General features: G+C 44.2%; 2 protein-coding genes and 2 long non-coding RNA genes across 10 annotated transcripts; 2 read left to right on the forward strand and 2 right to left on the reverse strand.

Moving 5' to 3' along the window:
• The first annotated feature begins 6,320 nt into the window (after positions 1-6,320).
• NMUR2 (neuromedin U receptor 2) lies at positions 6,321-16,108 on the forward strand. The gene is made up of 4 exons (XM_056350537.1): positions 6,321-7,390; positions 12,345-12,429; positions 13,723-13,848; positions 14,849-16,108. Exons 1-4 carry the CDS (start codon positions 6,671-6,673, stop codon positions 15,106-15,108), a joined length of 1,191 nt encoding a protein of 396 aa, XP_056206512.1. The 5' UTR covers positions 6,321-6,670; the 3' UTR covers positions 15,109-16,108.
• Positions 16,109-21,153: 5,045 nt separating this feature from the next.
• Positions 21,154-28,425, reverse strand: LOC130153504 (uncharacterized). 2 transcript variants are annotated; one of them, XR_008823413.1, is made up of 4 exons: positions 28,274-28,425; positions 25,910-26,073; positions 23,894-24,005; positions 21,154-23,703 (listed from the first exon to the last, which is right to left on the reverse strand). It is a non-coding gene; the product is annotated as an uncharacterized LOC130153504 (long non-coding RNA). The 2 variants fall into 2 exon arrangements; XR_008823412.1 differs by having other exon boundaries at positions 25,910-28,425.
• A 13,531-nt stretch (positions 28,426-41,956) lies between these two features.
• On the reverse strand, positions 41,957-235,574 carry LOC130153505 (uncharacterized). 5 transcript variants are annotated; one of them, XR_008823418.1, is made up of 7 exons: positions 228,939-235,574; positions 221,550-221,600; positions 220,987-221,022; positions 216,384-216,635; positions 144,420-144,567; positions 43,991-44,212; positions 41,957-43,796 (listed from the first exon to the last, which is right to left on the reverse strand). It is a non-coding gene; the product is annotated as an uncharacterized LOC130153505 (long non-coding RNA). The 5 variants fall into 5 exon arrangements; XR_008823416.1 differs by having other exon boundaries at positions 216,440-216,635; positions 228,222-235,574; XR_008823415.1 differs by having other exon boundaries at positions 41,957-42,086; positions 228,222-235,574.
• On the forward strand, positions 184,215-225,128 carry GLRA1 (glycine receptor alpha 1). Of its 2 annotated transcripts, none has more exons than XM_056348388.1 (9): positions 184,215-185,152; positions 200,925-201,055; positions 205,078-205,145; positions 213,735-213,958; positions 217,735-217,817; positions 218,459-218,596; positions 219,118-219,332; positions 220,001-220,147; positions 224,719-225,128. In XM_056348388.1, exons 1-9 carry the CDS (start codon positions 185,097-185,099, stop codon positions 225,031-225,033), a joined length of 1,377 nt encoding a protein of 458 aa, XP_056204363.1. In that variant the 5' UTR covers positions 184,215-185,096; the 3' UTR covers positions 225,034-225,128. The 2 variants fall into 2 exon arrangements, with proteins under 2 accessions (XP_056204363.1, XP_056204364.1); XM_056348389.1 differs by having other exon boundaries at positions 224,743-225,128.
• Positions 235,575-238,421: the final 2,847 nt, after the last annotated feature.

Here is a 238,421-nt window from a genome sequence, read left to right on the forward strand (position 1 = left end):
CACAGTAATCCAACTTACAAAGCAATCTGAACAGCAGCAGAGTCAGGAGGGAATGGAAACTCTGGACAAGTGTTTTTGCCAGAGTCACCCTTATGAGGAGTAGAGTGAGACTTTTACTGGAGCCAAGAAAATTTAAACGTGCATAGATAACTTTAACAAGCCTTTTCTGAAATTACAAGAGGAGAAAAAAAATGCTGTCTAATTTCCAGTTCCTTACATTGCATCATCACCATCATCATCATTATGATGATGATGTAAGTAGCTCTGAACAAATTGTTTCGTAGAGTATAAAATAACACATCACTGCATTTTGGAGGGAAATAAAGAGTGTATATTATTTTCCAATAGGAGAAATTTTTTTCAGATACACTTTAATATTCTTACAGCAAGGCTACCTCCACACCAACCCTTAGAGAAAGAAATTTTCAGAAAAGGAATTCTCTTCACATTCCTCTTACTGTTAGCTTTATATATGGTATGTGCTATGTCAATTCCCATTTATCATTTTCACTGATGGATTCAGTTCTCCCATATCAAACTGATAACTTTCTGCCACCTCCAGTAATACCATGCATCACTGCCTTTCTTTGAATATGTAAAGACTTGTCACTGTGATTCCTTCTGTCTCATCAGTACATATGTCTAATGCATATCCAAGCACTACACAGACTCTATGCTAGAGATGGATTTTTCTTCTAGTGGAGAAAAATCCTTGCCCTAATCCCAAGGTGTGGAACAGATGCCAAATGGATGTAAGCTGAAAAAATAATACTGATAAGTCATGTCAGAGAAATTAGTTAAGTCTCTTTTGGGCCAGACAATCAAGTCAGTCAGTCTCTCCTGACAAACCAAGGAGAGGAAGAAACTGCAGCGCAGTATTAGTACTGTAATAAGATGCAGAAACCCATAGAGAGATGCTGAATAATCGGATTCTTCCTGTGTAAATCTGAGTCCTGTAGTACCAGATCCCTCCTGACTCAGACGACCTGACTCATTCTGTACCGTGCTTGTGACTTCAATAACTTTTCTGCCACGACAATCATTTCATCCTCCCCCATGTAAACCCATGTCCCTTTGTCACGATGGACACATTCAGTATGACAAAATTTTCTGTATCAGGGTTCTTTTTCAGCTCTTTTCACTGCTCTTCTGCATGTCAAGCCTGAACCACTTCCCTACCTGCCACCCACTGCCTCTTCAAAGCATCAGCACACACACAACACATGGAATGCTTACTAAAATGGAAGGACATTGTTCCCACTAATTTCTGGAACCAACACTAATGAAGCAATCCTTCGCTGAAAGCCGTATCAGTAGGTACATCCACCCTGTCCTTGCTCTTCACCTGCTGGCTGGTGCTCTGGCCCAGTTTCCAGCTGTCCAACAGATTCTCACAGACAAAGCTTGTACATGACTCCCTCTAAACACTGGTCCTGATGGGAGGAGAAGGAATATGACTGCCCAAATCTGGGGTCTAAATTCATCTCAGCTGCTTAACAAGCTGGCAGTTTATATATATATATATATAAAACTTATAACCCACATTCCCTCTGCAGCTGATAGGAAAAAGTAAGGTTCTCCATTTCATATCTCTTACTTTGTGCTGTGGTTTAGGACAAATCCCTCTCTGGAGGTTCCTCTTTCCATTATTGACTGAAGTAGGAGCCTGAACAATCTGTGTAGGCTTATTTGTTTTTTTCAATGACTGAAGTTAGGCAAAATGGGTTCCGCTCTTCAAGTGGCCTGTGTCTGTACGGACTGTGCAGGTTGCCAGCTGCTCCAGGCAGAGGGGTGCACTCCTGGGTATTTTGTACCAAATTAATGAAATCCACTTCTTATGTGTGTTGATTGATATCCTGGGGACTTCAGCTATCATGCACAGCCATGGAAAAGCTGCCTGCAAAGAGCCTAGATAATTACAAAGTGATTTACAATAAGGCATGGAAAGGCGCTCACTCCTCCAGCAGGGAGGGAGAGAAAATATACAAAACCTATCTCTGCATTTGATGGCATGTTGAATGTTATACTGAATATGCTTTGAAAAACAAGGACTCACATTCCAGCTACTGTAGTCAACCAAACAAGCCTTTCAAAGGAAAAAGGAGAATAAATAAATAAAAAAAAAGGAAAAGAGTCAAATCCACGATCTATAATTATAGCTCAGTAATTTATAAGGTGAGTGGGGCTATAATTTTCTAGAAATTGTGTTAACATCTTCAGTGTATTATGCCTTAAACATTTGTGCTTAGCAGCTCTGTGTCCTCTTCTTTGCATCCTCTTCTTTGCATCCCTATGGAACAGAAATACTTGGTCCTGCCAAGTTCTCAAAGGACTAAAACTGTGAGTTTGAACCTGCAATTCAGAAAGCAGCAGAGCACCATGGGCAGCTCTGGAAGGGTCCATGAAAGGAGCAGGGAAAGCAAGCTCAGGCTGGGTAGCAGCCCCTTCGGAGTTTCTAAAGGCTTTTGCACCTACCTTCAGTAATTACAAATCGGAGAAAGGATGAAACAACAGAACCTGATGGCTGTAAAAGGAAATTAGAAAGGAAAGGCTGGGTTGTAATTGCTGAAGATAAAAAAAGTGGACCTGCTTGCCAAGTATTACAGCAAACCCCATGCCTCTGCAAGCCCTTCCAATGAAGTGCAATGTCTTTCTAAGTGTGCATGTACAGGAAGGATTATGGCACTTTCTTGCAGACCCTGAGCACCATCGCATGCAGGGCTGCTCAGAGATGTCAGCTCAAGTCCTCGTGCCAAGTGGACCTGTCAGCATAGTATTGCATCTCAGCTAATCAGCAGAATTAATTAGCGTGGCACACTATGGCATTAGCACAGCTATATTACTTCCAGTTTCACAACCAGACCGTATGAAGCTGGATGAGAGACCTCCGTGTCTCCCCACATAGATATAAATATCCAAAAAAGCTTGCTTTGCATAGATAAAATTCTACAGTCTGAATGAGCAGCTGTTCAGGGTAGACCATTGCAATGGCCCATAGTTCTTCAAAGTACATCCCTCTGTAAGCCTTACCAGCGGAGCATTTATCCATTTGCTATACTATGGGTTACCTTCACCCTATTCTGGTTTTTTTGATGAATGTATCCAATTTTTCCTAAAACATAAAATTATCCACCGTGTACTGACCTAATATATAGTCACTAATGGGTGCCCTAACAAGGGCTTTGGCTAACATGAAGGCACTTGAATTTACCTCTTCTTAAATGTGCACTTTGCTGCCCTTAATGTGCTGCAGCACATTCCTGTGTTCCATTATGTCAGCTAAGGGGAAGATTCCACAATCTAAATGTGGTACTAGAGAGACCACCAGCATGCGGGCATAGTCAGTGCCTAAGCAGATAATGCCATACTCTGACTAGTAGTGACACTTAACATGCAAAAAAAAATTTGTCTATGTTAATGACACACTATATCACACTATATTAATGGAATGTAATATTACATTAATTATGATCCTACTACATAAAACTTCACAATTCTAAGGCCACCGTGCAGCACACCATCTTCCTTTAAGTATATAACAGCAAACACCAATGAAGTGTGCTTTATAATGAAAAATACCATCCGCTTTTATGTTCATAGAATCATAGAACTGGTTTGGGTTGGAAAGGTCCTTAAAGATCATCCAGTTCCAACCCCCCTGTCACAGGCAGGGACACCTTCCACCAGACCAGTTTGCTCAAAGCCCTATCCAGCCTGGCCTGGAAAGCTGCCAGAGATGGGGCATCCACAGCTGCTCTGGCCAACCTGGTCCAGTGCCTCACTGCCCTCATAGTGAAGTGTCTCAGCTGTAAAAATAAAACATTTCCAGTCATACAGAGCCAGAGCTGGTCTTTGGTTAAATATACTCTCCTATCCTTGTTGACACAGATATGATAAAAAACACCGAATAAAGCTTCAAGAAATGAACTGAAATATATCTTCCACTCTCCTTGTCCTCTCCATCTGCCACTTAATCGTGGTCATAGCAACATGGTTCCAGGGATGACCTGTTAGGCAAATAGACCCGCTTTTCCTCTCTGCTTCTGCTTTTACAGATTGTCAGCCCTCGAGCCCAGCAGGATCAGAAAGGATCAAGAAGGGGGAAGCAGACACAGGTGGGCCTGGCACATCCACACTTTCAAGTGACCTAATGTGTTTCTACAGCCCATTGCTTCCCTCTCATAGAGATCATGATGGGTATGGCTGCCTTGTAGGCTTTTTAGTAAATAACTCAGTCCATTTCGGTTTCCTTTTCTGTAAGATTGAGTTCCAGCTGAACAGACCTCAGGTTTTGTTTTTAGTTTCTTTGTAGAGGTTAATATGAAAGAAGAAAAGTGAAGACCAGTTTGGTAGCTGTTTTAGCAGTGTTTACAGACCACAGTTATGATGCAGTATAGAAAGCAGTGGAACTTACTAGGGGAGGAAAAAGGAGGAAGGGAAAGAAATGAAATATTGAGAGATTATGGGGGGGGGGGGGGGGAGGAAGCCTTTGAAAGTTAAGCAGAAGTACAGAAAGTGTTTAGCCCTGCACAAATTCTCAAATACTTGTCTCCTATTGTGCTCCAAAATCATGAATCTGGGTGTCAGCCTGGCACCCTACTAACAATTCCTCTGTTCCTACCTGCTACACCGACGGCAGGTCAAAAATCAAATTCAACATCATTAAAATGCAAAGAATCTTTTTAAGATGAATCCTTAATGAAGGGAGAAATAGGTCAAAAGAGCACACCTTTTGGTCACCAATCCAATAAAACCTTTCAATCTGCTGAACAAAATACTTCTGTGCAATGCTTAAAGAAATGAGTAGGGTTTTTCTGATGATGATATTTTATGTGCGAGATAATTTCAGCAGACCTGAAAGTCAGCACAAGAGACATGCTTCTGTCTTTTAGTACAGTTGGCGTGGTACTTTCCATGCCTTCAACGTTTAAAACAAATGCACAGTAAGCCTCAGGCTCCACACATGGAATATGCCTCAATGGGACCAAACCTCGGTTCTTCAGCTGCTGCTGCTATTTCTGGGGACGGTCTGTTCTTAGATAAAAAAATACAACAATATTTTTTTCTTGCAAGGTTATTGGACTGCTACTAAGCCACAAGATGTTAAGGTGGGAAGGAGTAAAGAAGGCATGATGTGAGCCAGCCTCAGTTCTTCAAGAGTTAGAAAACAGGTTTTGTGTGGGATGAGTTTACTGTCTAGCAACTTACAGTGGAGTAGTTTGCATCTTCCTTTAAAAACTTGCTTTTGTCAGGATTTTGAAGGAGATGCCAGCCAAAAGGGCTGTTCTTTTGCTTCTGGATCGTTAAAAATATGCAGTCTTATGTTAGCAGCCAGGGATACTCAGCTAGAGGGTCAGAGAAATGAAGGTGCTTCTTCACATAAATAGCAGACCCAAGGAACACCTTGCCAAAGGATGCTAGGGATGTAAAAAGTTTACATGGCTTCAGGGAGGACACCGGGCAGGTACTCAAAAGTGAGAGCTAGTGAGAGATACTGGGCAGACAAATTGCACATCAAGCTGACAAAAATTCCCCAAACTAGCCCTCAGCTTCTGCACCTCTTTCATTCCAAACAACTAAACTTTTTATGAATCTCAGAAAATTACATCCCTGCACTTAAAAGCTTTTTTGTTTTGGAGAAATTCAGCAAGAAATCAAGCATTCATAAGGAGTTAAATGATCTGTTTTGACACAGCCATCATCCTTGCAAGATACACGTTTTGGCTCAGAAAGTGTGTTTGCAGAATGGTTGTCATTCAGGAAGAAATCAGAGTTTATAAAAATTCATGTAAATCTAGTTCTGGAGGCAATAAATATGTCTTTGGAATACTACCGTGTTCAGAAATATTCCCAAAACAAAGCTAGCTAAGAATATGGGATCAGATTCCAGCATAACAGGAGAGTGGGAAAATATTTTTATATCAATAAGAAAAGCAATTAAAATCCTATGTCAGATTTCACGAGAAAAAAGTTACAGTCTTTAAAAAAAAGGCTGAAACGTGATAGTAGCCTAATACCACAAGAATGACTATAAAACCAGGTTGGCTTTCTACCGATCAGACTGTTCCCAAGTACTTGCTGCTGTAGACAACAGCAAGTAAAAATCAGCAGATCTGAAAAATAAAGTCATGCCAGAATTTTATTTTTTCTTTTGCTTGAGGCTCGTAACTGGATGTAGCATCAATATAATATTGTAAAATCCTTTGGGACTGAATTTTGGAGTTGGTGGGGTTTTTTGTCTGGTTTCTCACCCTCTGACAAGTACAAACAACTTGCAGCTAGTCTCACATCCTATATTCCAGATCTCCAGCTCTCTAAATCCCACCTTTCTGATTCTCTAAATGCATTTGCCACAGGAGCTGATACAAGTAGCTGGAACCTCTTTTCTTACTCTATAATCTAATGCACTTAGCGAGCCAATGAATATGTGTGAAAGGAGGGGCTTTCTGGCTAAGGGACTCCTTGCAGGGGAACAGCTGTTACAACAGCAAAACCTTAAGGGGAGCCAGGCAAGCACACTCACGCACATCTCTCGGTGGCTTTGTGCATCTAGGTCTGGCAAGACAACACCCCCTGCCCCTTTCTCTCACTGCAAAAAGTGAGCAAACTAGCTCAGAGAAAGTTAAAGAAGACTGGCTCTCAGTTGTGACACATTTCAGCAGATCCAGTGATGGCCTGGATCAGTAATAGCTCCTGGTTTCATCACCTCGCCCTACAGGAAGAACATTTCAGGAGGTACTTAAACAGCACCGAGGATTACTTGGCCTTCTTGTGTGGGCCCAGGCGGAGCCATCTGTTCTTGCCCATGGCTTTGGTGTACACCCTGATCTTCGTTGTCGGGGTGGTAGGTAACTTCTTAGTTTGCCTGGTAATCCTCAAGCACCGGAACATGAAGACCCCCACCAATTACTATCTCTTCAGCCTCGCCATCTCAGACCTGCTCGTGCTGCTTTTTGGGATGCCACTGGAAGTCTACGAGATGTGGAGCAACTACCCCTTCTTGTTTGGGCCCATCGGCTGCTATCTGAAGACGGCACTCTTTGAGACAGTCTGTTTTGCTTCCATCCTCAGCGTGACCACAGTCAGCGTGGAGAGATACTTTGCTATCCTCCATCCTTTCCGTGCCAAGCTGGAGAGCACTCGCAAGCGTGCCCTGAGGACCATCGTGGTGCTCTGGGTCCTCTCGGTCCTCTTCGCCCTCCCCAACACGGGCACCCATGGCATCATGCTGCAGTATTTCCCCAATGGCACACTGGTCCCTGGCTCTGCTACCTGCACTGTGGTCATGCCCATGTGGATCTACAACTGTATTGTCCAGATTACTTCTTTTCTCTTCTATGTGCTGCCTATGGGGGTAATAAGTGTGCTGTACTATCTGATGGGGCTGAGAGTAAGTCCTACTCTGGCTGCTCAGTGTTTTCTTAGCTCATCCTTGTGTGTTTGTGTCTGTATGTGCCTTTTAAGTGATTGCACCCTTTTCTTGCTCATTTGTTTCCCCCCCAAAAAGCAGAAGCATTTAAAACCTCTGAAAGCAGAGGATCCAACTTCTTGGTGTAATCCCATTCTGAAATTAATTTAGCTATGATGGGGAATAATTTACCCCAATCTTTTTTTAAATCTTGCCATTACTGCTGCTCACGTTTGAATGCAACTTAAACGTCCAAGTCTGGAGATTGAATCCAGCCTCTCAGAGATTTGCACCTTTGCAGTAGGGACTAAAAGGAAATAGACCAAAAGGAAAATGTGGAAAAAAAAAAAAAAAAAAAAAAAAAAGAGAGCAGGCTAGTGATTGAATCTTGGGTATTATTTGTTTTCCCTCTTCTTGTGACTGTGGAATTTCCATTGCATTACTTTATTTTCCTCCTTCCCTGGAGATGATTATAATAATCTGTTGTTAAAACTCACAAAGCTGTCATAAACTGAAATGCTAGCTTATTGCTACAGCTAGCAAATTCAGCAGTGATTTCTTTAAGTAACAATGGCATAGTTTCACCATCGATTAAGGCTACCTTAGAGTTCATATTCATTCTCTCTTCAGAAAGTGAGACTAGTTTTACCAAGGATTCATCATTTAAATGCATGGATAAAATAACCAGTATCACAGTATTACAAAACTATGTAGCACAAGACTGAAATGAACTGCTAATCATAGCATGTTGATGACTTTTTTTCCTTCTGGTACATTACATGTATTTTGAAAATATAAAACCTATCTCATAGCACTGAATATAACCTGAAGTTTAAAAAGCTGTGTCTGATCTTATAGCAAGACAGGGATGCAATATGCTAGTAGAGACAAACAAACTCACTGAATAACATGCAAGAAATTCAACCAACATCTGCCTTTGGTGTATGTATCATTTTGTTGTGCTGGCTGATATTTACTGTTATCTGAAACTATAGAGAAGCAATTTTTCCTTACCCAGGAAAAGCTACAAGGATTAACTGCCATAAATCTGTAACACACAGCAGATCTTTAAAGCAATGAATGGGTTAAATTATCCCCACTGCCCAGCAGCTGTTGTGGGGTCTTTGCACAGTTTCACTGAAAATTTTGCAAAATAAGACTGGAAGGGAGGGAAAACTGCTAAAAACATAGCTGTTATAAAGAGAAAAAGATAAATCCCTGAACTAATAAAAGAAGTCTTGAAGACTGCAATAACTTCCGTTTGTGGCAGCAGATATTCCTAATCCCCATCCCAGAGGAGAAACTAGGTACCAGCCGAGGGCTGCCCCCCAGGACTTCTGTATATTTACCAATATGCTCAAGCTGTCTTTCCTAAGGGCTGCAATGTTCATCATTTATGCCTCTGCTTTTCTGTATGTTCAACTCAGACTTTCAAATTTTAAACAACACCATCCATCCTGAGTATATCTGCATCATGCTCCAAACTGCACTAGGGAAGGTAATTTCATTTTTTCAACAGAAAGGATAGAAGAATCTTGTATATATATATGATTTTTCAAGAGAAGACACTTTTTATCTACTCACAGACAAGAAAATCTATGAAGCTTCAGCAATGCTCCAGTCTCCTGAGTGTCACATATTGTTCATAGATTGTAGTGAAAAAGCTCAGCATTGATCCAAAGGTTGTACAGCAGCTCAAATTCAGCAAACAGGGACGTAGCCTTTCCAAGTCCAGGCTTCATGGAGAAGGCATTTCCTCACCAAAGTTTCTCTCTCAAGCTTTGCCAGTGCTCAGGAGAGCCTCAGGATGCAGTACAGAAGGAAACCTGTGACATATTTAAGCACCTGTAAGAAGGTAGTAAACATGGGTCATATGGTAGCTGAGTTAATTTTCAATTAAATCCCTTGTAAAAAGGAAAAAAATTGTCTTCCACTGGGAAATTTATTGCTAACAGACCCATTAGGCTGATTACCTCATGATCAATTACTTCATGACCTACTTGGTTATAATTTTAAGGCCTGATGTTTTAATACTACACCGGCATGGTCAGTAGGTAATTCCAGCATTAGTGAAAGAAGAGGACCCTGATGATTACACTGTAATTAGGCTTGATTGTGGAAGCTTCCTGCTGCCTCTTTCATGAGCACACACATCACCACAGGTGCCTTCAGGACCAATCCCCCAGTCAGCCAGGCTCTTCTTTAAACTCAGTTCAGCTGTTGGGCTACTGGTTGCAACCTATAACCAAAAAACTGAGGAGGAAGAGGAGAGAGGGAAATGACAGCCCTGGAGAGGGCTGCTTGTCGGAATTAACCCCTGCAGCACTGATAGGGATGGCGTGGCATTGCCTGGGAAGAAGGCTGTGTTGCAGCAGGATTCAGTGCAAGGTCCCTGTCCGTTTCATTCAAACTGATCTCTAAAAGGACACAGGGGTAGGTGGTTATCACTGGTTGTCTAAAAGTCAGATTCTATTTAATGAGGATTTTTGACAGTGAATGGAGTGGAGAGTCCAAAGACTTATTCATCCCACCTCAGATATCTTTGAGGGAATCTAGATGATCAGGTGGGACTAGACTGACCTCAGGCAGGACAATTCTTCTGCTAAGAGCCCAGCCCTCATCTTGGTGTCACTTCCCCGCAGTAACACATTGGACACCTCGATAATTTTGACTCCAGCTGTCTTTGAACCAAGACAACTTACCCTTGCCAATGCACAGCTGCTCCAGATGTAACATCAAATTCTCCTTTATGCCCTAAATGCCCGGTTGTTAAAACCAGGATCATCTGTGGACGGTGACTGCCTTTAGCTGATTTCTGCAAAGCCCGGCACACAACGTGGAGGTGGTTCAGCAAACCTAACACAGATTCCTTCGCAATGGGGAGCTAAGAGCAGCCAGGCGGCAACGTCTTCAGCCTGATCACTGAAACAGGCAGGGCGGCATGCTGTAGCACCGGCCATGTGTGTTTTAAATATCAATTTTTCCATCAGCTGCAGAGAAAGTTGGGTCACTACTTGTGTCAGGCAGGCCAAGCAGCTTACAGAAGACAGCTCTGCTTTTGCTGAGTGGCCTCACTAGTTTGCCTGGGGATAGGTGAGGCCCTAATTTCACCCTGCCCTTTGATTTCTAGCATGAAATGCTGCAGCTAATAAATATGTGGAGGGAGAATCCAATTTTCAGCTTCTTGCTCCAGACACTTTTAATTCTTTTGCAGTGAATTGGTAACATTCATCTCCAGGCAACCCTACATAGCCTCAATACATCCACAGTGATGTAAAATTAACCACTGCCTTGGCTGAAGTGCTCCCTCTGTCAAGCCATTGGCATGAACTCAAGTTACAACCTGTGCCATGGACCCATTCCTTTTTTGCTTTTTTCTTTTTTTTTCCCCCTTCCCCTGTGTCATAACTCGTTGTTTTATTAAATTGCAACTGCTGATTTATTCTTACGAGTTATACTTCCACCCATTATCACTTGAGGCTAAAAAGGAGCCTTATAACATCATCAAAATGACAGGAGGAAGGTGAAAAATAAAGATACATGTGTCCCTGGTTTATTACAGCATCAGAGTACTGTATTCTCCAAGGCTTTGGAATATGCCTAGAACAGATTACTGCTGAGACTGAAAACCACTGAAGGGAAACTCAGGGTTTTAATCAATCTGAGTAGACATTTATTGCTAGATGTGTTTCAAATCAACTGAGTCTCTTCCTTAAGTAACGGTGGCTATGACAAAAAGTTACAAAGGGAATAACGTAATACATGAGAGGCTGAATTGCACTATAATTGAATATAATTTGATTTACACGTGTTTCCCTTTTATGGGTTTTATGAGTAAATAGAAGATTGAAAGAAGGTCTCATTTGATCATCCTTAAAGGGAAGTATTGTTAATCAAAAGTCAGGAAGTAAAGTCACAGTGTAGAAGGCAAAAGAAAATGGCACAACTAGCATTTTTCACAAGATCTTTATAAATACAGATTGATTTCTATCTTTTCCCTCATTCCTGATATTCCTTCCCATGTAATTAAAAGGTTTGTTTCCAATTTCTCTCAGTTGACAAAAGCATCACTCCAAATGTGTTGGCTAATCAGAAGTTCCCACTTCAGGAAGCTGCATCCAATTATGCACTCTCCATAGATGATTCCTTTTATAATCAAAGCAATTGTCCTGATTATCTAGACTTGGTCTTTTCATCACCAAAGCACGGGTAGTCTTGCCATAAGCATATTAGGGAAGCACTTCAGGGAAGACCAGATTATTATTCTTTATGTCCATTTTGTAGAGGTCCAGGAAAATCTACTGGAGAAAATACACCCCCACCTTGTTGTGAGCGAGCAGTATGTGGCTGAATCTGTGCAGAGGTGCACACTGGCTGGCTGCAAGAGAGCATATATGGGGGTTGTTCGTTAGATGGATTGAATATCAATTAGTCCAAACACTCAGGCCACAAAACAAACTCCCTTGAATTCTACAGGAATTTTTCCAGTGATTACAGCTGTGTTTCACTGAGGCTTCTGTGGTTATTTTTTGGATCATTGGTTTGTGCTTAATTGTGGGGAACCCTTTTAGGAAAATAAACAAACAATATTTTGCTAGAAAAGAAAATAATGCCTAGCAAAATACTGTTGAAATTGAACACAAACTGTGAACCAAATATTGACTCATTGAGAAGGGACAAGTGGGGAACTGAAATACAAAACTGCTGTAAATATGCAGTCTCAGATGCATAAAATCTGCAGATTGTTTTGAACCTAAACCTTCAATGTTTCCCTAGACTGAAACTGAAATTTAAATGTAGATTTTTTTCAGTGAATCCTGAGCTGCCTCAAACTTTGCCTTCTCAAAATACAGCTATCAAAATATAAAACAGGCTATGTCTGGTGGGGATATTTTCTGCTGTCTAAGTTCTCCTTTTGTTTCCCTCCTTTTGCCAGTTGAAAGGAGACAAATCTTTGGAAGTGGAGGAAACGGCTGTGAATGTTCAGAGACCATCCAGGAAATCAGTCACCAAGATGTTGTGTAAGTAGTGAGTCCTTCTGTGTTTTATTTACCATGGACAAGAGGGTGACCAGCTCCTGAAGGGTATCAGGCAAATTCACTGGATACAAGAGTTATAAGATGAACAGCTGTGATTATTTCTTTTTTTTTTTTTAAAAAAAAAAAAGGCTTCTTGCTGTTTTATCTGGACTTAGAGGGTATGGGAATGAAAGACCAGGGATAACTACCAAAAAACTCAGAAGGCGAATTTTCCTCCCCAGCACGAGAGGAGGTATAGCACACGTATGTGGCAGATGCTTGCATGGCAACTCTCTAATATCCCTCACTCCAAACCTGGCTGTTGCAGCCCCCCAGGGAGGACCCCCCTTTTTCAGAGTGCAAATAGTCCATCCTGTACATTTTTAAAGGATGTACACCTGTTTTGCATCACACTTCAAGCACGAACAGGAAGGTCCTGCCAAACCACATACATCACCTACTGATGAGTTAGACTTAGACTGCTTACTTAGACCTCCCCAAGAAAAAACAGGACCTAGGCAGACTTGCCTGGAAAGTGGTCACCCCACTTCCTAATTCAAGGCTGTCTTTCAAATAAAGAACACCTCACTACAGAGATGGTGTTTATGCAGGAAACATAAATCACCTTCACTATTCCCTGCAACAACATTATTCTTTTAGGCAGCTTAAGTCACCAGCTGAACTAGGAAATTTTACTTTGGAGCCAGACTGATTTTCTGTGCCCCGTGACTGTGACCGGAGATATTCATAGGACCCAAGTCTGGAATGGATTTGCCAGAACACCTGACTAAAGGCAGCACAGGCCAAGCTGTGCACAGAGGCAAACCCTTTTTCTTTCATCCTGTGCAGTGTACCCAGACAGACTTACCATCAGTGCATGGTTCCTATGGCCTTATCCTGCTATGTGATGTACAAACAGTGTGCAGAGGAAATTAATCCCAAGGCATAATGGAGACAATATGTCCCAGGTACCACAGATGAATCCAGATGTCTCACTGGCAGTTTCTTCTTTAGGCTCTGTACGTGCCACAGCATTACCTGGTTGTCACCTGCTTGGTTTGAATGTCATTATGTGTGTATGCCTTGAGTTATCCAACACAGAAGTCAGTGGAAAGTTTCTTCTTTTAGCTGGTAATGGCAAGACAGAAAGGATGGGTAAAGTTTTGAAACAATGAATAAAATTTGTATATTTAGTTTTTTCGTACAGCTTTCTGAACTATCTCTGCTCTGTGCAGGCTACTGAACCATATCCTTCTATAACTGACTTGTTTTTCTGCTCCTCTTTCTCTGTGTTAGTTGTCCTCGTGATGGTTTTTGCTATCTGCTGGGCTCCATTCCATATAGATCGACTTTTCTTCAGCTTTGTTGTGGAATGGACTGAGCCTCTGGCTAATATATTCAACTTAATTCATGTGGTGTCAGGTAAAGCTTTCTTCTTCCCCTTGCTAGCAAAGGGGCTGACAAGATCACATTTATGAGTGGTTTACTTGAAATATGTAGTCATTTATTTTGTAGGTGACACGAGACATGCATGGAAAAGCTTCTTGTGATTTGGTGCAGTGATAAGAACTGTGCCTGAAATAAAACCTGCACACAAGTTTTTGCAGCTTTCAAGCTCTGGGCATGTTGTCCTGTACAGTTGCCTGAATATTCACAAAGAAGCGGGGGGGGGGGGGGGGGGGGCGGGGGGAGCAGGAAGGATCTCATGCATCATTACCAGCTGCTTTTCCTTCTTGGGAGTGTTCAGAAATGAAGTCTGCTGTCGTTCAGCTGCTTTTAATGACTACACAACAGCAGGCATCATCCTCCAGACGGTTTCTGAGGCAAATGGGAAACCTTACCAAATGGCAAGGCAAAAGACTTACATACTGCTCAGAACCGGGTGATAAAACCAAATGTTTATGGCCCTGCCAACCATAAAATGAAGGCTTTTTCAAAGAGGAATCTTATTTTCAGTCTGCCATGGGAAAACACTGAATGTGGCCATTAGGCAGCTCAGACAAATCCAATCTCACGCAGTTGTCCTGGTGTGTTGTGAGAAATCAGCTCCTCTCGGCTGGAAGTTCTCCTCTGACAGCTTTGATGGGGGCACCAGCTGTGCAAGTCCTGCTGTGGGGATGAGGGCTGTGCTGGAGGCAGGTCAGCACAGCTCAAGCGAGAGCTGGTTCCTGAACAGCTGGAGATAGTGAGCTCCACTCTCTCCAGCTTTGCTTTCCTTGTGTGCTGCAGTGCCTGAGCTAGCCTTGGTGAGACATCCCTCTGCCTGTGCCAGCCAGGCAGCAGGCAGCGCTCTGCTGTCGCTGCTGCCACCCTTGCACCCAAGCCTGGTGGAACAGTGTAGGCAACGAAGAGATATTCCTCTCCTGAGATCATTTCACACCCAAATGAGCTCTTTCTCCTTTTCCCACCCTTGTTCTCTTAGGTGTCTTCTTCTATCTGAGCTCTGCTGCAAACCCCATCATTTACAATCTCTTGTCCCAGCGCTTCAGGATGGCTTTCCTCAGTGTGATTTCTCCTTGCTGCAAGCACTGGGCCCCAAAACATCCCACTAGCAAGATTTCTGCCCAGCAGAGCGTCTTCGTGGTTGAGGACCACAATCTCATGGACTCTGCTGAAGACACAAGTCTCCCTGCCACACACAGGACATCTGTCAGCAGCTCTCAGCTCTGCACTGGGCTGTGACTTTCCATGTTGTGATCCAGGTGAGGCAGAAGTTAATGAAAATTACTTTAAGAAACAAAAAGAGAAGAGACCCTCCTGAAAGGCTGATTCTAGCAAGGAAAGTTTACAGAGGGGTCTTGAATGAATGAACCAGGAGACTGTAATTAGCAGGTGATTGAGAAGCATTGTATTACCCTCAGGCTAATAGGAGGACTGGAAATCTCAGTTTACTGAGTATAAACTATGCCAGCAAAGAGCTGCTTTAAAAAAATTAGGCACATTCACAATGTTACCAGCAAAGGAGGGAGACAAAGCTTGTCTTACTTAAACATCAGATTTCACTTAGTTTCAAATAGGGCAGCTTGCCGTCCAAGCCTTGTCTACCCACTTCCAGCTTTAGGTAAGCCAGTCCCACTTCTCTCTCCTACAACCTTCTCCAGATGCGGCTGTTGCAAACCCCTCTTGCCAAAGTGAGCGAGTAGGCATGAACAAGCACTGCTCTGAGCTGGAATGATAAACATCAGACACCAGCAACAGCTATTTCTAGGTCAGAAGAACCAGGGAGCCAATAATTATAAAATAAATGTAAAGCAAACTTTTGCTTTCTGAGCTAGGTAAAGATTCAGATGGAGGTTGGTGATTAATGCCTTGAATCACTTCGTCAAAAAATCTACCCTTTAGTGGGTTATTTTTAACAAGTCTCAAAGTCACTGCCATAGCTCCTCATACTGTGTCTGCCAATATCTACACAGTGCTGAAATGGCACACGCACGCCACAGATCCTGGGGGCTGAGGGTGTTCCTGGTGGGACTCAAAATGCGGCTGGTGAGGGGTATCTGCCCAGGGAATGTGGAAAGTCTGCAGCCTTTGTGGGCTTATCCTGTGCATCAGAGAATTTTATTTCTGCCCATCTGCCTGAACGGAGTCTGACTGTACATATGGACTGTGGTGGGTCCCTGCTGTGTCCCACGTCCTGCAGTTTGCAAGAACTTATCATTGCTTGAACTTCAGATGCTTACACATTGTCTCGGCCAGTGAAGCCTTGTGATTGTGCTCCAGCAGACTTCACACCTGCCCATACCAGATAGATTGCAGAAGTCAAGAGATCTATGTGGGGTTAGTAACCACCAGGAAACAGCCTGGACAGCTTTGACAACACATGGAATTGGGACAAACCTGCAGGGTCAGAGAAGTTGATACAAAGGCAATAAAAAAGGGAGTTTTGCAGTGATATTGCATGAACTGGATAAAGGTGTTGCCACAAAGCACGTTATAAGGTCTGAGAAACTCTTCTGCGTTCCAGTCATGCAAGCAGATCATGAAGACAATACACTTACATCCAAGCGGATGAGTTCCTGAGCTCCACTGACTGCAGGGTCAGGACCCTGTAGAGTTTTGTAAAAGGGAGGTTGGAGTGAATCTGCTATGTGACAAAGAATCTTACAAACCTCTGTGTCCCATGTTCCAAAGCCTTTTCGTTGTGTTTCAGAGAAACGTCTCCCTTGTGCATCATGACACAGTGCTAAGTTTACCCACCACACTGGGCTGAAGATTGGCACACACAGCCACAAAAAATCATCTCATGTGTGTCACTGAGGGGCTGGGACTTACACAGTCAGAGCACACAGAATTGTCGTAACAAATAAAACATTAATTCCTGATAGATGGTACACTGTATGCATAAAGGCTTATGGTCACTGGGGAGCTGGACAATGTTTCCCACTGCAGGAGGACAGGGTTGTACTCCTGCTACAACGGGCTCTTACCTTGTTTATCCTGAAATCTTCTGTTTTGCCTCTTGCTGTGGGACTCCTGGCTGAGGCGAGACCTGGGGGGCTCAGAGCAGCTATGAGTCACCTTGTGCCACAGCATAAGGGGAATTTTAACCCATGTTTTCTGAGCCACCTGTTTTACCAGCTGCAATCTTGAGAAACAAACCCTGGAGAGAAAAGGCAGTTCCTGCTCCCTGAAGACACAGCTGAAATACTTTGCCACCCCCAAGTGGACACTCGAGTTTTATCAGTGACACTTACGTTTCTAACCAGTTCAGTATTATCATTTTTCCCTCCACCAGGCATTAAAGCGCGTTTTCCCTCTGGACTTGCCGCGCCGGCGGTGCCTTTCTGCCTGCGCGCTGCCCAGGGCCCTGCGCAGGGCACCGAGCTCTGGGCTCCCACTGAGGGGCTGGGGACCACCTGGGCAGAGGCTGGGCAGGATTTCCTCCCTCCCCCTGTGCATCACTTGTGCAACTCCCTAACAGAGCTCAGGGGGTTATCCTCCTTTATCCCAGAGCTGTGCCACTGCAAGTGTGTCCTCTCTGCCATCATAGGCACCCAGGCAAAACAGCGAGGAGACAGTACAGTTTGACATAGTCACACATCCACCGTACGATGGAGACATTCCTCTGTAAGATTTTGTGGCTCTCTGAATGCATCTTATGCATTTAGATCCAGACAGAGTCTTGTGTTGGTGCATGGAGAGACATGCATGAGTGATGCTGCTCTCTTCTCCTTCCCTCATGGGACAAGTGCAAGCTCAGCTGCAAAGCTCAGGGCTGTTAAATGCATCTCTTGACTTGCAGTTGAGCACACAGACCTGCAGTCAGGATTGGAATGTGAAGCTGTAGGGTGAAGATTTTGTGTGATCCTAAACAAAACAGCCAAATTTTTGTTACTAGGGAAGACAAAGGGTTTTCTGAGGAAGGAGAAGGCAGGGTGGAAGGGCAGGGAAGTGTGCATGGATGGGGAAATTTTGGAAGAGAAACAGTTAGAAGCAAATGACCAGGAACTCACCTCCAGTTCTGAAATAACTTTTTTTTTTTTTTTGGTCCTAAAAGCAGTTTTTATCACATTTAATTTGACATCCATCTAAAAAGTGACACTGATAACCAAAAATTACTCAGCTTTTTTGGACAAATGTCAAAAGCAAAGCTGAAAACGTTTAGTCCTGCACCAAGTCAAACTTTCTCTGAAAGTGTTATTGGGAGAGAAATGTCAAAGGTCTTCTACATTATGCTGTGAAAAAAATGTGGGCTGGCTTGAGGTTGAGTGCTCCGAGTTCAGTTCCCTGGTTCCCTGTGACAGCGCAGCTCAGTACCCCTTCGTTCTTGAGGGGGGTGGGGGGTGGGGGTGTCTGTAGAAAGCAGTCAATGCACTTTATACCTAAAGTGTAGTCAATGTCCGCTGGTGGCTTTGAGGCTTTTCTTCCCAAAAGGTCAGTGCTTGTGTTATTTTATCACTCTGTTCTGATATTTACCTGGCTGAATTTTGGAGCTGGATCCAAATACGAAAATACTGGGAAGATGGATAGAGATGTCATGAAAGCTGATGATATTCCTTTATTTATACAGTTAGCAGCTTTCATAGCCAAGTTCTGAAAAACGTTGGCAACTGGCTAGAGAAAAGCTCCTCTTGCAAGAAAACAGAGAACTTATTTTCCCTCAAAGTGGTCTAGTGTGATAGAAATGTATTTATTTGAAGTCAAGCGTGACTTTCTAGACAGAACTGTCTATTGATTTATTTCTCTGCTTCTGTTTCCTTCTGGGAAGTGTGTGAGCAGATAATGTGGAGCACTGGGGCAATGCTCCAGCGTGGTGAGCAAAACATGGACAGTTTGAAATGTGTTGCAAGGAAGCACTTAAAGGAGAGAAGAACTGTTTGCATTACCAATGAGTGGTGCTCAGATCTAAAGCCAGGTTCAGTACTGGAAAAAACACCATGACAGCAAGTGGACAACTCTGTTTCAGTTTATCTGAAGAGGTTTTGGACACTACTGTGTTTTGAAGTGTTAAAACTATGGCTTATCAGTAAAACTAAATGTTCAGCTGCAGAGCTGCTTATATGTATTTGTGTGTAACATGAAAATAAATACACTAGAGTCTCTCTTCCTATGTCTGGTCCACTCTTTAGCAATCGTGCTTCTCATTTCTCCCTCTGATTTCATATGAGTAGCAGAAAATGGGGATCCCCTGGGTGTTCAGTCAGCACCAAGTGCAGGACACTAAGGACTTATTAGAAATCACAGTACTTTGAAAAAGAAAAAAAAAAAAAAAGCAGATTATTTCAGCTGGTATACATGCATGAAAATACAGCATTAATCCCCGTGTGGTTTACTGCATCCAAGTGCTCTGCATGACCGCTTCTTCAGGAGGCAAGAGTAAAAACTGGGCAGCATGGTTGCCATAGCCAGGAGAAGGTCTCAAACCAAAAAGTGTTGCTTCCCAGGCTGTGTAACAGCCAGGCCCGCTCTCCCCCTCTTTTTTTCCACAGTCATTTGCCTCATTTTCTCTGCTGTTCAGTATGATACTTGCTAGGGTTTTCCCCACTGAGGTTTGTTCCACAGACTAGCAAATGGCTGAGCTGTAGCATTTCCATATCAAATGGATATTAAAGTAAGGAAAAATATGGTAACAAAAACAGAACAATAATCTGGACTTTCTCTTTCTACAATAAACCGAGGAGGAATAAGGGGAAAGGACAGGAAATCAAACAATCAGAAACTCTTGCAAGGATTAAAAGTTGGGGTTAGAATTTTGCTCAAGCTGATGCAACGATGACAAATGTCCACCAGAGTAAGCTGGGGATAAAAGATTTTGAAAAGAAACTCTGCAGAGGGTTGCCCAATTTGGGCCTTGCAGATTTCCCTGATGGGAAAATAAACGCTTCTGAGGCTGTTAGGGTAGATCACAAGCAATAAAGGTTCATGCACCAAAAGCCAGTGACCATCTTGTGCATCATTCAGGACTGGTTTCCCTGACTTGATAAAAAGGAATTTGCCATGTGTGAAATAAGCATGGACCATAATGTAAGAACCTCACCTGGTCAAGGGTTGCTGATTTTCTTCCATATTTCTTTCCATTTCACATTTTGGCTAGTCGGTAGCCTGCTCTGGTCATAACCCAGATACAGGGGCAGGGAGCTAAGCTCATGTGCCACCAGAAGTGGAAGACTCTGTTACTGTCTAGACTTTGTGAAACCTTGAAGAGTTGCAGCTGTTGTTTTTAAGGCAAATTACCTTAAATACACTTAACTTTTAAAGAAGGGTTGATTTTAGGAGTCTGGAAGCTGTTGGAATAATTTGCTTCCCACTAGGATAGCTAATTCATGAATGAAATACTGAAGGCTCTATTTTAAAAGCCCAAATAACTTCTTTCATACATCCTCAGTTTCTACTATGCTGTGAAGTGCAGCTAAGCTCCTTCCCAGAGGAACAAACTTTTGTTTGCTTTTTTGGCTAGAAGTGGGTTTTTCAAAAGACCCTTAGACTCAGATGTCTACAACATGAAGATCTCCATCAGAGGTCATATGGATTCCTTTTATAAGGAATGTGAGGAGGAAAGAAAAGCTGTGCTAAAATCAACTCAGCTGACTTATTTCAGTCATCTAGTTTAGGTGTTTTGCAGGTAGTTTTTATACATATTATTAACATATACGTATTTTATACTTATGCAGTTGAAAAGCATAGCTAGACAACTAGGTACAGGTTACCTTGGAATGCTGTATGTTCCTTGTTGCAGAGCAGTTATGTTTGTCAGTCCCTTTCAATTCATTTAATTTCTTTAAAACCCAAGAGACTCCCTTAGAAATGACTCACTAGGAAAATCATGCTCCAAATGAGCAAAACAAATGGCTAACAATTAATTCACCCTAAAACACTGGGAGAACAGCATCTTCAGGGGTTCACTTACCATTTTGCTCATTGATCTGGGGGTGGTGCCTCTGGGACACCTGGCCCATGCTCTCACAAGGTGGGAAATTCAAACAAAGCTTTACCATTTGTAGGGTTTGCAGCATTTGGTTGCAAGCTTGCAGTTTTCCTTCCCTTCTGTAGGAGCTGGTGAGGGCAGGAAAGGTACCTATCCTGCCACAGAATGTGCTGAATAGCTGCCTGAACTCAATGGAAGAGCTCCAAAGAGAAGTTTTTTTCATGCTGCTGTTGACTGCAGTGCAGGTGGGTTGGGCAGGACTGAGCAACTGCAGCAAAAAACTGCAAGAGTCACGGTTTCGGGAAATAGAAGAACTCCCCAGCCTTTACATGAGGAAGGAAATAAAACACTAACACAGGGACTTGGAGGTATATTTATTGTTTATTTAACCATATACAGACTGGAGTTTCCGTTGGTTGGGTTGGTGCTAAGGAAATATTACATGTGGAGGGGGCTTTGAATGTGAATGAACTCTACTAATACCACAAACCTCAGCTCCCCCAAGACCTGCACCACTGTTTCTTCCCAGCTCAAGTTACCTGATCATGCAGAAAAACAGACCACAGAAACAGAAACACATACAAATTTACATTGCAGTAGCAATGGCAGGACCCTCCACTGTGACTTGGACACGTAGAGCACAAAGTAGTGTAACAAGGAACCATTCCTCAGCTGCTCAGCAGTAACCTTCTACCTCCCTGGCCTTAGCTTAAAATAATGCAAATCAGTTTGTGTTCCTGCATACAACCAAGATGAACAGGCAGTTGACAATGGTCCAGTTGCATCTAGTTTGCTTACATATCTCAGCCCCAACACAAGGGGCTGTTGTGTGAAGTTCTCTCTCTGCACATATAACAAGAAACAGTCCCTTAGCTGGGTCTGACGTGGCAGCCTAACAATTCCCAGTAAACCTAGTACATTACTCCAAGAGGCAGCAATGACTGCCATGATTCAGCCTTAGCACACTACACTTTTTTACAGTGTGTCTTGTATTAACAGCAAAGAGCACTCATACAAGTGTTAGCCTCAGTCGGGTTGCTTCAGGTCTCATTCCTTCCCCTATCTCCCCTCCCATGAGGAACAGGTATATTGAAGAATCCTCTCCCCACCATCTATCCTGTCTTTCTGCTGCTAAGCAATTCCACTGAGGATTGAGTCTTTTTCCCTGCAACTTTATTTGCCAGCTGTAAGGCTTTCACACGTATTGGTATTCCAGTCCCGATTTCAATTACCTGGCTAACCTTTTCAATTTTCACAGAGAGTGAGAATCAGAAAACAGCAGGTTCTTTATTACAGCTCACACTGGCAGGGAATGTTTTGCCCCCCTTCCCTCCCCCATGTTTGCAGGAAAGCTCTGTCAAATTCAAACAAACTCATTGATCATAACTTGTCTATTTACTTATGCTGTGCAGACTGTTAAGTATTCTGCTCCCTTCGGCAGACCTCTTTTCCATCCTCCTTTTGGCTTGAACAGGCTGTATTTTATAGCATTTCTAAAAGCCAAGGAGAAACAGTCTTAAGTCTTCACCCTGATGCTTGACTGCAGTGGGAACACTCACCAGGGTCAAATGCTGAAGAAAATAAAAGCCTTGTCCTTCAAGAGGGGCTGTTTGCTCATCTTTGATAAGCAAGACATGGTGGCCTTATTTACACGTCTCAGAGCACTTCCCAGTAGAGGCTCAGGGCACTGGAAGGGTTCCCTGAGACCAGCAGGCAAGTCAGGCAGCAGGCACCCTCTGCTGATCCCAAAGCCACTGCTCTGCCACTAAACTGTACTGGCCACAACTGTCACCTGCATAAGAAATAATTTTTCTCCTCCTTTTTGCCTTCCTCAGTTCTCCAAGTCATACCTCTCTTCTTATCTCCTTCATTATTTTGAGCCTTTATATAGCAATCATCACGCCTGTGCTCTGTCTGCCCCATCACTCAACCATCCAGCTCCTAAAAACCTTTTATTTGATTGGGCAGGGGGGAGGATTTGGGGCAATAGATCTGTTTCTTAGCAACACCTTCCTCTCTTTCTTAATCTTCTTTTGTTATTTCCAGCTCATTATCTTTGCCCATGTTCAACTCCAAATTAACTTAATTACAGACAGATTTCATATCTCTCTAAGCCAGAAGGGGCACTTGTAAAACATCCCTCCAGTCAATAGCAAATGGGGGCCCTGGCCTATGCTAAGCAGGCTTTGGGAAAGGCAGCTCGGCTCTGTCTGTCCTGCTCCCTCCAGACCCCTCTCCCGGCTGCTCACAGCTCCTGCCTTTCCTTTGAGCTGCTTTTAAGTGGGGCATTTTGTCTATCCATTTTGCAGCCTCTCCAAGTTCATCACAACCATTGAGGTCCGCAATGGATGTCTGTAGAAATTGCCAGGTGAGTGCTGAGAAGATGCCAAGGGCACTGCAATCTTTCCACCTCCTCTTGCCGTATTCAGATAGGTGGAAAGTGCCCAGGTTCAAAGTCTATGCCTGGTGGAAACTGCCCTGGGTGCAAACCTGAGCTAAACCTGAGACATAGTGAGTCTCAACACTGGAGGTACTCAGTCCAGGATAACCTCCTGTTAGTTACACATTTGGTAGGCCAAAGATGTCTTTTGGTTAATGTAGCTCTGGTTGCCCCAAAGCCATACACTGATGATAGCTGTCTCTTGAAAATCCCCTCTGAGATAAAAATGCACTAACTGGACTAGATCATCCCTCATACTTCATCCTCTCTTTAGCCTGTGATAACAGGTTTGCTTTGGAAATCAGGAGGATCTATCTCTAGCACCTGATGGGTTTCTCACCTTCTAGTAGGTAAGGTTGCACCTTCTGCTGGAGGTCAGGTAGCTATTACCCAGCCAGGACAGCTCTTCCTAAGTCCGTCAGGTTTTGTCATGGTGTCAGTGATTCCTCACCGGTAGAAGCAGGATGCTGCTCTGAGGAGAACGAGGAGAGATCTGTATTCACACACTGGGGAGAGGTCAGCCACCGACAGAATTCTATTGAGGGCATATGAAGCCACCTATAAAGACATAGGGGAGGGGGAACTAAACTCCCACCAGCAATATAAAAGGCAGGGGTGGGTTTGTGGCAGTTATGAGAGGAATCAGAGACCTGTATCCCTACCTTTAGCAGAAGACACCCGTGGTTTCTGGGAAGGAAGGAAAGCCTGGGTGACTGTTTGTAGAGATGGTTCCTCCTCATTCAGATGTGCACTTCCTTCCAGCTGTTTGCTGCCCTGCAATGTGGAACCACAGATTGAATTGGGATGTGTTTCCCCCCTCACCCTACAAAGGCAGAGTTGCAAGTCATGCGTGTATACTTGGAGGTAACTAACTGGAACCCTGGTAGCAGTGCAGCTGGAGGACGAGCCTTCTTGGGACTCCGGTGGCTGACCCATGAAGTTAGGGGGAATGAGATAAAACTACACAGCTGTGAGGAGATGGCACTGCAGTCAGGTCCCTGTCCTTAGTCCTGGACTTTGTGAGGGATACAGCCTCATTCAGAATGAAACTCATTCTGCCCCAAAAGCTTCAGGCTCTTCCCTTTCCTTGCTGCCCCTTTCTTGCTCACCACTTGGCTCTGTAGGGACAGAGGCCACAGTTAGGATTTCCTCCCTGCTTCGTGAGGACATATTCAGAATGGTCTGTCTCAGTGCAACCACATTGCATTTACCAGCTCAGTAGGAGGCTGCTCCTAAGGTTTGGTTTATAGGCCAGAAGGGCCTGAAGGGGGCAAGGAGCAAATATCTACCCTGAAATCTGAGTATGTGGCCTTTAAAGAGCGTTTGTACTCATCTTCTGCAGATTTACAGGCCAACGACACTAGTCAGTGCCCACTGGAGGTCAGCCTTGTGCCACGCAAACCTGCGTGGGGAGGAGGCAATGGGGTGCCCTGTGACTTCCAGCAGCCTTGGACTACAAGCATGCCTGTGGGGTGCACGCCATGCCCCAAGAGACAACCTGCTCCAGCTCCCTCGGTGTTGATTCATGATTCAGAGATTCTTCTTGTTTTCCTTTCTTTTTTTCCCTGCTCAAAAGTGTCCAGAGGGCTGTCACTGGATAATCTCAGCAAGAGAGATGTGTGTGCTGTTCAGTCAGCACAGCGCAGGCTCACAGAAACCCAGAATGGTCCTTAGGTCAGAGCAGACATGTGCGGTGGCATCACACAGCTGGCAAGTCAGGCTTGGCCTGCTCGTCCAAGCTGACCTGAAAAATACTCTTGTTTCAGGGCAATTCTCAGCCTTTTAGTTTTGTTTTACAGGGGAGTGGCATTATAATTGTATACAGATTGCACCCTCTGGATGAGAGATCAGAATATTGATGCACAACCAACACAAGTCCAGATATACCTAATTCAGAACGATGTTCCCTGCCAAAGCCTATAATTAAGACTTTCTACACTGAATCCCATCCGAAGAGTCACTTCTTCTACCACTTCTGTGAGACCCTTCAAGCAAGGCTCAACAAGTATTTGATGGGAAACAAAAGCCTTCAGCTAAACATTTTGATAAAACAAATTTGTTCCCCCCCAAAAAAGAATCTGTGCTTTTACTACAGGATCCCACAGGTGAAGTGCAAACCAAGCTCTGGCTCTATCAAGTGAAGTCAGCTCTTGGTAACTCTTATGTCTATACAAAGTATGCATCAGTATGGCCTACACAGAAAATGGAGATTGAAGTGCTTAGTTGTGATCTCCCCAGATTACTATTCCACACATCAGTCTGTGGCCTGGATATTCCTTATTTCACCTTCAAGGTGACTTAATTTTTCTTTCTAGTTCAAGGATTGTAGAGCTGTCCTCTGCCCTGCCTCCAGCCGGGCCACAGCTGAAGTGCAGGATATGCATCATCCACAGGCATTCACTGAAGCTCAAGACTGAAATGACAGCCAGCACCCAACAAACCCTCTGTCAGCTCTTTCTACCATCAGTCTTAAGCATATATTTCTTCTGCTTTGCTGTAAAAGGTAAAGAACCATCCCTTTTCTGCTATTTTTCTAGCACAGCAATAGAAAAATTGATCCCCTCCGCTGGCTTCTTTCCTGTGAATGATCAGTTATCCTTTGGTGTTAAACAAACTCCAATTATGCGTTCTAAACAACCAGCGAGCCACAAGGGTCAAGGTACCTTCTGATCTCTTACCTCTTATTCCAATTAGTATTCCTGCCTGCATGGCTTTGTGCATGCTGTGTGTTTCCAGCAAGAGAAAGGCAGCCTCCAGCTCTCCATCCTTCTCCACTCATATTCACCTCCTGCCCCAAGGAACAGCAAAATTCTTTCTGAAGGCAGACAGTTCTTAAGACAGACTGGAAAAGATGGGAGAAAAAAAAAACCCAGACAGGAGCAGTTCACTGTAATAATTCAGTAATACTGGCTCTCCATAATTCAGAAACAAACCCACAGCATGACCATGGCACTGGAATCATTACTTGGAAGATGTGACTGTAACCAGCCCAGGACCCTGGCAGCCCACTGATGACACAGATGGTTGGAAACCAGGCAAGCAGTGGGTAGGAACAGCGACGAGAAGACTGTTGGCTTTGGCAGAGCCCATCAGGCATCCTTGCGGCAGCCCTTGGGTGCTGCCAACTTGCTGCATTCTGGAAACGGTGTTAGGAGAGCAGGATGCACTGTTCTCAGCATGACCCATACTGGCAAATTACATACCAATGAGCTCAGGCCAAGATTCACATCTTCTGCTTTGCATATTAACCAGTTTTGCATGCAGAGGTGAAACAAGGTTAATGAGGACAGGAACACAAACCTCTGTCATTTTGCCCTCGGGATCCACCACTAGAGCTTTGCTACTCCCTCTCACAAGTCATACAACTTCATGCCTTTTTTATTTGTTTTAGGTTTTGTTTTGTTGGGGGGGGGGGTGGGGTGTTGGGTTGTCCAAACTTGTCCCCCACCTCCCATGCCTGCCCCGCCACCCCCCACTTTGCTGCAACACCTGTGCTATCTACTACAGCAGGAAATGTGATGTCTTCACCTGGCTGTTTGGGAGCTCTGCATCTGATGGTCCATTACCACTTTCTTATGGGGTATTTATTTTCTTCTGAACATTTTGTACTATCACAGATGGGGCTGAACCACTTACCTCTATCAATAAATCACAGTAGCTAAAGCCCTGGTTTACTGCCAGGCTGCACCAACTGTGGAACTCAGTAAGTGTGCTGAAGACAAAAGGTTTGAACCTGGGCTATATTTAGCTGTCCATATTTAAAGACGGATTGGAAGAAAAGGGAGAGTTTAGAAAGCATCTAGGCAAAAAAAACCCAGCTGTATGGAAGAAAGACAGCTGTTAGTTTCTGTGAGCAAGACCCAATTTCGTACATGTTGGCTCATTTACTCCATCAACCTGCCCAGCACATTTTAGAGTCAGGATTTGTTCAGCCTTCCAAGGACTCTCTCTACCATACCCCAGCTACCCTTGCTCTCCCGTGCTGCAGGCTGAGTCCTGTTCGTGACCCAGTGACAAACTTCTGCCCTGGACATAACTGAATAAAGAAATCCCTTTGCTGAAACACTTACGGATACTGGGGCATCACTCTTCAGTGTTGCTCTGAGGGAAATCATGCTTGTTTTAGAAATGTTAAAACAAAAGGGGTTATGGATATTGAGGGGGTTTGTTAGTTTGATTCTGGCAGAAGCAGCTTTTTGATCCATTTATCAAGCTGCCTGCAGCTCCCATTTCAAGGCTGATGAAGATATAATAAACAGTGAATCAAAAAAAAAAAAAAAAAAGTCTTTTGAAAGGTGTATCCAGAGCAGCTCAATAAATAAAAGAAGGTAAGGAACAAAGAAGAAAAATCATCAGTGCAAGTTTTGGCTTTCCTCTGCTGTTCATTTTATAGCATAAATTTAAATAAACGAATGAAGCAGGTTGGTGGAATCACTTTCATTCTCAAATTCATTCTCAAAGAAGTCCTGCCTGTGAATTCATTTTTCCACAATGGCTCATGTCTTGCCAGCTACCCTCCAAATTGCCCTCCAAACTGCCACTTTCAAATTTATAAGCATATCCATCAAGCTCTGCAGACGCCCAGAGTTTCTTTGAAAAAGTACCTGCATTCCTGATTGATGAACGCTCTTTATGGAAACCCCAGTGCAACAAACCTCACCACAGCTAAGAGCCTGGATGCCAGCTAGGAATGACAGGTAATTCCAGACATTACGCTGTTCCCTTCCCACTGCCCGTACTGAGAAGAACTTGGAGTCTGCACTAAGCTTTTTTCTTCCCCACAGGAGACATCGCTCCTGCACAGCTCCCCAGAGCTCTCAGTCCTGTGCCAACTATTAGTTGCTTCCCTGGGTACGAGGGCAGCCTTTGCTCACAGTAGGACCGAGTGTCTTTGCCACATTCTCTTTTCCATTTGGATTCATAGATACCAGGCAAGCTGGGAGACTTCTCCAGTCCCTCACTGGGTATTTTGTGCCATTGATCTCTGGGGTACGACAATGAAGTTACTACATTTCTTTCCAGTGTATTTTGGTTATCTAGACCTGATGGGCATTCAGGCTGGATGTGCAGGTGTGAATTTCAACACTTCTTCCAGAAGCTGTCACCACATTTTGTTAAATTGCAGGAACTCTTCTTGGGTCTGATTTTCTTCAGCTGATTTGGGTTGAGACCCATGGGCTTCAGCAGATATCAAGATCCTGTTAGCAATGGAGAAAACAAAGAAGGAGTTACAGACAGAAGAAAACATTGAAAGATGAGAAGTGATGAAAGAATCAGAGAGAAGTAGTGAGAAAAAGACAAGCCTAGAGGAACTGAAAAGGAAAGGGAAAAGAAGAAAAGTGAATAAAGAACTTGCATTAGAATAAGGATGAAAGAAGGAAGAGAAGGGGAAAGAGAAGGAAAGGGAAAGAGAGAAAAAAGGTCCAGAAATATCTGTTGATGCTTCACCAGATGCAAACAGTATCAACAATAATAGAACCTCTGAGCTCTGCAACAATACGTGAAATAATTCAAGCACCACTTTCAGATTAAAAAACAGTGAAGGGAGTTTGATTTCTTTCCCAGTTTTTCTTTTCCTTATATACATATATATAAAATAACCTCATCCACTTATGTTCTGTGGCTCATCACCACAAAAATATAAATGAAAGAATGAAACCACCCTTCAGTGCAGACAGAAAATAAATCAGAGGCCTCTGTGCTTTCTCATTGTTGCAGCTGGGTCCTGTCTTCACATTTATTTATTTTTAAATTTTCCCTCCCCTCCTTGCACTCTAGAGACCATATCCCATAAAACGCTGGGTTATCAAGTTAACTGTGAATAATTCATGAGATAATTATAAAACATTTACACCAGAACATTATTATCTTGCAACTGAAAAAACCCAAATACTTAATGTCCTCCAACACTGATGGCAAACCTCTTGTGACTGCCATGTTCTTTATCGCTACAATTAAATGGAATTAATCTTCAGTACTGCTTTTGTGCCTACTAGCACAGAATCACAGAAAAGACACCCTCAAATAATATGAAAGCACAAAAATACACACATATATGTGTGTGTGTTTATGCACACACACACATATACAAAAAAACCATACATATATATGTGTGTGTGTGTTTATGCACACACACATGTGTGTGCATATATATATATATATATATGGGATTTTTGACACGTACCCACAAAGAAGATTCAATTTCATGCTTTCTCCCCCAGGCAGACTCTGAGGCATAAGGGACATATGTTTTTATGCTCAAGGGATGATTCGGTGCACACTGATTATGACCCACACCCAGCGGCACACACACGCTACAGGCACAGCTACCTACCCAGAGTGAAGAGACAGCTGTGCATGTAGTGAGGAGCTGCTGCGGCTCATGGAGACAGCCTGTCTCTCCCAAGTGCAAGCACAAGCACATGTGAAAACACACGCAGACCTGCAGCCCTCTCCACCATACACTGAGGGATCTCTAGTGGGATACAAGGTTTTCTTTCTTATACCCTGCTGCCGCGAAGGGTACAATTCTCCCTTCATCCAGAAGGGGATGTTTGGTCAGATTCTGTTCCCAAAGTAAGCCTAGAGCTTACTTTTGAGTGAATGTAACAATAAATTTCAGTTTTACACTGGTGCCACCAAGATCAGGATTTGGCCTTAGATATGCACCCAAAATTAAGACTGCCATATGTAGCTATGAAGGCTCCTACAAAAGCATCGCTGATAATGCAGATCTCTAGTACAAGAAGTATGACTGGCCATTAGGACTTCTGCAGCCTGGATAACAGCTCCTTTGTCACCTTCTATCTGGACATGAGGCCAGAGGAGTGTCTGGGAAAATTCCCAAGGCATGCCTTCACCGTGTGCTGGGGACTCCAGTTGTCACAATGCTCCTGAGGGCTTTAATGGACAAACACATAAAAACCTCAGGAAGATTCTTGCTTAGTTTACAAAAACCCTCAGCCTGTTTTTAGAGAGACCCAGGTTTTTCAACAGTGACTTCTCTTCTCCCCCAGCAACCACTAAAACATAACTCCACTATAGACAACTGGTTTTGTCAACATGGGCTGCCACACTCCCAGGAAACAGGAAGCCAGCAAACCTTGGGCTGGCGCAGCTGACATCTAGCTACAACCCCTGGGTAACCCAGGGTAGACAAAGAAACCCTCTCAGGGCAAATAAAGGACAGAAAACCTCTTTCTTGTTCCTCTTTGCCCCTTCCTCCCTATTTAAACGCGATTGGCCCGCACAGATTGGAAGCACGCTGCACATCCTGAACCATGAACGTGTCCCAGGAGATCTGGCACTAAGCTGATGGTAAGCAAAAGTACCCAGAGCCTGAGGCATTACAGTTTGATTAACCAGACGAACCTTTGTAGAAGGATTAGGAGGACTCTATCATTGTGATGTTTGAATCCTAATTGAAAACCAGTCCGCTGTGCTGGTCTGGGATCTGGGAGGAGAGATGTGTGTGTCTGTGAGCAGCAGCTTTGCGCCAACAAGGGGGTTCACAGCTCCAAAGAACCACGTTCACCTCCCATTGCATATCAGCCCAGCAAACGTCATGGAATTGTACAAGACCAATGGAGACAGTGGGAACTGGAGTTTGAATTTTAATCATCTATATAGAGGCCATTTAGAAATCGGTCTGCTGTATGCAAGTGTCAACAAACACTCATGAAATTTCATCCCTGCATCAATTTGCAAAATAGGAAAAATGCTTTGTGAACACAAATGTAGTCCTGTGTATAGAGTATAGAGCTGCCAACAGCTGCTCTCTGGGGTGATTCCTGTAATTTGCTGTGGTTTTCTCAGCCAGATGTCATTTAGCATGAAGACTATCATCAATATCTGAGCTGAGGTTGAACCCCTAAGAGGGTCTGTTATCCTTAACTCTGAAGCACAGAGGACTTCTGTTTCAGGTTATCTTCTCTGAGTACCTAACTCAGCTACACAATGAGGAGATCTATGGGCAAAAGTGTGGTGCACGGTTTGGATTACCAGACCCTCATGCCATACACTGTCCATGGAGGGAAGCAGTCCCAATACCTAACTTTGAGCCCATCAGTGGCTGTCTAAATGCACAAGAGTCCCACTCCTGAGCATTCAATCTCAGTGTTGATGTTACAGTGCAATGCTGGCATAACAAAGCAACAAGACTTGACTACAAATGGTTATTACCACTATCTATCTGATCCTGCAGCTAAAGACCACAAATCATGGGGCTAGATGTTGTTCGTGTCCCCTTCAAATATGTAGCTATAGCATAGCCTCTTCCTCAAAGGAATTACTGTCGCACAGAAAAAGTTAATATCAGCAGGTAAAGACAGATGGGGACCATGAGATGATGAAACAATCTTGACTGGGTTACAGTCTGAAAGTACTAACAGCTTAACTAGTGTTAACCAGCTAATTACAGATGCTAAAGAGGTAACACCCCTTCAGCTGTTTCTTCATAACCACCTGGGCACATCACCCACACATGACTGCAAGACAGAGCTCTAGCTGAATGCTTAAAGACCATGGCAGTACAAGGGGATGTGTTCTAGCTCACGTATTTGCTTATGTTCTTCCTGAATGCCGCTTCCTAACATTTGAAATCATTTGAGTATGAGTTTCCCAGTGAACAGACCTGAAGACTGCAGCATTTAAGCATCTCTGTAAGGACAAAGGGAGGATCAGGTCCAAGCTGTTTCTCCTCAAACCATGGATCAATTGAGCAACGCTGATGATGTCACTATCCCTGGCACCGGGACCTAATTCAAAATTACCTCAAACCTGAAAGATTGATTTTCACCATCAGCATTTAATGTCTGCTGTATCTTTCTTTTCCCAGCAGAGGAAAAAAATAAAAGAGAGAGAGGGCTGGGGTGGGGGGGGGAGAAGAAGATGGTTCTGATTCAACTGCAATTTAGCATTAATTTGCATTTTTAAATTAGTTAAGCTATGGACCGTTGCAAAGCAATGACAGAGACTTTTTGTAATAATTAGTCTGCTGGGAGTGTAGAAATGGCTATACAGGCAGGTTGCACTGAAAGAGGAAGCGATACCCAAATGCTCAAACTGGGAAATCTGCATCGGGAAATTTACTCTCACTCATATGGGGCCAGCTCCAGCTCGCCAGACACAGCTACAGTTCAGACAACTTCATCTGTGCTAGGCACTGACTATAGGCAGCAGAGAGAAAGGGATATTTTTAGATTATGATTAGTCTTATCCTAAAGTAAAAATCTAAATCAGGTCAGATTAGATACCTGAAGTGAGGTGAGATCAATCTCACCACTGTTCTTTTCAGTATAATCTTACATTTGCAGTTTCTTCGTATGCACCAGTCTCTCCCGAGTAGGCTCCACACATCTTACCCCTTCTCCCTTCCTTCTGCAGTTCCTACCATGCTTCTCTTAGTGCCCGTGGTGAGGTTTATTCCCCTCCTAACTCCAGTGGAAAGTCATCATAGCTTCAGGTCTGATGGTGAGCACTCAGGGAAGGAAGAAGTCGGGGGTCAGGGTGGAAATGAACTAAACAGCCCCCGGTTTTGCCACAGGGACCTACTTTTCCTCAGCTCCAACAGGGGGATACAACAGCACTTCACTGTGCGGTGCGTGCTTGCTGCACATTCAGCGATCTGACTCGGCCTCACTGATTTTTGCAATGCATCTCATGTTTGTTGTTTGAGATGGGTGAATATTATCACATCTCTTTCCTTGGGTGGCAGAACACGGCAGCACTAATGTTCACTTTGCTCAGTAATGGGAAGAGACAACTCGTGACTGAGCACTACTTTAGAAACACTGCACACTTGACCATCCTGAAAGCAACTGTCCAATACCCATTAGATGCTAATTTGCATCATCTTGTATTTGTTGTCCTTTGCCTGCCCTGCTCCAAAGGCTGGCATCTGTTTCTCAGTGTGACTACTACTTTCTGCTTAAGTTTTCCCTCTGGGTGAACTGAAGCACAAGGAACATTTAGTGAATTTCCTGAAATCCTTCACCTGGTCTGAAACATCAACCCTCAGAACATTTCTGTTTATCCAGCCTCATCACTGCCTGTCCAAAAATGCTCTTCCAAAGCAGCAACAGACAGTCCCAGCAACCCAGCGTCAGGAATCAGTCAATACAATGTATCTGGCTCTCTCAGTACAGACAAAAAATGAAATTATAAGGAAGGTGGAAGCTTTCTTTGCCCCCTATATTGGCTAGAAGATTTCTGATAATATCATTACAAATGTTATTTGCATCTGTCCATATTCATCAGACATTATCAAACAATCACCGAATACCTAAAAGCCAAACACTTGAAGTTAGACATTACTAATTATGTACCTATTAACCCCAATGGGATCAACAATTCAAAGAACATATGCACTCAACTGTTGTCTGAACCTATGTGACAGAAAATTGCGTGCACTATCCAGCATAATTATAAAGGAACAACAGATTCAGGGCTGTACCATGGAACGGTTTCCTATCTCTCAAACATAGTATGAGATTACAGAAAATCAACATTTTACAGACACTTAATCCATAACAGTGTGTCATGTGGGTACATAAAACCCAGCAATTTTAAAAAAGTTTTACTTCTCGTCTCCTTCCAAAGAGGTCTGTGTGACTTAAAAATTGTTCTACCTGCATCAAACGCATTCACTCTATGACCACAAAACAGAGACCTCATTATTCTGACAACAAAGTGAGTGCAACTGGATTTCCCTGAAGGAACCCAAACCTTTACGGTTATATTACCATGTCACTCTGAGTTTTCATAGGTATTAATCACAAAAGGACATCTTATTTCAGCATGGACCTAAGTGACTTGATCTAAGCTATCTCTTTTGAGGACAGAAGTGCAAGAAGAATGTGAAAGGTAAAATAAATAAACAGGTCTACTTATATTATGGATGCCAAGACCTAAATGTGGTGCACTGTTCCACATTTGTTAAGTCACTTGCACAACTTTTGGGACTGGCATTTCTGGAGTGTGTTTTTCCTTTTCAAGTTTCTGATATGTTGTTGCCAGTTAGGCTCATCACTTCAATGGGTCTTAGCCATGACAGCTACCGCTGCTGTAGAAAGTTCAAGTTTCTTGCTTACTCACCTATCCTTTTGCCACTAGTCACATGTCCAAACTGAGGTACAAGTAAGCACTTCCTAGGATCCTCCATGCATATAGCCTCAGGATATCCTTGCTTTCGTCCTCTGGCAGAGAATAGTTGTGGGATTTGTGATTTACAGCTGTGGTGTAGGCTCTGGAAAGGTTTTTTAGCTTGTAGCATACAGGGGTACATGGAGCAAACCTGGCAGTGCTGTTGAACTCTGGATAGGATTCTTCTCAACTGAGCTTAGGCAGCTGACCTGCAAGGTGTCTTGGTTTCTATTGTAGTCACTGGCGACAGAAACACCTCCCAAAGACCATTTGTCTCATCCTAAAATGGCTGTCCAAGAGAGATGGGACCGTTTCTGAACATGTCGTTCTATTCCTACTAACAACAGAGCAAATCTACACACTTATTTCGACTAGAAACAATTTTTAGGCAGTTACATTTAAACTAGGTGAAATACACTCAAAACATCTTTGCACATTTGCCTGTGTACATAGAAGCAGATCCAATCTAGTTGTTTATTCTTGAGTCTTTTCACAAAAGGACGCGATTTTCAGACAGGATCAAGCTGGTCCAGATTTAGACACAGGAACTATAAAAAAACATCCACAGCCCTATGAACTTACACTCCCAGTAAGTCCTGAGATCACAATGGTGTCTTCCCTGTGAGGCAGCAGGTTGTGTAGGGATAACAGTGAAAAGAGACAGAAAGGGGATGGAAAAGGAGCTTCACTGCATACCTTGCTGTTCCTTGTTACTTGGAGAGGACAGATCTGCATTATAACCTCCCTTTCTGAAAGACTGAAAGCTTTTTTGAAACATCTCTAACCACCCAAAGGCTGCCAAAGCTGTTACACACGATATTTCTTTGTCGAGTGTCTCCTTTTGCTGGCAGCGCAGAGGGCATGAACCTGGGACCTGTCGCTAGACCTAAACCTGCTGAGGCACAGTCATCTATAATCATATTTTCTGGATATTTCCATATGTGTAACCAGCAGTTCAGATACCCCACTCTCCCATGAAGTACTTTTCCATAAAAATAAGATCCTGTAAAACCTATACCTTTAGACAACCCCCATTGGAGATAGCCCACGTCTCTTTGTTTTACAAAAGAAATGCTTGAGTGTTCATTCTCCGGAGCCTCCTGAATTTCCACTGTGTTATCTGTGTTATCTGTGATTGTCTTGGAAACCCAGCTCACCCTGAGGCCACTATTAACATCTTTCAGCATAACAAAAGCTTTTATTGTCCCACTATTTCACATGCATCCCGTCAAGACACCCAGATGAATGAGTTACCAGGGGGTAAGTTTGGGTATAAATTTACAAGCCCTCTACTCCATCATAATTGTCTGTATTCATATTCTCATTCTTCATGCTCATCCAGATGTACTTGGAAGTGATTTGTCCTCAGGAAAAAAAAAAAAAAAAAGGTTTGGCTTCTTTGCATCTGTTCTGTAGAAACAAAGAAAAGGGTGTCCTGGGGCTTCTCGGGGAGAAGCTGACATCCTGGGAGGTCACCCACTCATCTTCCCTCTGTAACTTGTTCTTCTTTCTGTGGCCTCTGTCACGCCTATTCCACATCGTTAAAAAATATTTAGTGAAAATATGAAGCCATCTATTTAGTCTGAAACACAGTTTTCATCCAAGTAGCTGAAATATTTCAGCTGGAAGGAAACTTACTACCAGGGAGAAAATACTGAATGGGGTTTTCTACACTAAAACTCGACACTCTGCATGTTATGAGCAACCATCCATAAAGGACATGCAGTTTACATCACCAGAAAGCTCTTCTCCAAGCCCAGCTATAATATTTCTCCAGAGACACAACCCAAGAACATTTGACTATCTGCATTTTTGCATGTGCCTCAAAGCTTTTGTTAGCATGACTATGATGGCTAGTGGGGATGATTTGCTCACATTCCCAGCTATCTGCCAGGCCAGAAAAATCTCATTGTTTATACATGCTCGCTGATTGTTTTTATTATTTAGTTGATTGATAAAGAATCCCTTAATGGTGTCCAATGACTGTTGTGTTTTCAATGAAGCAGCAAATAATTCAAAAACACTAAATGCTCATTATAACTAGTAAACGGCAATACAATAACAGGCAGGCAAATATTAGAGAACTTCTCACCCAGCTGAGTGAAGCCAAATATAATAAAGATTATCTTCAGAGAAATACACCATGAAGGGCATTCATGTCTGTAAATGAGTTCAATGCACCCTTCTTACCTGTGGTGCTATTTCACCTAAAATGAGAAGAAAGCTAAAAAAGTTCCCCAAGTCCAGCTTGTACACACACTGAATTTTCTTGGTGTTTATCTGTTACATGAGTATACTGACTTTAGTCATCTTCAGCTCACACAAGTAGCATTGCTTATTTTATTCTTTCTGACTACTCCATTCCACCAATGCTGGAATTGCTCTCTAATAGTCTGTGAATGCTATGATGTCTTAATTACTGCAGTGCTTGTTGTATTCCTATGTTAGATAATCGAAATGTGGGGAGAGAAGCAACAAGGAGAGTCAGGCATTCTGAGGAAAAGACTTGCTCAATGTATGCATCTTAACGCAAACAAGTCCAGGATGCCAAGAGCCACATCCAGGAAATGAAAGAGGCTGGGCATGAGAATACCATCTGCCTGGGGTCTTGCATCACCACTGTAGAAATGTGACTGTGATTGCATTTTGTTTCTCTTTTAGCTTCAATCTCCCTGTAGCTAGAGAAGATGACTGTAGCTTGTAGGAGTAGAAAAATATAATGCTATTCAGGACTGTGACATTGTTATTCTAAGTTGCAAAGAAGGAGGAAGAGCAGATTCAAGGATGATACCCTTGGGCTTGATTCCCTTTCTGGCTTATATTGACATAAACAACATGCAGGAGTGGAAAAGTCTGTATTAGCAAGAGAATTTAAATGCACTAATCAATTTGCATTGCTAAAGTCATGCAAGACTTTAGAGGCATAATGATAAAACTGGTTCCCCTGAATTTCCTCTTTAATTCTCATTAACTGTCTTGGTCAAATTCTCTTCCTTATTCAGATTTCACCAATAAAAAATGACGCAGCTAAAGGCTTAGAGTAACTGTGGGTTTGCACCATTGTAGAGGATAACAGGTTTCTCTCTAAAAACCAAAGTGCCTTCTTCAGACTGGTGCTAGAATTGTTGATGTTCAAGGACAGGTTGGACAAACTGCTGCAAGAAGAACCCAGTGTGGTTTACTGAGAATCACATCAGTCTTGAGAAATCCTGAGCTGAATATACTCAGAAAGTAGAAAAGGTTTTGGAGGAAGATTAAACATGCTACCCTGCTCTTGTTCTTCACCAGATACCTGCTTATGGCCCCTGCTGAAGACCCATTACTGATGCTGTCAAGCTACTCTGAAGGATCCAAGATATCCATTCCTCAATAGCTAATAATCTACAGATTCAGCTGCACCATGAACATCATCTACATGTTTCAAGTCTGATGAGAAGACAGAAGACTGAAGATTTTTTTTACTGGAAAGGAACTCTCTGCATTCCTGCTAATGCCCTCAGAAGCAAACAGAGACAAACCCCTATAAAAAACAATTCTCAAAAGTCTTTCCACAAACCGGACATGTTTCACAAGATGGACAGAACAGATCCCAGCACGCCAAGTTCAGACATTTTATGGCAGAATGTGTTCCTACATGAGTAAAACACCAAATTGACCCATAATCTATCAGAGCAACAACAGAGAATAAAATTCCCAATATAATTGGTTTATAAATCACTCCTGCGATACCAGGACCTAGCCATTTATTTTGAGGACTTGAGGGTTTGTGCTGAGGAAATAGGGTGGTTTAGCTATATTTAAACTCTTTGGCTGGCACTTGGAGAGCAAAAAGACAACTGTGCACAGTGATTTATTTCTCCACTTTACTTGGATTGTAAAGGTGTGAAGACAGAGCTTGGAAAAAGAAGTGCTTCCAGCGGCCACCAGGCACTGTGCAAGCGTTATCCCTCCTGCCCCAGCTTTCTGCCATGCTAGATCTGCACTCAGAGCAGCTGGTGACGGACAGTCACCTTCAGCCTCTCCATGATGCCTGTCATAACGTGCTAGCTGTTAACTGATCTTTGAAGACCATTTTGCTAACAGAAGCTTACCAGAGATTCAGTGCCCCACACAGGGAGCCCATACAATGGCATATTCACTCACACATGTATATACTGTTTCTCAGGTCATGTATCATCCCTGTCTCTTACGTTCCGAACTCCTCTACATGATATGAACATCAGCACATGCACTTAGCTGCACAGTGGATGCAGAGCATCATCAGGGCCAGGTGGGATGGTTCCTCCCTAGTGTCCTGGATTCAGGAAGGACAGCCTTTTCTCCCTAGCAAAAGGAGCAGAAATGGTTTCTCAGTGTAGCTACTGCAGAAAGTCCTCAAAATTATCAGCCTTCACAGGACCATGGAGTGGGATAAAGGCCAGACCTGAACTGGGAGTGAGGTCAATAATCATGTGTGAAAGTATTTTACGGCAATTTTGTCTGAGCAGAGAATTAGCAGATAGGGAAAAAAAATATACTCCCATCCTCCATGGAAGAAATAGAGGTCACCTGCCAACCCTTTCCCACAAGCAAGTGGCCAGGACAGAGCATTGCTGGCAATTTCCTTTTCCTGACACTTACTTCCACATTCATTCCTCCAGAAAGCAACAGCAGGGCCATTACTGGATTTCTGCAGCTGTTCACGCCTCACTCTGTGCCAGCACAGTGACTTCAGTGACAGCAGCCAGGAAGCAATACAGTATTATCCTCCCTGTGCCATGGATTTACAAGTACAAACCTTTTCTATGACTAGCTTTTCATCAGCAGAATTGCACAAAGAGAGCAGCTGAAGTTCAGGAATTCCCATGCACATCCAAAGCCGACAGAAAGATCTGGTTACTTTAATCCTAATAAGAGATGCTCCTAACATACAATGAGAAACTGAAGTCTGTTAAAAAGGAAAAGGAGGGAAAGGTAAAATTTTGTACCACACTGTTCTGCTAAGTTATCAAAGGAAATCTGGAAACACTGGCCTCTGATTGCAAATTTGGTCATGGAAAGTGGCTCTAGGGGAAAAAAAAAACCAAAACAACACAACAAAAAAAAAACCAAACCACAAGAATTAAAGCTGTTTTCCTCCTTGTTTTCCAAAAGTACAAAGTAGCCAGGCAAAGAGATTCAAACAACAGCCCCAGTCATTGAGCTCCAGCATGTGAGCAGACAGACAAACGTATTTCACTGCATACGTGCCTTCTCCAGACAGAAGTCCCAGTGAAGGGGAGATTCCTCACATACTGACTGCAAGACCAGCAGGCAAGATCAGAAGGTATTCAGCATGCAGCCACACTGGCATACACACTCCTGCCCCATTCCTTCAGCCTGTACCATTTATCTGTTCCAGAGCAGAAGCTATAGAGTAATGCCTACAGTTGGCACACTGCTGTAGAATGCATCACCAGGCATTTCCCTTGAAAATCACTGATGTGCATCTGGCTTTAAAACTTATTTTATTTTCTTCTAAGTCATCTGTTCTGTTGGTTGACATTTTATGTCAACAGTCATGAAAGTATCTGAATAAACCCCATGGAAATGAACATTCTCTGTTTAGTTATGTGCAACACACAGTTCCTACAGCCTCCTATACCTTCACCCAACAAGATGGGTTGCACTGGATCTTCTTGTTTCATGATATAGGATGTTGTCCCTGAACCTCCCTTTCCAGACCACCAAAGAATTTCAGCTAGCCTCTTGCTCAGTGGAAAGAGACAGAGACAACTCAATGCTGCAAGCATCATACACTGCCATTGCCTTCTCCTCTGGCTGTAGCACATGGAGCTGGTTTTATTTTCAAAATCTTCTATTCAGTTTATCTCTTGGACACTTAGGAGACCACCAGTTGGTCCCTGTAGCATAAAGACTACTTAAATGAGAATGAGATATTGTTCTTCTGTAGCCTGTTAGCTACACATGAGTAAGCAAAGGCACGAAGGGCCTTAAAGGGAAGATATTTGAAGAAGGAACTTAAGCTGAAATTCTCAAGTGTATCCTAGTGCTTTCAGTAAGACACCTCATAAGCATCCATTTTATATGATCTGGAGAAAGGCTTTGGATTTTCAAACACTGGCATAAAATTAGTCTCTCCAGCCTAAGCTTTGATCTGAATTAAGATCATGGAGAACTGGTCAGCAGCAAAAATCTATAAGATCTGATTAATCAGAATTGAGTAATTGTTGATGTCCAGTTTGGACAGTGCTATCTAGCACTGTATGTTTAAAGTCTTGATGGTATATCTTTTCTGATTAGCCCTTCAAAAGAATATTCATGTAAGTTGGAGCTGCAGCGTCTCTGCTAAGTATTCTGATGACATTGTAGGTCATTATAAATACAAAATTTGCCCAAGTGAAACAAGTCCAGCTATTTAGGGTAGGTTAGAGCATCAAGTTAACGTGCCCTCTCTAACATAATTTTACAAACTTTTAGGTCAGGGAGATCCTGTTTAAATGCAAAAGCACTTTGTAACTGCAATTTGCAAAACAATGAGAGAAATATGCACAACATGGTTTGCTGATAAAGCAGAATTTTGTCAGAGTAGGACACTGTTTAGAGGTTTACCCTGGGGGCACCAGCTGTTTTCTGAAGTACTGCTAAATGACAGAAAAAGATACACTTACACACAATACACGCAAGGATAAAACCTGGAAACATTTAACTTGTAAATAATAGCACAGATACGAGAAATCTGTAAGTCCACAGATAGCACACTATGATAGAGAGATATTCACCGTCATATATGCCACTTTGTCAAGAAGGGAAATCTTCAGGAGGAAGGTATGAGACAGCAATTAATTTATCCTGTATCAATAAACAGCAACCAAAGATGCTGACATTCAGTACTTGCCTTTTTATCCTTTATTTCCTATTATTTTTTTCTCCTAATATTGCAAACAGCAACTGGGGTTTTTTTGCAACAATGTGAACTACATTTAATACTTAGATTAAATGAAATCTGGGGGCAGAGAAGTATTAAATGTAGAGATGATACGGTTTTAACAGACTGCTGGCCTTTGTCATAAGTAAGCTATCAAACTTAGACCAAACAAAATCCATCAGGAGAACAGCAGCTTTGCCAGCAGCTGTTACAAAGGGAACAGGGAATAATTTTAAGTCAAGGCCAATAACTTCTGTTGGGATTAGACAAATTCACAGATGGTGGAACCAGCAGTAGCTATGAAAAACAAGAGTCCACATCCAAACACTCAAAATATCTTTAATGAGAAAGGGAGGGTGAGCAGAAAGCAAGCCACTTGGACTTGTTTCTTTGCTTGGCCTCCGAGGTGTATCTGTTGTGGAAAGGAGGTTGCAGAAAAGGAAAGCAAGCCATGACAGCATATTAGCTACAGGCAGTATGTTGGACCCTCTTCTCCCATATCCCTCAAATATGTGGTACTAACGCTGTGAAAGGCATGCCATCCTAGATCCGAGGGCAAGGAGCCAGCAACTCAAAAGACAGAGGAAAAAATATGTACGTACCCAGGGAGGCAGAAAACATGACAAGGAAAAGGGAACAGCAATGACTTGCACCAAATTAAACAGAACCACTTGCCTCAACAGCCGTCTGGTCCGATACCATTTGTGAGTTTTGATCACATCAGCCAGGTCTCCAAGAGAGACAATTTATTTGTACAACATCAACAAATTATTCCAGGCTCCAGTTGTGTAATGCCTGGTAGAAAGCTGTAAGGAAAAGAAAACAGGAATGTATCTGGCCAATTATGCACTGAGGAGCATAGAGAAAGCAAACAAACAAAAAGCCTCTGAACCTGCAAGTGTCAACACAAACCCAAAAGACTGATAAGCTTGTTTTCATAACGTGGGGCTGTAGCGTGGTGAGCACAGGGAATGGGAGTGATTCCTACAGCGCCTGCTTGCAGGAGGTCAGTGCCTAGCATAGTGGTACAGTGCTCACCGCAAGCACGTGTGTGAAGGTAGAGCCACAGGGGTTCTGGCACTTGGATTTGTTTTCTCTTTTTTTTTTATCCACAGTGAAGCTCATGATGGCAGCCCATGGGAAGAGCCAATTACATGTCTGCCGATGGCTGCAGCAAAGCCTGTGAAATGCTGTGTCCCTTCGGCACCTCACCTCAAGGACTCCAGACGCCAGGTCAGAGAGTCTGAGGCTGAGCACACTGAGGAAAACCAGTGTGCACTGTCACAGGAGGAGACCACCACCTTCCGTACCTATCTCAAGGGCTGGAAAAAACCCAACCTGTTTTATTTTCTCTGTTTGTTCACCTGAGCACAGCTCAGCCCACTGCACCATGCAGGAGAAGCATGAGCACATCAGGACTGCTGCAGTGGAGCTGAGCATCAGCTCAAACGGTAACAGGACTGGTTCAAAACGCCAGCTTTGAAGAGACCTGCAATACAAGGTACAGCTCTGGGGGTGAAACGAGAAAGACTTTAGAGAAGCATCTTTTTGCTGCTCCTGATGAAATGAAGTGTTACTGCCCACTGAGACTCTCTCTCTGTTGTGCTCTTCAAATACAATTATTACTCCACCCTCAGCAGACTTTTGTCTTGTCTCTGGCAAGACCAGGGGCTGCTTTGCATGCTGTATCTGATCTTACATTGCCACACAACCCACAGGAATAGATCTTGTCAGACCTCGACAGCCCATATAGGACGGACCAGAACTATAAAAAGCCAGTGCATTCCCCACCTCAGAGCACAGGGGAAGCCTGGAGGCTTTCCTGCAGCAGGAGAGCGTACGCTGCCAACTGTTTTCTACATTGGTTCTTTTCACACTTTCCAGTCACTCACCTCACCCTCTGTAAATACCTGCAGGGTCAAAACACTGTCCTCAGGAGTTGGAGGAGTGACCTGGACAAGTGACACAGCCAATCCAAAGCCCTTTCTTTAGAAGGAGTTGCCCCCAGCACAATCTTTTGCTCATTCAGTCTTCTTTCTCCTTCCAGCAAAATCTGCCAGAACTGACTACTTCCAATTCATTTTTTTCCTTCCTCCTCTTCTTCATTTTATTTTGTGTGTTGTCCCAGCCTCCCCTTTCAGAGGTGACTCCCTGGGGAAATTCATATCCCTTGTACTTTTTACTCTGTGCGCATAATAGAACATTATCTGCATAATTTATCTTTCACTACATGTTGTCTTCCTTCTGGCTAAGTGTTTTTCTAAAATAAATATATATCCTCTTCGTGTACACTGAGAAAAAGAACCAACGCGCCTGTCCTATGTGAGAACTCCGTAACACCCAAAACCTGAACCACCAAGAATACGTTCGCCCGGTGCTTTAGCTCAAGCACAGCTGTGGAGCTGATCTTCCTCTTGCCTCCTCTCTCTGTATTTTTCAGCGTTCCATTCTTTCTGTAGATCTAATGAAACCCCCACGAGGCTGAATCCAGATAAAATTTGGAACTGAAATGCAACCTACAAAACAAGGGAATTCAATGAGATAAGACAAAAAGCCCTTTGCCTTTAATGCCTTTTATCACACCTCTGAATGGCAGGGCGTGAAATAACGGCAGACCTATGGGACTGGGAAGGGTAGGAGCACTGGTCATGGGCTAAGTAGCATGACCATAACATCCAGACCACATGTGGCAGAGATGTTGTTCCCGTACCTGCTTTCCAGAAGCACAGCTGTCAGCTAGTACTCGTTACAGCTCACAGCATGCCGGGGAGCTGACCAAGCATTTGACTATGTCTTGAAGTTAAATGTGCTGGGGCTGTTGTGGTCCAGTCAACACAATCTTCACTCAGCTTCTCTTATGTTCCTTTGAGCATGAGGACAGCATAGTGCTTTTCTGATGTTGCTGGGATTTCCAGGTATTCATAGCTGTGAGCTAGAAAATTTGAGAGAAAAATACAACAAAATAGTTTCTTTTCTATTGCAGCCTGAAGTTTCATAGCAAATCTGAATCACAGCATAGCAGGGTGAAAACATGTCCTGAATACTGGGGGAGCTAAAAATCCTCCCTCTTCATTTTACCATGTGACTACATCTATGCAATTGAAAGGGAATTTCATGTTTCCATGTTTCTTCCCATTTGCCTTCATATTGATTTTGAAAGTGCCCCAGTTTTTCTCCTTAGCACAACACTACTATGGTCCCTGGTTTGTACCATCCTTCCAATTTATCATCAGGTTCAGAGCCCAAGGTTAGAAGGTACTGTGAGGACTGAGTTGTCCATTTGCAATAAAAGGCAAATCCACGAAAAAGGTTTGGAGTTTCCTCTCAGTCCCCTCACACTTCTACTTCCTACAGATATCTTTGGATGAGCCGAATTGTCCTTGGAGATTCTAGATCTCTCCAAGGGCCACTGATGGGCTCAGTTCCTATGTACACACATGTCTGGTACCACTTCAGAAAACTGAGGGTCTCCTGCCTGACTTCTGAAAGTGCTGGGTCTCCAGAAAGCTCAATGTGGATGTCTCAGATACTCCTGGGAATCCATAGTAGCATTAGAAGCGTAGGCACCTGAATCTCTCCCTAGATGAATCTCTCCCTAGATTCAGACCTCTCTTTGTGATAGCTATGGTTGCATTGAGTGAATCTCAGGCCATGAGGCTTTTTTTAGAGGGCCACACCAGCAGGTTTGTGCCGAACCAAGAGACTCTGACTAGATGCAGGGCTGGAAGCCCTCCAGATGCTCTGCTGTCCCATCCATAGTGTCCCCATTTATGTATTTTACAGAGTCCCCTTTCTGATTTCCTTAGATGAATTTAATTTTCTTAGGAGAAGAAGGGCAATGTGAAGTTAGCTTCACTAACTCTGTATTAATCTCCTGGTGCACTGTCACAAGACTAATGGCCTAGTTTAAAAAGCATCACTGTCAGGGGGTCCTTTTTTAATAGGATTCCCACAGTGCAATAAGAGGCAACCCTTGTATCTAAAAAATGACGATATGGGAGGAGAGACTTCAATCTCAACAGATTAAATTTGGATTTTATTGAAGACCTTTAGAGCTAGGAACCTGTCATCTGTTGGAGTCAGCTGCAAAGCCCCAAAAATAGGAAATAAAAAGTCTGTCTCCTCTCTTCTTTGATAGCAATGCAAAGCTTTTCTGTGAATTTTTATGTTTCAGCAGAAAAGGTCAATCCAGACTCAAAAGCTATGGAAAACTGACCTGTTTTCATTACAGGTTCTTTGATAATCTCTGAGCCTTTGAGGCTCCTACCCAGGGAAGTGAACACAGAGAGGCAAACATGAAGCAGAGCTTGCACATGGCCACAGTGTGGGGGAGAAGCAAGTATAGTTTAACCCAAAACACACCAAAACTTTTCAAAGCTTCCCATCTCCCCTCAGCATCAGCTGTTCCTTTACAAACCTTCCTCTGAAGTCAAAGGCCACAGTCAGGGAAAGACTTCTCAGAGGAAAGAAGTTTCATCTCTGTCCTTGTTTTACCATATCCACTGTTCTCCCTTAATAACAAAGTTCCTACCTCATGTGCTCATCAGAGCTAAGACAACAGTGTAAAACATGATCCTCTGCCATCAGGGCTACTGTGAGGACTTAAACGTTGCTTGTTCTTTCTCACCATTTCTGTGGCTGTCTCATTATCACATTTATGCCAGCTTCAGAGGGGGTTCCAGCACAGGTGGCCTTCAGGCAGGTGAAGTCACACTGACCTCTCTTCTTTCATTTTCTCTGCGTTTGGGTGATAGTCTGTTGCCAGCAACAGGAGGAAGCTGTCCCTATGCTGTATCAGCACAGAAATAATTCTCCTAGCCTGGCTTTCCTTCAAAGAACTTGAAAGAATCTCCAAAAGAAAGTTGCAACAGGAAAAGATGAGAGAAGTGGTCAGCGGCCTCCCATTTGCTCAACTGGAAGCACACGTCCAGTATCAGCCATCTCGTTGCCTCTTAGGGGACACAAATATCACAATCCGCTTCCACACACTCTAATTTCAAAGTCAGGATCTGGGAGACTAGGTAATCATAGTGTAACGCTGATTCCTTGGGAACAGCTATCAGCACCCACTCAAATGTCAACACTCAAAGTAAAGACTGATGTAAGTATGGTCTCTTTATCAGTACTAGCTGTCCTAGAGATTTAATGATTTGAAGAAAGAACCCGAGTTGTAATAAAACTTAATAGCATCATCTGAAAGGCATTAGGTAAGTCTTGCCACAGGAAGAAAATAATTTCCCACCAATTTCTGTCTTAGTTTAAATCATCTTCATACGAGTATATGGTGATGATGGGAATATATCATGAGCTATAATTGAAGATAACCGATTTCTCTCCCTCAGCCTGTATCAGTAAAAGCTCAAGTTTCATGAAGTTTGGGGCACTGGACCTCAGAATAAGAAATGGAACAACTGCAGAAATTCCAAAGAAGAGAAATGTGAACTGTCAAAAATCAAAGACTATGATCCGTAAGGGAGCAACAAGGGATCTGTTGGTTCAGACTGAGAAGGAAAGAAAGTGGAGAGAGCATAAGAGCCATCAATTTTATAAAGGCTATTGGAAAGAGAAAGGAAATAATCTGTTTGCCGTGGCCAGGATGGCTAGCACAAGAAATAATGGGCTTGAGTGGCAGCAAGAGATGAGTCAGACATCAGGAAAAGCTTCCCAGCAGTGGGGGGAGTAGGGGGCCAGAATGGATCGCCTGGGGTGTGGTACAGTCTCACTGATGGAGTTTTTTAAAGAACAAACATTCCTCAGAAATTATATATACAGATAGCTGATCCTTGCTGAAGGAGGGGGGGAATGGATAAAGAAGCCTCTCTTAAAACCCTTTCCTCCCCCCTGTTTCTTCTCTCATCCTATAAATCTAGTAAAGAGACCCCAGCGCACACAAAATCCCAAGGATGTGGCCAAAGGCATCTATAACAAAGCCTCCTGCGGTGAAATTGCGGAGTCCATATAAACTCCTGCACAAGCCAGAGGGCTGCCTAGACCAACCTGCAGCATGTTGTACCCAGATGGCAGGTGAACCCCTGCCATGTTGTTTTACACTGCATTTAAACAACGGCCCAGCTTCCAGTAACCCAGTTAGTTTCACTGATACCTCCAGAACTACCTGCGTGGTGAAGATTAGGTGTGTCCTGGCTAAACCAGAATCTAACTACAGCGCCCTGTCCCAGACCACTGAAATACGCTCCTCTGCCAACACAAAACTTGACAGTACAGAAGTTTCTATATCCTGGAGTAGCTTCATAACCCAACGCACAAGGGAACAGTCCTGCCATTATCAGATAAGGGCCCTAAATGAGAAAGTCAACGTTCTCAAGGTCCAGTGCCTGTGCCCCTTTGATTACTGCAGTATAAATATATTATTGTTTGTCAGACCGATCTTCCTCAGTCTGTTTCTTCATATCAGTGGTAGAGATAGGAGCTCTCTGGGGTCCTCTGAATGTAATTACTTTCGGCATGGGGGAAGAGATTTCCTTTCATTCAAGGGTGCTGTCGTCTGCAGCCTTAATTTAGCCACTTTTATCTATATTATGAGGAACGTGGATTCTACTATGAGTTGTGCCAAGCACATCTTGAGAGTGAACTTCTTGCAACTTATGCTTCCCCCTACAAAGGGGAAATGAGGTTTGCTTTGCCTGCTTGCCAGAAGGCAGGAGGTCCCTATGGAGTACACCCCGAGGTTTCTTGCACCAGTCACTGTGTGTCACCCTTGCTTTGCCCACTTACACTGCATGAGCATTTTTCTACTTTGCAATGGTGCTTAGGACCCCAAAACCAATTGGTGGTCGTATCAGTGTTCCAGAAACATCTGATTATATTCCTTTGCAAGGGAAATGTTTTCCCCATGCCTGCTAGGGGAATTCTCCTGTGTCTTGAAGTGCAAAGTGCCATTGTTTTTCTACAAGTGTTTCCTTGGAACTTGTCCTGTAAGAAGCCAGGACCTGCCACACACCCTGAAGTACTCATGAGACCTCTGCTGTGGAAACAGGACAGCTGGTTTCACCGTTCAGTACATGAAAGGGAATATTGCACAAGGAAGTACCAGGAAGCCAGTGGCTCTAAATATTTACAGAGTTGTGTGCTTACCCCCCCAGATAGATTCCACAGGACTGTATTTAAGGTCATAGACTTGCCACACTAATATTGGAATGAATTCTCCTTTTTACTTCATTGAAAGCCTCAGGCAAGAGAGATCAAGTTTAACCTTAGCATCATTCTGTTTCAAACAGTGTATAGTAATGCTGAATGAGCTGGAAGGAGAGGTATATATTTTATTTATTTATTTGTGTGGTATTATCAAATTTGAGGTCCAAAGACTGAAATCCTACTCTTCGCAGTACTGTGTGCACATTGGTTAATATAGATTTTCCTCTGGGAGAAAAAACACGTTGAGATATGCTATGTGGTGAAAGTAAATATTACCACGTGCAAAGCAGCAAGGAGGGGAATGAGAGAAAGAAAAGAAGAGAGAAATGAAATTATATATCCAAGGACACTCAGGAAACCCATGTCACAGCAGGGAACTGGATTCACATTTGTTCTGTTCCAGCTAAACCTTTTCTACAAGCAGCCTCCCTCAATCTGTGGTCAAAACCCCAAAGAGGGAAAAGAGAAACAAGAAGAAGAAATACTGCAGGAACTTTAACCCCACTATTGAGTACTTTTCATGGTGTGCAGGTAGTTATGCTTAGTCTTCAATAATGTATGACAGAAAGTAATGCAATTTAAATCAGGAGAGGCAGACAGCAGGGTAGGGGAGGTAGAGGTGAGTGCTGAAGCGCACAAGCTGAAGGAGATAATATTGTAAGAAAAAAAGCTGTGAGCAATAATAACAGCTTTTCTTAACAGAACTTAACTAGGTTAGAGTGACCTCTGAGAGGTGCCAGAATTTTAACAGCCAAATTCTAATGCGAAGGATTATGGATATTTCTGTATAAATTGCCCTTGTTTTACATAGACCATTTTGCTGAGCACAATGTTAATTTTGCAGCTCCGTTGGAGCAGCAGCTTATAAGAAGATAAACAGAAAATGATGCCTTTAGCGGCTGACGGATACCTTGGCTAAGAGGGATGATGAAACTATTTACATGAAGATATTAAAGGCTCGAAGGGTGCACCAGTTCTTTTAGCAGCACTGCTCTGAATGGGGTGGGGGAAGGTGGCAATAGATGGGAAAGGACGTATTGTCTTTTCTCTGATTTGTAGCTAAGAGAAGACTTTTCTTTTTCAGCTGCATGTTCTTCTCCGAATTTCCTTTCTTGTGTAATTCTGCAGCACTGACTATTGACTGAATTCTTCGCATTTGAGGTGAAATCTGGGGTGTGATCTATGATGCTGACAGAGCAAGGAAGGGGAAACTGAAGAGAGCTAAGGCTTAACATGTTCTGGGAACATAAGCCCAATTGCACTGTGGTGGCTGAAACAGGGTGAACTCATAACTCCCCACGTTTCCAACCCCTGAATCTGTGGGCTTCTTTACCCTTGTGTTTCATCCAGCCTCAGCAAAGATGATGAGGGTAGAGAAAAGGGTAAAAGGAAAGGGACATCAGGATCATGAGGTTCAAGCCTGATCCCAAGCCTGTGTCAGGACATGCACTGTCACGGGACCTAGGCCAGTCCTGAGCTGAGCGATGTACCCACTTAAGGCACAGCAGGCAGGATAGGAAGAGAAAATTGGAGTCAGAAAGCAGCGACTTCCCAAAGCACTACCCTCAAAAACTCTGCAGCCGTATCTCAACAAACTTAGGATTCAGGCTGCATCAGCCAAGGCACAGGGATAAGTGAGCAAGCAGGGCAGCTGCTTAGGACCAACCACTGGGATGTGAAGGCGGAGGAAGGAAGAGGTAATCCTTCGTGCCTGGCACAGCGCATGTCCTCCTGCCTCCCCAGCCCAAGTAGGTATAACTCCAAGGTGACCCAGCCACTAACTTTCTCCTTGACTGGTCAACTCCACTTGCCCTAAGTCCAGGTTTTAATGACCTAAAAACGTGTATATCTAAGAATTAATCATAAAACATTTTTTTATTTTCAGCCATCTATTTTCCTCTCTTTATACTTGCCTACCATTAGCTCTTCTTAAATGTGAGACAAGTGACTGGCATTCATTCCAATCAAAAGTTTTGGGTTTTTTCCAAAGGGATAGTACTGTGGTGGCCACACTTGAATAGCACCAACAGATCTACCTGCCTACAAGGATAGAGCTGAATTCAGTGGATAGCAGCAAGGTAATATTAGCTCAGGTACAACCCCTCAGAACTCCACCTGGCCACGGTCATAAATTGCTGCCTCCATCACAACTTTGCCAATACCATTTCCATGCTGGCTGCACAGCAGCTTTATTGTAGTATAACGCGCATTTCACAGGAGTGCAGCAGGAATGACAGAATGGGGTTAGGACGCTAGAAAAGCCACATTATTTTTTCATCCTAGGAGTTGCAAAAGGAGGTAGAAAAGAGAAGGGCAAAGACACGAAAGGCTCAGCTCTAGGCTGCTGCTGCAACAGAGTGAAGAGAAGGAAAGACAGAAAAGGGCTGTGCTCACTCATCCACTCTAAATGTAGGAAAGTTTTTCGGAGACATTTCCCACTAGTCTTTCACTTATTATGCATCAAGGGCAGAGCTGTCTCCATTTTATTGCGCTCTGTCATTCAGAGCTGGGCTAATCATTGCTGCTGCGAATGGAGACAGCCAGCTGGGAATCTGCCTTTTCAAGTGTCCCTCATGTTTCTTATACACATGCCACTGCCCTGACTCAAGCTGTGTCTGGTGACTTTAGCAAAACTGTCTTTGCATACAAAGATCTAAAGGATACAGTGAAAAAAAGACAGGTATAGATGACAAAGGAATGAAAGAACAATTCTGCAATGTCCTGAGCTTGAGTTAAGGTATCTAGAAGTAACCTTGGCTTTGATATCCTCAGCACAACTTCAGTAACAGTGTGTAAGGAGCTCTGGGTAGAGATTGCCAGGCCAAGGAGACCACCCAGTGCCACACAGCCCTACGAGGACACAGCGGGTTGGGTTGGGTTGGAAGCAGCAAAGCCACCTTCACTTCCCCCAAGCCCAGTTCAGCAAGGTCTGCTCTCACCACTACAGCTGTTGAGACAGATCTGGGGGTAAATTTTAAATGTGGAATTTTTCAGACTGCTAGGAAGGAAGATGGGTTAGATGTCAAGTCCTGGAAAATGTTGAGCAGCCATCTGATATATTTTATCTACCCAAGCGGCAATGTCAGAGAAGAGTCTGAGGCCATCATCCTCCCATCCTTGACTTTTCCAGGCAAGGAATAAAGCCTGTTGTAAAAAATAATGCGTATTTACATTTCCAAAGAAATAAAGATAAAAATACAGACGAACTTCTTCAAGGGGAAGAGCACACCTTAGGGTTTAATTCATAGAAAGACTTTATAATTGCACAGAGGTTGATATTTGTGCTAGTCACTTGAGGGAGACAAAGAGCCACACTGAGTTTGCCTGGATTTTGTATGGTCAGCCTTCAAGGCAGAGAACCATAAAACCCTTATGGTCAGTGCAAGGTCTGGAGATATCTGTTAGCTTCTGGGTGCAAAAGAATGAATAATGAGATGGGAAAATCTACAGGGAAATAGGGAATTAATCAGAACTTGAAAGATCTCACAAGGCATTTCAGGAAGACTACCAAATGTGAGATAGCTGGTCAGCACAGCTTCAGACAATGTAGACAACAGCAAGGTTTGGGATAATTTATCTGAAAGGATCTAAACTCACTGTAATATCTCACGAGGGAAAGAAGGCCTGAGAACACAAAGGTCATTTCAATCAGCTCAGCATGATCAAACACTCTGATGCATCTGCTCAAAACATCTGTGGTGTTTAAACGCTGCTCCAGAGTCAAAATATTGAGAAACAGAAAATACCAATGTGCTGTGCAGTAAAGAAACCACAAGTAATTTCCTTGGTGAGTGCTGTGATCAGATCTGTGTCATAAACCCAAGAGGAAATGGTAAAAAATTAACATAATTTCAAAAAAAAGATTGTAAGAATAATAAAGATTTTTCTCCATGGAGAAAAGCTAGAAATATTATGGCTATTGAATAGAAATCAGAAAGATGAATGAGATGGTACAGCACAGGCGTGGTGACGAACATGAAATATCATATTTGGCACTTCAGCTTTTTCACTGACATTTGAGAAAGCAGTTTGGGACAATCTGCACAATTAAAACAGAAATTACTCAGAAGACCTATAAAGAACAGACTTTTAAGTTTTTAAGCAAAAATAACCACTGGAACTCTGCGCTGTGTGATACAACCGAAGCATCCAGCTATCGCTTTCTGTAACCTAAAAAAGATATTTAATATAAGCAGCACACGTGATTCCTAACACAAGAGATGCCAGAACAATTTTATTTTATTGGATGATATTGCCTTTTTTTTTTTTTTTTTTTTTTGCAAGTTTCCTTCCTCTCTTTGTAAAGATGAAGTTTGGTTTGGTAACTCACAGCCACACAAAAGATCTTGGTGGAAGGTTTCATGTGAAAGAGCTGAACCACCTCTCAGCTCCGTTTCCCTCTGGAAATACCACCTCTCACCCTCAGGACTACAGAGGGAGCCTTTCTCTTGCCATTGATTAGCTTCACCATCTAAATTAGTTAGCTAACACCCAGTGCTGTGAATGCTCCCAGAAAGAAGTGAACACATTAGATGAACTTCATTCAGCCATTAAATCGGGAGGTATCTACCTCTTTCTTAGGGGTCACAAATGAGATCAATTTACCACAAACCTCTAGGGATTCTGCAGTACCAAGGTAGAGGTAGGTAAATGTTTCAGCTCTCCAGAAGTTGCTGGTCTGTTTATCACTGCAGTTTCAATGCACTTACGTGAACCAAAAATAGTTTAGCAGTTCAATGGAGCAAGACAGTCACTGTATCCATGCTGGACTGGACATGTGTGTGTTAGCTGTGTCACTGACCATAATGATGTCCTTAGGTATGAGTGCAGTATTCGTATGTTCTTCCAGCTGACATTTTATTGTAATTCTACATTAATAAAAGTACAACTGAAACATCAGTGCAGAATCCAGCTCAGCCTAATCCACTGAAGCTGAAGAAATACTGTGAAAGTCCTTCTGATACTGTGGGTTGGAGCTGGGTCAAACAGACCTGTACATCAAAGGGTTAGCACCCAATTGCACCGTCCTCTGTTACTGCAGGCAGGCAGTCCTTGAAATGATGACAAATTGGCTTGGAAATGCTGTGATGCACCTGGATGATTTTAGAAAAGTAAAAGCCTGGGGGATTCCCCTTTTCAACTGAAATGGGAAATACATTTTTATAAAAAACAGTCACGCTACTTTTCTTTTTTCATCACAGAGGTGTCTTTGGTGACAACGAAAGCGAAACACGCACAGTCCCGGGGACAGGCAGTGTCCCATAGCCAGACAATAATCAAACTGGTCTCCTGAGAGTTTAGCCAGTGGCTTCAGTGCAACGCCATAGCCAGTTTTCATCCTTTCCTTACCTCAGTCAATCCCCTCATTACCTGCGAATAGACTTGAGCTTGGTTACATTATTTTGCAAGCTCTTGGACAATCAAATAAGCAGAGATACACCATAGCCTTAAGAGTTTTCCCTGTGGCTGGTTGGGATTAGCAACTAGAGAGGAAAGAGCAAGTAAATACTAAACCAGATGATAAATTCCATATCTCACTCCTAGACATGCTAAGGAAGCATCCATTTCTTAGCTGCCACAGATCACCTTGTCCCTCAAGCAAACATACCATTTTATTTCCTAACAGAGGCATTAGTTACTTAAGGCAAATACGGGGATCAATACCAGCAAGCCTGGGAGTTCTAATACAACACTGACTGTATAACCAGGTTGTTAGCCTAGTACTCTCTCTAAATCAAGGAACAGCTCCTAGGCTTAAAATTCAAATATCCTCCTGCCCAGGTGAGTCACAACCAGAGAGGCAGCACTGGATATTTCACAGTTACTTCAAACTTTATGAAGAGTGAACAACATCCATTAACGTTTGATTTCATTGGCTCTTCTTTAGCCATATAAGACCAAAACACACTCCAATACAGAGCTGGTTTCCTCTCAGAAGCTGGTCCTCTCCCTCTCTCCACAGTACTGGATTGAGAAAAACTGCCCACAAAGTAGTATGAAGTCCCGGGCTTGCCCCCACCCACATTATTGACTTGTTTCCAACCTCTACTGCAGAAGTGCAAAACCTTCTCCTTTAGGAGAGTTACACTGGAGAAGGAGAGACTTCCCCTCTTCTTCGGAAGAGACTTCTGAACATCTAACAGGATTTATAAAGATCCACGGATACACTTACCAGGAGATGGCTTGAGGAAGGCAATAGAGACTCAGACCCCAATGAAGTCTCAACTTAGAGTTCTTTGTTCTTAGCGACAGACTCTTCACATTCATGTTTTCTGTTTTATTCATGCTGGAGACAACTTTGGAGACCACCACTCACTCATCTTTCCCCATCCCTTAGTGATAATTCACTGGGGGCCTTGACTAATGTTTTTAAAAAAAATTGCAGAATGGGAGCAGCACAAAGTCAGCTGTGACATGTGGTCCTTGGGGAGAGTTAGTCAGGAGCTGCCTGGAGAGGCTCTTTCAAGTTTGCCGAGTCTCTGAGCATAACAAGATACAGAAGAGAAGGACAGCAGTGCAAGGCCACAGGGCTCCCTACAATCTGCTGAGCCTGGGAGAAGGAAGGGCATGTTCCTTCGCTGCCTTATGGACGCCTTTCCTCTAGCGCTGGTAAAGCACTTCTGGAGCCCTACAGGGAGGTAGTGTTTTCCCTCACTGTTTCACCTCCAGCCTCTGCCCCAGAGTGTGAGCACACATGAAATACAATTTGTCAAGAACAAGCTTCTTGGGTTGATCATGCTTCTAAGATCTCACCTTTCTTTTCTTACTTAGATAAAATGCTTCCACACAGATGCCTTCACTTAACTGATGGAGCTGAACCTCTCCTCTGCTCCTGTGGCATCAGGTGAGTAATGAACTGCACTCCCTCGCCAGGCAAAGTAACCACCTCAGGAAACTCTAATCAGACACAGGAAAGCTCAAGAGGATAAAAACAGGTGTGAAAAAATATATGCAATGTGCACAATTTCGGCCACTCCTGAGGCAGGGATTGCTGCACAGACCCCTCCCCACCTGCCTGCAGGTTCCCCATCTCCCATTTGCCAGAGACAAGAAGAGGAACTTGTGTTCAGCTGTTCCCTCTATGCAGAGATTAATTCATTGACAAGGCTCCTAGGAATGTGCCAGCTCGTTAATTACCGTAAGAAATGTGTCAGCAAGAAGTAGGCAAGGTGACTGCTGAAAATGGTCAGAGCAAATCATCTATTAGTGCTTGCTACCCTGGCCATTACATGCCAAAAACCCAACCAGTAACACCTGGCAGACATTTCTTGACTATGAAATGCCACAAACTGCACAGTTTACTAATATAAAGCACTCATGTAAATCAGTGTTAAGGGAGAAGATTAAAAGGAAATTGGCCCCACAAGCTAGTAGGTCCTGTTGTTCCAAAGATGAAATTATTAGGTTACTTCCTACGGGCACAACGGAGTCCTGGGAGTATGATGGGTCTCCTAGCAGCAGGAGGTGGCATGGAAAAATCCCAGCTGCTTTGACATGCCACCTCATCTGTGTTTCTATCTGGCTGGTGGGAGAGAATTCATCTTCAGTAGAAGCTGCTTCTGTTATTAACAGGCAGGGTTGTTGGAAGGATGTCCCATAGCAAACCCACTGGGACATAAGGCAGAGAGAGACCGGGCTCAGCAGGCTGAGATCCTAAATGCAACGTCTGCTTACACCAGCAAGTACTTGACTCACAACCCTGTGCTGTCTACGCAGGCAGAGAGATGGCCACAGCCCATTTCAGATCTCACAGCTGGTAGCTCTGCCTGGTGCCTCCCTCAGAGAGGGAACGTGACCACCGGGAAGCCTCTGATTTGCTATTAAAATTCATCATTCTTCTTGAAATGCCAACACTGGGATAATGCGCCTGGGATTAGACCTAGGAAATCCATCAAGGCCAATACTTAGTCACACTCAAGTGCTTTTATGCCACAGTTGCTATGAGGAGCGGCTTCAAAAACAGCCCCTTAAGAAGATCGGGAGGGCAGGGGGCCTCCCGACTGCTGTGCAATTGAAGGCAGGGCTCTTCCCAGACAGAGCCCATGCATTTTCAGTAAAGGGGCATTTGAATGTCAGGCAGTGGGAAGCAAAGTCTTGTCAATGCATCAAAGGTTTTGCTTCTGTTGGCTCAGGGGGAATTAAAGGAATGGAGAGAAGAGGCTGGAGAAACTTAAGGTTGTTTCAACTCGCACAGAGCTCAGAAGAGCTCTGGGGTATCTGTAAGAACAAAAAGGAAGATCCGTGTTACAACTTCTCTCTTTTCATGCCTGTCACAGGGCTGGTGAATTCATACCTCAAGAGGAAAGTGCTAAGCTATGAGCTATGGAGTATCTTGCCACATTACCGACCATCTACCCATAACTCTTTCCAATCATCACACTGGATCATAGGGGGTGGCCTTGCCTTTGTCCCATAAGCAGCCCACATCCTTCCAGGCTTTTCATTTGATAGATTTTAATTTTATTCTCCCCCCTCACCCAGTCTTGTCCAGTCTTTCTGCAGGCTGTAGGGCTAGGAAATGTTATTTTTATCATCTGATATAAAAGGGATATGACAAGCCTGTGCTGTAAAATGCCGAGTATCAAACCATAAGGAATTCCACAAATAACTGTTCAGATGTCCAGAGCGGGGAGGCAGGATATGGATGGCTCCCAAGCGCACATCTAAGTCCACCAGCACTACAGAGAAAATGTGGCTCTGTCCAAGCTTGCAAGGTTTCCCGAGGTCCTTGCACAGGCTGAGAGCAAGACCTGCCAGAGGGCAGATAGGCAATGCCACCACCTGAAACCTTTGTCAGAGGTCTTGCAGAGAACCACTGGCTCTGGGTGACAGCATTAGTTGTGTCACACACCTGGAGCGATTGCCTTGAAGAGGAGAGATTGCCTTGAAGAGATCAGCATTTGCTGGTGGAAAGCACAAAATGGGTGACCTGGCTTCCCCTAAGGGATGTCTAGTGAGGTGTGGGAAGAAATTAGTAAAGAAAATCTGTGAGAGAATCCCCTGGCAGTGATGAGGCAGGAACGGGCTGATGCTGAGCAGCTGGAGGAGGTTTGGTACAGACCAGGGAGAAAGCGGAGAAGCCCGATGTGCTGGAGGAAAGAGGAGGAGCTGCTCTCCAGAGAAGAGGGGAGACGGTGGGATGGGAGACTGAAGAGACATTGGAGGAGGGGAAAGGTGGAAAGGAACCCAGAAATGGAGGCTAGCAATTCAGTCAAAATGGGTTAGACAGGGACAAAGGCAGCTGGGAAGGACTTAAATAACATGAGATTAAGAAATGCATGGGAGAGCTGATCAGTGTTAAGGGATATGAGAAAGCACAGTCATCTGGTTCCTGCTGATGGCTTTCAGAGGAGCAGAGTCTGAATAGTTTGAGGAGAAGGATAGCCACAAAGCAGAACAGAGGCATATAAAAACACCAGAAAAAAACAGGGGGGGTGTTAGACCTCCTGAATACCCACTGGGATCATCTGACAGCAAGCTTAGAAACAGCACGGTTTGAAAAGCACATGAACTCAGCGATGCTGTGAGACCCAGCTGCACGCAGGGCTGCAGGCACTGGACACATTTGTGGGTGGTATTAAATGGGGTACAAACACTGCACAGGAGTTTCTTACATTTCAGTCTCTGTTTAGCAACATGGTCCTGGGCCAGCTGGACTTAGCTGTGAGCCAGCACAGCAGACAGAGAGCACTAAATAAGAGAGACAGCTCCATCGCTGGGGACATGCCACCACCCTGAGGGGGGGCTCTGAGTGGCCCTGGTACACGACTCACTCCCCCGGGGCAGCCGAGCACTGTGACTCCTTGCATGGGCCAGACATTGCCATGACCCTGGTGGGCTAACCATCACGTGGCCACTACATCGCTTGTCATACACTGAGAAAAAGGTAATTGAGAGGTCCGAGTTGTGCAGTGAGCAGATGACAGAGAAATAGAAAAAGTGTTGGCTCAATTCCTTGATCTCTTCTGGGCTGGGAATCAACTCATATGCCAGTTTGGTCAGGCAAGAGCAACCACGTTGCTGCACCCTGGCTCCTTCCAGCCTACATGTCTGTTTGCTTTTCCCTGCCATTCTTTAGCATTTGCTAACAGGTTCTTGCACTGCAGGTCCTGTGAAATGGGCCGGAGCAGATCCTCACTTTGAGAGACCAGGTCCAGGACCATGGCCTTCACACAGCATGAGTGTGGCTGCCAGATACACCCCTTCATCAGGGATCTAGGCTGCTTCTGGCCACGTCACCACACAGAGGAGAGGGGAAAATGCCTCTGAACGGGGTAGCAGGTAGTCTGACTGTAGGCTTGTTTACGAATGCGTGCATTAGCTCAGAAACCAGTGCAACCACAGAAACCATCACCCAAAGCAGGAGCACAGATGGTGCTGAAGTCCTCCTAAGATGCTGAAGAAACAGACGTTTAACTACAGACTAAGAATAACTTCAGGTCTTTGAAGTGCTACGAACACCATGGGTTATCCCGATCGAGTTACTTTCCCTGCTAACTGTCCAGCCAGGTGTGTAAATAGTTAAATCACTTTATAAAAGAGTTCACAATTTTAGCGCTGCCAAGGAAACCTACGGAAGAAAACAGCCAACACAAGCAGAAGCCAAATCTGCAGACCAATTAATAACTCTCCTTCTTATCATTGCTACCTCCATTTTCTACAGGCCCTGCAGAAACAGGCACTTCTGAAGGGGCCAGGCAGCCCCCCAGCCCAGCGGGCTGCCTCTGCTGCTGCTTCAAACGCAGATCACATCCCGTAGGTCACATCCCGCAGGTCACGTCCCGGGAGCAGCCTCCTTCCTCCCAGGCCCCTGAGCCCACAGTGTCCCACTGCTCACACACAGGCACAGAGGCTTATTTTTCCCCTTATTCCTGACAAACAAAAAGAGAAAAGCTGGGAGAAAAAAGAGAAGAAAAAAGAAGAAAAGATGAACAAGAAGAACTACTCTGAGCAATGGGGGTTAATCTGACTCAAAGCCTAAATCCATGTTAGTAGTTAATCCAGTTAGTAAGGCTTTCATTGGGAGCTTTGAGAAATCCTTTAACCTCTCACTGTAAACCAGGAGCAGCTTAACAGCTCAATGTTCATGAGAAAAGCCTGTCGATAATGCTGCTAAGCAGGTATTTAGCAGGATTTAAGAAACAAGCATGTGACAACTCTTCTTTAATGAAGCAATTGGGCTTCTCTCCAGGAACCAAGTGGTCACTATTTCTTGTAGTCTTGCCTGTGATCTGCTGTTCAAGTTTGCAAAGAAGATGGTCTCTGTCAGCTTGGAAAGTATTCTTTCCTGGGGAAAGTGCAGTAAAAGACAGATATTGCTAGTGGTTTTTATAAATCTTATGGATTCTTTGTGCTAAAAGATCTTCTATGATGCAGATTGCAGTAGTCAAAAAATTAAATTAACTTCCCTGCAATTCTTTTTTCATTTCAGAGGTGTCTATAGTGTTTGAAGAAAAACAAGCTGACACACAACTTTAACGTTTAAGGCTTTTTACTCCAGCCTGAGCCTAGCAGGATCGACAGCAAACCAAGTCTTTTTACCATCTCTCTGCAAAGTCTTTACATATTCATTCCACCTGCAGAGACTGGTTAAACGTGAGTTAGCTCCAGTTCAGAAATAATGCCATCACACGTAGCCTGATGCTGTGTCCTGGTTCCTGGCAAAGGCAGAGTACAAGCATGTCTGGTAACACTGACATACCGCAAAGGAGACTCCATCCCTGCCCTGGACAAAGGGGACCTGGGGGGTCAGAGGCAGGCGATTGTCCAGACTCACCCACACTTGGCTTCTCTGGGTACCCAGTTGGCAGAGGGTTCATGAGGATGCACAGCTGTCCTCTGGATTGTACCTACTTAGCTCTCTGACAGTGGTCACAGAAATACCATCACAGAAGCTTTCAGGCACAATTCCCTTCTTTTATCTGTGTGGGTTGCTACCAATTCTCTCAAAGATATGTGAACCAAGGTGGCAGTACCTACTTTTTAGTGTGGGAAGCTCTTTTCGAGTTGCAAAATCCTCTGGAACCAGACCTGCTGGGCAACAGGGCAGAGATACATTCACTGCTGCCATGACGAGGACCTCAATCAGTCTGGAAGCTCCAATACATACTAGGATTTTCTTCTGTGATATCCCATCCACCCCGTTATTTCTGGAGAATAGGGCGATTCTGAGCTACAAGGAAGCAAAGCAAAGAGAAAAGAGAGGGGATGTGTGTGACAGAGGTGTGCGACACACAGTGAATGAGGCGCAAAACCATGGTTTTTCTCAGGCTTCCCTTCTGTTTTACACCAGAAGATTCAGCCAGGGGTAGCATTTCAGCAAGACCTCTCTGCCTTTTGGATTCCAGACACAGACTCTCCTATTTCCATTCACTTTCACAGATAAAAGGTCATTCTGCCTTTTTTCCCTCTTTATACTAAGGGGGAATGTTGCATTACTTTTGATATTTGCTGTGTTCAGGCAGCGTGGGCTGAGAGGCCCATGCAACATTAATCCGGCTCTACCACCGAGCACCCTGTGATGCTCAAAGGGAGACGGGTCATTGCCATTGTGGCTGCTACCTCTAATGCACACGAGCTATCAACGCAAGCAGGGTCTTTCAGAGGGAAACATTTTGCCGCTTTCAGTGCCTGAATTCATTTCTAAAGCAGATTGAGGAAACCAATGTGTAGGAAAATACAAGAGGAAATAATTCCTCTTTAAGCACCTGATCAGAATGTCAATAGTGTGCAGGTTTTGTGTCACTCAAAAGTTCTTCCATTTCTGGTCCCTTAAGTATCTGACTTTTTCTGCTGATAAGAGCAAAAAATTTCCATGCAAGCACACAGATACTAAACTACCTTTAGAAGGATTGTCTTTATGGGAGTCCTACCTAATGAGACCATGATCCCTTGTGAATAACTCTGGTAGGCACAAGGACCGCACAGATAATAATTAACCTATAACATTGCCATTAAAAAGTCATGACATGATTTAATGCACTGACTAGGATAGTTATTTTTCCTTTCATAAATTATATTTACCTATAGCTCAATTAGGTATTTTCAACCACTGTTCTTTCCTCAGTCCTTACACTGTGTCTTTTCCAAAAAGACAGTCACAAGACCTTTTAAGGAAAAAAAAAAAAAAAAAAAAGAGAAGAAAAGAAAAAAGAAAATATAACCTTTAAAACAGCAAAGGAGTGATAAAAGCAAGTGAGCTCCCACTCAGTTCAAATTCCAGCTTTCCTTGGCCAGGTATACTGATGGAAATGAGACTTCTTATGCATCATGCACAGCCATCTTTTCACTGAAAAATGAACTTCAAGCAGGTGCAAGGTTAGCAGAGACTGGGATACCGAGCAATTGATTATCCTGTTCACTGCAAAATCACCTGCTGTATCTAAGTTTGATGGTACTGTGTATTTACACTCTGGTTTCTTATGAAACCAATACAAAAGACAAAGTGGATAAGGGTAAGACTGTAGTCACAGCTGTATTGCAGCATCTGGATTCAGAAGTTAAGGTTCAAGCTCAGGAATTTAACTTCATAAAAGCAGCTGTATTAATCACAGATCAGCCAAAGAGAAAAAAACCACCCAACTTTCAACTGCAGATAATTTTCACTACGATGCAGCCACCTCCAGTTCCCAAATTTCAGAGGGAACCACCACCCAATTTTCATCTTGTTATGATTCACTCCCTTCCCAGCATCAAGACATTTGTGGCTTTTCCAGCTCAGCTCGTGTGCTGAGCCAACCAGGGCATGCAGAGCAGCAGCTTGTGGTCTACCAACAGCCCTAGCCACCGCTCCCAGACCTCCTCCTGCCAAGGAGGGCAGCAGCATTGGCCAGATGGCGCCTGCATCCCCCCCAGTGCCACTATGGACCACACCGCTAGCAAGGCAGGAATCTGCTGGGGTACACATCGCGGATGGGGTCGGTGCTGCTCGCTGCTTTCCCATGCAGACCTCCGCTTGGCTGCATCCCAGCACAGTTTGAGCTCTTTAGTCAGCATTGCCCTGGGGGTTACCCCTAGCCATCTGCCTGACGCACCATCTGAGCGGACCTTCTGCTAACCCTGCCTCCCGAGGAGGAAGCCGAATACTGCCAGGCTCCCCGCCACTCGCCTCAAAATAAATAAATAACAAAGGAGCGAGAAGAGCCACTGCTCTTTTGTTCTGATGCAGTCTGGCAAAGTCGGCACTGATGTGCTGACTTGGAAAGAGCCAGAAAAATGACAGGGTCCATCTAGCCTCACAAAGCCATCCCTGCTGGGGCTGTGCACCGAGTGCTACAGGCAAGGAGTCAGCATGCTGCAAGGTATTATCCCCATGGCAGCACCAGGCTGCAGAAAGGATAAACCATAGCCACTTGGAAAGCTGCATGGGACTTCAGAGAATCTTTTCTTAGGGTGGGTTGTGGGAAACCCCAGGACTGTTTTCCCTCAGGTAAGGGTGTGCTCCAACTTGGAACATTCTAATTCCTATCAGCCAAGAATGAAAAACAGCTCTGCAAAGTAGGGAGGGCTGGGACACAACATCCAGCTCTTCTCCCTCCCCATTGTTAAGGAGGAGATGCTAACTGTAGCCCTGCTCTAGAGGGAGGAACAGGAGAGCAAGGAAAGAGGGAGGCAAGGGGAGAGCAGATTCAGAAAAGCACTGAGCTTAGGCAAGGCTGAAGAGACCAGACTGTGAGGGCAAACATGGAGCAGAGTCTGAGGCTAATTTCAGTTACTAGTGTGGACGTCGCAAGTATATGGTATGGTGATGGTGCTGGCAACAACTGGCACAATCACCCCCCACTGCCCCAGGCCTCTGTAAACGCAGGCTCACAAACTCCCTAACAGAGTTCTGGGGTCTCCAGTTGCCTTCAGGCATGGGAAGCGCTTGTCTGCAACTGTTTATAAAAACACTGTGTAGACACCACTCAGAAACAGGGTTCAGGAAACAACCCTCAGCTCACACCTCACAAACAGACATCAGCCCCTCACCCTGATCCCTTTTCATTCTCTTCAGCCTAAAGAAAAACAGCTTACAGAATCTCAGACTGTGACTAACTGCTGAAATGACACTCACAGAAAGGGGGAGATCATTTTGCAGATTAGGCTGGGAAGGTCTGCAGGAGATGTGATGCAGCGTGGAAAAGTTCTGCAGCAAAGCTATGCAAAGGAACAGCTTGAGTCAGAGCCCCACTACAATAGCATGGTCATGCTACTTAGATCAAGCTCCTTGGCCATTGTTAGCAATAACTGACCTTCTGTCTTGCCATCATCTGATGGCTGGCAAGCTCATCAGCCACACTGCATGGCAGGGAAATGGCGGTGGAGTTAATGGGACTCTTCTCATTTTGCTGCACAGCCTCCCCGCCTACCACCATGGCCCCAGCAGCCAGTCCTTGCCCCAGCAGCTGAGAACCACAGCTCTGCTGCACTACCAGGGGCAGGAGACAGCGCTGCAGGTGCCTAGCCTCTGCTTAAAGTAATCAGGGCAAATGCAGACTGAATGCATGAAGCACGCGAGGGTGGAGGCAAGGAGGGAGGAACTGGGAGAACATCAGGTAACACAAGGCCACAGGCAGAGATGGATGGCAGAGTTTCCCTGCGTCAGCCTTTTGGTCCCAGCAGGTTAACGTACAGCCGCCCTGACAGATGCAACATCCAGCTTGGAGGGATTCAAATTAAGGTCAAAAGGGATAAAGCAATGGTGAGCAAATGAATGTGTTGTTCCTGGCTCACAGTCATGCCCAGATGCATGTTGCTCATCACGAGGATAAATCAAAATGCATCATTTGTATGTGTGCGTGGGCGCGCATACATGCACACACACACGATTTACTTCTCCAGAAGGGAATACAACTATAGGAACTATTTTTTCACGGCCTCTGTAGCAGCTCTCTGGATTTGAAGCTTGGGAAGAGGGGGAGGAAAATGGGAGGGGAAAAGGAAAGGAAACCCCCTCTCTCTGTTTCACCTCACCAGGAACAGAGGGGAAAGCTGCTCACAGTCCTGAGCAGGGATACGGTAGCACACTAATTGTTTATGCAATTTTGCATTTGCAAAGAGCAGGGCCTTGTAGTGTTTGTGGCTGGAATCGGGCCCAGGAGGGGCAGGTTTTCCCCCATCTCCATCACTCAGCAGATTAATTAGCCATTACTCTCAGCTCTACGATGTAATCACAGCCCAGATCTGCAACAGCAAACTCTGATCCCATCGCAGAGCACAATGCCAGCTGTGCCCAGCTCTTGTCCAACAACCATGAAGGTCCTACATGCCAGGGCTTCCTTCCCTCCTCCTCCTGGGCAGTGTGGCTTGAGGCTGTGACAGATTCTCTTTGCATCCTGCTATGCGCTCTCCACAGAAACTGGTCAAATGTCCATGTCTAGAATCTGAGTCCCAGGAAACAATTTATTTCAACGTTGGTGCCCAGAAGCATTGTCCAGACCTGGAAGGCAGATGTGCTCAGTGCTGTACGAGGGACAGGACTCAGCTGCCTGCATTTGACAAGACTATTTTGGCTCTGTGAGGCCACTGGACATCAACAGGACCCTATTCTTCAGTCTTGCAGCTGAAGCACACAGTCTGTATGCCTTCCACAGCAGGATGTACCTTCTCCCAAGGTAGGTAGACATTTTGCCCTCGACCTAAGATGTGCCTGAAAGCAGAATGTCTGAGCACAGCTCTGTGCATAAGGTAAAAGCTATTTTGGCTGGCCTCTAATTTTGTGTTAGTGCCTGCCAGTGGATCCACAAGCCACTGAGGAGAGGGCCGAATGCTTTTCGCTCATTGTAAATTTGTGATGCTTGGAAATTTGTTTATTCCTAGCTAGAAAATGCTAAGCCCATCAGTTATGTCCTCACTATTCTCATCACACCATCTAATTTATACTGACCTCCCATCCGGAGCATTGCCCTAAATTGTCACAAACAGTCAGCTCTCCATTACGCGGCTCAGTGGAGTGAGGGGTAGAGACATCTGTGTGCAGAGACTCAGTGCTGTGGTGTTGCTCAGCACAGGATCACCAGGCATAATTAGCCTGGACACCACACTGAATCCTGGCTGACTCTCCTGCAGCCCTGGTCTCCAGCTCATAAACCTTCCCAGAGTGCCAAGGCACATGGAGCAGAGACAGCGCTGCAGTCCCTGCTCACCTCTGGCATTACCCACCACTGCCTCCCCCCTGCACTGGTCGGGGGGGCTGCTGCCACACATCTGGTGCTGTGGCTGCCCACTGAGCTGGCAGTGTCACTGGGGCTGCTGCAAAGCCCATGCTCATAACTAGCTGACCCTGTCCCTCACCTCTACACTGCCTGCCTCTGCATCCTCTGCTCCAGGAACCTGGGTGAGGGACAAGCTGGAAGCCAGCAAAAATCCCACAAGATTTAGTAATTCACTGTCTCCCTGCTAAGTATCTGAATTATGGATTCTCCATTAGGGATCTGACCGAGATTGCCTGTGAGCTGAGAAACAGGCATTTCTCAGAAGCTTGGAGACCCATCACCACTTTGGTCTACTTCAAGATTTGGTCCTCAAGCAAAGTTGTCAGCAATTAGCACAGATGTATTTTAGGTCTGTTTATAAATGTCTTGCAGCTGCGCTGATCAGGAGCTGGGCACAAATAGCAAGCAAAAGAAATCTGTTTGGTCTCCTTACTGATGCAACTGGCTCTGGTTAGTCTCAGACTTGTTTTTCCTTCTTCCAAAGGCTGATGGTATCTTCAAATGGGTGAAAGCTGGGATGTAGGTGGGAGGGGAAAGAGGATCATCCTGACCTTTGAACACCCGAATTGCTCAGACATCACTGTTAACCATGTCTGATCAGCAGAAACGGGCCAGAAGCTCTCTCAGAATTCAAGTGCTCATGAATTCATCAGTATTCACACAGGGTATTTAATCAGGACTAAGACTATGTGGAGTTAAGATCTTCAGAGACACTACAGAATAAAGACCATGGTGACGTTTGTCTTCTGTCTTTCTGCTAGTGACCTTCTGCTAAACATCAGATCCCAGAACTGCCTGCCAAGGCCTCAGATATTATCAATAAGTCTTTCCACCATTTCCCCCGTGATATATTTATCTCCAGTGGTAAATCAGCAGTACCTTCTGGCTGGCTGTACTGCTCCTGGTTCCTGAAGCTTGGACGTCCTTCCCCAGGCACAATGCCATGCCTTAGGCACTGTCACCCAGGGTGTGCTTCCCTCCCTGGCGCAACGGCAGATGACATGCTTTGACGCTGTCTTTGCAAAAGGAGAGGCACCCAAGGTGCAAGTCTCAAAAGAAGAGGCAGAGGGTATAGCCTAGGCTGTTGCTACAGCATTAACATGAATAAAGAAGAAAAGCAGGTAACCCTCCTGACACTGCACAGCTTCAGCCTCCCTCACCGGCTTGTTTCACTCTCCTGCTCCAGCATCATTGTTTGCTGGTATCTGGGAGCAGGACCTGACCCACCAGCTCCCCTCAGCTCCCCCTGCCATCCCCATCCCCAGCGCACTGCTGGCTCGGTGGCCGCAGCCGTGTTAGCTGAGCCATGCAAGGCCCCATCAGCATCTCCTGAGCCGGCGCAGATGGACAAGCTGGCTTCAGCAATAAAGATAGTTTGAAACCATTAAAAAGCAGCAAGAGCAAAATGAAGCCCCCTGCAGTGCTACTGCCATTAGGAAAGCAACACCAGCAGCAAACAAACGGAAAAGTGTGCTGAAATTTTTGCCAAGGCAGCCCTAGTTGGGAAATGAGGTATATACGCAGTGCAGCAGGAGCCAGATGCAAAGTAATTCAAGCTGCAACTTTAGAGTAGGTCTTTTAAACAGTGTGGGATGCTTGATCCCACAACTTACATCAGAAGTGCATAACAAAAGGGGCTATTGTAAAAACCGTGCGGAATCAGGACTGACTATTACAGGCAACTCTGCTTAAAGACATGGTTAACTGCTGCACTGAAGTAATAATCCTGCCACTAAATCCAGAATTTAAATGCCTCAAGGGCTTAAGGACTGTCTGGAGATAGAATTCATTTCCAGAGGTTTTATTTAGTTGCAGCAGCAATTTTACCTGAGGGTGACAGTAAATTTGAGAAATACAGGACTAATAATTTAACAGAATTGTCCGTGGTATTTTTTTAAAGGCACAACTACACACACACAAGCTGGATGAAATGAGTTCTGCACATTGCGTGCTTGCAGGTTTCATTTGAATGAAAATGATTAATGGGAACATAAAGAAAAAACACAGCACAGCAACAAAACAAATCAGCTCTGTCTCCTAAAGGTCAGAACAAACCTGCCTCCTGATTTGGAAAATCACCTCCTAGGACAACATCAGGCATTTGCTTCTGCATCCACCTCTTGCTTCTCCCCGCTGATAGCTGCTGATTCCCAACATGCCAAATAAGTGGATGGAGCAGTAACTAAACACGCCTTCAGCCAGAGATGCAGGACATGAGCAGAAACGGTGATTTACACCACTGGCTAATTTCAGAGAATAACTTTTGCCTGTCTGTGTATCACCATTATTTGCAATTTTGAAAAAAAGCAAGAGATTTTTTTATTCAGTACCTCAGTTCAGCTTGGAGGATGCTTTCCCTCAGGAAGAGATGGGGAGTCAGCATAGCATCAAGCGTGGGATGTCTATCACCAGGAAGGTAAAACAATGTAACAGCTCATAGGGAGCTCTTTCCCCTTTGCCTTGGTCCTGGGCATAAGCAGAGCAAACAGCCCTCCTGTCCCCTTCCTGTGCCGTGTGACACCACCTGGGGACAACGGGACAACCTTCTGCAGAAGTTCCTATAGCTGAGCCCAGCCAGACTGCCGTTTCAGGGAGGGAAAGGGGTGGTCTGGGAGTCTGGGACCAAGAAGGGAACTAAACCTCCCAGCTGTGAGGCTCTTAGAGAAAAGCTCTACTGGATTTGAAACCACTAGATCCTCTTTTTCTTTGTGCAGTTCCACCAACAGCACACTTACCATGAGAAACGGAGACAAAAGATACAAAGGCCTAGAATTAGATCAGGTGAAACTGGAGCAAGTAATCTGATGTAGGTAAATAGTTTATTTCTAACCCTGCTTCCAGCTTCTACTGGTGCAGGAGCAGAGGTTTTTCAGGGGTGTGAGAGAAATAGTTTCAGCTAAAGAAAATACACCAAATGACAGCTGGACTTATTTTACTACTTTAAAACCAAGCCACTTCAGAATTTCATTCCCAAATGGTAAATGGGTACATTTGCCAAAATGAATTACTTTGGGGTTTTGGGGTTTTGGTTGGGATTTTTAAGTAAGTGAGGAAAGAAAAACAAACAAACAAAAAAACCAAACACCAAAAAACACACAACCTTTGGGGGTTTTGTTGTTGTTGGTTTTGCTTTTCTTTTCCTTTTTCTTTTTATACAGATCAGGAAGGAGAGCAAGTACTCAGCTGCTTCCCATGCTCAGACGCAGTGCCTTCTTGATCTCTACAGCACAGTGAAGAAAACAAAATACTTCTGTGGGAAATACCTATTCTCTTCAATGACGCATATTTTTTCTCATTTTGCAGAAAACCCAACAGGTTCATTGGTCCCTTTGGCTGTGAGGAAATACCTTGGGATAGCGATTCATTCAGAAATCAGATTTATGCAGCTGGAGGAGAAACACAGCCCATGACACCTCCCAGCAGGCACCGACAACCCCGGCTGAAGTGTGACACAAACGATGACATGTTACACAAACCCCTGGGGAACGTGCCAGTCAGTCTGTGCACACATGAGGGAGCACCTGACGTGTGCTTCGACATGCCACATCCCCGACAAACCCAGATCCCACCAAGTCCCTGGCTGCAGTGGTCACTAACAGTCCTGCCACGGTGGGAAGGCAGCTCCTGCAGCTTTTAACAGCACCTGACACCTCTTAGGTCCCCCCAAAAATATTCTTCAAACATTCCTGTTTGCCTTGTGTCTGTCTTTCCAGCTGGACTGTCTTCCTTCTCTTTTGACCCATCACGAGCGAGAGGGATCCCTCTTTTGACTCCCTTTGAGCTATTATATGGGCTCATCTGCCTCCCAGCACTTATTACCACCCCTGAAACCCGTCTCTCTCTGGTGGCATCACATGCACATCTTCTGGCATTTGTGATGGTTCCCACACTGTCTCAAGCTGAGCTAAACAGTTTCCAAGTGCAAAGCAGCATGACTGAAACTTCTGTTAGACTTTCATAATGAATATGAAGTTGCCAGACAGTAGAAATTCCTAACCTCATCTAGTTCTCCAAATCCAATTATCAATGCTAATCAGCCAAGACCAGTCAAGTCTTCCCATTTTGACTAGAAATATTCTTTTTTTTTAACGACAACAAAACAATTCTTGCAAAAATGTTGGTATATCATATGTGAATTTCAGTATTCTATTAACACAATGTGCCAATAGCTCATGACTCGATGTCAGCTGCAAAAATGACTAGGTTGACTCATCTTTGTTCATGGGAAAAGCTTCAGACACATATCCTAGATCCTGCCATGAATTGTCCAGGCCTGAGAGCAGCCCTGGATCTGAACTCTCTTTGGTCTTTGAAGACACTCTGATCTAGCTCCAAATCTGCTGGTTTGGAGGGCACACCTTGTCCTCTGGGATGTTTCAGCAGCTGAATCAAATCATTTGATGGTTTTGTAATGCACTCAACTGAGACGCCATAGGTTGACTGTGTTAACATAACTGCTGCCTGTGAGTGTTGCAGCTGGCTAACAATAGGACTCGAGATAAAGGGATAATTCTGTAGCTCTGAAGGCATGCTAGATAAAATGCAGTAAAAAACCCTGAAGCTTTCGCAAAACACCAGATTCCAAGATCAAAGCTCTGCATCCACTTACTCATATCAAATCACAAAAGCTAATGGGCAGAGATGCCTCTTCGCCCAAGGTGCTGGTCTTGGCCAGAGTGCATGCAGGTTCTACATTTGTATCTCCTTCATAATAGCTCCAAGTAAGAGATGGGCTTTGACAGCTTGACCACCTCTCACTCTCACAAGTTGGCTGCCTTGTCATTGGCAGAGTCCTCAAGCAGATCCAGCTGCCCAGACGGAGCTGGCTCATACTTCAAAACGTGGCAGGCAGCCAGAGCAGCAAAGAGACGTGCTGGCTTTTCCCTACACAATCCCTTAACAAGGAATCCTGATGTTCCTGGGCACAGCTTTCTTTCCCTGGGTACCTCACACCACCCAGCAGTCACTCTGATAATCTCCGAGACTCCCTTCAGCAAAGAGAGAAACAACCTTTTTTTTTTCTCCTTTCTCTCTTGGGATGAGCACATAAGAAAACATCATTAAACAGAAATTTCCCTGGACTGGAGAGGCAACTCCAGGCCACTTGAATAAGGTGAATTCTGTCCTTGCTATTTTAACATCTGGTCCTGTTAGGGCTTGTGATTTTGCTTAAGCCATCCAAGCCAGACACACGCACCAGCTTCCACAGGGAGTGAGCCTTATTGAGGATGCCTATCCGTTTCTCTGTTACAGATGGATAGAAGGTAACATTTCTATTTATTTTCTAGATATCTTATTTCCTTTGACTCAGATGGTGAGCCCAGGCCACCTTCACATGGCACCTTCTGCCCAGATATATATTGCTTCCCCTTCTCTTAAGATGCCCAGGTTATACAAAAGCTCCCTAATCGCTTCCAGACACAACAAATGGATTAGCACAAGCAGTTTAACCCAGATCTCTTGGGTAACCATCCTCACCTCGAGTGGTGGGGCAGGGAGCACTCTCAGTTCAGTACCATGAGCTGCTAAAGGTTTAACAAGCCACTGCAGCACTGACCACCAACCAGCTGAGAAAGACCCAGACCTGTAGTCCCCCAAATCCCCACCACTTTCCCATCTCCGTAAATTCTTGTCCAGGATGGAGTTTATGAAAAAATAAACAGCAAAGACCATTTCACCATCAAAATGCTTCTTTCATCCTGCCACAGAGAGTCCACAGTATCAAAACACAATTAAGAAGCTGCACATCGACAGACTCTTCTAATTGCTGCAAGGAGCAATTCAATTATGTTTTCAACACCAAAATGAGTCATTATCAGTCTATAGGAGAAAATTTGTTTGTGGGGTCGTGGTTTTTATAGCATGTGCTATCTTCTTCCCAAAAGTTAGCTATTTTACTGCTGACAATATTCTTTTTGGATGGATTCTTCCCTTTAGGAACTAAATTGAGACATTTCTGGTTATAGGAACAATGTTCCACTGTATATGAGAAAAGCCCAAAGGCATTTTCTCCTATCTGGGGTTATGAAAACAGAAATTTAAGGTCCCATCTGCCTTGTGAAATTCAGCTGTTTCATAATCAGATTATAAGTAGTCACACTTCTACTCTGACTTCATTGTAACTCTAGTCTAGATAGGACTATAAACACAGTTAAGCTAGTAGCCCAGTTCAGACCAGTGATAGCTGGTTTTCAAGAAAGGAAGAAATAATTCCTGGGATGAAAGATGGCAAAGATATTTTGTAGAGACTCTGAATGACAAACGTTGGAAGAGTTAAAACATACAGAGTATCCTGAGAATTCAAGCAACTTACTGAATACTTAAAGGAAAGTTGAGTCAGGTTGGGTCTACTACTTGGGTGACTGAGGGTGGTTAAGAGCTGCAAGAACACTTGAACGTTTCTTACAGACAGATATCTTCTTTTTTATTGTTCCTACAGCAATTTGAAAGCAAGATGATTGCAGTGCGGTGAGATTCAGCAGCACTGAATAAGTTCTGTTTTGAGAGCTCTGGGTTAAACAGCACTGATTTAGATGTTCATGCCTGCACAGTAGTTCAGCAAAGATAACAGGTTGCAGTAGCCACTTGGTAATTGACCTGTGGTGATTTAAAACCTTAATTTGCTTTCATGCTTCCTGATTTAAAGTAGTGTGTGCACTTGGGCATAACTGCCTTAAGAGGTCTGAACAATATTTTAGCATGGATTCCTCAGGAAACAAGGCTTAACAGAGCATACAGACTCTCCCTCCTAACAATTCCTAAATGCACTGGCCATTTTCAGCCAAACTTGTTGCAGGTTCAGAGTCTCAATGCTTATAACATTCTCACAGGTTTTGTGAAAAGCCAGAACCAAGCTCTTCTCTTGCTTATTTTGAGAGCAGGCTGTTGCTTGAGCACGGTGGGCCACTGTGACTTGGTCACAACATGTCCTGTGTCTTCTGTGGTGGGCACATCACATGGGACATGGAGCAAGAAGAGGACAGCTGGGCTACTGTGGGGCTGGGTTCTAGATACAAAAGAGAAAACATAGGAATTCTGGGCTTCCCAGATCAACAGACAGGGAACTACTGGAGAGGGTCCAGTGCGGGGGCCACAGGGATGATGAGGGGACTGGAGCACCTCCTTTATGAGGAAAGGCTGAGAGAGCTGGGGCAGTTCAGGCTGGAGAAAAGACTGAGAGGAGACATTATCAATGTATACAAATACCTTAAGGGTGAGTGTCAAGTGGATGGGGCCAGGCTCTTTCCAGTAGTGCCCAGTGACAGGACAAGGGACAATGGGCACAAACTGCAACACAAGAAGTTGCTTCTGAATATGAGGAAGAACTTCATTACCCTAAGGGTGACAGAGCACTGAAACAGGCTGCCCAGAAAGGCTGTGGAGTCTCCTTCTGTGGGGACGTTCCAAACCTGCCTGGACACAACTCTGTGCAGCCTGCTCGAGGTGACCCTGCTTGAGGAGGGGGTGGGCCTGGATGATCTCCAGTGGTCCCTTCCAACCCTGACCAGTCTGTGATAGAAATCTAGGGTATAGTGGACCCACTGCTTGTTGAATGTCCTGCTGTGGTACAGCCATGACTTCATGACATTCCCCCTACGTACAGCCATTGACACAGGAATGAAATGCCATTCTCTAGCAGAGAGACCAGCAAGCAGAGGGGTGAAGCAGATCTGCCTCGCGCTGGGCCAAGCAGTGCGAGAGGCACCGCAGGCTGCAGAGCCCTGAGTGGCACCTACAGGCGGGTGACAAGGCTCCCTGGGTGATTTGTAGGCTCAGAACAGCAAAGCTGTCACGAAGCACCAGTGAATCTTCCTCAGTCTGCACCTTTGCTGAGCTGATTTATTGAATGTGTCAATAACAGAAGTGGTTTGGGGACAGGCTGTAAGGTTCAAAACTTGAATTTCCTCTGTGTTAGCACTGCCCTCTGACTTCAGCACTCTAAGTTTCATCTTCAAGTGAGTTCAGGTTTTGGCTGGCTTGTAGGGGCAAAGGGCTGCTGGAAATGAGCCCTACTGCTTTGTCTGCACAGGGTAAATTAGAGGATGCTCTTTTTCACAGACTGTGCACTTGGCGGCTGGGTTAAGTTAACAGGAGTTAAAAGGCAACTTGGTCAAGTAAGCAGGGAAGAGCAGCAGTCAGAATGTCCAGCTTCCTGCTGCCCATTAAATAATCATACACACCTTTGGGCCACAGCTTCCTTACTTATAAAAAAGGGTCAGTCCCAGCGTGTCCTGGTCACAGGACAGTGGGCATTTCAGTAAAGGGGTGCTGCATTTTCGTTATTGCTATTCCAAAATTAAAATACAAGTGCTGACCAAAAGCTCACTGAACTAAAAAAGAAAACTCTATGGACTTCAGCAAAATATAATGTACCCCTCCTCACCCTGGCTGACAAGGTCCTGTCACGACATGGAGAGGGATTACACCAAACACCGAGAATGTCCCAGAACAGTTACATTTTCAAACCAGGCTGGGTTATCTGCAACCATGAGACACCGTGAAGCCCCTCTCTGTCCCACCAGGGCCACACTGCATGGCAGCGCGATCCCATCAAGACCAGCAGGACTCATCTTCTGGGCACAGAGCCCAGGGCCAAGAAGGGAAGTGCTAATACTTGAAAAGATGTCTGAAGCTTGCAGAAATAGCTATTTTCCCAGGAATAAAACATGACTTTGAATAAATGTTTTATTCCATTGCACATAATGAATGGCAGTGAATGTGATTTGGGGACCTGTCAGAGCGGGGAGCACAGACATAGAACATGCACTGCAGACGGTATTAATGAGGTTGTTTAACTGAAACACAGGGAATTGAGATCACTGTTAATTTTAATCCCCTTTCCTCTGGGATTTTTTTTTCCTTTTTATGATCACCTTCCTATGTGGCTGATAAAACAGGGCCATCAAAATGTTTATGAGAAACTCTTGCAGGAACCAATCCATATGCAACTGCGTGGAAGGTAAAGAGGTATCCACTGCTCAGCGTTTCCAGCAGATTTAGCATCAAGCTCAGGTTGCAGCCAGGCAAAAAATGCTGCTTGCATCCAGAAAGTGTAACGGGAAGGAGTCACTAGGAAATAAATAAAGGATGGCTCCCTAACCCAGCAACTGCTGGAAATGGTCTGATCTGTGGCAACACCACTCTGCAGAGGAGCTTTGAATGGCTTAGTAGTGGCCATAAGGGATGTGCAAAACTATCACTCTTATGTGGATCAGAGCAGCTCTGGCCCCTATGCTTACTAGACAACATACTGCACAGCTGGTACCAGCATGGGGGGATAAGCCCATGTCTGCCATATTACCTCCTTTCTGGCTGCTAGAACCACTTTTAGGAGAGGACTCGCTCCAGTTTTATTAATTGCTTTAATAGGCAGAGAATATTCTTGTTGGTACCTTGCTTTCCTCCTTCAGGAGGAACACTCTCCACCTTGCCAGCTAAATCTCTATAAGGCTTGGAGAGTCCAATGCAAGGAAAGCTGTGCATGGTTTCACCTGGTTTATTAAATCTACAAAGAGGCTTGTCCTGGCAAAGGAGCATTGTGGTGCTATTAAAAGAGCAGAATGGCAACACGGCATCATCTCCAGCTAATTGTTTCATCAACTTGGAGAGCAACAACCGCCTGCTAAATAAGGCACTTCTTTTCTGCTTTGCAATTGTGCTCTTCTGTCTGCCAAGAAAAGCTCTGACACTGAAGGCTTCGCAGGGCCTCTAGAAATGTTGCCTTTGGTTTTAGTCCAGAAAGACAAAAAGCGAAACCGAAAGCTGCAATTTGGAAGAAGAGGCAAAAACTCTAAGGAGGTTTGGCCTCCTCCCACCCACCTAACCAGTAAGCACTGGCTAGAAGAAAAAAACCTAATGAAACTGCTGTGTCAGCATCAGAAAATGTTAATGCTCCAGTAAAGAAAAGACACTTGAGAGTTTCCTCAAATAAGTTTATGCTTTCAGTTGCTTGTGGAAAAAACAATCAAGTTTGCATATGTTTACCAAAATGTTGAAAGTGCTTGAGTCTTTCATATTACAAACCAGGAAACTGAAGCTATTGAGCCAGTCCTATAATAAGATTTGAGAAGAAATAAGGGGCTATTTAGAACTAGTTATTGCTCTTTGTAATGAACTGAAGTGGCAAAACTTCTTTTATTTTGTCCTGTTCCTGAGTTATCCAGGAATCAAACATAATGTAAGCACCTATTAGTTAAAGTACATGCTCATGCATGTTGATTTTCCTTGTCTCAGGTTCAGCTTATTTGCAATTTAAATCATCAGCAATAAAACATTTCTGCACTTAAAAGCCATATCTTTTCACCAGTAACAACACACCTCCCTTCTGTCCTGGCATGCCTGTTTGTGGGCTGCCTTTAAACTTTGTGTCTAAATTTCTCCTTCCTTCTCCTCAAGCAGGTGACCAGAGAGTGAGCCAGGCCAAATGGCCCTGGGTGCCAAACTTGGCATCGGTGTTATTGCTCTGTTATCTACAGCAAAGGTTCACTAGATTATGCAGATGGCTCCAAATCTGTAATCTTAAAGCAAATCAGTCAATAAAGTTCCCTCAAGGATCAAGGTGTCCTGGCAGGACACAAGTGTGAATGAGTAGGCATTTCTCACTCTTGAAAAAAAGAAGCGAGGAGATGGTGAGGAAGAAAGGAAAGAGGAGGGAGACCCGGGCTACCTCTGAACTGGCCAGCCTCCTTCCCAGAAGCCCAGTGGACACTGGTATGAACAGAGGTACCCAAGTACCAGACACATCCTGCAGGATGTAATTAGCGCCTGTATGCTGAATCAAGCCTGCCTGCCAGATTAACTGTGTGCATGGGACAAGCCGGTCATGATGAGAAATTCCTCTGGCTCCCATTGTGATTGACAAGAAAAGGAATAAGAAGATAAGACCTGAAAAGCTGTGTGCACTAACCTTTCCCTTTGTCAGAAATGTCAAACCAATTCCTAACAGCTCACTTTAAAATGCACTTTACATCCTCTTTTTGACATCTTTCCCACCTCTCCAACATTGTCAGAAGATACAAATTCACCCTGACAGCCAGAAGAGAAAGGGAAAACAAGAAAGAAAAGAAAAGAAAACCAAATCTCTAAACACTTTCTAACCAGCGTAGAGGCAACAAGAGTTAGTGTAATACACTTACTGACAAATTAAGCATGAACCACCTTCTCCCTACAAAAAAACCCCACCACTAGTCAGGCAGGAACAAGGTTACTTATCCTAGCAGGACCCGATGATTATTGTCTTATTTCGCTGCTAAACACTGATAGCACTTCGTAACATAACCGTATCAAGTTCATTTTCTTATTTTTTATTGCCTTTCTCCTCTCACAAACTACTTCCATTCCCCTTCTCTGTTATGTTGACTTACACAACCCAACGCCTTTGCATCAGGAAAGCTGTGCAGCTCGATTAGTTGCTGCTGAATGAAGGCACGTATCACACATAGACAAAGAAAGAAAAAAACTCCAAAAACAACACCAAAAAAAGACCAATCTAAAATAAAGAGAAAAGGAAGAGGTTTCATTAACTAAACTCTCACATCTGCATTTTTTGACTTGATGGGTGGACTCCCTCTTACCTAAACTTACATCTCCTGCAAATTAGCTATCTGGTCTCATTAGCATCCGGGCTCCTACTAAGTGAACGGAGAAAGAGCAAGTCAAAAGAGTGATTCACTGCACCTTCTTTAGAAGCTATTTTGTGATGGACTAAATGATGCTTTGGAGATTAGACAAATACAGACTAGATGTCTAACTTCTACACAGCTACAGGGTAAGACGTACTGCTGTCATGACACAAGGAAGGACAGGTCCAAAGACTAAAAACTGATTAATAGGCATCAGTGACAATTATTTGATTGTAAAACCTCTGGGAAGAAGCAGACCCAGGGAGAGAAAACACTTGTTCAAGGTCACAGAGAAGGTCACTAGAACTGCTCATGTCTCCCCAGTGCGCTCCAATGTCCTGAATAAAACATATTCATTCATCATGCAAGGAGTAAGATTTAGGACATGACAGTCCAAATACCACATAAAAAAGAAAAAAAAAAAAAAAAAAAAGCACAGCCTTACATTAGCACATGTTTAACTGCAGTTTCATTTACATGAGCGCAGAAGCACACAGGTTCCCCCAGGCTTCTGAGAGTATTAGTAGTAGGAAAACATAATCCTGTGGATTTTCAATAGCTGCTTCCATTAACAAAAACTCGAGGCACAGGATGATATGAATGACCATATTAACTAACCAAACCTAAACTCAATACACTGCAGTCTGACTAGAACCGGGGCAAAAGCTGTAGGGAACTGAAGGACTTTGCACTGCACAAAATTAATGCTGGCTCTGGACTAAGTGATGGGACATACTTCGAAAAAATACAGCAGACAGCAGCTGGACACCAGTCTGGGGTTGTCCAGTGATGTGGGACTTCCATACGTGAAGCCAGTAGTCAGCAGCAGGTGGGAAACAAGCTTCATCTCTCCCACGATCAACCCCACGACGGCCAACAAGACATCACAGGAGAAATAAGGGACTTTCCAAGGACCTCTGGGAAAACGAAGGTCATGAAATATTTGGAGTGACTATATTATGAAAAACAAATAGCCCTGGCCATGGGCTTGCATATAAATTGCCAACTGCAGCTATGCTCACAACAGCAGTTACGTGTTAAAAAATGCCTCTTATAGCATCAATGTAGATAAGCCCGCATGGACCTGAAGGATGCTTTTTTATCCTTATACCACCACATTCCTTTGGACTTGTTTTCAGCTGTGGCCCCTTTCTTAGAACAAGAAGTAACTGCCAGCTGAATCGGTGCTTCCCCTCCTCCTCCTCCAAACATTTCATAACCGCAAACCTTCAGCTGGGCTTACTCGTTTCCTGTGTTTACCCAACAGATCATGGCAAAAAGGGACATGAGGAAGGAGTTTATAATAGGAAAATAATCAATACTGACACGCCATCACTGTCTGCAAGGCAATCATTAGCGGCTCAGGAGAGACCTCAGGGGCTTCTGTTTGCTCAGCGTGTGATTGCCTCCTGCAGAGAGCTAAGCTGCTGTGAAAGGCTTCAGCAGGTGCCTTTCCCTCCTCCGCTCCTCCTCCAGCCCAGGGAATTCAGTCTAAGTCAGGCAGCTAAATTACACCTCTGGGTTATTATCAGCAGTATTAATTACTGTGCTCTCCCTAATTATCCTCTTCTAACACACTCAGTTGGTTTGCGGGAACAATGCAAGGTTGGCAAACAGTGGCATTTAAAAATGATCGGGCCAGAGGCTCAACTGATATAAAGCAGCACAGCAGGTTTATAGAAAGGTCAGTTTGTGCTAGTGGTGGAGTTTAGCCGCTGTTTTACGAGGGTGTAAGCTGAGTTGCAGCTGGGCTGACATGCCTTGGCCAGCTGCCGTGAATGGAGACAAACAGTTTTGGGTCAGTTGTTCACTGGTCTACATTGTGACCTCGTGCAAAGTGCTATTCCCTACCACAGTCCTAACGTGGCTTTCTGACCTACATTAAAATAAACAACGCGATATCATCATCCAGAGCCAGAACATTCCTTCTGTCTTCTGTTCCATCCTGCATGGACTGAGGGTACATTTGGGAAACCCAGAGAGTCTGTAATATGGTTTGGCTGTCTATCCTGTCCTTGAAATAACCCAACCTCAGTGGACTTGCACTCAGATCACTGACATATGGAAAAACACATTTGCAACACAAGACAACTCAGTTGTGCACTTCCCTACCTTTGTTCTTCAAATCCCTCACTCCAGCTGGTTCCCTGCTTCTTCGATGCAACTTGTTTTTGTCTGGGGTATGTGACTCAACTCACCAGATGCAACCCATCTCAAACGTGACTGACAAGGGTAACTGCTCGGTGGCCTGACAGCCTGCTGTTGGAGCCCTGACAGATTTGTTGCCTCAGGGGATGACAAACTTACCCCGTCAAAACGCGCACATGTCCCCATCGTATAGGTCTGTTCCTGAACATTCAGATACAGCGTATTAAAAAAAGAAAATAAATTTCTGCAATCTGGAGTACACCTTCTTGGACTGTGGTCTTTCAGCATGATCCTTCAAATACCCATGTGTCCATAACCTCAGACCAGCACCTGTAGCTGTGGAACACTTTCTTCCACATGCCTGAAAACGTGTTTCTGTTTTGTTCTCACTTGGTGCCTGTGAAAATCATGTCTAACTGGTCTTCTGTCCTGCAGAAGACGTGACATAAAATACAGCAGTATTTGCAGAGATGGACTCTGAAAAATGTCACCTGATTTTCTACCCAGAGCTGACAAAAGCTCTGTCAGTGTCCTCTTGTCAGCTATGGGATGTGAAGTACTTTCTGCAAATATCACCAGACTCCTGTGCTCATCTGCCTCCGAAGTTCAGAGTTTAAATGAAGCACTGGGGAAATATAGATCCAAGCAGGCAAGATATATTTGCCAGTGTACAGAGAGAAGCAATAGAAATCCCATTTTAACAAACTACCCTAGCTCGGAGAATGAAACCCAGTCTGGTGAAGGTCAATTCTAGCTCTATGTGTATCGTTTAAGTCCTGCTTAGGCCTGTAGCTGTCACAGAGGCCACGCGCTTCTGGAAATGTTTATCCTGATAGAAGATCCCTGTTTTTCAAGAACAAATAGCAGCTGCTGCGTTTTTAACACATTCCCTACAACACAAGCGTAATCAGGGCAAGAGAAGTGACACCCTGCTCTAGGCACTCACTGAGTGGGCATCAGAGAAGGTAAATCTGCCCATTTCTTGGCTAATTCCTGCTCCTGCAGGAATCCAGGGATGTCTGCAGATCCACAGCATGGGAGGAGGAGGGGCAGAGTTGTGCAGGTGGAGGGACAAACCCACAGGAGGATGAGGCAGTGCCTCAAACATCAAACTCTCAGCCTTCCCCTGCGTATCTAATCAGTTACTTCAGTTACCATCTCCAGCATGAGCTGGTAACACCAGAGCCAGAATCATGCTTTCTGGTGGATATCAAGGGCTTTTCCTTCATTTTGATTACATGAATATAGCTCCGACAGAGTCACAGCTGGAAGTACCCAGCAGAAAACTGAGAGCAGCCATGGCTGTAAGGAAGAGTCAAGACACAGTTTGGGTAGGCATATTACAACGGTAAAGAAGCCATTTCTACGTGAATTCATTAACGACAAAAAGTAATCTGGCCAACAATGCAGCAAAAAAGGAAACTGGTACATATATAAACCTCCTTTCTCCTAGCTAGCAAACCTCCATCTTTGTGAACGCCTTCCACGATTATGAGCTCTATCTCATAAAGCAACACTGTCTTAATTCACCAGCAGTTTTGCATCATGAAGGTGACCTTCTCCATGACGCTGCAAAATATTCAGGGTGTAAAATGTGATACATAGATTGGGGTCTGATTCCTACCTGCACTGAGCCGTTTTAGACAGTCCCACAGCCCATTTCAGTCAAAGGTAATCTTTCCAGAAAGCTTTGGATCAAGCCCCGTGTAAATTAGAGCTCCCAAGGCCTCCTTGGTTTGGCTTTTTTCTGGAGGAGAGTGTGCAGGACAGTGTTTGTGCTGATGAATAGCTTGGCATTATAGTAACAAGGTGCAGGAGATCCAAAAACCTGCTGCTGTTAATATACATGACTCACCACTGCTCTGTGTGCCAAACATGCTTCCAAACGAAGCTGCAGTTTGCCCTTGGTCGTTTAGCTGGGCAAAGGCAAGTTTGCAAAACTTGTTTGTTTTTTTTTTAGCCATTCAAGATATCAACACAGCAGAAATCTCTGTCTCAATCTGCTTACTGGCAAACATCAGACAGAGACTACTGTTGTGTGCTTTCATTTTATTAACAGTTTACAACTTGAATTCTTCTTCTCTTTGTTCCTGCTGATGTCGCAGGAAACTATAAAAATATATATAGATGTCTGCCAAATAGATTTCTTGGAGGAAAGTAGAAAAACGTGAATAATGGGTTCTGAACTATGGATAATTAGCAGATCAAATAACCCCAAGGACTGGGGAATTTTTTCATCATCTGCAGATATGCACCATTCCTATTTTTCTAAATAAATTATGTGTACCCTCCGGGTACATTTTTTCCTCCTAGCTCCTATAATAAAAATAGAGGTGTCTACTGTGGGGGTAGGGGAGGTTATTTATTTATTTTAATGCAATTTCATGCTTTGTACAGTGAGAAAATGACAGCTCTGGCTGCAGTTAGGAGTCATACAGTTGCTGGATGAACTTCCTGGCCATAGCACCTCTTCCCTGACCTTTCCACTCCTACAAAAGGCTGTTGTGCAATTTAGTTCAGTAATGCCCAGCTAAAGAACTTTGCCAGTGTCAGCAGGATGGTCAGTGGGCAGCAGGCACACAGCAAAAATTGTGGACGCATTTCTCTCTGGGTGCAAATGGCTGCAACTCTCCCTTAGGGTTCCAAGTCATATTCCAGCTTTTTTTTTTTTTTTTTTTTTTTTTTCAAATTACTGCCTTGCTTCTCATTTACTTGCTCTGCTTCTCATATCCATAAATAAGGAATATGCAAATCTCCAGCAACACAAAATCAAAGCAATTTGCTTCTCATCTGGAGCAGGGAAAGGCTAGGACACAGGAATGGATCTTTTCCTCCCCCCAGCCAGCAGTTTATCTGCCACTAGTGTCACTCATCACCAGCCCACAGATGATACACGCTCTGAAAGGTGTGTGCAGCTTTGCCCATACATTTTTGGAAATAAATGAATAGATAAAGGAATGGCTATGCCACGGAGGTGTTCAGCAGCTGATTTGTGGAAGCAGCCAGGGACTGATCCTTGAAACACGGAGAGGACTGCTGCAACCTAGGAGTTCACAAGAGCAGGTTTTCCAAAGCAGTTCTTTTATCAAAAACTATAGAGGGCCAAACCTCTGTAATCTACTAAGATCACAAGAAAAATGATGCAACTGTTACCTATTGTAAATAAACCTGATAAGTGTTTCAAAGCTTGAGCTCTCCAGATCTTTTTTCCTAATGAAACACTGTCATCTTAGAGGCAAAATAAAAGCCTTACTTAGAAACAGTAATTTAATAGCAGGGACATTAATTAATTTCATCTCCACATCAATGCTCTGTTTTATTTAAACTCCCATCCTGCAGCCACTGGGGTGCTTGAGCATCTGCAAAGCCTGCAAGAGCCCTGGACTGCAGCCAAGGGGAGGTTTGGTATAGGTGGCAGATGGCAGACTAACATAGACATGAGGGAACCAGCTCTAAGCCCGTTTGTTTGGGTAGCAGTAGTGGTTTACCACGAGTAACATGGTGCTTAGTCCAGGAACAGCAGGATGAATCTCAACCATTCATACTTAGCTCAGGCAATGGGATGACCATGGAACTTCAGCTACTGATAATGAAATTATGCCTATTACTAATAGGCTTTAAGTACTCAGATGCCCTAAACCCATCTATTTTTCATCTTTGCTGATGAAAAACTGCAACAGTGATTCACTGGTGACCCCGAATATTGGTTATATGTGTGAATGATAGTAGTTATTTCCCTCCTTAGAAATCTCCTCACTAGACTACAATGGTAAACTCAATAAATGCACCCACCGTGCATGGCACACCTAAATTCAATACCCAAAACTACAAAAGCAAGGTCTGACACGACCCAGAGTTCTTGTTAAATCCTTAGCTACCGCCTGCTGAGCCCTTCAAAATATAATTCAATGCCAAGGAAAGATGTCATAAAGCACTGACAGGAAGATGTCTCTGTCAGTAACCCACTGAAAGTCAAACTGATCTTTTGTATTACCCCATGCAATTAACCTATGTAAATATGTGCTAACGACCACTTCACTAGTAATTCCTTTCATTTGCTCACCAAGCCACCTGAAGACAGAAGCAAGCACTGCTCTTAAAAAAACCACATCTGTGGCAACGAGGCCCCTCCAGCCTGGAAGAAAAATGCAGAAAGCCTGTGTAACACCATTGGTAGGACAGCCATCCTATGCTTCCCTCTACAAGCAGTTTCTGAGAGGTAAACTCAGCAACTTGCTGATGCTACAACACTGAAAAACTTCTCATGGCCATTCCAGCCACTGCTGTTGCTGTTAACCATCTTCTTGTCGCTCTGATCTGTTCATCTTCAGTGGTGAAACAAGGGTTAGTTGCTTGCCTGCCTTTGCCCAGTGATGCTGAAACAAGGACAGGCAAGTTCTTCTGTGGACAAGTCTGTTTTCCTCCCTAGTTCCTGCCAAGTAAGCATGAGCAGATGGCACATGAAGAAGAGGGCAGCAGCAACATTGCCTGGGAGGCAGCCCAGAAGGTTCTCAGAAATAGGAAGCTTTGCTGGGTTTGCCTTGACTTCACTCCTATCACAATGATGATGCCTTACTGCTCCTGCTCCCACAGAGAATAGGGATTGTGTATCTTAAGGTCCAGATATCCTATGACACAACATGTGCTGCCTACTTTGCCATCTCCTATCAAGCGACCCACAAGCAAGCTCTCCTCACCTACCTCCAGGGCTGCCACAGCCCAGCTCGTACCCAGAGCCACAGCGCGGTGCGGCACCCACAACACCTGAGAATGAGCCCCACTTTCAGATATTGCCAGTTCCCTTCAAGACCTCAGAACCCTCTTGAACTTCAGTGGAGTTGTCACCTGCCTCTGCCTGTTACTCATCAGTAAAATAGCAATAGTAGCAACCCCTTGACTTTAGGTACTACGTTATTCTTGGGGTAGATGCTCGTACTTCTGATAAAGCCTGGGTGCAGACTCAGCAAGACAAATCCCATTCTCAGAGCTCTCTACCATTAGAAAGTAAACTTCATTAGTTTACTGCATAGAAACACACAGAAAACATGACTTCTGGAGAACCGAGATACCCACACACTCTCTGCAGAACTCTCCAAAAGTGCTGCTGCCCACCATCCCTACAAACACACATCACAGACCACAGTCCTGTACCCTAGCACCATGTGCTGTAGGATTTTTATGTTCTGTCAATAATTCTCTTCAGCAGCTCAGCAAGTCTGGCAAAGCCCAAGGCTATAGCCACTGGTTTTTACGAGCATAATAAGCAGAGTTTATTTCCACACCACAAACATAAACGTTTCCAGGATCCCAGCCACGTACACAGGACACCTGAGACACCAGCAGCTGTCTCCAGCTCCACTTGACCCCCCTGAAAAAGGAGGCACGGAAAATGCTATCCCAGCAGGCATTAACACAGGTTAATTAAACCTAAACTGTTCGGCAGGGGCACAGTGAATGGAGGAGCGGTGCTCCCCCAGGCTGCCCAGTGCACCAATCCCACCGTGGCATCATCATTAATGGTTCTCACAAAAGCCTCAGGGCTCATTTGCTTGACAAGAGCAAAGCAGTAATTTTACTGTTGAACACTTGCAAAAACGATGCCCTGACTGTTATCAAAAGTGACAGGCAAGTTATGTGAGCAGTTAACTGAAGGTTACTTTTTAGGGCCAAACCTCTGAATAGATCAGACGTCAATTAGTTCATGCATGGAAGGAGGAGGGGAAAGAAAACAAAGAGAAAAAGAAGGAAGGAAGGAAACGGCAGAGGGGAAAAGAAAAAGCAGTAAGGAGATGAACATTTCCCTCAATCAGTGCTCTGAGGGATAGGAGGGGGAGGAGTTTAAGCGTGGCAGCTGCCTGCATTCCCTGGGAGCTCTGGCCCTGCCAGCTGTGGGCAGCTGCTGCAGTTTAAGAGACGCAGCTGGGACAGCAGGAAGAAGCTGATGTTTCAGCACACACAGCAGCACCCTTCAATCGGTACCTCCCATAAAGTTTCGGGGCTTTTGCTTTCTTCTCTGTTCCTCAAGTGAAAACCTCATGAGAAGATTTTCAAGGTCCAACATATTGCTTCATTTACACTATGGACACTTGCAGAGGAAAAAACATCATCCACGGAGTGAAGGTACCTGAACACCCTCCAGTTCAAGATTTTTAGAGAAAAATACAGTCTTTGAGCCTCAGGAAAGTGCTTAATTAAGTCATGACAAAGTTTCTCTAGTAAAAAAAAAAGACTTTAAATATCCCATTTAATTCACTGTAAATAAAAAAGATGGGTTTTCATCTTAAAACAACTTTTACTTTTGAAAGTTTTAGTTATACTAGGCTCCAAAAGTGAAAGCTGAAAAAAAAGATAAGAGTATAAAGCTTCAGTCAAAATGCAGCCTTTGTTTAAAGAGACTGAAATCTTTATTTGTTTCTATGGAAAAGCAATATGCAATCATAACTTTCCCTTTGAAACACAAAAGAATGGATGGAGTCACAACCCCCACCCCCCACCATCCTATCCATCCTGCTTCACCTGATGACAAATGTGAGGAAAATCAAGAAAATTGAACTCACACCCTGCAAGCTGACTCACGACCAAGAGCTTGGCGGAGCCTGCCTGGCTCAGACAGAGGAAGCCACCTCCCCACCACCTCCCCGGAGAAGTCTTGTCCCTGCCCTGCGTTTGTGCTACCAAAGGGTTTAGCTGCTACTAACTTCTACTGCTCCCACTGTTAGCTGGCTAGATGCTCTGTTGAGCTTCTTTAAGATGGTGTGGTACGAGCCCAGTGGTTCTCTGAATTTTGTGGAGAATAAGATTGATGGGAGGGAAGCAGGGGGTAGGATTCCCCAGGATGAGACCTCGAAGAATTAAGCCTGTTGACAACAAACTACATTCAAAGGTATAACTAGAGGTTTTCTTGCAGTTAAGGGTTCTAGAAACAATTTGGGTCACAGTTTTAGAAATGCTTTCTTTCATGTTTAACAGTAGGAGAAAGAAAACCAGTCTGCTCACTTCTCTGCCTCCCTCCCAGAGCAGCTGCCAACACACAGTGGTCTCAGCTAAGCTTACGCAGGTGGGGTGACAGCCACCCATCGCTGCCTGGCGGGTACACCCAGGGACACCAACCCTGAGATCCGGGTCCCACAGCCCTGCAAAGCCCCAAACCATGTCCCGCCAGGCTGCCCCGCACTGGGACAGCTCGCTGGCAGCCAGATTAAAGCATACCATTATTTATTTCCAGAGAAGTTCAATTCTGGACCTGTCAACCTTGACAGGACAATAAACATTCACAGGGGTGGACTTAGGCTGAGTGAGTGTCTTGGGTTTGGAGTGGCACTATTGCAGCTGGGAACTTATTTGTCCAAAATCTCATCTTCCTCAGCCCTCCTCTTCACCCCACTCCCCACTTTTTCTGATCTTTATCTTCCCAAGAAAAGGCAGCGTTTTGCCCTACGGGTTTGCTCCTGGAGCACACCCTGGCTTGGTTGGTATGAACAGGTTCGATGCAGGCAAGGACTAAAGCTTACAGAGAGCACCCGTTGGTTTTCTGATCACATCCTGGGCTGGCTGTCAGGCTCCAAAGGCAACAGGATTTATTGCACTGAAAAGCAGCTGCAGCAGCCGCCCGTGAGGAGCCTACGGAGCTTCATGCACAGGAATAAAAATTTCAGGGCCGCTTGGAGATATGAAATATTTCTTAATTACTTTCTGTTCCAGCACAGCTTGAGGATTTTGCTGTTGCTGTTGTTCTTGGGGCTTGTTTGGTAGTTTTGGCTTTTTTTTCCTTTTTTTTTTTGGGGGGGGGGGGAGCTTTTTACATTTTTTTAAAGTGTAACTAGTAGCATAGCATTATTAATGCCAGCTTCCTAGCTGCATCTCATAAAGGACTATCTATGGCTTTGTTTGGGGACTGGTTGCTAATGGATAATGCTGGCGCGGAGAGGATGCCAGCGCCTGTCAGCATGGGATCATTTACCTCATGCTGAAACACATTAAAATCTCTTCCCCTGAGACATTTCTCCATAATGGCTTTGCGGAGAGGTGCATCATTGTAATGCTTAAAAGAAGCCTGGACAGGCTCCTTCCATTGATTCCCTTCTAGCCCTGCCAGATCATGCATTTCATTAATGCCCCTTTGTCCCTTAGACTGTGATTCCTAAGGCACAATTTTCCCAATCACCTTTAAGTCTTGCTCATCTCCTCTTTCTCCTGCTTAACCTCTGCCCCTCAAACTTAGGTGTTGGTTTTCACCACCAAAGCCAACATCTCAGACATGAAATGTCTGGTGGATGCTAAACTAAATTTGTTTCTGAGCTGCTTCTGCTGCTCGATGGCTCCTGGGAGAGAAAAGGGAGAAGTCTCTGGGGGAAATGAGAAAGCCCAGAGACTGAACCCCATTCCCCCCACTGTTCCCACATCCTCAGCCATTGCCTAAACACACGTAGCCCCTGCAGCCAAGGCCTGCAATAGCAAAAGGAAACTACCAGGGCACAGGGAGCTGCACCTTATTCTCAGCTTTCCTCTCCCAAAAAAGTTCCTGTTTTGCACTGGCCATCAGTCAGCACAAATGCCTCATAGCTGAGTTGCTCAGGTGAATGGGTAAGCCTTTTGAAGCAGGTCGGGTTTTTGGGTAGATGGATGGAGGCACCAGGCTACAAGGGGACACTGATGGTTGTCCCCCTGTTGTCCCAGGGTCAAGACCAGCTGGGATGTGGCCCCAGGCAGACTAGGGGTGGCTGCGTGTCCCCACACCGAAGTCATCGACACATACATAGCTCTTTTCACTTCCCTGACCCTGCTGCAGGGCTCTCCATAACACCGGCATGGAGTTGCTTCTGCATCCCCAGAAGCCTGAGCTAAAGAGAAAGATGCTGTAGCATCCCCCAGTTCAACCCTGCCCAGTAATTCTCCTGGGTGCTCCGGGGTTGTGCCTTGCACCAGAAGATTGTACCTTGCAAGACCCAGAAATGGCGTTAAAAGACTCCAACTCCCCTTATTCTGTGCAGCTGAAGAAAAGAATGACTTTTCAGCACCTCTTCACATCCCTTTTTTCTTCCACTTCACGTGTGAACTGAGAATAAGGCAGCACTAGCAGTCCAAAAGTTTTCCCACCCATGCCACAGTCAGTGCATCAGTTTTCAATCAGGGAAAATTGGTTCTGCATAATTATAAAACATAAAAAAACCCTGGACATGACCTTAGAGTGGCCAGTTTCCAAAACAAAGAAGTGGCACAAGCTGGATTTGCTTCCCCGGTACCAGACCTGCTCAAATCTTTGTTCCTAAAAATGACACATTTTCTTCCAGCATACCAGGCTGGGGAGGACAGCAGGGGTGGGCAGCTGGATGGAAAAGTGAAGAACAATTTTGCCAGGACAGCCCAATGACCGTGGTAGGTCATGCTTTTTAATCTTTTCTAGGTTAAACACAGGCAGTTGTGTCTCATTATATTACATTATATAATATGATTTGCTGATATAGTTTGATAGGTTGAATCCAAGAACATGGTGACTCATGTAGGAAATTGGAAGCCTCCTTGTCTCCAGCATAGTGTTTCCAGAAGCCAGAGTGAATCAAATTGATTGTATTTATTTAGTTATTTTTGCTGTTTAGTAAATAACTATTTATGTAGTTATTTTTAAAATCTGTAGGGGAAACCTCCCCAGATTTGAGAGGTGGAGGGAAGCTACAGGCTTGGGTGCAACAGATTCTCTAAGATAAAATATTTTTAGGAAATGTCCCAAAAACAGAACAAGAGAAGAAGAGAATGTCACCCAAAGTGGGTGTCAGGACTCCTGGGTTGTAGTCCCTGGCTCCAGTACTGACTTCAGAGAAAAGCAGCTTTTCCTTGCGAAGCAGCCTGGCTGCCAAGGAGTTTCTTACTTCGGGAGCTGAATGCTTTTGACAAAAAGCCTGAGCTTTTCTGAAATCCTTCCCTCTAACAACTGGCCACCTTGCTTTGCCCAGACCTAAAGACCCACTTCACAGTAGCATTGTAAATCTTAATTAAAATCTGTAAACTATAGACGAAAAGGGTTATATGAGCACGCAGGTATCAGTATCAGGTACAGCTCCTGAGACATAAACGTTTTCATGCTGTACTGTTCACAGCGGCATTGACAAATGCATGAATGTCACAGCATTATTGATTTGGTAGCTACTAAAAAGCTCCAGGATCCCCGGCAATAAAACCATAATAATGAGAAGTAACCAGGATAGCACCATTGCTACAAACAGTATTTGCACTCACTAGGACCAGAGCATAAGTGGTATTTATCAATAGAGAGGGGAGGGCTAGTTTGAATGCAAAGAATTAGCCACGTTCATTTTGCAGATATGGTGGCTGTGATTTGCCTTTTTACCATCAGCTGCGAGGTATCAGTAAACAAGAGCAACTCACCCAAAAGTGAATGCTGCAAAACAAAACCAAAAGCTATTAGAAGAGAGTATAATTGCTATTTTCGGGGGGGAGGGGTTATTTTTTTTTTGTTAAGTGAAGCCTTCAAATTCTTAATAGCTAAAATATCAAAACCTTGGTCTATTTATACTCATGATGTGCAACACAACTTCATTACAAGGTGAAGGAAAAGCAGAATGTTAAATTGCCCTAACAAGTAGTTACTATTTAATGAAAAAGAAGATAAAATATTACTTTACAAAAGCCCGAAGAGTCAGAGATTTCTCTTGAGGGGGCGATATAATGTAATTAAGGCCAAGTACAACGATGAAAAGCGCTACCTCAATGAAGTATGTTGTCTGATACTGCTGCTCCCCGCCCCCCCCCCCCCCCCCAAGTCCCTCTCTGGTCTCTGTGTAAACGAGGACACAGCTCTAACAGGCTGCCTCCGATGATTAACCATAGCAGGGTATTTCCAACAGCAGAAAGAAGGACAGTTAGTAAACACCATTCGCTTTCCTGCCGAGAGAAAGGGGAAAGATGCTGCTGTGCTTGAACAGAGACTATGGGAAACAAATGGCTGCTTTGCTGCTGCAGGTCGTTAGCATAGGTACAACCATAAATTCTGCTGCTCCCTGCTGCTGTCGCTGCAGCACAGCTCTCACTCGCAGAGCAGAAATCCTGCTGAAACCATCCTTTGAGGTCATGACATTTTGGACAAAAGGCACTCTGGTGATGCACTGGGGACCCTGTGAAGCCTCACTTTCCACCTTTGCACTCGGTGACACACCGGCTGGAGCTCACCCTCCACTTCTCCTGCCTGAGCTCCCATGTGCTTAGCCTCAGTGAGACTTCTGGTGCTCATGCTCTGATGGAGATGGGGCAGTTTGCTCTGATTTTTGAAAGCTTGGGAACTCTATTTTGTCTTCCCCCCCGCCCGCCCCCTTAAATGAGTCATTGTCTCTTCATTTATCTCTTTTCTGGATGAATCTACTCTCATGGCTTCCACACATGTTCTACATGGCAGGAAATAAAGGAAAACTTTTCACCTCCCAAAGACCCTAAATAAGTGTCTAATTAAACAGTAATGATTACACTTCCTTTGGCAATGCTGTGCAGGCAGAGAACTTCTGTATTGCATGGAAAAAAGGCAGAAAGCAAATTCCTTCAGTGTTGCTCAACTTGGAAAAGCTTGCAAATCCTGTTGGCAGAAAGTTTATAGTCCTCTGCGGAGATCACCTCGGCTGGGTGATATTTTCCTGTCTGTCAGACACAAATACCACCTAAATTCTCTTAAATTACTTGGTAAGTAAGAAAGATATGCTTGGCAAATACCCTGTCACTATATAACACAGTAATTACATATTCTGCAACCAGGTACTAATTATATTGCCTCTTGATTATTCAGTGATTACACTTTGAAGTAATTACCATGACACCTATGTACTCTGGGTGATAAAGTAGCAATAAGCCTGTATCCATTCTAGGGGGAACTGGCTTCCCTCTAAACACCTTCCCCTCAACATTTTGTATCAAAAACAGATCTGGAGATCTCACAAGTAGCAGGGTTGTGAGAAAGGGAATGCGCCCTTCCTCCCAGCATGTTGGTGGGCTGCAGGTCTTCCTCCACTGAGCAGTGCTTGAAGACCTCTGAAAGCAAGACACTCATTGAATGTCAAAGGGAGCCAAAAGTCAGGAAGGCAAAAAGCATAGTGAGGAGTCAGGAGGCTTTGAAGACAAAGAGAGCTGATACGGTGGCTCCAGAGAAGCAGCAAAGCAAGACAGCTAGCAAGTGTTCAGCGTGTGACAGCACTGAGAGTGACAAACTAGCACCGACCCATGCTGCAGCTCTGCCACAGGAGCAGTCAAGCCCCACAACTGCAGCTTTATTGCTTCAAAACCAGAAGAGTTTGTGCCGTGTGGCTAAGCCTGGCACACTCCCCAGGGTGACTGATGGCATCAATGCACATGATATGTACCCAGACACACAACCACAGCACAGATGAATCCCTTAACACAGGAACCCAAGGCTCAAAACACTCACACTTGCAAAGGCACTGCTTATCGTCCTCCCAGGATTCACATAACCAAATCATATTGTTAGTACACGTTCAGCGAGTAATTTCTTCAAACATGGTATTTGGCTAGCACTGCTGAATAAATCAGAGGGGGAAAGGGAGGAAAGGATTTTTTAAAACAAAGACTACTGCCACCTACAGCTCTTACTTGCCTTTCCCATCACCTCCTGAAGCTCATTTCTGATCATATACATCATTCCAATTCTCCCTGCATCCCAGAAATATGACCCTTTTTAATTGCAGCAAATGTTAGAGATTCATTTCTGCCAGCCTTTTCAGACCAGTCCTGAATGCTCAGAAGCAACCTGGGCAGCATTTTAAGAGCTCAGATTTCTGGCACTGTCCCTTAACAACGCTTTAGTGGATGCTAATAGGTTAACATGTTAAATATTGCCTTTTTCTTGCCTGAACCAAATGAGAAATATTTCAATTACAGTATTCCCGTGGAAGATGCCTATACACTACAGTTATTATAAGCCAGGCCTCAATCATCACGTATCTGACTGCTCTAAGCTAAGATCGCAGGTCTTCAGAGTTTTTGCTTTGTGATTGCTGTGCGCCTGACTGAGGACAGGATCCTCTGGGAGATCATGATGCAAATAATAAATAAAATCCCTAAGCTTCTCCCCACCCCATGCTAGAACAGTGCTCATCTTCCAGCCCATGGCATGATCTGAGCTCGTTTTCCCCTAATTAAGCACAGGTCTTAGCTATGGTTTGTTGAAATAGATGGGAATTTTCCACCGATTTCAGCATATACAGGGTTCAGCCCCTAGACTACTTTCTAGCTAAATAAAGTACTCAGGGAAATCACCATGAGAGTTTATTAATAAATCTTACGATTTTATGCATACCGTGCAGGGAGAGAGAAGAAAGAAACTGCATACTGTCTGAAAAAACATGTACTTCCCCATTAAAAATACCTTTCCCTCAAGAGCATAATAATTATCAACGAAAACTGGACGAGTGTGTGCTTCCGTGGAGGAAAATTATTTCCTACTCTGCAGAAAAATCCTGTTACTGGGGTTGTATTTCTGTACCTGATCACAACTTTGGTCATCTGGCATCACCATGTCTGTAGAACACAGCTCCAGGCAGACACGTCACCCTGTACCTCTGTCCAGCTGCCATCAGCCCCATGTCTTGGGGCTTTGATTCCTCCTCCTTTACAGCACTGGAAGCAAGGGGAGGTTTAGATTGGATATTAGGAAAAATTTCTTCACTGAAAGGGTGGTCAAGTATTAGAACAGGCTGCCCAGGGAGGTGGTGAAATCACATTCTCTGGAGGTATTTAAAAAATGGCTAGATTTGGTGCTTAGAGCCTGATTCAGTGGTGGGCTTGGCAGTCCTGGGTTAGCAGTTGGACTTGTTGATCTCATAGGACTTTTCCAACCTAAATAATTCTATGATATCACTGTGAAGCTAGATAATCTAGCTTCTACTAGAAGATATGAAGGTAGATAACCAGGTCAGCTAAGCCCTCCCAACTTTCCTTGCTGGAATGGCAGCTCCTTGTTTACATGCCTCCTCCATATGTATCTGCTTCTGTGGTTTGAGTGAGGCCATTCCTGACCGCTCAAAGGATGTTGCCAGAGGCAAGATATAATCCACAGCTAGAATTTACAGAGGAAGTTCCCTATTCTGAACTTTAAAGGAAATAATTTTCACCCAGGAATGTTTCAGGCTGGAATTTCCCTTAAGAGAAGAAAATAAAGCAAACCAATCGTATCAGTAAAGATGCACAGAGATATTGTCTCACAAGGGCTTAGTTAAGAACATTCTCCTCCTGCTTTGCTGGTCATATCAAATTCAGCAAAAGTTCTGACCTTCTTCTTTGGCAAGACTGGGAGAGACTTGGCTGGCCAAACCTGAGCAGTAACTTCTCCCTGCCCCACACTGGGCTGTGAGGAACGGTGAACACTGGTGTCTCCTCCTGCACTTGGGCTGACCTCAGCCAACACTCATCCTGCTGGGAAGCCTCGTCACTTGTGGCAATGATCAGAGTTGAATGCAGACCATGCTTTAACCTACTGCAGTGGTCTCACTGAGATCTTCCCACTCCCACATCATAATCCCCCAGCAAAAAGAATTCTGGACTTGCCCTTAGAAAAAAAATAAATTTCTCTTTGTGTACCTATCAGCAAGAAGAGGGCATTGCTTAAGCTTCTTGCCACAAGGCAGGTAATCCCTGTCGTGGTTCTGTCAAACCTGAAAGTCCCCAGTCAGCTCCTCTTTAGCAAGCAAAAATCAACTGGAAGGATCCAGCCTGTGCCTCTGCTAAATGGATGGCAAGAGGCTCCGTGCCTGGAACATGCAGTTTCACCCTTTGTGTCAGATGCATTCAGCCCTATTAACATTTTATCTGCGTGCCAGAGCAAAAGCAGAAGACTTGGCAACCAGTCAAGAATAATCTTTCCTGGCATGTGTTACCCTGCTGCAACAGCTCTGATGAACTTAGGGACCACTGATGGGCAGCAGGGAAGAGATTGAAGATGGAGATGTGGAAGATGGGATGGGGAGGGGGAAGCAGGCAGGCCCAGGACTGGGACCATAAGATTAGAAGAGGTATATGTGCAGGAGTACAGGTCTAAATAGTTCCACACCAGAGGATCCCGAAGTTTCTTCCTTCAGTTGCTGGCTTAGTAAATGGCTGTCTGCTTTCCCTTTGCATTTCTGGTCTCTGAAAATAGAAGGTATTAGCACTTATCTGCATGACATATCTGACTGTTGGCCAGTGTTCACATAGCACTGTGAGAGGAAAAAGTTTCTCCCAGCAAAATATCCCCCATCCACAAGAACCTCCTGAGCTAAGGCACTCAGGAGAAATGGAAAACAGCATCTGCAGATGAGAGAGTGCAGATGCAATGGATCAGTGCTGAGGACATGCTCTTTCTTGGACAAACTCAGTAACAAATGGGAGATATTGCTTGTGCTTCATCATGAGATTTGGCATGGCCTGGTCAAAGCAATCCAGTGGGAAAAATGCCCCATGTTATTTAGTTTCAACTGAACATCCACAGAGCTTACTCTCGGGAAATCATTTGGTACCCCAGAGTCAGCGTAACTGAAGCTGCAAGTGATCAAATTTGATTCCCCTCCATCAGCTCAGGAGTAAAGAGAGATTCAATTCCTCCATGGGCCAGAAGAACAGGTTAAACGTAACATGCACCCAGACATGCAGGTTTCTCTAGGACCCATCTTCAGAGACTTGATCCAGGCCCTCTAACATATCTGAATGTAAAATTAAAATAGAAAATATACTATGTATGTTCTCCTGATACAGTCAAATACCCTAGCACTGGACTGGGTGTGATTAGTTAGTATAATTTCTGCTCACATTAATTAATTGGAACACCTAGGGTTTCAAAAAATAGCTCTGCAATTGCGCTGCTTGAATAGTTTATGGTATGACCAGCTAAGGCAAAGTGGAGAGATGAAGCAGCTAGTGATTAAAGCTATATTTTAATGATAGCAGTCCAAATTTTACAGAACGCATCAGGAATGGTGGTGAAGAACACCCAAATTCGCGTAGCAAAAACACACTACAAAGCCAGAATGAGATGAACCATCAGTGTCAGGCATGCAGACTGCCAGCCAGAACAGCTGGGTTGTCGGAGTGGGGGACAGCAGCAGGGTGATGACAGGAGGGTCAATACCTGCCACCAGCCATGTGACTCCCTGAATTCATTAGCGTAATAAGCACCACACCAGGAAATTCCATTAGAGGCCAAAATGTAGGAGAAGAGGAAAACCAAAAGGGAGCTTGGGAGAGCATCCTGATGAGGAGAAAGGGAGGAGTCCACATAACGAGGACAGCTAAATGTCAGAGCACACGTGGCCCACTGCAGCATTTTCCTGCTGAAAGTAAGCTTTCTCAGCTTGCCTAAAGAAGTGACAGTTACGCAGTCATGCTCCATATATGTCTGCCCTATGCGTTTCAACCCAGTTCTACGCGGTGGCACAGTCTCAAACATGTGGGCATCCCTGTGTTTTGCAGAAAGAGGAAGACAGGGATGCTCTGGAAGCAGCTGGGTTGCATTGGGGTTACTGAGCACACAGCCCTCAGCTATTCCGTATTAGTCTTCAGAGAAACCACACAAGATGTTTGACTCCTGTGTTCCGTTGCTTTTCTTTACTGTGATTTCTGTGAAGTTTTGTTATATCCCTGTGTCCTCATGCAGGGGGTGAGAGACTCAGCTAATCTGCATCTTGAGAATCCTCAACAATATGAGGAGTCATAAGCATGCTGCTGCCAATGGACTTACTAAGCCATGGAACTGTCAACATGTGAAGTTGAAGAAATTGCCAGGTTCTCCCAAATGAGTTTTTCCTGGTGAATTAATAATGTTCCAGCATAAGGGCAACAGAAAATATCTGTCTTTAATTTCTTTTTGTCACTGATTTATTAACAGCATGGAAACATAAGCATGGCACAACAATACGGTCAGCTCGCAAATCCCCATTCTTCTTATAAATCAGGGAAATTAAATTTTTTTTCTAACCCAGGGAGCTGTCAGAATCAGTTCCAGCATGTGTATGTGTGGCCTAGAGATCCCAACAGCTTCAGAGGAAAGCAAGCACACTTAACACCTGAATTACCTTTGATAGCATGCAAAGGAGCACATAGACAGACTCCACCAATCTAATCATCCTCTCAACGCAGCTAATTTAATCCAAACCCTGCAAACTAAGTTCCTAAAAAAAGAAAATGTAGTTCCTTACCCCATCCCTAAAAAAACTACTTGTAAAATGAAGATATTTATCCTCCTGGTGAAACGGAGGAGTATCCCCTTGCCTGCTGTGCTTGTCTCCTGTCTTGCAGCACAACCAGCTTCTTAGCTGTGTGCTTCAGCGTGTAGGTCCCACATCAGCTACACTCACGTGGGAGGCACCTTTGGAAACAGACTTAAGCCTAGCCTAGCTTGCAATAGTCTCTCCTCAGCATGCCTTTTGGCTGCTTTTCCAGCCAGCTTTCCTCTGTGTTAATTTATTTGTCCTTGTCACTTCAAGATGCAGCTCTGTCCCACCCAGTGATTCCCCTGTCTAGGCTGACTGGGGTGAAGGTCCGAAATAGCAGCAAAAGACAAAAAGTTCCTCAAAGGAGGAAGATGACAAGGAGCAAAGTCAGTTGGCCTGAAGCTTTTTTCATACTCGGGTAGTGTGTAATGAATCTGCATCTTCCCACTGCAACTACAGGCTCATAAAGACCCAGTTCAGTGTTTCCATTTTATTCACACTGATGATAATACAACTAATTGTAGTCTTCCTGCCCACTGAAAATTGAATGAAGAAGGAAATCTGCATACTGACTGAACATGCTGCCAGGGAGAATAATAAATGAAAATCAAAGTCCTGGTTCCCAGATGACTGTATGCAAAAGAATCAGTTTGCATGAGAATTCACACTTTCAATCACCACTGGAAGTCTGCTGTTGATGGCATTTTTCTGGTGAAAATGATACAAGCATTTGATCTGCCTCAGAAGAAAATCTGTGATGTTCAAGAGCGCACAAAATCGTACCCTGTCTCAAAGCGCCCAGGCAGCAAGGCCAGGAAGAACCCGGTTTTGGATGAGCAAATTCCGTATGCAGCATCCCTTGATATCAGCCTGATTTACGTGATGACTTCCCAAAAAAGAGATAATTATGTAGATTGGGATTATTTATTTACACAGCCCTGTCACATTTGGAATGAAACCGGAGCCCCCCGATCTGCTCAAATTCCCTTGCACAGCTGATGTAGACGTTCCCTGTCAGAACAGATAGAGCGTGCGCCTGTCACACTGGCTCTCTCTGGAAGTGAAAGGACATTATTCAGGCATGAATCGCTTGAATCAGAGCAGTGACTGTCCCAGAAGCCTCCTCAGCTCCGAGCCAGTGTGCACTGCTGCTGTCGGTCACGACGGCAGCAGCCACAGCAGTTTTATTGGTAAATTTGGAGGCACGCTTGCCTGCAGTCAGCTGCATGGACATGCTGGAGATGTATCACGTCAGCCCATGGCAGCCTGACAGCAGCCTGGTGTTTGTCTGGTCTTTCAAGAGAAAAGCGGAATGAAGCAATATCACAGCTCGGATGCAGATTCCACAATAAATAGCATGAATAACGCTTGTATCCCATCACCGCCTCCTAAAAATGACATGTCCAAATGCTGGTGGTGTTTTTGCCATCTATCCTGGTTTCTGCAGTGTCTCTGCTAGTTTTTGTCAAGGGGCACAGGTATAACCTTTCCAAGAGTCCTCTGGAGCCACCTTCCTCATCTAATGATCTATGTCCTGACATGGGATGGCTCAGAGGTGAATGTGACACTCCTCCCTTTGCAGGTCTGTAGGATTTTCTCATTAGCACAATTGTGCCAGAGCCACCAATTTTCCCTACTTCCAAAAAGTCAGGGCTGAAGCAAGGAGGCAACTGGAGATGAAGTTCCTAATATAACAAAATGCGATGCTTTTTTAAGACATCTTGAATGGGAAAAGTGTTCTACAGTGATACTTGGGTCATCTTTACACCTTTTCCATCCCTCTGCCCATCATCTTGGGCATGCTGAACAGAGCAGCTAGCAAGCTGTGGTAATCTGTGCTGCTCAAAACCAGCTTTTTGTGATTTCAACATTCAGATTTATCAGATTGCAGACTGGCCTGGACATTCCCTTCCAGCTTTCTGCTCATTTATGCAAGACAACGTCTATGTAACTCTTTAGATCAGCTGTGTCTCCTCCTTGCATCACTGGAGCAGTGCCAAGGGGATGGAGCTGAGGCTACAGTCTGAACTTACATATTAAATACAAGTCACATGAGTCAGTAAACCATTTGTCTCTACAGGGGTCCCTGTACGTGCCAGAGAGAAGCAATTAAATGAGCAAGTGTCCAGAGAGCTGCAGATAGAAACTGCATATATTTGGAGGTGCTGGAGTAGTCATCTTCACAAAGTATCTAACAGCTACGTTCCTCATTAGCTTTATTCCCTTCCATCAGCCCTACAGCCCAGTGAAGCTAAAGGGTGAAAAGCAGGGCCAGAGCAAGGCTGAAGCACCGGACTCCCAACAGGGAGGAGGTGTTGATCTCACACACAGTCTGCCTCCACTCAGGAGGGCAACTTCACCTTGGGAGCCAGGCTCCTGCGCCCACTGAGTGACATTCCCTCCCCATCCCCTCGGGCGTTTGCTGCCCACGGGCACCCTTGCAGCCTGTTACTAATTTGGACTTGTCTTTCCAGTTCACTTCACTCATTTGCCGTTGAGGGAGATTAAAAAACAGAAGCAAAGCAAACCTAGAAAGGAATGTTTTAGTTTTTTTTACTTGGTGCTGGACAGAGCTCAAGCAGGAGTGGGACATCCTCTGAACATACGTCTTGCCGGAATCAAGAGAATCATGTATTGGGGATGGGTGGGACCACATGGATGGGGAAAGGGGACCACACTTTCTAACGGCTAAAAGTATTCCCTTGGCCTTGAGCCCAGTATCAGGTCAGAAAAGCAACCAGTACTGGTAGCCACCTGTGCAGGACATGCCTCTATCCACCTGAGAAGAGGCACCTACCTGGCACTCTTCCAGTCATACTCCTTTTCCCCCTGAGGGCCTACTGTCTCCTCCATAAAATTCTTATCACAACGGATTCTGAGCAGCCTGTTGTGACAAGATCATTGCAAGTGCTGCGTGCCCAGCGCCAGCCTGCCCCAGGTCAGGGCTACCCTGCCGCTGGCTCTGGCTCAGATGCAGCAGCACCTGCTGCCACATCCCGCCCATCCTCCCTGGGTGCAGAAACATTCCATCTAACCATGGAAATGGCAATGCAAACCCTCCTGTCCTGAAAGCAGATAGGGAGAAAAAAAAAAGACAACCGCTGCAAAACCTGCTCCTAAAACTAGCTTCTCTGAAGATGGAAGTGCATAAATGTTCATGTTTCCTGGCAGACTCAGGGAATGATTTTCAATGAATGAAAAAAAGGTGGTTTATTTGTCTGCTCTTGAAATATTTTAATTCACTATTTACCCTCAAAAAATATCATTTAGGAATTCGTGATACATTTCAATTCAATGTTATGTATAGATTTGTTTTCATTTTGGAGCCAGAGGATGGGAGTGTTATTAAAAACTGACTCTGGATTAAATGTCCTAAAATAAAACACATTTCACCGAAAACTTTCATTTTGGGTGAAATTAAATGCTTGACAGACCAAATTGAGTATTTATGAAGAGGTTTCACTGTCACATCCAAAAAAAATTCTGTTAGCACATCAGCATAAGATACTCATTGATTCTTCTCACCCAGAACCCAAAATCTGTCCTTTTTAACCAGTTCACATTAGATATTGTTTTCCCACTTCCATAGAATACAACGCTTACTTGGAAGAGGCATGAATTATGTTGGTAGGACACCAGCCTGGAAAACAAGAAAAGTTTTGAAACCCTGACAGAGAAACAAGCCTGCAGGAAGACTTTGTGAGCTGATACCACCACAGGCTGGTGGAAAAACAGTGAGCAATGAAAAAAAACCCACATAAATGAAGGCAGAAAAATTAAAAAAAAAAACAAAAGCAGGGGGAAAAAAATCACAGGAAAAAGCTGTGCAAAAGCTTTAAAAATTCAAAACACTTCAGCTATATGTTTGGACCCAAGGGGATTTTCGAAGAAGAAATGCATCTGAATGGGACATTCAGAACTCCCCCATGAGAGCAATTCTGCATTGTGGAACATTTTATATTCTTTTGCCAGAATGCTGATTTGTATGTGACCTGTACACAGAGCAGTAAAACTTTTACACCACCTTTCATTGTGTGTTTTATCCCAAAACAGAAATATTTAGCAAGCTTAAATTGTTAGCTATATCTGCCAACACTTTTAATAAAATAATTTCTGCCCTCATGACTGTATGTCATCACAGTTCCATTAGACTGAGCCAGTTGTAATAAACTAATCCACAGAATTATTTCCAGGCACCTGCAGCTAAAGGGAAAACAGTAAGTTTCTCCTCCTTTCCTCTCTTTCTTTCTCTTTTTCTCTCTACATGATAGACAGATAGATAGACAGAAGACAGACAGACATCCACACCCTGGTGACTGGGATATTCCTTCCGTTTTTTCTGGAAATATGGCAGTTTAAAGCAAGTCTCACCAGAAGCTGGTAGATGGCTACTGTATTTGGGATGTAATTGTGTCCATGCCTTGTGCACATAGACACTCTTGCACTGATCTAGTCGTGATGGAAATTTGTTTTGTTGAGGGTTTCTTCCCTCCCAGTGAACATACTGGGAACCTTATCCTAAACTCAGTGTACAGATATCGAGAGTCTCCATGCGGGGTGGTCATGCCAGTGTTAATGCAGCTCCGGAAGGTGGTGTTTGCTTGTTCGCAAGGGCTGGCTGAGCGATTGGATTATTTTATTTGTGGATCCGCCCTGAAGTTACCATCACAAACCTTCATAACTAGGCAGTTGTCCAGACACAAGGGAAGGAATGATTTCTACTCTAATGAATCTGGGCTACATCTGCACTGAGAGCAAAGGTGTTAGTAATGGAACATGTAACCTAACAAGCAACCAGTCACTCCCTCTGCCTCCCTCCCTGGAGACAGCACAAAGTCGTCTTAGCAGAGCAGAGGATGCTGCAAGTGAAGAATGATGTGTGCTAACACTGCAGAGATTAGACATCCTGAACAAAATGCCTGGGGGAACAGTGGGCTGCAACCAAAGTGTCTCAGCCGAGCCGTGAGTAGAAGACCAGCCCTGCAATAACAAAGGGGTGCTGCAGACCTCTTCTGAGCGACTTGGGAGAGCAGTGTGGGAAAGACCCTGTGCCGCATTTCCCAGATGTCTAGTTGCCTCTAACTAGCACTATCAGTCTCTGAGCATCTTGAGCCAAACAACACTTGTCTTGCTCCTGCTGCTGCTTTGCTGTGTCCCACCCAGATGACGCAGAATGTGCCAGTCAAGAGTGAAGAAGCATCATGGTTGCCTAGGCAATGCCATTGCCACAAACAGTAAATAAAAGACAACAGTTTGGGTTAGCAGCATCCCAGGGTCCGTATTGTACTTGTCACTGCAAAGCCTCCCTACTGAAAAGCCTGCTCTTCCCTCGACACATGTACACGTACACACACACAAAGTGCCGGTGCATTCCTCCTGCCTTTCACTGCGGGAACTGCCTCCTTCAGCTCGCTCGCCATGTAAAAGAGCAATAGAGGAAGAAGAAAACGCATCCAAAACCACATTCAACCGAGCCCACTCCTTCCTGCCTCTTCGCAAATGACTGACAAATCGTGGGAGGAATCCAAGACCCTAAGACAAGGAGTTCAAGCCTCCGGTATTGTGAACCACTGCAGTGAAACCTCTTATTTAAATGTAATGGGAAATAGTCTTATATACATATACCAAAACAAAAAGAAAGCTACCAGCCCACCACCCTGTTCAAATTGGGTTTCTTTCAAAGGAAGACACTGCAGCCCAGCACTCGCTGCGGGCAGGCAGCCACCGCCTGGCCAAGCGTGATGGCGTTGCTCGTTTTTCACTCTGACACCACTGCAGGCTCCACAAGGCTCCTTGACTTGCAAGGTGATCAGAATATTGAGTACGATACTGCAGTAGCAAGCCTGGCACCCAGCACAGCAGCAGAGCAGCTACCGCCCTCCCCTCCCCGCCCCCTTTCTCGCTCGTATGCAAGGAAAAGAGAAAAAAGAAGGAAGAACAACCCCACCCATGACAATGAAATTTCAGGCGTCCAACGCCCCCTCATACATCTTCCGAGAAGGGACCTTGGCTCCATTGTTTCTGATCCTTCAACGCATTTCACAAACACCAGAATGTGCCCGTTGTCCCCGCACACACACCCTTTTTAATATGCATGCTTTTGCTATGGAAATGTAACCCCGGCAGTATGTTGTAACGATGGTCTTGCTGCAGGGACACTGCAGTCCTCCTTTGCCCATTACTACGCAAATAAAATTCCTGGAGAGAGCAATAATTCTATCACACATGACAAAGCCCATGGCTCGGACCAGCTGCTAGGGTCAGACCCTGCAGCAGGAGCCAGCCTTATCCTTCTTACTCCATTCACCCTCGAACCCTTGATCCCTCAGTTCTCATTCACGAGGTAGGAACAACACTGTCCTTATTGGCAGCCTAAAATCCCACCCTAAATCTGGAGCCACTCCTAACTGATACCAACAGAAACCCAGGGAGGTTGAGTTTGAGTCAGGGAGATATTGCCAGGCTCGAATCTCAAAGGGCATCAATTAATCGATTGCCACAAAACACCTGAAAGGCACAACATCTTTGAACTTGTTGCTTGCCCTACTCCTCCCAATCTCTTCTCCCAGCTGCCACCTCTCCCCACTCCATGCCTGCATCTCTTGGACCACTTCTCTTGTCCCATCTCCTATCTGGAATATACTTAAGCCACAAGCTTCATTCCTGCCTGTAGCTTTCCTGCAATGAAGGGTGAGTCATCAAAAACACCTTCATAAAACTTCCCTTACACTTGTGAGTTTCTTTACCACATCGATTTGGGCAGAATGCATGCAGAACAAATGACCTTCTAACTTCTGAGACTTCTTAAGAACTCATGTCCTATATTCATGATGGAAAAGTTAGTGAAATTCAGTACTACAAGGGTTAAAGGTCCAACAGCCTATTTTCCTTGTATTTCTGAGATGCAGAGATATCCTGCACAATCAAATATCTTCAGGATACTTGAGCACAGTGCCTGTTCATCTTAGTTCTTTTTATTTATTTATTTTAACTAAATAAGATGTCTCTGAAAAGCATTTAAATTTACATAAATATTGTGGAGAAGAAAATTTCATGCTGCTACCTGACTAATCAGTTACACGCTAGCAAACCCAACAGTAACAGCACAGCAGAGGTGCGGTTCTCTCCCCTTCCCATTTGCATTATTTCTTCTGGATAACTTCTTATCAATCAGCTGAATGACACAGCAGAAATTTCCATTTCAAATTTAAAAAATTCATTTGCTGATTCAGTTTTAGAAAATGTTTGTAATAGGTTTCAATGTCAAAAAGCATAATTTCATTGAGCAGTTCTGACTCAAGAATATGAAACTAATACATTCTGTTGTTATTCTTCTCAGCGGCAAATGAGTGTTACAAAAATTAAGTCTGGGAAAATAGATCATTGTTATTAATATGTAATAGCAGATATTCTGCACTCGTTTATAAATGTCTCTGATGTGAGGTGGGGATTGACAACATAATCAGCTCTCTCAGCACTCTGCCTTTCCTCAGTAAAAAGTGTGTTCACGTGCCCTACAGGTCTCCTCCTTCCCCCAGTCCTTCCCACCTCTGGAGTTGCTCAGGAGAGCTTATTGCTGCCTGCAGTGAATCAAAATGTGTTATCATTAGGCTCAATGTGTTATTGAGTTAATTAAACGTCACACTTTTGATAACATTAATTAGAAACATTTCAGACTCATCTGAACACACATCCTTCACAAAACCTGAAAAATAAGTGCCAATGTCTTCATCTGGGTAGATTTTGTTGCTGCAAACAATCCATTCATTACTAATAATCAAAGTATTTTGTACATCCTAAGGTAGCAGGTTCTTCTCAACTTTTTCATTCTGTACGAGACTGTAGAAAACACTTGTGACACTCAGCAGTGTCACATGTCTGGGGGCTCAAGTTCCCAGGAGTTCAACCTGTACGTCCAGGACACGGCTTTCAGCATATTATGCTCTGCAAGTCATTGACAGCAGCTTCAGGCTGTCTATGGTGCATGGCCCAAGACCCTCACAAAGTCATCACGGAGGTTAACGTCATCCAGGTTTGCACAGTTCAAAGTTCTATTCCTCTTCCTACTTAGCATGGATTTCCACACCTTGAATTTGATATGAGGGAAGGTTCTAAACCAAAGCAAATCTCAGCTAAATCCATGCCTTACTATGGACAAGACAATTTTCCAAGCCAGGCACTAGCCTACCCACAAATACCTGTACTCACTGCAGACCTTTTCTTAGACAATATTGCATTTCCCTTTAGCCCATCAATCACTTCTTATTTCCCCTCCCCCATGGCAGGTTAGTTCTCACCAACACAGCCATCCATCCTCCCCATTTCAGAAGCAATCTCAAGAATTTTATTCTGAGGAATACAAATGTAAAACTTTTTTGTCAGGTTTCACTTCAGGAAGCCTCATGCTCTCTTGAAACCCTGACACTGCTGTTCCCTTACTACAGATTGGAAAGACATTTTGCACTTATCAGAAGCCTATTTAGTCATTTATTACTGTATAAGGGACAAATAAAGGACATTCTCCACAATACGGGACAGGTGGGCACTCTAGATGGTCATATATTTACTAGTAAGTGCTGGGCTGCTTCTCAACATATTCAGTTATGTGACTGTTTCCTTGGGTTTTGAAACCTGTCTGGCTGAAGAACAGACACAAATCACACTTGATTAAGTTCCCCACGCTACAAAGGAGAAATAAGGATGGTAAAATAAGACAGAAACAGCCTTCATCTCTTCTCCGCTTTCCTGCCAGCTGGCTGGAACCTGAACTGCAATGCACACTCTCAGTGGACTTTTTCATCAGAGCCCATCATCTTTTATTTCTTCATCACCATGACACTGTTAGTTTGTTGTGGTCCCTTTGTACGCTGCTGTATTGTTTTGTCTCAAAGTGCTGTGTCATATGTCTGACACATGAGGCATCCCACAGCATCTTTCACCAGGCTTGACCTTGGCTTTAAAAAGAGGAGGAAGGCGTGTTCCTGAAAGCAATGGCTGAAAAGAGAGAAGGAGAAGGGGAAAAAAAAAAAAAAAAAAAAAAAAAGAGGGGCTTATAAGAACTTTTATCAGTTCTGTGTAAAACACGCCATTTGCTATTAAAATGATAAACTGGAAGAGTTTCCAGAGATAAAGACTATGACAAAATTCTGTTATTAAGTGTTATACCATTGTTCTTGGCAGTACCATACACTGAAAAAAATGTAGCTGCGATAAGATGAGGAGCATAAGTAAATTTTCACTGAACTTGCTGCAAACAGGAACAAAAGAGCAATACAGACAATAATATCACAATTCTGGCAGATTCTCTACAACATTTAAATAGGACCTTGGATATAATTGTGAAATTATGATAAATGATAGTAAAAAGGTGTTTCACTGTGCGAATGGTAAAAATCAAAACTTTTGCATTAAAATTTGACAATAATATGACTGTTGGAAGGCCATCAGAAAAATTCCTGCAGTCTGAAAATACATCCAGACACTCGAGGATGAGGATTTCATGGTTCCTACATGTCTTCAGAGCACCACTGGCTCCAGTGACAGCAGGAAATATTTTTTTTTAAAAGAAGAGAGACAATTACCAGGGAAGGGAGGAACTATAACCTAACAGCCTTATTGAAAGAATGGCCATCTGTAAAAATCCAGTTTAGTCAAGTGTTTTGTGGCCAGCAGTTTGCAAAAGGAAATCCTGGGGAGATGTACAACTGTCCTAGCTCTGTATGGGCATGTATGCATAGGTTTGTTCAAATTAAGAGAAGGAAGAGCTTGTCAGAAAAAGAATAGTTACAGCAAGTTTTTTAACTAGAAAACACTAACTTTCTTCTAAATGGTTTTAAATAACGCATTCCATAGTAGGGCTTCTTTACATATTCCAAATGAAGAAGACAAATAAATGGAGTAAAACAATAATTTGAAAAGGAGTCACTGCCCAGGGCTATAAATACTTTCAGAGACAGAAGAAAAAGCTAAAGTAGCACATACAACAAATGTCAGATTTGCTTTTTACAAAAGCAATTACCCACCACAACAGTTTGTCTACAGCTTTGCGGAGATCTCTTTCACTCAAAGTCTTTAAACCAAGGTAGGATGATCAGACAAAAGTGATGAGCCTTGTGCAGATGTAATGGAGTGCAAGTCTGCACTCTGTAAGCTGGCAAGATGAAAGACGTAAGACGTAATGAGTCATGATCACCTTCTAGCCTTAAAATCTGTAATTCCCAGACTCTCTAACTTAGAAGTTTTGCCACCTTTCTGTTTTCCAGGTGGGATGGAGTCATCTGAGCCACAAACCATCACTGAGAAAGCAGTGGCATCTCAAAGTCACCGCGCTACAGTTTCCTCCTCATTATTGCTTTTTGCTTTGGAGTTTCTCTGCACAGACAAGCTGCTGCTTTGCTACTTTTCTCCACATTAGAGGAAAAATAACGAGGAATCCTCAGTGACCACGAACTTTCTCTTGCTTTTACTATAAGGTGTTTTCCCATAGCTATTTTACGTATAGAAATATCCCAGCATATCTGATGTTATTTAGACATATCAAAAACTGAGAATCAAGTCCAGCAAATCAGAGGGACAACTTGCTAGCAAAGGTGTAAAAGGAGCACTCAGGGATGACTGGCATATCCAGGGAAAGAGGGTGAACAATAGATCCACAAGGATCAGGGCTATGGCCAGTTTTATTTAACATCATCTTATTCAATGCACCTGGTGATGAGTTTAGGAGTCCTTCCAGTTCTTCCTGCAGTTCCCACCAGGAAGTTTGTAGTATTTGGGGTGAGGCTCTGAACAGCAAGCTGTATCCTGCAGGGTCTTCACATCTTTGCAATAACCCACAATGGGACTGTGCATTACTTGGGGAGGCACAGTCTCCTTTTCTACTTGTCTCTAAGGTAGCACTCAGTTCTCAAAATGCTTGCACCAATGGCTAGAGAAAGAGCAACTCTTCAGACATCAAGGAGTAAATAATGTTAACGTCAGTGTTATTTAGCTGCTGGTAGAAGACAGCAGATTCATAGACATAGCAAAAATTGCTAGCATTAAGTAACATGACTACACACTGTTTTTTATTTGTACATTTTGTGTACAATTTGGTGTACGATCATAGAGCAGGCTCTTTCTCTTTGGGGCCCACACCAGCACGTAAGAGATGATCACAGCCCCCAGAAAAACATTGTGTTCTTGCTTTAGGAACACGCTTTCTCAGGAGGAGCAAATTCACACATCTCCACCAGCTTTGTACCGAACAGCATTTGCAACAAAGAGGATCTTTAAAGAGGACCAAAAAGATGGTAGTGGTGTGTATCTGTGTGTGTTTGCAGGGAGTGCTTTTGTATGAAAGCAGGTAAGGAAGGTATCAATTAAAATGCAATGGGGATGCGGTGGGAGGACAAGGAAGGTGGTTCTTATAGTTTGGTCATGGGAGCGGGCGCTGCTGGCTGACCCTTTTTGTTGACACTTTGTTGTTCTGCTCTCTGTCTAATCTTCCTCCCAATCATTCTCACTAAAGCTGGTAAAAACCCCTGTTCAAAAGAAGATAATGCCAAATCAGTAGCCTTTGAAAGCCCCATGAAAGTTGTCAGCGTTTATTTGGTTCAGAGGACGCTGGGCAGGAAGGGAACAGAGACAGAATAGTGGTGTGTGAAGACAATGTTTTACCTGGTTAACACAACCCAGATTTGTTCAAAACTAGGTTTTCTGGAAAGTTCACAAATCTTTCAACAAACCTGGCACAAATAACCTGACAAGCCTGCCCTTAGGTTAGACTTCCACTGTTGCCATTGCCCTCATTGGTGTAGCTTATTAGAAGATTAGGCAGTGCTCAACTGTTTCAGTTAAGGCAGTATTTAACTGACAGTTAAACTAACTGTTTAACAAAAGAGAAGATGCTCATAAGACTCAGGAAAAGAAAAAAGTTACTCTCTGAGATAATGCAGATGATTCCCTCGAGACCAGTCAAGTGAAAATGCTGGGCCAAACATCAACAACCTTACTCAAACATCAACAACCTTACTCAATCAAGCAAGCCAAAGGCATTAGCAGTGCTGGGGTTACCAGGCAGCTTGGAAATGCAAAGTGTGTGTCTGAAATAAGAGACTGATGTGCTTGAGATGTCTCATTTTGACATTGTCGTCCCATGCCTGTCTTGCTATGGCTGGTTTGGTTTTTTTTTTTTTTCTTTTTACAGTAATTCACTGCCCCTCTCAAACAAATGGTAGGAAAGACAAATATCCAGACTGGTATCTGGAGCTAGTGAAAAGGGGTTCAGAATGGCAGTAATGGAAATGAATGTTTTCACATCTTTCAGAGCAGATAGCAAGTAAATCTCAGCAAGCTACCCCCATCACCATCATCCTGTTAAGGCTAGACTCTCCACTGGTCAAGCTGGAAACAGGTCATTTGGACTGACAAATAGTGAGCTTGTGCTATACGTTTCTCTGAAATCACCAGCATGATTCACAATGACTTCACAATCTGGCCTCAGAAGATCAGTCGAAATGGCCTATCCTATCCTTAATGTCTTCTGCAGCCTCTGAGAAAAAACACCTACTGGGAAATGGGCTTTCAAGAATACTTCCCAGCTACGCAAACCCCTAAAATCTACTCTAACCTTCACTGAAAACTTCCTCACAGGGAAGGAAAATTATATCTTCTCATTTTTTCTAATGTTCTGGTTTATTGTTTTTGCTCCTTCTCATGCAATATAATTAAAGTGATGTCCTCAGAGTTGGAGGATACTTACAATAAACAGCTTCTGTGGAAGCTGAACAACTCAGCTATGGTGCTTAATCAACTGGAGAAGATGTTTATTGCTGCATATGCTCTGCTGCTGTGAAAACTAGCCCTTAAACACTCAGTTTCTAAACAAGAGAAAATAAAAATGCAATAAGAAGAAGTTAAGGTCCTTGACACACTATAGGGAAGTGAAGGCAAGAAAAAAGGATTGTCTCTTGCACAAGAGGAACAGAGGGAGGTCAGTTAATGCATTGTAGAATGAATTACTAGTGATAGATGAACTGCAGGACACATAAAATGCTGATTTTTTTTCCAGTAACTGTCCATGTGCCGAGTTCCTTAAAGCTGCAAAATTCCACTCTCCAACTCTTCCAGTGCTGACTGCTTCAGAGCCCAGATAAAACCCACGGCTGCAGCACAGCTCGCACGCCTCGCTGTGGGAGGCCCGAACACAGCCATTTCAGTGGCTGAAGAACACATTTTAAATAAACACAAAGGGTGGAGGAGCAGATGTTAGCAGCACTGATAAATAATTGGGAAACATGTTAAGGGCCACATGTTCAAGAGTCCACAAGTACAAAATGAGCTTGTCACTGTAATGAGCCTTATAATTAGCAACAAAAACTGAAGAAATGGGAAAAGTCAATGCCTAGCTTTGCCTCAGGTGTAAAGAATTATATGGCTTTAAACCTTCTGAGGTCCTTCTTATTGTGTATAAATAATCTAATGTAATTTCCTGAGCTTCCTGGATTAGACAGGATTATACAGTCAAAGCTCATCAGCACTCTTGTGACGCTCGATCGGCAGATCATGCATGATTTCATCCAGTGGGATTGAACTGGAAAAAATCACATGGCTGCAGGAAAGATGGCAGTTAAGGGTACCTGGAGGAGAGAACTGGAGAGCTGTAACCCAGCAGCATGTGTTGTGTGTCCCTCCCGAGCCATTCGGTATATGGTGTCTCTGACCCAGTAGCTCACTTCTGAGCGGGACAAGCTTGCCCAAAGAAATCCTGCAAGGGTCCGTCGACACAGCCAGTGCAGGAACATCAGCCTTTGGTGTCTGTGATTTTATGAATCAGCTCCTGTATAATTAGCTAATTTTTACTGTATGTATCTTTCCAGGGAACGGGTTGTAGATCTTCCCTATTATATATTTCTGTTGGAGTCCTTCAGTTGAGTAAATTACATTATTAACAGCACTAATAGCAACAGAGTGAGTGATTGGTAGGAATTTCATTTGGCATGCGGGAAATTACAGTTAGAGATGTGTTTTAAATGTTGATAAACAGAAGCAGAGGACTCCTACTTCATTAGAGAAATAGATTCTTCCTTTCCCTCCTCTTATGACTGAGTCTGAAACACTACAAAATTATTTCTCTGCAATGTGGAGCCCAATCCATGCACCTTGTCTCTGCTTTCAGCTTTGAAATATAGACACAAAGCTTTTGTATTTTAACTTATCTCGCCTCTACCGAGCTACTACTAGGTATAGTGACCCACTGTAAATCCTCAGGATTAAATTGTTTTGAACTAGAAAAATATAACACAAAGAAAAGGAGAGCATTTGATTTCTTTGGGTACCAGGCAGGAATTAGCTCATATATGTAGCACAAAATAAGCAGCTGGTTAAGGATTGCCTGTCATAAGGAGGCAACATAAACCTGCCAGAGGAATCAAAGCACCAATCATCAGATTTTATATTCCCTAGCTGTGCAAGGTAACAAATGCATTCTTTCAGAAATCACACAAAACATAGTGGAACAATCCTAAGGACTTAGGCCTTAAGGACAAGTAACAGATCTCTGTTAGAAACACCCCCTTTTTGTTGCTGGTTTTTTTTTGTTTAAGGTGAGTGAAGAATGTGGCAAGAACATGCTAGAGATCAAAATTCAGCATTGACGTTAGTTGAAAAGTATCTGTATAACATCAAGAGAAACAGCAGCATCAAACTGTCTGCAGTTTCTCTTACTAAATCACCTAAAGCATATCAGGAGATGCTTTCTCTTTATTTTCTTTCCCTTTTTTTTTTTTTTTTTTTTTTTAAATAATGAGTTCATTTACATCCTCTTTGTATTCTGTCATATTTAAGGAAACTCTAAATCAAAAAACTTACAGGCAGGCATCTTTTTAGGACAGATACCTTTCAGACAGAGAGCAAAGAAAGCTTCCAGACAGCCCTTTCTGAACTTGTCAGCAGAAACATTTGCAGAGGAAATTTTATTTCACGAGCTGTGTGCATTCAATTAGAGAACAGAAGCAGTGCTGTGCGAGATGAGCGACCAGAAGCGCAGCCTGATATTTTCAGTACAAAGTATACAACGAGGCAGATTCTCGCACAATAACAGTAAACAGCTTGCAAACTGCATCAAGCACCAATAATCATAAGGGCAATGTGGTTGTTCATGGATAAATCATGACCGAAAGCTTTCACCTACAGCAAGACAGAGATCTAGGCTCTTGCAAAGTATTAGTCAGGAAAGTCTCACTGAAATCACAGAAACAATTTCTTCCTCTCCTGAGCATCCTTGTCCTGCCAACCGAAGGAGGTCCCCATTGCAGTATTATTTAAACTGGAAGTGCCAACATCCATAAGCAATGGAGTTCTCCATCCGTCAGTTCACATAAGCATGTGCTTGTTTTTTAACCAATTTGAGTGATCTCAGGGGACTGCCAATCTGAGGGTGCTCTGCCACATCAGGACCAGAGTGCCAGCAACTTGCAGGACCCTCGAGACTGAGCCTCTGCTGAATTTTTGCCTCGAGTCACATTCTGGTCCTGGTAGGTGGAGCTGGAAATATACCAGCAGCTCTGATACTGGCTTTCTGGTGGTTTATTTAGACATCAAAACTCCCTGACAAATCTAAAGTGCTGCCTTCTCAAACAAAATCACTACCACCACATTATTGTGCCGTAATCCTTTGGGATGCCCACCATGAGTGAAAATCCAATTCAGGGATTTTCAGTGGGAGATGAAAGGGTTTCCTCAAGCTCACCCCATGTTCCTTCACCTCCGGGCAGGCACTGTATAACTCCAAACAGGATTTTGCACGGAATGGAGAAAAAGATGTAAAGCCCTGGTGGTTCTCTCCAACAAAGGCTCACACAGGGAAACGAAGGACATGAAATATGAAGGAAGAGAGGGAAATTAAAAGAGAAAAAGCCTTTATGATCCTAATAACAAAAGTTCATCATCCACCCGGTCTTTTGTTCTGGCTCAGAAGGACATTTCCCCTGAGGGACAGCAACCAGAAAAAAGAAAGAGATGCAGAGAGAGGCGGGGGGGGAGGAAGAAAGGTTTGGAAGACAACTGAGGAAAACAATACCTCCTTTTGGCATGCAGCTTACAGCAGAACATGCTTCACACACTTGTTACTAATCCTCATAGTATCAGGAAGCATTTTGGAAATACTTTTCACTGAACAGCAGACCCTCTTCTGCCAAACCCACTGCAAATCCCACAGGTTCTGCAGGACTTCCCCGGCCACTGAGCTACTGCAAAACCTGGAATTTGCTCGCTAAGCCTCAATGGGGTATTTGGTACCAGTTTGCATCTCTCTAACAAACTAAGGGCAAAGCTTTCTAGCAAGCACAAGGCAAACCTGTCCAAATTTCTACCTTTGGTGGCATATTTGGTTTAGGCAAGTGGATGGCGGTTCTGTACCTGCTGGAGAGTTTTTGGCCAAAGGTTTGGAAGACTGCAAGTGTGTTAACCTTGCACATCTGGAAGTTTTGTAAAAAACGCACAGACTTTGTGCACAACTTCTCGGTTTAACCTTTTCCTCTTTCTGTTGTCCCTTTCAAACTCCTTTACCTCTGTTCCTCAATGTTGCCCTAAGTAGGTGCCTTCCTGCGGCTGTTTGTATAACAACTGTTTTCTCCAAAGATCTTGCTGTCTGAAAGCCTGTCACTCCACTCTGAGCGTCCTGCCCCGTTCGATTTATAGTGGAGACAGACCACCTAACACACCCAGCTGCTGGCAGGAACACCGCAAATCAACCGAGTGTGTCATTCGGCTGTACCTGAAAGTGAAATAGTGCTGTTTGAAAAGCCAGCATCTCCAGCCAGTAGCCACAACCAGCTGAAGCGTATTGATGTTCTCTCTAGTGATGAGTGAACTTCTCCTTGTCTTCAGGGCCATGGGAAGCTGAAGAGGCCAAGAAGTGAAATGACTTAAGACAGACACGTGTGGATCTTTTTGTCAATATTAGCTTTTCCTCATAGGCTTTCACTCAGGTGCAGTAGATGGAAAGGTTTGGAGAGAGGCACACCAAATGAAAATTAATTTTTCCAGTGAAAGTGTGGCCCTGTTGCAGTTGCTGGGAATTTTGAAATTAAATTAATTGGGACCAGGATTTTGCCTTTAATTTCAAACATGAGCCAGATATGTTGGCATGTCTTTCTTCTTATCTTGGGTGCATCTAAAGATGGACAAGCCACTAAAAGATTAAATACTTGGTTCAAACAGACATGCACATATCTGAGTGCTCCTGCAATCCTCCTGGCCCAAAGCTGGCTGACACAAACGTGCAGAATTGGACTCAAAACTGTATAACCTTAATGTAAATTTCTTTGAAATAGGAAATTCTCCAATAAAGATATTAATTTGTTGTTTAAATATGGCAGCGCAATGCTGTGTACCAGTTCTGATTGCATATTAATTTTTAATTAAATTATGCTACTTAAAACGCTGCCTGGAGGGCAGTGAGGGGGCTGCAGCCCCTCTGAAATGACTCCTACCAGCTTCCCTGCCAAGGGCCGGCTCCCCGGGAGCTGTGGCTATTAGCCAGCAGCGGGAAATGACCGCCTTCAGCAACCTCTTGGTCTGATCACCAAGTGTCCAACCAGAAATAAGCCCCTGATGCAATTATAATAAAGACGACCGCAATACTATGGAGATGAGGACATTCTAGATTTGTGATTGCAGCTAAAATGAGAGTATTATGGGCTGTTATGCCTTGTTAATTTTCTCCGGACACTGCAGAAAAGGAGAGAGGTAAGGTCAGATTTCTTAAATGATTCTGTCTCCCAGGAAATGAAACCACAGCATCCTTTATACTCCCTGCAACCACAGCGTGCAGGCAAAGATTGCATTCCTGGATCAGGAGCTCCAGGAGTCCAGCTGCTTTGTATGGTAGCAGCTGACATCTTCTCCCACTGATGAGCCACTTTGGTGGTTTTACTTCAGTAACCACCATGTGAATTGGCATAATGATGATGGCCAGAATCAACTCAGATTTATGCTGAGTCCTAAAAGGCATCATCATCTCACATAATATAATCATCCAGTTTCAGCTTATCCCTTTCTTCCCAACCTGTCAGACAAAAAAAGCCCCCGTATCTCCCCCAAGAAGGATTGCGTTGGAGTGGGAACACACCCATGGCATTGCTTTTCTCCCTCCCACAACGCACTTGCTCAGATCCTCTGGTCCAATTAAATTTAACAAATGCTTCAGGGCACAACTCATGCCAGCAAAAGAGGCCCATCAGCTGTAAATGTTTTTGGGAATTCATACTCCTGCCTACTTACTAATTGCACAACTGGATCCAACCCAGGGATGTTTCCACTACAACTCAGAGAGGTGGTAAAGCACACATCTGATGCTTTTCCAACTAGATTTTACGTGCACGGTCCATAGCTTCAAAAGATAGAGTGGTAAAAGAAAAGTCTGCCTGGGTTTGGTACCAGCAGTCACTGGCTATATGAAGGAATGAACATGACAGAGAACAGGGAGAAATGGACTGGGTTGGAACCAGGGTCAGGAGCACCCACAGCTGGACATGCTCCTCTCCCAGCTTCATTCCCTGATAACAGTACAATCTACCATGTACATTCAATATAACCCAGGCCAGAGCTGACTCTCCTTCGTATGGATTCACCTTCAGCCCTCAGTTCCCTAGTCCCTTGCCTGTGTCCACAGGCACTTACATCACCAAGGACTGGGTAAATTTCCTGCCTATAGGTCTGCCAATGTGAGTTTCAGGTAACTGTCTATATGAGCCACTAACACTCATCAAACAAATACTGAGGTTTTACAAAGACAACATCATGCTGAGGAGACCAAGACGTGATCTGAACAATTTTCTCTTAGCAAAGTCTCTTAAATGGAGAGACTAGGATTCTTTTTTCCTAGAATGAGAACTTCAGTAGTGTTAGAAAAAGAAAAATCAAAGAAATTATTCAATGGACTATAACGAAGAGCAGCTAAATGCAATCACAGTAAATTGCACAGACTCCGTCTTTTTCTTCTCAGAAAAAGTATTTACAGATGAAAATATACATGAGGATCTATATTTTTATACATGGAGCAAAACACAGTTCCGTGCAGACAGCCACATAAAACAAACGTATCATAAACCCCCTACCTGAGCACATAACACCATTGCCCAACTGCAAGCCCACAGGCCACATTTAGCTGCCAAAATTGTTTTACATGCTCTGCTGCTTTTGCAGGGGAGGAAGGAGGGAACCGTGTTGCTAAAGCAGCACAGACTGCTGCTCTTGGGAGACCTGTGCTCCTACAGCTGCCGCTGTGCAACAGCAGATGGAGAACAGGGATGAGTGGGAATTCTTATAACATTGTGCTTACAGAGGGTTTAAACAGACTTGCACACAGGAGTGTAAAAGCTGGGCCAAGCAGAGCCTGCAAGGCGTGCACTACGAATGAAGGTGGGCTTCTCACGGCATTCAACTTCTAGCAGCTTTCCTTCAGCAAAGGGGGACAAACTAGCACTAAAAGATATTTTTTAAAACCAGAAAGATCATTAAAACTGCTGCAGGGGAACAGACATAGAAGAAAAGGAATTTGTACAGGCTCAGGGTACATTTTGTCTGCTTTAGACCTTTCCAAAAAGGAGAACAAGACATTAATCTAATTTACTCAGCCAGTTATATGAGGTTTATGCCTCCTTCATATCACCAGTCTGGCATAAAGCAACTAGAAGTGCACAGGTAAATCAATCCTGTAATTTCCATTTTAGCTTTAACAAGTTATTTTACTGTTTCTAGGTGCTAAACACGTGTATTTGATGACTGCAATACACATTATGCAGCGATGCATCCTGAATAGATATATGAATATTAAAGGTTGCTCTGTTCTGACAGCTGATTCTAGAGTTTGCCTTATGCTGGCTGAGATTTTCAGTTCTTCTTAAATGTAACTTGCATATCACTGTAAACTCTCTCCCTCCTTTTGACAGGGTGCCCTTGTAGATGGTAATTTCCTGAGTAGAGAAGAAGAGACTCACAATTCATCTTGGATTGGGTATCCTACGGCAAGACATCTTTGCAGAACATAAATATGTATCACTAGATATAAAGCTGAGGCCCCATTCTTACAGTATGTTGTGATGAATATGGAGGAAAATTACTGATGTCATTGTGGCTACAGTAACATGAAACTGGTACAAAAGAGGCCAAAATCAGGTGTATTCAGGAGTCTAGTACAAAAAGTTATATTAAGACAGAGTAAAATACAAGACAGTGGTAAGAGAGAATCTTGGCCTTCTCTAAGTGATACCGTAATACTCAGACTGGGTGAAATAACCAAAGCAAGTAACTTAAGGAAATGAACTACAGAATAACATTAACTTTGACTTCACACAGTTGCACTAGGACTCTTAACAGTTGGACTTTATGATCTCAAAAGTCTGTTCTAACCTAAACAATTCTATAATTCTAATGATTCCTCAAACAGTGAACTCTTGCCTGGCTCCAGAGTGCAAGAAAATTTCACTTGGATCTCATCCCTGGCATTTACTGTCTCCCAAACTCATGTCAGAGAGCATCTACTTCTTTTTTTTCTGCCATTCTAAGGAGCCACCACACCTCCCAGTCCACCACAATGCTTCATGGACAGCAGAGCCTGCAAACACACCACTTCCATTCATAGACCTCCAAAAAACATGCTGCCCTTTGATTCAAGTTAAAAATGTTCCTAGTTTACCTGACAGTAAGATGTACATAGGGGAAGAAAATCAAGTTAGCATCATGACAAGCATGGCTACACATGGTGAGAGGCAAAGCTCTGCTCTTACTCCACCACCAAGCCCAGGCATAGATTGATGTCTTTAGTAAATTAATGAACTAGAAGAGCTGAGAGAAGGGACACAGGAGAGCTCAAACTCTGCCAGCTCGTGCCTCGTCCATCAGCTGCAGTTCTCCCCGGGGCTTTCATAGACAAACTGTCCTGAGTGGGGAGGATCCCAGCCAGAATCACCCTCTCCAGCATTTCCTCCAACCGCCTTGGCAGTAGATCTGCTCTCCAAATCACAGTTAAATCCTGTATCATTTTGAAGGAGAGGAGAAAAACAAAAACAGATACAGATGCACATGGGCTGCTCCTTGCATTGTGATGCAGCTGTGGAGCACTGCATTGTAATGGGGTGGGAAAAGACTGGTGACAAAATAACCCTGATGTGCTATTAAGGCAATATCCAGGCTCCTTGTTTTTATTGGAGTCAGCTTGCTCTCTGCTCAAGCACTGTTGTATTCCCTGCACAGGACACTGGCTGAAGCATTTCTGCTTGGGAGCAGCTACTGCCCTTTTAAACATGTAATGCTTTTTCACAGGTAATGGAGAGAACTAGGTGGGGAAATCCTTTACTCAACCCACCAGACGCAGCTGTCTCATTGCTAGAGGTGCTTCTGAAAATGCCAGCCTATGCCCAAAGAGAATTTCTCGATGTTTTTTATCTCTTTCCCTTTTGTTTTTGAGAACAACACACAGGGGAGAGCAGAAGGAAAGAAACAGAAGCTGGAAGGCCTCCAAGTGGGAGACTTTTGTGGCTGTATGGCAAGACAGAATAGGGAATCCCTGCAAGAGTCAGAAGTAGAGACCTGGAGAGAAGGGCAGGAAACCTAGTGGGGCCAGGAAAGGAGCAAATAAGGCTGTAAAGCGGCAGAAGACCAGAAGGCTAGAGAGCAGCTCGAGACCAGAGATCTGCACTCACTACATCTTTTGTAGCTGGGCTTAAACTGAGTGACTTGAAACACCAAGACCCATGCAGCAGAAACTGAGTGCATGATAGCCCCAGGTTAAAAAGCAAATAGGCTTGGTTTGGAGTAAAGCTAGAGTTCAAACCTGTATTTAAGTGTTGTGGAAAATCAGGTGAGTTGGGTGGGGCTGAAGATTAAGCTACAACCCCTGGAGAACATGCTATACAGATGCCATGCCACATGCTAGCATAGCCAAGCAGGCTGCTGCCAATGGATGGGGCTTGTTGCAGGCTGAGAGGAGGGTCACTGCACAGGATAAATCTGAGGAGGGAGAAGTAGGCTAAAAAAGGAAATAATCTGTTCTTTGTCTGGCTTTATGATACTTCAGCACCCGACTGCACTGCTGCTTGGGGAAGGCGTAGCTCATTTTTCCTCAGACAGCTGAAGCTTTGCTCAGGGCTTCTTTCCAGCTTTAGAAGGAATAGGGTGCTTACATTTGTTTGCAGAAAAAAAGCCAGCTCTGGCACAGCTGCCAAAGGACATGCTGTTGCACTGCAGACGCTTGCTCTGTAACCCTGCAATGTGCTGCAAAGCGCTATGGCAAATCAGCCCGGCTTCCATCCCAACGTGCTCCCTCTCCTGCCATACCCCAGAGCATGCTTGCTGCACTGTAGCAGAACAGAAAATGTTGTGGAGTTACTCAGCACGCTGCTCTAGCCGTACAGGCCACTCTAAGGCACATCCAGCAGGCAGCCTTCCTCTGCACTGCTCCTCCCTGACTACCTGCAGCACCGTGTTAATACCGCTCAATACAAGCCCAGAGGCAGCTGCCGCTACGGAAAATTCAGCAGACCCTCTTTGTAAGGGTGTTAGAGTTTTTCCCAATCACTTGGCTTTCTAGTCATCTAGGATTTACATCATTTAACGTGGCCCTTTAGAGCACAATTTCCAATTATTTCCTTGGCTGTAAACAGATCCTAATTGCTACCACAAAACATCATCTGACTTTCAAACTGAGTCACATCAGAGCAGCAGTTTCAAGATTTCTATTAAAGCACTAAATCCAGCCTCAGATCTTGTCCTGGGACCATTCACCAAACCCAGTTTGGGTCCAGAACAGCCACCCCATATTACAGGGCTCTACTGAGAATGCTGATCTGGTCCTTGATTTAGGAACATCAGGCTAAATTTTTTCCTTCCTCTGTAGGAGTTACATCAATTCTTTACCTCCTCCCCTAACTTGACACAAGGTCAAGCAAACGGCCATGAACTACTTCATTTTGCTCCACAGCACACAATAGAAAATGCAAGAGCCAAGCTTCTACAAACCTTCTAAAATGAGGAGGAATATTAGTGCAAAGCATTATGCTCCAAGCAGCAAAGTACAGGCATTGCTATAGTGTCCAGCAAGCCATGATACAAATCATATGAAATATTAAAACGTTTTGAAACAAGTAATGAAACCCTTCCACCTCATCCCTCAACCCACAGATGTTACCTATTTAGGGTACTATCCACAGCAGACTGAGAAACCACCAGTCTCAAGACTTGGTCTGTGGTTAATCTACTCAACAGCTTGAAAAGGGAAACCTGCCACGTTATAAATTTGGTTTCTCAGAAGAGTCTGCTGTCAATGATGTTGAAAACAATATGGAATAGAAACTTTCCCTTAAAAGTAATGGAAGCATCTGTCTTTCCTCAGTATACAAGGCAAATGAATCTGCCTCCTCCCTTTGTACCTGTGTCCATACAGCACTTTGCATCACAGCCTCAGCAAAGCAAATGATCAATAAGACTTTGCTGTCTGAAGCTCTCTCCACATTTTGCTGAAAGAAAGAGTAATTTTCATTGAAGGGGAGAAGACACAAAGGGAGATTAAGTAATCTGCCAGAGGCATGACGGGAAGCCTGCAGTATGGCAGAGAACTCCAGTCTACTCAGCACTGCAGCCTGAGGACCAGGAGATGACCCTCTGCCTCCAGCTGGAGAGGAACCCAGCACGCTTCACCATGGCAGAGCTGCAAGCAACCAGGAACTCAACAACCACAGAAGGTGCAAAAAGGTGCCAAGACTCTCACCAAGCTGGAGGAAGGTCTCTTTCCAGGGGGGCTGATCAACCGGTATCATGCTTTCCCTGCTGGAGGCTGTGGCAGGCTGAAGGAAGCAAATGGCTTCTCCGTCTTTAGTGCTGGATTTGTCCCTGCAGCAGCACGGTGGCACACCATCCCTGCCACACGCTCTGCCACCGCACCAAGCACCCCCCCCCCTCCGCTGAATCCAGGGAGGTGGGAAGTTCCCAGCATTTCTAAGAGATATTTGCTTGTGGTAGCACCAGAGGCTCACCTGCTTTACCTTAGGGGAAGTTTCAGTCTTTTCAGGCGAAGCCACCATGCTTAAATTCCCAGGCTGAGCTCCACACTGTATTCAAGGCAAGATTTTGGTTCCCAGTAATACATAAGAAATGCCGCCTATCTTCCTTGAGCTCACCGCACTGGCTCTCTAGAGATGAGCATGAATTTCCTGAGATACTACAAGTAAATCCATTAATTGTTTCAGAAGCCGAAATTAATTAAAATACAGCCCTTAAAAGAAACTTAGCATCTGTATGTCTTCTCATTGTTCTGGATGATCTTAAGAGTGAAAAAACAGACTCCACAGATCTTCAGTGTAATGAACCTTAATTGGAATCTTTTACATTAGACTGCAACTGAAGAAAACCAGTTGTAATTAAGCTGGGTTATTAATGATTTTATAATCTAACTGTAAGAAGTAAATAAGCTAGCACGAGACCCAAGCTAACTTTTCTGGGAGGGACTGATATACGAAAGGTAGCCCAGCTCATTGCCACTTCCCCCTGCGGCAGCCTCCCTGCAAGATCTGCAGTCGCTGCGCTACTGCAGAGGAGAGCAGGCTGCAGTGGTCACTTGTGGGCGAGCTGGGCTACAGCTGTGGCCATGGGGAGCACTTTGCAGTTCTGTTCCTCACAGTCAGTGATGTGGTTACTTCTGGATTCCCTCTTTTCCCTGGAATGCAGTGTTGTCCCTCATCATTTTTGATATCTGCAGTTCAAACCCTCCCTACCACTCCTCAGGAAAGCGTTACAGACTGATAATAAAACTACTGAAATTCCCACTGACATGTGCAAGCAGCCCATGGCATGTCACTTGGTGTTTTCCACTTCATTTGTTTCTGTTGAGTCACCTCATTTAACAAAGTTTTGTGATCTTTTCTCTAAGGTTGGCATCCCACATTTGTGCACTGCTGAGAGGAGAGGTTAGGACAGGTCACAGGGTTCCTCCCTGGAGAAAGCTGCAGGAAGCACAGAAGAAAGGAATGAATTTATGAAAACTTCTCTGGAAATACAAAGTCATGATGAGACAGCTCTACAGCAGTACTTGTGGGGGACACTGAAGGCAGTGTTTTCTGACGGCCATGAGAAAAAGAAAATCTACATATGGCTTCCCTGCAACTAAAGCAAGCAACTAAACCCAGAACTTAAAATTCAGAGCATGTAAATTCTTCAGTAGTGGTATAATTTAAAAGTCTTATTCCCTTCAGGGGACTTTTCTCATTTTAGACATAGGCAAACAAATTTAGCAAAATCATTTCAATTAAATCTTGGGACAGAGCCCCAAACCTCAGAGCATCTTTCTGATTTTCCCTTTGACAACAGTGCTGGTGAACAGGGCACCCACATAAGAATGGGCAAATACTAGATAAAAGGACACATTTTTGAGCAAGTGTCCTGGACCATGGCAGAGATGCAGAATAGAGATGCTCCAGCTACATCCTGGGAGGAGTCCACAGCGTACTGGAACCTCTTATCACTCCAGGCTGAATTATGGCTAAGTATAAGCAACTGTTAATCTCTTTTGGTTGGGAGCTACTTTTTGGTGAGTACTTCATAAAAACAGTAGCCAATTTTTTTTAAAGCTGAACTTTGAAAAAGTTTGCATCTCTAACTCAGCTAAGAGAGTACCTTTCCTCTATGCTGCAGTTCAGTTCCAAGGTCCATTGTGTCACATTACAACCAACCAGCTGGACTGAGCCTGGATTCACTGGGATAAAACTTGGTCCTTTCTCCAGAACCATTGCTTCCCTGTGCCTCCACACCACTCTACAAGGCAGACAGAGCACACAGGCAGGGACTATCAAGAGAGTTCCTTCAAAGCATGCCCCCGAGGCCAAACTAGCACATTAAGGGAGGCACACCCTGAAAGTACTTCTTCAAGACAAATTGGCCTCAGGTCTCTTGGTCTCCTATACAAAAGAGCCCGTAAGCTCCAAACTGGGATCAACAGAAAGCAAAATCATTTTCCCCTCAGGAAAAATGGGGTAATTTATGCAGGTTTCTCTGTGTTTAAGAGGCACTACAGTGGACTTAAGCAAACACCCAGTTAGCAGCAGCATACACCAACCGCTATATTACCATGTCTCTCTGGATCTTGTAAATCTGCCACACATTTCCAACAGGCCTCAGCAAACACCTTTGTTAAATGGATGGGAAAAGTCACACATCACTGATGATGTGCGTTGGTCCTGGCTTGCAGGACCTCTTTTCTGCCAGAACAGAGCATCATTTTCTACAGCAGCTCTAGTGCACAAGACAGCCTGCAGGTTTTTATGACAGCTGCAGACACTGTTACAGGCTCAGCCACAAAGCACACAGCCCTGGGCTGTAGAGGCGGGGTTAGCTAGGGCACAAAAACTCTCTTCTCCCTTGCTAGCAAACAGCAGAAAAGCTCTCGCTGTAACAGCTTGTTACACACTGACAGCGTGTGACCATCTGGGCTGCAGGGTGAGCTCCAGAACCCAAAGCAGGTGAAGTCAGTAGTTACTTTCACAGCAGGATCACATCCTGGGGGACACTATCAAAAAGCCCGAGTTTACATCTGCCCAGTGCTGGACATTCAGGCATGGTTTTCTCAACCTTTCTGGCCTCATTAACTCACCAGAGCTCCTGCAGTAGCTGAGATGGAGAGGAAAACAGCATGTGGGAAACACTCATGAGCTGCCTCTACAGACACCAGCATTCAGATCCACATCAGGACCTGGATGAAATAAATTTAAAGCACTTCACTGGCACTTGAACTCAGCCCACAGCTGGTGAGGATCTGCTTTCAGGATTTGCTAAGGGGATGGTTTCAGCGAGAGCCTTGAGGCAACCGGTGCACATTGTGGTGTGTTTGCTGTTGGCAGGAGCCCAGGTGTGACTAGCTTCCCTTACAACAGTCCCATTTTCATAAGCACTTCTCTATTGCATAAACAAGCCATAAACCAGTCTCAGAGATAAAGCTTCCCTCCTCAGGTGCTTTTATCATTCCCAATCCCTTTAAGAAAAAGCACGAAGGATTCATTTTGCCCATCAATCTGGATTACATTCTCCTTTTATCAGCACTTTTTCCTTAATGTCTTTGGCCATTCAGTTTACAGGTCCACTTAGATACAAGAGAGCTGAGCTTTCCTCATTGGAAAAGGAAAAGAGTGTTGGGAGGAAGGAAAAAGCCTAAGTAAAATCATCAGTTGTGTGCTGGACTATTGCAAAGGAAGCATCAATTATGCAGGTTTTGGAATATGTTACACTACCCACAGCTGTTTGATAGCTAGGCGATATGATTTATGAGAACAGCCAAGATTCAATTACTGATTTCCCATAAATTATCTATACAGTCCTTTCATCCTATGCCAGGTTATGGAGGGCTCTGATGAACAGAGGGGACTGAGGAGGGGGTTCTCTGGCCATGAAATGAGCAGGGATTTTCAAAGAGAAATCAAAAGGAAAGAAACAACAAGTGATGTAGCGCCAGTGGGAGGTGTTGGACTTCGGATTCATGAAATTGAACTGTCATTCCCAGGCAGGCACAGGAACGCTTAGTACAGATGCAGTGATTGAGCCAGTCTTCAGACTATCCGTCTATTTGTCCTTGACTTCTTATCATGCACTTTGGAAGAGGCAGATTACGGCTAAAAGGAAAGAGCACTTTTTGCTGTATTTTATAAATCTGAAAATATTATTGAGAGAAATTGCTTAGTAAGTTCCTGGGAAATTTTAGATGCATGCACTGACTTTAGTGAGGATTTTATCAAAGCAGAAAAAGCAAGACTGCCCCTTAGGAATAGTAACACCGATTTAATAGAGGCTAACATGGCAGAAGAGTTAAAATGACTGTTAGTCTTGTTTTGAGGCAACACTGACCATGAAATACTCGAACTTCCTGGTTTTAGGATGTATTTGGGTGTCTCTCACTTGAAAATTGTGAACAAAATGTGAATGAAGTGGGAAAGAACTGAAGGAGCAAACCTTGTTCTTGTCACCCCATTGTGATAATGGCTCTGGCCAAGGCTCTTTCCTGCACACAGCCCGTCAAGGACATCATAATGTTGCTATTTATATTTATTTTCCCTCTGGCTTTTCCACCCAGCCTGAATGGCAGTGAGCACACATCTCTGACAGCACGCCACCCCTGTTACCACCACTTTGATTTCAAATATAACATTCTTAATCCGATCTGTGGCAGCTGAAAGTAGAAAACTACCTAATTAGAAATGAAACGCGCCATCCAGAGGAGAATAAAGCAATTCTTTGATTACACTTTAAAGGATTGAAAGAAAAAAAGGGGAAGACGGAAGAAAAGTTAAATGGGAAACTTTGGTAGGACTTCTATGTGCCCTTAGGGGTTACAATCAATAATCTTTGCCTCCCTGTATGGTTAATGGAGAAAGACACCTCTTCGAAGATCAGTACAACTATGCTTGAAGCTTGGGCATCCTGGCTTAGACATACTGTTTCACTCCCTCAAGTTAGATATTTGCATTTTCCCTTCTCCCATCTTTTCTCCCACCCAAGAAAATTCACACTTACTCTCATCAGGAATCCATTGTACCTAGACAGCTATGGGAAAGTGGGGAGAAAATATCACTATGCTCTATCTCTTATAGCTCTGTAATTTATCTTCCCTCTTTTCTTGTATCCCCCTTTCCCTGACTTCTTACAGGCTGTCCTCATGAATGCAACAGAGGCACAGCCAGCACAGCCCTATTACCCTCTGAACCCAAACCAAGGTGACACTGCATAGGGTTGCCTCCAAAACTCCAGCCAACACCTTCTCCATAGCGCCAGTGGAACCAACCTAAACAGCATTAGGAAATAATGATTATCATCTGCAAGTGGGTTCCACAATTCAACAGCAAAATGCTCGCTCTCCATTCAAGCCTGTAGATCTCTTCCATGTGGGGACATAAAAGTCATTACATCTAAAATAAGAGGTAGCCATATGTTACGGGGTGCTGATCCTGGAAGGCTTCTAAGGCAAGGGATGAAGTGGAGCATTGAAAAATAACTTTCATAGGTATTTCAAGTTTTCTAGTTCTTTTCTGTATTTCCTCTGGATTTCTCTTTGACCGCCCCATACGTATTTGTTCTATTTTGTACCTCTCTGTGCCACCCCCTCCCATGTTCACACGTGAGGACGAGGGGGATGCTGAAGCAAACAGTTGCTTGCCTGCTTGTTTGGAAATATTAGAGTGAAACTTAATGTGGTTCCTTGTTTGTGAAGCAAAAAGCTCTTGCTGGGGTACCACTGTAACAGAGCAGCTAAGGGAAATGGATTTTATTAGCCTGGTTTCCAATCCCTTTACTTAGCTGGCTCGTTATTACATATCTATCCCCTTAACTGGGCAAGCAGCTATACAGACAAATAACAGGTGAGGCCCGTAATGACAGGTTGTTACAGTCTGGAGCACCTGAATGGCAAAGCGATTCTCACAGAAGATTGTTTCTGCTCACCTGAGTAACCCCAGGAGGCCTCCGAGGAGCTCGGGGAGAAGCAACAGCCGGGCTGTGCGCTGTGCACGGCTGCAGCCGCCATGCCGGGGCTGCCCGCAGCGCTGCTCAGCTACCGCGCAAACGTCACCATCAACATCGCTGAGAAAAAAGCCTGACCCAGGAGGGGCTCTCATCTCTGGTAAAGGGGAACAGAGGGGGTAATGGCTCACCCCAGCTCACAGTATCGGCTTTAAACTGTGGGAAGCTCTCAGCTCCGGCGCAGCACCTTTGCCAGCACATGGCCCAGGTCTGCTCTCCTCCAGCTGTACATGCTCGAGAGACACGCTCCAGCAGCTGCCTGAGCCACAACTCTTGGATCTGGCTGGTCCCTCAGCCCAGGTATTGTTTTGATGCACCTTCTCCTCAGACATTGTCCTGCAAGGCATTTTGCTGATGAAGAGTCTTTGCCAGCACACCCCAACGCTTAACAAAGATCCATGGTTTGCTGATCCAGCACTAGTTCCCCAGGTCTCTCACCTTCAGACAGGGAATAGCACATAACAGTAAAGCCCTTCCTTGGGATGGCCAGTTAACAGACTGCTTGAGTCTTCCTTATGCTCCAGCCACTTGTTTTCTTCCTGTAAGTGTCTGAAATAATTAATTTAAGATTTAAAGACCCAAGTTACTGTAGTGTGCCCAAAATAATAAATGTCTCAGATTTTCAATTACGCTAAATGTAGAAGTGTTGGATCCCATTTCTGTATCTAATGCGTCATGCAGAAGCATTAGCCCCTTATTCATTAATTAAAACAAGGTCAGCATATTCCCTGATGTCTCTTCATGACTGCACAATGAACAAGCACTGCCTCTGCTGTGGGCAGAGTCCAGTCACAGATACACAGCCCTCCCACCAGAGAACCAGACTTTGGCTGCCCGAAACGGTAGAGAGAACAGCGCGAGGCTTTGGGAATAAACATATCTGGATATAACAGAAGAGGACAAGGGAGGTGAAGCCGCCTGTGTGTCTCTTAGCCTAAACAAGAAGCACAAAGACACATTGCTCAGGGGAGAGGTGTGCAGAAGAGCCTTAACTACACCAAAGAATAGCTTTGAGAACTGAAAATGAAATACTTCTTTCATCCACAAAAGACTTCCAGAAATAAGGGGAAGGAGGAAGTAAAAAAAAAAGAGTAGCGGGGAAAAAATGAAGAAGATCGTTTGCGCCAGGTCTAGTCCCCATCTGTACATACATCCCACTGTCACAGCCCAGATCTGCAGCCACATTATCATGGTGGGCTACACGATAGATACAAGCTCTGTCCTCAAACTCACCCCAGCTCCTCCCACAAGGAAGCATTTACTAGACAAAGGTGGGAAAGATCAGGAAAGAGGTACAGTTTCTCTCTGAGCATTAGCTGTTCTTCCAAACTGTTCCCAGGTACGGGGTGCATTAACACAGCTAACCAATCCCTGCCACCACCACCCCCACACCCCCCCCAGTTTTATCAAAGTGTTTTCTGCTTCTGTCTCATCCCATTTCACTGTTAAGACCTTTTTATGGTCCCCAGGCTCTAGCTGCAATATGGCCATGCCATTCTGGTACCTCAGATGTGTAAACTGCCCATTCTCTCCTCCTACCCTTTGTTTTCCCACCTCCTCTGGACTTCCTCTGCCTGGCTTTCATTTTCAAAGATTTTAGAGGTAGTATTTTATTGTAATGGGTTTTATTATGATGATGTACAATACCCTTAAGTGCTTTGGTGAAGGAAGAAAGAAAGGTTGTGCTATAAATAAAATCCTCATCTACAATCAAAGGCAGATAAATGATGGATGCGTGAGGGTGACTGCACACATGTACCTACAGGCAGTTCCTCCGTTGGGTGGTAGCTGCACTGGGAAGAACCAGAGTCATTGTAAAGATGAGGGTATTTGGCAGTGGCTTACTTCCAAAAGAAGTTACTTATAAGGGGGATTCCCTGATAAAAACCTGCACAGCATCCTTTGGACTAGAGCCAGAAAGATTGCTGAAGGCAAAGTAACACCCACAGCACTGTCGCAAGACTCAATACTGTGACAGAAGCTTCTTTAAACAGCCCTTAAAGACTTGCAGGGATGGCAACACAGCCGTGTTGGATGCTCTGTTACCGCACTGGTCTCACAATACCGGTTTTCCTACTGACTGCTACAGTCCTTGCTGCCATTGCAGCCCATGTCCGATTGCCCCATGCCCAGCGGAAATGAGGAAGAGTGATCACCTTCCTCTCTGCAGCTCCTGTGCATGTGTTTGAAGGCTGCTGTGGTACCTCCCCACCCATTTTTTCAAAACTAGGGAGACATTTGACTTGTGCTCCCATACAGAACTGGCTGTCAGTTCTGTATCTGTACCAGAAGGTATCTTCAGGGAAGGTGAAGCACAGCAGTGTTTGATGATCTCTGAAATGTCCATCTGATCTGGCAACTGCCTTGGTGAGCCAGCCCCAAAACTCTTCTTCCCACAAAACTTCTTTCACATCAGTCCAAAAGCCAACCAGGCTGGGAGCCCACAAGTGAACAGGGAGCACCAGCTGCAAACATGCTGTCTGTGTTGTCTTTTCTGCTATGGACTGATACAAATGTTTCTGTTTCCATAGCATAATTGAGTCTTTATTTTACTGGATTAGCTAACTCTTGTCCCTCATCTGGGGTTTCTGCCCTTTCAAACTGGCCAATGCACAGGCTACTCCTGCTAGAATCATTCTCCAGTGTAATATCTCTAAACACATAACCAATTGTTTTTTAAAATAGGGTTAATAGGTTTAAGAGGTGGGAGGAATTCCTACAGCAGGGGAAAGAGAGCAAAGAAAGTTTCCAGCTCTTGAGATTATCCTCCCTTGAGCTATGCTATGAATGAAAGGACCCAGAGGAAGATGATACGAAACAAAACAAAGCTAAAATAGATATTGAATTAAAAAAAAAACCACACAAAAAAAAACCCCAAACAAACAAAAAACAACCAACCAACACCAAAAAAACACAGAGAATAACAGAGGAGGGGGAGGGTATCTATCCTGCAGCTTTACAGACAGTATTAGCATCTTTTTGCCTAATGAGCCATAGATGTAACAGACACACCATGAAAATAAAAGAGGGAGGGAAAAGCAAGCATCAATAATACAGAAAAACAGCAACAGAGGCTGCTGTTAAGCGAATGTCACTTCCCTCACATCCTCCGAGTCTCCCCAACCAGCTGCCCTCCTCCCTTCCCAGATGATTATTGTCTGACTCTCTTTTAGCACTTTATCTCCACAATCATTTGTTTATCATTATGTCCTGGGGTTTAGAGCTGACAGCAGCCAAGGGGTGAGATTCAAGGGTGCCTCCTGAGGAGTCCCTTGCCAGTGCTAACATCTCACAATGCAGAGGTGCTCCCACCTCACTAAAGTTGTGAAGAGAAGGGGCCAGAGTGCAGGAGGACAGTGATGTTTACCTCTCAGTATGTCACAGGTGGGTTTTCATGCTCAGGAAAAACAAAAAGACCCATGCCTGTCAGCGTGCGTTAGCACAAGCACGCTTGGTGGGACATCCCTTTGGCTTGAAAGCCCTATGCTCGCTCACAGAAGCAACACCAAAGCTTCCACAGCATCATCCACCATCCTTAACAGTTATTTTACTGGCACAGCTCTTAGGCGAGAAGCTGGGGCAATGGCAGGAGTGCCAACCAGGCAGAGGCCCGCCACTGTCCCATCTTCTCACTTAGAGACTTCTGTCAGTAACTTGGACATAAAATGCAGCTGGTTCTAAGTTAAACTACCTTTGCTCTCTGTTTGGGCATATTAATAAGCCCTAGCCTGTTTGTTTCTCTTCCCTGCTTTTTTCTCCTTCCTCCTTCCTTAACCCATCAGTCCTTCCTCCTGTTGTTTTTTTCATCTGCAGAGCCTGCCTTCAAGGTTTATTCCTTTCCCACAAGATTATTTGGAGGTTTGCTTGTGCAGGGCGAACAGCATTTCTGTAATAAAGCCTCAGCCACATTCCATTAGTGTCATTTCCATCTGCAGAAGTGAAGTGTCAGCTAATAAAAGGTAGCACAGACCCCTTGGGCAAGATAAAATGAGAGAGCAAGAGAGGGGGGGGAAAAATATCTACCGTCAAAGATGGAGAAATGATAAATGTCTTTCCAGAAGGAGAAGCACCTGGAATAGGAATAAGGGAACACTGGGGGAAGGGGAGGGGAAAGGAAGGAGGGGGGGTATATTACCTCTGCTGAAAGAGCTTTGTTTCTGAAAGATCTTATTAACTCAAAAATCACCTGCTACCCATATTTTCTGTTCACCAAAGGCAACATGCAGCCTTGCCGCACCTCTGTGGGGAGATGTTAATGTGCAATTGTTGTCTGCAAGCAGTAACGGCCCGGGGGAGCCAGGGGGGCTGTGCGGCAGGGTCCAGCACCGCAGGCAGAGAAATCAGCACAGGCTGGGACCTGTGCGGCTCTGCTGAGCATCGCCTCTCCACAGGGATGAGAGGAGACAGGGTGTCGCTGGCTGTCTCTGAGCTGTGAGACCCACAGGCATTTCTCAGCAGCCAGATACAAGTTTGTCTGTCTAAGCTGTTCTCTGACTCCATGTCAGTTGTCTAACAGGTCCCCCATCCAGATGATGTAAGAACAAGGCGCCTCGGGGTACATCAAAGGGTACACACCCCCCTGCAGCTTAGGGGCATGTTTATGACCCATTTGGTCCTTGTCTGCTCCCATTACACAGAAGGGAGGTGACTGCAATGCTGCTGTGGCCTCAGTGCTGTCCATTAGTCCCCACCAGCCCCATCTGCCCTGCAGTGAAGCAGGCACATCAGTGGTTGCCCGTCTCTCCACAGCACCCTTCCCTCTGGACAAGGACAGAGAGGCCCAGATACCACGAGAGGAAAAAAAGAAAAAAAAAAGAAAAAAAATATATATGAATCAGGTTTAGTCCGGAACAAGGGTCCATTTTATTCCTGCAGCTAGAATTTATCTCCCTGATCTCAGATGATCTTTGTCTAGACTTGGGCTCCAATTATGGAGAAGTTTCAACTCCCTGCTGAATTTATCCATGATGCTCAAGCTTTCCAGGGCAAGATCACTACTACTCAACTTTACAAGCAGCTCCGAGCCCTGTTAGAGAAACACAACCATAAAAGCATCTGTGATTAGATTGCTGCCGATGCAGCAGCTCTTAATGCCATAAGCTGTGTAGCAAGCACAGGCAAACACGACCACACAAAAGGGGTCAAGTGTGCCATCCTCCAGAGCTGTCAGGTCTCCAGCTAGGCCACTGAAGCTATTGGCAGCTGGCAGAACGTGACAACCTTCAGGCTTTTTACATTACCCTGAAGAATACAATCAGTCCACATTAAACCCAAAGGCCACATTCACAAGGTCTTCCTCAGCAGCGTGCATCTCAGCCACAGACATTTGTTCTATAATATACAATGCACATGCACGCACACATATAGATTTTTCTCAAAGTATCAGCCATACATTCTTCACTTTTGCCCTCAGAAACAAGGCTGTTGCCCTTTTTGCTCTTAAACCTACCAGCAATACTTTACTGTCAACATTTTGGAAAGCAATCGCCACAAACAAAGCAACCATACAGGTAAATACAGAAAGCTCTAGTCTTTAAAGGCCTCAGGTTCTTAGCTGAGCAACCAAGAAACTCGGGATAAATTTGGGACTTTCCTTTTGATTTTAAATGGAAATGTTATCACCTGGTAGTCACTCTCCTCTCCTCACTGCTTTGACTACATATGGATTTTTTTTCCTACATCTGTATCGAAGCATCATCCCTGGGGGCACCAGCAACGTTTTTAGGTCTGTGACAGATAACCATGTCCCTCCAATTTCTCGGCTAAAAACTTCCTAAATTCACCTAGGTCAGCACTCCGGGGAGCCAACCGGATAGCAGTTTGCTTAATAAAAGTTGCCTTTATACAAAGATCTAAATCCTATTTTCCAAGAACTGCCAGGGGATTTTCAGGCTGTAATCCACCTACTGATGACCCTCCACAGCAAAAAAAAACTTTTATGTTTCTGGGTGGGATTTTTTTGTTTGAGAATAACACCAGCTTTTTCTGGTGGCTCTGGGAGAGGGGGATGCGAGAGCACCTCAGGATTGCCACAGGCAGAGAAAAAAGGTTGGGCAGTTTTTTTCCACACCTGCTGCACAGCCAGTTATCAGAGATGACAGAAGAAGAGGGATCACTGAAGAGGCTGCAATTCTTGGAAATTTTTTCTCAGGTTCAGCATGGAAATCTGAATGAACCGACAGGTCTCTGAAGGAGCTTGGGAAGCCCTTTTTGCTACTTTAGAGGCAGACTCTTCTGTTATCCTATCGCTGTGCAGAGCATCCAAGTCACTTCCCAGGCAAGCCCTGGGGACTCCCAGCTGCGCTGAGAAATCTTCATCCTGATGTGGATGAGCCACCGTCTCACCCTCCTGCCACAAGAAACTGTCACCTGGATAGAAACGAGGCTGGTACGACAGGAATGTTTAAAGCTACGAACAAATATCCATCAATGGTTCAAAATGTTTGAGGAAGATTTGCTTGTCTCTAGGGCCCAGAAAACCATATTGTACAAAGCTCCTCTTCCTGAGAAGAAATTCGCACTGGGCCTTTAAGCCTCAGGAACGCACGCGATGGATTATTAACAAATGTGAGTGGAAGGGTAGCTCAGTTTAATGTCACCTTTGTATACACACAGGCTTCCATCCTTTCTTCACAGAAAGATTATCCTCCCCACAGATAGATGCTGGAAGTCATCCAAGAATTTAAGAACATTCTTTCATTCACAGGTGGTTTTGGAGCTTACAACAGCAGTGCTTACTCTGGAAGATGATGAGGGAGAGAATTGCCTTGGCCCTTCAATCAGCTTTTGCCCATTTCGCATCAAATTGCAATCTGATAATACTCAGCACAAACTAGAACACTCTAATACAAACAGAAATGGCTTCAGCAGCCAGAAGAAACACTAATGACAGAAATTAAATGGAAAGACACCGAAGCATGCAGCGCTCCTCACTGTCTTGGTGGACAAGTTGAACATGGGTCTGCAAGTGTGCCCCTATGGCAAAGTGGGCCAGCAGCATCGTAGCGTGTGCTAGGCAGAGGGTTGCCACAGGTCGAGGGAAATGTGGTCATTCCCTTCCACTCAGCACTGGTGAGATACATCTGGAGTGCTGTGTCCAGTGCTGGGCTCCCCAGAACAAGAGAGATATGGACATATTGGAGGGTGTCCAGCAAAGGGCTGTGGAGATGACTAAGGGGTTGGAGTGCCTGATGTACAAGGCAAGGCTGAGAAAGCTGGGGTTGCTTAGCCTGGAGAACACTCAAGGAGACCTTAACGATGTGTGCCAATACCTGATGGAGGAAGTAAAGACAACAAGACCAAACTCTTCTCAGTGGTGCCTAGAGTCAGGATGAGAGGCAAAGGGCACAAAGCAAACCACAGTAAATGAGCACTTTCTGCAGCTCTTGTCTCCTTCCAGAGCAACATCCCATGCAGCAGCAGAGACTCTCATGATCATGGCATTGACACTGGAGAAATCAACGCTTAATTCTCATCTCCACCTCTCATCAAGCCATTTCGCTGGGATCAGTGACAGGAGTGAGAAAGGCCCTGTTCTCCTCACTCAGAAATCCAGGGTATGAGGCTGAATTCACTAATAAAGCTTCAGGAACAGCAGACAGAGAGGGATAATATTTGAAAACTCATTGAGCTGCTGACAGCAGTCTAACAAAGGATCATTACAAAGACATGCAGAAGCTGTGACCAGGATGCAGCAAGTTAGTCCAGGACTGAGAGACCTTAGTTACAACAGCAGGATGAAGTGGAGCTAAAATCCATAGGAGCTAAAAAATTATGACCTGACAGCGATACCAATTCTGGAGGGACTGAGGAGGGAAAAGAAACAACAAAGCTACTTAAAACCATATCAAACATACAGAACAAGGGCCATGAGCTTAAAGATGTGGAAAGGTTGTGCCACAAAGGAGCAGAGGTGGAAATAAAGAGAAGTAAAAACAAAACAACTGCAATGGAGATAGCAATAAGAGTGAGAGCAGGATAAAAAAAGAAGCTGGACAAGAATACTGACAAGTCAAAAACATTGATCCTCAGCTTCCTTAGCCAAACAAGACTGGAAACAGTGTACCAGTTGGGCTCCGGGGAGGATGGAGAAAATTCAGACAGGCCATCTACTGTTCCCTCTCCTCCAGACAAAGTCTGGGGATTGTTCACGCATACGCTGTTACACTGATAGCTGTTGCTGCAAGGTGTAGATGTTTGACCAGGGAAGAATCAGGTTTGTAACATCTAGAGGCACCTTAACGTACTTCTCACATGGAAATAGTGCAATGACTCTGCAAACAAATACCTGTCCTGCAGTTTTTTCAATGGCAAAGGAAGATGGTCTGTGCCACCAGGTTTTTTATCCTCACTTATCCAGCCCCAGAAGAACCCCACTCTTACTGAGAGCCCAGATATGTCTCAACACCTCTAGCAGCCTATGTTTCCCAAGTAAGTGCCAAGATCAAAGAAAGAAGGGAGAAGAAACCCACAGGATTTTCTGCTTTAGGACAGTTGGATTGTCTTAAAGCCAGTGTTGAGGAAATTATATAAGCTGCCCTTTCTGGCCTGGGAGATGGCTTCCTCTTTGCTCTACATCTATTTCATCAGATCAAAATTACTCCTGTTGCCAAGATATTTGAAAGCAAATTGCCAAAAAACTTCAGTCACTATCCCCAGCTACTGATTCCCCAACAGGACCCAGTACCCAGTCTGATTCTCACCAAGACATGATTTGTAGGCACAACATCCTCACCAAGATGCCTCAAGAGGGAGAGGCAGTACATAACCCAGGAAATACTACATGCAAAAAATCCAACAAGACTTAGTAGATTCAATCCTTTCTCATTCGGAGGTAACTTCCATATTCATTTGGACCCCAAAAGTATATGGAGGAACAGGAAGCAGCAATTAAATGGTGCAAGCACGGGGTGAGAACACGTGTGTCTGATACCATCCCATGTCAGTGACTTTGACAGGACAAAGCTTTGGAGAGGGTTTCAGCCACAGACGGAGAAAATGCTGCCCCAGTGAATCACGATGCTGGGAAAATTAATTAGCTCCTGTTAAGTCAGCTATAAGCATACACAGCTCCGTGCCCACCCAACCTTTTATCATTATTACAGAATCACAACATAATCTGCCACCGCAGTCTTCCCAGACCAAGGCCAGGACTGAAATAGTAGGGCCTCTGGCTGTGGAGAGTGTGCTGCCATCGTAAATGTGCACGGAGAGACGGCTGCAGCTCAGAGCTGAGATGAACCTCTCCAGCACCTTCATCAGAGGCATCTCTGCTTCCAGGGAAGGGTTCTGACTGGGAGATATGTGCAATGGCAGGACTGTGAGGGCAAGAGGCATCCAGGGTGGAAAAGGGTGGCAGTGATGAATTTGGGGATAAACACACTGTATAATTTCAGGAGAGGCAAAGAAGACAGAAGCACGATACCTGCAGGTCAAACCCAGAAAAGAGTAACAGCACTGCAGACTGGCTGACTTGCAGAAGCCTCAGGCTGGAGCTGAGGCATATTTGCAGACTTAAACAGGAGATCAAAGCATACTGAGGACTTGGCTCAAGCCTTTTCCAGCTAAGGGAAGAGAAACCTTTCTTACCTGTGACAGCAGGTTAAATGCTATGATTTTCAGCCTAAGGAATTGCCTCCTCTTCAGAAGAGACAGACCTGATAGTCCTTCTGATTTGGACTGTTCTGGGTGGGGGTCAGCTGGCTGTTCCCAACCACCGGCAGCCTGGACTGCTGGATGCCAGGATGCGTGCCCATTCATTTCTGAGCAATGTGGATGTTGACCTACACGCATCAGGAGTCTTCCAGACTCATAGTGTATGATTAAAGGGTCCAGAGCAGGGTCCCCAAACTTCCAGCTTTTGTTTGTCATAGCACTGAGAGCATCTAGCTGAAAAGTCTTTTTTTAAAGCTTCCTAGGCAGGTAAAGATGGGCATCAGGAATAGAAGTGTCCTTGCATTACAGTAGCCCGTTCACCATGCCCTGCCTCCCCTTCTTCTCTTGCAGTCTAAATTTTTAGCTAACCCTGTGCACCCTTCATTAGGAGGCAGTCGTCCATCTGTGTCCTACACCAGCGTGCAAATATGCTGACATGCAAAGCGCATGTTTCCCCGCTTGCAGGAAACACGCTGTGTAATGAAAGCATCTCCCAGCAGGAGGGACAGAACTTGTGTGCCAATTACCTTGGCACGCACCATGGGATCAAATGGGGCAAGAGCATAGCAGTAGATACAGCAAAGCTGAGCTTTCCTGCCAGCTTCTGCACTCAGCTTAATACTGCCTTGTAATGAAGTCATTTTGGCCTGCAAGACACACAAGCAGATGGGCTGTCATTCAGGGGCTACCGTCTGCACCATCCGTTCCTTGGGGTTTGAACTTTATTAAGGTCGGTGTTTTACAAACGCAATCAAGGAAGCAAGCTTGAGAGATATTGTGACAGCAATAAAAGTGCGTCCTGCTTCATCAGCGCTTTTTCAAAAATTAGTGTAAATGTCCTCAGTGGCAAACAGTGTTTAGTGCTGCTCAGCGCAGGAGAGGGAGGCAGGAAAAAAGAGACTACACAGGGGTTTTTAAAAGTAAAACTCAAAGCAAGTTTGCCACAATGAGTAAATCACAAGCAACTGCCTCCCTATAGCGCCCCGCTGCATGAAACTCCTTCCTGATATAAATCAGTGCCATATCTAACCAAATATAAAAGCTGTGCCTCTCTTGCTGCATAGTTTACCTTACTCCAAGACGTTAGCAAAACTAGCATCTTCATCTCTTCAGACAATTGCAGTATCTCACCTTACACTGCAGCATGCAGCCACACCATGGGTTTATTGCTTATAACGCCACCACAGCCACCCATCAGCTCTACAGTGCCTGATGTCACTGTACCATCCCTGTTCTTGTTTTGCATCTTCTTTCCCTGCACTGCCATGGGGACTTGAGAGCAAACTGCATGGTGAACCTTAAAAATCAATTCCAATTATGAAACCTCATTTTCACTGCTTCCAAAGTATTTTGTTCTAGATAGACATTCAAATTTTGCTCCAAAATGAGTTTTCTTTTCTTCTTTTAAACAAAATTATATGAGATGATTTTCGAATTTGTGAAAGTGTCTGGGGAAGAAGGAAGGAGGAACAATACATATTCTCACAACTTTTCTTAAAAATACCCAAACAGACAGATAAATAATAAAGTAAATAGCATCACATTTGGTGAAAAAAATGCCTCAAGGCTTGAAACTGGGCAGCATGGCCCCAAAATACTAGTTTGATTTTTGCTGAGAAAAAGGGCAACTGAAGCAAAAAGAAAATAATTCTGCATCAGCTCTCCAGAGCATCCTTGCACAGCAACCGATCCAGCTCCCTTCTTGCAGGGAGGAGAAATCACACCCCCGTATTGACTTCGCCGCACACTCTCCCTGCCAACCCTGATAAGTTCATGGTCTGCTGTCCCTGAGCTGCCGCTGGGCCAATTTGCATGAGGAAAACTGTAAATGTCACACTGAAACACGCACAGTAATATTCTCCCAAAGCAAATAAAGCTTAGGACAAGTAAGCAAAGAAAATTACGCCCACAAAGCAGTTGTAAATCAGCCCCTTTCCAGGCTTTTTGCAAGTTTTGTTGCCTCGTAAGTATTCAGCAGATTCAAAGATTTCACGCAGACAAAAATCTAGCATTTTCCTACTTTCTCACCGTGAAATTAAAGTCCTTACAGCACAAAGGGTGCCATCACTCTGTTAACACAGGACAAGGGACACCTCCCTTCTGAGGTGGAAAGTATAAGGATCCCCCTTCCTGCCTCTGGAAAACCCACACAGAGTCATAGAATTGTTTAGGTTAGAAAAGACCTTTACAGTCATGGAGTCCAACCATTAACGTAACACTACCAAGTCCACCATAAACCACATCCCCAAGCGCTGCATCTACACATCTTTTAAATCCCTCCAGGGATGGTGACTCCACCACCTCCCTGGGCAGCCTGTTCCAGTGCTTGATAACCCTTTCAGTGAAGAAATTTTTCCTAACATCCAACCTAAACCTCCCTTGGCATAACCTGACACGGTTTCCTCTGGTCCTATTGCTTGTAACTTGGGAGAATGACCCCCACCTGCCTACACCCCCCTATCAAGCAGCTGTAGACAGCAATGAGGTCCCCCCGATCGTCCTTTTCTGCAGGCTGAGCAACTCTAGTTCCCTCAGCCACTCATAAGATTCATGTTCCAGACCCTTCCCCAGCTCTTTTGCTCCTCTGTGGATGCACTCCAGCACCTCAATGTCTGTCTTGTAGTGAGGGGCTTCATTAAACACCAGTAGTTTAACTGGGAGACAGACAGAGCTTCACCCCACAGGACTGGAGGCATTTAACTGGGATGCTGAAAATGGAAATAGTAACTAGTCATCCTGGGCCCTTGCTGGGGCAGAGAGATGTCTCCAAAGGATGATTTGCTCCTCTGAGGTCAGCCCAGTGCAGGTGCCTTTCACACGCTGCAGACTGAAAGGGGAGGTTGTGTGGAGGTTAATGTAGATGCTTCAGGACCAAAGTTTGGTGGGCTGAACCTGGGGTGTGAGACATCAGCTTTTAATGTAAAGTCTCCAAGGAGTAGGGAATCTCTCCTGTCCTGGGGAGCAGCAGCTAACAACTCTCCAAATTAAAAACTATTTTATTTTACCTCTTTCTATGGGAACTAACCAGAATGTGCCTACATATAAATCCATTGCTGGTGAGGAACCAGCAGACTCTCCACAGCTGCATCAGCCCAATGAGTAAATAAAGCAGAATCCAAATAAACCATTTCCACTAATTGGCACAAGCCACCTAGCCCACACTGCACCAGCAGAGCGCACCGTCCCTGACTGCACAGTTCCTTTCCTCTCAAGCTTTCCCTAATATGTTTTCAAAGACTGAAACTCTCTACATCCCAGGTAATGGAGAGTAAGATGGGCAAAACGTATATCACTGCCTTGTGACCAGTCTCTCAGCGCTACGCACAGTCAGCCGTAAAGAAAGACGGTGTTTAAGATGACCCTGGCAAGGGTCAAAACTACCTTGTGGTAAATCATTCATTCACCTGCTTCCTGAAACTTGCTCTTCCAGATCACTGATGTTCTGGGTGAGGTTTACAATGGATATTTTTCCCCTCTCAGTACAGGATCACTTAGCTCTGGCAGATACATCTGGTGATTCCTGAAGCAGCAGGGACAGAGCTAACAAGGTGGCTGCAGTGCAGCCCTCACCCCGGGGGGGCTCAGGGACAGGCTAGGACAGTGGAGGGACAAGCTGGAGTGGGACAGAATGGGCCTACCCCATACCTCATATCAAAGCAAAGACTGATTTCTCTCCATGCATCTGAGCAAGCCCAGGATTTTTATCAGCTTCTCCTCTCCCCAATTTCTTCATCAGTCCCTTTTCTCCAAAAAAACCTCACCCTCTTTACCTCTTTTGTATCAGCTTTCCTTACACTGCTGTGCACAGGCTCAGTGTGTACCTAAGGTAAAAGCTCCTGAGAGCACATAAAGGCACAGAATTACTTTTCAGCAAGCAGTAAACTGAGATTGTGACCAACGTGCCTCATGTTATGCAAATACACAGTGCTGGATAAACAATTATGCAAAGCCAGCCCCAAAGTGGACAAACTATAGTGCATGTTATCACGGTGCCTTTCAGGGAACGTTGAACCATGCTCTGATTTTACAGCCTTTCCTTCCACAATATGCTGATTTCCAAGCTAAAGAAACAATCTGAAAACAGGGAAGAGAATTTCAGGGTAACTGGATAGAAAAAGAAAAGGAAAATGCATATGTAGCTTGGAAGCTGCTCTCCAATCCTCCAAGCTCCTTTCCAGTGTGCCTAAAGTTCTCAAAAGTTTGTTTGGGGAGAAGAAAAAAAAAAAAAAAAGAAAAAAAAAGTGCAATTAATCCATTCCACTTTTCCAAAACTTCCCAACATATAAAACTCGGCATAAATCTCCTTCATGGAGTTACTGTAGTGCCTTCAGCAACCTTCTTGCATCTCTGGAGACATTCAGCTGCACTAAGGTTCCTCCAGCACGAGGGACTCAGCCAAGGAAAAAGAATTTCCTCGTGTCCTTCCTCTCTCTCACACTGAACAAGCAATAGCATGGCCCCAAGGATGCTGCCGTGAAGAAGGAGTTTAGGCAATACAGGACTGATTCAGCAGCTTGGTACCTCACGCGGAAGCGCTGGGCTAACATGACCTGTATCTGTTGGGAGAGAGGAGATGCAGAGGTGAGGGAGGTAAAACATAGCCCTAAATAGTTTTGTACCATCTCATGAATTCTCTTTAGAGTTATGTCAAATGTGGGAAGCAGGTGGCATAAATGAAAAAGCTCAAGAAAGGTCAAGCCTGGGAGGAATTGAGCAAGAATCTTTTCATGCAGGGAAGAACTGATCTGAAACAGCCTCTTGCCAGAGGCAACCAGGCAAGAAAAATCAAGTAAATAGCTTTGAAGGAATTGGAGGATAGAATTCGTCTTATTTTAAGCGTAAAAAAAATGAGGTATGTAACCTAGGCTTGTCACCCAGGCTCCTTCAACAGCAGAAAGGGAGAAAGGCACCTTAGAAGGCAAGTAATCCTGGATACCTGTGAAAGCGCCTGTTAGCATGGATCCTGGATCTGTCTCAAACGTGCTCAGAGAGATGAAGTTAGGCAAGGAAAACCCCAACCTTAATCACCGCAGAGCTCCTGGGAAGGTGACAAACATTTGCCAACATGAATTTAATGAGGTGTCTCCCTGGAGCAGCACCCCACTAACAGGTATTAAGAGAGACTATGTGGATGTGAGGCTGGCCATCTGCCAGCTTCAGCCAACCAGCAAAACTCAGCAAAACCAAACAAAACCAAGACGGTCTTTACTAGCCTTTAAATACCCGAGGGGGGAGGGGGGGTATTGAAAAAAGATGGAAAAATACAAGGAAAGATGATGGACACTAAATGCAATAAATGAAAAAAATACATTATCTTCAGTTCCTCTTTGCCTGGTTCTGTAGTAATTTCAGAAAGAATCGTTAGGTTATGAGATAGATTTTATTTATTCCTGATAAAAGAGCAACGCTACATTTTTGACAAGAGTTCTTCAATATGCCACCTGAGTAGTTCTAATAACAGATAATAAAAATGAAATATGATAGGATTCCTAAGAAGATCACAGCGGTGAACCGGGGAAGCTATTTCATAGCTCTTCCTTAGGAGGTAGCCAGATTTCCTAAGGATAACAAGTAAGTTTTAATCAGTCCCTTTGCAAAGGGTGTGGGGTAAGTTTTCAGGATGTGGCTTTATTCCCGTCTTAGCTGTAGGTGTTACATAAGAATCAAAGTAAAGCGAGAGGCTTATAGCTGGATGAAGGCAAACTACCTCTGGTAGCTAAGTAGCAGTGGAAAGCAATGGTGCAGGGGTAGGAAAGATGGTGAGTTTTATTGTGAGCACCAAAGGCTCTGCAGCTGCAGAAGGAAAAAGCACCTCATCATCGTGCTTCAGGGTCCAATGTCAGTGAGAAGATACTCTTTCTGCCATTAGGCAGCACCATGTTGGGAGCAAAGGGTAAAGTGTTTTCAGGCTTTCCCTTATCCTATTAATCTGTCATTACTGGGAACTAGATTTACTCAACCGTCCCGGGTCTAGTTCTTACTTTAGCTATACAGACATAAATGTGGCATTAGCTCTCTAGACTCTTGGACTGATCCTGGCTGTAGGCCCATGCCATTCTGAAGGCAGCCTGGTCTTGCACAGCCCAAATTGCCTGTTAGTTCTCCATGGATTTACATTTGCACAATGTCTGTTATGGGGTGCCATGAAAGCTGGCTGCGAAGAAGAAACACATGAGATGCTTAATGAAACCATCCTTCCATGTATCAACTCTATACATTAAGGCATCAAATCTGCTATTGCTTCTCTTAGGTCAGCTTTTGTTGGCCTTTGTCTTTTGTATTAGTTCCTCCTTGCTTTTCAAACACACTTCCACTGTCCTAACAGAGCTCCTCCACCACTAAAAACCCTACAATCAGACTGCAAAGGAGTCAGAGGGAAACTATCTTTGCTGTTGGCTGCAGCCAACAGAACAGAAATGCTGTGGAAAGTGGCAGTGATTATGCAATACATAAATCATAGGGACAGTATTTTCTCTCTTCCCTTTGCACAGATCCCATACATCACCGTGACTCAGTGCAGTTCTCCCAGTAGGGACGAATTCCAACTTCTAATGCACTTTCCATCTGATTCCTCCATGATAACAGATGGGTCGCTGTCCTGAGATATTGCATTTTGATAGTAATATATTAAATACCTCTGTGTTTCAGAAAAATTTGGTTTGGGGACCCAGCATGAATCTCATTTCAGTGGTTTGAGTTGTGCGTTTTACCACTGATGAGAGAAAACCCCTTCAGTCCAATGGCTATCATCTTGCCTCCCCTTCTCCTCTAGTATTTCTGGTTGTTTCACCACTCTTCCTAGATGTGATAAATCACATAAATTTAATTTAGAGATTATACCCCTGGCTTTGAAGGCAGACAAGGTTAGCTCACTGCTTGTAGCCTGCTAATCTTATAAAACTCCTCCGTTCCCACTTGGCTGAAACTGTTGTTGGGGAGTGAAGGGAGAGCAATATCTATTCTACAAAGTGTTTGGAACTTTGTTGGACACTTGCAGATGGCATCCTGGCCACTGTCCAAACTCTCGTACAGCTGCATAAGGGCAAATGCTGTAATGCTGAAGATTTTCATAAGCCCCACGCTATTGCAAATTCTATCTCAGCAGCACGAAGCTGGTGCTACCATTTCCAAACTCTTCCCAGCCTTTCTGATCAGTTACAAATTTCTCTCAGATACAAGATTTTCCTCAAACCTAAGTAGTTCCCATTGTACTACCTCCTTGTGCACGTTTGTTTGTGACGATTGCTGCCTTCTTTCTATGAAACTGGAAGCCAGGACTCCTTCGCTAAAGCACCACCAGCTCTGCAGAAGAGGTGCATGAGAAAGGAGAATTCCTGCTGTCTGAAGGAGAGCACTGTTTCTTGCCTGTAAGAAGAGCTTTTGGCCCCAAGCCGAGGGTTAAAAATAGTGACCAAGCACATTCTCCATGCAATTTTTCTTTTATTTATAAATTCCCTTTCTAAGGAAACATGTATCACCAGTAAGGGATTAAAATCAGCTGTTTCACGGGCATCCCAGGTGGCTGTCTTTCCTCTCTTTTCCTAATATTTCCTTTAGGCTTGGATAGTTTTTATTGGGTTTTTTTCCTCTTTGCTCTTTCCCACGCCTGAACAGTTCTTGGCTTTGGCAGGCACAGAGACAGCAGTTTTATGACATGCATTTTTTAATGTATCAAAACATACTCTTTTGATTAATTTTTTAAAAAGCAAACTCTGCTCACTCAAGGTTAATATCTTTCCCACTTCAACTGAACATAACAGAGTTCCAGGTGTTGCTGCTGTTAAAAATCTTTAAACAAAACCCTCATCTTCAGAAATTAACAGGGCAAAACCAGCAGCTTCCTAGATATCCAAACCAAGAGATATTTCTGGACCCTTTGAGAAATGGCTCAGAGTGTTCTTCAGTGATGACAGTTTGGCTTATTTGATAGACATTTATGCAAAGCTATGATAGCTGTATGAGCCCAATAGCAGCTGCCCAGATAATTCACATTAGTAGCTCCCTACAGCTCCGAGTACCGTACATACAGGAAATGTGCAGAAATCACACACTGACCTCAGACAAGCACGCAACGTTCTCCTTACTTAGCAAGTCAGTATTTCTACATCCAACACCAAGAAGAAATTGCCTCCAGTCAAAAGCCTACATGCTCTTTGCTGGGTGACCATCTGAGATGGCCTTTAGGAAAAAACATAAGGAAGGGAGGGAGGGAACCATCACTTCAGCCAGCCCTGACCATCCAGGACTACTCCAGATAGGGTGCCAGGGCAGTGCTGCTGCTTTGCCAGGACATCAGAGAACAAGGTGATTTGCAAGCAATTCACATACGTTCACTTTGATCTTTCTCACAAACTTGAGTAACCTCACTAGATTTTAATCAAGTTCTTTAGAGCTTTAACCTACACTGTTAATGCATTGAAGTTAGGCATCTCAGCTTGTTTCAGGCTTTACACACAAGAAGGTAACAAGTATTACACTCTTTTTTTTTTTTTCCCCTTCAGTTCAATGAAGAAAATGTTGGACAAGGGGAAAACATTTTGTTTTACGATTTCTACAGTGGATTTCCCTTGGATCTACCTACTCTTACAAATACTATAACATTTTAAGAAAGGTTTGAATCCGAAATGAAGGAGACTTACCAGACAGGACCAGAAGGAGCATCTCATGCACTGGAGAAGACTGTGATCAGAAGCAACAGAGAAGTCAAACTTTGCATCTTGGTAGAGTGCAGAGGACCACACAACAAACCCAGATCAACAGCATCGATAAGAGTAAAGCATGGAGGGCCTAGAAAGAAAAATCAGGACATTTTTTTTAAAAAAAACACACATCAGATTCACAGGTACAAGCCAAGGTCTCAGCTGCACAAGTAAAGAGGCATCTTAATATATTTTTAGCCTAACTTCCTAGTGAAGCGAGTGGCTGAGCACATATATATTAGCAATCCCTCTTAAATTATTTTGGAAATTTTAAACCACATTTGAAGAGGGGAGAAGAATTTCAGAGATACCCAAATCTGACTTGTCCCACCAGGACTGGAGGCCAGGGAGAAGAGAGAATTTATTAATACTCCCACTGAAGAGAAAATACAGTGCAGGCTCAGCCCTTACTGAACACAGAAGAATTCTTTTTTTTTTTAAAAAGGGGGGTCTGGACCCACATATCAAGCTCAGAGTTGTAAGCCGAGCCCAGGACACCAATCATACAATCATTTAGGTTGGAAAAGACCTTTAAGATCGTTGAGTCCAACCATAAACCTAACACAGCCAAGTCCACCACTTAACCATGCCCCTAAGTATCACATCTACGTGTCTCTTAAACAGTTCCAGGGCTGGTGACTCAATCACTTCCCTGGGTAACCAATGCACCAGAAAGACAGCTTCTAGCATCTTCCTACTGCACAGCGCACATCACTGCTGATCCGGACGCTCCCTGAGCTAGGCTCATCCCCAATTTGTTTCAGAAAAACGTTATGGATGTTGTAGGTCATTTACTAGCAAGGGAAGGATGATGCAAAAAAACCCAAAGCCAATAGAGACTGGACAGACAACAGTGCATTACTAGCCAAGCATGCCGAGAAATAAACGTGACGATTTTTATCAGAGTGCATCACAGTTTTTCATGGTAGTGCACAGAACTCAGTTTTACAGCAAAATTATTCTCAGCTTCTGCTTTCTTTACTCAAAGCAGCTGATCTCTCACAGAATCCTTTGGAAAACCACTCAGCTTTGCAGCTATCATTGCTTCTTCTGTCTTCCATCCTCCTCCCTTTTTCTAGGGAGGAAAATAAGAGCTTTGCTACCTGGGGACAACTTAACCAGATCATACAACTCATTCAAGTTTTATTTGTTTCCCTTGACTTCACACTCAGCTCACCAGCAACTGGATATAATGTCACCAGCGAGGCAAGCTGAGCAACAGCTGAGACGTGGTAGCAAACTAAGGAGAATGACAGGGCTGGGAAAGCCACCGTGCCCCAGGCTCAAGAAGACCTGGACCAGGGGACCCCAGAATTCACTCAAGATAACACCTTTGCTGTACAAGGAAAATAACCTCTCTTTTCCTAACACCCTGATTTTTTTTTTTTTGACATCTTCAGTGTCAATAGAAGCAGAGAAACATATAGAGTCTAACAAAACAAGCCTCTCTGCAAAACATCACATTTTCTAGTACAGCAAATCATAAACTTCACAGAGGACAAAATAAAGGAAGAGATCTCTATGAAGAAGATAACAGAAAATAGTGAAATCATCTTTTAAAAAAATATTGAAGAGAAGAAAATGAATCACGTTACATAATTTACTTTTAGATGCCTTGCAGAGAGGCTACCACAACCTCAGCACTGAAGATTCCCGTGAACCTGGAAGCAGTTACTGGCTGCATGTTATCCTGCCGCACTGAATTCCAAAGGGTGCTTGCACAGGGTGATACAGGAGGGGGAAGAGCATAAGCAGAAAAGAAACTCCTTGCCTAAAAGCCAATTCATACAGAAATATCATCTTGAAATTAACCTGTACTCATTTTTAAAGTGGAAATTTAAATAGAGTGATAATTTAAAAAAACTGGCATAAGCCTGCTTCTTGCTAGCTCAGCATTTAGAGATTTTCACCTATGGAAAGGTTCTATTTTGAGTAGGAACCCTGACAGCAACGAAGCTGAATAAGATTAAATTTGAATTAGTCAGAAAACCATCATACTTAGATGAGAACAAGCTTCTCCCAGAGTGTTTAAACTTCCTCTGAGATTTCCGAGGAAAGGACACTGCTCTGCGTTGTTTTTTATGGGAAAGTCAACAGCCTGAAGAAACATAATTATTGTTCATAACATCTATAAAAGATTTTATCAAAAAGTATCACATTGGCAGGGCATTTGAGGTTAAGCTCCTGATTTTAGTTTCCCCTTTAGCCTATTTCCAGTTGCTGGGAAAGCTCAATGAGGGATAGAAGTGTCCATGTGAACACATGCAAGTCGCAGAGCAGAAGAAAGGGAGCAGTGCTTTCCCCTGCCCCTGGAAACCACTCAGCCTTAAAAGAAACAGCCTCAGCCAGAATCCTGCGTGTTCCTGTGACTGGTCCACTTTGTGTCTGGTAAGAACAGAGCGCGTTTTAGGGCAAAGACCCCAGAAGTCAAGATCGCTTTAAAGTTAAATGTCCAGTGTTTCACAGAACCCAGCAAGGACAGCGGTGCCATCTCTTCATGCTACTTGTCTCTTTCCAAGAGGTCCCTGTGACCTTTAATTCCTCTACAGAGAGGCACCAGGGACTTCATTTTAAGCAATGCCATGAACAACTCCACCACCACAGCAGTTTCAAGTAGTGCTTCAGAGCCTAGAGCCCTCCTGAGAACCAAGAGCAGCTCTCTGGACCAGAGGCAGAATGGTACAGAGCCAGATGGGTGCTTGGTACAGCAGCAGCTAGCAGATGGTGAATAAAGAAAGGCAAGAGGACTACATAAGAAAGAGTTCACCTTCTTCATTTTGATTATATTTTTACACCCAGTCTTGCTGAATGCAATTATTTGTCCTGTTACAGAAGTACACGCTGCTCAGATGCAAGCTTCCCAGAGAAGAACTTGCACTGCTAAGTGGGTCAAAAGACTTTACTTAGAAGTCAGTAAAAATTATCACCCCAATGTGTTTTGTAGCCTAAATAAACACGAGTGACCACACACACCACCCAAGCCTCAAAAACCCCTACTACATGTAAATGTTTAACCCTATCCATAATTCTTATTACAAATCAAAGTATTTATTTTGTGAGAAATGATTCCTTCAATTTCTACCCTCAAAATACTAGTGTAAGCAAGCAGCTTACTTTTTTTTGCCAATGGGGAAACCAAGCTGCCAGAGGGATGAGGGACAAAAAAACAGGTGTGGAGCAAAATTCCATTCAAAGCAGTGATAATACTCAAAGCAACTAATTAACTGAATGCTCAAAATAATTCCATTAAGTAACTGAACACTCAAAAACAATTCCATTTCTACAGTAGCATCTGCTCCTGTGAACAGTCACATATTGAACCCCACTGAAGCTCAGTGAAGGAGATATTACTCCCATTTTACAGCTATAGATGCTGAGGCACAGAGCAGCGAAATGCTCATCGTCAGATCTTGCATTTGCGTGCCCCCTCATACTCCCTTGCTTCCTCTCTAGAAAACGTGGAAAGGAGACAGGAAAACTCTTCCCAGGCAAGCTGTGCCTCTGGGTAGGTGCAGGATCAGCAAGGCAGAGCTATGATGGCTGATCACAATCAGGAGTCCTGCAGGAGAGCGGAGGACCCCTTCCAGCTGCCCGAAGGGGAGACAGCTGCCAACAGCTGCTGGGGACAAAGCGCTACAAATGGTAATGCCAAAACAACATGCACAGGGCCATAAATACACAGGGTTCATTACTGTGCAATGCCCTCAACACACAGCGCTTCAGGAGGAGCAAGTTCTATTTCTACATCGCATGCTGGATAACCTGAGAACAGTCTGAGAACAAAACTACCTGGAAACTAACTCCTTTGTGAGACTCTATGAGTGACATTTGCCTCCCAGCCAGGGCACAGCTTCAGAGCTCCTCCACTCATGCCAAGTAAGGGGCAAACATTTTCATTTAAACATATTGTGTATTTCTTTAAATAAATAATAATAAAAAAATTTTCCTTTTCCCCCCCCCACCTGTTTTTTTTTTTTCAAATATGCCATCAAAATCTCTGGGTGGAATGTGCTTTCCTTTTGAAAGGAGCAAAATTCTTTGCATAGGTAGGAATCCAATTCAGTGACAGTGGAATCAGGCAGCAGTTCAACATCTTAAAGGAATATTTAGGAAATACAGGATAATTGTAAATATTGTAAATCATCCGTATTTCCAATTAAAGGATTGGGGGCGAGGGGAGCAGGTTTTGGGGAGTTTTTGTTTTAACAACATAACTCATCTGAAGAGCATACAAAGCCATCCTAAATTCCCCTTAAATTCTCAAGCCCAGTGTTTTCTACTAGCTAAACACAGCCTTAGTAAACGGGGCCATTCAACCCCATTCTAGGGACCACTAGGCTAATAGAGGTAAGTGGAGTTTAAACCAGATTAATAGATCCTAATGTCTGCACCTTGTTAACTCCAGCATTTGGATTACTCTAAAAAGGCCACCCGTATCTGCTAGCAGGGCACATGCCAGTGGGGAAATGGCTCATGGAAGACCTGAAACAAGGGCAATGACCAAAGCATGCTCAACAGCTTCTAACACAAACATTGCCTGCCGTTTCCTGTAATGCCCTGATGCCACTGGGAAGTAATGATGCAGGCAGGCAGAGGACAGGAGACGCCAGGAGGCTTCAAGAGCTCCAAAGAGACAGCAGGGGACCCTGTGGATTGATCTTAGTTGCCATCATGCCTGAAGCATCCCAACCCTCTGCAGCAGCTCCTGCCGGTAGTGCTGGGCCATCACAAGTACATACAAGTGCTTATCTCTCTGCCAGCACAGGTCACTCTCTGGGTCTTGGTCCTTTATCCCCAAGTTCAATGACACCCACCCACGCTGAAGCGATCGCTGCAGCTGTGGTCAGCAGCGCTACGTCTCCTGTGTGCAGGTAATAACTAATTACTATGGTATTAACTCTCAAGAGACATAATAATCCCTATAAACTTCGTTTTCCTCCATTCCAGGAGAAATTTATTTGGCCTGGCCTTTTTCTAGCAAGTATTTAGCATCCTGTGTGCACATATTTAAAAAGAATTCCTAACAAATCACTCAACTGAAAATAATTTCCCCCGAGGAGGGAGCGAGAGAACAAACACGCACCAGATGTGAGTCACACTGTTCACTGCACTCCTGGAAGGCACTCGGATACTGTGATGCTGAAAACAGTGGAGGAATCGAGGTGGGACACAATTAGCCATGTTGTATTAAATTGATTTTTATTCAGTTTTCCTACCAGGTTCATTGCTGCAAAAACAGAAGGAATGAGGTTTCATGAAGTGATTTACAAGGTGAGGGGATGGCAGAACAAGGTAAAGAAAAGTACTAGTACCAGTCTTCTTGTTTATATTCATCTTTGCTCTGTTTCAAAACTTTTACATACCAACAGCTTTGTATGTGAATTTCTGGTTATTGCTATAAAAATATTACTGCTACTTTTTTTGTATCTACTCTGTGGGAGTTTAGTTTTTACTGGTCTTAGATGAAAAGGTTGCAGTTAATGTTGTCTAACAGATAAGATTTGGGAAAGCTATTCACACGAAACTGCTTTCTATTAAACTGACACAATATTATTGAAACAATGAAAAAAATGGATTTTTTTGAATTTCTGCTTTGGGATTTTTTCTGTTATTTTGGAACGCTGACATTTCACTTATTTGCAACACTTCCACTTTTCTATTTTTACATGAAAACATCACAAAATCAATTACAAATAAAACTTCTGATGAAGATTATTCTTTGGGGCAAATTATGAGATTGAATTAAAATATTGTTTTACTGTAAATCAAGATTACAACAGAACAAATCCACATTTGGAAATACCATGGGTTAACATAGAAAGGGTAAGAAAACTTGATTGTAAAGAAAATAATAAAATAATGAAACTCAAAAATGCCTGATTTTCCACAAGGAAAAATTTCAGAAAGTATTTTGTAGGAATTTGGGGTGAAAAATAATGAAACATCAATACTCCCTGTGAATAAGACCTACGTAAATCATTCCTCTGTTCCTTGATACATGACAACACAGAGGAAAGATGTACATTAGGGTGCTGGCCTGGAATATGGGACATTTCTATTCAAATTTCCAAATGGACAGAGATTTCTGGTTTGACTATGGGCTTTTCTATGTCTCAGTCACCAAGGCTGTGAAATGCAATAAGAAAACACACTGCCTGTTCCCTACTACACTTGCTATGATAATAAGGTGGCATAAGAATTCCTTGGATATATGCCAGTTCCTTCTAGCCACACTCACCTGCTCCCAACAGTAAAATGTTTACTGATAATAATTACAAGCTGAGATTATCAAAGCTGCCTGGGGGATTGGGATGCCCATGGGAACTGGCAGCACAGAAGCTCTCCGCCTATGGATTTTGCTGAAACTCTGATTGATTTTGCCACTCCACCCCAGCAACATTTCAAATGCATGCATGCAGAACAGCAAGAATATTTACAAAGGTAACATCTTCGTGGTGGCTACGCAGAGAATCCCGTTGTGCTAGAGGTTTTATAAACAGAGTAAATAAGAATGCTTGCTCCAAAAAAAAACTGTATTGCGGTTCAGGCATGCACCTTTGAGCAGGGACAGTTCCCCACTACCTCCATGCAGAAAATTTGCAACTTTGAAGCACTTGAAGGGTCACATGAATTCCAACAGCCTGTTCACAGGATGCTGCTCTACAACTATGAAAGTAACTTCTTCCTGCTCCTTTCCAAAAATCAAATCTCAGTCCAAATTCCCTATGCAGAGAAAAAGCCTTTGTAGATTATCACCTTCTCCATCAACAGAATTGTTGATGCTGGTTTTGCAGCTGATAAGCTAATCAGCTGTTGTCCAGCCAGATGAGATTTTCTGTCAGGTGGAGGTACAGAAAGTTTTCCAGTGAAGAGCAGCAGTGTGGGGAGGGCACTGACTTACAGCACTGTCCTTTGCTAGAATAAAAGCTTTCCTGAGGAATAAGTGTCAAACTAGTCATGCCCAGAGGTGGAGAAACTGTTGCTGTTGCTTTGTGGTTTTATTCTGACCCTTCAGCCTTCCCCAAACCCAGTGGCTATAGACAGAGCAGAGCCTAGAAGAAAACTCCTCCTGCCAGAGGTGAAGGGAGGGATGCTGAAAGGGAGAGGAGGGCCAGCAGCACATCCCCAGCTGCGACAGAGATTTTTCACTTTTCACACATGTGAATCCTGGCTCAAATCTTCAGCAACAGCCCAAGCTTTAGCTACCTCAGAGGCCGATTTCCTACCAGTCCTGGAAGAAACGAGGGGCCCAGTGCCCCTCAGAGAATGAGAGGGCTCCAGGTTTATAAACCAATTCGTCTGAAGAGAGCTTTCCACCACAGACCCGCCCCACTCAAGATGATCTGGATGGTACATCAGGCATCATTAACCCTGTGCCCCGGGCATGGGCACAAGCCAGTCACACTGTTCACTACAGTCTTTGTCAAAGACATGAAAGCTGTCGGAGCTTTGTGTTCTGTTCTGACACTCAGGTACCTTGACCCTCCTTTTGCACTGTGGCTATTTCAGTTTAATGGAGAGGGAAAGCTCTCCCACAGCTGCAGATGCCTTTTAATCCAATTTTTATATTTCCTATTCTTTCATTATTGCTATGGATTCTGGAAGCTTCTTGCTGCAGTTACACAGCCCTCTGATTTTGGAGGCAAGGAAGCTTTATCCAGGGCAGCAAGTGAACAAATAAATCTAGTGCTGCTTTGACCAAAGGGAGGAGAGGGAGAAGGCTGGAACTAGACTGTTCATCCCAGCCTTGTCTCCTACTTTGCTTCTCCTCCCTCCAAGCCAGACCCCAGGGAAGGCTCATGTTCACCATCTCTCCTCTGCTTTTCTTGCAGAGCACACAGCAAAAGCAAAGCCCTCCCCTTCTGTGTAGGAGCAATTTGTTTACACTTCCCAGCCTCTCAGAGGGTAGGAGAGGGATGAGATCCTCTCTTTGTTCTTTATTGCTTGGGAAATTTGCATAAGAAGAGACTCTTTGTTATTTAAACACTCATCTGCTCCCACTGCTTAGTCTCATTTTGAAGTCATAATCCTCTATTAGCCACGTGTCAATCTCAGTGCTGGAGGGATGCCCTGGAGGTCAGACTGCAGTTCAGGAGCCCAGGTTTGAGCCTCCATGTGCATGGGAATCTGCAGGCTTAAAGGTCCTCCTTCTGAAATTTAAAGGTCCTCCTTCTGAAATAGGCAGGTGTAAATCCTGGGACCAATTCTGGTATCACTACTGCTGTGCCAGAGCCAGGCGAAGTCCAGTGCAGTGACAAGCAAGGCTGTCCCCTAGCTGGCAGGGCACTGGGCAATCGCCCATCCCCAGCCAGCCACCCCAAAGAGCTCCAGAGCAAGGTGCACCCAAAGCACCGGGGACAGCCGGTGCCGGACACAGCACCCATAAGCTCGAAGCGGGTCTTTCATTACCTCAATGACCTTGTTCAGACCGAGAACAAGCCAGGAGCATTACTGGCCAGATCTAAAGACGTCTTCCCCAGCACAAGCAAGAACTTCATTTTCCTCACACGTAGACAGGAGCGAGGAGCAACTCCTTTGAAATCAGTGGCATGAAGTCAGTGAGAGAAATCAGACCCCCTGAGTGCTGATGGAAGCAGCAAAAGTTTCCAGATTACATTTTTAATACCTAGTAAATATTTATTCTGTATTTCATTTCACATAGGAACACTGAATAAAGTCGATTTTCAATATACAACAGCAACAGACTCAGTCCTGCTACAAGGAAATGAAATGGTCTTGTTATGGTATCTGGGAAACCTTTTTTCAACTAAGGAAGGAACACAGAGAGCTTAATTAAATACGTTAGTAATCACAAGGTAGTTAAATGTCAATTGGTCATTAAAATATGGAGTGTAATAAAAGCCTAAATAATTGTTGAATTTTGAACATAAGTGTATGCAGCAGCATGGGTAAAGTATTTTCTGTTAAAAGGTGGCGATTTTCTTCTGGAAAACTGCCACCATTTTATATTTTTCTGGTTTAAATTTTCATTAAGATTTCTAGAGCCTTCTGCCAAAATCATTGTCAGAGTCCTGGTCTTGAATTAATATTATTATACCATGTCTGACATACCTTATTTCTGAAAATAAAAACCATTAAAGTAGCATTTGCTTTTGCTAAAAATTTTGCAGAAATTTTCACTAGAATCTAATTCTGAAAATTCAGAATAAATTTTAATTTCTTCATAGAATTGTTGCTCCTCTTTTGACTAGTGTTATTTATATTGTTTATGGCATCTAAAAATCCCCTTCTCTAGACCACTGTCAGGACGGAGTTTGATCATCCCAAAGAAGAGTGGATTGTTTCTAAAAGCAGCCCATGGCATCATGGATAATTTCATCTGACATGAAGCCACAGTCTCTGTGACTTCAGTTGTGGGTAGCAAGAGCCTCTAGGATGGGGGCTATAGAAGCACACAAAGAAAGGGATTTTAATGACTGGTGGTTATTCACAATTCTTTCCAATTCTACTACACACACAGAGGGGGTTTTGGGGGAAGGGGAAAATAACCAAAAACAACCAACCACCACAAACATGTTGGCTTTTCAGGTGATTTATTTAGGACCAAAGAAAACTGCCAGCCTGGAATTGACTTCTAGCTGTCTGCAAGCAAATGCAACATGGGAAATGCCAGTACAACACATAGTCCCAGAACAGCCCTTTATCCACATCGTCCCACTTTGCAGAAGACATTTTTCCTCATAAGACGAGGTACTTGCATGGTCCAAGTGTCCCCAGTTAACCTCAGAGACAACAATCCACCCGTGGAGTGCATTTGAACAAGTTGGAGCTAGAGCAACAGTTTAGTAGCACCAGTCCATGAGGAAATCTTGTCCATCCCCTCTCATTTTTGTACTTTACATTACACATAATCTTTTAATCTTCTGCTGAGTTTTTGTGAATTTGCCATTTGTGAGGATTTATCCCCATTTTCAAGTAGGGTATAAATAACATCCTGTCAGAAGGGGTTAATAATACAAAAGAATACTTAAAGGACTGGACAAAAGCTACACAACATATCCTGCTTTCTGATTTACTATCAGCTGATCTAACCACTAGTGTTCACTGCTTCTAAAATACCAAACAAACCATGAAATTAAAAATCCCCTGTGCCCTACCTTTAGTACACCGAAGAAATCAAAGGATCCCTACAGGGGCTTAATTCCTTACTGGTAAAGGGAAATAGCTTTTATTTGAAAATGCTTTTTGAAGGAAAAATCCTGTATTTGGCATGAGGAGGGAAAAGAAAAAAAAAAAAAAAAAAGATAGCTTAGCTGTTGTGATTTAGTTTAAAATATACCAAGTTATAAAAGGTACAAGCTTGGCATTGCTCCTTCAGAAGTTAAATATTTCTGACCCATGGAAAAAACCCGAAAATCTAAGAACATCTTGATCCCAAAGGTAATCCTAAATTATTTTGGATTTTAGGAGTCACATAATGGCAGTAAATTTTCAATGCTGTAAAGTGACTAAAATGGAAACCTGAAACACAATTAAACCTCCCGATGCCTGGCCCCAGGCAGCCCAAACACGGTCTTTCTTTTTGACTGGGTAGCTTATCCACTTTTATCAATCATGCCCATTTCCACGTTCAGTCTGGTCCAGTAATTAAGAACGTGTTTCTACCTTCACACAGTGTTGCTCTGTTTCCCTGCATCTTGCTTCATGCACGAGGTATGCATGAAAGTATAGGTATATACATATATATATATAGGTAGCAATACCTACATATATATATATATATACACCTATATACGCATATCGGTAGCGATGCTGATAGCCGGGCCTGTCTAAGCGTGGGGTGCAGCTGCTTCTGTTCTCATTAAGTCAAACCTATGTCCTGGCCTCTACTGGTGTGTACTGGATGGACATAGGCAGGATGCTCAGGGAAACAGAAATTACTTTTAATACAGAGAACTTTCTTGCATCAAAGGAAACAGAATTTTTTCACCAAAAAAAAAATTCAACATGATAAATAACCCAAATCCGTTGTGGAAGGAGGCAATAAATGCAGATCTCCGGCATCCACCTCCTGATGTGCAAGTAAAATCAACTACCTACCAGATCTGCAAATGCCTCTGGCTGCTCTGTAGGCTTTAAGTTCCACGCCACCACTAATGACTGCGAGGAAGAGTTTTGTTTGAATACACTATGTCTAACTTAATCTTGCTCCCACATTTGAACAAGGCAGGACTCCGTAATTTCCTGACCTCTGCTGCTATTCAGGGCTGATGCACCGCTTGGAGCCTTCAGTGTCACGTAGGGACTGGACTTGACACATCCGAATGACCCACAGAAACCTGACATAGAAAAGGCTCAAAAACATCAGATCAAGCTGATTTAATTGGGAGAGAAAGGGGACACCACTGAGTTGAAAAGATTTGGGGGCAGAAGCTCAGTGGTTGGCCACACAGTAAATAAGGATAAAGCAAGGAGGGTGATGTAACTGATGTTTCACATGGGTCAAGGAAAGTGCCGTTATGTTGCAGATCATGCCCTGGGATAGCCCTTTCACGGCTGTGTTTTATACATGCCTGTGGGATTTAGCATGTGCATTTAACTGTTTTAAGAGCTTTGGGATCTCCTAGGAAGGTTTCATGCTACCAAAAGTCATTAAAAGAACTACTCGGCACACCCATATGTCAAAGGATTGCACAGCAAAATACCCAGTTGAACTACAGGCAAGGACAGAAATCTAGTCTATTTTTCCATCATCACGGGTGCATAAATACCGTGCAAGTTTACATGCAGACTCGGACATTACCTATTCCAGTTATACCTCCTCCATCTGAGTTTAGGAGAATTACTATGTTGTCACTTGACAAGCTTGTAGATCGCTTGTAACCCAAGGTGTATTTGTGATGTGCCTATGATTGAAAACCAAAACCATCAATCCCCTCCAGTGACCAGCTCAGTCCAAGAGGAAACCTGAAGTGAGCCAGACTACAGGCACTCCACAGAGCACCACAAAGCTAATACCTGCATAGAAAGAATTAATACTGAAACAAATAAAGAAGTCTGGTTTAGCTGTGTAATGTTGAAATATTAATACTGTTGGCAGAGAGAGTACATGAACCTATTATTTTGCAAAGTGTGGCTAAATATAGCGAAGGCAAACATTGAATAAGTAACTCGAGAATGCAGTTCTTTAACTGGATTTTTATGAGGCCTGTTGCCAGACACACAGATTGCTTATTCCATTCTGCTTCTATAGCTGGAACAGATTTTCCATAAACAACCTGTTAGGCAGTTTTTAAGTGTAGGGAAAATGTATTTTGAAATCCTAGATAACTTCATTTCTAACTACGAAGGCGTATCTACCGAGTTGAGAAATAGGAAACATGGTTGGTTTCATCAGTGGAAGAGGTTTGACTTCAGGATCTACAGAGAGTGAAATATAGCAGAATTGTTCTGAATTAACTTCTTACAACAGTAAGGCCAAGAGAACTTGACAAGAGAGCCCCAGTCTAAACTAGTATGAAACAGAGTAGCTCCACATAACTACCACCACCGATACAATTTTCTGTGTACGTCTTTCTCCCTGTATTGCTTGCACATAAAATCTTGCATGAAGGGATCTCTGCAAAGTATGCAAGAAATAAGACATATTTGTCATTCCATCCCCACATTTATTGTTAATCTAAATTCCTTTTGAGGAGGGAAAACATCAATTGCAGAACAAGGAAAAGCAGAAAGTCAAATCTCATTATGCAATCTGTGAAAAATGCCTTGATCAATGCAATGGAGCCTTAACAATTGCATAGAGTTAAATAATTCTCGGCATCTCGGCAAGTGCTAAATTCATTTGGCACACCCTTGAATTTCAAAAGAATTCATAAAAGAGAAGAACTAACACAACAGTGGACACAGCCTATCAGGTTATCAGTGACTCGAGCCATACGCTTTAAGCAGGCATTAAAGGCTGCATACATCAGACAATAAGCTAACAACATTGTTTTCTTTCATGTTCCAGACTGCAGGCAAAGGACTGGGATTCAGTTCCCTCTTCTACTTAATGGTATTTGAAGTCGCAGTTCTCAAGAACACATCAAACCACCAAGCAAGCCACAAATGCCCCAGGGCTCTTGCTCTCCAGATGTGGCATCTGGGCTGCCCATAATATGCCAGACTGCCCGACGCAGGGAAGAGGCATGCTTTCTCCCTTGCTGAATATTTAAGTGTTGTACATGAAGTACAACTACTGAGGCAGGAGTTCTCACCTTCGTTCACACAGATGAAAACTCTGCTTACGTCCTCACTAGCGAGGAAGTCTTCTGTAAAACAATTCAAGCAGGTTTGAACCCATTCAGCCAGAGGAAAGGATCGAAATTAAGCCTCTCCAACCATAGGCAGGGCGGCTGTAAGGAAAAACTGCATTTTAAAGTAATCTTCTACATGAATAGAAATGCTCAAGTAATTACATAATGATCAAAGATGCATTTCAAGGGTTTGGGTTTTTTTTTTCCCTTTTCTTACAATGACAGTGAATAAAAGAGGATTTTGTCAAAAGTGGAATTTTGTAAATTTGCATAAGCCTGTAAGAGTACACAGCTGTTTGGCCACAAGGATTTGGCATTTGCTTCTACAGAACAGAAGAAAGCTCACTATGCATACAGCCAGTTCCACACACTTTTGTTGTTGTTTGCCTGTTTTAATTGTTTGCTGCTAACCACAGACAATACTCTGCATGGATGGACCTGCAGACTGTCTCTGTATAGCCATTTTTATATTCTTAAATCAGCAGCAAATATGATGGGTTGGGAAATACCAGGAAACTGATGTACTCCTTGCTGGAAGATGGAGTTTGTAGACTGTGATCCTGCAACGGAGTTGTAGGGTCATTTCTGCCATTCACCCTTAATCAGGCCAGAAGTCCACAAAGCCATGTGGGCTAGTTTTAAGTTAAAGCAACACAAAATGGCCACGTGTGATCTTGAGAGGTTCAAAGAGGACCTGTGACTGCTGCTGTTTGAACACAGGCCACCTACATCCCTCATTTTCACCATGACAGAGACTTCCTCCCCCCTTCACCTGGGGAAATATAAAGCAGAAGATTACAGCTATTACAACCACCTCTTGTTTGAACCAAAGTTCAAAACTTGTCTTCTTTAATCAATCTTCCAGCAAACTAAGAGGGCTGTAAATTTCACTTTCATGGAATCAAAGCACTAGGGCTAAATCAGAGTTTTTCCCTCTGATACCTTTCTCAAAGCAAAGCACAAGTGAAGGAACTCAGATGAGAAAGTTAACTGAGCTGACGACACAAGCCACAGCACTTTGAGGAAAGCAAAAGGCAAGAGGTAGTAAAACATCTTGGCTCTAATACCATAAGCTGGCGAAGCACTTTCGGCAGTCAGATACAATGAATATTCAGCAATCTCTGGGTATCGTGGCATAGCAAAGTGCTTCTGTCAGGGGAGCCATTTCTGTGGCTGAGGTGAGAAAATAATAGATGTCCACTTGGCAGAGGTAGCCACAGACATGTTAACTCAGAGCACATAGGTCTCCCTGGGTAGTATCCAGCTGGAGATTATTAATGAGTCTATTAATGAGTGTTTCTACTGCAATGGAGTAGGGAAGATTTTAGCCTACGCATTGCAAGTAACCCTCGGGATCAGAAGTTCAAGAGAAAAAAGAAAAGGAACATTCATAAACAGGAATAAGAGCAGAGACTCATCTAAATATATTGTGCTATTATACAACACCCACAAACATACATAGAAACGCCTTTTTTTCTTCCACAGAGCCAGTCACAGACAGTAAAGAGCTCACAAATGCACAAACAGAAAGATAGTTTCATAAATACTGCTAGCATGAAACCATCTGAAATAGCCAATTTCTTTCACCACCTTCATAATAGTCCAGACATAATTTAGTCTGGATTTCTTCCAGTCCAGATTCACTAATGATACCACGGACTATAAATGGCCCTTCAAACAGCAAGAGTAATGGGTAGCACAAGACCTGGTCAAAGGGAACAGTTTGCAAACAATTTGTGGATCTGTGTCAAATTTAAGGGCATATTGTAATAATTTTGGACATTTACTAAAGTTGAAGAAAGCAAAAAAAGTGCTTGCCTCTACAGATTTAAAGAACTAAGTTCATTCTTTATGTTGTCATGATTTAACTCTACACAACCGTTTTATTCCTACTTTTATTGTATACCCAAGCATACCTCTCCCACAGAAAGCACTTATCTAGCTGTTGAATTCCCAGAAGTCCAAGGTAATGGATCATATGTGAATGGAGACTGAAGAAAAAACTGTGTTTATTAGTTTCTGATGGGCTGCAGTAGGAACTTGATTAGAAAATAACAACCATCACACAGTACCTGGCAGAAGTTTGTAACTCAGTGTCCTGTCACTTGCAGCCAAAGCAGACGAGACATATCCAATCCTACAGAAAATAAAGATGTTCAGGACTCAGCCACCTTCTCCCCCTGTACAGTACCACACTACTGCTATGTTTTCTGCCATTCCTCTCTATCCCATATGATTCCTTTGCATAGTGGCTGCATGGCAGCCTTGCCTGTACTACTGCAAGGCTCCAGGTGTTGGTCAACCCTCTCTCATTTCTCGCTTGCTGTCCTGAGCTGCAAAATCTGTGCTTTCCAGAGGGTGAACAAGCTCCTTGACTGCTGTAACATGTCCTCTCTAGATGCTTGGCCCAGTAGATGAAATAGCAGGAGTTACAGGTGCTTGATACGCTCAGCTCTACAGAAGTTCAGCACTCAGTTTCTTCTGTACTCTCCCCCACTAGTTTGCAACCATCTCATGACATTAGCCTTGTTTGTATTGCACTGGTCCTTCTTTCTTCCTCTTCCTTTCTTTTGGTATCAATCAGCTCTTAACCTCATCTTCTCTAAAGGAAATATAAGAAAGCACCGAGTCATGCTCTGCTTTCCTGGAGAAGACAGACATTTTCTGCATTACTCTCCATTAATTTGCAAGCATTGCACAGAACTGGACCAACATAAACCATCCTTCCATCAGCTCAAGCACATCCCCAGAGGCTGGGATATTTGTAGTTAAAGATAGCTGTTATCAATAAGAAACTTGTCTCCCTTCCCCCTCACTGTACTCAGAGCATCTCTGGAAGCAGCTCAGTGCTGCAGAGAGACATGACTTCAGAGAGCAAATTGATTAGAAGAAATTTTATGTTAAAGCAGGGATGAAGAGGAGGGACAGGGAGAGACTAGAGGCATCTGCAGGATTCTCCCGGGACCACACAGGGGGATGTCTGAGCTAGTGCTGTACCCAGTCCCTGCAGTGGTGCCTCTGCAGAGCACCAGGTGAGTTCCACAATGCAGCAATCCACCCTGCCAAGCCTCCTGCCTGGCAGCTCCCTGCGGCACAGACGTGTCTCCAAACAGAAAGATGTATCCACCACCACAAAAACTAGATCTCACCAAGTCGTCTTAACATTAAGCATCTGAGAGGTAGAGACAGAAAGCTTTTCCTTGCTAATACATTTGCTGAGCTGCAAGATATCCTGAGAAAGAAGAGGACTGAACTGCAAGCTCAAGGTGCTGGACTAACACCAGTGCACTAGGGTAGGGTTCACATCTCTCAAGTCTGTAAGTACCAGGGATGTGCAAAATAAGAGGCTTCCTCCACTCCAGCACCACCTGGTTAGCACAGAGACCATTCCACAGAAGCATCGAGTGTGACATACTCCATCATTGGCAACTGCCAGGCTGCAGGTACGACCTTTTCTGTCCTACACACTAGAGGATTAAACCCATCTGAGGACAGTGAAGAGTGTTTCAGACACGTGCAAGGGAACTCTCTAAGGACCTTAGTATATCTATTTGGGCTGCCTGAGAGGTCTTCATTGCTGTCATTACCCACGCTGTGTAGACCCACAAGAACTCAGGTAACGTCTGCACAGCTTTGTTACACAGTCCTACCTACCACAATGCTGGAGTTCTCTGGCAGCCAGTGGACCTGTGCTACAGTCCCATCCTCTCCCAAAGGACAGAGGCACTCAGAAAGGCACCACAACACACAAGCTGGCACACAGCAGTCCTGTCAATGCAGCAGCGTGGACACTAGCACCAAACTGCTGCAAAAACGTCTGACGGCTAGCAAGATCCAAGCAAGTTAATTTAAAGCTGTCTATGCTGCAGCACAGATATATCCAGAGAAGCAGCACCACAGGGAAATGTATGCAGTGTTGACACCATCTAGGAGGATGGTGAATGGTGAAGTAGCTGCTCCATTTCTGTGCAGGACGGCCTCAAATGCAGGATTCACATCCAGCAAACAATAAAAAGAAGGCAAAAAAAGTATGGGACTGTGTGTTGCTGATTTATCTGCAGCCTGCACATTAACAGCATCTTCTCTGGAGCCCTTTTAGCCTACCAAATGGTTCTGGCTCATACACAACCTCTCCTTTCCTCCAAAGGGAGGAGGAGGAAGGAATGAGAGGGAACATCTGTGGCTAGGCCAGGGTTTTACAGTGCAACTAGGACAGGGAAGTAAAGCCAATAAGAGCCATCAGTGCTGGCAGCATCAGAGGCAGCATCAGATCTTTGGTGGAGACTCTTTTGTAGTGGACAAATAGAGAACATGCCAGTGAGGAGCTGTCAGGTCAACACCCTACATCCCTGTTATGAGGGATATTAGGCACCCCCAAGCCATACCAACAGGTACGCAACAAGTTAACAGACCTGAACAAGAGCTGTCTTGGTTCACTTGCTAAGACTCTGTTGCTTGTGAAATGAAACACTATAGATCTAGGATGATGAAGGACAAAACACAGCAGACAGTGTCATAAATCCTCTATAAAGGTGCCTGAGTACTTAGATGCTATCAATGTACTCTCAATCACAGTGGAAGAATCATGCCTTCAAACATGAGGGTTCAGCAAGGTTACCATGGGAAATTCCAATAATCCTCTCTGAAAAGCCTCAGAACCGTAAGCTCAGGAGAAGACCACAATGAATTATACAAGAAAAACTTCTGTAAATGACTCAACAGTCCTGCTGAGAGGCCATATCTACAGCAGTTTCAAATCACACTAGAAGTTCAACTGACAAAGCAACTTCCTCGAAATTCACTTCCATGGAGACAGGCTGGTGTCTCCAAGCACCACAGACAACAGAAAAAACACTGAGCTGTACGTGCTGCATCACACTGTCAGGTCCAGTGGATGTGGGAGCAGGAAGCCAACTTCACTAGAAAGGGCAATAAGGTTTATGAACTCTTTATTTCCCTGTAACACACATTGCCTGGTTAAAGCAGGGGCTTTGTCAATCGCTTTGAAGCTGTGCCACTCCAGCAGAATTTTGCACAAATTCTAGTATTTATCTGCTGAGAAATTGTAGTATTTCAGTAGCACAGAGGGAGCCCAGCTGCATGCCAACATCTCTGTTAAAGCTGATACCTGCTACCACACCGCTGCTTTACCTCTATGAGGAGCACGTCCATGACATGGAACTGTCAAGGGCATTCTCCAGTTACCAGGCTGGGCCTTGGGAGGCTTGATGCTCCTGAAGTAGAAGACAGTAAGTCTTCTCTGCCACAAGCATATTCCCCACTCCTGAAAAAAATACTTTGCGAAAAAGACAAACTTCTACCAAACTCTGCAACATCTCTGGTATTACCAGCCACTTTCTTAGCCACGGGTTCCAGACACCTACAAGGCTCCTCTGAACGATGTGAGTAATGTAGGGGCTGTGGCAGATGCTGCTGTGAGACACTGTGGAAGGCATTCAGCTGTGACAGCAATGGGAGCTGTACAAGTGGAAGACGCAGAGCTAATTGAGTAGCCTTATGGATATTTATGTTACCCATAAAGGCCCACAAGCATCAGTGACTGCATCAAATCAGGTCACAGTGCCAAGGGGAGCTGCAGGAGGACTTTGCTCTTTTTCAGGCGTGAGTGAACGAGTGCATACATGTCTCGGGCACTTCATGGGAAGCCGACCTTTAATGGGTTGGGAGAGAACTCTGTTCATCCTGCTGAACACAGACGTTCCCTTCCCTCCCCTCCATGCAGATCAATGTGACATCTGGATAGAAGTTATCCCTATTCCTTCCGACTATGCCATCAGGGCCAGTTACTGCCGCACCAGCTCTCTGCAGCTCAGACAGCAGCTGCCTCCTGGTGAGGGGCCCAAGAAGAGAAGGAAACATAAGAGAAGAAAGCTCCCATCCAGCCTGCACAGCACCGTACACACTGGCTCTTGCCAAGCCCCATTTCCAGCCCACTCCCTGCAATCTTACTAACCCCCCTGAGCCCCTGCACAACAAATACCAAAGCAGCCCAGCACTCAGAAGGGCAGAAAGAGGGATAGCTGAGCAGGAGCATGAAATTTATAATATTGAGCAATGTAAAGGAGGAAATGGTTCATCACCTCTCCCAGCGTACAAAGTGGCATCAAATGGACTAGCAAGACACACGTTCAAAGCAGACCAGAGGAGAAGCTTCATTAAACTACAAAACTGCTTGCCACAGGAGCTTCAGGATGCCAGATGCTTACCAGGATTCAGGAAGCAGCTGGACAAGTTCAGGTGGAAAAAGCCCTATCAAGACAAAAGCTATGAAGTCTGGTTTAAGCAGCTGTTGAGCTGCAAACTACTGGAAACTCTGACCCTAATCTGCCAGCTCGCCCACAAGCATCCATTTCTGATGCTGTTGGAGAGCAGCATTTATAGCTGGACCATTCTCTGGCTCAGAACAACTACTCTAGGATCAGCTAAGGAACAGAAAGCACCAGAGCTCTGCAGGGGAGTTCAAACCAGACTCAGGACAGCTACTGGTGTTCATACAGTCCAGGGAGAGCTTTGCAGAGCTTTCAAACTGCCATACCCATAGCCGGCCATTGGGCTGAGGCTCCATGGAGAAGTAAACATGTAAGGGATGGTTAGAAATGTCCACAGAAGGACAGCGTGAGCTAGATTTGCAAGATAAAGAGTACAACTGCCTACTGATGGGAAGCACAGGAGAAAAGGAATGATACCAGCTTAAGTTTTTATTATCTTATTTGCTTCTAATACATTGTAAACAGACACTGCTAAACTCAAGAAGACTTAAAGTAAACTAAGCAGATTATACTGTGATCAATAACTTACATTAAAAAAGGTCACTTTTAGAGCCAACTGTAAACTTCCACAGAGAGGTTGATACTTCTTTGATGAAAGCAGTTTAAATTTGCACTGTGGTTTCGAAGTCCAGGGCCACAACCTGGCGCGAAGAAACCTTAAACGTCTCTGATGTTTCTCTCTACTCATGGAGTTTCAAACTATCCAGCCCCTACAAACAGGCTCCGCTCAGCCTCCAAGCTGGCCACCTGCAGCTCAAACACACAACTCCTGCCACTTGAAAGAAACACACCAAACAGCCTCTTTCAAAGCAAACACTCCAGGCAGATGCCTTTGAAGAGACAGAGACAAAAGCTTTTGCAGCTAGTGCAGTCTTCAGAGGCTCTCCTGGGCACATAACTAAAGGGCAGTTTTCCCTGGGGAACCCATTTTTTCTCCCTTCTGCATCAGTTTCTGCAAAGGACAACTTTGTTGCCAGCTCAGCCAGGACTCCTCAGCTCGGGCAAACGAAGCCCAAATGCATGTTCCCTGCTCTAGGAGTTTCATCTCCATGCCAGAGCAGTTACCACAGGGCACCAAGCACTCAACTGAAGTCCAACAGAGATAGGCCTCCCTGGGAAGCAGTGTAATATCCAACAGGAGTTGCAGCTGAGGCTTGGGATCCCTTCCACACCAGGCTCACTCTTTTCCCTGAGGATGTCCACCTCTGACCTCTGCCAGCCTGGAAATGGTTCCCAGAGCTAGCATTGCTGTTACGTCCATATGACTTAATGAAGATGTATATGCACTGCACCAGCGCAGGTCCAGGTGCAATCTAATTGTCAGCGTACAAACATGTCCGGGCATCCTCCCTCTCATCTGCTGTGCTCAAATCCCTTTAAACCTTCTCCCTCCCGGTGTTTCTGATCTACAGACAGCCTGCAAGCAAAGCTCTTTAGGTGAGGCAATAGCACTGTAATCTTACTCCCTCTTTGGTGCAAATGTCACTTCTCAACTTGAGTAATTAGGCTTTGAAAAGACCACTTTTTCCTCTCTCAGCTCCTGCTTGCACCACACTCCATCCTGTTTTGGCCCTAATTACAGAGAATAATAAATCCAGCTAGACAGTGCTTTTCTGAAGAGCAATTTGGTTTGACTTTTCCCAGCACTAATGAGTTCATTAATAGAAGGATTTTCCCTCTCCCTCTCCTCTTCTAATCTGTTTCCTCAAATAGCATCACACACATCGGTGGCTATCCCATGCCGCGGCAGGTGATGCCTTTCCCTAACCCATCTTCTCCCCTCCTCCAAGGGAAAGACAGGCAGAGTACGACACCTCCCAACCTTTTCCTTCTATCAGAGGAGACGGAAAGCAAGCATGATTAATAACTGTCTGTTAACTAGCACCAGGAGGATCACTCATCAGTTCACAACCGCAGCAAACAGAAATGGCTACTGCCAGCCTATCTGGTCAGAACCAGCACGGGGACCTGGAAAGCAGCTGAGTGCTGGGGAACCAGTTGAGCTGCTGACCCAAACAGGAAAAAGATGGCACACATCTTATCAAAACTTAGCTTTTTTTTGATCACCAAACCAGAACTTTAAAGCATCTCATTTATCTGCCAAATGAAATCTTTCAAGTGGCCTACAGGAAAAAAGTTCCACATCAGTCTCTCCTTAAAGAAGCAAAGGAGTTGAAGGGGTAGATGTTCTCAAGAGATTAACAGCTTCTTTCTGTCCCTTGTTCAATAAAAGCTATGCCAGAAAAGGGGAACCATTGATTTTTATTTTTTTTCCCTCCATTCGGAGACGTAAGAACTGTATTTTCACGCCTAAGTAAAATTTCTTAACAACAAGGACTTCACCAGTGACTTTGGGAAAATCTCCCCCCCAGTTTTTGTCCCCAACAAATGTAACAAGCATTTGCAGGGACAGACATTAAACTTGACAAGTTACGATTAACCTGAATCTAAGAAGAATCCCACTTCAAGGTACTGGGTAGAAATCACTACATGGGCAACTTTGCCTGCAGTGTCTCTACAAAGTGGATACCAGACCCTGGAATTCCAGATTCTATTTTACATATGAAAAATAAAGTGTTTTGTATTTTTCAACTTAGTTGGAAGCTTTGTCAGAAGCAATTCCATAAATTCAACTCAAATTCATAGATGGTTTCAGTTCCCCTCACGCAGAATATTTTCATGCCTGTTCTGGAAACATGTCCACTGACCTGACGAGCATGTCAAGAATCCCTAGGTATTTTTCTTCTTCGATCATTTACGTTATAAATCTAACCTAAAGTAGCAAGTCTGAGACAAGGAGATCAGGTCCTTGTGGTGATGTGTGGGGTACAGAGAGATAACAGTGATTATGAAGATTTCAGTTCTGACTTCACGCGTTGCATTTTTCCCCTGAGCCCCTTATTTGACAAAACTATTTTCTCCTATCTCTCTGCAGCCCATTTATTATCCTCTCTATTAATAAACCCTCCTTCCCTGACGAATCACTGCAATTTATCATTAAATTAGAAGATGAAGTGGGTCTATTTTTTTTTTAAACAAAGAGATTAACTACTATCAACAGGATACTTCTCCATTATAAAACTCCATCTTCCTCACCAAGCGCAGAAGTAGCATTGCTTAAAGCAGCCCTAAGGTGATGCAAGGTGGGAGAGACAGAGAGGTGACATCCTGCTACATAAATATATGGATCAATCTGAAAATTACTGTGAAAGAAAACACATGACATTATGACCATGACATATTCTTGAGTTTTCTAATAGTACAACTGAAAAAAAAAGTTTAACTGTATACAGATGAGGCTGCCAGGAACTGGTATGACAAAACAGCCTAGAAAACAAAAACCATCTCTCCCTGCATACACCAGTGATTAATCTCACAACAAAAGGTCAGTCAGAAAAAGCATTCAACTAAATATGAAGCAACTTTCTGCTGGAAACTCATGCCAGCCTCACATCCTTTTTCTTTCATACAGGTCACAGGGCTGTCCCTTATCAGGCCACTGAAATTTAACATGAGCACAGATACAGAACATATCCTCAGCTCCACTGCAGCCAGGCAAGCCAGTCTGATCCTCGCGAGCTCCTCCACATCATTTAATTGCCTGAACACAATCTCTCTGCAAAACTAAAACTGCGTTTACCATGATGGCTTGGATCTGATCTATGAGGGCAGCGGTGAAGTCTTGATGTTTCCTGGGGTCAGTTTATGTCCCAGAAATGGTACCAACAAGAGGTAGATGAAAGCTTGAGAGGGAGAGCATCCCTGCGCACCCCACGCTGTGCTATAGGAAACCTCTTGGCTGCAAGGGCTGCACTTGGCTGCTTGCCTTTCCTCCCACATCCAACCACCTTTACTGCAGAAGTCAGCCAGCACTAGGCACCACAGAAAACAAGAATCTCCAGTATCATTCCCTACAAATCCCTAGATCCAACCTCTTCACAACACCTGGTTATTTGATTTCTCTCTCCAGAAATTAGGAAGTTATTTTCTTTTATTCTTGGATGCTAAGGAGATAGTCCATCTTCTGCCCCTGCAGGTCTGCAGTGAGAAGAAAGAATTAGGATTTTACGTCACTGTTTGCCTGTGATGAACTTTCGCCTATAAGGAATAGAGGCAGCCCTGCTGAGCACCCTTCCTATATGTCAGTGTACTCCTCTGCTCCAGATGTGATCTCTTCTGGAAAAAGACACTCTGGCTGGGCTATTCACAGGCCTGTGTCATATTCCAGCAATAAAGGAATCTATTAATTCCAAGTAGGAGCTCATTCTCTAAAGAGCTGCTGATAAAATGAAACTGATAAAATGGAGGTAATTTAAAGGTCAGATGAAATGCAGCTTACGTTCGTCCTGCTTATAACGGAACATCACCGAGATGCTTCATTGGCAAAGGAGCATTTATATGTATTTTTATTTAAGAAAAATTGCTTATCTGTAACAGAGACTCTAAACGTCTGATAGGAAACCTTCCCACATTAATCTACCCAACAGCTGGCATCCTGCTGCCTGCCTGGGTGTCCCTTTCTGGAAATTAAATCTCCTATCATCTTTTTATCACACTCTGGAGAACAGAAATAGGAACCAAATGCAGTGTTCACATGAGCAACAGAAGCAAGAGCTGAAACTGATAGTGCTGCATTAATTCAATCATGCAAGAGATGAGCATAAGACAAGTTACTGCTGCACTCGGACACATTCCTCCTCCTTTGCTCTGTGCCCAAGATGCTTTTTGCCAGCCCAGTTCAGCATTCCACACCATCCCTTCGCTTGACATTGGGCCCACAAGCTACACAGAGTGGCCTTGGAACCAAATACCAAGTCTTTTACACCTGTGTTGTATTAGGTTGCTAAATGAAATAAAAACCTTTTCTCCCTTTTCACAATGGCATAAGTTACATTGAAGAGGAGTGTGTTTGCACTGCAGCAGAAGCAAATTTTTCATAGCTGGCACAAGTTGATGCCACCAAGGGATCTAAACTCAAAGGAAAAAACTGCAGAGTATTTAATATGTTGGATCAGAGTGTTTTTTCCCCCCACTCAGTGCCCCATTTTCAGATCAGAACTGAAAGACATGACTGTTGGAAGGCAGCCGCTTCCAAGATGTTTGGCTAACATTGTCAAACAGCCCACTGAAACCCTGAGGTAGTACGGTGCTGAAGAAGGCTGTTTCCACTCAGAAGGACGTGGCAACATAGCCACATCCAGGTAGCCTAAATCCCACATGCACTGCTAAACCTAGCTTGGTTCCCACCACTTACACTTTTGAACACTTAGAGGCAGTCCATGTGGGATGTCAGGTTCCCTGGGTGTTTGGTCATCTTGAACAAGCCAGCTGACCCCCTTTTTTCCATCTTCCCTTTTCTCTTCTACAGGTCAGTGAGGTTCTGTGTGCTCACCTTGCCCCAGGGCACAGTAATTAAATGTCACCTGTTGACCATAACCTGAGGAAATCCTCACCTGTCAGGCAAAGGCTTGAGTGGCTGATAGTAATGAAATCCAAATTTGTGTGTTTGTATGGGAATTGGGCCTAAATACAATTAGGATTTTTTGGAAGCATTCAAACAGACAAAGCACTCAAGAGACAAAGAACAAACACGACCACAAAGAGAAGCAATAGTAGCTGCAAATTGATGCCTCCCAATTCAGCGTCCTGATGCAAATGAAAAGCAGCAGTAAGCAGTGGGAAACAGCAGAGCAGAAGGGGCCAAGGGACAACAAGCAGTATCCCGTAGAGCCCTGGGACCACTGTGATTTCTGCCTTACACCTTCTGGCTTGTCACACATGTTTCTCCAAGAGATCCTGCAGGAGATTTCAGGCAGTACCTTGAATTGCTTGCCCTGTCCATGCACTCCTACCTCAGCTTCTACTACTGGCACCCGCCTGGGACAGCAGGCTAGGCTAGGCTGGACTTACTACAGCTCTTCCAGCGTGCTAAGGTTGTACGTGTTGAGATACGCTAAAGCCCCAGTAAACAGGGACTTCCATGCCATAAATCCAATCCACATACTTTCTCTCACCTTTTACACACCTTATTTGCTGACTGAACTCAGGAATCTCCAGCAACCCCATCAGGAATACACAGAGAAACTGTCTGTCTGCAACCCATGAAGCTTCTCTGCTACCAAAATTCATTTGGTACGAGGCTCAGATAAACTCCCCTTTGCTGATCGAACAGACAGGGCTCATCTGGCTGCTCTGTTTCCTACTGCAGCAAAAGGACTGTTGCAGTCTGATTTCTCCTTCCTTCCAGTCTATTCTCTGCCTCCATCCTTCACATGCTCCTCCCCAAATCCCTCTAATTAATATTAAATGTTACAGTTTTGTCCTATTAACACAAATTGCCCTTTCCAGAGGCAGATTAAAGAGTTTCCACTTGGGATTTCTTCTTTCCTTTACAATTTTGTTTCTGTGATCAGTGCTGTCTGTCTCTCACTAGCTCCTAGGGGAAAGGAGCAGGAGGGAAAGAGAAGACAAACAGTTATTAGCAACTCCTTTGAAGAGCTGAAGATTGCAAATTAAACTGATTATTAACTCCCATCTTACCAAGAAGGCAGTTTCCCCTTTTCTCCCTCTTTCTGCTCCTCCTATGAGGATGCTCATTGGGAATCACACAAATCACATGCATAGAGTAATTTACTTAGCAGTACAAATCAACTTATTATTTATTATTATTATTTTGTCTCCATTTCTTGGGGGGAGGAGGGGGCTGTTGTTGTTCAGTGAGAAATACATGCACATAGAATACTAAAGCATACAGACATGCAAGTGTGGGCATGCACATGCATTCCCATTCGCATGACCCTTCCAGTTTAGACCTTGGAACAGGAAAGAAACACACACATCGGCCCTGGGGCAGCTCTAGCTCCCTTCCCAGCTAGGTCCTCTAATATTTTAGCTCTGAATTCTTAAGGAGTATTTAGGGACAGACCCTACTCATCAGACTCGTCACCTGCATTCAGCATCACAAGGGCTACCATCACCAGCACACATATCACCACGTAAAAACCTATGCTCCCCTCCAGCCAAACTTCTCCAAGCCCTCAGTCTGACTTCTCGATAACAGCAGCATCCAGAGGTACCACAGGTCCAACAGAGCAAGAAGTGCTGGTCCCTATAAAAAACCCCCGTTCACCACCAAAATCTCTGACCACCCACAAATTTGGTACTCTGTCAGATGTACTCCACACACACACATCACTTGTGCTTTCCCAGAGACAACTGAGATTCTCCTTCCTAAAAGGATCAGCCCCAGGGGAAAGTCTGACTAGCTGATGTCATTGAGGGCTTTGGACAGAAAGTAAAACAATTTTGAGCCTGTGAAAAGGAGCACGTACATCATCTGGTTTATTAAAACACTCCATTATTAAATTACTATTTCTGGGGCTGCGATGGCAAATGAATAACTGAACTTGGACACAACATCAGCAAGAAAATCTGGCCAATGACAATTCACTATAGCAGCTCATCATACTAATTAAAAAACACTATTGTCATGACATTTAAAGACTATGAAATAAGATACATGTTTAAAGTGATTAAGCTATTTATAATCAAGATGCATTTATTTAGTGTACAGCAAACCACTTATAAAGCCTGAATTAAATGCTGAACTACCTGTAGACACACAGCATTTATTTAAAATGTTTCAGGATGCAGCAGCTTCTTCAGCAAAGAGAACTTAATCAGTCCCTTGAGCTTTCCCTTCTTCTGCTAGGACAAGGAAAGTGCAGCTGTATTGATTTCTAACATACAGCACTGCCACGTGAGTCATTTTATTGGGTCAACAAACTGTTTAACAGACAAGGTCCCAGAGGTCTCAGGTTTTATATGGGAGCACAGACACACCCTCTATAGATTGCTGATGTAATGTTAACTGGAATTTACAAGACAATACATCATACTACCCAGTGGCAGGAGCAGAGCCTACACATCAGGCTGCCTGAAGCCCATTGTAACACCCAGTTTCATTTGTTTATTACTTCGTCCACCTTCTGCTGTTATGACAATTTCTATGCTAGATTTCTCCTTAGCTTTCCAACAAAATAGTGCAGACTTCTTGAGGAAAATATGTTGTTTTACCAATGCTAAAAAAGCATCCCTCTGTGTAATTTATATAGGCACTAACCTGTTCCCAGTAATTCCGAGTGAATATTTAGATTTGGTAGGGCTGGGAGATGTGCCTCTTACACTTCCCAGTGAGGCCCATCCAACTTCAGGCAAGTTATGAGTCCTTGGAAAGCCTTGGTTCCTGTAAGGTCATAGAAGTTCTCGGAAATTTCTACTCAATTGGAACTGGACAGCTGTTTGGGCACATCCTTAGGACAGCAAAGACACAACCAGATGTAGTCGTTCCTGCACAGCCTTCGCGTTCTCATAACACAAGACTTTTGGGGCTCTCTGGAATGCTGAGACTTGCAAGAGACTTTTCTAGGATTCCCTGGATTTACCAGAAACACCAGTTAAATGAGGAGCAGCCCATCCCCAGGTTGCAAGGACTATTTGCATAGAGGATAAAGCACTGTGACAGCTCACCTTGGGAAACAATGATGTGGTTCAAGCCTGAACGTCAGTTCTTTATCCCAGTAGCTGCCCAGAGGAATTTGACAAGTAGGACAGTTGTAATCTAGCAGGCATCAACTTGAGAACAGGAATGTTTTCTAGTTTAGAAGTCCAGAACTGATAAAGGTCTTCTGAAGAGATTGATAACACTTGCCCGTGGGAGAAAGAGGCCTTAGAAGTTCTTGAATATTTCTGGGAATGAATATGTGTATCCTTGAGGTGGGACACACAACCCAGCCCAGATCTGCAAGCTGCCATGGTTTAACCCCAGCTGGCAACTAAGTACCACACAGGCGCTTGCTTAGTCACCACCACCACCCGCAGGATGGGGAAGAGAATCAGAAAGTTTAAAACTTGTGGGTTGAGACAAGAACAACTTCATAACTGAAATAAGATATTATAATAATAAAAACCCAACAACTTTAATGAAAAGGAGAGAGAAAGAGGAATAAGACCCAAAGGACAAAAAAACCCCAAGTGATGCGTGGTACAACTGCTCACCACTTGCTGACTGATGCCCAGCCGGTCCCTGAGCAGCCATTGTCAAGCCCTCGGCCAACTCCCCCAGGCTACATACTCTGCATGACATTCTGTAGTATGGAACATCCCTTTAGCTAGTTCGGGTCCTGGCTCTGCTCCCTCCCAGCTTCTTGTGCACCTACTCACTGACAGAGCTTGGGAAACTGAAAAGTCCTTGATTCAGAGTAAGCATTACTTAACACACCGATGTTTCAGTTGTTGCTATCAACATTATTTGCATGCTAAATCTAACCCGCAGCATTCACCAGCTACTAAGAAGAAAATGAACTCTATCCCAGCCAAAACCAGGACACAAGCACTTTCCCTGCAAGAGACTCCAGCAGCAGATAGCTTTGAGGTGCAACAAAACACCTGTCTGGAAAGGAAGAAATGTTCACACAGTGTTGGTGCAGGATTAGAAAGGGGAAACTTTTACCAGATCTACAAGAAAGTTTCTACATACAGAACTGCTCTCTGGGTTACATATGACACTACACGTTGTGTGATGATATGGATTACATACCATGCTACCAAGGGGTTTGGACCTGTGATGTGTTGTGGAAACCCAGCACAACATGGTCAGAACGACAGATAATGTTGTGGTTTCAGCTGGTATCTTCTATCCAGAAAGTCCACGCATTAACATACATACATAAGCACACACACTCAAATATATATTATGTTATTAATGTTTATATGTGTATATACATATATTTTAGTTATTCCTTTACAGACAATTCATCCAGTTCTCAAATACCAAGAAAAGCGCATTAGAATATCTAGTGTCTATACAACAAAGCACTCCAAAATTTAATTCAATAACTAAGCTCTGGCCCTTTGACAGTGTTCTTCCACTTCAGATAATATGAATACAAGGAGTGCAATATCAGAAACATCTCCAATGTTTTTGTCCACACAGAGTCAGGTGACAGTCACCACAGTTCTGTTTCTCCCTAATATTGAATTAGACTGCTTCAAACCAGCATTACGCCCTGCTTTACTCTGTCACACCCCAAGATGGTTTCAGAAAAAAAAAAAAATGCTGTCAAATAAAACTCCTCACCAGTTGAAGGGGTTGATTATCCCATGGTTAAGTTATCTAGAAGGAGAGGGGGAGATTTCTTTTCATAAGGAGGAGTCTCTCCTAGACCATGGCATGTTACATAAGAAGTTAAAAAGTTGAGTTGTATTTGCACTTCCATGTGCAAAAGAAATGTGCATAGACAGGTTTTAGCATCTGCCATATTCAGACTACGAGCCAAAGGAGAATAGGACACCACAAGCTTCCTAAACTCCCATTGAAAGATGCCCATTTATTTGATTTACTGCCTTTTGTTTCCAGACGACAGCTTCATAGACTCGGTAATCAAGCAGCAAATGCAAAGTGAGGCCACGTCTGGTCATAGGTATGGAGATTTAATGAGAGGATTGTGATTCCCCATGTCTCAGCCAAGCTGTTTCTCACCCTCAGTGTTCCATGTCTTTCCTGAAACCTAACAAAGCCTTTTCTCTGTGCACAGCCTACATAAATCACTTTTGTCTAATTCAATTGCCATGATAGAGAACTATTTTCACGGGTAGGAAAAGCTGTATGAAAGAAAAATGCTGGCATGGTGCAACATCACGAATAGGCTGCAATTTCTTTTCTCTGACTTGTCCGAAGGAAATGCATGATAACGCTCCGATTTTTTTACCATAAAGAATTGTATTGGTGCTTGAAACAAAAAAAAATCGGAGCTACCATATTTTTACCAAAAAAAAAATCCATTCTGATTACATCCTGGGGTTTACAGTTTCGTTCCTTTTGATAAATACAGGCCACTGACACTTAGCAGGAATTTGCAAAGGACTTGCAACTTCCCTGTTTGCCAGGCATGCAGCAAGCAAAGGCAGCAACAGAACAATGGTGCCAAACTTATAACCAGCACCACTTTAGTGCCTTTGCATTAGCTGAACTGTAGGCACAAAAGCCATCTGCCTTGAGAATCATATTTTAAAGAGGGACGTGAACTTTGATTTGGTAGATAAAAACAATCTTGTAGTTATGGCAAAAAGAATCATGGTCTAGGAGATTCAGTGTCCTTCTCTATATACCTTTAGGAGCACTCACTGTGCAAGAGAAAGGTCATTAATCATTAGTATCTTAGGAAAATCAAATTCCATTCATTAATGGTGGCAGTCGTTTAGAGAAGGAGCCTCATCAAGTGCTATGATCAAACAAGGCATGTACAAGCTTGTGTCAAAGAGGAGCGCTCCCTCCATTCAGACCTGGCAGAGGACAAGTCAGTGACAGTGGCTGCCAAATTCCCTTTGCTGAACCCAAGGAGCAGTCCACAGTGTCTAACACCTAACACGCTTCTCCAGCTGGAGAATCAATACTATCACACAAAGCATGGCAACCAGAGCACACTGAACAAACTTTGCAGCCCCTCTGTGGGGGAAATTTTTCCCAAGCCCTGGGCAAACAGGAGGCTGAGAGATGGCATAAAAGAGGGCTTGTACCTGTCACAAGGTTCAACTCAGCAAGCTGCGAAGAAATCTATAGCCCAAGGCAATAACAAGGTACTTAGCAAATGTGTTACAATCTCTGTTCTCTTTCACCTGAGGCATGAGACACTGCACCTGAGGCAAGGATTTTCGGTGAGGCAAGCATCTCAACTTGCACACAACCCAGCTGAGACTTTCAAATGGCACCTCTCACCTCCACTTAGGATTTCCACAAACAGTTATCAGTAAACCTAGTGCAGAAGTGTCCTTAGTGACCCAACCCTACATCAGCTCTATGTCTAAAATAGAGAGGTAAAAGCATGATGTTTTTATGAAGGCCAAACAAGTAGCTCAAGTCAGTGATGCTCAAGTGAATTTCTGCAAGTCCACAGGGCCACATTTTCAAACAATAAGATAAAATACAGCTGCGTAATAAGTCCTCTGCCTAATGACCTCCCAAAATCACCACTTACCCCACCAGGGAATGACTGCTTTGGATGGCAATGAGGCAGCCAGATCTGCTACTCCTTATGGGGAAAACAACCTCAAACCACATCCACTAACTTGGACAATTCAAGAGGGCTGCAATACCAAAGCAAGAAACATGCTGCCAGAGAGAGGCCTCTACTGATACATGACATCTCAGCAATGCTATCAAACCTGAGGGCATCTCAAGAGGGTGAGAAGCGTTTTCTGCTAATGCAATATGAAAACTTACCTTATTATCAGCACTTTCTGGTGCAATGGAAACTGAGATCGTTAACAAGAACTGTTTCATAGCTCCCTTCAGAGTCAAAAAACTTCATTGAAGTGGTTGGAGGATCAGACCTTCTTTATTCATTAAAAGAAGAGGGATCCTACAGGGTTTTTTTTTTTATCCTTTAGACATCTGACATGCAAATATTTCCATCACAAAAATCTTAAAAAAAACCCTGCGAGCTGCAGCTTGTTTCTTTCACTCCACAAGATAAATTATGCTACTTGGTCCTGGGAGTGAATTGGTGCATGTAAGGGGAAGAAGTTTCAATATCTAAACACTTGGACACTGAGGGGCCACTTCATCATCACCAGCTATTGTCTTCTGATTTGCTTTCTGAGCCTGCTGTTTGCAATCAAAATCTTCCTCTGAAGGGTTCCACTTCCTGGTGTCTCCCCGACATGCTCTATTGAGTTCACAAGACAAAGCAATGAAAGCATGCAATGTATTTGTTTCCCTTTTTTTCTCTCTCTCTTTTTTTTTTTTTTTTAATCCATGACACCAGGAATGAAGACTGTGATATGAATAGCTCTAGATCTGCCCTGTATGCTTCTACCTCTGTGTAAGCACCTCTCAAAACCTGGTGTCTGCTCACCTCAAAATAAATAGGTGGTTTCTTTCATTTACAAGCAAGGTACAGAGTAGAAAAGTTCCATTTCCCACAGCAGCTGAGGGCTGTTAAGGCAGGAGCAATGGGCTTCACAAAAGCAAAACCTAAGATAATACTTTCAACAACTGCATGATGTTCAGCACCTGACAAGTTCTGGCAAGGTGGGCCATAAAAGCAAATTTGGCTTATTTTTATTCACACAGTAATATAACCAAAAAAGTTTTATTAGCCAAGATCTTTGAAAGAAATAATACTTCTCGGTTCTCTGGGATTGCCTGGTAATTATTCTGTACAGGTCAGAAAATAATTAACTTATGACCTGCAAATCAAGCTTCTAATGGAAGTAGCAGTGTATTTTTTTTAGGGCTATAGGGTCCGCGCTGCTTTCTTACTACATAATACTACCCAAATTACAACAGTGACAAGCCTACGATATGCAGCAAGACTACTCACAGCTCAAGTCAAGTGTCATTATATGACATATGAGACATGGAAATATATTAATAAATCAGCACTGCTAGGGGGAAAATGACCATCCATTCTTCTTTATTTCCTCTCCTTCAGGGATTACTGCCTTAACCTGATTCATGCACCTGACACAGGGGGCAAACACTTATTCAGGTCAGGAAGAGCTGAATGCTGCACTCAGCAAGCACATCACTTGGCCTTCTGCAGACATATAGCCTCTCATGAAGTCATCCTAGCACAGAGCTTTACACCACTTCCAAAGAGACTACAATCCCAGATTGGATATCACTAGACTCACGAAGGCTATGTTTCCAGTGATGAGAAACCAATACAGCCCCTAATCTACTTGTCAAGAAATACATTGCCCAGTAGAGTAAAGATCAAGGGCAATCTATATACCTGCTCTTTTCACAGAGAATGACATAGGGCATGAATCTTCATGTTTAAGACATTCAGCATGCAGTGCATATATGCCCTTACATAAAGGGAAATCTTATGTTCACTGGTAGAAATAAGACAATAAACTTAGATGCACCATGTAGGCACTTCAAATGAGTACCTGTACTGCCTGTAAGGAAGGAGCAAGAGAGGGAGACCTCAGCAGTTCTGTACAGGACACTTCCACTTGACTATTATACTATGACCATTACACTATGACTATTACATTTATGAGAACGCAAATATTGTATATAGAAACAACACATCTTGGGTGGGTGGGGGTAGACGGCAGTAAAAACCTTCCCTGGTTCCTCAAAGTATTAAGGTAAGTTTTCCTCCAAATTAAAAAGTTAAGTAGTTGATAGACAGTTGCCTGGCCCCTGGTTCCTGCAAATTTTCATCTGCTCTTTACCTTCAGCTTTGGATCATCCCATTAAGAGCTCAGATTGCCAGTGATGTATCTTGAAGTTTTGTGCCTCTCAGCATTTCTTATTCTGGGTGCAGCTCCTAAGAAAGGGTCCTTATGAAACCAAGAAATAATTTTATAAGGATATACCATGCATGATGGAGTACTTTATAACCAATAAGCTCCAGTGTATTGACTGAATTCAGCTGTTTCTGTTTTCTAAGACAAGCTCCATTTCTGTGGTTAAACCTATCATTTTTTAAACAAATGGGGCAAAATACTGTGAACAGTGATATTTGGCCTGAATTTCAGCCAAAAATATCAATCACCTACACCACAAATCTCTCAGCTCCATCCCTAGGTGGCTTTCTGACCTTAGTCTGCAAGTTCTGCTTAATTTCCTATGCAAAACTCTCCAGTGGTTGTTTTCCACAAATTTGCTGCATATCAAAACAGAATTTATCAAATTTTTCACCAGAGTTCATTTTTAAACATACTTTTGGAAATACAGATAAGATGAACCTTTACACTAGTTCCAGTGAATTCTCTTTTATCTGTATATCTCTTCGGTAAAAAACCAACAAACAGTTAACTTTACAAAACACAGCAGAAACTTTAGGGTGTTATTTTACCAGTAACTATTAAAAAAAAAAAAAAGAGTAGTGCCCAAGATTCTCAAGTTTCTAAGAAAATTGTATTTAGTTGAACTATCTTGCACAGAAATAGCCTACTATATACGGAAATTAACTAAATAGGAATTTACTTTATAGACTCCTTTGTAGAATTCCCTGAACTTAACTTTAATTTAAATTTTGTTTTTCATTTGTTCAGTGTCAGAAAGCCAGTGGTGCTGCTGTAGCAATTTGATTGTCTGTCTTGGGAAGCACAATCCAAGTTCTTGGGGCACTGTTTCCTCATTAGGCATTCTCCAAAGAACAAACTGACAATAATGGATTTAGTATTCCCAAGATAGGCTGAGTGTGCTTTACTGCTATGCTAGCCACTGCTTCACTGAAAATCCTGTAATTTATTTGGGGAAGGAAGGCAGTGTGTGTGCATGTTCAACTTCAAGGAGGTTACTTCTAAAATTTAGTATCAAAATTTTCAAATTTTAATTTCAAAAGGGCAAGCAAAATAAAAGAAAAATTACTCTACCTGCTATAAAATCCAGAAGTAAAAACCAGATTAAGAATGAAATCAACTTGCAGTGAATGAGTCTTTAGGTTAATTCTCAGAATAGGGTATGTGTTCATCTTGACACAGAGCGATTTCAAAGGCCTTCTGGGTTGTCTTTGTCTTTAAGTGATTCTATCAACTATCAAAAAGAAAATTAACTCACAAACTACTAGGAACATTGAAAGATTCATTTTCTTCCCAGAGAAGAAATCCATTTCTTGCATCCTTCAAAGGAAAAGGATCAGGGATGAACCATACGAAGGAAACTAGGGGAGCAAATATTCCCAGACTCTCATAGCTAGGAAAAGAATGAAGAAAGAAAAAGGCACAGTTAGAAAGCAGATTTTGGTTTTCAGCCACAAAAGACTTGTACCTACTGACACACATACCATCAGATTACATATAAGTCCTCATGCACACCCTTTTCTGCAGGTGTCCCCAGATTTTAGTTGATTGCTAAAGAGAAATACATAATGCTTTTTTTTTTTAAAAAAAAAAAAAAAAAGCATTATGTTTCCTGTTGGCTCCTGTTGCATTCCCCGAGAAGTCTGATTTGATTCTTCCTACCAAAATGCCTGATCTGCTTCTACCGTACAAGGAATCAAAAGAAGACATACTGAAACAGGGACTTATCGTTATAGGTGCATTTCAATAACTCTCTGGATCAGATCCAGCCTTTGACTAGTAACAAGTAAACAAACCACTAAAATATTCTTTGCTATTAATTACCTGCCACTCTATAAAGAATAAAATTCAGACAGCCTCAAACATGCTAACTGAGCTTTGGGGAGAGGAGATAGGCCAGGAGATGATATCCTGTACAACTGCCTCATAAAATTAACCACAGCTTCAACTCATCCCTTTGTTCTGTCTATGTGACTTTGGCTTTCAGGGGATCTTCTGACAGTGCCATGGTTCAGTGCTGGGGCTACAATGCCCACCCAGAAACATATAACGGCAGGTCCTTCTTCTTGAATAGTCATAGCCTGAAGGTACTTTTCTAGGTCACAATCCCCACTGCCTTGGAAAGACTCACTTTAACTTTGTTAGCCCTCAGGTCCCCCTGGAGCCCAAGACAAAAGTATTATTTGACAAATTGTTTGTCCTATCCCCATCACCATCTCCCTTCACAGCTGCATCTCATCCCACCAGCCACCTAATGGCACATTCTTGATTACAGTCATATTCTGTTTCTGGTAGTCAGCATTTGTAGAATAGCCAACCACAGTATCACTGAAAATTAAGATCTCATATAGAAAAACATCAGAAGACAGTGATACCTAAAAAAATAAAATGAAAACCAGTTTCATCTATCTAAAACACTAAAAATCAAATGGAGAGAAACAGAAAACCCACCAGCTGCACTGGTTGGACTGAGTCATCACAGAGTCCTCAGCCATCAGTACAAACTGAAATGTTTGAATCACCATAAGGAAGGATAAACCCCTCAAATTCATCTGCAGTGAAGACAGTAGTGAGATTATTATAAGACAGAGTCAAGATCTAGCACTGTGTCCTAGAACAAGTGTTCTCAGCCCAAATCCAGCAGCCCCAGTAACTTGCTTTCCAACAAGGTGTGCCTAGAACCACACAGAATTCAGACCCATCTGTCGGTTGTTGCACCAGTGGTATTTCACTGTCAGCCACAACTTTTGCAATACTGACCTGCTCCTGAAAGTTTTGATGTAAATACTGACCTCTCAAATGAGAGGACATTTTTTCCTACTCCAGCAATTACCCTGCAATAAACATCTTTGTGGTGTCTTACATCTAACACAATCCATCACTCACAGCCCAGAAAGAAGATGACACAGAAGCTTCCCAGACAGCTTCACCTACAGTGAATTTTACAAGACTCATCCACTTCAAAACAAGCTAATAAAAACCACAAAGAGGTGAACACACAACAAGTAATTCTAATTTTAAAAAGCCTTATTTGATATCATGATGTTATCTTCAACTCTACCGTTTGTACAAGTGCCACCAGAGAAAATCCGTTTGGAGTCTGCTTGAAAAATAAAAAACCTGGCAAGTGAACCCTCAAAAAAAAAAAAAATATCACAAAACACTGCAGCAAAACCAAGCAGAGAGTGAAACCCCAATCTAAGAGCAAGCCAGGACAGATACAGTGAAAGGAGTCCTGCCAACCAGTACTTGATGACAAGGGTTACTTACAGTAATGGTGATAAAATTGACTTCCAGCCATTATTAGATCTCCAGAGCTGATTTCCAGTTTATCTGCCCTTAGCTTCTTAGATAGCAAAAGGAAACTAAAAATCAGGCATTTTACAGAACCCACGTAGGTAACTTCATCACAGGTATACCTATAGATGTGTTTTGGTGGGGATTGGTTGGCTGTTTCTGGAATCACCTGGGTTAAGTCAGAGGATGGGGAACTCCAAGGATCTGGAGCCACCCTGACCAGGGTCTGACCAAGGTAAGCAAGTGACAACTGCCTTGGCACCAAGAAGAGATACAAGAGCATACAGTCTAGAGGCAGATATCTACAGGGGGGAAAAAAAAAAAAAAAAAAAAAAAAAGAATAGACAAGGAAAGTTTTATCCAAAATACATTCCTTTTTCAATCACAGCAACACATAATGCAGAAGGTGGAATTTCTGAATCCTCCTGATAAGACAATCTTCGGAATCCTCCTGATAAGACATGCAAAACTCACATTCCTTAAATTCACATTCCTTTTGATTTTACTCCCTGGTCTAAATCATATTGATGCCTAAACCTGCTCCAAGCATCTGTTGCAACCTGGTTTTGCCTTTATTTCCTCAAATGCCAAATCAAATAATGCTCCTATTTCTCCCCAGTTAGAAGAAATGTTTGAATACCAGCACAGTCCCTGGGCCAACTCAGTCACCATCACCAGAAGGATAAGTTACAGCAAAGCAGGTAAGTTCTTTCCCTGGTAAAAGAGTTTTGAGACCCTTCAACAGGAATAGCTGTGAAGATTCATTGTGTTATACACACACAGACTCATCTGCTTCCTTGATCTTACGCACAGCCACCCTGGTTCTCTAACCCAAGGAAGTGCAAGGAGAGCAAGTGGGGACAAAGGGACACAAGTCTGGATTCCTTTGCTGCAAAGAAAATCAAACTTAAAGCCAAGGGAGAAATCACATGAAACACTCCTATCCCTTACAGATCCCATTTCTAAGGAAACCAGAAGGCTAACTGGCCTCTAGATTTAACACACAGTTATCAAGAGATGATTCTGCCTTCTGCTCTTTGTCCTGCTTCCCTGTAAAAATGCAGGGAAACATCACTTTTCTCCTGCTGTTAACACTCCCAGTTTGGAGCTGCTCCTCTGGTCCACCAGCACACTGGGGGCTAGAAAAGCACAGTGTCAGAGGCTCATCCATGTGGGGATAAATATCAGGAGAAAAAGTACAGCAAAGAGCCAGTGAGCAGCAGGCGGGAAGTACTGCATGGAATCGTGTCCCCAGGAATCTCCATGAGTTGAAATCAGAGCCTGTTATTAATCTAGCTAGACACTGAGACCCAGTAGCTGGAGTAAATCAGATTAAACTCCATCTGTATCAATGGCTAGAAGCCAAGCAGGTCTTTCTTGCTTTTTGTTTTGAATGATAACCCAAAGGATATTTCTGTCTGCTTAGCTAAGTAAACATACTGCCTTAAAACAAATAAAAACAGGACATCAAAAATATCCAGTGAATTTTAGCATGGCAGTAAGGTAATTTGAGATAAAACTCAAAGTGAGAAGAAAAACATGGTTATTTCCTAGCCCGGGGGTGGGGTAGGTGGGCTACAGTAGTGGTGGAGCAAGCAGTCCATTTCACCTTCACCCTCCCAACATGGGATGGGACAAGTCTTAGAACAGACTAAAAACAGCTAGAAAGGGGTTAAAAGCGACTCTTTCTTTGCCATGGGGAGTTTCACAAAGCACAGGGCAAGTAAACGAAACAACCTAAAAGAACGAAAACTCCATTACGCCAGGACAAGAGAGAAGAAAGTAATGCTAGATTATTTAGGAGAGCTAAGTTTTAATTTCAATTCTCAGGAGGTCTTGAGAAGCCGAGCACAGTGGCATGCTGACGAAGTGACTAAGGAGCCCATTCCTCTCCCCGCCCCCGACCACCACACTCGGCATCCTGCTAACAACTGGAGCTGCGATAAGAAACTGCTAAATGCTCCTTACCTGCCTTAGCCTTGATGGCTCCAGCGTTTGCCAAACCTCTTTGCAAAACCAAACACAAAAGACAAAAAAGAAAAAAAAAATCAAGCAAAGAGAAAAGGAGAAAAAAAACACCAAAGAAAACACTAAAGAAACCCAACACAGAGATGTTCCTTAAAAGCCAACAGCAAGACATAGCAACTGCTAGCCAAGCAGATCTTCCACGAGATGGAGACTTAAGGCATGTTACGCTTGCCCTGTCAAGGGAGACTATTTCAGAGACTTCTTAAAAAGACAGCAATTCGGGTAAAAAAAATTGAAATAAACCAAAACATATCAGCGCTTCAAAGGTTAACAGCTTCTGCTGAACAACATGCGTTTATCCAACCACGTCCTAGAGTAGTTTTTTCAGCCGCGAGACCAATGAGCACAGCTAAGAGGAGGGCCTTGGGATGGTGGAGAGGCTGTTACCCCCTCCCCTCTGCCTTCCCTCTTCTCCACCTCCACCTCCTTTTTTTCTTTCCTTTTTTTTTCTTTTTTTTCTTTTTTTTTTTAGTTTAGTAAATTAATGCAGTAAGAAACTCCCAAGATCTGGCGAGTCCTAGCAGGGGAGAGAGGGCAGAGGGGAAATGAGATGCATTAGGAGGACACTGAGCCACTTTCTTTCTGAGCACAATGGGAGTGCTTCCCAAGAAACTTCCCCTTCTCTCCCCTCCGCTCTAGCCCTGAGCAATGGGACACCTTCCCTACAGCAGCAATAACTTATTCGGGAGGAAAATAACCCAGGAAGCAGGAATCAACAGCAGCCGAGCGGCAGGCAGAAGAGCAACACAACCGGGACTGCAGCACAGCTCCACATTTCCACATTGACAAATTCCTGTGGATGTAATTAGGAAGACACCCCGGCTAGCAGCGGAGATTAAAATCCTGGGTTGTTGAGGGTCGTCCCCCCCCTCCCATTTTATCCCCACCGCCCTGATGGCGAACCTACACCCCCTGTGTCTCCCCCTCTCGCCAGCCTGATGTCCGGAGCGAGATTCCGCTGAAGGGAGATTTCGGTGCGGGAAGCCTGGTCCTCCGGCCCCGAGCACCACTGCAGTGGCGGTGGCGGGGGCACAGGCGGAGCGGAGGGACGAGCCAAGGCAGCGCCGGAGCGGAGCCGCCGGCCGCTCCGCAGGCGATCGCGGAGCGCCGCGCACCGCCGCTGTCCAGGGTGCTGAGCGGAGCCGCCCGCCAGGCGCTGCCCAGGGTGCTGAGCGGAGCGCGCACCGCCGCTGTCCAGGGTGCTGAGCGGGGCCGCCCGCCAGGCGCTGCCCGGGGTCGCTCTCCCTGCTGCTGCCCAGGGTGCTGAGCGGACCCCCTCGGCCTTCCCCCTGCCCAGCCCGCCTCGGGAGGGGTCGCTGGCTTCCCCCACCGATTCTCCCCAAGTGCCGGGTTACTTTATTGGCCAACCCCACCGGCCCACCCCTCACGGAGTACAAAAAAAAACAGCCAGAGCTGGAAAAATGTGCAACGTCAACGCGCTCGGAGTCTACGTGTGGGAGACGATCGTTTTCTTCAGGTAAGGCTCAGCTTTACGGGAGGAGTGTGTGCGCACCGGGCGCTGCCAGGCTAGGCTCCCGTGCCCACCCCAAGCTCGGGGCACAGCCCCCAGGCAGAGCCTCAGCCTTAGGACAGTGGCGTTCTGCCATTCTCGAGCTTCCTTTTCGCCTCCTTTCGTTTCCCCGAGACTGGCTATCGCACAGCCCCTGGCTCGGGACTTTCCGCGGCTTTGAGAGTTACTCAGTTTAATTAGCACCGCAATCTCGCTAACCGCAGTGCTGAAAACACCGACCCCGGCTGGTTGCAAAGTGACAACTAGTGGCGGCTGGGAATGCTGCACTTGAATTTGCCCGGGTAAATATTCCCACCTCGCCCCCTCCCCATCCTCAGATTGCAGGTTAAGGTGAGTTCCGTGGGATACTTTCACTGCTTAGCTATGCTATCTTGATAAATCGTAGGACTCCTTTTCGAGGAGGGCTCACCCCACTGCCTCAGCTTGCTATGTCTGAAGTCACTGAAAACAAAGAAATAATCCCCTTCCTTCCCAACTTTTTTCTTTCATGTTGTTTTCAACATCATTCCCTTGCAGAGTCTAATTGAAAGCCAAAGGCGATGTGGGGAGTTTTTTGCTATTATGCCAATATTGCCTAGATGTATTTTGACTCAGTTTTAGATGTGTTCAGTTTCTCATTAAGGCTAAGGTAGGAGAAGAAACAGTTTTAGTCTTAAAGAATTGGTTTGGGTCCACCTCTCCTTGCAGTGCTTTTATTAAATGGACAAAAAAAAAAAATACTAGAAGGTAGAAGCTCCTCTGTATTTGCATAAATACTGTAGCCTGCTGTAGCAAGTGATAGATGTCAGATACATGCAATTGGAAAAATAACCTTCTTCCATGCCCTGAACTTGCTCATCAGTCTTAGACTTCATTTCATTTGCATAGCTCTCAGTTCTGTATTTCTGTATTTTACCAAAGTCTCATCTTATAGTTTCATGTGAAAGAACAATTATTATTTACATATACATCACTAGTATAATACTTACTTTACAAATCACAGCAGCATACTTGCCAATACTGGCCAGACTTTTCTAGCTAGCAGTCTCTTTCTTTTTGAACACTAAAGTCTTTCCAGGCATAAAAATGATGATATCCCCACTTCTGTAATACCACAGTCAAAGACAGCAATATTGTAATATGAAATCAAAGCATTTGATGTTTATCTGGCAGGTAAACAAAGAAAGAAGTTCGGGAAATAACTAAAATCATCAATATCTGAAAAGCAATGCACAACACCCAATACTTCAGAGCCATCCTTTCTCATTTTAGTCACAAGTGTAGAGCAGCACTGCACAATACAGCGGGGTGGACTAAAAAGAAGCATATATATGTGCAATAAACTCTTAGTTAAACAATGCTGAATCATAGAGATAAAAAGCTTGACAATAAACAACATATAAATGCTCTGGGGAATGATGTCCAAAAATAAGCCAGAAGGCAAAAGGAAAACAAATGTAAAAAAAAAAAAAAAAAAACAAAAAAACAAACAAACAAAAAAAACCCCACACAACCAAAAACAAAAACACACAACAACATTTCCAGGCTTGACTTTCCTATGGCCCTGGCATTAAAGCATCCATATGGTTCTTAGAACTGCCTAAACAAGTGAAATTGGTACATACTTGTCTTGCTGATGCTGTTCTATGATACACACGTGAGCACTTACAGATTCTCAGCACATCAGTTAAAGTCCTGGGCATTCAAAACCTTGGTAAACCAGTCCCTTCAGGTTCTAATGTAGACGTTTATACTGTTATAAATTATATAGGTGTGCATATACATACATGCATGCTATATACAATTATGTCACGTTGCATACAAATAGTATTTCTAGAAGTCTAGTTTTCCTGAAATTAACATTTAAGAAAATTTGAAAATGCTTTAATTCAAATACAGGGAGATGTTGAAACCAAATTGTTTTATATACTGCAATAATTTTTCAAACAAGAAAAAAAAATTGGTGGTTTCTGCTCAGAACTGACTCTAAGCAATGTTTTTCTTTTTCTCTCACTTCATGTTGTCTGTTCAATTTATTACAGGCCAAAAATTTATCAGCCTTTCTGGTCCAGGAATAGCTTTGCTATTTCAGTTTCAGTAAGAGAAGTTTATTCATTAACAGTCATTCATAAATTTAGTGTGCCAATTACTCCTGCACTCAGTCATACATAATGTTTTAAAAGACACAAGCTGATAATCCCATAATCCATAACAGAAGTATGTATTGCTTTAAATTACAGGGTGTACCACAATTTATTGTCAGCCTGTCAAAAATATTCTGGAAAGAGAATCCATTATATGTTAGCATATACACTACAAAAACAAAGAAAAATTCAAAGTCACAAAGGAAAATTAGACACAGCCAATAGAGGAAATAAGACTAGATCTGTTCCTCAAGAAAAATGTTCTCCAGCTTTGTAAAAAACAAGACCCTATGGGAAAGAGTAACAGCTGGTGTGTGAATGCAAACATTACAGTATTGCCAATATGATATTTGTTTCTGTTACAGTTGGGGTGGTTTAGAAGGAATTTGCAATAAGTGGCTTATTCTGGCATGCCTTTCTTTATGGAAGAGCATTTCCCATTTTGCTACCTGCCTTCTCAGACTGCAGTCACTTAGCTGTGACTAAGACATTTACTGAGACCCTGGGTAGAGTCAGGGATGGAAACCAGGCTGGGGTGGGAGACTGTCTTCTGACAGACAGGCTGCTTGACCAACCTTTCCTTACACATATCTGTGCAAGGCCAAATGCTGTTTCTTGAAAATAAAAATAGATTGAACAACATTTACCACAGGGACTTCAGATGTCCTGCTTATATCTGTGGAGATATATACAAACATTCTCCTGAAATCTAACTACATAGACTGCGTGTTCATACCCTGGTTCATTTGCAAATTCCTTCATGCAGAACAAAAAGCTACCCCTACCCTGTGATGATCTGTCTGGACTTTCTGTTACACCAACATATTTTAATAGCCTTAGCGGTCCAGAAACACCACTGCATAAGCCCAGGGGTAGGAACGCACCTTGTGCAAGTTAGAAGATAAAAAATAGCTTAGAAGTGGCACCTTGCGCAACTAGGCACTGGCCTGTGAGGCTCTGAAATTGTTTGGGCCTGATTCTTGTCTTAATTGCACTCGCACATATCAGGAATCAGCAGCATGACCTTCACTGAATCAAGATCAGAGTTGGCCCCTTCTCAATAGCAATCTGACAGCTAGCAGGATGCTTCAAGGCTACTGCTCCAAGCAATTCACAGGCTAAAGGTTGCTTCCAGCTTCAGACTCTGTTGGATTGCTCTAACTCTTCCCTCCCGTCAGTAATAGGAGCTCTTGAATGCCAGGTTTTTTTAAAAAAATAAGATGCCATTCTGAATATGACCTAACTTTGTGGAAAGACAGACACTTTTTCCTAAAACAGACTTGAGAAGCTGATTTCAGCCCCTTGAAAATACAGCAAAAGAAAAGGCAAGGGGAAGGAAAAGGAGAGTAACGTGCATGTTATCTCTAAACCTCCTGCTATAGCTCTGCAGTGCTAGATAAGATTACAGAAGTACCTGTGAATAAAGCACTAGCCAGACTCCCAGAGCCACAAGCTAAGCAACATAGCAGACACTCTCCATAGTTAAAGATATTTTCCTCACACTAACTAAAATCTACTAGAAGTTGTGCCTTATGACCTGTTGTGCCTCTGCTGAGTCTGTCAGCTCCCCAGTGAAATAAAAATGATTTAGCAAAGGCTGGAACTAGATGGCTTTAAGGACACTCTTTAGCTTCTTTGGTCTGCAACCTGTAATAGCCCCATTAGAGACCCTTCTAAAAGGGTTACAAATTCAAGGTTTGAAAATGTGATGAGGTAGACAATTCTAGCTAGAAATCCTTATAAATCATTCCACAAAGAAAGATTAATTTGGTGTCATCCCTGTAGAAGCACAAAACGCTTGTTAACCCGCTTTCTGCGAGGACTTTGATACACACTTCCATCACAATTCACCTGCATTCTAGGCTTTCAAGGCAAATCAATGTAAAGTACACAAAACATTTTCTAACAGTCTAATCTTAACCTTCCTCTCTAAACAGCTGCCTCAACTCCAAACATGCTTTTTGGTTAGATCTGAACAAAAGAAAGGCTCAACGTCTGGGCAAATACTCTTTCTCCCCCCTTATGTTGGGTGCAAGGAGCAGGAAGACCACAGACAATCACCTTGCTTAAAAACATTATACAAAATGTTGCTGTTTCTCACATGCAGTTATAAATATCCTTCATCTCAGAGCCACTGGGGCTGTGCAGGCTTTAGGTAATATAGACTGGCTGTCCACCTCGACTCCTGCTGAATGTTACCCTATACTGCAGGAAGTCCCACTGGCAGAACACACATTTACCGTTTGAATACCTGAAGGGAGCTGCTTCTGGGATGAGAGCAATACGTGCAGGGAACGGTAGGATCCTGCCCTTACATGTAAGAGCATTACACCATATGAATTGTCTATGAAGACTTCAAGAACGAAGAGTTTAGGCATGGGAATTTAGTCCCCCCTTATTCCTCTTCTCCCATGAAAGAGGTGCTAGAGACCCTTATGTATGAAGCAAATCAGCAGCAAAGCACCCTCTGACTCCGCTTCAAGCATCTCAGATTTAGTAGCACTGCCTAAAGCCTAAGTTCATTCTGCTACCGACCAAGTGATTCAAGTCAAAAAGGAAAGCACTTGTAAGCAACAACACACTGAAGTTCCCCTGGTCCTGAACAAACACTTTCCTTGTTGGTTTATGAAATTCATCTCACCAAATCCTCATGAGCTGACCTGAGCAGAAGATGATCCTAACATCTGAATTAAGATGTTAATCAGTGTCCAAAATTAAATTACTTTGTTATCCCAGCACCAACCAGTGATCATTCATCTGTGGTAGAAAACCAGCAGTCTGTTCTCATCTCATCCTGGCATGCAGGTTAAAGGGCTCTCTAAATTTCGGTATTAAGAACAAGATGTCAGACCACCTAAAGGAATTTAATTGCTATTTCAGTACTGACGAAAGAGAAGGGTTTTAAAAATAAATGATGTTTTAAAAATAAATCACAACATCCATATCAAACCCACAACATTTAAACATGTCAAATCATCTAAATCTATTCCCTGAGGTTCACTTGCTCATTTTTTATAACCTGGAGCTTTTCCAAGAGTCCCAAAGTGACTAGGATTAAGAGAACAGATAGGCTGATAATGCATTTTGACTTCTGTTTTGTTTGCCTGTATCAGCTCTCACTGTTGTGACACATTAAATAGGGTTTCACTATTTCCAGTAAATTAACCTTTTGTTATCGTTACCTTGCATACTTTCTTTTGATGTTTATCTATCAGCAAGAGCACAATGATTTCTTTTCTTATGAAGTATGGTTACACCTGCGCACCTCGCACCTTTCAAGAGAAATGGCTCATCATATTCTTTCACATCCTAAAACCATCATTCCAGCATACCCTCCCCACCACGGTTTGATTCAATTTTTTGATTGGCAAAAAAGTCATTCCAAGCGCTTTTGATAATTTCAGTCGCAGGAGGAGGGGGAAACAAACCCAAAAGCTTAGGATAAATGAAGGAAAAAGGAAGGAGCGAGAGAAGCAGGGAATCCTCTTGCTGCTCCAGTGTGAGGCACTGGAAGGATCGTTAGGAGCCATGACCAGACAACTCGGCACCAGGTGGTCAGGCTGCTGACTTACAGACCTACTTGCGCAGCCTAGAAAAGAGGAGGTTTTGCGTTGCACTCGAAATATTGTTAATTCAGCAGGTCAGTTCCACTGAAAGAGGGGGCGGAAATAAAAACCCCTCTTCTTTGTTGCTTTCACCTTTCCCCCAAAGTATCCAAACAATTTACATTTGTGTTTACAGAGCCAGACAACAGAAACCTTGAGGGCAAAGCGGTTTGCATTGCTAGTTCTTAGCCAAGACTATTTGTTAGTGCAAAACAATGTAGTCCCCCCCCTTAAGCTCTTGGGAAACTGCTGATAAGCTCTAGCTGATCTGGTCCTGGAGGTCTGAATGCTTTGATCCCACTGGTGATATAGATCGGACAGGATCAAACAGATGAAGGTGCTCCTAAATCTCTCCCGATACTTCAAGAGACTGATGCACAGAAACTAATCAAAAAAAATTCCACACAAACCCAAACACAGCAATATAGCTTTTGTCCTCTCGGTAAGGCCAAAGCACAGAGAAGGCCTGCAGAGCACAGAAATAGATAGAGACAGATGCACCCGTCATTTACACGCGCTGAGCTCTCCCCATTATGCAGACAATTATTTCATCCATATAATGCACCATGGTAAGCTGCTGATTTGGGGACGGCACCACATCTGGCTGGTACATAGACACAGTTGGCATCCTGTAAATACATCTCTGCTGGATCCAAGTGCCAGCTGAGAAAAGCAGGAGAAATCTTAATTTACCAAACCCCACAAAATCTGTGTTTTGAGAGGGATGCAAAAGAACACACTTGCACCTGCTTTCCTTCTGATTCCTCCTGCTTCATCCTTCCAGTGTGGCTCAGTCTGCTAGGAAAAAAAAAAAACAGAAAAAGAAAAAAAGAAAAAAAAAAAAAGAGGGATAAGAAAAGACAAAACCCCAAAATGCCTTAGCAGACAGTCAGGGAACTCTCTTGTTTTTATCGGTGCCTCATTGCAGGGTGGGTGAGGAGGGAAAAAGCTACCAAGAGGTTGCCAAGAGAAGGAGTGTCGCATGCATGGAACAGTAGTGCTTGCAGTGCCATCAATCATTGCACACACTGCCTTCAGATGAAGGCTGCCGACAGCAGCTCCCCTCACACGCCTGCCCTGCAAGCAGTACCTGCTGCTACAACCAGTCACCCAGAATGCAGATCCTGTCCCCCAGCCCCAGCAGGGCTGGACAAACACACAAATCAATAAATAGCAATAGAAGTGGGATTGATGGTGGATCGGACCACTATCACATGCATCTGGTTCAGCAACAAAATGCAGCTAAGCCAGGAATCATGCAGAAAAATCCAACAAAATTCATGATTTCTCACCTTTACCTGATTTTCTTTCAACTTTTTCTCTTTTATTTCCGATTATGCAAGTGAAAAGATGCTTTGTACAAAGCCCCAAGTACGCCCCTCCTCCCCTCTTATTGAGGGGGTATAAAACCTGAAAGCATACAAGGGTCAGCTGTTATCAGCACGCTTTAGAAAATCCTTAGTTCCAAATATCCTTGCTGGTGCCAAGAGCTCCTATGCAAGATAGGTCAAGTCCCCCATTACAGCAGGATCTCTGCACCTTGTGTATTACCACAGTTGGGAGTAGGGAAGCAGGATGCTCCAATTTCCTGGGTGAGGCAGCCTTTTTTAATCTTACAAGAATGTCAAAGACAAGCTGTGGACCAAAAAAAGTCACTTTTTGTGGGGTATCTTTACCATCTTGTCTCTTTGCTCACTCCCAGTGCTTTTACCCTCTAGAAGCACTGCTGAGCAGGGCAATAGTTCCTGGCACGTACACACACACATGTGGATTTTTTTTTTTTTTTTTTTTGCTGCACCAGAGTTCCCAAGATCTGGTTTACAAACCAGAATGTGTGCATCCCACCTCTCCTGCCACCGCACGTGCCCAAGAACTGCAAGCATCCTCCAGCTTCCAGCCCCATCCATCACACCCTGACACAGAGCTATGGGCTCAGAAATCACCTCCCAGCAGTGGGGCTGACAAAGTACAAGCCTCATCAAACACAACCTGCTCTCCTGCACCAGCACAGGCCCTACAGCACTGCCAGGGTTGAAAAGATTTATTTTATTTTTTTTTTTTTATCAGGGATCTAAAGAAACCAAAGCCAGAGGGCAGCCAGGGTGGGGAGGAGAAGACACCCCTGGGGCAGGGGACCCACAGCTTAGCCATTCATTCCAGAAGTGACAATTCATTATAGTTTACAAAAAACCCTGATAAATTACACCAGGAATCACAGACAGCACACAGGGAATATTCCTCTCCAGCAGGGTATTTGTGTTGCAATGACAACTAATTCCATCAGCAAATATCAAAATGAGCTCTTCTATCATGCAACTCGTTCTGCACAGTACAAAGCATCCTCATCAGCCCCATCCCTCTCAAACTGGGACCCACAGTTCTATAGGCAGGTTATGCCTGTTGGCTCAGGAGGTCTTTTCAAAAGATCTGCAGCAAAAAGTTTCAGAAGATAAAAACTCAGCACTACTCTGCACCATACATTACATCTCTTTTTCAAAAGAATTCTATTCATACCACCTCTGATTTATCAAAAAAGAACAAAGCAGCTACAATATTCTTGTCTAATCCTAACGAGCAGCATAAATCCTTAAGCTAAAACTAATTTTTAAAAAGCTGCTGTAGCAAGGTATTTGAACTGATGAAAACGCGACTGATAGTGTGACTGCAGAGCTATAGATAGAAGAGCATCCACGATTTCTCGTAATTCTCTGACACTTGTCTAGCCTGTGATCTAAAACCTCCTGACGTCAATTGAGGTTCCCACCACAGCTCTCCATCCAAACACGGAATCAAAAGCACATCAGTGAAGAGAATATTGTTACCTAGAATATGAAGCCTTGTCTTGTAAAGACATTTTCCCCCTTTATTTATTGCATTCAGGAAGGTTGTTTATGCATAACTTTAAATATCTGACTAGCCCCCCTGACTTTAAAGGGAATATTCAGTGTGTGTGACGGTAGATACATGCTTTTGTCTTTGCAGGGATTTTTTTTCCCTTTGTTTTTTTCAACAAAAAATGCAATTATAACTTTTTTTTTAAAACCCTTCAGTATATGTACACATAAGAGTCAGTGCTGATGTTTGGTGGATTTATTTCACAACTGATTAAAACCTGAGCACTGACTTGCACTTCTCCAATATTTGAGTTGTGTTTTCAAACCTGTCTCAGTGGCTTAGGATCATACCTTTCCAGAAAGTGAGTACTTATGTTCCAAGGGCTGTAGATGTTTCTAGAAAAGGAATTACTTGAGAACGTCACTAAAGAGAATGCCTGTAGTTCAAAACTGAATTTAACACACGCTTTTTTTTAATATGCAATAAGCAAGAGTGGCCACACAACATATGACTGTTTGAACAACAGTCCTTGTAAAAGCAGGGATTTTACATGCAACCAAGCACTATTTCCATGTAATTTGCTGGTCTCCCAGTGCTCTTCCCATTTCAACTATATACAACACACAGATTTCTCTCCCTGCCCCCCACAGCTGACTGTCTAGTCATTTATTATTTTCTTTTGCTCTGTCCAGGCAGCGCCAGCAATTGTTTCAAGTGCTGGTGTCTTTCCATAGAGTTAATCAGTGTAATTGGGATGTTTTATAGTTCTGGACAGGGTGTTTTGCCATATGGCATAGGAGCCATGGGCTACAGGAATGTGGTAGTGGAACACAGAGATATCTGAATGCTGCAGTCTGAAGAGATTTTTCTCACTCCAGTCATGTTGTTGCAGCTTCCCCTGGACGGGAACAATCGCAGAGGGTTAATTCCCCTGAGGCCCATGGAGAAGTGCCTCCCAGCTCCTCTCCTCCCATACAGCCACCAAGACCGGTGGCAACCAGTATTGTGCAGGACCTTTGAGAGTGTTTTGGGATCCTTGGGTTAAAATTTTAACTGATTACATCCTGTGACTACTGCAATGCAGTTACTTCTGGTGCAAAAGCTAGAATTGGTTTAAACAGCCCACAGCAACAGAGCACAGCCATCCAGGACAGAGATGGCAACATTTAACAAGCCTACTTTCACTTTCCTGAACCCCTCCTCCCACCATGAATAGGGATAAATAATAGCTTATTGCACATTTCTTTCTCAGAATGAAATGTTTCCCAGGTTCTTGAATTCCTTATTTCACCAATCTCACTGTACACGAGTATTTTCTCATCCTGCCCCAACATCCAGGTCCACTCCATGCCTCTGTTGCATAAGGTCTCAGCTGAATTAAAGAAACAACCAAGTCCAAATTTCTTCCCCACCTCCAAGAATAAGCTTTTCAAATTCCACCCACCCCCACCCCCTCGTAGCACACCCCACAGCCCTACTGCAGGGACTGTAACTACCAGCAGCTGAGCAGGAGCACATGGATTGCAATCGGTGCTGTGCAACCAGTGCATCTGTTACACTCTGAGCTCCTTCCCCTCTGCACCATGCCGGGCCACAAATCTTTGATCAGGGCTTTCTTTCCTCCCAACACACCTCCACTCTTCTTTTATCCTGGCCACCTCTACAGCTGTAGGCCAGGAATTCAGACAACGTGACTGAGAAAAACATGCAGACTATGAGTTTCATCTTTAATTGAATTGCATACCAATATTGATTGTGCTATTAATTTCGATAGTAAATCTAATCGTTTAAAAAAAAAAAGTCTGCTCGCAGTCTCTGCCAAGCTTTTCCAGGCCAGCATCTGGCAGCGTTTCCCTCCAGATAAGATGTTGATGTGCAGTCAGAAATAACAGTCTGGGTGCAGAGTAGTTTAGAGCTGCCCCTTTTCCTTTTCACCAGGAAAATCTCTCGTCTGTCCTTCCTCCCTCTCTCCAGCTGCTGAGGACAAGAAGGAGATGGGCAGCCCCAGCATCAGCAGAGGCCAAACACAGGCTTGCTCTGCTGAGCTCCAGTCCCTGCTCAGGGGTCTCTGCCCAAGAGGCACTGTCCAAAGGACCAGGGAGATGGTTCAGGGAAAGCAGTGGGAGAGTTACCACGGGTAACGCTAGTCAGTCATGGTGCCTTTCTGTGCACAGCTGTCTGATATTCTCTTTGTGACATGTCTCAGAGCCTGCTAGGGTCAATAAAACTAAGCTGATTAATCCTCCTGTGTCCCCAAAACCCCACGCTGCTCTAGCCTGGCTGTGAAGGTGGGAAACCGTTACACTGGTCACCTCAGCCTGCCTCGAAGACCTGATGGGTATTCCTCTCCCCTGGGATACCTACTTACAGAAAACATCACGTTTGAAGGACAAATGTGTGAGCCAGCTCACCTGAACACTATTCCCAACACATCCCTGCCAAGCTTTCTGGCTTGCCTTGTATTTCAAAAATAAGCAAACCAACCAAGCACTTCAGAAACCTTTGCTGAGCAGCACTGAACCAGGATAAGTGACCAGGTATCTTCTGTCTCCCCACCCTGCGGAGAGCCCAGCCAGAGGAACAAACCCAGCCCTGCTCCCCGAGCCACTGACGTTGCACCATTCACCTTCCACCCTTTGCAGAGATATTTCCTCTTCAAACATTTGTTTCGCAACAGTTTGTGTTTCTGCTGCCAGACATTTTTTACCCTCAGAATTAATGATTAACAATTAAATTATTTAACAGGGGACTAGAGGCCCCATGCTAATTAAATTCCTTCATCTCTCGTCTTTGCAAAGAAAAAAAAAAATATATTTTTCAGTATCAGCATTCAACCAGAACAGGGCAGGTTGTGATTTTGAACTTAATTAGATGGACAACCATGGTCATAGCAAAAAAAAAAACCCCAAAATAAAAAAAATGCATGAAAATATTGCACAAGGGCCATACAAATGGGGAGAGGAGGAGGAAACAGCCAACTGGGGAGCTGGGAACTGAGCAAACCGACATGTCCAGACTGCAGAAGAGCCACTTTCTAAACCAAATAACTTTTTATAAGGATATATCATCTGTTTAGCTGAAACGAAATAATGCAGACAGAGCAAACAGTGCCTGGGAGAAACCAGTAATAGGTGTCCTACAAAGCCTGACTGCTCCATTTTAAGGAATGCAATCCTGAGCAGCTGGGCTGCTCGCCTCCACCAGCTTTCACCTTCAAATGCCTGCTAGTGGGCTGGACCTCCCAGGGCCTTCGTGGTGTCTTCATACCTGCCAGCATTAACATCACAAAAGATTATGTTCGTTTATCGACCCTTTGAAGAGAACCTTCCCGTTGTTGTTGCCGTGATGATTGCCTGATGGCGCTTTCTCAGCCAGATCCACTAGGGATTACACCAGCATAAATATAATAAACTGCTGTCTGGCTGCTATTAAAATGCACCAAAATGCTTTCAGCCCAGACAACACTCTTTCACCAATACAAACTACATCCTCAGTGATTTTGTTACATGTTCTGTCTCCTTTTGTTTATTCGGAAAATAATTTTTTTCTCTGAACAACATAACACCCACCCTAAATTTCCAGTTCTCTTCTATCATCAATAATTTTCAAATCATTTGGCAATTTCCCTCTCCTTGTCTCTGCTGGTCCAGGAGATGAACAGTTCCATGGGACATTCAAGGGTACTTCTGCACAGGAAGTGTCATTGGGAGAATGATAAGGGATGGAGGGATGGAGAAAATCCCAGAAAGCTCCCAAAGCAGCCCACACAGCACTGGTCAGGACAGACCTGGAAGAGAACAGAAGCTGACAGCTTTTTGGGGTGCTGTCTGAGCTAAACTACAATAGCAAAGCTCAACTGTCACAATGAGAGCGAACATTTCATGGCTGTGGTAGATGCAGCCCATCCATCCAAAGCATCATGGGGTGGGCCTGCCTCTCTGTAGCTCCCAGTGGTGTTTTCTACAATTACTTCCAAGCTAGAGAGTAGACATCTGCCTGCTGCCTATAGAGCCTGCTGCTGGAAAGGCTTTGCTGTTCCCTCATCCCCTGCTTTCTTGCCTTTTCTAGTTAAATCCTGGGGGGAAGAGGGCAGGGCGGAGTTGTTACTAGCTAGTTTTAGGAAAACATTTAGTTACCAAATAGAAACTGGAAGAAAGTTAGAACTCATCATTCCTAGGTCCCCCGGGTAACTAACAACACACAGAAGCCAAACAGAGCTTCTAAAACACCAGAAGAAAAGAAACCACGTTTGACAGTTCCAGCACATCCCCGAAGGGGCTCACAGAAACCGACCGTAGGGATGGGCACAAAGCTGCAGAAAGCACTGGGGCTGTGAGACGGTGGCCCTCTCCCAAATGCTTGTGGGAGAGTTCTTATGTATTTAGCTCAATATATACTTCCCATGTAGGAACTAAGCTCATAAAATTCATTTACTTCCAACTTCAATGCAGAAAGAATCAGAAAATGGCACCCAAGAAATAGCAAACTTGGAAGTGGAGTGAACATACTCAGCATGGGCTTTCACACTGAATTGACAGGAAAGCTGAACACTGCTTTCTGTGCTTTTTCCCCCCCCTTTTTTTTTTTTTTAAACGAATGCCAGAGGAATTGCAGCTTCTAATTACCTTTTTGGCACTTAAAGCCTATTAGATTCATATTGCCTGTTTCCCTCCTGCCCCCCACTTTTCCACTTCCATGTACTTCCTCCAGTCTACAGTTAATGAGAAGAAATCAGTGTATTGCATTATCTGGCATCTTGCTGCTGAAGTGGCAGGAGTCTTTGGTTACCAAGTCATTTGCCGCTTAATTGAAATCTTTTCTCTCGACTCATTGCCATGCAGACACTCTATTGGAATGCAGTAGTCAGCCCAGTATCGACTGTCCTCCCCCTCCCAGCTTTCTTCTCCTGAGTTTGCAAATCAATTGCACCCTGTTTTCCTTGTAAAAAAAAAAAAAAAAAAAAAGAAAGAAATTAAAACATCACCCATTCCACAATGCCATTTACCCTCAAAACCACGTTGGTTTGGCTTTGCATAGTTCCTTAGAGCAGAGATGGGGACAAGACAAGAAATGGCACGTGGCTATAGTAAAAGCTATATCCACACCTCCTCAGACGGCCTCCAAGTGGGAGTGTGCATCAGCCAGCTCAGATAAGGTCCAGGTGGGATGGACTGTGAATATATAAAGGGTGAATGAAATCCGAGTCTTAGACTCACTGAAAGTGATCAGGAATTCATCTCCCTTCTTTACTGCAGAAATTAAACATTTTTTAATAGTTAAAAATCTAGCTATGAGAGAATGCTAATACAGTTGCAACTTACAAAAGAAACCAGACTGCAGTTGTGAGCTTGCAGGATTGAAAACCCAGGCTTGGCAAGCCATCACTGCTAACACTAGAGAAGAAAGTCAATACAATACAGGTTACTACAGACTCCTGATTTTGAAATTATGGCACCCAAGCGCTTTTGAATCCCATCCATTTTTATAGTCCCAATGAACCTGGTGATTCAAAATGCTCTTGACAAGGCCTCTTTCTAGGTAACATTTGTTGTTTTGGAGTTTCAGCCTAAACTTGCATTGTAAGAACAAGTCTTTGAGGGCAGGGTCACACTAATGCCATGCATAGTAACCATTCCTGAATTCTTCCTTCCAAATAGATCTTGTATCAGTATTTAGCATTACTCTTCTGCAAGACCGCAGGTTTGACTACTGCAGAGTCCCTTGAGAAAAGAAATACAAAACTTCCCAAGGTGAGATTCTTGAGATCCTCATGCTGTAAGAGGACTCCATGGTGTCATTTGTGAGGATGTAAGTAGCTAAATAACTTGTGTCTGGTGTAAACATCCTAAGGCCTCTCAGCTGCTCTGCCACAGTGGCTTCTCACAGTTCCCACACAGCCTTTGTACTTCAAAAAAATTCAGGAGTTTTGCAAAGCATGAGGCAATAAACTTCACTTCCTCCTGAACAGCTTGCTTTGCCTTATTATATATTTACATTACAATACTGCCCATAGGCTTTAACTAGCATCAGGCATCTGAACCCACAGGCAGAGACAGCGCTCTTGCTCTAAGCACACTGCACATCACCTATGGGAGTGGTCGATAGGGTTTGGCAATTTTTTGTTGTTGGTTGCATTTTTTGCTAACCTAAGGAACTTCACACCACACTTGCAGTCTGGGAACAGATCTGTGTTCAAAAGCAGAACCCATATAACCATAGGGAAGGAACTGAAGTGTCTATTCTTGTCTTGGAAATAAAACCTTCCTGCAAAGTTGAAAATGAGCACCTAGTACCAGGAGTCACTTGTCCCTGTGTAGATAGCAACAACAGAGACTTCCTAAGCTCAAATCATCACCCTGCAGATCTCTTGGACTCCCATAGAATCAGAAGGCACGTACGTTGCCAGGCTTAGATTTTCATCTTCTACAGACAAATCAGTAATTTTACTCTTTCTACCCCAGAAGCCACACAAGTCCCCAAAAGATGCGATTTCCTTTCATCCTCAACTCAACATGAGTATTATTTCAGGATTGCACTCCAGACACCTCCCAGACCAGAGACCATCCTGCTGTATTGAACTCAGACCCCTGCATTGCAGGTACCGATAGCAGATGCTGGACTGACCAGCAAGTGGGAAGCAGAAATACATCTATCCCCTACAGTCCCAAAGGCTCTGCAGGAGCTCTACAATCACATGACACTCATTTAAGCCTCAAAATCCAGATTGCTCTGATCCTACCTGCCTTTTGGAAAATTAGACTGTCAGAGTACCAAATATGCTCCTTGGTATTTGCCATGTAATTAAGCAGTAATTGCTGCCCAAGGCTAATCTCAGAGTATATTTTACCTGTGGAGCTCAGCGCCAGAGTTCACATTTGTAATTTAGTGGCATGCCAAGGAGGTATACCTAAACTCACAAAAGGATTTTCTCCACTCATCATCTCTCTTCTGCTTTGGTCGCAGCTGGGATTCTATATTCAGAGATGTTTGGGCTGGGCAAACAAATTAGCAGAGACCAGCCTCATCAGGAATTCACATGGGGACCCATCCTCCCTTATAGCAGGAATGAGATGCTGACTGCTCTGCTCCTGGACCCTAAACCCTCCCCAGTATGGGGCGCACACTAAAACCTCCTCTTTCTTTCTACTCGCACAGCCTGGCAGCCTCCAAAGAAGCTGAAGCAGCAGCACGATCTGCCCCCAAACCCATGTCTCCTTCCGATTTCTTGGATAAGCTGATGGGGCGAACTTCAGGATATGATGCCAGGATCAGGCCAAATTTTAAAGGTATGCAAAAACCCTGCTTTGTGGCTTTGTTTCATTTTGGGACTGAAACCCACATGCAATCCTCATGAATGCCTCCCTAGCTGCATATGAAATATATAGTTTATGTTCATATGAAATATGTATGATAATGAGTTGGCACACGGATCCCTCATAGATGTCTGGAAAGGCATCCACTCAGAATGAAAACAACCTTGTAACAACTTTACGTGCAGGGCAGAACTTCAATATTAGGATCAGGGATCCTGCCACACCAAGTAGAGACTGGCAGGGAACTGAAAAACTTGCAGATCAGGAGAAAAACCATCAACTTTCTTTTCCCCTCAAGTCACTACCCATAGCACCTTCTAACAGCGGGCAGTGCTGCTTACACCCACTGAAGCCAAGAGAGGTCTCTCCCATCAGCTCTGGATAAATCCAGCAAGATGCCATCACAGCCCCCATAGTAAAGAGGCTTCTTCAGCCAGCGCCCAGCACAGCTCCGTCACAACAGCTGAGTGTCACACCTGATCCACGCAGCTAACGCTCCCTGGCAGCCAAGCACATTGGGAGAGGCAACAGACCCACTTCCTTTGCTCCTCAAAACACTTTAAGAAGGGTGGATTTGGGGGGGGGGGGGGGGGGGGGGCTGGTAGTTTTGGTTTTGTTTTTTGGGGTTTTGGGGGTTTGTTTGGTTTTTTTTGGGGGGGGGGCATGGTTCCCACCTGGTCTAGTGAAAGATGTCCCTGCCCATGGCAAGGGGGTTGGAGCTAGATGATATTCAAGGTCCCTTCCAACCCAAACAATTTTGATGTTTTTGGTTTTTTTCATTTTAACTGAGCTTGCTTTCCCAGAGCTACTCACCCCTGAATCACACCCAGAGATAAAGTGGGACCTGCCCCCTCCCAGCCACTGTCCAGCCCTCTCCAGTGCTCATTTCATCCACTTCTTTTGTTTCCAAATACCAGTCCCTCCTCCCAACAAGAGTCACTGGCAATGCTAACACAGGACTCCCAGGACCCATTAATCATGGTGACAGCACCTGCCATCCAGCTTCACACAATAAGCTCTATACTGGGCTTTTAAGCCCCTGTATAGGTGGGAAGCTTGTGCCCTAGTAATCAGCTAGACAACGGAGAACACTGCTGGTTTTATCCAAATCACAGAGAGTTAAAAAACCACCCTGTAAACCTTCCTACCACTAAATTATGCACACACACAAAAGAAATTAAACTTTAATATTTAATGAAATGTATACATTATCTTCCTGCTGAAGGCAGCTGTATTGCATTTTTATTTGAGATAATTTAATTTCAGTTTTATTTCAATGAACTACACCTTCCCCACAGGGCAGTTTTGCTGGCTTAGCCTCCCACATATAAATCAGGCTCCAATTTATATGGGAGGCATAAGAGGTGTTCTACAGAGCTTAGGGTTGCAGCTCTCAAAGCACGTCATTTAAATTAACGGCAGTAACTCATAAGGGCATTTTAATGGCTTAGATCTAAATTAAAATAATATCAAAGATCTGTATCAGATTGATTTTTGGGGAGGGGAAGATCAACAAAAAGATGATTGCTGGTTGTCATAAATGCTGTAAAGTCCAGACTTAGCCATGAATTCACATTCTGAGGACAAGGAAGCAGCATCAGGGCTTTAGTTTAAGTTGGAGGATGAAGTCGGTAACTTGGGCAGGGGCAGAGATGAACCCAGCAGGTGTGGGACCCAGGACCTCTCACCCAAGCTGTACCCTTAATTAATCCTGCTGCTGGAAAATTCCTTCCCAGCTGCATCCCACCACATAGGCAGCACGTTTCAGTGGCAGGCAGGGAAGTTTCTAGAGCCTCACACAAGCTAAAAAACCCCAAAGCCTGCAGAGGGCTCCCAGCTCCCCGTGGACACAGGGGGAAGAGTGCTGGGCTGCTGGGGAAGAGTCATCCTCATGTACGCTGGGCCAAGCTCACCCCACACTGGCTTCCCATCAGCACAGGATGAGGAAGAGGAGGGCCAAAATCTTCCATGCATGTCAGCCAGGAGCACATGCAGTCATCCAGGGAACAGCTCAGTATTTTTCTTGTGCTGTGTCATCTGGGGGAGAAAAACACATGCACATAGACCTTCTATACTGCTCATGAGATTGATCCAGAGGAAAAAAACTTACTCCTGAGCTCAACAGGAGCACTACAGCAGGGATAAAACAAGTGCTAAAGCCTGATCAACCGTGTTCTTTCAGCTGCTGGATAAATTTCATGAGCCTTTTGGATAAGAGGGGTTAGTGAAGGGGGCAAAAGAAAAAGATGCCATTTTGTATCTGATATTTTAGCCCATGCCTATGTTTAACAGTCCGGAGGAAGAGCTGCTCAGACTGAACAGCCTGTGAGCTGCTGCTGAGCTGGCAAACTGCTGTCTGGGAGCTGGTGGGACAGAAGCCTGCTCAGATTGCTTGGGACTCGCACCAAGAAAATCCCAGCCACAGAGAACACCACTGTTACGTGGCTGCAATCCCACTCCCACAGAGGACAGGCACAAAGTTTTAAAAGAGTCTGAAGTAGGAAGGGGGAAAAAAAAGGAAATTAAGAGGAGCAAACCAAGCTCCAAATGTTACTTAGTAAACAGGAAATTCCGTTAATTTCCAGAGGAGGAAGTTTGCACTGATTAGAAGCACAAGCTTCTCGTTAAAGCCATTCCTTCCCCCCAGCATTTCATCTTGCAGCAACTGCCAGACTGCAGATGTGACCTTAACGGGCAAGCATCACTCCCCAGTGAGGCTGAGCCATCAGGCAGTGTTTGAAATGCAGACACCATCCTTGTCACCATGAAGGATGGGGGAATAATCTAAAAATTCACACTCACCACTTCCACAGATCTTATCTTCCCAGAAGCATCTGTCACAGGGATGATATAAGATTAATTCCCCTGGTATTAAAGGGGAACCTTGGTTCCTGGGACAGCGTCCTCTGCTCTCTGCCTGGCTTGCCTTTCCCTACCACATACTGGGCAGCACCAGTAGCAGGTCCTTTGGGAGCCCCCAGAGCAGAGGCCCTTTTTGCTTCTCTCCTGCCCTTGTTAAGGCTCTACAGAAATCCTCTCGTACACGGGCAAGCCACTGGTTTGCCAGGCACCAGGTATGGCTCTGGGTCCAAACTGTTCACCAGCTTTTTATGTTGTGCTGAAGTCAGCTCTTGGAATCTCCTTCCATGCAGATGCAACATTTCCACCTCAGATTTGAATTGGATCACAATATTGCCTGGCAAACCATACCGATCCCTTTGGGCACCAGCACCACATGGACAGACTGACCCCCCATGCCCTCTAACCACAACCTCTTCAGCCCCTAATCTTTACTCCTCTTTGGTGGTCCCTTCACTTTTCCAATATGAGCAAGCTAAGCAAAGCTTCAGTCTGAAAGCAAATAAAGCCTGGGGGAAGCATGGCCCAAAGTTTGGGAGTACCTTCACCCAAAACAGGACAGCCAGGGAATTTCTGCTGGCAGAGCCTGAAGTCTTCTGCCCAGCTGTGAGCCTTAGCAGGTACCACCATTATCACATGGAGTGCCGGCTGCTCTGCCCAGCCTGAGCCCCACAGCACACTCTGCTGCACTGGTTCCGCAGGGAGCTCAGAAGCATTTAGATAATTTAAACTAGTATTTGTAAATTATAGAGCTCTAAACAAGAGGGCCTGTCAATAGTCTCTCAGCTTTTTCCTGGGATACATTGCTATCATGGTCAAGGTGAGCTTGCCACCTCTACAGCAATGCTGAGAGATCTAGAAAGCTGTCCTGCCTGGCTGTGATCTATTCCTTGTCATCATAACAGTTCACAGAATAGATATATAAACACCCTCCCAAACAGGGAATCAGAGGCAAAGCAAAAGCCTTGCCTGATGTCAAGCTAGCATCAGAATCAAGACTGGACTAAGCCAGGTCATCTGGGCCTTGTTCCCTCACTCACCCCGATCCCACAATGGGTTTTAACACTACAGAGTGGAAATACTTTGTCTTACAGGCACATAGTGAACTGCTGTTCCAATCTCTATTTGTCATGCAGGCCCACCAGTGAATGTCAGCTGCAACATTTTCATCAACAGCTTTGGTTCGATTGCAGAAACGACTATGGTAAGTAAAAAAAAAAAAAAAAAAAAGAAATCACAGCACAGCTGCTCAGCTTCGTTGCACTCCAGCAATTGCAGCATCACCCTCTTAGGCATGACCAGAAGAAAATATTGTCTGTGTTCCCAAGTTTACCCACTGTTTGAGTAAATTGATCATCAACACACAAGACTCACATTGCAGGTAGTTGAAAATCACAGTCTCTATCTGCGTCTCTACAAAAACACTGTACAGGCAGAGTATAAAGGTCAGAAAAGGAAATAGTCTTTTCTGAAGACTTGCCTAAGGCTCCAAGCACAGAGTCAGTTGCAGATACTTTATGTTGAAGTGCACATAAATCCAGAAGTTTGAAACAGTAAGTGAAGGGAAAGGGGCTGAACTCAAATTCAGTCTGCAGCAGGTTCCAGATTCCCAAAGATTAAGAGAATCGCTGCATGATTATTTTCTTGGAGACATTTTTGTTAGACAATGATTTTTGATAAAGTGTCAAACCCAATACTTGCAAGTTAAGGCTCACTTCCAACGAAATTAGTGAACATGGCTAAAGGCTGTATCTAATTGGCAAGACACTAGGAGCAGGGATCACTAGAACAGGAGATAATTGCTCCACCTGAGAACTATTAAAGATTGGTTGTGACATAATCAGTGAGCAGCAAAGGAAAACTCTGGAGGTATAGTGCCTTATCTCTGTGCTAATTAAAGATAATCCAGAAATATGGTGTTTAATTACTCTTTAGTAATTCTTTTTCTAGAAAGGTGTTGAATAAAGAATGCAAGACTCCAGCTTCAGGCATTTTGTGTGTTCAGGCAGGATATTGTAGGCTTTACATACAGATCACACCCCTCGACTTGAACAAGTTACTCATGCACACCACTGTCAGAGGACATCAATAGCTCTGTATCTGGAACTATAAGTCTCTTCTGATACTATACCATTCTTCTGGAAATGTTTGGGGTTGGGGCCAGTTCAATCCTGGTAGTAGAGAAAAAGCTGTTACTCTGTTCAAGCACAGATAAACACATTTTGTACTTGGATTGCAGAATTTGTCAGAATTCATAGCTGAGAAGTGTATTCGTTTATATATAAAGCAAAAAAAGAACTAAAACCAAAAATACACATCTGTTCCTAATGTACTATTTTATTGGATACCTCCTTTGGTATTACAGGCAATAAATATTTTATTCCTAAACAATCTAGCAGAGACTATCCAGAGCACAAGGGAGAGGGGCAGGCCCACAAAGGATCCCTGTGCATCGTACAGAGCACATTACAATGACATGGTTTTCAATACCTATCATACATCACAAGATGCATCAGAACAACCATACAAAGATGTCAGAGAATTCCTGTAAGCAGAATGCTCCATAAAATTAGCATAGACTAGCATGAGAGAGAGATATGCAGTCCACCTTTAAGACATGCTGCAGGGATTCGCTATCCTCTCCAGATGCCACTCATTTCATAGTCTATCTTCCATAGAAAAAATTCCCATGGGAACCCAAGAACACCCTCTGGGCACATTGCTTTGTCTAGAAATACCCAAACCAGCTCTGACAAGCTAGTCCAGATGTCAAGCTGACGCAGCACTGCACACAGCCTAATATAATGCACTTCTTTGGGGACAGCAATACTGCTTGTAAACACTGACAAGAATACAAGAAACACAAGGACTGAAACATTTAAAAATGAGATCTCAGCAAGCTAGAGCAGTCTTTGGGATTTGCTAACTTGAGATTTACTCTGCAGGGAAGCCAGTCCCCCCCCACTGTTTGAGGATGCAGCAGGTCAAACAGGCAGTGTCAACTCCCCAGCACAGCCCTGGGAAGGGCAGGAAGTCCTGCCATGAAGGGAATTTTGAGGGAGACCCAACTACTTTGAATTTAAGCAAGAGGGGGAAGCTGGGGCAGGGAGAGGCAATTCAACATTTTACCAAAGAAAGTACTAGTCCATTATTGACCCCCAAGATTGATGATGGTAACACTCCCCCAGCTGCTTTAATGGCCAGAAGTGAAAAGTGAAATAACAACATGATGGTTTAGACACCCATCATTAGGCACCCTAAGCCTGGCCAGGTTCAGGTTCTGAGTACTACATCATCCTATATTTGGTTACTATTGCACTACTACCTGCAGGAGAAAAGTCACATGTTTTTACAGATACCACACATGCAATTAGAGAAGGCTTTAAAATATCTCTGTAGTGGGGCTGTTAGTTTCTACAGCAAATACCACTGCTACTATTTAAGTTTACATGGCCTGAATCTCACAAATCGGTGTAAATCATGAGGCCATCATACAGAGGAATAGAGAAATTGAAGGTGAACACTCACAGCTCAAGGCATCATGGAAGGTAGAGGAAGAGGAAAAAAAACCCCAGAAAAATAGAACTAATGTATTTGATGCAGCCACTTGGGTCTACAAACCTCAGAAAGGAGGATTATGAGTTGGGGCCAAGAGAAGGCACAGAATTCCTAGCGTGGGCATAAAGCTGCTATCTGACCCACAAAGGTTCAAGATGAACAAGGCAAGAAATGGGGACCTGAAAACTGCTGCAAGGGTAGAGGGAATAAAAAAAGGCAGATAGAGCCATTCACCAAACCAAATTCCCCAAAGCACAGCTGACTTAGAGCAAGGGAAGTAAACTCTTTTAAGGATCCCACAGAACTGGAGACCTAACATAAAAGCTTCCGGTGGTGCACATAATTGATTGGACATTTATGTTACATTGCACTCACAGCTTACATCCATCAGCCTCACTTGCAATCAGCTCTAAGGACAAGGGAACCTGTGACTGGGAACACGTCTCTGTGAACCCAACAAGTGCTTCAAGGGGAAGGATACTACCAGCTACACCACGCAGACAAGTGCAGCCAGCCTCCTTCTGTCCCAAAGCATTACTGCAATAGTGCATCGACAGCAAGGGATTCCAGAGGACAAATGCAAGATGCATCCACTCTGCTTTTTATTATTATTAAAAACACCAAACAACCCCCAACCACAAGCTGTTAAGCCCCCTTTTGCTCTTCAACAGTATAAACACCTTCCCTCCAGCCATACCAGAGTAGGAAACCTATAAGCAAAACTACAAATTCTTCATTCAAAATGAAACAGAAGTCAAGCATCTAGGGAACAGGGTCTTAGTTTTGACTAGACTGCACCAGCTTTGGCTTTTCTTTGTAGCATGAAACAACTGGTAGGATTATCTGAGCAATTAGTCTCACAAATTTCCTACTGTAACAATAAACTTCAAATTAAGCTATGCCCTTGATCTCTCTTCCAATGGAAGCTGCTATTTTATAGATTTCTCACTGGCTTAGGCAGCTGGGAGCATTTTGTATGCAGTGAAGGCATCACTTAAAGTTGCTAGGAGCTGAACTCAACACTTAAGATGACCTCTTCCAGTCTCAAGTTTTAAAAAAGACCCACATGCAGCAAACAAGAGCATAAAACAAAGAAAACCACAAAACAGCCAGCACAGGCTCCCCTAGACACAGGGTATACATGCAAATTTATTTTTGCTGCTTTCATGCCATAACTATCCCATCTGGAAAGAGTAAACCAAATGTAACCTTCCAGCCAGCTGGAACACAGCCACAATTGGTCCTCCAACATCTCCTAAGGACAGGAGAAGCTGGAGAATGCAACTATCTGAATGTTTAATACTTGTTCAGAGACACCTATATATAATACTGCCAACAAGGTAACAAACCACCCTGCAAAACAGACAACAATTTACTCCAGCCTCACAAGCCACAGCGCAGTAGGTAGCAAATGCAGCCGATGAAGTGCAAGGGTCACACGCTTAATACTGGGCCCACTCACCCTAAGTTCAGCGAAAAATGTAAATACCAACACACAAAGCCTGTAGCAAAGGCTAGGTTTTGAGCTCAATTTTCTGCAGTCAGTCATTCTTACAACTAGCCACCAGCCCCACAGAGATGATAAGCGTTTAACAAGTCACACGACACAAAATGAAAGTGTTTTCACGTCTCACAGCCCGCTGCAGTTTCAACGTTAGACCTGCAGTGTTTTGGCTATCTATGTGGTTGAAGTTTGTATTTGTGCTGAATAGAAAAGAAATAAAAAAACCCAAACCCCATGAAACAGGGCTACACAACTCAAATACAAGGACACAAATAAAAAAACCTACAAACCAAAGAAAAAGACCATACTACTATACTCCTAATTTTGAAACGCAGGACGCTGGCTACAGCCCACTCATCAGCAGCTCCATCCTCAGCCCAGAAAGACATACTTTCCCCTCCCTTTTATAAAGACACCCAGCAAAAGCTGCTGCTTTAAGCTCCAGCACAAAACCCCACACCTATTAAGCACTACTGCTTTCACCACAAACTTACATTCCTCAAGCAGCGGATGTCCTCCTCAACAGTACCTCCAACACAACTACTGGCCATAGCACCTCCCCACTTGGCCCAGCTGTGGTTTTCACATCAAGCTTCAAATTAGCTACTTGGCTACAGCTGTGGCAAGGTAACAAGGTCCCTTATTAACCTTTCCAAAGTCTGCTTCAGGTGTCGCTTGTTTTAGTTTGTTTGGTTTTTTTTAAATCAGCCAGTTGTAGTGCTCCTTTGCAGGGCAGCTAGCCTTAAAAGTGTGTTTAATCCCATTCTTAAGAATTAACTCAATGCTAATAAAGCCCCTTGTGCCCTGCTGTCCAGGTGGGATAACAGAATCCCCTCCTGAAGGACTTCAGTCCCTGCCCTGTTTTTTCCATCAACAAAATGTAAATTTATCAAAGTGAAGTCTCTCAACAAAACTATTCAGTGAGGAGGCTCATCTGACAGAACCCCTGAGCCAGGTATTGAAACTTACTGAGTTCCCTGACAGCCTCCATCCCCTCTTCCCAGCGTGACCGCCAGCCTGCCACTGCCTTCATCAGCTTACTCATCGTCAGGTGCCAAGACTGGAGTATCTTGGGAAGGAAAAGTCTCAAACTGATCTTCTGTTTCATTGGCTCCTTGTGAGGTCACTAAGCAGAATTTCATTTCAGCATTATCAAATTGAACTACTTTGAGCACTTCAGTTATTTTCTTCTTGTCCTGTGTCATTTTCCCCTTGGGAGTAAAATCCCTTTGTGCCAGATTGCAAAGCTCCTGAATGCCTCCACAACACAAAGTTGCTGCTCTCCACTCCCAAACCAGCCAGAGGAGCAGGCTGCACAAAATAATCAATGTCTGAATGTGATTGGCACACAAATGAGGAACTCAAGTGATAATAAGGATATGGAGAAAGACATTTCTTTTGCTGAATTTTCAGCCCCAGTAAGACCTTTTTTTTCTCTCCTTGAAAGTCCACATCAGAAATTGGTCCATTCTGTCCATCATTTAGGAATAATTTAGGACTTCTTGTTGATGCTAATAAAAATGTCATACAACAGCATCTAGAATAAACACTGTATATCTCCAGACAGTCAACAAATGAGTGGTTTGGCTCATCACCTCTCAGTTTGACTGCAGTGCCTAGGCACAAAGCTTTCAACACACAGGATCCTCTAGCTGGTACGGAAAACTGTAACACTTATCTTAGGTTATATCACAGCCCCAGACATACCCTACTTGTTCTCCATGCCTCTTCTGGCTCCTCAGGCAGTGCCATGTCCAGTTTACAGCTTGTTTTTACATTTACATTCAAATAAGCCTGGGCACAAGACATCTAAAAGGCTGTTCAGCTTCAATAGTGCAGTGCGTTCAGCTATCTGTCATAAGGGAAAAGGTATCTGGGAGGAAACAACCATCCTCAGTGGCCAGGCCAGGACTGCGGAACAAACCCACTGAGAAGGAAGATCTTCATAAGCACATACACACAGAGATAGGTAAAATACTAATGCCATAAAATGGCAAAGGCAGAGAACTGCATTCAGTGCATGTATTACATTTCTTTGTCCTTGCCTCTTTTTATGTCACAGCATAAATGCTCAGCTGTTCATATTCCAAAACAAAAAATATCCACTGCAAACACTTGTCTCAAAAGAAAGACCACAAAGAGTAGCATACACCAGAGTTACTCACCACACCGCTGAACAGAGGCAGTTCAGTCTCTCACACCACATGTCCATGACAGGCCCCTGCGCTGTTCCCATGCAGGACACGAGTACAGGGCACTTGGTCTCTGGAGACGAGTTAGGAGGGGCTTTCTTACAGCCATCTATTGTGAGAAGTTAATTTTCATTTGCCCCACAAGCCATGATTAAGATTCCTCATCATGATGACAAGAATTATAGCAGTCTTTCTGTGTATGGCCTCTTATACCTGTTGTGGTAGCAACATAAACCACACTACACCTCTCTTCTCACCCTCCCCTTTCTTTCCCTTTCCTTTCCCTTTCCTTCACCTTTCCCTTTCCGCATTTTTTGGAGCTGAAGCAGTGAATTTACTCCAGCAACAAAGCTTATCTGTGGCAACACAGGCTGCTGTAGGGAGATTGGCTCCATTTCACACACACCGACACACACACACACACACACACACACACCAGCTTCCAACACTCCATCAGGCTGAGAACACTTCTGGGCAGCTACCACTGAAGTTTCTTCCAAACATGAGTTTAATTTGTGTTGTACATGACATAAGCCCCCAACAGGAGCTGACCTGCTAGCGTCTAGCTTATTTGTAGCTGAATAAGCAAAACAACCTTTTGCTTTCTACCTATTAGGTCAGCGACGTTGATTTCCCCTGACTGCAACGGCTGCAGATCCTTACACACAGAAAAGGGTGAACTGGAAGTATACAAGTAGTTCAGGGAGCTGTTGTGTGCCATGGGAAGCAGAAATTCGGGGTCACTTTCCCTTTTCAGGTTTGCATGGTTGGCTAGTCCTGCACTGAGACCCTGGTTCCTATCTGTCCACAGCTATTCGCGTTTTCTCAAGACACATTATCCAGGGTCAAGAGAGATGAGTAATCAAGTCAAAGGGATGCACTAGGACTTGCGAAGGTGACATTTGAAATATCAGCAGAAGAAGAGAGTGTCGCAACTCTTTTTCATGTTCAGAGGTCTGCTCCTTTTAGCTTCAAGTCTTTGGTCCGTTTGCTGTTGTCACAGTCATTACTGTCATTAGCAGTTTCTGTGCTCTGAGGATGAAGGTGGCACTAAGTGGCCTGAAACAGATTCTAGACCATGGGCTTGGCCATGAACTGCCCCATCCAAAGCACAAGGTACCCAAGACACAATCCTCACCCAGCCCTACACTGTGACTGGACTCCACAAGAGTCATGTCCTCCTGGACAAGAGGCTGTAGGTTCATACTCCAGCAAGCACCTGAGGCAGCAACATCAGAAGGACTCCCATCCACATGCACCCTTCAACTCCAGAGCTTTGTGTTCTCCAGATGGAAAGAACAGACCTGAGGCAGAGTCAGGGAGATCCCCTCAGAGGTGCCAGAAGGTCTCACTGAAAGCAATGTCCTAGTGCCTGCAGCAGGTATTAGATACTGTCAAGCACGTCAGACACCCTCCATTAAGCATCTCTTAATAAAAGTCTTCAAAGTACATTAGTATTAGAAAGGCACCAAAGAAACCCTTAATCATGATAGCAACTATTAGTTTGGGCCAGGGCAGTGAAATTATATGCTGCTCTTCAGACACAGTCTGCCTCTATACTTAGAAAATGTCAATTAATTTATGGACAGGGAGCTTTTATCCCTCTCCTGACAACTGGCACGTCCTCTCCCCATTTCAATATGTTGGCTCACTTTCTTATGTGAAAGTCAGCAGAAAAGGGGCATGCAGATCACCCTGGGAAGCTCTTGGTCAGACAGGGAGAACAGAAACGGCTTTTAATTGTCCAGGAGAGTGTCTAAGCTTGACCTCAGCAGCCAACCTTGGCCTGGGGAACTCAGGGGAGCTGTAAGACACATGGTTATGAGGCAGATGAAGTTTTCCTTAGCGCTGGGGGACTAGCTTCAGTTAAAGAAGATGGCCATCCTATAAAATCTGTAGCATTTCTGGCATTTTGACATTAGAGAGGGTAACCCAGAACACTCGCTCAGGATTAGGAGAGCAGACTTCGTGCACATCCCTCTCATGTTCACACACTCTCACCAAGGGCAGCTGCTCCCATCCGTTCATCCGAGTTACCCTTGTATGAGCAGACACACAGGGAATGCCTCTCCCATGGACAGCCTGTCTCACTGTGTCTTTTCCTTTCACAAATCTGGAGGAACCATAGATTGTCACAATATGGGCTTGTTCAGCACTGAAAGGGAGTTGGCTCTGGCCTCCTTTCCCCTTAATCCTCTGCAGCAGTTACCATGCTGCCACCAGCCCTCACAGCCTCTGCAGCTGAACATCACTTCTGCAGCCGCGGGGTTCACACTAGAGGTCCTGACACTTCACACACAGCTGACAATTGCTGTGACAGAGGGATGCAAGGATAGGCATCTGCTCATGTTATGAGATAGCTGTAAGCTACAGAGCTAAAGATTAGCAACAGCTCCTTGAGAAATAACGCCAACAAGGATGGCCATAGCTTGGGAATGTAGGCCTAGACGTGGTTTGGTTTTGAGAATGATTTTAGTACATGCTTGCCAGTTTTCAGCATTTTCAGCACTACCTGCATGTCTCTGCTCCCACTCTGCAGGATTACAGGGTGAACATCTTCCTGCGACAGCAGTGGAATGACCCACGGTTGGCGTACAACGAATACCCTGATGACTCCCTGGACCTGGACCCCTCTATGCTGGACTCCATCTGGAAGCCTGACTTGTTCTTTGCTAATGAGAAAGGGGCACATTTCCATGAGATTACAACAGACAACAAGCTTCTGAGGATCTCCAGAAATGGCAACGTCCTCTACAGCATCAGGTGAGGTAACTCAATGGGAAGACTCCACCAAGGTAGGGGTGGGCAGAGCTAAACTCCCACTGTGCAAGCCTAAAAAGAGAAAGTGAAGGCTTTGAACATGCTGTTGGATAAAAGAAATTGAGGTGGGTTTTTTTTTAGGGAGTTCATACAATTAGCAGTGTCATAGCAATGTGGTGGGAATAGATCTCTGGAGGTCTCCCATGCAACCTCATCCTGATGATTGACAACAGATCAGGTCAGGTGTGGCTTTGGCCAAATCAAAATACCCCACAGATGGTGCCCATGACTTCTGTGGGCAGCCTGTGCCAGTGTTTCATCCTCCTTCTGGGGCAGATTCCTTCACGCAAAAAGCACTGAAAAGTGAAACACAGCCTTATTTCCCTAACAAATATTGTTTGTTTGGGGTTTTTTAATTAAATTCAGCTACACAAGCTAAAAGAAAGAAAGAGGTCCCTAAGCACCTCCTTCATCTGCACCTTTATATCCAACATTAACCTGTGCTTAAGAGCAGCAAGGTGCAGTTCCCTGTTTGCATGTCTAAGCATGTCCTTATGGGAGCAGAGTTATGTGCTGTAAGTGAAGAGGTCTTTCTCCAGCCACCTCAAGAAGAGGTTGGCAGAAGTGTGGAATCCTTCTGAGAAAGCACCACCAGCTACCTGAGCTTCAAGTCCTAATTTTGCATTAGTAGCTTCCCTTTGACAGAAAACACAAGAAACACCATTATTTTTCATCATCTTTAAATAAGAAGACACCCATCCCAAAGGACTGGGCAGCCTGGCAGTACTCTGTCCCACACCAATGAAGAGCCAGAGAGAGAGATAAATTTTCCTGTGCCCCATGCCCCCCTCTAGAAGTCAGGATCTTGAGAAGGACGGTGCTTCTGAAAGGCACTGAGATCGCACACCATGGGCTGGGCTGCCCCTGGGACAGCAGAGGCCACTGCACAGCTAAGGGTACTTCCATACCCCCAGGCACCCCTGCCTTCAAGACCTGCTAAGACAAAGCTACACCAGGAAATGTATTTTCAGAAAGTTTCATTTGGAGAAGGGAGGGAAAAAACTTGAGTGAAAAGGAGAGTCTGGGAACTGCCTCCTTACATCAGTAGCTGAATCTGCTGGAGCAGAAGGATGTCGGTACTTCAGCCACATGGTCACCACTTGCAGGTGCTTCCACAACAGGTAGTAAAGGAATAACCAGGAAGGTGTTAGTCAAAGCATATTGAGACAGAGGGTTGGTCTGGGAAGGAGTCTAGCTCATCTCTAGCTTTCTCAGTCCAAGGACTTCTGCTCCTCACTAGTAGATTCCTTAACATCCCTACTGTAAAATTACTTGAGATATTATACTAGCACAAGCCTAAAACTAGCTGCACTATGTGGAAACTAGTAGAAGTCCATGAAAACTATGTTTTGAAAGCTGCAGCATTTCCTGACAAGAGATTAGGGAAACTGCTAAACAGAGCTCCGTGGTTTTGCCTCCGCATAACTATTCCCATTTATCCCTTTATCACTAGCCACAAGAATCCATCAGTGAAGCTGAACTAATTGTACTGAATTTCCCACAGGAAATCAGTCCAATCCTCCACCTTCACTTCCAAGCCCATCTACTCTTTATTTTAAACCAATGGCATAAAGATCAAACTTCATGAGCTTAAAGAAGGAAATTTAACTCTATCTCACAGACTTTTCCACCTCATGTATAATGTAAATTTGCATAAGGTACACACACCCCATCTCACACTGCAGCTCCCAGTGGTAGCCATGGGGAAGAAAAAGCAGCACAGAGCTGTAAAACAGAAAATGAACAGCTTAATGCTGCAATGTAGACAGCATCCATCAAACATCAAGGTGGTTCCAGCCCAAGGACCGGCGCCCTCATGACTGAAACAGTACGAGAATTGCCATGCTCGTTGGCTGAACATGGAAACCTCACATTTCTTAATTTCTAAAAAAAAGGCAGGTAATAAAACTGCCACCAGCAACCTGGCAGAGAGCATGGCACAGAGTCCCGTTCCAGGTGTGTTTGCAGGAGCACAGACAGGGAATACTGGGTCACCCCAGCCCTGGGGCTGCTCAGCAAAACAGAGCAAAGACTCAGCAGGGGACATGGAGCAAGGTGGCTGAGCTGATCACCTTTTTCCAGGCAAAAGTTGAAAACACTTCAGTTCTTGTTTTCTAAAAAGAACTTTCCTCTCTCCCTCATCTCCAAATGAAAATGTTGGTTTCTTTTTAAGAACATTTTCCTATGAAAATCAAAAAGAAAGAGGACATTCGTGATGGAAGGGCACAATGCAAATGCGAAGAGTTTCCAAAAGGAGTAATAGTCTTTCCCTTTTTAAAAAAAGTTTCCATCTAAAGTCTCTGCCATTTTGTAACTGGCTCTTTGCTACAACTATTTGCAACAGTCAGACTTGAATCAAGGCACTTACAATAAGGTGGACTTTGTCCCGTGGACCCAAGACTCAGCCCATTCACCCAAAATCACCTTTGAGGATTTCACTCTCTGATCCTTTCTCAGCATGCACTTGTCCAGCGTTTGCTCAGCATCTCGTGACCTCGTTGTAGCCACAGTCACCCCTGTTTCACATCTGGCAGATACTTCCAAGTACATTCTTCTCAAGGGACTTGTCTGAAGATGTAGTTGAAGGCTTGTCTTTCTGATTGATCAGAGATGGAGTTCCCTGCCAGAGATGCAATGAGAAAAATAAAGTGGGTAAAGGCTAGTGGTGATGCTTTTCTAGTAAGGTGTTTGTTTAAACACAGAAAATGCAGTTGCTTTCATTAAGAGGAAGCTTGAACAGGTCGATTCTTTCTACTGCCACATCTTCTGTCCCACCATGCCTCTAAACTCACGCAGATATCTTCTTCCAACATAAGGAAGTTAAAAAATATCTTTCCCTCCTGCTAAGTCTCTTGTAGGTCTGATGATAGAAAATTTCAATTCCTGTCCCCCAGGAAATTCCACTATTTCTACACAAAGGCAAAAAGCTGAAAAACCTAAACACTTCAGGGAACAGCATTTTCAGTATTACCAAACCCCATAACACAAGTCTAGCTATGTGAAACAAATCATTTCATATCAGCTTGTTGAACCAAGCAAATATTTTGAGCATAGATCATGGTTTAGTGCAGCACAGCAATACACCCCAGAAAATGCAGTCTGCACCTAGTGGGAAATGGAGCTTGAGAGACAAAAGCAGACGTGTCAAGAGGCACAGCAGGAATTCAGGAAGAGACACAGGTTCGTATTGACTTACCACAGGGCATTTTTCCTGCAGAAAATCCTGCCAAAGTCTCTCTTTTCCCCCACAGCAACATGTGATCTTGACCAAATTTCAGATTTTTTTCTGACAGAGAACTATTCTGTTCAAAGGGTTCCAATCTCTAGAAATGCATCTGGGGGGTCCAGAGAATGGGTTTGGGCTTGCTGCTAATCCAGATTGTTGCAAGCCTGAGGCAAGAATTGGAGACCAAAGTGGCAAAACTGTCTGGTGTGGGAACTCTTTGTTCTGCACAGTCCAAAACAACATGGCAATGAAACACCATCTGCAGCAGGTGACTCTGCTGGGAACTGTATCACAGACACAAATGCTCGGCATTTCTGATGCTTTCCAACCCCACAGGCAGGAAAGAGGTGAACGATCAGCTGTTCCCGCAGCACACCCGTCTGTCTCGGGCAAGGTATCAGCCTGTTTACAACACTGGATGTCCAAGAGGGTTCATCCCTTCACCATTACCACAAACTGTTTGGCATTCTCCTGTACTGTCTTCTCTCCTCAGGATCACGCTGACTCTGGCCTGCCCCATGGACCTGAAGAACTTCCCCATGGACGTACAGACGTGCATCATGCAGTTAGAAAGCTGTGAGTTGTGCATTTTGGAGAGGAGATGATGTCTTTTCCCTCTCCCCTGCCATCTCCCTCCCCAGCTGCAACCCATTCCCTGTTCAGCCTTCACTGAAGGCTTGCTCAAGAACCACCTGCTCAGGATTTTCCATTCATTCAGCACACATGACATTTCCTAGAGAAGCCAAACCTTAAAAGATCCCACAAGAGGAGCCCTGGCTTGCTTGTATTTGCATTGGCCTTTCACTTTGAAGGAGAAAGGTGAAAGTGCTTTCAGCTGCAAATGGGATTTTTTCTCTCTGGATGAACATTTGCCCCTTGTACATCTTGCTTATCCCAAAGGAGGGAAAGATGATGAGCAGCTTCTTTCAGAAAAAGAGGTCAGGTCTGAAAAAAGCAGCAAACAGCTCAACAAGCCAAATTCAAGAAAAGTGATTTATTGCAGACAATTCATTGCACACCACCACAGCTCCAGCACAGGTCATTACCCTAGCTTTTATCACATGCACAAGCAGTTTTGCCTCAATCTAAATCCCATTCATTACAGCATTGCCAAGAAAGGCCAGGATAAGCCCCTGCCTCCAAGCATAGCTCTGTTCTACAAGTCCAGATCAGTATTTAATATGTTTCACGTGGTATTTCTCCCCTCCTCTCAACAGTTGGTTATACAATGAATGATCTCATATTTGAGTGGCAAGAAAAAGGAGCCGTGCAAGTTGCCGATGGGCTGACATTGCCTCAGTTTATCCTCAAAGAAGAAAAAGACTTGAGATACTGCACAAAGCACTACAACACAGGTCAGTGTTTACTCTGAGCTTCTGGGTTCATTAGAGAGGAATTCAGGACTACGCATTTGCCAGAGTCTCTTCCTGTCTGATGGCACTCTAATGATGCAAGCCTTGTCCTACACATCTAAGGACAACGTACATATAAATACACATAGATGTGTTGCCAGTAAATATACACATATATAGCCAATAAAAAGCTAATAGACACAAATGTGTGGAACCCTCTCATCCCCAGTAACTTCTGCATCAGTTCAAGGGTGTTTGGCCTGGACCACCTCTCCCAGCATCTTTTGTCTTTGATGCAAGGGGGCCGGTGAAATTTAAGTGACAAAGGACACACTGCCATGAGCTTTCCTTGCTATGTTGATGTTGTACATTCGTTTTTCAGAACTGGGCAGCAGCTGTTAATTTCCTTCTCTAACAAGGCTCTGGTTCTAGGCAATGCAAGGGAAGTCCCCAGACCATAGCTGAAACCAGAAGGCTCGCTGTGCCTTATCAGTAATCTTCCACGTACCTCCCATCCTTCTCAGGCAAGTTCACATGTATAGAAGCTCGTTTCCACCTGGAGCGGCAGATGGGCTATTACTTGATCCAGATGTACATCCCCAGCCTCCTTATTGTCATTCTGTCCTGGATCTCCTTCTGGATCAATATGGATGCTGCACCTGCTCGTGTTGGCCTGGGGATCACCACAGTGCTCACTATGACCACGCAGAGCTCTGGTTCCCGAGCATCACTGCCCAAGGTAGGGAGCACACCTTCACAGAGGGGCAAGATACTCACTTTTCTGGGGACAGTACATAAGTTAGTCACCACACAGATCCTCTTGCTCAACACAAGAGGCATTCTGTTGCCATTGCACTATTCCAATTTAAGGGCAAGCAGAACAAATTGCAGTCCCCTCCTGTAAAAATTTCAGTAGAGTTTCTATGACTAGCAGCAAAACTTCCTCTAAGATTCAGCACTCATCCCAAGATCCACCACATCTCCGAGCAGCTGTGTACCTTACAAACCCCTGCGACAACCACACATGGATATTCACTCTACATTCAAGCTTTTTATTCACTTGACCATCATACTTTTATAATAGTACTGAATATACCTGTTATGAAGGGCTTCTGGTATTATCAGATTGCATTACTATTTTCTTTGTATATAAACCATCATGGTCAAGACCTGGATAAATTAAAAACTGTGGAATTATTGCTATTTAAGAACCCTGGAGCAGTTTCAGTGGCCTGATAAGACATTCATGTTAAATGAACTAGCTTTTCATATCCAAGAGTAGATGTCAACCATATCATGGCTTGACCAACTCCATCCAAAGACCTTGGGAGTAACATGTAAAATGCAAGCCAAAAGGCATTTGGGTAAAGAAGCCACCCCATCTCAGTCTCTCTCTCTGAATTCTAGGTATCCTATGTGAAGGCCATAGACATCTGGATGGCTGTGTGCTTGCTGTTTGTGTTCTCTGCACTTCTAGAGTATGCTGCTGTCAACTTCGTGTCTCGGCAGCACAAAGAGCTGCTCAGGTTCAGAAGGAAGAGGAGGCATCATAAGGTAATACATAAAGCATGAAGGACATGGCTGGAATCTGTCCCAGCACAACATCACTACACAGTCAGCTGAACCCAGCCACTAGCTCCCAGAGAAGTCCTCCATGTACAGTCAGATGTTAAGGAGGGTCACACACCAAAAAGCAAGGCTACCTCAATGAATTCTGTTTCTTCTAACGGTCTGCTGACCCCAGGGGTCTAGCAAGCCGGTTTTTATTAGCTAAGCCAAAAGGGTTGCTCTCCACAGAACAATTTTCACACAGCAGTATTCTGGTCTGAGTTTTTCTCTTCAGAAGACACAGCAAGGGCTGGGGGGAGGCAGGCAGGGAGGTGTGAGGGATGTCTATCACAGAACAGCATCCCCCAACAAGACAGACAGCCTACATTTGCCCGGAGGTAAGTGACACCTCTTTTGATTCTGTCATCTCCGTGTTGAAAAGCATCTGCTTCTCAGACAGACTGCAAATTCCTCTCAGAAGGAAAGAGCATTATGCTCAGCCTTAGCCTCGCTCCATGCTTACTCGCCATGACTGATGCCAATCCGGGCAGGCATGCATTACATACATACATACAAACATGCATATCCTGCAGCCTGGACTCTACTAGCTTTTTTTTTTTTTTTTTTCAAGGTACCACAGCAAAGATTTCACCCCACAGGATGCACTAGAAAGAAATGTAAAGGTGATTGTGATCACAAGACCAAAGGCGCTTAAAAGTTATCCTTGATTAACTAGCAGAATCAGATAGGGGGTATCAAATTTTCAGCACCAAGCCTGAAAGACTGCCCTCAAGGTAGCATTAAAAAAACAGTGAATTTGCTAAGAAAAAAAAAACAACCCACACCATAGAATATTTTGCTGATGGGAATCTCAAGAAAGCCTCTAGGAGACCACTGAGCTCTGCCTAAAATATTCCTCTTAGGTATTTATCTACACTATATTTTTAAGAGCCCTCCATGATCCATCCCATCCAAAGACCCCCATTCCACTTCTTCACTGTCCCAGCCATTAAAAGTCTTTCCCAGGCTCTAACCCATCCTACAGCTGTCCACAGTGCGTGCCTGCAGAACTGCCACCGTGCCAGGAGGCAGTGGGGCTAAGGAGCAGGAAACCCTGCCCCTTTGTACATCTCTCTCTGCTTCACTTGTCCTACCAGCAAAACAGGACAGAATTGTTCACTTGTCCCCACCGAGTCAGGACCAGGGATGAAAAGTGTTGGATCAATGCAAAGGAAAAGAAGTAACAGATGAGACCATCAGCACCCATTGATTTTTCTCTGGCCAGAGCGAGACCCTGCCACCTCAAAATCAGCTGAGGCCGTTTTGGTTCGGAAGATGCAGTATGCTTAACAGAGCCAAAGCCAAAACCACCCAACACGGGTGCCTCATAGTGCTTTTATCTCTTCACCTGGATTCCGGCATTCTGTCTCTGGATCTGTGCTGTTGTATGCAGATGAGTCTGTTAATAAAACAATAAGGAGAAAAAAGCCACTAATATACAGATGAGTTTAAAATATATTTGACAGAGATGTTCCACTGAACACAAGGCTGCTATTACAATCCCTGCCCAATCTCACAGCAATTTAAATGGAACAAAGCATAAACAAAAACAGTTGCAAAAGCAAAATGAACAAGGTTCGCAGGCTCATCAGAAAACAAGGAGCTGACTACAAATATGCAAATTGGTTACTGCAGCTGCCAAAGAACCTAATTGCTCTGTCCTGATGTCCTGAATTGTTTGGGTAGCTCTACCTGGTTTAGGCAGGACATGCCAGGCTAAAAACAAGCAAGATGCAGCAGTGGTCCATGCTGGTGGAGGCAGCTGGGGGTAGTACCAGCCCATGCTCACATTTATCAGGTCTGCCCAAACCAAAACCTACCAGCCACTCTTCACAGCTCAATGCACCAGACAATGTGCCCTGGTCTGGCATTAATACAAGTGAACCCAGACAAATCTGGTTTTTGCTTTTCTCAGAGTTAGATGCAAGGTGCTAGCTGATTCTCATTAAAAGTCTTTCTTTCTCTCTAAGGAAAAAAAAAAAAAAAATCAAATCAATAAATATCTGTTGCCAGGTTTCAACTGGCCCTTTCCATTTCTGAGCCACCTCTTACCTCCTTTCCGCTGGAAGGAGGGCGAGGATTGGACTGGAAAGATCAACTAGGCAGCTCTCTCAGAACCCATTATTCTGTCTGGATTTACTGGGGCAGACAGGTCCTGGCATGGGGAGATGTAGGGACTGTGACAAGGGAGAGTTACTGTCCCTTTGAGGTATGGCCCCGTCTGGTTAATATGACCCCATCATCAGACCCACTTGGAGTGTATTTGGAGACCCAGCCCAGTGTGGCTGGTGATGTCTTTGCCTTTCTCCTTTGATATGGCACCTCGAAAGAGGCACCGCTAGCTGCTCGTTCCTCAGTAGGGCACTCACACAAAAAAAATCGGCGACAGAAAACAGCCAGTGACCCCTCAGCAATGAGAAGAGAAAGAAACGCAGTGAGTTAGGGAATTAAGTGATTTAGGCTAAACCAGACACATGTCAGTGCACGTGTTTGTGCAAGCAGAGAAGAGCAGATATAGTTTTCCCCGAACTCCCATCATACAGGTGATGAGAAGGTCTGTAAACTCTGAGCATCTCAGAAAGCCAGGCTTTCGCAGCCCATACACGCATAATCAGCTGCACAAAGGAGTCCAGTTAAGGAAAGGGGGAGAAGTTAGGGATGAGAGGGACCTTTGCAAAACTCTCCCTGATGGCCCAGCACCGAGGGATGCCGGTGACCTGCTGCCCTGCAGGCGCAGCCCCCAACACAGCCCGGGGCTCCTGCCTGGCTCTGTGCCACCTGCCCGCAGGCTTGGCAGGAGCTGGCAGTGTGGCTGCAGGCATCCACCAGACTGCCAGGCAGTGCGACGGTCAGAAGTGGCCCCTGCAGCCCTGTACGCCTCAAGGTCCCCATCGACCCTCACGGCCAATGTCTCATCCACATCGCAGGTCCTGGCCACCTAAGAATTAGAACAGCTGCATTGCCCACCATCAGAAAATCAGCCTTTTAACTCAAAAATTATCACCAAGAGAGGCAAGAACAGAGTTTCTCTGAACCTTGAATCCCAGCTCACAAAGCACCTCTTACTAGATGTTCAGCATCTCGACTCATCCAGCCCTGAGAGCAGCTGGGTCCTAATTTTTGGTCCCTCAGCATCCCCAGCCAGTGCACACAGTGCTCACAGAGGCACTGGTAGGAGGCAAAGACACTTAAGGATTGTCACGTCTCAGGTGCCAAGGACTAGAGATACACAAAAAGGGTGCAATCAGAGCAGGGAAGAATTAATTCAAAGGCCTCCAAAATTGTCTCAGCCAGGACTTTGAAACAAAGCAGCCTGCTGGTAGGTCACACAACTCACCAGCTTGCCACTCTCACAAAAAAAGCCTCCCCCCCCCGCAAAAAAAAAAAAAAAAAAAAAAAGGTGTGATTTTATTTGACTTGTTTTGCTTTGCTCAGCTATGCCAGCGTGCTGTCCTGTCTGCTCCTCCACCCCAGACCCTCAGCCCAGTGCCTCCATCCCACGCAGCTACCCGCTCGGTACAGGGGCCATCCAGAAAAGACACTCTGCAAAGGAGAGGGGAAGGGGCAGCAGGGCACGGCAGGCAGGCGGGTTACAAGGGAGGGGGTCGGTAGGTCAGTGCCGGGGGACACAGCATGGATCAGCCTCTGTGACAGTTAATTAGTGCCACTGGTCTAACAATTAGCCTTGGTGACCTGTGGTCAAGAGACTTGGGTTTCTGACCCTGCCTCTGCAACTCACTGGTTGTATTACTTTGGTCAGACTTGGTTTCCCCTGTGATTGCATCCCTGTGTTCAATAAAACAGGGCAAAATCATTCTGACCTGCAAGGCCTCCACCAAAAAACAGCGATAGCATTTGCCTTTAGACTGGAAAATAAATTTATTTTTTTTGCTCAATAATTGGAATTAGCACCAGAAGCCACTGCTTACTATCGACCTGCAGAAGGACACTCCCCTGCTCCTCCCCTAAGAGAGGGTTTGTGGGGAGAGGCCGTGGGGCTCGGGGGTCCCATGGGTGGGCAAGCGGAGGGCTGGCTGCACGCTGCCTGCAGAGGTCTTTTCCTGGACAGGTCTCGGCGCCTGCACGTCCATGTAACTCTGTAGGAAGTCTCACACTGTGGCTTCGGCTACGTGAGTTACATGGAGCCCACTCCTTCTGGGCAAGCTGGTACAGCACAGGCAAAGCAAAGAAGGTGCTGATGGGAACAGGGGGGAGGGAGAGGCAGAAGCAAAACAGGGGATGCAATTGGAAAAATGAAAGCAGTATCATAAACCCTTCAAGTATGTCAAAGACCCCAATGGGGTGGAAGTCAGTCCTGTTCTGCATGGGGTGCCTGGATCCCCTGATTTGCATCTGTGCATCATACAGCTGGCACCCCTCTATAAGGCTGGTCTCCCAAGAGCAGAGGGTTTGTCCAAGGGCGCTGAGGTCAGGGCGTCTTTCCCCTTGCAGAGCAGGAAGCTGTCAGCGGAGAGCCTTATAGCGAGGGTGCACTGTCTATATCTCATTTTAAGTAGAGTCCCATGCTGAATCTGTTTCAGGAGGATGAAGCTGCTGAAGGCAGGTTCAACTTCACTGCCTACGGGATGGGACCAGCTTGCCTGCAAGCCAAGGATGGCATCTCCGTCAAGGGCGCCAACAACAACAACACAGCCAACCCCGTTCCCCCACCATCCCGCTCCCCTGAGGAGATGCGAAAGCTCTTCATTCAGCGAGCCAAGAAGATCGACAAGATCTCACGCATCGGCTTCCCGATGGCATTCCTCATCTTCAACATTTTCTACTGGATCATCTACAAGATCGTCCGCAGAGAGGATGTGCACAACCAGTGAGGGAAGGGGAGCAGCTGGGAGGGAGTGAGCAATCCTTTATATATGTGCAATAGCAATGCAGCAATGCATGAATTTAAGAATGTGGCAATATCTACTAAAAAAAAAGGGGGAGGGGGGCTGGGAGGGACTTCTAATCATGTGAACTGATGATAACTGGCACAGGGAGGAGGAAAAAAGCTCTTGATCTGCCGAGCGCAGGGTGGGGGTTAGTTTTACAGCATAGAAAGGTTTGGATTGTTCCAGCTGCAATCCAAGCAGTGTAATATATTAATATATATTCATGCTTAATTATAATGCAGAAAGAAAACAATCAAAAAAAGATAAACAAAAAAATTTTTTTAGCCTATTAACAGCTTAGATTCTCAAGTCACTGGAATGATTCATAATTCCATGTGCAGAAATGACTGCAATTATGCTTTATCTGACTTTTGCTATAGAAAGGCCATACCAGTCAAGCACGTGAGGGAAAAGAAGCCCTAACAAAAGGGAAAAAAAAGAAAAAACACAAGAAAATCATCCTATTGTTCTTTTGGTTTTGCACTTTGAAAACTGGATAGACAGGGAAGCTTAAGAAAGAGGCTGTTGGTTGTTTATTTTATATATTTACTTTTTTTAGTCACAGGGTTGCTGATCAAACACTTTGTGACTTTTGGATAGAGGAAAGCAAATACATTATCTCTCTCATCCCCATCAGAGAACATCCAATGGGAAACCTGAGAAGGACATCAGGGCCTTCATCAGAAATCACAGGTACCTTCTGTCCTTTGAAATGACCTGGCAGGATTCGAGTCCCAGGAAGCAGAAATACTATTCAGAACACTAGAAATGATGAGGGATTTTTTAAAAAGCTTTTTTTTTTTTTTTCCTCCCATTGCCAAACTCCTTCCTGCATTGCCAAACCCCTTTCTGCCATGTTCGTTTACAATGGGTTGTGGTGGAAGGAATTATACTTAAAACATAGAGAAAACAGGCATATTCATGCCTTTTGCAACAGGACCGGGCAAAGGGCAATACTGTCAGTAAGGGGGGTGGGGGGTGGGGGATAGTGTGTATAGAGAGAGCAGTTCATATTTTCAGACATGTCATAGCAGTAATATTAATAGCGAAGCTGGGCCGATGGACCCAAAATTCTATTTTTGTATCTATTTTGGTGCTGCATTTAGCTTTAATGTGGATGGGAAGATGGAGCGGCTTGCTTTGCCCCTCTCTGCTGCCCAGCAGAGTCCCAGGGTAGGCTGGCACAGTTTGATGGGGATAGGGAAGGGGGGGGAGGGGAGGGAGGTGGGAATGGGTGAGCAAAGGGGTTTCCCTTTGGCCAAGAGGTAGCACAGGTTGGTGTTGGCGTTTGGGGTGGGGTGGGGGGTAAGTACCAAATGCCTCCAGGGTGTTATTCAAAAGCCTGCCTCAGGGCTGGCACGGGCAGGTCAAGGGCTTGATGCCCCACTTGCCCCTCGGGGGCCCTGGGCACGAGCTGGGCTGCAGCGCTCGGGCCATGCAGTCGTGCTCCTTTGCACTTTAGCGAGGCAGGTAAAAGAGAGCATGAAGGAAGAGACAATCAGTCTGCACTGAAGCACTTGGGGTCAGGTCTGGATTAGGCACTAAACGAAGGCAGAGACACAAGTGGCACCCGAAGGGGTGCATCCACTCTCCTTCCCCTCCATCTCCTGCTCAGGACCAGACCACAGCTGACCTGGGTGGCAGGTCCAATGCTTGCTCTGGGAACAATCAAGTTCCTGCTTGCAGAAGCTGCATCCTCTATGGGAGCTGCAACAGCTCACACCAAGGACCCTCTGGCACTGGCAGCTGCAGTCTGGCCCAGGTCAGCAGCATCCAAGCCTGGGACAGGAGGTGGGAGCCATGGGTGTCCCAACCAGTGCAGCAAGAGGTGGCTGTGGAAGAGGGCAGGGACCTGCAAGCTCTCCTAGCACAGGGTTGGTGCCAAGAAAGGAAACCACCAGGGCTTTGCTGGGAGGGGTAGAGAGACACCCATCTCCAAGGCTGCCAATTCAGCACCTTTCACCAGCACTAAATACACTTTATTTAAAGAAAAAAAAAAATCAGAAGAAACGAAGGATAACAAGGAAAAAAAAAAAAAAGAGAAAAAACCCCACACACGGTGGTCACCGTGTGGACTAGGGCAAACAGCAATATTTCCTAATGTTTTGGCAAAGGCTACATAGCTTTCCGGGTCCCTTTGCATTGCTGAGACAAGGAAAGGTCATGCAATACCAGTGTGAACCAGTATATCAGTCCCATCGCTCCAATGGGGCAGCAGAAAACCTGTGGGCTGAGGATTTCTCCTTCCCCTGGCAAACCGTGAAACCCTGCTTTCCCAAGCAGGGAGATCTCAAGCTGTCAAGCAGAGGCATTATTTGATGCTAGGACAACTTTCTGAGCCTTGGCTGGAGCCCAAGTCTGCTGCTGGCTCTGGTTTTGCTTGCTGAATTATTGAACTCTTCCTGCATGCACGACGGTCAGCCGTGCCAACTGCGGGTTATGCGATTGCTTTAAACGGTGCATCCTTGTCTGAGATGAAAGAGTAAATCCAGGGAATTCCCTTCCCTGCCCGGCAGAGGCTTGGCAGCCTATGCATTGTGGCTCCTTGTTCACGCAGGTGAACAACCACAAATCGCTGTCGTTTGGGCAAAAGAGGTCCTCCCTGGATGCTCAGACCTTGCACTTAGGAGTCAGGCAATTTGGTTGTGGTTCACACAACTTCTCTGTCACCCCAGGGTACTTGGGATGGCTCACCAGGGCACAGCCGTGGGTTTTCTTCCTAACTGGAGCTGCTCTAAGGAGTTGCCTTTACATTGTTAACAAATCCTGTGCACCATCCTCCCACTCAAGTGAGATTTTGATCCTACATCCCAAAGGCAAGACCAGAGCAAGGAGAAAGAATACGTTCCCACCTCGTTTCATTCTCCTCCAGCCTAGAGAAGGGCCTTGAGACCAAAGAGGAATCCCATGTTCATCCCAGACCTACTGCTTGAAGATGCAGACAAGCTCGCAGTTACTGCTTCGCTAGAGCTCCAGTGTCACTTCTTGGCACAGAGTAAGGCCAGAGGAAGGCAAATTAGGAACTAGAAGTCATCAGAAAAATGCTTGTGTTCCCTGCTCATACAGAAGCATTTCAGCTGCTAGCAGAGCCCATGGGAGTATAGGGACTGAAATAAGAATTACACGCTTACCAGCTTGCTTTTGCATCCAGTCCGACTCTGCCAACCACTAGGCATTTGATGCTCACCATAAGCAGTGTTATTTTCTCTTCATTAAGCAGCCAGTTTCCATTTGGGCCATTTTCCAGCCCCAGGGCTGCCTGCACGGTGACAGCGAGCAGCACTCGCATCCCAACATGAAACACGCTGGGGTCTTGGCAAAGGTCTGACAGTGCTAAGGTCGCTGCCCCACAGATGTCGTGCCAGACAGTTTCACCACATAGACAGGACCTTAGACTGTCCTAAGAGCCCCGGCAAGTCTGCAGTTTTCAAAATCTAACCTTTTTTCTCCATCTGTACTAGACTGTGCTTAGTCTCTGTATTGCAATAGAACTTGCTTTGATAACCTATCTCATCTTCAAAGTAGGCTGTTTTAATAGTGTCAGCAATTATATTTATTAGTAAGAATGTACAGGATTTGATATTGCAAGGTAACTTCCAGGCATATTGATGGAATTTAACTCTGTAATCATTAGCTCCTGTTACGAACAAAGCTCTGTGTAAAATAGCAGTCAGCCCGACAGTAAAGAGAAAAAACAGGATTCTGATTCGCTTGGACTCTTTGGAGAAACAGTTTTATCCCAAACAATATTATTTCCAGATGTTGCTGGAAACATATCACTTCATACTCAGTAATTATTTTTCCTTATATATAACTGTGGAAAATAGAAAAAAGCAGGATAAGCTTACCATTTTTCTGGTCAGGTAAAGGAGTGTTTTCCTACTTTAATTCCTGATCAAAGTGGCTTTCCATCTGGGATCCCAGTACCATGGAAATCTGAGAGAGGTGCTGAAGAGCATCCAGAACAGACAAGTAAGAATGCGGTCTGGATACAGGCTGTAAGGCTTAGGCTTGACCCTGGCAAAGCACCAGCCTCTCTTCAAACACAGGCAGGGTCGTTTGCTTCATGGGCTTCTTGTCCCAGAAGCTTTTGCTGGTCAGGGCTGGGGAACTTCACTCCTAAAAGCCTCAAGAGTTCAAATGCTGAATATTCTCATGTCCTGTGAGCAAAAAAAAAAGGTTTTTTGTTGATTTCCCCAGACTTTTCTGGGCTTCTTTATACCACCACCCCCTTCTGGTTCTTCTGAAGACTTTTGATTTTGAGGCAAATCTAAGACAATTCAAATTATACTATTGGTTGTCCTTTATCTCAACTGTAATTTGAAGACCTTGCTTCATTTCCTAATGCTGGTGGACAAAAGATTAGAAGTGCTCACAATATATATTTTTTTAAAAGAAAGGAACATATGAAAGGAAAAAAGGGTATTTTAAATGGTGCCATATTTTTCACAGATTTTATACAATCATATTTTTGTACTGTACTACCATTCCTTAATAAAACGCAGTTCTTATCCCTGTGCCAAAGACAGACAATCGCTTTCAGTACCCCATCCCTTACCCCAAAACCATGCTACCAGCAGCAGTGGATAACACAGTATGGACCCCTTCTCCCTCAAATCCCAACCTACCAGCACAGCCGCAGGTCTGGGGTCCCTGCCTGGCAGCTGGACATCCTGCATCTCCATCTGGGTAACTGCAAGCAGGAGTCCTGCCCTGCCGGAGCATCCCAGAGAGCTCAGTTCAGTGAAAGCAGTGTCCGATCCCCTCCCTGCTGGGAACAGCCTGACACGCTCCTGTCTTCTTCTCAAAGGGAGATGTAAGGGGTATCTTGTGCTGCTCCTGCTTCAATAGATTTCCATCATTTGTATGGAGACAGTATACTATTTAAGTAGAAAATTGAGATACTTGATTGTTCTTCAGGGTGCTAGGATGAACACCAAAGCAGAAGCTAATATTCATTAATTTTAGCATCTTCAGAATTACTTCAGGTCCTTTAAAGTCTTCCCATCCCCTCATCTCCTTCTCCTTAATTATTTCTCTAGGACAATTTCACATCTCTTGCTCAAATGAATCTACACAAGTCTCTTATTTCATTCAAGTATATTGCATTTTTCTGTGTTCATCTCCCTTCTTTACCCACCCAAACGTTCATTTCTATGGGGCCAAGTTCCTCAGCTCTGCAGCCTTTGAGGGGCCTGGCACAGGTGGGTGTCTTGGGAAATACAGGGCAAAATATGTGAGTAAAACCATTGCTCCTGAGCAGGCAGGGAGTTACCCAGAGAATGCTCTCATGACAAAGTGTGCATGAGGACGACTCCTGAGGAAGGCAAGGGTGGCCAACAAGGACTTTTTTTGACTCTCCTCATGTGAAAGCAAAGCAGCGTAAGTCAGAGAAAGCAGACTTTTCGGCTATTATCCCTGTAGGGCTCCATATTTTTCAGTGATCCAGCTACATAGCAGCTGCTTATTGGAAATCAAATTCTTATGGTCTCAGTCTCCTCCCACTGGAGAGGAGGTGTTGCATAGCAGAGGTGCCCAGAAGAAATAAGCTGTTGTGAACCTGGCGATGAGTAAGGAGCGGTTGCGTGTTTTGCACAGGGCATCTGCTGAGAGATACTCCACACTGCAGCTGAGGAGGAGATGCTGGTGCTTGCACTAGGCAAGTCATTCTCCTCTGAGGACTGCTAGGATGAGCAGCCCCTGGCTGATGCCCTCAGGTGAACTCACACTGAGGGAACATTGATGTGTACAGCCTGAACTAGAGATAGTGGCGTTAGCTTGGTAATGGGAAGCACAGGCTGAGCCAGGTGAGGAGTCCCAGGCTGTGGTCTCTCTTGCAGTGGGAGGCTGACCTTTTTGTCTGTAGGGGCTACAGCTCTCTTGGTTCATCTCTGCCCTCACTCACCCTATCACAATGTCCCAGCATCATGCTGCCAGTGAAGGACCAAAGCTCCTGGTACAGGACACAAACCACACAGCAGTCTACAAAGAGAGGGATGGTTTAAGCACATAGCAGAGGAAATTACCGGTTAAATTGTCAGATTAGAATCCTGGCATAGACAGGGAAGGAAAAGGAAAAGCAATAGGAGAGGTTTGTTTGCATGTCACATAACTCTTCTGGCATTCAAGGCAGACAGCACTAGCAGGTATGATGCAAGAGTCAAAGCTGGCAGTAGTAATTATGAGATTGTGTTAAGTAATCACTGCCATCAAGTCTAGCAAACCGAAGTTGCAGTCTTCATGCACTTGACTGTCAGGCTTTCAAGTAGAAATTGTAAGGGAGTCTTATGCTTGCGATATTACTGCTCCTGGGTGTATAATAGACAGTGCTGAAGCCCACCCCGAGGTAGGGCCAGCTTCCAGCAGCGCTAGAGATGGATTAGCCAGGGGTTGACCTGGACAGGGTGAGTGCATGCACGGGGTCAGATTCAGCACAAGGGGATGTTGCCGCTTTGGGGGAAGACAGGGATGGCTTCACGTTGGCTTAACAATCCCATCAGCACTCAAAGCATCACTGCTGGGGTTTGGAGGCTGTGTTTAGTGCTGCCACTACTCCTACCAACAGTAAGAAGCCAGCCACAAAAAGCACAAGGGAGAGGGACCTCAGCAGCATCCCAACAGCCGTTCTCAGCAAGGAGAGAGGATATAAAACCCTATTACGTGTTCCCAGGTACCCTGAGGCTCAAGCATGTCAGCACTTCCAGTATAAAATCATCCATCTTTTCCTGGGCATAGGATGATACCACCATAAATAACCCATCAGCCTAGCTTGATTAACTTTTATTCATAGATTTGCCACTTGAATTGTGTAAGTAGCTTAAGCCAAACAAGGACAACCTCTTCACCTATGCAGGGAACTTGGCTGAGCCTGGCTGGGGCATGAAGTACCCACATTAACTACATGCTCTGGCTTTGAGCTGCAAGCACGATGGGTCAAGGTTGGCACAAGCAGGGGCAGGTAGAGCTGGCCTGAAGCTGCCAGGTCTGAGGGACATGGAGCTCACTAGTAGCTTTTGCTGCTAAGGCTTTTGGGAAGCTGCTCCCAGGATTGCTGGCACCATAGCAAACTGAAATCGCCTCCCCCCGTGGATCTGTGGGAGGAGATGTCTGCTTTATTTAGGCACTTGGTGATGCTGGGGCACAGCTGGGTTACTTGTCCGACAAAAACATGAGTCAAGCTTTGGGCTGCAGACTAGCTGAGCCAGCTGCCCTGGGTTGAGCACACCACAGAATCTGAGCACTAAATTACAGCTCAGGCTTGAACCTGGAATCAACCTCACAGTCACAATTACAGGGAGGGCCTCATGGTAGTGTTGCTTAAATCAGCATTGCCCTGTCACAGCCCTATGGAGATCAACAGGCTGTGACTTCCAACGATAGCAGAATTGACCCTTGGGCTTCAGTGTTTGTTGCTTGACAACTAATCCCCAAACACTGACCTTTATCGAACTAGAACTATGCAATATTGAACGGATTGTGCCAAGGACGGTGCCTTAGCCACCTCTCCTGGATACACACGTACATATTTGTAAAAGTATCCTCATCACGGTCGCTCATGATGGGCTAAAGAACCAACACAAACCCCTGAGGAGCAGGACCAGCTCTGGAGCGTGTGATGTGCCACAGTTGAACACAACTGTGTTGTGACCACAGCCTCTAGGACAGCTCTGCTCCTCCAAGACTTCAGTGTTAGAAGCAGAAGTTCTACAAGTTCAGCTCCCTACCCAAGAGCAGAGTGAGGGCAAGGATCAGGAAGGAAGAGCAGCTGAAGATTAGTGTAAGGCACAGGAGCTTGTAGTACTTACTCCCCACTGCAGTAGGTGCAGTCACAGCTGCAGCCCCAGCCCATGTGGTCTTCCTGGGAGCTGAGGCTTTAAATGCCGTTGCTTGTTCTTTGAGGGGTTGGAAAGAATTCATGAGGCTTGACTTGTACCATACCTCTTACTCCACGGGACAGCACAGGCAGCGTCATCTCTAAAAACAAAGCTTGAGAAACCAGCAAATAAAGAAAGGACATGGGAAGGGGCAGCCTCTGTAACACAGGAAAGAGGTGCTGGAAATGCATCTCGCTGAACAACTGCACACTAAGGTGAGGGACACCTGTACATCCTTCACAGGCAGGAATATAATGATCAATCCTGGCAAGCCCTTGATGCCTCCACTTGCCATCAAGCTCACTTTCTAGTCAGGAATATAAGTTAAAAGAAAAATCAAACCACAAAACAAAACCACCCCACCACTAACAAATTAGGCTATTATTATATCCTCTGCTTACCATTTTAAGTAACCATGGCCTGTGCTATTGGCCACAGCAGCAGAACTTAGCTCTACAAGAAATGCCCAGCTAGAGATTGACCAAACAAAATCTTAGCAGAAGGGAACACAAGTTCCCTTACCTTCTGCTTGCCTAGGCTGGGCAAACAACTGAACAAGGGCTTTGGAACACCCTGCCCTGCCATTGCCCACACTGAACTTGTACCCTTTCCTTTCTGTCCTCCCCTTCCCAAACCTGCTTGTGTTTCAGTCCAAAACACTTGCATACTTCCAACTCCAGGGTCAGAGAAGTAGTAAGCAGGGAAAATAAGCTCAGTAGCATCACAGACCAAACTGACAAATCTTTAAGTTAACCTACTCAAAAGTGGAGAACCACAAAACCAGCGGCTCCACGCCCAGGTTGATGCCCCTTCACAGCCCTCCAGCACTGAGCAGGGTTACTAAACTTGACAGAGCAGCTGAAAGACACTTGCATTTCAAACCCATGACTGATACATCCCTCCTTAAATTAGATCAAGACAGTAGGTTGAGTTGGGGATCTGTCAGCTTCAGGAGCATCCCAATTGGAATTTCTGGGAAATAAGCGTTAAGGTCTAAACAGTGATGTTATGTGAGATTTGGAGAGACAGGTATGTAATACACCTTCCCCTTGCTGGGAAGGGCAATCTGTTGTGCTTAAACTCTGCCTTTGAGCTCCATCTTGCTGCTCACTGCAACGTCAGAGCACCTCACTGTACACCCAGCACTGCACTCCCTGCAGCTGGTGTGGTAAGTCAGGCGACACAGCTCAACTCCAGAAGCATCTGAGGTGACAGACACAGAGATTAAGGCACAAAGGCCAAGTGACTTCACTCACCACATGCATGTGGAATTAATTATCCTGAAAAATGCACTGCCTGGAGCATCTCAAGCCTACCGTGAAATGGAATTCATACACGAAAAGATAAGTTTGTGTGGTTCCCGGGTCTGGCCACGACATACTGACAGCACTGATCATGGCCAGACCTCACCTCTTCTTTCATGGACTTACCGAGCTGCAGGAAAGAGATGATGGTTTCAAAAGAACTGAAATAGAAGGCAACTGTGCTAAAAGCCATGCACACATGTGTTTGAGATACAGTAAAACCCCACTGAATTAAGAGATCTAGAGAGAGATGTAAAGATGAAGCAACACACTAAGGACTTCATCCAAAAATGGCCTGACATGCAAAGGTCACAGTGCATTTCATTGCAATTTACCATCCCTGCAGCACTGGTGAACGCCACTTTGGAAGCAGCCTTTGAATCCTGAAGATGCACAAGCCTGTCCCAAGCAGCTGTTTGTAACCACGCACTTGAGATAAACAACAGCCATAAGCAGGCTAACGTCGTTGTGGACCATGACATTTTATGGACTGTGTTGTCTACTCACATTCTACCACCGTGTACAGCATATCATGCTTACTATGTTAAAACAGATGAGGAGTAATGAAAAACTTAGATGTAAGTGATTAAAAAAAAAAAAAGGGAGAGGAGGACCCAGGAATTCCTCCCTTCCCACTACAAACGCACACCCATTTACATTGTTTTGTAAATGAATTTATCTTTAGAAGAAAAATAAAAATATTTAAGATATTTCTCTTCAGGACAACCATCGCACACTTGGTTTTACTTTGGAGGGGAGATACATACTCACAGCAGGAATACTAATTGAAAACATACAAAACAAACAGAAGTGGGAACAGTTCAGTACTTGGAGAGTGTTTTCCTTATGTCCCTGATAAATATTATCTCATTTTCCTTGAAGTATCCACCTCACTGGCGAAACCCCCAGAAATCCAGTATCTAAGAATACCTCCCCAAAACTGTTGAAAAAAGCCTGTTAAGGAGCGGCGTTGTTTTGTCCCATTTTCTGTCTCTCTCCCATCTGTAAGCTATTTGTATCAAGGAAATCTTTGTTTCCAAACCTTGACTTACTAAAGCTCATTTGTTCCAAAACACAACAGCGCCTTGATGCTGTTTACACCAGGGACAGCCAAGGGCTCTGACAAACGAGCTGTGCTGGGTTTAGCAGCTGCAGTGGAGCATGTTACTGGCTGCCCCATCCCTCCGCCAGCAAAGCGCCGTCCCTCCCAGAGAGGGCAATACCAGTCACCCTCCACTCTCTAGTGGAGCTCAGGGTAAAAACATGGGGTTTGCCAACACAGGCCAAGACCTCAGCTGTGGGACAGTCCCTCGGGGCAGGACAGACTGCCTGAGGATTATACCCTCTTGACACACCCATCCATCAGAGCCCATTTATCAATGCTCTTCTGTAAATACCAAATCCAGATAGGAACTAGTTTTGCATTTCCGTGTGTGTGTGCTTGTTGGAAAAAAAAAATCAAATCAGGATACAGCTATTTTCTCAAGTTTGTTCAAAATGAAGAAAGGACAGGTAACAAGGTCAGAGTATTTTCTTTCGTCAGTCTTAGCGAGACCTCAGAAGGAAGCAGTGGCATTAAAACTCCCCCGGTTTTATCAACTCTTATGCATAGGAGTGAGAGGCATCTGCTGTTAAGAGGACAAAACTCACCTCCCTTTAATTTCAGATAAGCTTAAAACAGGCATTGAAACAGTTCATATTCAGCTGTTTTAGTTTTCCCCCTTGCAAGGCGCGTGCTAATATATCAGCATCTCACAGGAGATAATCAGAAAAGTATTCAGAGATTAAGAATTAATCACCGGAGTTAAGGCAAGAAGGAAGAGTGAAGTGGGCAACTCAAGTGCTCTCTTGTTCAGTGCAACTGGTTCATTAACACAGGTCTGAAAAGATAATGGAAAAATGCTTATTAATTTTCATGCTAGTCTCCCCTCAAAAGCAGAGGAGTGACTACGGAAATACAGAATATAGCACACCCTAGTCTGATCATGAAATGCTTACATATCTTGTCCCTACCCACCTTAAAAAGGTACCTTCCCATCTTTTCTCTATGATTTTATTATATATACATAAATATATACATACACAAAATTGGTATGGCCTTACACTCCATTTAATGATATTTTGCTACATTGGTCAGAGTGCAAAGCAACTGCTTCCTTAAGAGCAGCATTTTTACGTCATGATGAAATAAACCTGTAACGTACATAATTTGCATGACCACACAGAAACAGTGGCAGATTATTTTTCTGGCTTGTAAAAAATTTTAAAACAGAAGTTCTATTTCAGCAGTTTGAAGATGGAATGTAAAGTTTCTGCTGTTATATGTATATAAAATATATTTATTGAATCATACATTCATGCCGATTCCAATAAAAAAGATTAAAGATTTTTCTGAAATTCTCTCCATCGATTTTTAGAGCCTGAGGTTCCATGCTGCAGCCCACACTGCTGGTACATTTGTGCTAATGCAACATTTCATGAAAATAAGGCAAAAGACCAGTTTTACTGTTAAACCTGTTATCCTGGAGAATACTCTCTCCCTTCTGTGACCTCCTGAGCTCCACCCCGCACCGGAATTCCTACAAAGGCGGCACTGGCAGCCACAGCATTCAGACTCCTGAACTGTTCCTTGGCGTGTCAGACTCTTGCGAGGCTAACACTAACAGTCAGCCTTCCTTTCCCAGGATTCAAGATCAAATCCAGGCAGCAGAAAAAAGTCTTCCACAAGAGGGACATACCACATCTCTAGCCTCTACAAAACACCTCCTAAGCTGCTCTGGTCTTTCACACAGCAAGGACAGGCACCCAAACAGAATGTTTTGTTTGCGTCTTCTTTGCAAGAACACCAGTACTATACCCTACTTACAGCCAAACTATGCCTTACGTTCTCACAGAGATTGAAAAAAGTTCTGGCAAGGAGCTTAGCTGTTTGGGTCTAGGGTCCACATAAAAGAAAGATTTATTTTATGTACCATTTTGCAAGCTAGGACACGGCATTATTTATACACAGCCTTCAATTTTTTTAGTAAGTGAACTGACCTTGGTGCAGATACCCAAAATAACATTTCGGAACGTTAAACAACTGCCACTCACGCTGAATCTCGAAGATGTGGACATGATGAAGAATTTTTCCTTGCACAGTCAGGTTCTTTGTCAAGTTTGAAATACCATCAGTAGAACAGCAGACACCACTTGGATTGGCAAGTGGCATTTTGTGACAGAAAATAGGAGGGCACCATCCTGCCCTTCAAATCAATTCTGAAAACACACCATTAGTCTAAACTCTGTTGTCTTTAAGGAATAATGGAGTTTGAAAGCATTTTACTCACTTGTTTCATGTCTCATAACCAGATGAACTATTAACAGGCCCCCTTGCCCCATCTTCCACACAACATGCAAATGAGATGATCAAGATCTTAGGACAGCAGGTTTTCCAAGTTACCAGTCAGGGTAAGAGTGGTACTGCTGGGAAGTGAAATGATCAGAGATAATTACTTCCTGCTAAAGCACGCACAACTTAGGGGAACTGCTAGCATGCCACGTGCTCTTAGCCCCAGGCAGCAGTGTGTAAAGAAAAACAATTAGAAAAAAAACACATTTTGTTCAAAAATATCTCCCTCCGCAACATGCGGAGTAAAATCAGCAGCTGCAGAGATCAACTCCAGATCTTCATACCTGCACCTATAACCATCCTCTTCACCAAAGAAAGCAGACTCCCATGTCTAAAGGGTATCCCTTCATGTGGTACTGCTGAAGAATATTTCTCATTTGGATTCAAGTCAGAGCTCAATGTTACCACACAGCAGGTTAAGCACACAGGCTCCGATTCCTACTCCAGGAATAAATCCTCTCTGCAGAGCTCTACTTCCAACAGCACACTCACCACCTCCACACTTGCCTGCAGTGGCTAGCAGGAACTAGGAACAGTTCCTAGACCTAGGAACAGTAGAGCTTCAGCTCTGAGCAATATTTTATTTTTTTATTTAAAAAAAAAAGAAAGAAAAGAGGAAAAATACTGTAAGAAGTGCCCCACAGAACAAGCTCCTGCAGTCCTGGACAAAAATTGCAGTTCAGCTTTACACATAACCATGCAAGTCTGCTGGTAGTTAGAAGTACTCCAGAAGCAGTTTCTCCCTGCACAAGAAAAGGCGGT

The sequence above is a fragment of the Falco biarmicus genome, chromosome 8 (assembly GCF_023638135.1).
Source record: "Falco biarmicus isolate bFalBia1 chromosome 8, bFalBia1.pri, whole genome shotgun sequence".
NCBI lineage: Eukaryota > Metazoa > Chordata > Aves > Falconiformes > Falconidae > Falco > Falco biarmicus.

Coding starts and splice junctions, on each gene's coding strand:
- NMUR2 (XM_056350537.1), top strand. CDS start 6,671: ATGGCCTGGATCAGTAATAGCTCCTGGTTTCATCACCTCGCCCTACAG. Junction 7,391..12,344: donor ACTATCTGATGGGGCTGAGA/GTAAGTCCTACT, acceptor TCCTTTTGCCAG/TTGAAAGGAGACAAATCTTT. Junction 13,849..14,848: donor CTTAATTCATGTGGTGTCAG/GTAAAGCTTTCT, acceptor TTGTTCTCTTAG/GTGTCTTCTTCTATCTGAGC.
- GLRA1 (XM_056348388.1), top strand. CDS start 185,097: ATGTGCAACGTCAACGCGCTCGGAGTCTACGTGTGGGAGACGATCGTT. Junction 217,818..218,458: donor CATCATGCAGTTAGAAAGCT/GTGAGTTGTGCA, acceptor TCCTCTCAACAG/TTGGTTATACAATGAATGAT. Junction 220,148..224,718: donor GGAAGAGGAGGCATCATAAG/GTAATACATAAA, acceptor CATTTTAAGTAG/AGTCCCATGCTGAATCTGTT.